General features: G+C 43.7%; 4 protein-coding genes and 1 long non-coding RNA gene across 5 annotated transcripts; 3 read left to right on the top strand and 2 right to left on the bottom strand.

Moving 5' to 3' along the window:
* The first annotated feature begins 9529 nt into the window (after window positions 1-9529).
* On the top strand, window positions 9530-178127 carry Tmtc2 (Transmembrane O-mannosyltransferase targeting cadherins 2). Its single transcript, XM_046616835.2, has 10 exons — window positions 9530-10394; window positions 92861-93101; window positions 94473-94766; window positions 99577-100363; window positions 103252-103366; window positions 133494-133579; window positions 147075-147319; window positions 169773-169913; window positions 170556-170640; window positions 177600-178127. Exons 1-10 carry the CDS (start codon window positions 10309-10311, stop codon window positions 177929-177931), a joined length of 2412 nt encoding a protein of 803 aa, XP_046472791.1. The 5' UTR covers window positions 9530-10308; the 3' UTR covers window positions 177932-178127.
* Window positions 149753-161534, top strand: LOC138190720 (uncharacterized). Its single transcript, XM_069134847.1, has 4 exons — window positions 149753-149888; window positions 160840-161018; window positions 161199-161228; window positions 161259-161534. Exons 1-4 carry the CDS (start codon window positions 149753-149755, stop codon window positions 161451-161453), a joined length of 540 nt encoding a protein of 179 aa, XP_068990948.1. The 3' UTR covers window positions 161454-161534.
* A 34873-nt stretch (window positions 178128-213000) lies between the features above and the next one.
* Window positions 213001-214705, bottom strand: LOC124213849 (uncharacterized). Its single transcript, XR_006881998.2, has 4 exons — window positions 214518-214705; window positions 214129-214289; window positions 213688-213863; window positions 213001-213557 (listed from the first exon to the last, which is right to left on the bottom strand). It is a non-coding gene; the product is annotated as an uncharacterized lncRNA (long non-coding RNA).
* Window positions 214706-220274: 5569 nt separating this feature from the next.
* LOC124214578 (gram-negative bacteria-binding protein 3-like) lies at window positions 220275-221322 on the top strand. The gene is made up of 2 exons (XM_046616971.2): window positions 220275-220635; window positions 220840-221322. The coding sequence occupies exons 1-2, from the start codon at window positions 220290-220292 to the stop codon at window positions 221091-221093; spliced, it is 600 nt and encodes a 199-aa protein (XP_046472927.1). The 5' UTR covers window positions 220275-220289; the 3' UTR covers window positions 221094-221322.
* An 11894-nt stretch (window positions 221323-233216) lies between these two features.
* Window positions 233217-255145, bottom strand: LOC124214133 (UDP-glycosyltransferase UGT5). Its single transcript, XM_046616191.2, has 3 exons — window positions 253649-255145; window positions 248954-249173; window positions 233217-234713 (listed from the first exon to the last, which is right to left on the bottom strand). Exons 1-3 carry the CDS (start codon window positions 254727-254729, stop codon window positions 234386-234388), a joined length of 1629 nt encoding a protein of 542 aa, XP_046472147.1. The 5' UTR covers window positions 254730-255145; the 3' UTR covers window positions 233217-234385.
* Window positions 255146-265800: the final 10655 nt, after the last annotated feature.

Raw genomic sequence — 265800 nt, forward strand, 5'->3', positions numbered from 1 at the left:
TGTTTGAAAAAATGTAGAGATAGTTACAACAAAACTAGTATCAGGTCGACATCAATTGTCCACAGCAAAGGTTTCACGAATTATATACTTTACATATTTTCCATGAAATTTTCTATTGAATTCAAATACTCAATAAACATCGAAACATTAAGAACCCATCGCAGTTGTGTAAGTAGTAAAATATCTGTCGATTATAAATACAAATTAGTACAATGTGGTCTTAAATTTATTATAATCCAGTGTGCTCACCTCACGTATATTTTTACACGCAGAACCAGTAAGCTCAAAAAAATTCGTGCTCATTTTCTATTCAATAATTAATTCAACCGAGATCTCGTTAAAAAATACTGCGAGAATTTTAGCACAGTTGGAAATTCATATTATAATATACATTTCAGAGCGTGACTCAATCTTTTCCTTTGTCCGTTTATGAATGTTAGAGTCGTAATAACAATGTTTAAAAAACATTAAACGAACTGTTTCCTGTAATCTTTGAAGTTCATCTCCGATACACCTGAACGTTCAGTTTTGTAGGAGGTTGTGCCTCTGCCCCGTTATGAAGCGAAAAATACTTCTTACAAAGTACGAATAACAGATCGTACTCTTGTGATAAGCTCGTGAAACACGAGATCTTAAGCTATTTGGTATTCGGTTTAGATTGTCAACAATTAGCAGAAAATTTTACAGCTTTGGTCGATCGGGTGTTCGATAAATGAACATACCGGGAAAGTACATCCATGTACAAACTCGTTGTCTATCCATCATCGATGACGTAATGGATTGTTAAAAAGAAGCAAACTCAAATCGAGAAGCCTGTTAGATAAACAAAATACTGATACTGGTACTTCCCGCAGACTTCATACTAATATCGCCAGTATTACATAAGCGAAAGTTATTTCACGTCCCTTGCCACAGTAACTCTTCGGGAACCATTACATGGACAATTTCTTGGATAAGCTGCATAGTAAAAGGTACCTAAAGCTCTAAAGCGTCGAGTTATCGGATGAAAATTAATATGGATTTATCCGAGATAAGCGTGAATTATAATCTTTTAACGAGGGATCAAAGTATCGTTGCGAATGTATGATATCGGTGTAAAGGACTGTCAGTCGATTGAAACGCGCATCTTTTACGCACGGCTTTGACGAGGGTATTGAAAACGAGAAGGCGTCGATGAGGGTTTCGATTGCATGAGATTCCAAAGTGGCGAGAAGCGGAAACGGAAAGAAGAAGAATAAAACAAATAGTAGAATGGAAGAAAGAATCGTGCTGGAATGAAGTAAGTCTTAAGAGTACGTTTAAGTTCTGCGGGTATAGGTATAGTACTCGCAGATAATGCAACGAATTATTCAGCGTAGCCAACTTGGAAAGTGGTCCCCGAAAACTCCCCCCCCCCCCCCCCCCCCCCCCTCCGTAGTGAAAGGCTGGCCGAGTAAGAGGAAGAGATGAAGATAGAAAGAAAGTGAGAGGGAATCAAAGCAGGAAGAACACCGAGGAGAAGATAAAGGGGGAAGGTACCTTCCGCCGCGTGCGTCGAGAGCTTAAAAGCCATCTCAGCGAGGTTTTTGACTCAGATATTGCGTCCGCGATCCTCGTAACCCTTACGCCGCGTGTCTTGGCTCTGAATTTATACAGGATACACCATTGTAGGCTCATGCATAATTATGGTGCACCCCTCGACTCGAAAGAGCTTCTGTCAATTATTTCAGCTTTACCGTCTAGGCCTGAATTTTCATTTCGAAACTTTCCGCGCAAAATTCTGCAACAATTAAGGGGAGTACGGCTTGGACGGTCTAAAATCATACCTCGGTCAATTTTTATTCGACTGAATTGAAATTTTAACACAACCTGTAAAACTTGTTTATCGATTCAAGTTTGTGGCTGGATTTTTGAACTTCAATCTCAAAATCCTTTCTATCCATTATAAGTTGAACAGTGACCTCAGGAGATGAGCCACCGCTAAAGGCTTCGAGTTCGGAGTCGTTCGCTACTCACATGCGCGATACCGTCATTTTCTAATTAATTTGTATGATAGAATTTATAAATGTTCTTGGAACTATAAATAATAAAGCACTCAAACTAAAATTGCTCCAAGTGTTTACATTTTCTTTAAAAAAAATTCTTAAAAATTGGTACGATTTTAGACCGTCCTAGCTGTGACACCCCTTTAAGGTACCGAAATAAATTCCGAAGTTCAAGTCTTCGTCGAACACGATTTGTTTGTTGGTTTGGAATTCGCGTCATTCGCTAATCTAAAAATAATATTCGAAGCTTCCATCGATCAAGCTCTAATGAAAGCTCAATTTTACCTCATTCTGACAATGAACCTTGGTAACTAAAGAATATCAATCGGTGCGATGCTTATCCTGAACTTCGTCATTTTGTAGTTTTAAATAGTTAACGAACCAAGGTACTGTGAAAGTTTTCGATAAAGCTTGATCGATCGAAATTTCAGGTTACATACAATAGACATCATTGTATCGAACTGAAAGTCTGATCATCTTTGGTACAGGTAACATAATTCTTCCATATTATCGATTGCAAAATTTGACGTGGAAATGCATCACCTCTGCAACAGAGTCTAAAAAATGAACATCCGCAATAATTAACAGCAAGCTATCGTCGTGCGGTTGACTTCATACAAACAAATTGCTAGTGACGCACGACGACGACGACGATGAGGTTCCGTTCAAGTCGACGTAAATTTCCCTATATCCACCAATAATTCGAAGGAGACGGAGTTGATACCATTGTACACCATGGCCGGGGTCGGGCTTCTAGGTATCCGAAACCCCAGCCGCGTGTCGCGATATCGAGTCTCCATATCCACGGGCAGCCAGATCAGCTCTCCACGGAGCTAACACACCTGTGTTATACACGCATGCCGAGCGGAACGGAGGCTAACCGGATAGGCGAGGATATAGGGGGAGAGAGACGGCAGAAGGACACATACCTAGCAGAGCGGTATGGAGCCATGGGGATTGTTAGCCGACGGGGTTTCGGGGGCTCGGTTTCCATCTGGGCGCGCATCGCATTGTTCGCAAGCCAGATAGCGAGCTGGAACAATGGGAGGGAGGTTTGAAAGGGGGTAAAGGTGGGTGATTAAACCGGCCAAAGAACCTGCACCCTCGTTCAACCCCATCGACGTTCGCGGCATCGTCCTGCCGCAGACTTCGGCTCGTTTCTACTACTGTGGGTCGTTATTGTTATGGTACTAGGGGGTGTTCGTTCGCCCCCGGTATTGCATGGTCAAGTCTGTCCCTTTATAATTCTTTCCACTTCCCGCGCTCTTATTTCTCCCGCGAAACCCATGCACTTCCAATAACAAAGGGATCGGGACCGCCGATTTACATTCGGTATGTCGAATCTCGCCTGTTTGTTCTGGTCTCGAGAGCCGGAATACCAATCAGCTGATCTCTCTGCCCGAACGAGTCGCCAAACAGATCAGAGATTTGCCGTGGTTTTAGCCAGAGCGACGTTTTCCAGCTGTGTTTAATTCGCGCTTTTCAAAATCCCATCCCAAGCACTGACGAGGCAGGTGGACCTCATCGATTTTGTTCACTCCGTGATCTGTTGTACATGGCACATATTTTTTTTTTTTTACCTACGTTCCAGTATTTCTGGGGCGAAGACCACCATAACGTTTAACCTACAAGAATAAGGGATGTAACCCCTGAAGTTAGAAACACCGCGCATGTTTTCGCACGTTGATAGTGAATAATCTCAATTGGTACTATCCAAAAACTGGGATCTGCGATAAATCCAAAAAAAAAAAAAAAGAAAAACGATTCCTGGGGAAAAATTTAAGAATTTATTAATGCTTACACGCGGATTCGAGCTATTCAGATATTCGGACATCCAAATTACTCGGATCCGTCAGTTGTGAAACTTCAAATACGGATAGTTCGAGTATCCGGGTAATTTGGATAACGGGATAGAGTGAGTATCCGTACAGTTAGTACATCTAGAACAATGTGTACAGGACGCGAAAATAAATTGCGTTCAGACCACAAGTTTGAGAAATTTGAAAAACAATGATGTATTTTTGCAACAAAATTTTATAAGATTGTTAGTCAGCAGTGAAATTCACACGGAATCCAAATAAATCAAGTGCTCTAACTATTCGAATAGTTTGGATATTTCGGATAGTACGGATACCCGGGTACTCGAGTACTCAAACTATCTTGATAGTCCGGATATCCGAATTGGAAACGTTGGATCCGGTGGATCCAGGTCGTTTGGATAATCCGGATACCCGAAAAAGTGGTTTGAAAAAATACTTGTTTCACGTTTTTTAATGCACCACAATACATCGCAGAATGAACGAAAATTGGAGAGGTAGTGTAACGGTTATTATCTATTAGAAGAAATATTCCGTTAACACAAGTAAAAAAAGAAAACTTATAGGGTTCTAACCAGAAAGAAAACCATACACGTAACCTTAGTTAAATTTTGTTTTATAGATAGTTGAAATTCCTTCTTTTTCAATCAACTGTGTGTATTTTCTTTTTTCGGTTCAAATAAATAAACGAATCAGAGGTGTATATTTGTGAAGATAAGATTGTGAATATTAATTATTTTTATGAGAATACGTTCACATGATTAAAGTACGCCTTATTACATATATAAGTGTTAATTTTCAATTTTAATACAATTTTTTTGTGATTAGTATTTCTCAAAATAATAACAGCTCTCCCCCCTCCCCCCTTTTTTTTTACTCAGCTTTATTTTTCTTTGCGATTGTCAAAAAGCTGATTTTTTTTGTTGGTGACTAGACTTTCTTTAATAAAAAATGTCGATTGTGAAACTAGATATATGAAAATAGATTGAAAATGTGGATTACGAGGTATGAATTATATGTTACATTTTTTATTTTTTCTATTTATTTTTATTGTACACTTTGTATATTTTTTTTTATGAGTGAACTATCGGTACAGCCAGGATCTTCTCAGCAAGTTTTCGGAGAGAGTGAAAGTGAGTTCTGAAAGTAAAAATACAGCTACAACACAATTATTTGGTTAAAATGCTAACTCCCTTTCTGTCTCCGCCATCTTTATTGTGTGACAATGAGCGCTTAAAGCAGGTGTCTGTGCTATTATCGAGGTGCTATCGGAGCGATCAATTGAGCCAGCTTATATTTCGTTTTATTATTTAAAAATGGGTTCGAAGGGACACTGTAGAAATGACGTACGGTACTTTGGCCCACGGTTAGATGGGACGTACGAATAAACAACCCAGGGAACAAAAATTTACACGCAGTGAAGTGAAAAGTCGCCAGAATTAAAGATGATTGATAACGAAATAAGAAGAGTAATCCTCCTTCCCACGCCGGCCACGAATGAAAAATTTTAACCCGTCGATCCACGAACTTGGCAAGTATAACTTTACCTTACATTTAACATTTACTGTGAATTCCGATTGTATCGATTTAGATTATGACCTGTTATTGATTCAGTTAAGCAAGAAAATAAGAAGGTGCTAAAAAAGTCACGTTCCGCTTGTTTAGAAGTTTGGGCCAAAGCACCTTGTGTAGTTGTTATTGTGGGCCGTATAAAATGCCATCTCTTTTCAGGAAACGCGGTCGAACCAGCAACGGTCCCAAAACACGTGACGAGTCTTTGCGTAGTCTTTGAATAATTAATAAGATGGAAATGAAAAAAGAAACGTAGCAAGAAAGACAAGTCGAAGAGCCTGGAGGAAAGTGATTGTTGAGCTTTCGAGAACGAGAATAATGAATCGCATCGATCTGGAGCCGACTCACTAACGTAGTCTAAAGTCAACCTAATTGGGTCGAAAAATAAAGTGCCTTCGAAACAATTTTATACACCCTATTTCACAACGAAACCATTACGAAAGACCGGATTTCATGAACGTTGATCCTGATAAGGTGGTCACTCAGCTTGCAGAGTGATTAGGTGTCGATTGAAAGCCTCACCAACGAAACCTCAAATCGATATCGTGGAACCGAATTCCATCATTGCGACTGGTCAAAACTCGCAACGGTCCGAATTCCTCAACGGTTATAATATCTGGTACGAATTTTGGAGCAACGCAACGCAACGATATCGAATTTCTACCCGTCGCAGGCAATTTGAACCTCCGCTCTTAATTCTGACCTTCGGAAATCGGGCCGAAGGAGCGAGCGTAGTTGGCAAGGTCGCGCAAAGGTCAACAGCGAAGGTATCCACGCTGCAGGATGGTTTCCCGAACGGGATACCTGTTGGCATCGTTCCTCCTTTTCGGTACGTCCGGGACTCGGTGGGACGTCCGGGTCGAAGGGGAGCGACGCCGGCGCCCTGCCGACCCGAAGCAGGGAAAGGAACGGAGAATAGCGCCTGAGACAGCCGGCGTCTCGGCCGGGAGAGCCTCCGATCACCTTCGCACTCACTCTGACTGCGGGACCGTGGACACAAATTGGAAACGTGAGGTGAAAATCCAGCGGGTTTCCACGCTCAGACCGCACGCGGCGACGACGTCAGCCTGCGGCCGTGATTTGCATTGTATTATGCCGCACCGCAGCGAGTTTCCGACGGATTAAATTACTTGGCAACGAACTCGAAAGTTCCTTTCCCTGCACCCGCGAGGACTCTCCTTCGCCTCCTCTTACCTCCGCAATTGTACGAAACGATTATAACGGTTACCGCGTTGATAGCATCTGCGAAATTCGGAATTAGCTGTGGCTGCTGCTGAAGCTGCGCTTGTGCCGGTAGCGTTTTCTGTCCAAAAGCCACCCTCACGTGCCGATACAAAGACGGTGCCGGCAATGGAGGGGTGAATTCGATCCGCGTTCTCGCGGACAACGTTTCAGGGTCGGAAAGCTCGAGTTTCGAAACGTCGGTAATGGACGAATCGCGCGCCGATGATTTTGATATAGCTTCAAGGTCAGGGGTTTGCAAGAAAAAAAAAAAAAAAAATAAATAAATAAATAAAAATTTTATCGCCTCACGCGATGAAACTGAAGTATTGAATAATTTCGAATTTCGTCTTTCCTGAGCTTTCTGAGCGGCGGAAGGATTTGAACGAATAATATATTCGAACGGGACTATATTTCGAAACAGAAAAGAAGAAGGTGGTAACTCTGATACTAAAAATAAAGGAATATATGGACGAGAAATTAAGAATAACATAAATTCTTCCGAAAAACATATTGTAGTTATAATTCTTTAGACAACAATTGCTTTAAATCCAAATTCAAGATACACGCGCTGAATTTAATTATCGTTAACAGAGGTTCCTTTGGGATGGAAAGCTTCAAATATTCAGGAAATTTTATTTTATTAGTAATTATTTGTCTTCATTAACACAGGTAAGTCAATGAATTACAGTTTCATACGCGTTGCTGGATGGAGATTAATTTTCAGTCCGCATGAATACACGCTTCGTAGAAAACAGTAATGAAAATCTCTCCACCGAGTGGAGAGCGTAAATGTTCTACTTTGTCGAAGTGATTTACGTAATTACAATTTACTCAAGCTCTGCTTTTGTAAACTTCCAATGAATTGAAGGTATTAGGAAAACAATGACAGCAGTAACAATGTGAATAATATTATGATATCATGCTACCCAAAATAATCTCACAAAGATTGATATTAAGCTAATGGGGCAGGTTTTTGAACATCTATTTGAACGGTATGTATTGAAGGTAAATATGCCGATCAGTAGCGAGTCTATCGATTACGTCATCGCAGACTGGCAAATCGTAATACCCAAGTATCCAATAATAATACCCATAATTAAATCCTCAGATGTTGTTGTACCTACGTCGTATTGGCAGATACAAAGTTGGTATTGTTTCGTTTTATCGTTACCCTCCTGAAACGTGACTAATTTCCGACTGGGCGAAACTTTCCTGCAAAAGCGGTGGAATTTTGGCCGCGGTGAAGAAATCACCTCGACGGAATTCAGGTTAATATTTAACAAGGTTGGCCGATTGGTTCGTGGCTGTGGTTTCTTCGAGGAAAATCCTCTCGCCTTTGGCTCTGCGCACCTGGTAGCAAAGCAGCTAGAACTTTTTATCCCCGAAGGGCAACTCCGCGCGGTTCGCGTGGCGGGAAGCGAGAGGCGAGAGGCGTACACCTACCCTTTTTATGCCTAGGGAGAGAATAAATATGGAAATTCGGGGGTAGGCACCCCTGAGAGGAGTATATTGGCGAGTTGTGCTCGCAAACCGGATATTGGAACCTTGCTTCGGGGTTGGAGGTCGAATTCACCTATGTAATATATACCCCCTTGCGGAATATCAGTTCCAGCGGTTCCAATTTTCCAATATTCTCATCGTGACAACACCTTCCCAACTTCCCGCTACGAATTATTCTCTTTCCGAATGTCCGTGCTTCGGGAACTCTCTCTCCGGGCATAACATCGGCCTTTTTATCTACCTTGCGATAAAGGTTGTACAAAACTCTTCAAACGGTTATTATTGAACAACATTTGCCCTTGAAAAGTCTCTTTCCGAGAACTTGGCAAAAAACCGTTGAAAAGGGTTTTGATCTTCTTAGTGTGTTGTAAACCATTGATTCACACAGTGAATAATACAACGTCACTTCCATTTTGTTGTTTGTCTAACTTCAGCGTATCGCAATCGCATCTGCGGTTTAAAACGCAAGCTAAGAAAAAGTAATATATAAAACTACTTTTTTTCTTAGCTTTTTCAAATTAACTACTCAAGTCTATCTAAAAATTGCAATTAGTTTTCGAAATTATTTTCTCAAAACGTCTGCTCATTTTAAAGTCTCGAATTAAAAAATCAACGGGAGTATTGATTCTGTCTTGTTCCGCATCATGTATGAAATTTGGATTCAGCATTATACATTTGCAATTCGAAAACGTGAATTTATTAGCCAATACATTAGCGACGTGTGTCCTGGTCGTTGTTGGGTTCGAGAACCGGGATCAAAGTGCCGCTTCCGATTGTTCCGAGTAACCGAATGTATAATGCAGAGTGAATCGTACGAGTCACGCACCGCATATCGGTGTCCACACATCAGGACATATCCACGATACGGAAAGCATCAGGCAACCGCGGGAAGCGGAAAGAACGATGTAAAAAGAAAGCGCGAAAGGGGTAAATTCACGAAATCGACCACCCTTCCCGGGGTGGGGGTCAAAACCTTGTTGGATCGATATTTAGAATGGCCGATATATAAAAATTTCCAACATGCGAAAATAAAATATCGAAAGACGAATTGTTGGGATTGTTGATTTGCGAAAGTGTCACGGATAAAAAATTCCATTTCTAATTTTACAAAATTCAATATTTCTAACTAGAATTTCTAACCCGGAAGTTTCGGTTCCTCTCTCACAAGGACTGCAAACGAGCCAGTCCCCTCCGCACGTGCATCGCGAAGTGGGCCCTTCTTCTTATTCGTCCTCCTTCGGCGTCGCTGCCCCCGCTGATCGCCGCAACAACGGGGCACGAGAACAGCGCCGGCATCGTGTTAAAACTCGCCAACCGGCGTCGAGCGTTCGCGTGTCGGGCGCACGCGCTTCGGGAATCGATGCCAGCTACGTATAAAGCTCTCCTCGGCACGAGCGCGCGACAGTCAGCCGCGTTCGGATATCGAGGATGCGTCGTCGCAGCTTCGAATCGCGCCTGACGCTGAGACCGAGCCTTGAGCTTAACGCGCAGTGGTGAGAGCCCTTAGAGACGGCCTTTGATCGAGCCGGAGTACGAGAGTAGTACGATAGTATAGAAGAACGTTGAACGTTGCAAGTCAGCCGTTCGACGGTGCGGTTCGTCGCGTCGGGAGGATTACCGTAGCTCGCTTATTTTATTCGCTATTCTTGCAGCTGTTCAGTTTTCTCGGTAATTGTGAAGTGAAGTGTCGCGGTTTCCGTGCTTTCGAAAGCCGAGAAACGAAAACGATACCGAAACCGCCCGATTCGGCTCCATCGGCGTCCGCTGACATATGCTTCGAGGGGTGAATGTGACGGTACTGCCTGCACTGCTCGTCGGTCATCGTAAAAGCCGTCATAACGGAGTCTCTACAAGGAATATCGTCCCTCCTCCACTTCTTCTTCATCCACCCCGGGTGGGACATCGTGAAGACGTCCCGCGGGCACCGGCCGCAGCCCACCGCCCCCCCGGCGTCGAGGAAGGCGACGTTGCTCCGGTTTTCCGCCCCCGCGGAGGCGGCCCCTTCCTCGCCCCCGTCGTCGGCGTCCCAAACGTCGTCGGCGAGGCGATCGCAGCAAAAACGGCGGTGCTCGGCCCCCGGAAATTCCGCTGCCGTTGCCGCCCGGCGTCACGGGGAAAATACACACCAGCAGGACCGGAAACCGGATGGGTGGCGGCCGCCGCGATGTGACATGGATGTCCTAGGCTTTGCCTGCGCCCTCGCCGCCGCAGCCCTTTACCGCAACACCCTCGATGCCGGATTCGTATACGACGATCGGTGAGTCGAACCTTCCTTGACTTTGATCTACGCACCGCGTCGCCTCAAAGTGCCCGAGCCACCTGTTCGCCCTCCTCCCCTCGCCTCTTCTCGAGAGAAGGTAAACACGCATCCGCGATCTAGCTTTATCTTCTTCTCCCACTCACGCGAAGCATTTGCTACATTTTTCCGAGCTTATTCCATCTGTGATGGGTTGGATTCTGCATATTGCGTTTTTTTTTTTTTTTTGTCATTTTGTACGGGAAAGGATTTCACGTTCGAATATCTGTAACGCGGGAATAATATCCCCTGTGTGCGTAGGGGTCGAAAGCTCTGCTTGCAACGAAAGAGGAGAGGAATAATAAAAAAAAAAAAGGGGGAGGAGCGTACAAGAAAGAGGGAAATCGGGGAAAAACGGGGAAACAAAACACCCTCGCCGGGGGCTTAACGCACGGGCGTCGCTGTTTTGATGGAAAAAACGATACCCTACGCTGAAAGCTTCATTCTCAGATTCATGCTGTTCCTTCGGCTGGAATATCGCCGGCTTTCGTTTCGGGACCTCTTCTCTTCCTCCCTTCTATTTCTTCACTCTATTTCCGGATTTTCGAAAAACAACTGACTGTTGCGCTTGTGTCTTGTTGTTCCCCGCAACCCCGTTTTTCGCTCAGCCCTGCCTGACTTCGTCACGCTCGATTTAACCCCCGCAGAATACTTTCAGCGCACACCGCCGCTTACCTTCTTTTTCTTTCGTACCATCGACCGAACCAACATCCATTCCTCCGAAATTCTTTTATCACACACGGACCGAGTTGGCTTCTGTTTCCGTCTCGCTATAAGCTGGTTTTCGAAACTGAGAATCACCATTTTGCCTCATTTACTGGGCTCTGAAAAAAAGCATTCGGCTCCGTTTGGCGTTAATCCATCGAAAACGAGACCGCGAAAACTTTAATTCTCTGTCAGGTGAGACAAGATCGAGGAAATTTATCTGGCTACAGAATTTGAGGAATATCGGATTGGATTAACGTCGCAATTTTCTCGCCAACGTATATAACTCGACACGGTCTAAAACGGGAGCTTCGTGCAGGAGAATAACCGAGCAACTTTTTAAGCTAGTTTTTTTTTTTATGCGAAGCATCGAGGGTTTTTCTCTTCCCTCCTTGCGTATTACGTCATTCTAACGGAATAGATTATATGCGCAGTTTATCCTCGTCGTCGTCGTCGGCCCCGGCTGCTCGCTCAACTTACTCTTGGTTAAATTTTATCCCGGAAACTTGTTCCCCAGAATGACCCTGCTAAATTGAGGCAAGGCCAAGCCTTCTTTTTTTCAACCCTGCACTCTCTCCTTCTCTTCGCCAGTTTATACCGCAACCCCTAAGAATAATTAACCTAAACGAGATATATTTTCGCACTTTGAACCACCCCGCAGTTTTTCTCAGATGAAAGGGCTTATCGCGAAACCTGCCAGCTGCGACATGTGCGTGCAAGCCCGAGGCGAGCTTTATTTTTATTTCCGAGGAAAAAGAAAAACGCGCGACGCACGTGGCTGGAAGAAACTGATCTAGCAAACTACAGACCTCCGGTCAACTTCTTTAACTGTGATTGATTCGAACGTCAAATTATCGTTTGTACGTACGGGGGTAGTGAAATTTGCTATAGACAAAGACGTTAAACAAGCCACAGACACAAGTCTCTAATATATGCACACGTAAACAAGCCACATACAAACGTCTCTAATGTGCCTCTTGCGACGAATTCAAATATATACAAAGTCACGGCACACGAAAACCAAAACAAACTTCGGATACAGGTGATTAGAGAAATTAATGACATTGTAGTCAGGACGGCTAGGTGGTCTAGTGGAGTAAGTCTCCGGTAAAGCATCTCTAGATACGAGGTTCGATTCCTGGCTCCGTCGTTAATTTTTCAATTCACCTAAAATATTGGAACTTTGCAGTTTATAGATAGAGAACGTCAACCGTATACAATAATTCGTTATCCATGGAGTGATTTGAACTTTTGTTTCAAACTCCTCTCTGGCACCTGTATTGTGTGTTCGATACAGAGGTCGAAAATTTTCCGCGTGACCTCTGAACTTACCTTCCACACTCATCCAACAGTTCGGTATTCCGACACTCAATAGCTGCACAGGATCGAATTCTCCTGACACGAAATTATTGGATAATGTGTACCCTGAAACTCGGCGTAGTTGTTTATGTATTCCATTCTATTACTATCATACGATATGACAAAAATAGCTGTCTACGAGTCACGACGATCGTTCGACGATAAAGATATTGAGAGAAAAATATACCCGTCAATTTGTCTCCGCACAATGGAACTCAGGGTAAAGTAAAAATTCTTGTTCTTCGCGTGGTGATAAGAAAAAAGGAACTGTTCATGGTCACGTGCGTAGTTTACGACTTTAGAATTAGTCGTCCCCAGGCAAAAGCATTCGTTGGTAATTGATACTAATTAATGGGGCAATTAGACGTATGACATGACAACACTGAGCGTGGAAATAGTAGGATTATTTTGAGAGCATAACGCGAACCTCCGGACCGAGATCAAGGAGACTGAATGGTTGTAACAATTGTAACGATAACTTCGTACAAACGGTATATTTGTCGGAGTTGATTAATCTGGGAAAGTGAGTGCGAAGAAAAAAGAATAAGAGCGAAAGAAAAATTGATATCAATTAAGGTCATGTCGAGGAGTAAGAAAAAGTTTGTTAATAATAGCGGAGGGGAACTGTGAGTAAAAGTGGGCATTGAAATATCTGTATTCGGAAATGTCTCATTAAAAGTGTAATAAAGAATGAATTATTACGCTTTGGAATATCTCTCATACCCCTTTTAAGAGCTAACAGAATTAGTTTGTACCTCGGTGTTGTATAACTGTGCAATAATAGATTAAATTAACTGTTGATTACCGGCATTGATATTGAGATTGGATCAGGATCCTACCAGCCCTCGCCTCCTGCTCCTGCAGATGCCGCGTCGGGGTGAAAAGAGTTGTTCCATACTGCTCGCGCGATATCGGGTTCAGGGGTTTTTGAATTGCGATAAATTCGGACCCCGTTCCCTCGCTTCGGCTTACGCCTCCCCTTCCGTTCCTCCGAAATGGCGAGTTCAGAACCCTTCTTATCACGGACTATCCTCATCCTTTGTCTGTAAGGTCGCGCCCGGACTATTCAGCAGATTCTTTATCCCGTTTCGCCCCTTACTACGGAAAAATTATCTCTGCACAAATTGAGACGACGCCACGAAGAGCATACAACATTTTTCGGTTTTACATAAATTTATTACGAACCTTCGTTACGCCACCCTCGATTTCAATTTGCATACTTAAATGTTCACAGAGAGAAACAAACATGATCGAAACATTTATCAAACACCTCATAAGTTTTTCCTTCAGGATGCAATCACTTCCCGAACTTTTACCCTCTATTACTTAAAGATCGTTTAATAATTTGTTCAATATACCGCTTAACGTCTACAGTATCCATTCTTAATCATCCGCACGCAGCCTGCACTTGAATAATAACGACAAATTGCCCACGATATCAGCAACTTTCTTGGAAATATGTAATCGACCGAGTCACTTCCTGTTCATGAACCATTCATGACTGGTCAACTATTTCCATTCTCGCCCAAGAGTCAAGTGACTTTTTTTTATAGAATCATTACTTAGAGCCTCATGCTGCTTGTCTTACCGATTTCTGTTTGTTTCTGTGACGAATGATGATCGCATCTTCATCTCCCATCACTTTGACCTCCGTCGTGTGAAGAGGAGAGAAGAGAGAGAGAGAGAGAGAAAAAAAACGCTGTGAAGCAAACTTTGAAAGAGCTGGAGAGAAAAGAAGACAATGAATTATTTTCATCCTTCGGAATTAGGTTCTCCCTTTTCCACCGAGTAACGGTAGCTCAAAGCTGGGCAATAAATTCGAGGGATTGAAGTAACAGACTGTTGGTACATCTCCACGTGTGCGCAACGGCACGTGTGGACATTTGTAATTATTACACACACTCGCGACCGAGAAAGCCTCTCTTTTCTCCTTTCACAGGAGTTGTGACTAGAAGAACGCAGGCATATTGACGTTGGTAAACGCGAACAGCAGGAAATGGTGAAACGCATTATGCATGGGCAATTTTTCATCTCTATATCGACCATCGCACTGTGGCTATGGCCATTTTGCTGCGCTCCAATTCCTCCGCCATCGCTCCGTACTCGGTCCTTTGCACGAGGCAGCGGTATATTATAGTGGCTAACACGCTGGTATAGTGGCCATAATTAAGTCTGGATTATTAACCGAATCCCAGGCATGGCGCCCCCGGTTTTGACCCCTTCTAGCGCCCCTGGTCCTTTATTACCCCGTTTTAACTGATATTGAATATGGCCGAGCGTGCAGGGCGTTTGCCTTTCCGTTTCGAGTAGCTTGTTATGTTTATGCAGGAGGCGAAGTCGGAGCACAGAAATACAGCATCGCTTCAAAAGGTAGATGAATTAAGCTTTTCACCGACACGGTGCATCTCGACTGTGTGACCTTACTTAGAAGCGCCTGAATTATTCAGTGTTGAAATAAGGCGGCGAGAAATATTCAAAGTGGAATCTATAATTAGAATGGGACGAAGTGATTGCACCTACCTCGTTGATGAGGAAACGTGTAGTGTAGCAAGGAGAGTTCTCCGTACAGATCCCGATACCGACATCTAATCGACTCTTTAACCGCATCACAGCTCAGATACAAACCCTTTTTTCAGGTGGAAGTTATCCCCACCCCGATGAAGAGGAAGAAAATTAGGAGGATTTTTTGCGACGGTTAAAAAAGTTGATGTGGGGGATAACACCTATCTGAAAAAAGGTTTGTGTCTGAGCTGTGAAGCTGTTAACGTGTCGGTAAGATGTCGGTATTGGGATCTGTAGGCAGAAATTTTCTTGCTTTACTACTACTAATTAAACGAGTCAGAAGTGGGTGAAATCTCGATACATGCATACATCATCGATCGGTGTAATTGATGTGCACGTGAATCAAGTCCAAATTGCAAATATTATGATCTCATGCAGATTCTGTAGAATCGGTAGAAAACAAAATTTGTCCACGGTTCTAACAATCCTTTTTTACAGTTAAATGTCGTCTGTCATTCAATACATCAGGTTATTCGAGTGTGAAACTACTGCTCAGCTTTCTCCGATTCTGAAGCGTGAAATATCACTTTAGCGGCTGTTGAAAAAACCTCTTCTACTTCAGAGTATTTTTTGCAACAGAACCTTTCGACCCCGGACCTTCAATTTACTCTTTGAATAAAATTTCGGTGAAAAAGGGATACTGCTTCGGAAAAGTTTTGACATTGATTGACCTTGACTGGACTGCGTGGTATTCGTTCGTTCGATCAGATTTTTTGTTTCGCATCACTCTTCTTTTACTAAATGTCCAATAAAGGATCATTTCTATTATGTGAATCCACTATATGAATAAAGATATGTCGAGTTTCTGAATTAATGGATAAGGTTTCATTTGATCTCAAGTTCCGTGTCTTGTTTACCAAATTCTCAACTTTTTCCACGGCGCAGTCCAAACACCTTGATCATGCCCTCCCATCGATTCGGAGATGCGATATTAGATTTTAACATTGTATACCCGATACCCGCCGGTTCTAATGGATTCACCGTGTACTCAGCTCGTGAATGGAGTGAATTTTCCTCTACCTTTTCTTCCTCCAAATTCGGATTTCAACCCCCTCGCGTATAAGGTACGCCCTTCTTTAAAAGGCAGGCAGGCAGGCTGAGGCGATCCGAGAGCAAAATGGAGTTGGAGGTAATCGTATGGAAATTGTGAAAGGTTTTGGCAAAGGTCTCTGTATTCGGTAATATTCCGGATGATGTAAATGAAATTTGGAAATACCTTGGCATGCGTTGCGAAGCGGACAGGTTTGAGGCGTCTGCCGCATAGCCAGCCGGAGAAAACGGCGGACCTAAGCAGAAGGAGGAGAAGAAGAAAATTCTTTCGGCTCTTTTATTGTCCGTACTTCGGCCTCTTCCAGTTTACCTAGGCTTGATTAAATACGGCAACCCTCATAGTTGGCATTTCCGACGTTTTCGATACCCCGACGTCAGTCAGTTTTATTAGTTTTCCTCTCCTGGGGACGCAAGTTTCCTTCGTCGTTGGTCCCTGCAGCTCTGTGTTGCGTCTCACATAAAAGTATACAGTAATGAAAACCCGGCCCAAGGGACGGGGATTTCTCTTTTTAATCGGCAGTCCCCGCGGGTTGTTTTCGAATCGGAACTCTATCACCTTTGTAACAAATAAAATACATGAAAAAGATTTCCCCGAGAAAGGGATCTTCATCCTTGGCTGAGCGCCGTGTCCTTCACCCTAGAACAAATACCGCGTTGTCCATAAGACACATCACGGGGAGGAATAGGAAAAAGCAAAGAAAGAGGGGAAAAACAACAACTACAAACAAAGAAAATTATACTGAAAGTAAAATGCCTTACGGACGGAGTATGCACCGTAAAAAAGGGTAACAGGGATGAGGGAGGAGAAAGGTTTTAAAAAGAAAAAGGCCATATAGGTATGGGGTTCGTCGGGGATTGCGGGTGGTGGTTGTCCGCGGGGGGAAAAGGGCGTGCTTGGAAACACAAAAGATGGCCGTCCCCGAGTTTATGCTCGGATTGTGGCATGGTATATGGTACATGAAAAACTCATATGATATTATATATATGATATATAAGGGACGGTATTTTACTGCGGTATGCTGACTACAATGGGCTAGGAAAAGAATACACGGACGTATTTATTTGCATAGTTTATGCACGGTCTCCCGAAGCGAAGGAGGAATGAAAAAAAGAAACGACAACAAGGAGCGCTAAAAAGATGGGGAATAAAAAAGATAACGGCCTCCGCGACTCAGTTACAACCCTCAAAGATCCACGGGTTCGTCAAAATTCACATAACGTCATTTCATTTCGTTGCTGTCACCTTTGACGAGGTTGCCTGGCCAAGAATCGATATTTTTTATTCATTTTGTTACGAGATAGTCGTACATTGAGTAAGTATCAATCTACATTTTTATTCCTAAGCTACAAAGATCTATTTGATAATACTAGAATGGAAGATACTGAAAATGCTAGATATCGATGTTTCATTTTGTATCGCTGCAAAGTGGTTAAAAATTTAAAAGATTCGTTCGACTTCGCTCTACGCTAGATCATTTTGTCGAAAATATTATTTTCTGAAAAGTCACTGAAAAGTTTCGCTTTCCAATAGTCGATTCAATGTTGCCATCGATTTGTTAAAATCAATATCAATTCAACGTTGTGAGACTTCCAACATAATGAAATAAGGTGTTTAAGTGACTTATAAAATATAACCCTCCGAATAAAACGACCCGTTGTGGAGTGCAATTGGAAGAATTCGTGAAATTTATACATCTTTATATTTTTAGCTTAACGAAAGCTCATGAATGCAATGATTCTTTTAAGAAATTAGCTCGTAATACAATTGACAAAAATTATCGAGGTTCGAAAAACCAGTCTCATTGGAGAAATTAAATTTTGAACATTACTTCACTTCGATTGTAATTCTTGGCTGTACCTGAGATCGGAGGGGCGATCGCTTATTGCCGTAATAAACCAGTCGATTTTTAAGGTGTCCTTTGTATAAAAGAGAGAGAAGCGCCAATTCACCCTCGGACAAGTCCCCTCGAGCGGTACGTAGAACACACACATGTACACACATAAAATGTGTATAGGTATAAAATACAATAAAATCAACAACAAAATTAAAACCAGAGTTGACAAGGATTGACAATAGAAGAGAGATAAAAGTAGATAAAAATAAATCGAACTGAAATGAGCGATAAATAAAGATAAAACAAATAAATAAATAAATGAAAGAGAGAGAAAGAGAGACATAGGCCGAGGGAGAGCGGCAGAGAGGGTGGTATAAGGATGTTCGAAATTCAGAGGAGATGTTGTATGGAAAGTGGAAGGTTCTATAGGGAGAATAAAGTGGTCCAGAGAGAGGCTGCGGACTGCGGTGCAGAGCGAGTTTATGCGGTGTCCGTTGTACCGTGGGTGTGAATCTTTGCCAAAAAATTTTCGTATTCATTTCGTATCGAAGCGAAAGGGAGCCGAATAGTAACAGTCTGTGACTCGTGACCGTCTGCAGCTTCTCAACCTTCTGAAATTACATCACGCAGTGTCCGATTACCGCGTATACTGCAAAAGTCACGTGATGTATCTTACAGGAAACAAGATACAAGCAAAATCACTCGCAACGTGTAATAATAATTCGTATTCGACGAGAAATGGTCGAGTATAGATAGCAAAGAAATTGAGAAATAAAACGGAGGAGGTGCGATTTCTGGAAGACTCGTTCGACTGTGCGTGATTTAATAAGTTTGCCTGAAAAATTTCACTTTGAATGGCAAACGTTGAACGTCTTCGATCCTTCTCACGTGCTTGAGACGTTATCACGTCTGCAGTCCGCATTAAACGGCACAGCGGGGAGCGGAAATTTCTTTAATTATCAATTAAGGGGTCGCCGTGCGCCGGGAACACGTCGTGCCCTACGATGTTCATCCTCCGGGAGGCCTGGAAACCCGTCCCTCATCACCGCCCGAAGGGAATGAAAATCCCGAAAAAGCGAAGCGTCGACGATCGAAAACGGAATTCGTTACGTCGCGAGGGGAGCAACGTTTAAAAAATTCATGCATTCCCACCCGTTGCGTCATTCCGAGTGAAGGGTCAGATATGTACTTGGACTACGATTGTGTCACGGTGAAATTGCGGCAATTGAATACAATATGCTCGTGGACGTCTAGGAGACGTTTATTCGGTATAATGTGCCGGACGAAACGTTTTAGTCGTTAGTCACGCTGCCAGCCCCGACGTCAAGTAAAACTCTGTCAATTGGCGGGTCAATTTTTCAACTCATCAAACGACCTACGTGAAACGGACGCCTTGCTGGTGGAATTGTTATTCGTATCTCCCTTCGTCGATATGTAAGAAAGAAAGAAGGAGAAATAATAACAGAGTCTACTGGTGATTGAATTTCCAAACTCTCGTGAAAATTACACAAGACTTTGTAAATGATGTTCAGTATGCGTTTTGCAAAATCTTTCGATGTCGCTGTGAAATGTTATTGTGTCTTGTATGTACCAATAATGTACCATATCCTGAAGAATTTTGATGAATTCCCTGGAATCTCGCAGGATTTTGGGCAATCGCGTGTGTATAAGCACAATGAAGTCTGAGATGTAGGTGGGTATATGAAATTTCTGAAATACCCTGGATCGTTCGAAGTTTCGAAATCTGGGTATGAAATTTTTCGAAGTGATGAACCTTTTTTATAAAATTATTCAGGCACGGGTTTCGACGTTAGTTTATTACGTATTGAACAAATTTCAGATTCCGCGGGTATTGGATTCGACGAGCTTTTCTTTGCTCTCTTCAAAACTATTCACGCGTCTGATCGATATAATTAAAGTTCGAACCGGTTAGGAGGCAAACTTGGATGAAAAAAATGTGCGCAAGTATTTGTTGATCCGTTTTGTACAGAAAAATTTGCGTATGAGCCACGCATCCGGCAGTCGCACTGTAAAAAATTAAATTTTGACACCGACAGAGGCCTAAGAACGAGGAAAAAGCAGCTCGACGTCTCGGTGCGTGACGGCGTGTCGTTCGTCCTTTCATTTCGTTGTTCTGGGATGATCACCAGCGGTTTTGGTCAATTAGTTTAATTTCCTACTCCGACGACCGCGACGATAAACGTAATGAAATAATCGTTTTTGCGGTATCTACTAGCGGTCGGCAGGATCACGTCACGCAAGGTTGGATTAAGTTGGTTCTGTGCCGGCTGCGCGGGACGCGATTCGATTACTATTTAATGGAAAACAAATCAACTTGATTGGATCTCTCCAGGCTGCTGCCATGATCGAGAGTGATTCGCAAATACACCATTACGAAATAACTCCTCCCGCCCCTCCCCCCTCCCGCAACTCTCTCTCTCTCTCTCTCTCCCGCTGCTCTCTTCCTTCGTGCTTCTGGCCATTTATCATTTCGATTCTCCCACCCGTGTGATCGTGTATACAAATTCACCAAATTACTCTTCATCACTCCGAGATCATCCAGCACCGTTCAACCCGAAATAAACGCTGGTTCTCATTTTTAATTCAGCGTCTTATCTCTCGCTCATTTTGCCCCGCAAGCTTCTAGCTGTAACTTCCGCACTTCGTTATACGATGAAATAAATGATAATTGTTCTCCTCATCTCTTCTTCAAAGTCATCATTAACTGATATGTAAAATTATTTTAGGCTGTAATTTTTCACCTCTAATCGTAACTGCCGATCCTCGCTCGTGAAAGTATGAAGTCAAATTTTGTGTACCGGCCGCGGTGAATTCACTCAGGTTTTCTCACTACAAGTAATACTTGGCGTGTCGTATAAGACTCGGAACGGTGAGTTGTAATGAATAATTAATTGAAATACGTCCGATAAGCCAGAAAATAATAAGGTCGGGATAAGTTAAACGACGGGCAGTCGAAGGGTGCGGACTCTCGGGTTAACTTTTATCGCCGAAAACTTTTCCCTCAGTCGTTAACGCGTATTATATCTATATATACGTTGTATAACTTTGGACACCAAACACAGGCTTGAGCCAAGTTTTGGTAGACGCACCATTTGCGGTCATGAAAAATAATTTAACCGCCATTTCATCTGGATTCGTATAATTTCGTGCCTTGATATTTACCGTCAAATCACGCCTACAGCCTAGTTGCAATTTTGGAATAAATTCTCCAATTAATTTTTCTCTGTTTTAATTACGCTGATTAGCAAAGTCGGGCATCGCCCTTGTATCCTTATTCAAGTCCCAGAACGTAAAAATGCACTTATTTGTGCCCCGATGATCATTTCTTGCACCGTCGCGGAAACAATTACTTTACGCACTGAACACGGATAAAAGAAAAGAACTGCCCGCGTAAAGCATACCCAGTATTACGTAAAATAATTCACTCGGAAGCTTCAAACCATGTCTCGCAAAGCCACTAAATATTTACATAATTCTCCCGGGGATTCGGGCAATGAATTCACTTCGCCTCCGCCTCCCCCTCAAATCCTCAATTCTCGATCAACCTCGAGTTTCCCACGTCCTCCCCTCGTGTCTTTGAGGCTCACTCGATCGTACCGCCGCCGTCCTATTTCCACACTTTGTGTCCGTTCGTCCATGGCGCTTCTCTTCTAGCCGCGGACGCAAAGCTCCGGCACTTAAATTCGCTCGCCACCTGGGAACCTAGTCGGTCGTTCTAAAAGGCAAATATTTAATGGTTTCCACCGAGCGGGTGTTCTCATGCCTCGGTACTGCGGTAGTTGAGCCGCACCTGAGACGGGAAATTTCTCTTTTTTACTAAAGTTATTTCGAACCGTGTTTCAGACGCCCCCGAAGAAATAAAAAGACAGATTTACCATCCGTGCAAAAAAACTCTTTGCACACATCTACGTATGGGGCATTCCACGTCAAATTAGCAGCCCGTGTACCTTACCACCTTTGATTCTGATTCTTTTTTGGTATGATGTTTTTACCAACCCGAAAGTGTCTCGGGAATTTTTTCAGATTTTTTTCCAGCCATTGGTGAAATTTATACAAAATTGCAAAACCGGTTACGAAAACGGCATATTTAAAAACCTTAGAAAATTTACACTGTTTCTATGATTCAAAATTTGATTTTTGAACGAAACATGATAATGGCATATCAATACTTACTATTTTTTTCTCATGTTTTTTTTCTTTTTCATCTTTTATATGCCCCGATCTAAATATATTGCAGAATCACATTATTTTCATGACTCTGTGATCTGTTTAGATTGCGGAATAGAAAAATAAAACTCCAAACGGAAAGACTAAAAACTTACGAAAAAATTGTAAATATGGAGATCTCATTATCGTGTGATACTTTTAAATCTGATTTAAAATCATAGACTCTGTGTGAATTTTTTCAGATTTGAAAGAACGGAGTTTTTCGCAATTGGTTTACGATTCGATTCAAATTTCATCGGTGGCTAAAGAAAAATCCAAAAAAAGTTACGAGACCTTTTTGGGTCGGTATGATCCTAATACTAGAAAATTATTAAGATCATACAGTTTTTCTTTGCACCTCAGAATCACTCCAGCGCCTAAGTTTCCAGGATCTTGTTATTTTTTTTACTTTTCGTCGAACTCTGTTGTTGTTGTTGTTCTTTCTTTTTTTTTTTTCCTTCTACTTACTTATCTCCGTTTTTAATCTGTCGAAGAGCTTCACACGTAACGAGAAATCGCGAAGTCCCGACTCTCTCTTCTCATCTCAGCCTTGTTTCGCTCTTCATTCCTCCGTATTCCTTCAAGCTCTTCTCGTTCGTTTCGCCTCGGCGTGTACCTCTTGAAGATTGCAGCAAAGTGCACTCCCGTACAAGTACGGATAAGTGCACTCTTTTCCTAGATTGGAACGATCTGGGTTAACGATATTTTCATATAACGTAGAGCCGTGTACCTTTGACCGTTGTATAATAAGTCTCCATTTTTTCCCCCTTTCTTTCTTCCTGATTAAACCACGCGAACGCCTTAAGCCGATCAAAGTTATCGTTACATCGCGATCCCGTGTCGGCGAGATAAAATTTCACCTTCTCGGTTGAATTTTCACAAAATTCCGGATAATTTGTTATGCCGGTAACGAGTGAGCGAACGATTGAATGGGTGAATGTGAATTAAGTTTGCGAAAATTATCGCGTGACTTGGTCTCTTAAATAGTTAAACGAATATTCAGAGGAGTTACCAGGTGCTCGTACTCAGGTGTGAATTCGGCAAGAATTACTCATAATCGCTGGCTATTCAAGAGTTTTTTCATAGTCACCCAAGGTTTATTTAAACTGTACAACGATGTCATTATTTCAAGTCTAGCAGCGTAGGTGAACCGAAGAATGTAAGAATTTTAGAATCACGAACAGCCGGATTATCGATAAAAAATATCGAGAATACCTTGGCACAAATCTTATCGCCTAAATCCAGGGTTGCACGGAAATTAATCCCGTGTTGTAAAAGACTCGACTCGAGTGAGTCTTTCCTGAAAGGGTGGATGTCTTCCTTAATTTCCCATCTCTTCTAGTGCCAGGAGTATATAATGTATAATATATATGTATATAGATCCGGAGCGTAAACACATTCACTGTCAACTTTGGTTAAACTTGGGCCCTAGCACAGCTCCGAGGGTTTCGTTGCCCGGTTCCTCAGGTTTGGCTAGATCGGTCGAGAGACGCTGCAAGCTCGGGAACGCGGCTGACGCTGTATAGAATCGCGTCGTCGCGACGCCCCGGCGTCCGTAGGCGTTGAAGCGAAACGGGAAATCCTTGAATAAACGGTTTTTCCCCGATGAACGAGGCTTAGCGAGGAGCTTATCTACCGACTACGCAGATGCAGGAAACAAAGGAGAGATATGCCGCCACCCGCTCTGCACCAAAAGTCCGGGGAAAGAAATCTTCTTCGCGAATATAATTCCCTTCAAACTCGAAAGTCCCTCCCGCGAAAACTTTGGACATTCGGGCCAAACTCTAATTATTATTTCAAAAGATATTCGGGAAAATGAATAACATTTCTCATGCCGTTGATATTATAATTATTATTTTTCCTTCTCATTCTTTCACTCCCTCTCTTCGGTACGTTTGATAATTGCTTTTCTTCACCCGCCCAAGTACCCTCGATTTAACAACTTTGGGGTGTTCAACTCGAATCGTCAAATTGTCACTGGAATCTCAATTGTCAGGACATTTAACGTCAAAAACGGAATTCTTTGCAAGTCGAATCGGATTCATTAGAAATTCGGTTCTCTACGGAATTGAAATTCATCCCGATCTCCACGTCTTGAGCTTGCGAAGTAATTTTCTTGCGATAATCACCGATCGACGTTGTTCCATTACCAATGTCTGCAGTGCATAATTTGCTCTCAACACACTGTTACGTGTCAGGTAAACATATGATACACCGCTGACCATAAACAATAAATCGTTGTACGTCGCTTAAAGTCCGCAGATATAATTGGCTCAATATGTGTCATTTGAAGTGAAACCGTATCCAATTACGTTGAACGAATTAACAGAGAATCGCTAATATACTCGTATGGATCAGCATAGGACTGTAGAGGGTTGAATGAGACACATAAGCTGCTCAACTCGTACGACACACCTACGCATGGTTGAATGCATAATCGTTGCGGTTACACGTACAGTTGATACGTAATTCGAGGAGCTTTCAGGGGATTATACATCTTCTCATCATTCGCGTAATAATTGTGTCGGCGGCACAGCTCTCAGGTTTCATCTTCCGCACTTCAAAGGAATTCATGTATAGTTCATACACGTATGCGCGTCAATTTCGCAAAGATTTGTGTCTCGGAGACACCTTAACCGCAAATCTGCGATCCCGGCCACTTTGTCAGATAAACTGTTCGCTCAGGCTAACGACGACCGGAGAACTGTTCGACGAGACCGAATGTTAATTTCCCATTTCCTGCGTTTATTTTTTCTACCCGGTGCGGTTCAATCAGTAAGCGAGCCGAGTTTAACGGTATGAAGTATGTATATATGTATAAAGAAGCTGCATATTTTCCTACGCTCGGACTGTGGAAGTTATGTTAACACTCAACCCTATCGCGTGGTCGTTTGTAAACGAGGGGCCGGTTTACGAGCTGAAATAAGGTGGCCTGCGCGCTACGTAAGACGGCATAACCGTAACACATAAGCCGACGTAACCAGACATAACGTTGCAACAATGCTATCTCCATCGCTTATCGTAAACTCGCGCGTTACAGCAAAGAAGCCCCCTTTCTCTTTCGCCCCTTCTCCCACCCCACCTATTTTCTACCCGCCCCCGACGGCCATATGAAATCGATAAGCTCGCCGGACGAAAGCTCCGTTTGCCAGCTGTGGGTGTTATCAAGGGCAAAAAAATAAGTCGAGGCTAGTCCTGAACGCGTGGGCTATTGTCCTCGCTAAGGACCTCGTATATATGTATATGTATACGTGTGTATGTGAGTAAGTATGTATGTATGAGGTCCTTTATATTGACACTTTCTTTCGGGGGCTTGCCTCTGACCTAAATGATTGTTGCCACTATTGTGCCGGGTTCCTTTTTTTACCAGGGTACAAAGCGAGGGCTCGACGACGAGGCGTATGGCGGAAATTCCCGTAGATGATGAAAGATGGCCAAGGCCTCCAGGTTGCACTTCTCTAATTTTATTCGGTGAAGGAGATCGTTCTTTTTCAATGTTATACATGTATGCTTACCGAAAGCGATTCGCGATTTTGTAGAAATTCGGGTAGCTTGAATATGCAGGGTAGTGAATATATACAAAGATTTTAGCGAGATTATTGTCTTCGCGATCGAGTTCTATATATGTGCAGGAGCAGCCCTTTTCGTTTCGACGAAAGTTCAATTATCGTTGATATGCCAATTCAATCGACCTCTCGCAGAAAGGTCGGTTTCCTTTTATTACGCCAGAGCCCCTCCAAGGGACGTTGCAATTTTCATCCAGCACCCCGGCTGATCGGGACCGATAACTATAAAATTATTTAATTGATCGTAACTCGGTTTTATCACGGGCGTTGCGTTCAAGGGCCGGGAGCACACTCCTGCTGCTGGGGTGTCACTGAATTGTTGGAAAGTTTGAATTTAGCTGATAGCGATAAACAGATGGCGGAGACCAAGGAGACGCTGCAGAGCATATAAACGCGGCTGAAGCGTGACTCAAAGTTACCGACGAAAAAACGTCGACGAAGGGAAGTGGAAGAATATCGGATTATAGAAACTGCAAACTCCTTCGGCGTCAGCTCATTATGCGAGTATCGTAATAATTCTAGAAAGCTCTTGCCGTTATCTGGTCAATTTTCGATTGACTTGGAGGGTGAAGTGAGGATTATGCCAATTAAAAAGACAATCGTAAAACGACGCCGAGTAATTAGAACCATTTGTATATTCGTTGAACCCCGTCTTTGCTGCATCGTTAATTCGATATTTGGATCTTGACGGCACCGTCGGATCCTCGTAAAAAAAAAACCCATCGACGGGATGTCTTTTCCGCTAACAAGCATCGCAAGGTGGAATTTCCGCGCAGCCAGAGCCGCAAGAGCGGTGAAAGGCGCCTTTTTTCACGCATATCTATCAGCTGCGCTCAATTACGTGCACGCATCTCGAACTTGAAAGGGATGCGAAATCCTGCAGGTTGCGTGCAGACGGGCAAAAGACTGTTACTCACTTCCGGACGGAAGTCGTCTTGACTCCACTTTATATACTCGAGGAGTGAACCCGGGTGTATATAAGTCGGTTTTCTACCGTGTTAAACGATCACGCGCAGCCAAAGTTTCGCCCTGACTTACGGCCGGCGTAACTGAAACGAAATGCTCCGTAGAAAACAACAAGAAGGAGAGAGTGTGAGAGAAAGAGTGTGTGTGTGTGTGAGAGAGAGAGAGAGAGAGAGAGAGAGAGAGAGAGCTGCTCTCCCCTTATTCCATTTTCGTAAGCCCGTGTGAAAGGAAAAATACAGGTAGAATCATATCTCTGTGTAAATGGGTTGGGAAACAGGAGCTGTGATACTGCTGGATTGGATAACTTTTCAGACGTGTTTGAGACCCCGGCGCCGCTCTTTTGTCACTTTAATTTACGCCATTAAGGAGGCAGGGGGACTTGGCTAAAGTGTCTTTGAAATTTTAAGCTCCCTCCTTTCCAACCTCTACTTTTCTCTCTCTCTCTCTCTCTCTCTCTCTCTCTTTTTCTCTCTCTCCAATTCTGTATGAATGACAGGAGTAAAACACTTGTAAATAAATGTCGCCGGCAGTGTTAGGCGAATTGGTTTTCGAAACTTCGGGGTGAAACTTCCGGAAAAAAATCAGGAAATCTGGCGTTATTGTATCACCAAAGATGACGTATACAACCCGCTTGTCTAATGCCCATCGCTGTAATCATCCCTGAAGGTAGCGGAGAGAGAGAAAATTACTTTTTTCCATCCTCTTTCCTCTCCGAAATCTGGTGAACGCCAGAAAGAGGGAGAGGATGCGAGGGTTGAAAAAGTTACGCGAATTGGTATAGAGAAAGTTGCCGAAGTATAACGCGAAGGAGACTTTGAGAGCTGCGACTAAACGACAAGACGGCAATTTCTGCAGAGAATCCTTCGAATATTCATACATATGTATTTATAGATATACGTATACACAGAATTCGGATGAAGCCGTAAAAGAAAATCCTTCAATTCTCCGGACCTTCTTTTCTTCTTCTCTCCCTATTCTTCGTCTCCCTTTTTCTCCTCCTTATTCCGCCCCAGAGTCACGGGGCGATCTTTTTCATATCGAATATTGCGTTATTTGCATACTTTCTTGGGGCGGCAAGCCGTGCGGGGAGGGACTAAAGATGGGAAAATATACGCAATTCTCTTCGCTTTCTTCTGAAAATATTCAAACAATGCAATATGAATCGCTCGTTTCGCTACGAGCCGCCAGCTCCGCTGTTCCGACTCTGAGAACGACTCGGGCGGGTGAACGGAGCTGTTGCGTTCTACTTCGCCTTATTTCTCGCGAAACAACTATCAAGAATTGTTGCAGCTCCCTTTGAGATCGCGCGAGCACTCGAGGATCCGTTATGAAAACAATTAATAACCGCCGAACTCCTCCAGCCGCTATCCCTCGCCGCCCTTTTTAAATGCCTGGGAAGGTGAAACTATCCCAGAAAATGAAAAACCGATGCGTTTCATATCCCGGTTGCATCGGCTCACCCGGGGATTATAATAAGTATAACGCAATTACCAGTGGAAACACCTGCGGAATGCATCTCAAACTCGATCCGCTAGATGCGAAAGTTGGATTACTTCGATTGTTCAATTCCTTTGACTTCAGTTTCATATCCTGAAACTTTTGAAATAACGAGCTCTCAAACCTCTTATACAAGACTTCTCTTTCTGGGCACGTGGAACTTTATACTTCTCTGTCAATTGACCCAATTCTCAGTTCATTGTTCACCCGGTTTCGTGACGTTATCGAGGTTCTTGATCTTTAAGAAACGGAACGATGGGTTCAAGTTTCACCCTTGCGATTTTTAAATCAGAGTAACGAAACTTAGTTAAAACACAAATCAAAGAGCGAAACTTGTCGTTGTCAATCGAGTAGATTTCGTCTCTTTTAACTGGTAAAATCTGAGAGTCCCTTAGCGGATGCACTTGAACTTTTATCCGCCTCGTTATACATACGAGACGCTTGAAACGACGGAGCGATACTTGCAGAACGGTTCTGCAAACGGCAGAGTTGACAGTCGGTAAATTGCTCGGAAGTAATGCGGAGGGAATTGTTTGTAATGAGGATGAACACAGCGGCTTTGTGAACGGTGTGTTGAAACCGGAGAGCTCTCGTGCATTCGGCGTTCCCGCATATGGTGCATCGAGGAGTTCCGTAACCAGCCGCTAACCGGATGTTGTTGGCGCAATCAACCGAACAAGTCGTTACGTACTTACCAATCCCTTGGTATTCGAGGGATGAAGAATTGGATTTTGGAGGGGGAAAACGGTCAACGAACCGTCCTCGGCGATAACTCAGTCTTTCAATTCAAGTTCCGAATGTTCTCCTGACCGCGTCGTGACAATACACGCAGAGTTTGCGATGGGGGAGCGGCAGGATGCGATTAGGAACCACAGCTTTGAACAGGATTCAGGGAATTTGGCTGGCCTGCTAGGACTTCGAGTCGATCGCTCGGAACAAACCGCCAAAGTAGTGGACAGAGTGACGGTGGAGATCTGAGCTTTGAAGAGGATGCAGACGAGGGTAGCGTTAATCTTGAATTCCCCGGGAATTACTGTCGTCGGAAGCTCTCTTCCAGATGGACAAACACGCGACTGTCCGATGCCGCTTGGCAACTGCGATACGAGCCAACCTCTGCAGCCCGGAATCGTTCCAACTCCAGGAATCGTCTCCGCCACAGCTCGGTGCTTAGCGTCATTTCAAAGCTCCCGTCATCCGCCCTTTCCAACAATCCATACTTCATCTCGACTTGAGAGGAGATCTCACTCAGAAGAATAGCCGCGCTTCAGAGATTCGGGAGAACCATCGCCACGTTTAAATTTACACCCCGAAGTTGCGTTACGCTCTGGTTATCGACTTGCCTCTTATCATTGCCACTCCCTCACCGATTCATTCTCTCTTCAGCTTTGTCCCCTATTCGTAAGATGTCGGGAATTTGTATCCTGCGCGCGTACAAAAGCGTAAAACGATTGCGGACGGTGGGTTGTGTATTGATATTCTGTCTTAAAATGTTGTCTCCCAAAGATCAGAAAATGAGTGGGGTTGACACTTTTCGCTCCGACAGTGTTTCACTCTGTGTTCGTTCCTCCAGAAAATTCTCTGCGAAGTAGTACTTAAATTGTCGTTTCAGACGATCCGAGAGTCAACTAGTTCCGTCCTTCTTGTTAGCTTGTCTTGCTCTTCGTCTTCGCATACCACTCGATAGATCTTTCCAGGATATTCTGAACGTTTTACAAACTGCAGCAAAGGTGTGTGAAATTGATTGTTGAAATCTTCACTCGCGAGTAGATGTGGTCGAAATTTGACTCGCGTTTTTCTCTCTACCGTGACTTCCGTCAGTCAATTAGGTACACTTTAAACGAGTAATGCGTAACGCTTTAACAAGACTCCGTCATTGAGTCGTTTCCTCGAGCAATTTCACCCCTTCAACATTCCCACTTTTACGCTGAAGAACTCTTCACAAGTTGCTGTACAAACCTTTACAGTGCTTTTGAGCTGTGCGAATGCTTGTAACGAAATCGATAGTATATCCAGCAGTTACTCGCAGTAAACATGATACGGTTTCCGTTTAACGAATTCACGCAGCCAGTAGGTTTTTCAACTTCAAAATAAGTGCAGTCTACGATTGCTGTGTACGAGTTGGTACAGCTCACATTTTCAAGCACACGAAGTACCGGGTGTTATAAATTCACAATCGTCACGAAAACGAAAAATGCGAATGATGGAAGAAAGAATAAAATAAAAATAAAAATAAAATACGTGACAAATGCTCGTCAGACTATACTTGACACTCGAGTCTCTCGAACATTACGGCTGCTGTACCCGGGCTGCATATTACATTCGAATTTGCATCGGAGACGTCGAGCTCCGGTTGGATATCTATAAGCGTTATGCAGCATCGAGATTTGAGCTTGCTGCATCGCGTCATGGATTAATAATATAATCAGCGAGGGATGGCAATTAGAGGCGACGTCACGTCGACAGGTCCCTCCTCTTTCCTCCGGCGCGCCTGGCCGCGTCGTTTCGCCGGGCCCCGCGGGGGCGAAGATAATTAAACCCCTCCCCCAAACGTGGCTTGGAGTAACGGAATTACCATCTCAGTTACCTGCATGTTACCGGAGGCGTCGCTGTAGACCGTTGCTGTTCCTACACGTAGGTACAAGGGTGTCGGTTGAATCGGGGCGACGAGGACACGCGAGAGACAACCTTAATAATGCAGGAGTAAGGCCAAGACGGCGACTGCGTCGGTGATGGAAAACGGGGTCGCCTTGCAGCTGCAGGTTTTTGGTGCCCCGCGATGTGTTTTAACCACCCACCCACTGTTCGACTTGCGACACACGTTCACCCCTCTCGCCTCTCTTACGTTGCTATTTTACTCCAGCTGCCGGATGAAATTTAAATGAGAGACGGGGAGCGACTTCGCTGTAAAACTTCTTGCACTCCTCCTCGCGCCGCTCTATCTTTGGGAAGATATTCCAAGTTGTATATAATCTTTGGATATTATCTAGGAGCTTAATTTTAATGATAAATCAGGAGATCGGCAGAGTCTGATTCCTCCTTTCGTTATCTTTACGAAGACGTTACGAGTAGGCTGCTGGTCATCAAAAAGGACAGAATGAGTCTGCTTCAGTTGGAACTCGTTTTCAGCTCATGGGAAGTATTTATTGATCCTGTACATTGGCAGTAATATTGGGCAGTTGCCGTATGGACGATCCGCACTATCTGCTTTTCCTTCAGCGCTGGTGCCACTGCTGGAAATTGTTACACTACGGTTACGAGGTAATAATGCAGATTAATTGGTATAGCGTTGCACAAGGATTACGATAGAGAGTGTACAGCTACACGACAATAGGGCAGTTTGCTCTTCGTTACCTGAATGCAAATACAGCCCTAATAGAAAATTAATATTGCGTATATTATCGCCGGGGTGATCAGAGCTTCGCGACCGATAATATAGATAATGGGAAACTACAGGCTCTGAAAAGGCAGGATATTGTACACCGTACAATATACATAGTAACATGCAAAGTCAAAACAATACCACAGCTGTCACTCCGTTGTCTGTATCCACAATCACAAAATGTATTGTAACGTGTCTTAGGAAGCATGCCACTGTGTGCAATAATGATAAAACGGCTCTAGGTTTGTAAAACGCGAACATTGATCTCGATCGGAGAGAATCGTGCAGATTAAGTTTAAACCTTTAACTACAAAAAACGGTAGAGAATTACGCGGTGTTTTCACATGACTACGGATTTGCTTAGAGAGGGTATGGACAGAACTGAGGAAGTGGCACCGGATCGAGGAAGATTTCGTTCGCAATACTTTTGGTTAAGATGACTAACCTCCGGGTATAAACCGTTAAAGACACGGAGAACTTTTTATCGTGTCAGTCTGGGAAGATGAGGAGAGATAGGAAGGCCGAAAGCGACCCTCACCCTTCTTCGAAATCCATTCATCTTCGGCGAGAAAAAAAGGTAGATCGTTCTCGTTTCAAGCAAGCCAACCAGCTGGATATTCCAAAATGCTTGGTTATTGTTTTCACGGTGAATACGGGCCCCGATTTCACTGTATTATTCCTCCTTAAGTCACGGGGAGATGAAATGGCTTGAGCCGCTCGACTTGTCAGCCTCACCAATCATCCCCCTTTCGCGATGCGATTCAGGGCGGGAAAAGCGATTCAATGGATTCACGTGCATCGGGAATCGCCGCGTTCCATGCCCCGATGCTTTCGAGTGCAGTATGCGTTATTTACAGTTTCCTCTTTACGAGCCATCTCTCGCTTTCTGGAAGCTCAACCTTTTTGCCTCTTTAGAAGAAAACTGAACGAGATCGTGACGGAGCTGAGAAGTAACGCCGCGTGGGACGCAAGGGGTTGGATGAAACTCAAGGGAGGGTGGCAGTGGGCGCCATCTTATTATTTTCATTCCCTAACACTCGGCAAATATTTGCATAATAGTACACACCCTCAGAGGATTCGTGAAAATCTTCCCTTGCGATCCTTGGCCGTTCTTTCTCCGCAGCTCCGTCACCTTCTCTTCTACTTTTTCTGCCTCGAATTATTTCGTTACAACCACCGACGCGACGTCCCGTTCCTTTAATCACGATTTCGCTGTACGTTTTATATCCAACAAACGGAATTCCGCTTCAGAGAATGACGCGTGGCTCTCAGAATGAGATGAATTCTGAGATGGTATAAGAAGTTCGCTGTTTATTCAAATTTAAACTTCATCGTACGGGTAAAAATGTCGGTAATTTCATTTTCGACCCGCCTTGTTTACGGCGTGTCAACGTTTTGAGAGTAAAATTGTATCAGAGCTAGATAAAGCAGGATATCCGAATCTTGAGGGATTAAAGTTTGAATCTAACGGAAAAAATATCAACGACACGAGTACAAGTGAATCGGATGACCGCCCATTATTGGTTGGTTAAAGCGTTGCCTGCCTTTCCAATCAGGCGTAAACACTGTGGTAGTTGAAATGAAATTATACCACAGATAGAAGATTTCAGTACCATAATTCTGGATCTTTTATAACTGAAAATAAGCCGTTATTCAAATTTCAGTTACGCCCGCCTCGTTTTATCGCAGTTGACAGAATACTCTAATCGAATTATCATATCTTCGGCAATTCGATCATTCAAATCCATTTTTTCAAAAAAATACTCACTCATCGATCGTTTTAACAGAACACCGGTTTCCCAGTTTGAAGCTGGTAGCTAATTATCACACCTCAACTTTAGGCAATCTCACGAAGTCATTATTGCGTCTGATGTTAGACGCGTAATACACCGGCTGAGATCGAATAGATGAACCAACGCATCACGCAGTAGACAAACAATTTACCCGTTTGTAAGGTGATATCAACCGACTGCCTACATCGCATGCGGTTCATCGATCGGTCGAAATTGACATTCCGAAGCACCTCAAGGTGTGCTGACTTAAAGCTTTTTTACCGTCACGAAGATCCGTCACGAAGATCCGTATCGAATTTCGCACCGCTATGCAGAGTCATATATTTTTGATCGCCAATCGAAAAATACCAACCTTCGAATATTCCTAAATTTTTCGCCTCGCGTCCTCTCTGTATATATCACTATACCTGCACATATTTCCTCCATCCAGTCAATCTCGGGGTTACTATCATCACCGGTCGTTTGTAGGTTTCGGTCACATGTCTGGAGATTTTGGGGCCCTTCGCAGGAAATATTGCTCGTTCGCCAAACGCACCGTGCTGCGCAGCCCGGAAGTTGATACTATTACGTGGTATCGTGATTTGAACCTTCACGGCGTGTTTTGCTACGACGTTTGGCACTCTTGAAGCTTCGTTTTGGGTGCGCCTTATTAACGTGTCACGTCGAAAGAAAAAGAGACGACACGAAGATGGGCACATATGGATGTTGGTGAATATAACCATTTGACTTGACACCGTCTGAAAGACAGACCCTATGGCTCAGGCTGGCTCTGCGCGGTACGTTGTAACAAATGACGCGACGTCAGGAGAGAAATGCCGGCAGAAAATGGCAGAAACTCTTCCGGTGAGAGAGATTTCCACTCGGAAAGACTACCCTCTTTTTTCATATTCGCGGGACCATAATCTCCGTAAATCATTTCTGTCCGTTGGTAATTCTGCAAGACTTATAGTAACCCTGCCCCCGCGCCTCGCTGGCTTCTCCACTCTGCAAAATGTGATATTTTCGGTAGATTTTTTTCAAATTTGCGTCGGCACTCTAAATGGGCCGCTCAAATGACGATGAAACACTTCTGGCACTAGATATACCGCCATTATTCACCCTGGAGAGAGAATATTGGGCGAATCTCGGACGAAGGAGAATGATCGCATTAGTTGGAGGGATTGAGAATGACGATATGTGCTTGTGTGCATAATTGTAATTACCCTTTTGTCCGATCGTCATTGTCAGAGTGGCGAATAGGCGCTTGGGTCTGAATATGATGTTCGTCCCTTTCAATAAACCTGCAAGGGGGCAACTTTTGTTGCTAATTTACCGTAACTAACCACGCCGGAAAGTGGTTCCTGGTTAAGCCCCTTTATTCTACTCCCGTTCATACATAGAAAGCAGCTTAAACTTCGGTGGTAAAGTCGACCCGAATTACGGCAAACCGGTCGAGTGAAGGACCATTTCGAGTGAAGAGGGTGGGTCCCGCATTGTTTGCTCCGCCTGGATTGGTCCTTTCGATGGGACAAAGATCGAATACTCTTTAAAGAGTCAACTTCACAGGGTCAAAAAGACTTCCCGGGCACCTTGTGACTGGAGAAAGACGTTGCGAAGGAGATAATTTCATACGAATTCACCTTCAAAGCTGCAGGCTCAACTATATTATTATCGCCTCTGCACGGTGCGAATTCCCAGACAGAGTCTACCGGAATATCTCCAGTCGCTGTCGTACGGACGTTTCCTTACTGCCGTTTACTTGATACTGAACTCGAATCAACTTGACTCGGAAGCAGAGACTCATTAAACAGTTGGGAAGGTATTCGCATGGCTTCTCACTATAATTCTCAACTTTACGGAATTTCGAGTACTCGAGTTCCGCAGTGCTCATGCTCCGCTTCACCCCCTCCCACTGATTGAGTTTCTCTAAGAGAAAACCCTTAGGGGAACGTAGTTAAAGCAACTGTGTACCCAGTATCGCATTATGAACAGGTAAACTAAATTGCATCGTATCATAAATTCTTGAACGAACTGGGACTGATCGTCGAATGGACGTCCTTAAATAGTGCATCCTCACATATCAATTCGTGATGGACCACTCATCGACTCGCTTCTTTTCGCCGAATCAAACACACGAATAACTTCATTCCAGTCTTTAATAGCCGTGCTCAGTGTCAAAGACTGGACAACAATTTGACCCGAGGATGAGAGTTAGCCGGGTTAGGGATGGATTAACAGGTCAGTAAGTGGGCTCGATCGATGCCGGGAAATCGAGTCGAAACCCATCGTGCCGAGTGAGGTATGGACTAGGCGCTCGGGTCTCGAAGGAGAAGTATCAAACTGATTGTGAGACTGAAATGTAAACGGGGTCTAAATTCTGGTATCTTGTTTGGTCATCCCCCATTTCCATTCCATTAACCGGTTGAATATTCACAGGTCCTTCGGTATATATTCACTCCTCGGGCATGGAGGGACTATACCACCCATTAGAGTTCAGTTGTACGACCTGGCGGGGGCAAGAACCAACCTCCGAATGTAGATCCGTCTTCCTATCGCTGTTTCCACCTAACGTAACTCACTGCCGAACCCTGGAGCCTGACAATGAGTTAACCTTAGACGACCTTAGCTAACCCAGTTCCGTACGGGAGGTCCGACCTCGCCTCCTGTTGGTGCTGCGGATACCTAACGCGACGTCGAAGGTTTCTCTGTGCAGCTCTATTGCTCGATCTGAATGCTGACGAAGATGTTTGGTCGCCGTCGCTCGGGATGCAGCGAATTGACAATGCTCCCTTTTACCCTTATCCAGCTGATGCAAATGCAAAGCGAATTCACTCGCTGCTGACCGCGGATCCTCAACCAAACCAACATGGCTGCCCTTAAAGATATGCAAATTTGTAAAATTTGATACGAACGGCGAGTTTGAGCCGGGTAAAAGGGCGTATCCGAGGCTTCGTTGTTTACCAGTTTCCTTCTGTTTGGTCCTTTCTTCTTGGTCGTGGTCGTACAGACATACCAGTACCGTTTCTCTGTACCTTTATACATGTACAACGAACGTCTCTTTTACTTTGCGTATACATCCACCCGCTACTTTATTATCCAGGACAAATTAAAACTTGGCCAAGACATTCACGCACGCACATGAAAATGTACGAACGTTATCCACAGGCCGTAAAGTACCCGGACCATAAAGTTTCCGCATTTAAGTAACCCTGGTGTCTTCCTCATTTGGGCTTAAAACTCGTTGCCAAACATTATTCAAGGCTTATCGTTCTCCTCTTTTATTCTCTCACCAAAGTATAATTGACATCACTGACCCAACTTATCCGCCGAGAAGAAACTTTGATCTCAAGAACAGAATTTACCACCGAATTAACGCCGAGTTGGCGAAATGACGGTAGGCAGACCGGCGATAATTTGATTGCTGGAAATCGTTGGGTCGCCAAAACGGTGCAAGGGTTTACTCAGGTCGGCAACATCTCCCCAAAGGCGACCATCCAAGCTGCTGTTGATAGTAACTCGATACTTCTTAGAGCCGGGCCCGGCTTTCAAGATGTCAGAGAAAGGTCTAAGCAAGCTTTATCAAGTTCACCGGTAGTTATACGGGTTTCACCACTGTATATTAGCGGCTTACAATGCGGCTGCGCGACAGCCCACGACTTGAGAGAAATTGCAATTAGGGAAAGGTAAAGGGTGCGGCAACCCTTAATGCTCAGTGTTCCCCGTCTATTCTGACCTTGAGACGTGGGCGTGCTTTTGTCCGTGAAAAATCGCGACTTTTGTTGTCTGCGGTATTAGGTGAGTGGTGATATATCGTAAACGAACTGTCGAGTTGCAGGTAGGATTTTGCGATTGAATGCGGGAGCTTGGAAACCCATTTTCCGGGTGACTCGATCTCTGTGCGTAGGTAATAAACAATAGGCAAGCACGGTCGGTACACATGTAGCCGCGCATGCATGGGGTGGAAATGTTTTAACGAAAATTGTTTGAACAGCGAGGGAATAATGCCCGGAACAAACGCGTGTACGATCATTAAGCCCGCATGAAACACGACGATGATGTTTAAATGATTAAAAACTGGAAATGCCGTTCGCGGTGATAATTTTTCCACGCTACGCAGGCGAAACGCCCGCGACATCGCCCGCACGATCGTTACAACGTCACGAGTTTCGCAATGTTTTCTCGTTATTAACTCATTTCCCGGTTCGCCGGCACAGAGAGCGGCAATAACGGCTATACAACCTCTGCCCGTGTATATCGCAATCACTGAATATGATTTAAGCTTCGCAATATAAAAATATTATACACACACGCAGATGGTGCCGTAGATTCATGCTATTGCGTTTTTATCGTCGGTGTAATTTGTTTTTTTTTTTTTGTTTTTTTTTTCATTTTTTTCCTTCACTGTTCCGAATTTTTTTCGCAGCTTTTCGCAGGGTTGAAACTGAAAATTTATTTCTTATTGCATTAGGAAATTATAGTCGTAAGGTCGATTTTGCATGCATGCGTATTGTATATTTATACGAGAAGAAAGTTTTCTCCGAGCGGGAGAAACGCCCGAAGCTCTAACGTTTCACCGTTTTTATATATAATGCTTCGGGAAAACGTAGCTCGATGAAAGAAAAAAAAAAAAAGACTGAAAGCTTCCAGCAAAAAGTTTTTCGCGTTCGTCTTATATTCCCCGCTGTGGTTAACTCAAACGCTGATTTCCTGGGGTAATTTTTTGTCCTATTCCCTTGCCGCAGCGCGGCTGGAAAACCGGATGTCCAAAGAATTCTTTCGCTTTCGTCGTTATTCAACTTGACTCACGCGTCTAAACAGTTCTGTCGTATTTTTGCATTATACATGCCTATAAGCGGCGAAGAAGTGATAATTCACCTTTTTACGGGGTGAATTGTCGACCTAGTTTTGCGGGAAAACATCTTTTCGGGAACTGCAGGCCTCGAGCAGTGCTGAGAATGATAACTCAGCACAGTTTTCAAGTGATCACACACTCGTGACTTCCTGAAAAGGTCCTCGCGACGTCACACATGCAATTTTATACGAGTTCCGCGAGATTTCTTATAAAAATACGCTCTCAAGTGGCTCGAAATCATGTCCTTTGCGAGTTTTGCGGGAATGACACACGGTTACGCATGCGTGAGACGATGATTGCCTTTTCAGGAAATCGGTATGAATTTGATTCTAAAATAACACGACTGTAGAAAGTAAATGACAGATCCAAATCACGCTAATCGAGAGCTGAAAGATCTGGCAAGTGATCACACGATCTGGCTGCATGCGTTTGTCGGTGGTGAATATCGAAATGTTTCTAGATATGCGTGAATGCGGTATCTAAATCGGCTGTCTGGGGTTTCGATGCGGAGAAACGGGGCGGCGCACGTCGAGCCCGCATTGATTATTATAGTTGAGGTGTCTACTTCGGATTTCGGTGAAATTCCCCGCAGGCTAGCGTCGCGACGCCCGTGACGCATTCGATTCGTCGTAATACCTACCCACCACCCCAACAGACTGCGAATATATCCACCGATGTCAGCTGTGTGTAACCTGCGAGGTGTTGGATGTCAATGTAGCTGAAATACGACCGACAAGCTTGCAGCAGTTTCGGAAAATCATTAGCGAAATCTCACCGAAGTCTGGTGAAAGCGTCTTCGTTACTTCAATTCTATTTCCTTTCTTTCTTTCCCCCGTTGGTGATAAATCTACTTCAGCATATTTTTTACTCTTTCTTATGTTTTCCATATTGGGTGACGGAAAATTTTTACTTTGAATTTGAAAACTGACCTCCATCTCCGACGCAGCGTTACGTTTCTGCGAAAGGTTTCACGTTTGGGAATTTATGGGAGCGCGGAAATCAGAAGCTGGAAATACGAAAATGGAGGTTTTGAATCCTTCCATTCTAAACGAACTTTTTGGCATAATTATTTCCACGCTTGGTTTGATTCCTGCGAAATGAACTGTCGAGTGGATGCGTGCACGCCTCATTTTTGTAGGTCATTATAGGTATGCCTTATATAACCTCAGAGTAATTCTGAACAAAGGAGTGAACAACGAAACTTCTCTGTGACTCCGCGAAGTTCATGTGACCAGCTCAGGAGAGTTAAGCTTTGCAGGGATCCCTTTATGAGCAACTTCTAGGTGTGTTCCAGCTGAGAGTTTCTAGTGGTTTCTTAGCCGCGAAATCTGGGCGTTGTTTACACCCGGACCACAAAATTCAACGACCCGAAATGTGTGGTAATCTTTGCTAATTGGCAGTAGCGAAAAATCATTGTTACCGTGTCAACGAAGATCGGAAATCCTAGTCGACCAATTAGCGTTCTTCGATCTCTGGGAATACGAGCGATAAAACGACAATGAATATGTGTTTGATTTGCGTAAATGTGGCTGCAAAACGTTCCTGCAGTCGTCAACTGCGATATGAAACGGTAAATAATAATGCAGAGGAAAACCAGTTACTTTGCAATTACGGGGAGAGGGGGAGTAGATTGGCCACGGTTGATCCTACCGACGATTGCACGGTAATTTTCAGTGCGGCGATATATGTGCGTACATTTGTAACAAGCGACAGAAGTGCGCCAATTATTATCGGCAAATTAAAATTGGAATCGAATTTTGGCGTGCGTGTGCGCGTGCAAACCTTTAAATAAATTACGTACACGAAGCATGTGAAGCTCGATAGACTCGACAGGGCTGCACGAGCGAATACTTTTCGCCCCTTGGACAGAGTTCGCAATATTGAAAGTTCGCGTTTACCTCGAAACAGGCAAATCATATTCCAATCGGAACCCCAGTTCCCTCTAATATTCAATTTTTAATCAAAAGTTCATTAGGGTCGGTGATCGGGTATTTCGAACGTATCGATGGCAAGTTCATCGCTACAAAAGCCCCGCGGATTCCATCATCCCCGGCGTTATTTCCGTCGACCGTTAACCTAATAACGATATTAAACATGAAATTGAATGCAGAAACGATCCGATCGCGCGCTTTCCTAATCCCTACAGGTTATTCAAATCCACTCTTTGAGTGCAGCGCCATCCTGCGCTTTCAATCTGTATCCCGGGTCACGCAAAGGATCCTTTCGGAATAACGAAGCTCGATTCAATTTCCGAAGGGCTCACATTACGCCCTTGATCTTCAGGTGTAGAGCCCCAATTTACTCGCGCAATAAAACCAGCCAGTCAGAGAAGACGTGCAGCAGCTGCTGCAGCGACTGGAAGAGTGGAATTCTCCACGATTCGGTGCAGTTTCTTAACTTCTTCTCCGTATTCTTCGCCTTCGTTTTCTTCTTTTTCTCTCCCCGTCAGCTAGGCACTTTTGTCGTAACAGCCCGCAACTCGGAAAGTACATAATTGGACTCCTTCTGTTCTGCATTCGCCTACTCGCGTATTGCGAAAATTTTCCATCTAGTTTCGCATCCGCGGCATGCGAAACACCCCCAAGAATATCGCTACGATTCTGTTTATTAAACCTGTGAAATATTCGGACAAGTCTCTCGCCCTGAGTGGCCATATTGGACCGGCTGTTTCTGAGTGGTTGCCACGTGCCGACCAGCTGCTGGAAAAATAAAGGCTTATATAGAACCTTTGCGACTGTCTAATATCCAACGAGTTACGGTGCATGCAGAGCTCCTTTGCGATTATACTAGTTTTTTTTTTTTTTTTACTTCTCTCTCTCTCAACGCATTTCTTAGCATATGCGAAAGTTTTCTCCCACGGATATAATATTTTTCTCTACCCTGTGTATAATATCGTCACAGGTGAGACCGTTGAGACTGTCGGGCGGGTGTAACTGTTACTTCGGAATTTTAACTTGAAGATTTCCTCACTTTTCCATTCGCTCAACTATCCCGTGATTATAGCTGACGTATAGAAACGAGATTATCTTCTGAATAATTGATTTAAAGCTCCACCCTGTGGCGCAAAGGGCTTCGCAACTCTCCTTTTTCGTATACACCAACAACTTCGGGGGCTCGTGAATGAAAATCATGATAACAATCTCGTCTTTATTGACCGTTCTAATCAATAATTCAAGCGCTGGGTGAAGCTCGATTCGAAGGAGGGCATGGGTGACGACACCCCGCTTTTTACGTATTCAAGTAATTGCCTATAACTTTAAGGATGAAACGACTACTGCAGTTCAAAAGTCGTGATGAAATGTACCTTCGATGAATCAATGATTCAACGTTTTTAAATTTTGGTTTATAGCGTCTGAAATTTGATTCACCGTTATATTCTGTATTCCACCACTCGATTGGTGTGCGAATTTAAATTTGTCAACATCGAATATTCATGACCATGTAATTTTACGTGCCTCGTACCAACGCTCGGAGAATCCGCGGTATATAAAATCCGAGGTAAAGAAAATTGGCGACAAATCATCGAAAATCGCAATCGCGTGTTCAATTTCACCGGGAGAATGTCTGGGACTTTTCCTTGAATCTAAAAAAGTTGTATACCTTTGGCAGAAAAAAGGCATGAGAGGAAAGAAAAATAAAATAGCCTTCTACATCAAGACGGTGGGTTGTTTCAGAAGAACTATAAGAGAAAGCTCATTAGGTTTTGAAAAGTCGAGTAAGGCTAAGTTGCGTTATGTTCTTCTAAACATACATTCAGCCCAAGTATGCAGAGCTTCGTCATTAGAGTGAATTTAAAGTTGTAAGTCGCTTCCGTAGCCTCTCACCCTACAAAATTCAAAAGCTTCAAGTGTGCCGTTTAAGAGTAAAACTTTCAGCTTTTTCAGGTCGCGATCCTTAAACCGGCAACTCGTCGTCATGGCATCCTGAGAGCTTTAGGCGGTGTACGCAATCATTTTGATCGCTATCATGGTCTGCGGCAAACCGTCGCTTAACCTCCCCGACTCTTTTCCGGGTCGACTCGACCAGCGTCATCATCCCTTACGTGCACACTTAGATACAGGCGAACCCGGGCTACAAACTCGGGAACATTTATCCGAGCTTTTGGAAGCCCGGGTGCCCATAAGTGCGGGACGAAGAATGCAAAATGTCGGTTATAGTCTGCAGAGCTTTGTCGAAGCTTTTGAGGCTGGGTTAACACGCCGTGTTTCGCAACGAATAGGAGAGTTTAGGAGAAAAAGGAAAAAAAAAAAAAGAAAAAATTGAACCAACGAAAGAATAGAGAAGGGTGAAAATCCACGGGGTCGCGGTCTAAAGGGTGGCTCGACGCGTACACCCGCGCTTCCGGTGAATGCATGAATATAGATGGCGTTGAATTTGTATCTGGAGACAGAATAAGGCGAGCCCCGCACTCTCCGGCATCCTTGTATTTGTGTTACACTCCTGTTTCCACTAGTATAGCACCGGAGCTACCATTTCGCCGTCTCTCTCGACGAGTTCCCGTCACACCGCGTAGCTCTATGAAGAGAAAGAGACTGTAGCGCAGGGTGTAACCGTCATGCTGCGCCGACGACGTCGCGTCGCGTCGTTGCCCAGAAGATATTTGTATACGCGTTGAACTCCGGTAACAGGTAGAGACGCGGATGCCTCGCCGCATCCCGGAGTGCTCGGGGAGCATGGGAATCCATTGTTGTGTCCCGAAGTTCGCGTCAAGAAAATGAAGATCCTCCTTTTCCCTTCTCCTCGCCTCCGTGCAGCTACGTCTTTCCATATTTCTCGTATTTCCGCAGGCTGCCGCAACGTTGCGGAGAAAACGCGAAGCCAAGCCGTGCCGGGTCTTCAACCCTTTACGCTGATAGCCGACGTCATCTACGTTTGAAAATTCAATCTCCAACGAATTTTCTCGAATCACTCCTGTATTGGATTGCGGCTAACGCGTTTCCCGCTCCACTTTTGCGTTTTTCGCAAAATAGATTCGTCCTATTCGGATTTATACGTCTCCATATTTCATCCCTCTGAGCTTTGACGTGTCTATCGGACGACACCATCTGGTGCTCGAAAATACGGCGTATAAAGGTCGTTGAACTTAATCACGAGACTATAGTTTTCATCTCGATTTTCTTACCGAAATTAAACTTGAAACACGGAACAAAATTGAAACTGCGTAATATCGAAACGTTACGAATTGTTAGGAAAAATATTTCCTTACTTATATCTACTTGATACACGGACTTGCAGGATTTGCCGAATGGCAGAGAATATCGAGAAGTCGACAGATCGGCTCATTTTACAGAATTCCGCGGCTTTGATCAAGCTCAAAGTGTCGCCGAGTTTTTTTATAACGAATTTTACTTCAGATCCGACATTTATACCGGTCAAAGTAAATATGATAAAGGAGACGGCAACTTATCGTTTCTCATTGGCTGTATAAGTGTGCGTTGAACTTTGACTCGGTCTTTGCACCTTCGATCAGGAGTAGGTCGTTAAAATTTTTCAACGAACCAAGGTTTCCCTTTTCACGGTATTATACTTCATTTTTCCTCACGTCAGCCTGGCATGGATAATTAGAGATAACTAGAACTCTTGTGACTTAATTGGAACAAAAATGCTCCGAGGGCGAGCTGGAAGTACTCTTTGGTGAAAGAACCTCGTTTATTTTTCTCCAATTTACTTTATCACGTACGAAACTTGAGCTGATCCCCAACGATTTTACACATTCCTGCACACGATTAGAACGATAAGAATTTGGAATGGATACGTTTTTTTTTTTTTATCGTTCGTGAATATTATCATCGTTGTCGTCATTATCGTCATTAAATGCAGATTTGTAAGTCGATGAATCGTCGATTCGTCAAAGATAATTTGTCAAACGGGTAGCAAAGGTAAAAGCCCTAGTCTCTGAAATGAGAGGAAGCAGAGAGAAGCATAAGTTATATGCAGCATTATACGTATGCATAACAGACGAATACAGACTCATATACCTGTGTATAAGGACATCATAAGGAGTTCATCTTTTCTCAGTTCAGTTTTAATAAGCAAAGTTTCTACGACGTAACCAGTTCCAAGATCAATATTAGAAGGCTCCACAATCCGGGGACGTTTGACCTCGGCTTTTGCAGCAAATTACAGCAAAGAACGAAGAGTCTGATAATTCTGAGAGAGCGTAAATCTTGAAAATCACGGAGGAAAATTCATGAGATAATCGAGATTCCACCGAATCGTCGAATTCGTTCTTGTTCCGGAAATAGAAGTTACATGTACCGGGGGAAAAATAAGGAAGGGCATGGATCCGGGGATGATATCTTGATATCGCGGGGCGAAAGAGCAAAAGGCCCTGGAGCAGGGCGCGATACCGTAGCCCTAAACTTCGTATCATGGGTCTTCCACGGGCTGACGCCTCCCTATGAAGTGCTAATGCCTACTAGCTTAAATCACTGTCGTCTCAGCGTCTCCAACCCCATCCAGGTGGTTGTGCGGTTGCTCGAGGGGCTTCCCTTCTTCTTTTGCGGTTGGAACTTTTCCCTGTGTGTGTCTGTGAGAGAGCGTGCACGTACGTTAGAATGGGAGATAGGAATCTTGCCGCGTGTGCCTCTCGATCTACGCAGATCCAACCTTTGTATCCTATTGTGCTGAACTCTGCTGAGGTTAGCAAATTGCGAAACGTGACACACGGCGAAGTGAAACTGCTTAACATCAGTCCCCAAACTTCACTGATCGCTTTGCTTCACTCATGCTCACACGTTGATTTGGCCAAAAACAAGGTTTCGGATTTTGTCACTGAGAATAGCAATTTTTATCTTCCACTTCGAATGATTCTACCTGGTAATTGATGAGATCCGAAATACGATAGTGAATACAAATTTTGATCTTTTTTAATCTGCCCCATTACCAGCCGGTTTTTTTCAGGCTTTTCCCGCCGAACTAAAGGAATTTGGATCCGAGATATGGTTACGGCAGAGAAATCTGTTTTATCTTCCGAGAAAAGGAAAGAAAAATCTCCTTTCCGCACTGCCGTACAAAATTTTCGGGGTCTTAGATGTATAGAATAGAAGTTTGAGATAGCATGGCAACAATTGGTCTATCGGTAACCAGGTTGCCTTAATGATGGGTGGCCTATATTTGTTCGTAACGGCGGAGGCGTCGCGACGTCGAGGACGAGGTATTGCGTTCGATATGTTCTGTAAATACCGCGGGGTGGTTTGTCGAACCTTAATTATCTCGAGAGGGTCATCTTCTTCCTCCCCGCCTCGATTTGATGCTATATCCTTTTTTCCTCGCTTCTTCCTCATGACCTGCACAACGCGGAGAGAGCTACAACCGCTTGCGTTGAGTTTTGCAATTACCGGAAGCGAGAGTATCTCGGACTTTTGTTATTATAAGAAGAAATCGAAGTTCACCAAAGGGAAAATGAATTTTCCATCGATACGCAGTGCGCCGCGACGCGCACGTTCATCTGAAATTGAGATCAACTTTACGATCGGCGAGCGTTATCTCAATACTCATACATTTCTCTGTCGGTAGATATATGCATGTGTATTATACAACGGAAGGGGCAGATTGCGGGTTCTTCGCCATGGGTGGAGAGCAGGGGAGGCCGCGTGGGTATCCGTTCGCCTCTATACGCCGTATTTGCATATGATAAACGAGGATCACCTCTTGCATCTCTAAAAGGTAGCGCGGCGTCCTTTTGCAGCGCCGAAGGGGGGGTAGGCATACAGCAAGAAGCGGAAGTTACCGATGAAAAATGACGCCGAATGGCTCGTACGACAATACCAACCAAGAGAGCCATATATATCCGTGTATACGTACCCTGCACCCCCGCCCATCCCCTCCTCCTCTTCGTCATGCTCTCTATTCCCCTCTCCATACGCGAGTCTCGAATCTCTTATACACGGGTAAATATCCACCCCGGTCGAAGGGTGGATGCCGCTTTGAAAAAGAGGGCGTATTACTTCGGGATAGGAGATCTAATTTATCTCCGGCTCCTCGCGACTTACTCTACGAAAATGGGTTAGCTTTTTAACTGCAGCTGCAAGGTATTCACAAATTTTTCGTATATGTATACTACATGCCGTCGCATCGGCAGATGTATAACACAATTCAACCTCGAGGGTAGAAAGCTTACTAGATGAAGCGTAAGAAAAGAAATCCATCCTTCAATAACGATTTGTGTATGATCATCGCTTTCGGCTTTTAATTTCACTCTGTCGGTTTCTCCGAGCTTGATGCGTGATTCGGATATCTGCCTTCGCTGTATCTAATTACCGAAGCTCTTCTGATTATCGATTCGCCAAATATTCATTTTATCTCTCATATGTTTTACCTATTTTGTCCTGACTTTATTCTTACGCATCTAAAATCTCAGCTGACGATCTTACAGAAAACTTCTCAGGAATGCAAATTAAATTAGTGAAAGGGAAATTCGGGAAAGTTAATGCTTATATAAGTTGATTTGTGAACTGCCTCATTTTCAAGATTTTTCGAGTACTTCGTGCTTTTATAAAGGGAAAGACATGTTTTGATTATTACCGGCGGATGGTGAGTCTGCAGACAAATTCAAAATCGTATTATTTTCCATTAAAAATTTATTATATAATTTTTTCTACGTTTTCGAGTTTGTCTTCAACCCCGCTATCGGCCGATCACAATCAAAATACTTGGTCCCAATCCTAAACCACGAAGTACTAAAAAAATCTCGAAAACGGCGCAATTCACAAACCAACCCATATCAGCATTATCTTTCCCCCTCGAAATCCTCCAGGTTTTGTACAAAACTTGTTCTGTCATTTCTTCTAGTTTAATTCGAAATATTGGCCTGTGGCGATTAAAAGAAAAAAACCACCCCGTACGAGCTTAAAAAAGTTCAGCTTCCTTTCTGTCCTTGTGACGGAAAATCGAAGCCTCGCAGCAAAGTAAATTAATACCGCAGTGATATTCGCAAATTGAATATCATCAACACTTTATCCGTCAATTGTTATTTATTAGATTCACTTATTTATTATCGACATTTTCGCAAAAAACCACGGGATTTTGGGTGACGTTGAGAACGAGGGGGAGGCTTCGCTAATTCAAAGCGTACCTTGGCTTTTTCCGACTCCGCTTTGTGTCTCGGAGGATCGGAGTTATAAGCTCCGAATGAATATTTAGGCCGTGCTTTTGTCGCGTAATCGACGTAGCGGGTATAAACGTGCTGCGAATTTGTAAGGGGATATCGCAATTCGCGGGTACGAGGTGGGCGAAGGCAGACTGCCGGCTGGTTTCGCGTGCAACGCGTCTCTAACGGCGTAGCCCGAATCAATCGGAGTGACTCGCGAATTAGATCGGATCGTCCCAACCCTGTAGAGGAGAAATCTCCACCCCCGAAGCCCGGGAACATCTCGGAAACACGTTTTCACTATTCGCACGGGATTCGAGCTCCGGCGCGGCTAATAAACAAATTGGTATTCTCCTTTCGCCCGGCCCTCTCGCCAGCTGAAATATATCGACAAAGTCGATTCGGGCACCCTGTGCGGATATTAATTTTCCCTGGATTTACTTATTTCGCTGCGGAGCGAAGTCGCAGGATTTGAAAAATGTCCACTACACTAGCTTTCACGACCTTATATACGTACATCTTAATAAGTCGATCAAGTCGCAAGTCTTTCACATTTTCAGAGTTTTTCAATATCACATATATATTATACATATATATATATATATATATATATATATATATACTACAGAGATTCAATTTCCGATAGAAAAGAATGAATTTAAAATGATGCGAGGTAATAATTTTTGTCATTTTTCGTTTTTTTTTTTCATTTTTTTCTTTCTTTTTCGAAACACGTACCCTGGGGGCATCTTTTCACAATACATTTCACCCGCACGAGCAGTTATGTACAGCTATACATACTATATTTCTGTTTAATGCTCGGGAGGAAAAATGTGTTCGATATTATATATTTAATATTCAATTCACATTTTATCTTTCGTTATAATTTATATATATTTTTTTTTTATTTTATATCGTCTCCTTTTCTCCTCTTTTTCTCTTTACTTTCATTACGTGTGCCTCGGCCCGGCCGTCTCCCCATCCCTCCTTTCTCATTCCTCTCTCTCTCTCTCTCTCTCTCTCTCTCTCTCTCTCTCTCTCTCTCTCTCTCTCTCTCTCTCTCTCTCTCTCTCTCTCTCTCTCTCGATTTTCCCGCACCCTTCTATCGCTGCGGCAGCTTTTCATAACGGCCGCCGGGTTTCAAGGGAGGCTGGGAGAATTTGTTGGAAAAAGCTCTTTATACATGCACGTGTTTTTTCAACGGCTCTCACACCGACAACGGCGCAGCCCGTATCCCTTCGAAGCTCCTGCCTGCAAGCTTCGTCCGATCGCCGGCGTACAAGTCCTGACTTATCCGTATAGAGATGAGAGCTATAGGCTCTTTCCCTGCAGGATATTCCTACACGTCGTTAAATCGTCCTCCTCACCTGGACACCTCGTCGACCCCCACAGCTATTGCCGTCAGATTTCCCCGTTGACGTCCTGCTGGGGTATATCGGATGCCCAGGCCATTACCGTCGCGACCATTAGTAACGGGAGATCATCTCCGCCTCGCGGAACATCGTGAAACTCGATATTATCGATGATCGCAATCGAGCAATGCAACGCAACGCAACGCAACGTAACGTAACGCAGCCGAAAGGTAATCATCCCAGTTGTATCTAGACGTAGGGAATTTTTCTCGACCAATATTTTCAGATGCTTTTTGCGGTTTCTTGTATCGTTTCCTTTTTTTTTCACTTCCCGCTTCTCTATTTTCAGAGAAGAAAGGAAATTATTCTAATCACCCCGAAAATTAAATTTTGAGTTTTCACTAGATGTCGACGTTTCAAGGTCTAGGAAATCACCCCCCCCCCCCCCCCCCCCCCCCCCCCATCATTTTCGGACGGACTTCTGTGGATTTCTATGTGTGTACGTACATATGTATGTGATCAATTTCTTTGTCCGAAGATATCTCGAGAACGAGTTACCGGACGTCAATAATTTTGGTCTCAATCGACACGGCTTTCGTAATTTCAGAACTGATCAGATTTTGGTGTTGAGCGGTTCGGTATTTTTTCAATTATCTAAATAATAAGATTCCAAAACATGAAATAAAAATTATGATATCTTGAGAATGGATGAATGGATTTGAAAATTGGTAACGTAATGTTTTTTGGGTCACTAGTCACAAATCTAAAGTCAGGTTTGCGAAATTTACATGTGGCGTGCCAATAAGTTGAAAAAAAAAAAAAAACATTTGGATGTTGATGAAAATTGGTACTTGTCGGTTTGTTGGGTGGTTGATCACGAATCTGAAGACAGTTTGCGCAATCTAATATGGTGGAAAAATATCGAAAAATATGCCAATTTTGGTAGAAATTGGTAAGCGAAGGTTTTTTGGGTCACCGATAACGAACCCAAGGTCAAACTTCCAAAATTTATAATCATGGATCCACTATACTGGTTCAAAATGGAAAATATCGTCATATTTTTATATAGTGTGGTATGCGAGAGTTTTAAAAGCGTCAATTACGAATCTGCATTTGCAGTTCGAAATTCGAATTGGATATTATTCTTCTTTTTCTCTATAAACTTGGAATCTGCAGAGTGAGAACGGAAAGTTCAAGGGCTGGCTCATGGCCGGTCCAAGCCAGTTTTTTTTTTTTTTTAACAATCTACCAGATATTAGTACGAATAAATAGTTGAGAGACTAATTACTCAAAGACAATAAATAAAAATTTGTTTGTAAAACCCTAGTCCGCTCGACTGTTATTTTGGTCACTTTTTTTCTAGTAATCTATTATCGTATTTTATGTAAATTGTGCTAAACGGTTGTGGTCTATGACACGGCTAAATTGTACGAAGAATGTAAAAATGAGGGAAAAAAGTTGAGGGGAATAGAGTCTAGTTGATGAAGCAGGCTCAATACCACCCCTTTAAATTCTATCACTCTCTCTCTCTCTCTCTCGCTCTCTCATCGTTTCCCTCGGGCTCGCCGCCCCCTGATTGGTCTAGTGGAGCTATTCGGTGAGTTGGCAGTGGGTGATGGACTCGGTCACATCCGATAATCAGCTGCCAATCACCCGTTATTCACCAATAATGGGAAGGCGTTTCTATATATCGAAACCGCCGTCGGATAGACGTATAACACATGTACTTGTTGTGAACGTGTATACGAGTGAGAATCGCGTGTACGGAATAATGACACAAAAGCCGGGAATGTGGGTGAAGGCAGCCGATTGTCTACGGCGAATGCCGCGCGTCTCACAGCGCCCATATCTTTGGGGGAATGCAGGATAAATGACGGGGCGTACACAGATAACGGTACTATCGATGTCACTCCCATTGTCCCGGTTACTTTGCCCGCCCGATGCGAGGGTGAGAGGCTGCTAGAGACGCGGACTCGTTCTCCCCGAGCTTTAACCCCGGTTCTTCCTTACCCTTTAACGGTTCACGGTGCGGGTAGAAATGACGCTGCATTTTTTCCTGCTTCCACGTCGTCGGATCGAAGGTGCAGCTCAATGATTAGAATGCTTTAAGCTCTCCGTTTTTACGGGACGAAGCATGCCATGGCGCGACATGGCGTAGTGCAGGTCGATTCTCTTTTTATCAGGTCACTGAGCTGGTCTCGAGAGAAGGTGAAGCCGTAACTCGTACACTATAATTTCTTCTGCATCATATCCTCCCTGCGCAGGTGTATCTATTCTCTGAATTAAACGAACGTATTTTTTTTTGTTTCAGGTAAGCAATAATCGACTTTTTACCGAGGTCATCGTCAGCCCGAGTGCTTCGTGTATCTCGACTCGCGTCCACGCTTCTACCTGTAAATAAGAATTTCAAAATCTCAGAAAATCATTCCCGTCACTCAGGTGAGTACAAAGCTAAAAGATGCCCGGATGTAAGGAGCGAAGGGATTTATCCTACACCCTGATCCGTTTTGGGAATGAAGAAATCGAACTTTCGTTGTATCGCAGGACGTTGAAAGCTCGTGTGTTCCGATCCGATAATTGATGAATCAGGAGTCGGAATCACCCGAGAAAAATGAAGCGAGACCCGCTGGGCTACCAATCGTTCGATTTTATTAAAACGTCCCGCATCCACCTGCAACGCGAACTCACAATCCCTTAACTCGATTAATCGGCTATAATCATTCGCTGGAAATACTCGATAAGAAGACACGCGATTGCGGTTCGTATCCAAGCCAGGCGTGCATATACGGCTCACGGATTGATCGACAAAGCTCGGGGGCTTTAATCACTAATTTCTGAGCCTACCGCAGGCGGACGGCATCCAGTGGCGAGGTAAAACAGACGAGAAGTCTCCGCTAGTTGACGTCTTAATCCACCCTGTCCGCCGGTGTCCGAATTGATCCGTTCCGTTGATTCCCGTCGGAATCGAAGCTCCGCTCGTCTCTTATATTTCGCTTCAACCGATCATCGTCTGTGCAGATCCCACCTCGGATCGGATTTCCCCTTTTTATTTCCCTGCACACTCGTGCAACGGCATATTATTATTCCTCGCTACTACCGCGATATGAGGATGTATGCCAACGGTTTGTTATGCGAATAACAGGGCGCAGCGGCGAGGCGCTTGTTTGCGACGTCGAGTGCCTCTGGACGAGTCGAGAGGCTACTTGGGCCGGTCCATTGTCCCAGCATCCCTTCTGGTCCAGTTCTCCACCGCCACTCTCTCCGTACGGACCATTGCATAGGGGATGTGATTGTGCGGGCTGCGCCACTATTCGCCTCGCAGCTTTCGACCGCGCTTATACGGTTTATTCGCGAAGCAGCAGACCCAGGGGTAGACGGGGTTATATGTCCGGACAATGAGAGAGATAGAGAAAAGGAATCGGATCTCCGGTTCAATCCGAGCTGTTGAAGCCCGGCTGAATATTGCCACTTGTACTGCACTCGCAGGATTATTATTATTATCATCATCATCATTATTACTATTATTGTTATTTTAATTATATTTCCGAGAAGTCGAACAAGGGCTTTTTCGGTCTAAGAATTGCTAGTAAGGGATATATTTAGGATGGGGGATGAAATGTCGAAGCGAATACAGAGGTACAAGGAAAAGGAAAAAAAATTACAGAAGAAGAAGAGAGCGGGGTGAATCGAAGCGCGAGTGTGGAATCGCGGATCGTTTCGTTGAAGGGGATTTCCGGGGTTCTGGTTAAGGCAACAAGCTGATGGTATTGAGCCCGCAGGGGGCTGCGAGCGTTGTTTTGTTTGTGTTCCCAGACACGTTGTCGCTTACCGGGGCGCCCCTGCACCACCACCGACTACGAGGAGAACCCCGGAGCGTCCCTCTTTTCCCGTTTATGTATTTTACCCTGCCACATTCTCTACAAAGTTTCCCGGCAAAAGGAGCAACGGGAACCAACATCCAACCTTAGAACTCGGATGTGAAACGGAGTAGCGCGCTAGCGCACGTTAAACCACCAAAGTCGAAATTCTCCATCTTGCGCATATGTGATCGCAGAAAAATTCAGTTTTTACTCTCGATCGAGCGAATCCCAATATTAGTATTTCATGATACCAGGTCTTCCGGAATGAGAAAACTCTTCGTCACGTCGTTCAACCGGTCGAATCCAGTCCAAAGTCATGATGACTCAAATTGGTTCACGATCTGTAGGCATGTTTATTTATTATTATTATTATTTTTTGTCGTAGTAAAATTAGCAAAATTTCCCTTCGCCCGAAACCGGTAGGTGCTTGTAATTTTTATTTCGCCCAAGTAACCAAAAGCGAACTGCGGTAACTTGAGGCTCGTTTTATGCAAAAATTGGAAGCGAGTTATACTCGAAGATTTGTTCTCCCTATCTCCGTGGGCGTTGCCTCGATATTCAGTCCTGGAGGACATAGGAAAGGACAATCCTGCTGTATCGTTGGGCAAGGGGCGTCGGGCTCACGTACCCGAGGGAACGTGCCAAAGGTATATTTTAATATTCAATTACGCTTTCGTGCAGGGCGGTTATCCGCAGGTGTACATCTAGATCGCTGTGTGAGATAGTCGGGCGTCGTGTTGGGTGCCCCGTGACTTGATAAATATATGTCTCTCTGCGTCCGTGTCTGTAATGCGCACTTTCTATTGTATTTCTGTATACAACACGTACACACGCAACAACGTACATATCGCAGAAAGCGGGAGGAACGACGAAGGCCTCTGTATTACCTCCGCTTGGCTAAATTCCCTCAAGATTGGCTCGAGTCCGTAAATCGAATGATTTCGTTACCCTAGTCAATACGCATCGCGGCTCACCGAGCGGCTAATGGAAAACTAACAAGCAGCCCTCTGCAGGATTATATGTACCTATAATAATCTTTCGATGATGAGGATGATAATTGCGTCCCGTTGAACCGCGGACCTCGACTCGGTAGAGCCTGCAGGATTTGTTGCAGCCGCTTATTCCTCGTCCTCCGATTCCTCATCGTTGTCCTCACCCTCCTTCAAGGGGATATCTCCCCGAGTTTCGGGTCCTCAGTTTGCCGCCCAAGCCGTCGCTGTACCGTATTGCCTATCAAATCGCGCGGAAGATATGCCTCCTGATCCCGGGGCCAAATCGACATCTTTGCAAGCGCTGAACGTCTGGCTCGGCTATATTGCTCCTGCATATTTTATTTCTCATCATTAATCCGGACGAAATAAACCCCCGAATATCTATCGTACCAGAAATAATTCCTTCCTCGTTCGTTTCTCGCTCGCTCGTCGGGTAAGACTCTCCGCGAGCCTATAACATTTTACCCCCCCCCCCCCCCCCCCACCCCCCCCCCCCCCCCCCCCCTTCCACCTTCCACGCTGTTTTATACGTTTCGTGAAGAACCGCGAAGCTTTTCCTTCAACTTTTTCTCATCGCGCTGCCACTGCGCGTTATTTCTTGGAGACATTTTTATCGAACAACCAGCTAGTAGAACACGCCCTCTGCGCACCGTGACAAACTCAACGAGACAGCTCGAAGCCCTTCGCGATGCGGGTAATTCCATGTTCTCGATAAAGAGTTCGGACCACGTCAGTCAATGCGCTCAACACTGACTATCGCCGGTTAGACAACTTGATGCGAAAGCACAGGACACTTCGTTCAACATGTATGAAAATATATGTGGGCGTCTTCGGTTCAACTTGAAGCGCAAAAAGCTCGAGAGTGTGTTGTAACAGTTGAATTTAGCCGCCAAGGCAGAGACTACGTAACTCAGTGATAGGTAGGTCCGTAGGGAGGGGGGCTCTCACCTAAGCGGTGATACGGCGAGAGAATCGATCGAGAAGTGTAAGAGAGACGACGGGTTAAAATCGATCGAGAAATAGAAGCGGGAGACGACGGATGAAAGTTGATCGTCATCAGAGTGCGCTCCAAATAAAGTAATCCTAACGAACGAATAAATACAACCGGGGAAATGAAGTAAAACGCATACGGATTCCCGATCAAGGAAAAGCCACTGAGATATGACGGACGAGGGAATTTGAATTGGCCGGGCACGGAATTAGCGAGCGCAACCGAAGAAATGGGACTGGGATCTGAAGAATATCCTCAATGACGCTTATGATAAGTTTTTATATATTCTGACCTGTACTATTTTATTTGTAATTTTATGAGTATGCCTTTTATGGAATTGTTGTCGTCCTAGATGTCCGCCGTCCCCATTTTATTTATACAATTTATTTATTATTTTCGTTGATATTTATACGCTTCTTTTATTCGGTTCTAATTTATTGATACATGTCATTAGGTCATACCAAACGTCCGAAATTTCGTTTTAAATAAAAACAATAAAAAACAATAAAAGTAAATTGATAACGGAAGATTTTCGTTAATTGCGAGGGGCTCCGCAATTGGAGTTAATCCTAGTCTAAACAAACCGCGAAAACGAAAAGACCGTTACAGTGTATACGGGGCAAATGAAAGAAGGAGATAACTGACTCGAGTCTTCGTTAAACAACGAGGTCTGCTCGGCGATCATAGCCGCCGACCCCTGATACATTCGTGAGGCGAAAAAAGCTCTGCAAATTGCCGTCGAGCTTCAAGACGAACCTAGAAATGTATGAGAGACCGGATTACAGCTGCGTAGTATAAGCCGAAGCTCAAAATGAAAGCGTACCGGGGTCGGTGGAGGTGTTCATCAAAGACGAAGAAGAAGAAGAAGAAGAAGAAGAGGAGGAGGGAGGAGGATGAGGGGAGAGAGGAGGAAGAGGCGGTGCGCAAATCAGGGCCACGCTTCAAGTTCCTTCTAATCCGCTTCCGTCGTTAGTCGTCGGTGATGGGTTGATCTTCAACTCCTGAGGCAGACAGAAACGAAATAATGAATGGCTTCTGCAGCAGCAGCGGTTGAGGGGCGGGGGGGGAAGAGGAGGACGTATATAGGCGAGCCACCCGGAGCTTTTGCCTTTACGTGCCTCGGCCCCGGGTTCCCGGCTCGTTTTCCACCTCCGACGGTGATGGCAAATGAGAAACACCATTGGCCCACCTCCAAAGGCACACCCACTAAATATTCTTCGCTACAGTTTTATCACGCTTCAACGATCAGCTTAAACTCCCCCCCTTGCAGTAATACTTACGCACTTATCGTTAGTCCCTCTGCCGCTGCTGCCAGTGAGTCCATTACCGCAGACCGCGAGGCGCGATCAAGATAGCGATTGATGGCTCGCTGCGATTTTTTTTCTTCCCTCCCTTCATAACCAACTATTACTTTCTTCAGAATTTTCGCTACTTTGACACCGTTTTATCCAGTCTTTGTGGTCCACCTCATTAGGCAACGTAAACGTCGCGATAAATGGTACGGAGAAAAACTACCAAACGCGACGACATTTCATATATTATTATTTGGATCGGTGAGTCGTGTTAGGTATTCATATACATGTATATGTATGTACAGGGATTCATTTTTTCCGCTTTTATCACGAATATACGCGAGTGATGTAGAAAAATCTCTTCCATGGGTAAGAACTGACGATTGCAGTTACTTTCAGGACGCAAAGTAGCACTTTCCTTATCTTCCGCTTCAGGCTTGTTACAAGCTGTGAATTAGAAAAGCTTTTCGGAGCATGATCTCAAGAGCTTGGCCCTTTGCAGATTTGATTAGCGAATCGTACAGACGTGCAGATTCAACTGTGAGCAGATGAGAAACAGCGACAGAATTAATCGTGATTCGTGTCGTTTCAAGGTTTAATTGAACGTTTTGTTAATTGAGTTTTACGTTTATTATGAATTCAGAGAGCAATTCTGACGAGTACCAAGAATCGCTTTGACTGTAATTTTCATTGGTAAATATCCGAATGCGAGCCTTGGACTTGACCAAATTACGAATGCTTCCTAACACTGTGAATTAAATTGGGAGCCGTATTAATCAATTCGTCGCACAAGCGTGGAAACTCAAGTGATGTATTATAATTTCAAAGGGGATTTGCGAAAATGAAAGGTAACCAGAGTTACGGAGAGAACGAACGCTTAGACGAAGACGAAACCGAGGAACTTTTGATCAGAGGAACGACGAGCTAAACGCGGGAAAGAAATTGGCACGATTTCGAATCAGCCATCCATGTATACGATCTTGTATACACAATGGTCTCGCTTTTCGCAAACAAGAAACTCCGGCGATGCGTGAAAACCTCCCGCAGATAGGCGTAGCTAACTGCTAACGCACTAATTGTAAGCCAGAGGGATAAATAACTTTGGGTATGTGGCATCTGACAGTAGTAGCTGCCGCTTCTGCCAAGGGTATAGCGCGGCGTATTAAATTATGCAAAGCCGAGATTTGGAGGGAAGCGTTATGGCCCACGGGCGCTCTCCCGAGTAGCTACCTAATAGGTATTTCTCATTCCGTGAAATTTAGATACCAGCTAATATATCCAGAGCGGCATTAAGAGCGTTATAATACAGCTCGGCAAGGACGAGCGCGCCGATTTGCACACACGTGGGATCAATCCGCGAGTCGTTCGCCGCGGTTCTTGGCGGTGCAATTCGAGGCGTCTGGGTGTGGATGTGTGTGTGTGTGTGTGTGTGTGTGTGCCACTCGACACGTGAAATCAGTCAGCGGCCTCCACATAGCGGGTGATGAAATGCCGACCCGGCACAGCTGTGCGGAAATCGTTCCAACCAATCTCGCGTGTGAAAAGCAATTCTGGCAACTATTACTTTGATTAGTTCGTCGCCGAGTCGCGGTGACAGAGCTTGCGAAGGACGAAGGGAGCCGCTCAACCTTAGGCGGGGGCGGAGGCGGGGGCGGAGGTGGAGGTATCTCATCTTCCGACGCTTCGGGGTACGAATCGCGGGGTGCGAACGCTTCTCTCTCGAACGCGACGTGCCGAGGCATCCTCCCAGGACCTTGTCGCGGAGCAGGAATAAGAATCAAGGAAGTGTTTCGTGTCCTCTGTACCGCGAAGTAGATTTCACCGAAATACGTCGATCGAGCCTGCATAGGTACCCAAGGCTCAGCAGAATTACTCAGGCCACCAGACCGTGCTTTCCCATCGACGCTAACCGGAGAGTGTCACGCAATATCGACTCATTGTCAGTCACAATTTCGTTGGTCGAATACTCGACTGTCAAAAAAGAGTCGATTATACATGTATGGATTTATATTTGAATCGGCGCGACTTCCCACCCTCGGGGCTGCGAGGTTCTAGAATTTTGACTTCACGTCTGAGTGAATGGACTGTAATTTGATATCCGGGATTAGTAAGAGAGCTAATTGTTTCAGGGCGTGGGTCGACTTTCAGAATAATTGATGTTCAGACAGACCGTCACATACTTTCGAAGTTGCATGTAACGTTCGGTGTTTCGACCGTTAGAAATTTTAGACCGTTTGGTGTTTTGATCATTCAACGTATCAACGGTCTGCCTGAACTTTGACCCGAATCCTTTTTTCGCCAGGACAACGACTTTGGAAGTACAGCTACGTAGCGTGCAATAATCGAAACGATCGAGGAGAGGAATACCGACGTATACCCGCACATATGTAATACATAACCTGGTTGGATAAGATCCCGATTCCCGGGTCATTCTCATCTCGTGAAAAATAGTTGCAGACGCTGCACCGACGTCGACGGGATTCAGACTCGACACTGTCTCTCCGAGTGCACGCGAGGCACGGATGACTCGAGGCATCGATAGAGTCTGCGAGGTTATCGTCCAGCTTTATAACCTACTCTGAAGAGAATCGAACAATAATCGGCTGTGAACCGCAATTGGATCGTGGAGAACTCCGTTTGATAGAGTCCTCGAATTTGCGGAAAAGTACGACGAAGAAAACACGGACTTTGCGGATATTCTCAGAGAAATACATACGTACCTGTACATGTGTGCATATATACGTTTAACGGGATGTTCGTCACATCCACAGTCAGTCAGCGATTCTCACATATAGTACGTACCTATGATATATGTTTCATGTATGCCAACTCGCTCACCCATACAAGTAAATAAGTATGTATCAGTAACCTTAGCCGGGATTTGACGCTTTACTAGTCGAGGAGAAGAGAACGATGGCGGTCTGCAGGATATGGAGGACACTGTCCGCAGATATACAGATATACCGGAAGCGTTCGAGTCACGCTGAAAGCACCTCAGGCAAAGCTCCGAGCTCCGAGCTTGTTTCGTCCGAATCTCGCCCGTTGGATCTGGAACCGATCTGTTGACACTGTAGTTTCATTAAACCTCGATAAACATCGGGGGTTATATTTGCGCGTGTCCTTTCCTGGTATCTATGTAGGTGAATCCGGACGAAGCGACGACGTCTCGGATATAATGGCCAACGATTGTTACTCGTCGCAGCGCGTCGCGTGGATCTGTTTTAAGCTTAAGCCGATCTCCGAAAATTAGGCTAAAATCAGGACGCTCCTCGATCCTCTTGATTGGTAATCTCCGCAGGGGTGGTTATGGTTGTGTTGACGCCGAGCCGTCGAACGATCGAGGCTCGACGAGGTACCCCGCAGGTGAAAATTGCTGCTCGTTGTTTTTCGAGGAGCCCCTCTTATAAGTCGAGAGCGTTTTCAGCCGAGTCTCTCGACCCACTGGGACCCTTGACGCCTCTGACGCAAGACTGCTCGAGCTCGGCGGGTGACGCACTCGGGGTGAAAATTACAGTTCCTCGGGGCTGCTGCGGCAGCTCGCGTCAAAATTCGGAAGAAGTAACGTCGGGGACGTAGATCGACGTGTACATTCGACGTCGAATCAGCCGCGGCCATCGTCGTTATCAAGTATGTTTCACGAGTCGCTTTGCCCCTGAGGGACACTTAACGTGGACGGGGCGAAAAATGTTTAAGTTTCAAGCGATGTCGCCCATAGAGTCTAGGCACCGGTTCCTCTCCGCATCCCCCGGGGGCCTCACTCACTCTCTCTCTCTCTCTCTCTCTCTCTTCACGGCAGAAGTTACACACCAGCTCCTGCGTGGAATCTAAAATCAACCAACGCTGATTGTTATTATTCAGGGCAACCACTCGAGGATTCATCCGGGTCACGCGGACTGAATGTGCAGTGCCAGGTCGGCGACAAGGTGGAAATAGGGAAACGGAAGAGTGCCGGAGCCACGCTTCGAGACAACAAAAAGTTTCGCTAATTAACGGGGAATCTTTGCAATACATACTCTTCGATCTACGACGTTATACATTCAGGAGAAAGAAGTCCCCCGATCACTCCCTTCGAGGCGATATTTAATTTATACCGATCTCGGTAAAGCCGTGGTCGTTTCGCTCAATTATTCTCATCCTCGACGGTGTCGAATTAGGACCCCTCTATAAGAATGATCTTTGCCTCTCGGCTTCGATCGTCCTACCTTTATTTGCTTTAAAATGTGATTCTAAAATTCACCCTCACGGCTCAGAAGCGAATAACGATATTGGAAGCCGATTTGATCTCGCAGCTTCATCCTTCACTAGGTATAAAGATTTCCAGCTTTGTATTATTCGCTGATCGCGCTCCGTGGCATTCATGCAACGCTGATTAATTAACGTGAAGAATCTCAGAGAAACCTCATTTTATCCGTGACTATCAACATGCAACAGTGTTCGATTCCTGCTGACCAGGATATCCGATCCTTGAGACAACACGTCACGTCGTTGATATAAAAATGCATCGACCGATCTCTTCGGCCGAATGTGTTTCTCAGATTCGAGGTCGACGTTTGCCTGCGGAAATCGCAATACGTACATCGCGTTTTACCGAGTTTTATCACGGCACGTGGAAATCCGCACACTGCACGCACAGGAACACATTAACAACGCCGGGGGCGGGGCCGCGGGGGCGGAAACACAGTCTGCGGCCTCCGGTCTGTCCCCGAGCTCGTTATCGCGGCCCTCGCTGCAAACAACGTGGCGGCACCGCGTTCGCCATGCCCTCAGGACGCCGGCTACCGGGAGGAGCGAGCGCTTTCCCACCCTTAAGAAGCGCAGACAACGAAGGGCTGGCTGCGTTTCCCGGTGTAATTATAGAATTTAATAATCCCTAAGACGACGGTACGAGATTTAGAATTAGTAATAATCGTGTAGCGGGTGCTGGGAAGAGCTTGATCATGCTACCGGTGCTTTTATTTCTTCCTTACCGCACGCAGGTTTGATTACACGCCGCCTCTAAGCTCCGCTCTGCTTCTCACTTCGTCCTTCTTCTTCCTTTTGGCGCGATCCTGCGGGTCCATCCTCCCCGAGATGTCGATGACGGGCTTTGCCGGCGGCTCGGTTTACGCCCGGCGAAGCTCGCTGAAAGCTGAGAGATCGATCGAGTCTCTTCTAGAGCTATCGAATACATCCTGCACCGACACTCTGAGCTCCTCGCGTATATTACACCCTCTATACTCTCGTCCCATAGAAGTCGCTATGCTCCGTTACTGCGGAGTGCAGGGGTAATTATCGGCACCCTGTATCCTACACAGGCTTCGATATCCGTGCGATATATCGCTATCGGTGTACGGATCCTCCGTGTCGAGGATTTACCGTGTTCCCTTTATCGAAAGGTGTTGAGCTCCAAGGAGGAGATGCGATGCGGGGAAGGAATTCTCACCTTTTAATCAAGATCAACCCTCATCCTTGAGGATCCCTCAATGGCCTCTGGCAGGTTGGGTATGTGCAATGGCTTTTGAGGGTGAAACATCTTACCTTATACGTCTAATCAGCACCTCTGAAAACCCGGATCTTTTCACAAGGCAAGAGTCGTATTATTCATCTGGATAATTTATTCCAGTAAATTGAATGTATGAACCCTTGAAACGACAAAAAATGTAGTGCCAATTTTTTCAATGAGTCAAATTTCACCCTCTTCAGCAATCAATTAGTCGCGTTGCTTTACTTTTCATACTCAGTGATACACGTTCTAATTGAATTCGATCACTTTGACGAAGAATCGAGCCTCGCGAAGTTGGGATGATCTTGAACGTCGTTGTCGAATGAAAATTGGCAAATCCAAGATTGCCCCTCGGCCAAAGGGCCCCGTGTTACATCCCAGGATACTAACTTTTATCGCGAAATGGTCAGAGATTTATATACCTTGACGTAGTCGTAAAATAAAGCCTTAAACGTGTCGTTAAAACGTTGTCTCGAAAGTGAGGTTGACTCTGCCGGTGGGATCGAAACGGTCCCGTGCAGGATCATGAAATATAAATTTCGTTTTCTGGGTGGATGTATCGGAATAAAGGACAGAAAATAAAAGAAAATAAATAAATAAATAAATATATTTGCCTTCTCCCGTGCAATCTCTTCCGATTCAATTCACTCGCCGCTGAGCTATGAACATAAATTTTCTCAATTCGCTTTTACCAATATCGTGTTTACATCATTTCCGCCGAAATGATTTCACGTTTTTTAAACCCGATTTGCTTGCCGAATATATTTATATTACGTTCCCGGTTCAAACATCCCGGATATCTATATTCTCTCTCTCGTATACATTTGTATATACCGTACTGCAGTTCGATATTCCACCCATGATTCGGTACGTTTGCGTGGGTTATTTAGTTTGCATTCTAGCGTTGAAATTTGAATTTGAAACAACCTCGTAAACAATCACCGTGTATAACGCTCCATAGAATTTCAAGCGAGCAACGTTTAAACTTTCCCAACTTCACATGCAGTTTGATAATCTATTTAATACGAGTGTTGCTCTAATCAAAAGCTATCAGCCCACATAACGCTGTCAAACGATTTACAAGATTTCCACGAAATAACTCCCGAGAGTTCCTAGAACTCGTCCGTTGAATGAAATACAACTTTTTGAACTCAAGAAGGCCAGAATTTTGAAAAAAAATTACCAGGTAGTGAAGCTCGTCAAAGTGTTCGCTGTATCAGTTTCACGGGAAACGATAAAAATCCGACAGGTTTAATACCGCTATATTTTAAGGCTTCGTCAACGAATGCTGGATTCAAACTTTGCCTTTGTTTGAAGTTTCCGGTTTCAAGTTTCCTCAAACAATCTCTGGCTGCAGAGAAAATACGAGAACCAAAGGCACGAAGGTAGATGATCGAAAAACGATCAGAGAGGTTGATGCAAAGCTCTGCGATAACGATCGATCCCGCGTGTCTTCCATGAATTTTGGCAATCCAATTCGATATAGATCGTTATCGTTTCAGAGCGATCGCGAAATGGGGTAAAAGCGCAGTTAATCAATCCGGAAAAAAGGGGGCGGGAATTCGGTATTTGCAGATCTTACCGAAGGAACTCAAGGATCGTTTTCCAAAGCTATTCTAGCAAGAATCCTAGCTGATCGTACAACGCCTATATAAGCTGGTACAGCAAAGTTTCAAATCACTTTGTAGGTACATATTTACGCGAAGGATCCGACGATGATCGCGACAATCGGACGTGGCTCGGTTGCAACGTCAGAGATTCGTCAGGATCAACCCTAGCCCTGCATACACGCAGGCAGCGCGCGATAAATATCGATAAATGAAATTTCGCGTGTGGAATAGGTAAACCGGCGAAATCAGCGCGGCGATGATCGAATTCTACACGCGTGCATCGTAACCTAACCCGTAATCACCGCGGAAGCATTTCGCGGCCGAGAAGAGAGGAGTCGAAAAATGACGGAGAGCCCTCGGGCTAATTCCGGGTGGTTACCTAGTTGCAAATAATTACAAGGACTCGAGTCCGCTGTGCCGAGCGGTAATGCAATACGCGAAATACACTCACGAGCTGCCCACCGAGTTCCCACTAACTGACTGCGGCACACAACCTATATTTCACACTCTAATGGCCGACTTAGCATAATGTATGCTCGAGGCGCAACCACCTCTCGATTTCGTGCCCCAACGGCACCCGGACCTCCACCTTCACCTCTTAGCCACAACCATTGCCACAATTACTGGCACTCGCCACCGCCGTTCCAGGAAACACGCCACCGGTTGGTCCGAAAAAGAGGCTTCACTGCAGCATGCGGAATAAGGTGAAAGCTCGGCAAGAATTTACGGATTTCGCGTTCGTCCGATCAACGATACGGGTTTTGATATTTGTAATGTTTTTTTTCTTTTTTCTTCCGCTAACGGATTATGTCCGAAAGTATTTTATCGTGTTCGTTGCTAGGTGAGAAGAAAAAAAAATAACTGAGAGCTTTTATTATACGATCGGGAACTGATTTCTCTGCCCGTTTTTACTTCACGCACCTGCAGCTCACAATAACCTTGCGATCGTGAGTTATTGCTAAACTGTTCTCGCAAAATTGACCACTTTTGATTTGACGTGAAATTCATGCTTGATATTTCACACGGCTCGATGGCCGCGACATAAAGCTGGATATAAAAAGCATCCTCGTAGTGAGCTTTTACCGGCATTGTACATGATCGTATGTATAGAATATATTCCCCTTCAGCTTTGTATGTTTTATATATATATATGTATATATATATATATAGATATATACACTTGATGCGAGGGTCTACATCCGCTTACGTAGTTACGTGTTTACGTCGTAGTCGTAACTTTAGACTTCGAGATTTCTCTCTCTCCCCCTCGAATTATTGAGGTTTTGGGGGAGCCCGCCCTAAATTTAGCCCTTGTACCGAATAACCTGCAGGTTGTGTGCCGATGATAATGACGAGTTATTATCGTCCTCGCTCATAATAGGCAAGATGATACAGGGAGAAACTAAATATATTACCTCTCGATACACGTATTCCCCACCAACCAACTGCTAGGCGTAATCACGTCGCGATACAATAATTCGAAATTCGGTCGTTGTATAAATATGATACAAAATACAGCTCGTCGACAGCGAGTTTAGCCAGCGTTTTTTATAACTGCATATAATTAGAAAATCGAGGCGAAGTTTCGTGGCGTCTCGTGTTATAGAGCTGGCTGAATAATCGTACCAACACACTTCAAAGGACACCCCAAATTTCTGCGTAATAAAAAGGAAGCGTGATTTGAAAATTGCCCCGAGACACGCCAGTCCGTTTAAAAATACCTTTGTATATCAAGAAGGAAATAAGGAAAAGGAAAATGAAATACGACTAAATACCGAGTCTAACAGGAATTCAGTTTTCCAGGGTATTATGTACACGCTTCGGAGCGAAGATTCTCGAGCTTTGGCGACGCTTGCGGGTACGAGCCTCTTAATCGACCGTAAGCTCTGACTTCGGGTCGCTCCTTCAACCCGGTCATTAGATAACCATTAGCTAGGACCGAACTACTGGATCAAATTGAAATTAACCCTGCGCGCTCGCATTGGGTCGATTTTATCCCAAGCGAAATTTCACTTGTGAATCTCTGGAAAACTGAAAAGGGGCAGGCCGTGGCTTCCGTCCTAAAAAAAAAAAAAAAAAAAAAAAAACTTGATACAGGTATGATTCTGGAGTTCAGTTAGTCCTTGAGCTACTGCGGTGTATACTTGTCGAGAGGATGAAAACCCAGTGCGACCGGCGTGTGGGTAAGAGTTTTTTTTTTATTCGTGAGGCTTCTAGTGGTGCATTAAAGTATGTAAATAAATATCTTGATAGTATTATTTTTTTTTTGTCAAAATAAAAAGCATAAGAATTATTTTTTTTATTTTTTATTTAGGGTTAGTTTTGAATTTTAATCTCTTGTTTGAGTAAAAATAATATTATTTTTGAATGAAAATCTCCGATTTTCCTGTCCTCGAAATTGTGCATTTCCAAGCGATCCAATAATTATACTTTTTTCGGCAGAAACGACCAAGGCCTGGTTTTTCTTGAATATTAGGGTGTCCATAACGACAATCTATGGTAAGTTGTTTTTTAGCATAGCGCATTCTTTAATTGTTGAATTTTAGGCCAAAATATGTTCTTCTAGTGTTTTCGGTGAAATACCAATGAAGAGTACAAAATGTAATAACTTTTGTACTGAAGTAATCGTAGATTCAAATCCCAGAAAGATTCAAGAGTATTCATGGATCTTTTTACATTTTTTTTGAATCCAATACCAAATTTAAATAAATGTTTATCCTTTACGAGCGGCAAACATGCTCCGGCCGGTTTTCCGGCCTCCGATATCACGACGTCTGAGCTGTCGGGAAATCACCGAGCGGAAAATGCAGAACGCTCAAGGTGTCTGAGTCGCTGCACGTAGCTGAACTGCAGTTGATGAAAACAGTCGCGCAGGATGCGACGAGCGAACCGAAAGGAATCGTAACTAATTTTCATCACCTTGGGTGCTGCGCTTATAAACCGTGTCCGAGAACTAATTCTTGGATTTTGAAGAAAAGGATGACGATCAAGGGGAGAAGCTCGAGCAGCGAAAAGAACGGAAAGCGTCTTATGAACGAAAGGGTGGGATGAAAAGAGACGAAAAATGAGACGGAGAGTTGAGGAGATGGGGAAAAACTTGGAAAAGTATATTATAGAGGGAAGAGATATTGATATAGTAATTATAACATTGCGGCTGCAGGGCAAGAAGAAAAAGGTGAGCGAAAAACTTGAGGCACAACTTTTTCGCCTCGTTCTACGATAATGTTGGAAACTCGTAATATCAATGATCTGCATTTAAACTATGTTAGTTTTCTTTTCGCACACGTTTTGACTCTCGATCACGATATTCGTACCAACTATCCAAGGATTTTTTCCCTTCTAGCGAACGAAAAACTATCCGTTGCATTCAAGTGCGATATTACAGAATGCAAAATTTTTTATCTAATTCCTAAGCGAGTGTAAATTTACACAAAGATATAATTTGCATTTCCTACTGATTTTTCACAGCGGTTCTCGATCATTTTTCAATGATTTCACGCGAACTCTAGATCCGTCGTGTTGTTCGCAAAAGTGAGACAAAGATGGAGTGAGAGAGATAGAGAGGGAGAGAAAGCGAGAAGAAAGAGGGAAAACGGGGGGTATAAAAATTTCAGGAGTTCCATTCGGAAAGTTGGAATTCGGCTCCGATCAGAGTGGCGCGAGTCGAGAAGGGCGAACACAATCACACGATCGGGTAACTTCGCAATCTGAAGTTAAGAACGAGCGCCTCTCGAGGTCCTTCTCCGCCCTTATTCGCTCTCCCTATTCGCCCCACGATATCAGGGAACTTATCGCGGATCTTAGTTTTAAAATAATCCGCCATGCTCGGGAAGTTTAGTTTGTAACTGCCGTAGAGAAGGCGACGTTCGCAATTAGATCCTCCCTCCGCCACCTCTCGCCGCCCCTCACTCTCTTCTCTCTCTCTCTCTCTCTCTCTTTCTCTCTCTCGCTTTCTCTCTTTCTCGTCTGCAACTTCGCGTTAGGCAGAGATCATCCCCGCAATTTGCGCCCCAGCGTTGCAGAACTGCATTGGGATTCTGCAGCGCGTTAAACGCCCCCGGATAAGCGTGCGCTAGACTCTCCTGAATCCCGTTAAGATCGCGGGAATAATAATACCGAAGATGGTACCTGAGATGAACGCAGACTCCCTAGATACGGAACGAGCTGCGGGCGTTGCACCAGCCTTAGCCAAAGACACTTCTATACCAGGTGCCGCATTTTTATACCGCGCAGTCATTTTGTAACGGTTTATAACCACCCTTAAACCAATCCTTGATCCTCGACGCGATCCGAGAGAGCTTTGTTCCCATTATTCTCGAACGATGGTTACATTTGTATGCTCACTGGTGTGGGAGGTAGAATAAACTCGGAAGTTGACTTGCTATAATTTGAAATTGTTCGATTGGTGTAGAGAGACTCTGTGAATCGTGATCATTTACACATTTCTTGTTGTTGGACAAAATAACTTGAACCGAGTAAAAGACGGCACGTCACGCATCGATATACGAATAAAGAAGAGAGAGATAATTCGGCGAAAATTTATGAGAGAGAAGAAAAAGAGTTTCGGAAACTTTTTTTCACTCGATAATACGTATTTCCTGTGTTTCATCCAAAGGGCGGAAAATCCCGGGATGTGAAAATTTGGGGAGGTAAAGCCGTGACCCGCAGCTGCGCGGGAAACGAGAAACGCTTTGGGCTTTATGGGTCGAAATTACCCTCCACAAGGGCTGCTGTATTCGGTGAGTTGTGCGGCGTATAATTTCGCTGGCGAATAAATATGAGGAATTCGTCTCGTGCTCCTCCTCGGCTGAGATGGGTTCTGACATCCCGGAAGGCCAAAATCCGATTTACCGAAACTCCGGTTGGTCGAGATCCAAAGCCAGGAAGAATTGGAAGACCAATTCTCAGAATACCAGGATTCCAAAAAAAAAAAATCTTCGAAACTGCAAAGTCAAGCCCTGGTGCTACATTCGATGAGTCGACGAGTTGCTGATCGAGCAAATGAACATGTGTGGCGCATGCGAGTGGGGAGGATTCGATACATGGATGTTTTGGAACCTTGCCACATCGGTATTCTGTTGTTCGCAGCCACGACGATTCCCAATTCTGCACATTCGGGACTTTGGACCTTTGCAATCTGGCTGTTGGGACTGTTGATCTTCTTTAGAATGTTGTGAAATGAAGAGATAAACCTTTGGAATTCTGCGTTTTGGTACTCTGCACGTTCGAATGTTATTGCGCTTCAAAGGTTTCTGAATTTTGAATCCCATCTGCCGACTGACCGCAACGGCCGATATTCTTTGAAGAAATACACACACCGTGCAGTTCAGCCTGCCGGCTCTACCAGCCAGCCTGCACGCTCGGCTCACTCTAAACTTTTCTTGTTAGCGTTCTGCATAATCCAATTTGGTCTTTATGCATAAGATATTACTTGCCCTCGGGAATGCACTGAGCTCTCAACATCGCCAGTTTGTGCTGCGGTGAACGCTTTACCGCGAGCACTTACGTACAAGCTATGGGTGAGCAAGGCTGATGGATATACTCTGATGAATTCCTGCGGCGATTCGCCCCGATCGATCATTCCCAAAAGGGCTCTCTGGTAACTCGGTTTTACCCATTTTTCACAATGTATATTCACTCAAATATCGCGCATCAAAGGAATCGCCTTCGCCAACTGCAGCCCAAATCGTTCAACAGCTTAGCGTTCCAAGATCAATTATGTGTCGGGGAAAAAGACAGTGCGGTGAAAGTAATGCCGACATAGTTTTTTTTTTTTTCTAGAACTTTTTACACTACGCCGCTAAATAGTTCAGCTCGTGTTCAGCAGGCCATTCGCTCTGAAACGTGAAAACGATGACTTCTGAAGAGGAAGGCGGAAGCCTTGAACAAATCGGATCGAGTAGAAACTGGAGCTCGAATGGTCGAAGGCAGGAGTAGGTGAGGTCAGAGTTTACGGCCAACGCAGCCTTCTGGCTCACCGACCAGACAGTGCATTCGTTAAGATTGTCAAACGTCACCGCTAATTGCCAGTCGTTCCGTGCAAATAGCGAATTACTCTTAAACGGGGAATCGCGGATAAATTCCGTGAATTGACGGTAGCCAGCCGGGTGTGTATTAAATTCCTGTTCGTCCTCCGAACTGAGCAGGGAGAGTCTCGAAGCACTCCGAATGGTCGATGTGATTGTATTAGCAGTTGAACTCAGCATTTCTACATAACTAATTACACCCTATACGGAAATTTAATCCATTGCTTACCTATATTCCTCTAAATTTTCTCCTTTCCTTTTACCTTACCTTTACCTTTCTCCTTTATTTTAAAATAATCTCGTCTGAAAGTTTTCCGAGTAGACCTTGCAGCCATTGTGTTTTGGGGTGTACAGGAACGAAATATAAGGCGGGCTACAGAAACAGGGGCAAAAGTTGACAAGGGCCACCCGAGACACAGGCGAAAGAATCCTGCAAGTCTCTCTTGATCTGGTCGAAACGGTTTTGCTGATTTCGTCAAAGTTTTTTACGCTCTTTCGAAAGTTTCGAGAAAACGTAGTATACGTGTAAGGAAGCTTTCTCGCTAGGTACGCAAAGATATACACATACAGATACATTCGAGCGTCGCGTCGACGAGGCGAGGGTGAGTTGCTTTCATATTCGTTTCTTCTCCCCCGTACAGACGCCGTCTTATACATATATATATATATATATGTGTATATATATATATATATATATATAGGTATATGTCACGCGCATTGTGTATCTGTTATCGTTCGATTCGGAAACTCCCTGTTGTCGCAGACTCGGTTCACCGCGAATCGAATCTTCCCGACGATTAGGTACACGCTCTGCACCGTCGAGGGATAACCGAACAACTCGCTTCCTCTTTCGAGACTTTTAACTTCGCAACTTCCTCAATTACTGGAAAAGGGTCGAATTTTCAAATGGCTTCTGCAGGGGCTCAGGTGATGTAAAAACCAATCTACACCCCTCCCGTTTCTGTCTGTCACCATTATATATTTTTCTCTTCTCCTGACCCTGATTGGTTAGTTTCTTATATCGTTTTTTTTCGCTTTAGCTAAGATTGAATGTATAAAATTCCGTGAGAACGCGCGATTCTTGCCTTTTTACACAGCATCGCGAGACGAGCTCTGCGGAGAAAAATGAACCGTCTCGCCTTTTGTTCGAATCCTTTGATACCAAAGCCGATGAACGTTGTTACCGTCTCAGCTTCTACGGCCATTAGACGTTGTCCGGAGGAGAAATTTTTTAGGTTTGGAGGCCGGGAGAGCTTCTGACTTTATTTTTCACCCACCTCCGCTCGTCTGATTTTTTACATCCATTTTTTTTCTCGTTTCACCTCTCCCCGGTATCTTATGCCTCATTTAAACGAAAATCACGAGTCTAGTTCACGTGATACGTGACGCATCTTTTTCCATTAGGCAAAAACAATCGGCATTAGTTAGAAAGCTTTTGAGTATACGATTTGAATATCTAGCTAATCGACCTCGTTCAGTCTATTCAGAGAATTGAATTTTTAAAACACGTCTATTTCGGATTTCGATGGCGGAAACTAATCTTGAGACCTCCGGGGAGCTTTTTCTATCCAGCATATCACGCTTATATGTCTATATATCCAAACGGAGTCGGGTTCGCCAATTGATCGGTAGAGAGTTCCGCATTGCTCCAGGCATTTTCCGACTTCCCATCTATCCATCTGTCTCTCCTCGTCCTATCTTTTGGCATTTGCAGCCACGTTCCGTAGCAGCTTTATCTGTACGCCGACCGTCGCTCCCCTGGACCAACATATGCAGGCTCCAGATACGGCTGATGACGCATAACGCAGACGCCGGGATGTCACTGAAATTTATCGAGCGAAAAAAAAATTGTTGAGTCTCGAGAAGCTGCATAAAGATTCCGTTATAAAAAAAAAAAAAATTATCGAATCTGGAAAGGCTGTATAAAGATTCCGTCAAAGTTAACTGACCCAAAGTAATTCCATCCGACGGAAATAAGTAAAAATTTTAAGTCAACGTTGATCTTTCAACCGGGCTTAGACTTTATATTTAACTTGTGGTTTTCTAACGCGGTTTTGTCTAAATCGATTATGAACTTTTGCTTAATACCAACACGAGAAAAAACTGATGAAAAGTTGAATTTCCAGGTGAATTACTGACGCGGACCGTTCAACCTTATAGCTTTGAACTCGCTTTTGATTAGGCGCGACGCGTTTCGTGCTCCCGAAAATCTCGAGCAGAATTACAGTCAATTAGGGTAGACAGGCAGTAATTATAAGTTAACTGCATTACCGGACCAAAATTATAATATTTACTGCTTGAAAATTTAGAAGAATCGCTCTGTTTTTACGAGCAAGCAATAACGAATAATTGGTGTGACATACAAATTCGAAGTGTTGTCAGTAATCCTTAATTATCTCTTAAGGTCCGCGTACAATTATGTTAAACCTGATATTTGGCTTTTCTAGCACGGGTCTGCTTACGATATTGTGCACGTATCGCGCTCGCCGACGCGAAAAATGCTGTTTCAGCATTCATATAAACATCTGCGCAGTTATACTGTCAAATTTAATCCTGGCACGGTTTTAGCGCGGCTTTGGCGTCGTTCATATTGCTGCAGTTTGAACGGAATAAAACGTGGAACGAATATCTGTAGATACGGGAAATCCTCTGGGAATCGAATTCGCAGTTGCCGTTGTGATTGGGAGTGTGAAATTTCGCTAAATCACGTATATGTATAAACAGCGTATTCGACGCAGTTTGTTCAAAGTACAGAACATTCCGCTAAAATTAAGGCTTTTCTCGTAAATGTATACAGTATACACGGAGTTCACTATATCGAGGTATAATATATGAAAGAAACAAATGAAAGGATGAGAACGACAATGGTTGAATTTGAAACAAGAAAAATGAGATGAAACAGCAGAGATAAAGGCAAGAAGAATAAATGAAAGAAAGAAAGCAAGAAAGAATGAAAGAAAGAAAGGAACGCGGTTGAAGACGGGAACAAAAGTGAGACAACGGGATTCCCCAATAATTCTGCAATGAGCGGGGATTACGTTTCTGAGCCCTCTCTCTCTCTCTCCCTCTCTCCCTCTCCCTTTTCCTCTCTTCTCTCCTTCTCTCCTTTCCTCCGTTGCCAACGGAGAGCCGGACCGACCAAACCCGACGACACGACGGCGCTTTTGTAATAAGTAGAGTAGAGCGACCTCCGGCTCCTTCGGGTTCGTCTCCTCCGCGCACTTGGCCTGCCTTCTTCATTTCTCCCCAGGGTGCAGAGCTTCATCGGGTATAGTGAACATCTCGCCCCGGGACGCGACGGAGTTGCAAGTATTCCCGAGCCTCGAGAACGAGTAGAAAAAGTCTCACGCAGTAAGCGAATTTGTTACATGCAGATTACACCTCGCTGCAGGAGAATGTGCAGTGCAGTTTCTGCTTTGCAGAAACCGAGTTCTTTCTTCTTATTCCACGTATTCAAACCGGGGCGAAGAATAGGAATTGCAAATTTTCCAGTCATTACTCATCTCGAATTTTCTTCATTCTCAAATCGCGCAAGTCTTCCGAATTTTTTGCATGGATCGCATCATCGCGATTTTAGATCAAATCTGTAATTTCTTAGGGCACAATTATTCACTTACTATCCAGAATATCATCGTCTCGTTACTGGAGATAAACGTTTTCTCCTGATTCTTGTTTCCTTGTCTCCTGCCGCCTCGATTCTCCATTTCGATATTCCGATCGCTCCGGAAGATGACGCAATTCGCTACAACGAACTCAGACTCAACGTTACAATTATGGTTGAAGGCCATCAAACACGATGAAGCTTCTGTCTAGTTGTCACCAGCACCTGAATTCCGCGTTGTCAAAGTTGGCGCATTTCGTACCGAGATACGAGATTGACCATGCGCCACGATTTCTGGTATATTACTAATTGCCGACTGCTTAGTTGCCCGCTTAACGAACATCATGTATCCCAATTTTTACCGTACTGGAGCAGAACAACAGTGCCATACGCATTGTGTTCGATCTCTAGAGAGTATTATTATTATTACTATTATTATTATTAAATTCGATACAGTCGAAGCTGGAATATCGAAGTGAAGGATTCGGAAGCTGCTGGATGCGTAGGGCGATCTTGTTTATTCCGTTCACAGAACGAGGTGGGAATTTTCTAGCAGACGAGGTTTACGCGCTCGTTGGCTTTTCTTCACGCGGTGAATCTCGAAACACGCAAACACGCGCGTCCACAACAGACAAACACATAGAACGAACCGCAATACGAGGCCGCTGATTGCTCTGCGGCTTTAACAATTGTAGTTCTACATGCGACGAGAATCGAGATGGTGTACCTCTGTGGTTTGAGATTTTTCTACGGCATAATTACAGCATCGCGTGCAGAGCGGCCTTGTTTCGCCGACGCTATTGCGGTGCACCAAGACTACTCGTTTGCGGTACATCAGGGTGCAACAATGGGCACTACTGCCGTGCCTCGGCAGTTCCTCGTTCACCGAGTCATTCGCGGATCGGAGCCACCGGCTCTGAAAGCCACCCCGAGGACTTCTTAACTCGGTTCTCAAGACGCGGTAACTCGTTTTCTCGAGGAGGGGTGTGCGAGGTATAACATCTTCCGGTGGTAGGAAAAAAGTTCCCTTACCACTCGCCTTTCGACGGACACACACCCGTACTCTGGGAGGAGCTAAGTTCTGGATAGCGCCAGAAATCACGCCGAACAATGTCGTTGTAATAAATACGATGTATGCCAGGCGTATGCTTTATATCTCTTACACACTCGCATCGAACATCACGTATATAAATATTTGTTATTGCCACGTTTTACCGCCGCCTGGGCATAATGACGTGACGAGGTTGTTTCTGCGGTGAAACGAGGTAAATCGCTTTCACGTCGTCCGGGGCGAACGATTTATTCCGCACGTGTTTTTCATGGGGGACCGTTAAGGATACATTCACCACGAGAGCGCGGAGAGTGTTTACTGTTCCGAAAATGCGATCACTGGCTTGTAACCTCGGAAAAATTTTCCGGAGAATCCATGAGGATTAGGCTTCTAATATCAGCAGTCGTTCGGCTTCGCAGACAAGGTTAATCCGCCATCAGGGTCTAGGTGTTAAACTGAGACTCCAAGCTAAGCCCGGACCGGCAGGTTGTTTCGCCGGGTCAACGAAGACCCTTTACTCTCCGATCCTCTTCCTTCCAATCTACATCAACTCGTCGACCATGGATACCCATCGCCGAGATACGCCATTCTCCGACGTTCAAGACTCATTATATCAAAGCCAGAGTAATCCCCGTACCTTCTGCTCAATTTGGCTCGTTTGTGGGTCGACTGTTAAGGAGCTCCTTCGATCCCGATACATACACCAACTTCTCGTCGTGGATTCCGACGTTTCGCATCAAGTTATCGCATCATTCCCTGTCCAACAATTATTTGACCTCGCTGTCGATCGTCAAATCGTACTCATAATTTGTCTGATTTATCGTAAAATTGGATTTGTTCCGACTATGTTCTTCGAAACGAAACGAAAAACGAAACTTTTCACCGAATGGAATTACGTTTCATAGACCAAAAGTCCGAGTCATAAGAAGCCGGTGGGTGAAAAGCTTGGTTGAAAAATGACCTAAAATGCAGTTTTTCGGTCGCCCAGGTGTTTCGGGGATTAAAACATATCCAGAGAGAGCTTTTAACCCAAATCAACCAGTTAGTTGCGAACCTGGTCTGAATGTTCGCAGCGGGAGGAGAGATTACGGGAACGTTATTCGTTAAAGTTAAGCACAGCTTGGCTCTTTGTTGCCTTTTTACGATAACCGTATCGTTTTATATATACATATACATGTAATACAAGGGCGGCGCAAGAGCTTTCGAGGGGTTGTGCACGTTCCGGGTATTCGTATTGTGCTCGACGCAATTTGGCGATATTACAGTGAAACATTTGGTACGACGTAACAAATTTCGTCCCTTGTTTTATATCGCGCTATTCCAGCTTCTCGAGAATTCGTTGTTGTAGGTACACAGTGCTGTGCGCGGACGTCCGATGATCGCCCATTCCTCCGCGCTTTCTCCCCTAATAAACCCGTGGAAAGTGAACTGAATTGGCCGGATTAGAACCGCTGGTCGTAGAAGCCCCCCGGCCAATAAGTCAAAACGTGGTGCCGACTTTCCGACGAAATATATGGAAAATCTCGCCTGTTTTCCTTCTTCGCATCGCGGATTTCAATCTATCCATCCCAATTCCTCATCTCGCTTCTCCTTGTCTCTGTCTTCGCCAAAGCCTCGGAACAACCCTAAGTATATTAAAATCATGATTCATACTTGGCGGTGAAATAAACGCTAAGCAAACTTTGCGGTAATAGCGACGTGCTCCGGGTTCGCAACAGCTTTCCTCCTCGGGTTAATTAGCTCGTCAACACACGCACGTCTCGTATCGCGGAACAACTTTTAGCTGTAAGGTAACGATATTTGCATACCTACTTTGCCCGGACTAATCTAATCCTCGTTCGTTGTCTCTCTCTCTCTCTCTTTCTCTCTTCCTCTCACTTTTTATTCCATACCCAAGATTGCTCGGCAAATATCACGCTGCACTTTGCGTTCGTTATTACATGAATTTTTCTCACACGGTAACGCTAGCGATTAGTTTCCTCATTTTCGGAACTCTGTAAGCTTTCGGGGTTAAGAGGGACACGCAAAAAACGCTGTGGATGCACCCACTAATTGCGTGACTCGCCGCTTACTTATTCTGGTGAAAATCGATGGCAAGGTTATACGTACTGAGGAAAAATTGCCGTTCTGGCGGGGAAAATTGAACTGCACCGATGGCGTGAGCTAATGCTTGCACGGCGAACGCTGCAGTCTATAGAAAAGTTGACGCGGTGAGGACGTTGCGGAAAATAGAAGAGCTGAATAAATGCAACGGAGAAGAAAGTATAGGCGAGATCGGAGAGTGATCAATCCTTCACAGATGATAGGGCATCGTGGTTTAGACATGTGAAACTTGACCTCGTGCCATCGGCCTAGATATTCTATCTAGCTGTACGGGAATATAGAGCTGGGCCATCGATGATCCGGAAGTTAGTCTTTTCAGGCCGAATTTCGAGGAAATATATTCACCGTCGAAGCTTTAGCTAGAACTGGTTTTTCCGAAATTCGAGCAGCGATTTATCTGCATATTTAAAAAAGATCAGCGTCGAGTAAGTGAAAAGAGATTGAAGGTGCGAGTGTTCTTCAGACACAAGCTCGAGTGAGGCGGCTGAAATTGTTTTTTTGGTTTTGGGCAAAGGAAGTTTCAGGGTGAGGAATTTTTTAAAATTGTTAAACTCGGTTAAAATTAACGGGCGTGGTTGGTGGTGTGTATAGTAATGATTTTAACGGTGTGGCAAGCGGCTAGTACGCACCTTGGGATCCTAAGTTTCTTTTCGGTTACTTTGTTAAAGTTAATTACGCCGCCAACTCGCCAGCTTACGACGTCGAAAATACTTTAAGCCACCCCAGAATATTTCACTATGCACGGAGCTTGCCCACGTTGTTAATTACAAGCAACGAATAACAATTAATGTTGAACCAAGTATACTCTTGCACAAATATTAGACTTTAATTTTGGAAGATCATTGCATGCACGGTTGTTTGCTTCATCAAGCCCTGATTATGCCAATCTCCTATCTCCTTCCTTCAGCTTCTGCTCACTCAAACTCCTCTCCTTCTTTCGTCCAATATATTTGAGATTCGGTGGATGATATACAGCCGTTCGTACACGCCTGAACCGCCTGACCGTATTCAATTATAAACTTGAAACCGGACTACGAATAAAATAACTTTGTTCTTCTCTTGTGACTATAAAATCGTTTCCTTAGGAGTATCTATCAGTGTGTATCACATTGTTTCAAATAGATTATATGTAGATCGGACGCATTTGTTCGTGCCCGGAAATTCTGACGAGGTGATACAAACGAGGTGAGCAGCTATCGGGTTCACAGTTGACTAGGTATGTAGTTTCGTATCCAATAGCTCTGTGTATTGCGATACCGTGCTTTCAACTAGACCGGGATGCGACATGACGAGGCTAATTATGGCCATCTTAGCAACAGTTCAAAGAGACCGCAACGCAATGCGAGACAACGCGAATTACATCGAAACACAGTAAAAGACAATGTTGACGGAAAGTACATGCTAACGCGTATTTGCGTACAAACCAGGTGCACTGTGTGTGTCAATGTTTATTCAAGTTTACAGAGAGCCTGAAATTTTAGTTCAAGGAAGGGACGGCTAAGATCGAAGAACGCGAGATCCGAGTGGTGACGCAGCCGTTTCCTACTCTGCATATTGAAATTTAATTTACGTATATGGCTGCAGCGCGGAGCCATTAGGGTGACAAGGGCAGCAGCCAACCCGGTCTGAAGTCTGCGCAAGAAGTAGCTGGACAAATCAAGATGGAAGAGTTACGTGAACCGTAAAAAGTTTGTTGCTGCGACTCGAGGATAGAGGTACGTGCAAGCCTATAGAAGTAGCGATCCATCTTGCGATATCGAACTAAGCGTGGCGGGTCGGCTTTGTGCGCTGAAAGGTCAAATGACGCTGGCTGGCTCGGAATATATTGTGAAAGATTGATGAATTATTTACGACGTTATTAGACTTGTATATACCTATTGTATAAATTGTCTGGCTCGGTGTAGATTAGCCACCTGATAAGAGCCCGCCGGCAGCGACACCGCAGCTTAGCGGGTGCGCTGCAGGATTTAAAAGGATCCCGGACCCTCCGATCGACCGGAATTTTGCTAGGAGTAAAATCATCCCTTCCATTTCTCCGGCGTTCGAGGGGACCTCTGCCTGCTGGATATAAGGCATTTGATGCTTAACATTTAACGTACCTCGAGTATATATCTATATGTATATATGTATGCATATATATATGTATATACACGGGCAAACGCGGAGCTTTAACTCGGGTAAAAAATTGAATCCTCTCGGGAAGCCCGTTGTAGTAGGTACTCCGGGATCGAGAGGGGGGACGGGAGTCGGGAATCGAGAACCCCATTCTCTCCTCCTGCTCGAAGAAATCGCCCTCAAGCCACGGAAGGATCTTCGGGAGAAACGATTGCATATGATTGCTCAAAGCTTTCTCCTCTTCTCTTTGGGAATCCCGGTTTCAAGAATCGAGGACATCGAGCTGGCTGGCTCGCTTTTATACCTCTGAAATTCCGCCGGCAGCGAAGAGCCTCGGGATCAACAAAACGTGGAAAACGGTACGCCTACTGATCCACGTATCCATTCCTCTATAATCCATCCAACTCGGCTGGAGGAAAAATGTATTGTTGATTGAGAGTTGATTCCAGTCTCAAGCCCAGCGCCATTGTCGAGCGAGGGGTTAGTTGATGGAATAGCGGGCAAAGACGCGGGATGAGGGCGAAAGAGAGATCGAAAAGTCCGGATCAAGTTGATGAAATGAAATGAGGAACTTGGCGGCTCTGGGGCGGCTTCTTCGACCGGCTTCGGGGGGGCGAGGGGCGAAAGACGCTTTCTCAGCTAGAACTCGGGAGAGAGAAACTGGCGGCAGTAGATAAAATTCATTCGTTTTGTCAGCCCCGCGTTACAGGGAAGCTCCGGGAGAAACCGAGGAGAGATTGAGGACATAGAAATTTTTGGCGGGAAGAGGCTCTCGAGCGCCGCGGGGGCTTTGCCAAAGTTATAAATATACATGCCTATAATCTTCAAATGGTAATTTCTAACGGAATTCCTATGCCTGCGCTCGTTCCACCGTATCTTAATAAACATTTATGGATATTTCGGGGGGCAATTTCGGCGAAGATGCCGGTACTCTAATACCCTGGACACCCGATTAGGGTTGGACAGGGAAACACTGGCCGGTCGGAAGAGAGAACCTGGCCGCTCATACCTATATGAATAATTGATTCCGCTTTTCGGAGTGGCCGATGAATACTCAAATCGACTGTCAACAGCTATGCAGCTCACTGGCTCACCGGCATGTAATCAAAACAAACAATTAATGCACCCGTTGTCCCGAATCCGTAATTCCTTGTTGTCCTTTAGTTGAATCGGAACGCTTGATGAGTCGGGTGAAGTTGCAAGCTCAAATGTTTTAGACCGATCGGAAATAAATACCGCTTCCGCACGAGTGGGAAAACGTTCAAGTGTCGGACTGCCAATGAATAAACGAGTAGGAGTTTACGTATTCGATAGGTAAGCTCACAGGACATCAATTTCTTCCAGAATATGACAATCTCAGCCACAAATCTGACTTTTATCTACAACTTGCCAAAGCGTAGGAGCTAAGTATACGGATTCCGATCGAGCCAAATCCGTGGTAGCGTAAATATAACGTCGCAACACGCAAAAATACACGACGACTACTTTTAGAGGCTAAGTTATATCTCGGCGGTTTGCGTAACGCGCCAGTCGGTAATCGTGGGGTGATTCGGGTGTTCTATAATCTGAACAGTGCACTCGATTCGTCGGCGTGTTTTGAACGTGACAGAATATTGCGTGGGTGCAACGACGGCGCCGATACGTCGAGGGGTTGAATTTTTCTCCAAACTATTCACATACTTCGTCGTTATGGATTGGCTGTTCGGCGTCAGGCTCAATTACGGAGAGGGTTGGAGTTTCCAGCCTTTGTCAGGCTGCTTATTGTCAATCGATCAATCGAACGGCGTAGCATTCGATCATACAAACTGACAAGTGCAGAGTGAGGCGGCTAATGAACACGTCCATTCCTGATTAAACTGCCTTCTGTGTACACTCTCTGCCGGATGAATTCCGCATCGTGATACGGAAACTCGGTCTCGACCCCCGCCGTCGAGTGTCAAGTCCACGGATAATACTTTATAGAACATGAACGAGGAGTCGTGAAGCTCATCGTGTCAGTCACGGATCATAAACAGGGTGCGAATCGTAGCTACTACTTATATAGAAATGTCAAATCAATATCTCCTCCTTCCAAATCGGTACCAACACCAGAGTGACTAATCTTGCCAAGTAGACGATTTCAGCCGTCACCACTTTATGATATCGTTTCCTGTTTCTTTTACTTTTTTTTTTCTTTCTTGACACATTTCTACATAATTTTGTCGACGTTGCACACGCTGGAACGGAATCTAATCAACTCAGTTCACTTCATTCGAAGTCGGAAAGAACTCGATCACCTTCCGCACATTATTTGCCATATGGATTGGGCACTTTAACGTTGGAAAAAGCGTCATTACAGACCAAATCATCGGAAAAACCGAAATGGGGTGTGGACGAAAATTGCGTTGAAAGCGGGCAGGGAAATACGTGTAATAAACCGAATATTCTCTGTTCAAGGAATAATATTTGATTATATTTTCGATCGGCTTCCCGACTTACCTGACACGTAAGCCGAATGGCTCTTGGTCGATTCCCGGGTGATAATTCATGCGTAAAGTAATTCAGGGAGAATTAATCGAAGCCCCAGGGAGAGTAGTATTTCACCTTACGGACAACGCGTACAATTTGTCTTCTCGGACGTAATGAAAGGAGTTTTGTAAGGCGGGTGTACGAAACGCCGCGGCCCGATCGAACGCAGCGCTGCGCGGTGCTGACAATCACCATTATATGAGGAAAACAATGGCGCCGGGAATATGTAACGATTTGTATCTGTCAGCCGTCTAAAAGCAGGCGATAATAAAAGCTAACACGGTGAATAGACGGCGGAAGGCCGCAGCGGCGAAACCGGGGACGGCGTGACGTCGCACCTGGCACCCCGACACCTAGCCACCAACGACATCCCGGTACCCGTCGACCCCCTTCGGCCCGACGTAAGCCGCTCGTGTCTGCGTTAGCCTGTGTGCGTCAACTTCCGTCGGGGCTTCCGTCGACGAGCGATTACCTGTCCTGCAGGAACGAGTATTATGGCTAATAGACCGGGAAGGCTGCGCAATCCGCGCGGCGAGGACGTCGGGATAGCTCCGAGTCTCGGTGCGCCCTGCATTCGTACTCTTTGTACTCGATTCCGAGGGGATGAAAAAGCCGGAGTGAGGCAAGGAAGAAGGAAAAATATCCACGAGACGAGAAAAAAATGCGATCGCTTCGCAGCGGGAGCTGCAGCGATGCGATCTCAAGGTCTCATTTTCCGTACCTCGGCTTATGCCGTAAAGCAATTTGGAAAATCCTTATACCTTAATCCCGATGACCGAGGTTCCGATCCTTTTGTACTTTACAAGAACGCTGGCCCGTTTCGGGCAGCGAGACCGGGATTGGTCGTTCAGTTTGACGAATCGAGGCTTCGGCCCGTGATTGTTCGACCCGGTTATCGGGCTGCGGGTTTTAACTTGATGCAAAGACCGGCTTGGCGGGGTCACAGAATGAGCGAGGCGAGATAAAGAGAGAGCCTCGAGGACATCAGAGACTGAAGGAGCACTCGGCGCTGGTACTTCGGCAGTTTGAACCGGCACAAAGGGAGAACGAAGCTTATTGAGAAGCCCCTTGCAGAAACAGCGGAATGTCCAAGTCAATAATCAAGACGGACCAATCGTGTCGAAACGGTTCGAATTGCGTCGAATCTGAGGAGAAACGGAAAGCCTGAATTGGGCAAGAAACCCTTCGCGAGGGGATGGAGTCGACTCTGAGTATAAAGTGAGAGGCGTACGGTGTAAAAGGGGGTGGTAAATTCGCTAGGAGATAGCGAGTATCCTGCAATGTCGAATACATTCGCTAACGGTCGACCATTGCGGAATACCGACGCGCAATTGCAGGCGACGCCTCGCCGGAGGCGAATAAAAAACTGTATTAATTTTATGACGTCGTAAACGTGGCACGTAACTTGCTCTCGAGGGTTGGCGGAAAGACAGGCCGTACACCGCACAATAATGCCGGGCCATTCTCCGCAGCTAGGGCGTATATCTCCAATAGCCTCTCAACATCCCGGCTGAATATTGAGCAAGGAATAGCCGTTGGTAGGTATACCGTCTTATTTTCCGACGTCTTGTCACTCCGTCGCAATCTTTCAATGATACAAACAAGCATCGGTCTCCAGCCTGTCAAAGTGTCGGACGGACGACGTGACCTCGTGTCGAGATAATCCGTTTGATTCATCTCATTCCGACCACGACTCGGCCCGGAACTAACGGACCTCGTGAACTCGATGTGTATGTATCGGGATTCGGGCTTTGTTTCGAGGATCGATGGCCGCATCGAACTTACAGCCCGATACTCGGTCGATTGGTCAATTGGTGCCCGGAAGCCGTTCTAGGCGTGGATTTAGGGAAATTTGTGAGGCAATTTCTGTCTCACCTTGCAGCCCTTGGTGGTGCAGTAAATGAGACCGCACTGCGAACGCGAACGCGTTTTTCAACCGTAGTTTTATTACGCGATCGTTGAACCCTTGAGAATAGCAAAGGGCAATAGGGAGTTTCTTAACTCACCGGTTATGATAAAACGATCGATAGACAAACAGCGTAACAGCAACTTTAACAGAGGCCACGATTTTCTTTCTAAAATGATTCATCGCCCCTTGGCTTTGGGCTGCGATGTTCGACCTATGGACTCTTGGCTGATTCATAAACAAGGAAGGTTCCATCGGTCGAACAGGGTGAGTCGTCCTTTGGTCGAATGTTTGAAACGAGTTGCCGCGTCAATGAGTAGCGTTACGTCATACTGCGGCAAATTAGTTCCTAATTACGCCTCATGCGGGCAGAGATCCCGGGATTCTCCACAATTTAGAGATCAGGAATGGGCAATGGAAGGAAGAACGCGTGACCTTTTCATACGTAGGGTGAGTGAGGCGGTAGAACGAAGGTGTGTTAAGTCGGGAGTAGATAGCTGCGGCGAAAATAGGGTTACCAGCTTTTCTTGTTCTCTGACCGCCCCGCCACTCGGTCAGCGAGGTGGAAAGGGGCGGCCGACGGCCTAGGGTAGTGATTGATGGGGGTAGGTTAGCTTTCCGGATCGCCCCGTTAGGAGATTGACCCCGTCAGGGGTTTCTATTACAGCCCTCCACGCGCTCTTGAATCTTTCGCGAATTGATCCCGACTCCACTCGCAGGAATATAGATCAATTTGTATATCGACACCCCGCCGAACTGTTGCGTTTGATAAAGGGCTCCCGGAGGAAGCGAGACCGCTCAGCTTGGATCTTTCGGAGTCAGAAAGAAGCACTCGGTCGAACGTCGAAATCAAAGTGGTGAATTTTTTGCAACGATCACAAACCGGTGCAGGATGCAAAAAACGAGAACCTCCTTGCTCTTATGAAAAGAAGAAGAAAGAGCTCACGAACAATATACTTCGAGTTGAGTTTAATTGCGCAACGGTCGCTTACGCAAGTGCTGAGACAGTATACATAAAAGACGGAGTTGAGTGTTGAGAACAGCGAGGTGGAGAGAAGCTTTCTGGTTGGGTGATATCTGAGGTCTGAGACCGAAGGGTGGAGAGGCGAGGGTTCGAGGGTTGAGGAATGGAATGAGTTTTCCGGACGATTTAGCCAGGTATTTATTTGGAGTTCCCTCCGCGTTCTGCGTCGTCTTCCAGGGTCCTCCTACGGAGTTTCTCGGGTCCTCTGTAAGCCACCAGGCGAGGTAAAATGTCTGACAAAATGTAGCGTCAGGCCATCGCCAGTACTCTTAGGAGAGACACCCTTCCAGGGTTCGGTTGGTCCGCGATTGAGGCACGTTCCTCGAGTCATTTACGAGCCGAGAGGAAGGTCGACGTCGAGCGATACAACAGCGAAGGATGCGAAGGATACGAGAAGGAGGACGAAGGAGGAGAGGAAGAGAGGCGGATTGAGGTGGAAGTCGGGAGAGAAAGACCAGCAGTAACGTCGGAGAACTGTGTGCAAATTGCTGCCAGCCAGCGACAGCTCCCACGGGCCTGACGTCAAAGTTTTCGTTCAAATTTTAGGTCCTTCCTTCTGCTTTTATCCTTCACTGAACGAGCAAAAGTAGGGGGAAAGTAAGTAAAAGACATTTGGGATGCAATGCGATGCATGTCTGTTGCAACGCTGTTTTATTCGGATTGCAAAGCCACGTTTATCCATTTGACGGGGTTATCAAACCATTTCTGAGACAATCGGTTGTGTTTCGTCGCTTTTCAACAATTTTCTTCATACGCTCCTCCAAAACGTCGACAACATGAGTGCTCTTTGCGCGTTCGCATAACGATGAAATCTTCCTTAACCCACGTCAGTCGTCACGTGTTTGCCTGAATTGGAAGAACTATAAACCCGGGAATCGGTTTGGGGAGAGGGAGGGGAGAGCAAAATTGATTCGGAGAATTATCTTTCAGCCTGAGTCTGTTTTCATTTTGATCGTCGGTACGCTTGCGCACCCGGTGCCGTATTGATTTATTCCAAGATCCGTATAATATACGGTCAGAGAATTTAGGGAAAGTCGAATAATACCGTGACTTAAACGATCCGGAAAAGCTTCAGGGTGAGGTAATGACGATTTCTGTGATAATATTCGCGGTGATTTTTCACCGATGTTCACATACACATGTATATGTTGTATAATATATTGTATTTGGAGAAGCTGCTAAAATTTATTGAATGAATTTATCAGCGGTTTAACGAAATATGAAGCGAATCCGTTGACGTGGGATTGTCGAGCATGTGTCTTCACAAATGGATAAAATGAAACGCGTTAGAAGGTAAATATCATACATACAACTATCCCGTTCGTTTCCGTAAGCTCAAATACACATCGACGATGCGGCGCTGCGACTCGGACGAGCTTTCGCCAAAGTTTTTAATCAAACATTCACCCCGCTCTTTTTAGTCGAATCAGCCTTTTCGAGGCCCATTGGTACGCCTGCTCGGCTTTCGGTGGTGGTAGCGAAAATTAAAGGATACCGTTGTACGCTAGCGTAGCTGATGGGCGATTAATTCCGCCGGTCTGTTAACGGCTTCGTGTCGATGAGCGAACTGTCTTAAGGAAGGCAAATTCGCAGGTAGACGGGATTCGGCGGCAGCTCTTATATTTACATTTTACGAGACGGGGGAGCGAGCTGAGCTCGTGTACAACTACTGAAACATCTTCCGGGCGACGCGACGCCATCAGGCCTGTTTCACATTGCTCAAGTTAATGCCTCGGCGGAAATTAAAGTCAAACGTCGACACCCCGCCTGTCGCGTCACCTTTGCTCGGAGACGCCAGCTCGAAGATATCGCGCCTCAGAAAAATACATCCATTAGCGAGTCGATCTACTTCCGACGTGTCTTCGCATAGCACGAAACGTGAGAGGCATCGGTTCCGCCGCATGTCGACACTTTAAGGCTGAGTGCTCGTCTAGAATTTCGCTGTAGCTCATACTTTCTTCTCATCCGGTGCTTCCTCGCTTTTACTCCTAGTACTGAAATCGATAGCTCAGAGCCACGAATTGGCAAAACAGTCATTCGCCGATCTCGAGTGGGATGATATTTCTCGCAAGCTCCGCTCGTTCCAGATGGTGACTGCCGTGTGAAAAAGTTAAAGTGGATTTATCTAGAAACAGAGCTGAGAGAGTGAAGATTTACTCGGACTGATGGCTTCACGAGTGATTTTCATCGAATAGTGGGAAGTGAAGTTGGCACATTTCAGTTACCAGTCTTTGTGTCACGTTACGCTAATATCAGCGTTGATTTTAATTTATTAGTCAGGTTGATTGTAATTTATTAAAAGAAAGAGAATCGAGAGAAAGAAAGCAGTAAATAAATCTGCCAGCACCACCAATAATTTTCTAACCAGCCGCTAAACGATTTCCGATTCCTTATCTTGAAATTGAATTTCTTTTCTCGTTTAATCACAGTCAGTTCGCTATAGATTTGTGAATTGCAAGTTTTACTCTTACTTTGAAATTTATACAGTGACTGTATAATTCTTCTGTTTTTTAAACATTGTAAGGCCAGGGTGTTTGAACCTAATTAGCTTCCGCAGCAAGGTTGTGACATTTTCAGAATTATGACGACATATTTGCCAATCAAATTTAGTTACATCGATTAATTAACTAATCTTATCAAGTCAACTAAAATTGCGGCAGGCACCTGAAATTTGGTTCTACGAATACCACAAGCTGACCGCAAAAATGTATCTAAATTTTATACTACTTTTTTTTCTCCCTTTGTATAGTGTGAAGCATTAATTAAATAAGTTGAAAATTGATGGATCCTTTGCAATTTCAGCTGCCGGTAAAAGTGGCGATACATACTGCCGACAATTTCTGAGTATGCAAGATCAATCTGATTTTCATAAGACACAAAAATCAGGGCAGCAGCGCACAGCAGAAGCTGCTCAATGAAGAATTCCCAGAATTTGATTCTGAAGGAAGATGCAATGTTTTATTCCCGAATTGAACGGGTTAAAACAGCGTGATATTGGGATACACAAGGCGCAGTACGTATACATATATACGTACATAGCTGTGAGGTTGATTGCTTTGCGGACTATTGAATGCCAACCTACCCACGCAAATATTGTGATTGAGTTCAAGTTTACATTTGCAATTTAATTGGGTTGTTATTATACTCTGGGTACCGCTATCGGCCTTGGCGCGTCCGCCGAAAACGCGTCGGCTTTCGATGTGATCTTGAGCGGAAATATCGCATTGAGGTGTTCGTATGTATATTTGCTCTTGCCTCTGCTAGAGGAAACCGGACACAATTCCGCCTTGGACATGGACAAAGTGCTTTCCGGAAATTCAGGGCCATCGGCTTATATTATACAAGCAATAACCATACATATAAGTATAATACTAGCGAATTGAAGCTGAAATGATTTTCCAACGCTTTGTCGTAAACTTTAGAATACAATTGCGAAAATGATTTTGAATGACGGAACTTTGAAAAATATTACTCGTAGCTGCGAGACCAGACGTATTAAATGTGTTTCTATCTCGTTCTGACAAATCGCCGATTGTATATGTATGCATACACGTGTATGTATGATGTCAGTCTTGCGTAACGCTTCGCGTGCAATGAGAATATTTGGTATTTTTCTCCAGGTTTTTATCCGTGCGTTTCAGCCATCCCAAGCAGCGAGGATCAACGATTTAAGTAACGAAGCGAGCCAGGAAAGCGGTAGGCACTCGCGAAATGAGCGAGCACGAATGAAAAACGAAGTGAGTTAAAAAAAAGGGCAAGAGGACAGCGACGAGTCGGAGACAAAATAAAACAGAGAGAAAAAGAATTAAGAAGAAAAAAGAGAGCGCGAACCAACGAAGAAGAGTATAATGAATAAAAAAACGTAGAAAAACTATTGGTGCGAAAAGCCGGCTAGAAATGAAAAAGGCAAAACGGTTCTTCGGGTATTTTACTCTAGAACTTTATTGTAGCCCGATATCCCGTTCCTCGTAATATGTATGCCTTCCTCCCCGTCCCATTTTCCCTTTTCCTTTTTTATCTACCGCCATTTTCATTAAGGCGTACGATGTCTTCCGCGCAGCTGGCCGCATTGATATTGATGGGTTCATCTCCTCGGTCCCACGCGTTCAACCGAGACGTTCGTGAAAGTCTCGTCCTCCTCCTTAACTTTGCCTCCGAGGGCTGAGGAGGAGGCTCTGCAGGCCGCTGTCAGGCGATTCCGGAACCGGAAGGAACCGGGGAATTGATATAAACGACGTTTTCACCCGCCGAACGCACTTTCGTGCAGCAGAAACTTATTCCCACGAAATTAAAACCATATATCGGCACGCACTGCTCTGCAGGTCATTTTTACTCCAAACTGCTGGCCGGCCGAACTGCCAGTAGTAACGGTGCGAGTTTGGTCAGACCTTCGTGCCGCTTCGAATGAAACTGCATTACTTTAGGGACTCGAATGAAGAAAAGAAGACCAGTGGATGTTAAATTCCGTTGAAGCACCGGTTAATGAAAGTATCAATGACGAATGGTGGGAACTCTTCAAATGAAAAGATCGACCAAGCAACATTCGATGAGATCAACTTTATTGGAAATTGAGAATTTGAATGATTTATTCGATACGGAATGAATAACGACAGGAATAATTCAGGATCCTTATCGCTCGCATTAGTATCACATTGAAAATTTATCGTCAGATACTTTGCAGTAGGTGCTTCATTTACTTATATCCTGTGATCAGATGTACATCGAGCACGATTCGATCATGCCTCAAGGACGCGCCCATTCGTGAGAGGAGGTATTAGAGCTTAGAACGGTCGATTCTTCATTAAACCGATGGTGGAAGTTGCGTTTTTAATTACTTTTGGCGTAATTAATAAGTGTAATAACGAAGCCGGCCTTACATAATGTTCTATTCGCAAAATCATTTCCTGAATGCTAACGCGCAGTGCTTCATCATCCGGCCTGTTCTTGATTACCTTTTCATTTGCTGAAAGCCAAGTCAAATTAAGTCGTTATATTTCTACTCGCAACATGTATACACGCACAAATACACAGTACATATATACATACCTATTTACAACCTCTGACTTTACCGCTACACTACAGAAAATCAATCATGCCCCCCGTAAGGTGTGTACCGTTTCCGGTCACCGGCTAACTGATAAATTCACGCATTAGCTGATACTAACTATATATCCCCGCGTATACTTTGCCTGATTAACGGTCACCCACATTCTCTTTCATTTCCCCGTTCCAGGACACGTGGATATTCAAACATTGGCGTGAATCCTGACGTTGTAATTGATTATCGCTTGGGCGTGTGCAACCCGGAATGTTTATCCTACATTTTCGTCGAATACGTTCCTAATTTTCTTCGCTTAAAACTTTAGAACGATATAAGAGAAAGAGGGTGCTAGGAAATTTCGATCGAGACTTTAATTTGTCGCACGGATCTGAGGGCGAAATCCGCCTCAATTTTTAGGCGCTCAGCATTCATTTCTGCGGGATGAGAATTAGCAAGAAATTTAAGGAGAATGATGAGAGACGAGGAGAGGGGAAGGGGCGGGAGGGGTGGGCAGATACAGCGAGAATAATTATCACTCTGTTCGTATTAGCGCAGCGGCCCCTCGACGAGGCGATAACGCAAACCCCTGTTAAAATAGGCTTGGCATAAATTAGACCTTGAGCGAATTCGCAGACACAGCATTCGCGTTTACTCAGGTCGTCGGTTCCCAATCATATTTCAGAATTATAGCTATCAAAATTTTCGCCCCCACGGGAGCAGCCGCGAGCCGCAGAATTGACGCTCTAATTGCTTATAACCCTTTCCAATGATTAATTTACAGTCTCCTCACTGTGCGGCCTGTGTAACACGGGGTCACTTTGAACAATAGAACCCTCCGCACGTATTTCATTGTCCTGATTCTGAGCCCATTTTTGGCAATAAACATTTCCGAGAGCGAAAATTGGGGAAACTTGGATATACACGCGGTTGTATAAATGAATGAAAATAATTTTACGTTTTTTTTTTATGTTTCGTGTTCCAATACAATGTGAAAAATTGAGGAAATACGAATGAGCAAAATCGAGTCTCATTATATACCTTACAAACGTGAAGAACTCTTTTCAAACACATGTACGGCCATTATTGTCCTTCAATATTTGAGAAAAATGTGAACTTTCGACATAGTACATTCAATTTGTGATCATTTAGTTCGTTCGTCGGAGTTTCGCTAGACAGGATATAACGCTTGGCTCACAATGAAAAGGTTACGACGCATAGTTATTAATTCTGAAGCTTAGCCGTTCATTTCTCGCTACGGAATTACGTAATATTACGTAATTTTAATCCCGGCTCGAGCGTTGCGAGCCAGGCAGGGTGAAAAAGAGCTATCGCAAAAAAATTTTCATCCGTATCAACAGTATCAAAGGTTCGCTCAGCTATGGAAAATGCAGATTGCATGAGGCTCCGTTTTTGTAGGCACTGGAATGCCTGGATGACCTGCATCAGCGCATTTCTCTCTTTGAATAGTGCGAACGACCACATTTCAGAGTCCGAAATGAAAATTTTCGACTTCTCTGCCATTGTTTTTTTCACAAAAACATCAAACACTTCTGAATTTTTTATATTATAAACATCTATTCATAATATTCTATTTCAATATTAATCAGAAAGGATTGAAAAATATCCTCGCCTGCATCCATTGACATAATTAAAACTTTGTTCGTTGATTGTCTGAACGGCTTCGAAAGATGTAAAAACATTTGAAGAAAGGTTAGTAAAAGATGAATTAAAAGTAATTCATAGTAAATTGATCAACTCGTTTCTCCGGAACCGTAAGAGTCAGGTAACAAAATTTTGTCGCAGCATCTTCTGTACTTGATGAACGGTGGTCGGTTCACACGATTCCAGGGATGTTTCAATGACCCGAATATTCCATGTAAACACTGCAGGATAAATAATCGACAGACTTTACAAAATTTGACGTTCCCAATATCGGGGGTCAGACATTTTGACCCTCGGTCCCTGAAACCCATTTTACGCACTTTCGAGCTACTCGGTTCGCCTTCCGAATATCGCGTGGTTCCCACGAGAGCTGTAGCACCCCGGGGCAAAGAAGCACTTTGTAAGCCGGACGATCGCTGTTCCAGCACAAGCGTGCTTCGGGACTGCGTGGAAAACTGGGCCGAATCACCGGTTGATTTTTTTTACCTCAAGTAAGTCGGTTCACCGACTCGAGTGATCGAAACAGAACCGAGGAATCCGGACTTGCAGAGAGAATCAGGGGCGTGAAGGTGATGAAAAATTTAGAGGCTGCGAGAATTTGTCGTTCGAAGGAAACGAGACGCTGGTGCAACATTCTAATCGCATTCTCTGATTGAAAACTGGAATAATTGAAAAAAAAGACAGGCTCGCCTTTTTCTGACCCACAATCCAGTGTTAACAACAATCCCAACAGCAGCTCTTCTCTCTCGTATTCAAATTTTTTGCTCCTGTTTTTACGGTCACCGCCTGAGGCCAAAGGCCAGAGCGACATCCCATAGTACCTACAGATCTTTCTCGGTGTCGGTTCAGCAGGTGTATAATTTAAAGTTTCTACTCCCTGCAGGGCGCTGCGGGCAGCTGCGAGTTGGCTGCGGGTCAATAAGAGGGGCCAATCGGTGGAAACTGTCGTACTGAATCAAAGGCCAATGTCTCAACTGCAGTCCGGCAAAATCCCCGCGCCTCGATTGCTCAGCTGGCCAAATTCTCGTCCTTGCGAACAATCCGTTCAGCAGTCGAATCCGGGAATCGGATGTTATTCGTCAGATCTGAAAATATCTTTGAGCCGGATTGACTCGGTGGTATATACAATAACTAATTTCGAAATCTTATCCTTTTTTTAGCCTGGGTCGCTCGGTTTCCGTGCCACGTGCTGCGGCTGAACAGCGTGCTTTCATTTTACTGAAACACGGTTGCGTCGGCATATCGCAAGCTCGGATGCTGGTCAATACCCCCCGATGATCAAAACTCGGTCTGGCCTTTGTATCGAAATGAAAATTCCAACTGATCAGAATTTACGAATGGAATTTCCAATTCGAATGCGAGAAAAATTCTGATCGGCGTAGTTTGCGAATGTTTAATTTTCTGCGGATCGTTGCAGGTACCGTCGGTGAATATATTTAAATTTATACCCACCCTCATTCAAAGATTTATCTACCATAAAGTGAATGTTGAAACTTTTCGATAATTAAATGTCAATGAAAATTCTGTAAAGCCAACCTTTATTTCGGCTAAAGCTGATACAAAAATTGACAAAAATTCGCCTAAAATATACTTACACAATTACTTCAACGTTTTTTACGAAATGTCGAAAGGAAAATGTCCACTGGATTTAGTATCGATGCTCGTATTGTTTCAAATTCTGATGTGACCGTTTCTACTTAATGAACCAGTTGGAATTTCGATCGTTGAAAATCTGAACCCTCACCAGTATCGATTCATCAGGGATAACGGAGTGTCGGTGGCTTGACAGACCGTTCCGTGACCTTCCAGTTCACCGGACCGCGAGTCTTCTCCCGAGGAATCGGTGGGGATAAACCAGCCGAGTAGTAAGAGACCCCGAGCGAGATATCCTCCTTTCCGCCGCTCGACCCCCATGAATATTAATCTTCAATTAAAATCCGAGGTCTTCTCTGCCCCCGTTCCTGCATCCCTTGATTCCCATCGCCGCGGCGATATCTAAGGGACTGTGTTCTAATCGAAGGGTTGATCTGCCAAGCCGACCATCATTCACCGTAATGACTTATCAAATTCCAATTTGTCCTAATGTCAGTATAACGAAGTTACGGGAGCCGCGCGTTGTTATCAGGGGATTATCACTAGCCGATCGGACGATTTCTCTGAAACGAATTACGCACCGCTCTTACAATATTCCGTGATACGTATATATGTATGTATGTCATATTTTCAGACATTTACAGATTTTAGAAACGTTGCGAATTTCAAGGATTGGCGCGTAAAAATCCACACCCGTCGAAATTTCAGAAGGTTTGGGCGAGGGGAGTGGAAGAAAGAAAAAAAAAAACAAAAACAACATAAAATAGAAGCGAAAAAGAAGGAAAATTATTCAGCCAAGCGTCAGTTTACGATCGGATTTTCCGGGACCACTTTTATAACTCGGGCTTTATTGAATTCATAAAGTGATATCGATTTCTCCTTTGGGCAAAATGGTTTCTCAACTTTGCCGGGTTATTCGGAATTCAGTTATAACTCGGGCTTTACGCCCGTCTTCCGTAGCCTCATCGTCGTCGTTGTCGTCGTCTTCGTCGTCGTCGTACCGAGAGGACCAAGGGAACAAGGAATCCTGAGCCGAAGGCGGCAGCCTTCGCCGTTATCCTCTTCCCCCGATCTCCTGCCTCGCAAAAGAGCACAGCAACGATGAAAAAAGCGGATCCCCTTACAAACGAGGAACTCCGCGTTGCCGCGGGAGCTAAAGGCGATTAATATCGTAAGCGGTTTAGAGTTGCGAGCGATCCTCGCGAGGACACTCGAAACTAGTTTCCTCGCGAAAATCTCTACCCGCGTTCTCATCGCTCTCACGGCTGCATCGTGATTGCATTTTAAACACACACACACACGCATACTTGCAAATATTTAGCGAGCTGACACCGGATATGTCATTTTCATTTTCCAGGAGGGCTATCCTGACGAATCCTGACCTCCTTCCGGGCACACCCTGGTCTCAACTCCTCGAGGATGACTTCTGGGGTACTCCGTTGAAGGAAAGAGGGTCTCACGGTAGCTACCGACCCTTTTGCGTCGCCACCTTTCGCCTAAATTACTTGGCCGGTGGTCTGGATCCCTGGGGTTATCACCTGGTCAACGTCGCACTTCACGCCGCATGCGCTGGTCTCGTTGTCAGGGCTGCCAGAAAGGTGAGCAAGGTTTCAACACGATTGCCATAACCGGAAACAGATTTTTGATTTTCGTTAAGCGCAAGGTTGTTCTTCACAAACTCGCGGAAAGCTGCGCGATCAAAATTGAACTCGATCAAAAAGTGGCCTATCATTAAAGATGCGAGTTTCTTTTGTTTGGAATTTACTTACCGTTTTTATTTGATAGAAGAAATTGACACGGATAAGAAAGTAACGCACGATTTTCGTTCGGTTTTCATGTTGACTGTAATCGAAACGCATGTGAAGTTGTCGGAGTAATGCCGTATACTGATATTTGCTTTTTTGATGACATGGGGATATTTTCGAACGGTTTTCAATATCGTTCCGCGATCACTGATGATATATAGATATGATGTATAGATTCCGAGAACGACGGTTTTATGGAAATGTCACTGAATGGGGACAGTTCAGGTATTTTATCGCTGATGCCATCTGAAACATAAGAAAGGAGAATGTAGAGAGGATAAATGCGGGTGCAGGAGATGCGGCGAGGATAATAGTAAGACCCTGAATTCGTCTCGAACCATCGATTGAACGTCGTATAAAACTTATCTTTGTATTAACATTTTCAAACCTTTATTAACGACTATTACGAAAATTTGGCCCGAGTGATTTTTCAACTTTTATTTACGATTTTCATTTTCTCTTAAATTAAAATCATGCATTTGAAGTGTCGGTCTGGCGAACGATTTAGCAAAATTTGTATCAATGTGAACCTGCTATATACGTCTAGAATAAAAAAGATCACTGAATATCAAATTGAGTTGGGAATGTCGAGTTGTTCATAAAATTGCGAAAATGAAAAAATGTAAATCTGTTCAGTTTGAAATAGAACGATTCCGATTTATAACAAGTGGTACGAATGAAGTCTACCGTGAAATGTGATTTACCATTTCCCCGAGAATACCAACCCATCAGCTCACTTGTAACGGTAATTGCACTAAAATCACGCATCATTGAAACGATAACAATGAACAGTTATGGATCAGTTCGTACATTCAGAGCTCTACGCTGTAACCAATGCACTGACCGCACTAATTGTAACCAGCTCACCATGTAACCATTCGATTAACGAGTGAACGCGATTACACGGTAGAGAGTTAATTACGTCACGACAATTACAGTAACGATTTCAGTTTTGACCCGATAATTTCAACGATCAATATTGAAATTTACGTAATTGAGCTCCTCCGACCGAGTTGTTGCCCACAGTTTGCACAGTAAGATCTTTTGTAGTAACGCATAACGTCAGGTACGTTGATCTCGAGCGATTCGTGACAAACACATGAAAATCAATATCTAATCGTGTAAAAAAAATAATATCGAAATTTTTTTATCCTCCTTCTCCAGGTTCTTCCTGGGCAAAGTTTAGCGCACGCGATGGCCGGCCTTCTTTTCGCGGTGCATCCGGTTCACAGCGAAGCCGTGGCTGGAATAGTTGGCCGCGCCGATCTCCTGGCTTGTCTTTTTACCCTGGTGGCCTTCCTCGCCTACGCGGCGCATCGCGACGACGCCCGGAAGCCGGCGCCCCTTTTCCTGACTCTGATCGCCTCCGCCTTGGCGACCCTTGCCAAAGAGACCGGTATCGCCTCCCTGGCTCTCTGTCTGCTCTGGGAATTTTGTCGAGGCGAGCCACGGCGAAAGGTGAGAAATTCGCCGAGTCCGCTCCTTTTTTTTTTTGTCGAACGAACCAGTAGTCGTGGAAGCTGACCGTTGTGGGATGCAAAAGTACATAGATTTTTTTGTTTTCGGGTACCGTAAGTCCTTAGGATTTCGTAAAACTGATCGTTTATGTTCGCTGTTTGAACGTTGAAAACCACAATAGTACGTGCATAAGCTCATTCGTTCGTTAAACCTCACAAACAGCACTCTTCTCTTTATGAAACATCGTATTTTCGCTCTGACGAATGTTCCTGTAGTCTTGAACAGTCAGCGAATTACAAGGAAAAAAGATTTGAAGCTACAAGCTTATCCATTTACACCCGCTCACGAGCTTCGCTCAGTTGGATAATGGTGCTCTGAATTCCACCCGGGAAGTTGAAACAAATCGGAGCTTTCCCGTGTAATTAAAATTGGCCTGATCCGCACCCTGCGTTTCAGCAATAGGTATAACGAAGTAAATACCTGCTGATTATTTTCCTACATTACGGCAATTTCTCTCATGCGGGAAGTAAATTGAGCGGATTGCCGCCTTCGAGCAAGAACGTATATATATGTAGGTGCATACCTACCTAGGCTATTTAGCAGTGGGTATAATAATACATGTGCCGCTGCAGCGCACCACTTCAACCTGATACGCCAATTACGATGGAAGTTTTGCGGTGCGAAGTATCATGCCGACAATACATTATACCGGTGTATTCGTAAGTTATAACGGAAGTTGGATACTAGCTGCCATGCCGGGAGTGTAATTATAGCTCTCCATTGTCTAAAGTCGCTAATTGTTAAGTCATTATTTGCCAAGGATATTCGCTCGATTTAAACTTAGAGATTTGTCCTATCTCTCCTCTCCACCTGAACCCGTTAGGAGGACTGTGTTCTCAGCGTTAATTATCCACCTCCTTCGAAGATATGATTGTCTTGTAATTAAGGCGAGGGGTGCGAGGATGATGCGTAGGTACAAGAGTCGGATTTCCCGGGAATTCGATCGCGAATTTCTCGCTAATTCCGTGGGAAACAAACGACTCGGTCGCTTTCGCCTCGCCAGCGGGAAAAGCTAGTCGATAGATAGTTTCAATTTCAATAATACGAACGAGGCGGGAATCGCTTCGGCTTCCCCAACGCAATGCGGCTCCGCGAGCTGTCCTGGACAGGAAACTGATGCACGGCCACCTCCCGGGTCGTCCCCGTTACACTAGGTGCACCAGACGCGTGGCGTGATGCATGTTGCACCCCCGGCGAGGGCTGGAGGCGTGCCAAGGGTAGTTCGCATCGCCTCGCACCTCGTCCTTCCCCTACCCTTTTCTCTCTTTTCATTCCCGAAGTTCGCATTTCCCTGATTTCGTTCAGCCAAACCAGGATGCACGTGCGGCTATCCTACGTATGCAAATCCTCTTCGAGGATAAGGAATTTTGACATCACGTAGCGCATCGTTCGTTCCGCCAATTGGATAGCGCTTCGCTTTAACGGCCTTCGACTCAATTATACTCTGCACTGGTTGTTGTTCGGGATAGAAAATTTTCGCATACAAGGTACGGTGTTAAAAACAGAACTTTATGAGGTGCGAATACGACGTTGAGGAGTGTAGACGGTAGAATTTCATTTTTCGAGACTCGAGAGCAGAGCCAACTCTCAAATGTGTTTTCAAAGCTTTGTGCTAGGATTTGTTTAGTCAAAATAACTTTTTGCATGATTCGTGAAAAAATTCAGAAAGGTATAATCTTGAAGGTGATAAAAATTAAAGTACAAAATTATGTAAATATTCGTTGAATATCACGAAGAATATCAATTTTATTTTTTTAATAAAAGATTCGTACAACGATCATACACATCTTCCAACAGAATATATTCAATATTCGGTTCTCCGACGTTTAAGCTCGAAAATCCTGTCGAAACAATCATAAGCGTCAAACTTGAAGAGGACAATTCTTATGCAAAACTTTGCCAGTGAAGGAAAATTTCCTAGCAGATTTTCCGAATGACTTCTCTCGCTGACTTTTCATCCTCATGAAATTTCAACTCTTTGCATCGCGGTGTTGTCGTTAGTAATCTTCATCCCGTTATTTACGGAAGACAAAAGTTTTCACTTTATATACCGCGGTGTGACAGACAAGAATGAGTTTGTAAAGTCAGTCAGGCAACGAGGGGCAGGTATTAGAGCGTCAAACTGATAAATAGCCCTGCCGCCAGTCGAGTTGAAACTCTTTAGCGAAACATCTGAATGGCAGTCGGCCATCTTGACTTTTATCCACGGGCGTCAAAAAAGCTTCGGTGGAGGAAAGCGTCGATCCGCGTCCGCCGGGCGGGTATACATATACAGGACTCTTCATGAACCGAGGCAGGACTTTGCATCACAATGCTCGACCATTGTACCATAACAAAGAACGAGGGCCTCCGGGGCGCTCTATAGAGAGTTACCGAATTCAAAACCCGGGCTTGTTATATTTTACACTAATATTCGAAACCCAGTCGATAGGCGGAAAGGGATTTTTCATTATTGTTATGCTTTTTCCTTCTCTTTTTCACGGATGCCCGGTTCAGACTACCAACAAGCTGCAGGGATGAACGCCGGAGGCGAACGTGCCTCGCGAATGTATGAAGAGCATGCTGACCCCGTACCAGCCGAGTGTCAATCAGTGTGAGGCCTGTCGTTCCTTATCACAATACGCACGCCGCGAATAATATAGGCGAGAATCCAATGAAGGCCGGTGTATTCACTCCCGGATCGTTACACCCGCGTTACACGAAAAATTTCCAGGGGATGAAAATGCGAGCGAGAGATAGATGGAGAGAGAGAGAGAGAGAGGCGAAAACGGGAAATAAAGCGGCGTACGTGTAATGCGGATTAAATCTTCTTGTAAGCTCCAATTCGTTAATGGACATCCGTTCATGATTTCAACATCAAATAAAGAGCTAATCCGGCTCGCGATGCTGCCGCGCATGAAAAAGAGTCGCGTACGGTTGTTATGTTGATATTCGGGTACCGCGACCATGTTAAATACGACAATAGTGCCAAATTCAATTTGGAACGGGATTAAAACCGAATCAATGCGAATCCGGGCACGTGCAACGCCACGTTTCATTTCCGTAACGCGACTATGTTCAGGGGAAGAAACCGGACCACCGAAGCTTAATCTGGAGCAGATGGAACAGGAGCTTTCGAATAAGGTGAGAGGGAAACGCGCCCGCCGGAGGTAAATGAAAAGAGTAATTAAGGCCGTATTCAAAGATGATCACTGCTGCGACAACAAAGGCGAGCAGCACCAGGTCGACATCCGGAGTAACGTACGTAGCGCGAGAACAAACCATTCCAACTCGTTGTTCACCGTCTGTGAACGTATGACGGTGAGATACGTGACGTTTCTGCGTGACTTTCATCGGAATCTACGTTACCACGCCAACTCTGATTCCGCTTGTGTTTCCCTGTACACGTGCCTATTTGCATCGGAGGGTAGGGCTGACGGGCACAAAGAGACAAGGAGATTCGAAATGGAGGGCGGCAAGGAGAAGGGCGTCTATTATCATCTTCCGAATGGGTGATGATGAACTCTGCGGCATAGTGACGTCACGTGCCCGCCGTGCCAGCGATGTTACATCTTTCGACCCCGTGGCCTCGTCAAAGGGCTGCAGGCACGTCGGTTTGTGACGGCCCTCGGTCAGCTCTGCCTGTCCAGTCCAGTTAGTCCGCTTAAGAGGGATGCCCGGCAGTCTGTCCGACCGTCCGACCATCCGGTGGGCGGACCGACAGGACTACCGACAGACCCTCTCAGCTTCAGGATTGATGGACCGAGTTCCATGCAGTCAGTGAGCCCCTGAGTGGGACAATTAGTGTAATAGCTCCGCACCTGCTCTGTTGCTCAGAGTCCCTCTCGCCGAGTGGAAACAGCCTCGGCTTTCAAACTGTTCTATCTAACTGATTCCTCATCTTCGGGTACCTATTCGACCTAATTGTTGTCGCTAAATAATTACTCGACTCGTTCGTCGTAGTGCGGAAAGGTTCCGTTCATCCCTCCTCTTCGTTCTCTCAACACGCTCGCTCGGTCGGATAACAACTCGACGTCAAAGACTCGGTTCTCTTTCCTCTTCCCGCAGTAGTCGGTCTCGCTGTTGTAGACGCGTGTTTAGAATCATGTTTTCAGCTGTCGAGTCGTTCTGTAGACAGTTTCGGTTTCGTATTGTACACGTGTAACGGAAGTTTGCACGGACTAGTTTGATAGGATGCGTTAATTCTACCTCTTAAAATGGTATATTTTTTCACCTCGACGGAAAACGACGCTTTTCACGGTTCCATCGTCGAATATCGAAGTAGAGAATATCGAACACGTAATTTGCATGGGACCCGATCAGTGACCCAGCAGCAAACGCGGAGCAATATCAATTTAAAACGAATTCCGTGGCTCGAAATGGAAGCAAAAAGATACGGTCGATACTTCTCGTGTATAAAAGTGTAAAAAATGGTGATCAAGGGTGAGCTTCTGAGCGGGGTGGCGGTTCAATCAATTGCAATAACAGGGGGCCGAGCTGCGCCCGATCATGTACGCATATACGTTTGTTAATCAATTTTCACTCGCGATATTCGCCGGGTGGTTGAGCACGCGAATCGCGCACGCCGCGGAACCGGAGAAATCCGGGATGCAACGCGTAACCGTGGGTCCCGCAGGATGAAATACGGGCGGCAATTGCGCGCTCTGGACGTACGCGCGGCACTGAATCACGTAATCTTCTCGCGAGTGACGCCGCGTTCCCTCCCTCCCCGCCATATCGCGTGATTTATCAAAGTGCAATTCCGTTCCAGGGAACCAGATGGACCCGCCGTCGGAGCGTCGGCCTCGTCACCGGGACCCTGGTCCTCCTCCTGATCGTTCGGCTTCGCGTCGGAGGTTCGCCGCCGGAATTCGCGACGGCTGACAACCCCGCGGCAAGGCACCCTTCGCGCTTCGCCAGAGGGCTGACCTTCCTCTATTTGCCGGCGGTGAACGCCAGGATGCTTCTCTGCCCCAGCACCCTCAGCTTCGACTGGTCGATGGACGCCGTTCCCAGGATAACGACGCTCAAGGACCCGAGGAACCTGGAGTCGGCGGCGCTTTACGCCGCGCTTGCGGGCGCCGGTTTCTGGGCGGCGAAGGGACTCCGGAAAGCGTCGTGTTCGAGCTGCGTGAAGCGGTTCCTCGGACACACGGATCGCTGCCGAGCGGCGAACAACAACAACGCGCCGATAAGCAACTGCTACTGCCCGAAGAAGTCTGGCCTTGCCTTGCAGATTCCCGCGGCCGTTGCTGTATCCCTAGGATTTCTTGGGCTTCCCTTTTTACCGGCTAGCAACCTCTTCTTCTACGTTGGTTTCGTTATCGCCGAGAGAGTTTTGTACCTACCCAGTGTCGGGTTATGCCTTTTGTTCGGCGCCGGTCTTTGTAAATTTTACCGTCACGCCCGACGGACATCCAGGTCCTACGGACGGATCGTTCTCGCCGTTGCCGCCCTGCTTCTCACCCTCATGGCGGCAAAAACCTTGAGGAGGAATCTGGACTGGTACGACGAGGAGAGCCTCTACAGGTCCGCGCTGCACGTCAATCCCCCGAAAGGTCAGTATGTAAAATCGTTATTTCGACACCTGTTATATCCGAGTCTCGCGATGAGGTCGATATCTGTTGTTCTTTTTTATTTTTCAATATTTCGACGCCCGAATTATTATTCCACAAAGGAAGAACGGGAGAAAGGAGAAGAGAAGAAATCAAACCAGTCGACAGATCTCGCTGCGAGACCGTGGGATGACTCGAAATATGCAGTCTGGAGATGGCAGCTGAGCCGGAGCACGGAAGGAATTTCGGAATTTAATAACCGAGACTCTTCCGCGCATCCTGCAGCTCTTCTCAGTCCTCCCTCGTCTCGGGCGGACCACCCTTTTCATTTCGTCACAATTTTGACAGATGGACCTGCCATTTCTATTACCCCGGGATACCCCGTTCCCGGTGTGACGCGAAACGTCGGCTCGAGCTGTTTTCTCGCTTCTTCGGTTCTATCTGTTAGCTTTAATTGCCCGATGATACCAGCTATTCGGTCGAATTAATATTACGGTTGAAGGAGAGAAGTCGATTTGAGAATGTTATAAAAACCTTACTTTCATTCGGATTATTTTTACGACCCTGCAGGCGTCGAGCGAAAAACTGTTTTCTCCTTGGAGCAGGGGTGATTCGTTCTTCGGCCTTTTCTTAACACTTATTTTTTAGTACGGTAAAAGGAGCTGGCTGAGGTGAACTGCCCTTCAAAATGGCGCTGAAATTGCACAACTTGTAATCCGATCACGCGTCAGAAATAAAATATCTTAAGTATTCCATTTTCATTTTTGTTGATTTTTTTTTTTTTTTTTGTTTTTCTCTTCTCTTCATTTTTCTTTTCACACGTAATCGCGATAACGAGGTGAAAATTCTCGGCCGTAAATTTTAAATTCGGAAATAATTCGAAAGGGTTTTTTAATTAAACAAATTCCAGAAACGAGTTATTTATAACCTGTGTATAGGAAAGGCTCGAAACTCCTTAGCAAGCGGATTTTTCCGCCACATTGCAAGAATAACGAAAGTTTCGAAAAGTATTTATCCAACTTGCCTTCCTCGACTGTTGAAAGTAAACAAGCGAGCGTTTATACTCGGGCGCATTATATCCGCGGCAAGTAACTTACGCGGTTTGTAAACGGCGTTGAATTCCCCCTTGGAAAAGTTGAAAGCGGCGTTGACGAGAGCGCCGTAGGCTGAAGAGCAGTTTTTCCGAAAGGGGAGCTGCCGGTTTAAATATCGCGGTCGCATACTTGCCGAAAACATAAACGGTTTTTAGGACGGTATAAACCTTCGGGTAGGTACCCGGAGCTAGCCTGAGCCGTTAACCGCAGCCAGTTTCGGTCAGCAATCCAGCCTCGGTTCGGCTCTCGGATCACCGACGACAACGTCTTTTTCATTTTTACGTCTTTGCGGGTCGAGGCGTTCCGATCGTGCGTGAGATCGGGGGAAATTGAAGAATGGCTCATTTCTCCACTCGAGTTGCATCGAGTTTACCGAAATCGCTTCATTCTGTGTTTCCCAAAAGAAACACATGCTGGTAGTTCCAATTTGTCGAGCCCCAATTCGCATGACTAACATAAAACTTCGCACCTTGCAATCAGGGAATAGAAATCGCTTGCCGGTAATTCCCTTCTTCACTCTTGTTGCGATCGAATTTTGTTTATAACTTGGTAAATGTCGTGAATTTTGTTTGTTGTAAATCTGGATTGGAGTCATGGTTTTTGAATAGTCGTTCCTTTTGTAAATTGCTTGCAGCCAAACTCTGCCATACTGGATCTAGTCGCGTCGGCTTGTTTTGAAAGTGTCACTTTTCAGCTAGGTCGCGTATCTCTGTGAGTGCTCGGTCAGCCAGTAAGACAGTTTGGTTTCACATACGTTGCGTTTGATACGTTAATTTCTGAAATAAGTTGGAGTTTATTTCGAGGTTTAGAGCGAGCTGACTCGTAACGAGATACTTCTTTTATTTGTTCGTTTTTTAATTATATTGCGATTAGCGCGTTGAAGAAGAAGTTGCAAATCGACACACGTTACACGTGTGAAATTACTTTCGAGGAAGCGAAGTTGTGCCAAGGATCGACATCGGACGAAGGGTTCAATGAACGCGGGACGCAAATAGAAGGCGAATAAGCCTCGCGTGACGGGTGGAAAATTCATCAGCATCCAGCTTATACACGCATGTAGTTTCCGAGTTGAAAATTTTACTCGATATCAGAACGGTTCAATACCGGTCCGCAGAGTCCAATATCTTCGTATTATTCCTCAGCGACCCTGATTTAGCTCACGCGCCGCGAGATTACTTCAGCCAGTCGTAGTCGTCAATTCTTATATATTTCCGGATTGAGAATAGCCGATCTGGCATCGAATCGATCTCGAATAGACTTCCTCCGACGGTTTATATTGCTCGTAAATAACACCCTTTGCCAGAACGAGGCACGCCTTTCTGTCAATATTTTATTACCATCTATGCGTAATGCGTATCGTTATTCAGATTATTATGCGATTCCGTACGCGAATGGATGCCGGTGTTGTACAAATGCCTTTTTTACCCTCTATCGCTATTCGCGTTGCTCATCTTTTACCGCAAAGCTCACTCTTTGCTCCTACGTTACACGCACTGCACCGAATGAATGATTATATTACTGTAAAGTAATCAACAGTAAACTGATCAACGAAAAAAGTGGAAATAAATATTTAAATAACGAAACCTCAGAAGGTCAAATAAATTATCCCACCGTTAATACCGCCAATTAACCTTAATATCAACGAAATTATATAAAATCGTAAAGAGATATCAGCGTATTCGTGGGAATTTTTCCGAGTTATGAAATGAAATGAAAAAAGATGGTGCAGGTTACCCGGCCCATCAACCTGCGGCATCGTAACGCGATACTAATTGCAGCTTTTCTTGTCTATTTCAGCCTATGGGAATTTGGGAAGCGTGCTGAGTGCTCAGGGGCGAACCACCGAGGCCGAGGAGGCCTTCACCCAGGCTCTTCGGTATCGACCAAACATGGCTGATGTCCACTACAACCTGTGAGTACCCTCTTACGTTAAGTTTACGATTAAGTGGGACGTTCGTCACGTGACTCGCGTCGAAGAAACTTAGCAAAGGGGGCAAAAAATGTGCAACGAATCGAGGACGAATGAGCTGGAAATTCGAGCGAACGAATGGAAATTAAAACGGTAAATAACACCGCGGGTGAAAAAGTTTTACAGCGAACTTTTGTTTTCCTTTTTATACCTCTGAGAATCAATCCGTGCCCGATTTCACGATAAATTCAGCTTCGGCGCTGCTCGGTCCGAGGCCCGTCATCCGATGCTTTATGGTTTATGGTCCTGTATCCGACCGGCGAACCTCCTGACGGATCATTTCTCCAGCGTTTTTTTCTCCGCACTACCCGCCGGTCAGTCCGTTGGTCTGTCCGATAGAAAATCGCCACCGCCATGCTTGTCTCCGTTGCGCGAGTGATTTATTTTCCACCCCTTTCGACCTCTGCTCTTTTCACCCCCGTGCTCTACACGCACTTCAGCGTTCTCTAGTGTTTTTCAGGTACCCTGGAAAATTACCCTACATTGCGGCTAAAGTGCTCTGAGCTCGTGAAGCCAATTACTCGATTAGCGACAAACGCCGTGCGTGGTCGTACGCCTGGCAGCTCGCTTAGAGATCTCGGTATAATACGAGCTGCGACTCTTTGACGAATGCTGGGGGAAATTATAAGACGGATCAATTCGTGGTACAGCTTTGAGAAACTCCACAACTTACGGAGGGACGAATTCGAGCTATCCGAAGGGCAAATAACCCCGAATCGCGAGTCAAACTGCGGGTTAAGAAGGGTGGGGATAAAAATATAGAAATATCAAAAAATTGAAAGTCCAAAATATAAAATTTTGAAAGTAGAAATAAGGAGAAGTAACAAATTAGAGAGGTCGGACACATAGAATGCTGAACTGTAGAATTGTCAGAACTTTTTCTTTCGATAATATAGAATCGTATGGAGATTCTCGATTTTGCCGTTCTATGTATTGACTTTTCTATATTTCGTCATTCTGTACTTCGACTTTCTATACTTACAATTTTCTACACTTTGACTCTTCACATTTTTATATTTTGTGAATCAGATTATCCTATCCATGAAAATTCGATATTCTGGTCCTTCTATCAATCGGCGATTCTAGTTTTTTATCTCTCCCCGTCAAGAAATGAAGAGAACGGCCGACAACCGTTTTTTCGAAATATATTACAGGTCGCATGCGGTAGTAACTCTCAGTCAATATGTCATTCCGTGAATCTGCGAGAAAATATGTCTAGGAACGGAATGTTGTACGTCGTCAAAACGAAATAGGCTGACAATAAAACGCTCCTTGGTCGTAACGGCGAGATGGATACATACATTTCGTAGTCAGATATCTCAGCACGTCAAACAACCACGGCTTTAACGTATAATGACGCATGACATTTCTCGGTCTATAATTTTTCTTCGAGCACAGGATTCGAACAAAGTTTAATAGAGCTGAGAAAGCTATGGATAAAAACTTTATTTGTGGTGAATCTTGATCAACAGGTATATTATAGGTTCACTTAGTAGTCAAAGCACCTTACGAGTTTTTGTGAAATCCGAATTATTATGGAAATGAAACACGATGGGCATGTTTGCTTGCTATTCTCAATCAATAATATTTCACAACGTGGGAATTAGCAGGAATGAGAATATAATATGTACGATGTATTGTCCCTAGGTCAATTTGTGAGAATTGAAGAACTGCTTACATTGAATAATTTCCTTTTTTAATTTAAGTGGCAAAATTTGCGTGAGCTTATTATTTCGTGCACAGCTATCAAGCATAATTATTGAGAATTCGAGAAGTGACTTTAACTGAAAAATTTAATGGACTTTAATTTTGACAGAGTCATTATTGACGTTTTTGAATCAAAAAGGCAAAATGACCGCTCAAATCAGCACAAGGAATTCAACACCCCAAAAAGACCATATTGTGTTAATGACCGGACCAGCAGTCTTAATCTCGGAAGTTTGACACATTTTCCAAATAAATATTTTAGGAGGTTGATTTCTCGAAAATCGATGCTTCTTATTATTTTATCACCAGATCGTCGTACATCGAGTATTTATCGAATTATTGTATGTCTAAGCTTTATACGAAGTGAACTTTAAAAGTAAAAAAATTGAAAAGACAGAAATTTATATCAATCAGAAAGTGATACTATTACTTCCTAATATCGACAAAAGTTTCATCTCAAACCGCTTCAGAATTAATAAAAATCTAGTAGATTTCTTTCATTTCACTCCACAATATCTCGTTTACTCACAAACTTATTCTCTACAATTCACCAAAATAATCTATTTTTTGTCACGTTGAACAATGTGATTAGGCGTACCTCGTTCTTCGTAATTCCAACAATATTCAAACAGTTTTTTCAACGATACCTGCTTTACTGAATTTTTCTAGTTATATACTATAACAAATGAAATTTTTCTCAGTGCAAGTTGTTAATTCGACGAATAGCAGATGTCCGATCATCTCCAAATAAGTTAACTAAAAATAAACGATTCCCGGCCAGCGAATCTCTCTCCAAGCGGCCTCTCGACGAGCAGCATTTACCCTACGACCGGCGTCACTCCCTCTGTACCGTCGATAATCTTGCACCGCGTCGAGCAGGCCGCTGCAAGCTCGTGATAAGCCGGGGCCCGTGGGCCCCTTTCTCTCTGGAAGGGTTCGAGCCCCCGCAGGTCTGTCACAACAGCGTAGCGCCGATAGCGCAGGGCTCGGCTGCCGCGGCTGCGAGAGCTTAGCAGGTAGACCAGGTCGACTGCGTTCGAGCAGATAAGCTTCTACGGTCCCTTCCGGACATCGATCACCCCATCCTCCCCGCTGCTCCTGCACACCCGCGAATCTACGCTCTAAAATGCGAACGGTAGATGTGTAGATCCTCCGGATGGGACTCCCGCGTCCTGCGAGCTAATGTACCAAAGAATACCGATCGTCCGAGTACGTGGTGTAACCGGGACTCGTAATTTCCGATGAAATTCCGCGCTGCGAGAAAAATTTTTTGTTGCGGTTGATAAAAAAATCTAGTCAAACGCGTGCTGATACGAACAAGACGTTCTTGAAATTAAAAGAAAATTTTCAACAAGTATTTAGAGTAATTACAGTTGCCAATACTTCATTTTTTCGTTATAGAAGCACGTGATATGGTTCTTTAAATTAGTGGGTTTTTTCAGCTGAGCAACGACTTATCACGTGAATTTTTAGTAAAATGAAAATACAAGTAGTACTCGAACGAAAGTAATCGATAAAAATAGTTGAGGTGAAAAATTTAGAACAGTATACAATTTTGTCCAGGAAACACAGTCTAGATATTAACTCCTATTTAATCGCGTCGATCTCGAACGGCGTGTTTCTAAAAAAAAAAGGTTCCAGCTAAAAACTGGAGGAGATGCGACAGCGAATCATCGATTTCCTGACAATTTCAGGTCGCATTTGGACCCTTGAATATGCAAAACTCGAGCATTGTTTTGCAAAAGACGGATCTAACCTTCGGCAGGCAAAGTTCTTGCATCAAGAACGTCGTTTAACCCGGAGTTGGCAAAAAACGGCGTTAGAAACCGAGGGACCGCGATCCCATCCTAACGGTGAATCCCATCGGCCTCAACTTTTTACAGCAGTTAGGCACATCATTGCTTCAACTTAGGCTTCCATACCAATCTGATTAACTCGAAGACTGCGATCTCTGATTTCCCGTGAACCTCCAATAGTAGAAAGTAGAAGTTTGAAAGTTCGATTCGAAAAAAAAATGTCACACTCTGTGCCAAAAAATTCCTCATCAACCTTTTTCTATTGAATATTTATAATCTTTGACGATTCAAGTTTCAAGTTTATTATGCATGGGATAAATTCTTGTAAACCGTTGTTGTCAATTAGATGCAAAGCGTCGCGAATGGCGCCTGATTACCGGTTGAAATTGACCTAAAGAACCGAATTCGACAAGGTTTGAACCCCGGCAAGGACAGCGCGCGTCTTCTTGGCAACATCTCGCATGCACGGTTCATTCCAAAGACGTTGCCGTGTAGCTTTGAATACCTGACGTCAATTATTCCCTCTGAAATACCGGCGTGCGTGTGTTCCGTATACTCGTGTACATACCACCTATTTAAATACAACTTGAATGCGGGAGCCGCAGCGTTTCTAGGTGCTCGCTTCACCCACCCCGCGGTATCATCTGGTATTACTACTAAGACCGGGGTCCCAGCGTTAAACCCCAGTCAAATTATTCCCCATCCTTTCCACACCGGAAGGAATTGCGCCAGCAGGAGGGCGGAAGCGCCTTAGCGAGTGGGATACATGAATCGAACATGTTTTCGAATCAGCCCTGGATTAGCTGTCTTAGAGAATATTGAATACCATCGCCAGAGTCTTCGTTTAAAGTCGCAGCGAGCGTTTTTTGCCTCTTCGACGACCATTGATCGAGACTCTGCGGAATTTTCACTCGTAAACGGCAACACTACATGCGTGTACAGGTAAAAAATCGAGTTTATAAGAGAATCTGATTCGATGAGTTAATATTCTTTGCGTAAAGAAAGTTCTTGATTTTCTTGGTCCTCTTATTTAGACTTTGGGAAAAGCGGTTTGGATTTGTCTCGTGTTTTTCTCACCCTGCGTTGAAATTTATAAGTCATCAGCCAACTTCCGACTCCCAGATAAGTAAAAAAAAGTTTCTAAATTCAGAACCGTTCGCTTCGTTGTCTCCATTATATTCTAAATATACCATTTATTCTGACAAACGAATTTTTCCGAGTATTAAAGCATTTCCGCGAATTCCATTTATTCATATTCATTTCATTCGTTTGATATTTTGGTCTATATCATTCCACCAGCAAGATGATATTCTTCCAAAATTGAAGCTCCGCAATTTTACAGATTACAAAAAATTACCCTCCGCGTATCATCACGATGAGGCCCCGTCATAGAGCAGGCATCGCGTTTGGTTTACAGGTGAATATTGCCGACTTTAAACTGAAAATCGAAACTAAAGTACCCGATTAATCGGCAAGATCGCGTGCAGTCACTTACAATTAGCAGCCACTCAAAACACAGTCGGTTGAATCCTGCAGCAAGCTGGAAACTAAATGCCGAGGTTTAAAACTTTGCCGCAAAAGGTTCGAATTATTTCCAACCCTCCTAGCTGGTCGCGCGGGGATCTCATCCAGGACCAATTTATTTACCAGCCCCTATTTGTCGTTTATATCGAGCCGTTAAAAGCGCGGAGTCGAATTACGGCTCGTTGCAGCGGCAGCTACGCTCGGATTTTAATCTCGATCGATGCAAACCGTGGGTCGATGCAGCCGCTCTTTTACACAAATGTACATAAACCCTAATTCTAGATTTTTTCGGCCCTTGTTTGCCACCCTGATGGCGGAAAGTCGGGCTCAATTTTACCGGGAAAAGTTTTACTGCAGATGATCTGCAAACTTCGGATTCGTTATATTTTATCGACGCTCACGAGTCCGAATTATTTAATGGTTGAAATTCCGAATGATTACAAGTTTTGAATACTCAATATGTGACTCAATAGTTTGCACGCTTGCGAAGTGAATTTTTCGTACCTGATTCAGATTCAGAACCATCCGAAATTCTGACCGCAAGTGTGTTAATTTAAGTCATAATTAGGATTGTTGACCATATTGGAATTCGATAACCATTCGGAATTTCGACCCTTCGGTAAATGAAACCACCTCGCGAATAACTCTGCCCTCTCGAAAATGCCAACCATTCGAAATAACGACCCTTTGATAATTCAAACAGTTGATCAGAATGTTTATCTTACCCGAGAATTTCGGCTACTAGTCAGCACCTTGACCCTGGCGTACTTTGATCCGAATTTTTTCAACGACTCGGGACTCTGTCCACTAGCCATGAGTTTCACCCCGCAACGAGCCGCAGTCTCAGGATCGACCCGAATCACGCCCCTTGTTCACTGGTTAACTGATCCAAATTGAATGGGAAATTGATGGGCAAGTTCCGCTACCCTCGGAGGTCGATGCATGCGTATCCGGTCGGACGTAGGTCTTGACCGCTGTAGTTTAGAGCCGTGTGTAAGGTCCAAACCTGCGATAGTATCCGCTGTCCCGTGTTTCCGGACACCTCAACCTTCGCACCCTTTAAGGACAGCACGCGCCGAGTTCCGTTTGCTTATAGGTCGTTCTCCTGAACGGTGTTTGCACGTTGACCACCTGAATATGTATCGCCGTTGATCTTTGATTGTATTGTATGGATACATGCGGCGTGTGTGTATAACATATACGTAGTATGCTATACGTACACGAATGTATGCATATGCCTCGGGGCATTTGCATGCCACAGCCTGGAACGCCTCGAAGCTTACATCTCGGGAGAGGCTCAACACCCTCGCATACCTATCACTTCCTCATTTATCCTGCACCCTCTACTTCCGCTCTTCGCCAATTTACCCACTCACCAATTTCGCGTTACACGTACCCTGCCGGGAATTACACCGAGGCTAATTATAATCAAACAACGTGGTCGGTTCACCTGCCGATTCCCAAGACTAATAATCTTCCCAAGACTGAGCTTGTGGCTCGTTTAAGCAGTAGCTGAGTTGCCCGGCATTCGTTGGAATACTCCGAGTATACTTGTAGGTCAAGTGCTCGTGAACCTTTTTTCGTCAGTTCTGATAGCAAACCAGAATCTTTTGACTCGGCGCTACGCATTCCGCTCGAATAATTCTTCCGCCATCGAGAAATATCTTCGAGTCAAGCGAATGACTGAACCCTTATAAAGCCAGGCGTCGCCAAATATGTAGCGATCGCATTCAAGGGACTGGAATAATACGACGTGGGCTAGAGATATAAGCTGAGAGAAGAAGGGAGCACCGTGATCAATGGAGCAAGTTTTATCCCTGTTCTTGCGAGCCGCGGGACGCGGATCCTGGCAAAGTTGAACGATTAGGAATAAATAGAGATAGTGAAACGGCATATAGCGAAGGTCCGCTGCAGCGTCGGGAGGCGAGGGGAATGACAAAGATGCAGGAAATCAAAGGTCGAAAGGGGTGGAGGGGTGGTTGAGGAGGAGACGGGATCGGCGATCCTAGTGCGGGGTTCGATTGTAATTTCTGAAAGGCAAAAGTTTGCGAGCGGACGGTGAAGCGGCATTGACAGTGTCTCTTGTTTGGATCGGAGAGGGCGAGAAGAAGGAAAGCTCGGGGTAAGCGGAGGAAACAGACTTATACCTACCCACCCTCGACTTCGAGGAACACCCATCACGATACGCGAACGACGAACACCGGCTCGAACTACGGGGATAAGTTCTAGCCTGGTGAAATGGCTCGAAGTCGAGGTAACTGTGGGGTGAAAATGAGGATCGTAAAAATATAAACTTTCTCTAACTGACACCAAGCCTTACATACTTTATAGGTACATACCTAACGATCGGATATGCAATTCGCCCTCTCATTTATCGTAATGCTGCAGGATTTCATACCGCGTTAAAATTTTATCCAGACTTCGATTGACGGATTTTATTATGTCTTCTGTGACAGTAATTCAAGGCGGTGTCTTGGAATTAGTGCGAGGATGAGTGACAGATAATTTATATCTGTGTCTTACTTCTGGTGCAACGTCTTCCGAGGTTGGAGGGAATTATGTATGAGGAAGACGAGTTGAGTACCTTATACACTGAAATGACACGATAAGCTGATTCGGTGTATACTTGTGACTGAATGACTGGTCAGACGGGACGGTATAATTATGAAAATGATTGCTTGAGCCAAGTTGTAGAAAATTAGACAGCGCGTATAATTTATCAACGTCAGTTTGGCTGAGGACGATGTGACATCGTGGAATTGAAGTTCGTGGCGTTAATTTAGCGTTTTTACGGAAAATCCTTCTTCCGAACTTCAAGGTAGTCCGAATTTTATTAAACTCTATAAATAAGCCGTGATAAATCAACACCGCATTAAAATCACATAAAAAATGATGTAATAGTGAATACAAAAATTCGAAAAGTTTACGGTAATCCTCCGGAGTTTGAGATGGACCCCTGGAGACGGGAACGTAAACGAAGAAAGGGGTGAAATTTGTGCGCGTAGAAATGCTAACGTTGTGAAAACGTGACTGGAGGTGAGGGAGAATCTCGGGTTAAAATGCGGTTAATGAGACCAACTTGGAGGGGAAAATATTCATCTGTACTTGGCCCGAGGGTACATTAATGCGACCCGATTCCGCGTCTCTTTTAAACTCTGTCTGTTGTCAAGGCTCTACAAGCCGTGAGTCAGAAATATGGAATCTGGAAGTAAAGGGAAGTATCTCATACGGGTTTTCAACTCAAGAAGCAAGAAGTACTGGTTCAACAAGTCACCGGAATGGCGCTTACAAGCAATAAAGGAACCAATCTGATTGGCGCTGAGTCGAACTTTTGCTACAGTAACGTCATCTTAATTTTCGACCACTATACGAACACTTTCTATAAACGGAGACAGTCCTCCTTACCTCTCTACCCTCCATGGCCGGGAACAAGCACAGACTTTAGAACCCAGCGCGAAGAGGCGTCGTAATTCTGAAAGAGTATCAGCCAGCTAAGCATTTCATCAATTCCTAGGAATTTCATTGTCCATATTGCAGCAGCGGCAGAAGCGGAAGAGCTGCGTCGATTAATGCGCGAAGAATCTCCTCTAACACGAGCTTCTAGTTTCCGATGAGATGTTTAACGAAGAAGAGGCCTTGCATAGCCTCGGCTTACAAGGCTATCTTCCCCTTCATCTTTTCGAGTGGTTCCAGCCACCGGCTTAGCTCTTCTCCGCGTGTCTGCAGCTCGTTTCTTACGCTCCTTGCAGTGAATTAATTAGTTTGCAAACATGAAAGCGGCCAACCGGAGACCGGAGGCTATCCATTGGCCACTGAGGAGATCCAGAGACGGCAAAGGGTTCGGCGAGTGTCTTCTAATTCTGTGTGCATTGCTGTGCTTCTACACCTTCGAACCCCCGACGTCCGTGGTCCTCTTCGCCCCTCCCGCTCTATTCATCGCTTCACTCATGCCAAATGGCCCAAGTTCATCTATTACAGAGCGCCGACTTTGAGCCCGTGTCACTTCTGGCCCCATCCGTCTCTCGGTTTTTCATTTCGACATTTTTTTCTTTCTCACCTTTTTTTTACACGTCTTCTGGATCGACTGAAATATGGATGTTCCCCTTTTGACTGGTGCTGTTGTTTGCCGCGCGAACTTTGTCTGCAGTGTACAATTTATGACCTGTCATGTTTGAATATCACGGCTCATTTTTCACCAACGGTATATATCGACGCGGGAAATCGGCTTCTCAAATTTAAGCCAGACAACTCGGTACATCGACATTTCTAAGTCGACTTGGCTAATGGGAACAAATTGCACTTGGTCAAAGTTTCTTCCTTAACAGTCAAGTCCGCACGCTAAGTCACAATGGACTTAGCGCGTAAGTAAGGCCTTCGAGAGTAGGTCTTCGGTAAGAATTTATAGAAGCTTACGGTCAGCCGTTTCAAGCTTCATCATTTTCAGTTCACCAAATTCGAAAAGGAATTTAAACCCGAGGAATGTTCCGATAAATATACACGTCGATTCGATAAAAAATTACTCCCATTACATGAGCATCTTTGAGGAGGAGGACTAAAATCGGACAGTGGTTTTTAGGTATAATGAAAGTGGTTACTAGTCGGCTTGCAAAGTTGTTCCTGGCTGAGAACGTAACCACTGAATTTAACCCTTTGCATATTTCATGGTACCCACGGTTTCTTGGCGGTATTAGTTTGCGAGGCTGGCAAATCCAACGTAGTGAAATTCCGTATGATTCGAGAGAGTGACAATACGCCGGAGACGAGACAGAGAGATAGAGAGCGAGAGAGAAAGTGAGAGAGCCGAAGAATTGGTCGTGGAATGCGTAAACCGAGGAGCGATGATCAGGAACGGAATTCCGGGAGCGATGGCGGGAGGTTTGATATTCAAGAAGGCGTTTTGCACTGGTTTCCGGATCGACGAGAGATGATTCGCGGTAGTTTGGCACGAAGAGGAGGATGCGGTCACCCGGCATCCCGACGTCGTCATCGGGACGTCGCCACGTGGATTACATTCTCGCCTTCGCCCTAATTAGCCGGGAGTTAGTCAAACTCCTGCGCCGAGTTCGCGCGATCAAAAACCCTCCCTCGCCTCGCAGGACCAAACCTACACCTAGGCACCTATTCGGGGGAACTGCCAGCCTGAAATACGATTATAATTCCCTTTTGTCTCCTAAATCGGGCGCGCCTTCCTCGAGCTTTCGTCCCTCGGATTCCCCGGAACTCCCCTGCCTTGCTCAATAATGCATGCGGCGCTTCCCCGCTATCCCGGTTCCTTTATCGCGCAGCTTCTGGGGGCCCTTGGTCCCAACTTCTGCCCCCCTCGGGTATCGAAGTCATGCGCGTCCTCGGCCGCCACCCCTGACCTCTGGTACGTCATATCCGTATATCTTTACCGCTTCGTTTCACGAAATCGGATATTGCGGGGGCATAATAACGGGGGCAATTAACCCCCCTTTCACCTCTCATGCTCGTGATCTCTTGGCGCGGGGTCGTTTGTTCTTTTTTATTCCCTGGTGAGCAGCCGGCTATGCGTAGGTCGATTCGTTATTGTGCTTCGGCTTAGCCTCCGGCTTTGTGATATTGAATCCATGATGAAGGTGCAGAAAGTGAAGATTAGCCAAGCGCCGCCTCCGACAAACGCGAGCGGATGGGATGTTTCATAATTAACTGCCCAAGTTCGCGCACTACAATCCCAATTTTCGCATCAAATTTTGACGGTTTGAATTAATCGTTATCAACACCGAACAGTCAACACTCTTAGGTACGCTGATTTATGGCGTTCAACGTCGGGAGGGTCTGTATTCGTAAACGAGATACATCAACATAGGGCTTTCAGCAGATTGTACATCAATATCGGTTGATAGATCAAAGCGTTTTCATTTTCTATTTTTCTTCTCTCAAAACGTCCTGCGGTGTGAAAATAATAGTTCTACTTTGCTTATCGTTTGACATTTAGTAAAGTGAAAGAATTACCCGAAAATGGAATCTGAGAGAAAACTGTTTCTTTGTACGCGAATGATTTCATAAAATCATTTATCCCGCGTAGAGAATCAAAAAAATTTCACAACTTTTGCACATGTATTTATAAAAGAGGACGGAATTTTGCGGGTATTTTATTTCGTGATATATTTGTCAGTTAGAAAAATCTACCAGACTTGTAAAAGCTCTCAGTCTTCATATTCTATCAATTTTTCCTATCGCTCTACTAAAGGGTGAAAAATTTCCAGCATCCGAAGTTGGGGCCGAAAGTATGTCATCGACTATGAAAGATTGGTCAGTCGAGCGAGTGTGAAATGTAAAAAATATTGAAGGAAATAGTAAATACAGTGACTCGGTAAAGAGAGAACGAAAAAGGCCTGAGTGGGTAACCTGGAGAACGATTGAACGGCGCTTTCAACTTTTTTACGCAACTTTTCATTCTTCTCTATTTTCCTCGAAATTTTATTCTCGTTCCAATTTTCTCCAACAAAAATCACCGTTTTTCCATCACTTGTATCCGATGACGTGACGATTTGTCGACGTGATATTTTGTCGATCATTTTATCTCCTCAAAGGGTCAAATTTTTCCAGATATCTTGTCTCTCCGTTCTAGGCAAAATTCGGAGAACAGTGGAAGACATCGTGTGAAGAGTCAAAGCGATTTTTTCGTTCTCATATCGCTGTTCTAAGAAGTTGTGTCACGCTCGAGTCGAGCTGAATCCCGTTACTGCAGGTCCTTAAAATATTTCTCTCGAATTTCCTTTTCAGATACGAACGAGGTCCTTGAAATGCGAAGACGTTTCTTTTCCGCAGCAGCGGGCTTCCTCGCTGTTTATTCTGTAATAAAAGAATAGTGCATAAAAGATTTCCGTTAGAATCTTATATCGCAAAGACACTGGCATGCTTTCAATTGCAATTACCGTATGCTAACAAGCTGTGGAAAAGTTTATCATCACTGTTCTGAAAGGATCTACATCACGATATTGTATACATAATATCTCAGCCTTAGAAAAATATTTTCCGCAAAAGGAAGAAAAAATATTGCAAAGCTCTTGTAAAAAGTAGACGCAGAGCTACCGACGAGAACAGGCGGTGTAAGTCCGAAGAGCACGTGGCGCTGTCGTGCAGGGAGGAAAAGTAAGTTAGTAACGAAAGTCGTGTTTTATTAGAAAAGTTATTCGGGAATTAGCCAAAAACAGCGAGCGAGGAGAGCGAGGGAGAGAAACGACAGAGCAGAGAGAGAGGGAGAGAGAGAGCGAAAAAGCTCTGGGCGAGGTCATTACAGAAGCTTCGGAGAGAACTTATACCGTGCGGCAGTGCGGCGGCTTTAATAAGCGTTTTAACATCCCGCCTATAAATTTTACGCGATGTAAAATTAGCGCAGACCCAATGGCAGTGCTAAAGCCTGTCTGCCTGCCCCCGTATCAGAATAATAGCTCTCGCCGTTAGCCTTTTCCACATTTAATACTCTTTACATCCAACCCCTAACATACTTACCTTTGTCCCTTCAACCGCCGTTCCGTTCCATTCTGATTTCATTTCACTTTTCTCCTCAATACCTAATTGAACTTCAAGTTTTCATTAAAGTTAAGCCCTTGCAATTGGGGGAACGGCGCTGAGAATGAAACCAGTGAATCTTTATACCAATACCGTGAAACACGAATTTCCGTCTAATCAGTGAATCATTATAATTAACACCCATTTCTCAAATTTCAATCATTTAGTAATGATTACACAACTGAACTGGATAAATACTTTTGCGAAGAAGTTCTATTGAAAATTTGAGAAAGCTCTAAAAGTTCGTGATTTCAAATCAGATTCACATATTTCATCGACCGGAATGTTTGGTAATATATTTCTTCAGAAGCTTCCACAAACTTTGCATTTATTTTCAGTTTTATTCTCCACATGTCTTTATACCCAAGTAAATATTACGGTGAAAATAATGTTGGCTATTATACAACTAGCAGGTACAGGGCGGGGTTGAAGTTCCGAAAACGCCTAATTTCGAATTACTTGGTGGCGAAACTTGAAGTAAAGAAATCAAACTTTGACGAAAACAACAAAGTTTCGAATGGTCGGAAACTCGATGGCTCAAAGTTCCAAAATGCAAGATTCAGAAAATTCAAGTTACGTTAGAGCAAAGTTCCGAAAAGTAAAGTTTCGCTGGAGTGAAATTCCGAAAATTAAAATATACTCCCACAGAGTAGTTGACTCAACGAGTGGGTGAAAAAAATTAGAAAAAACGAAAATTAGAATGACGAAAATTCCGAACGTAAAGTTATCGAAAATCCAAAACAAAGAAAGATCAACTTGGTGAAATTTCACCAAGCCAAAAATTCACGGAACTGAAAATCTTCGATCGTTCGGAATTCCGACGTTTCAAATTTTTAACTTTTCTCATTTTCGCACCTTGGGAACTTTGACTTATCGTAGTTACGCCCCTTCCACATTTCGTCCTTTGGGAATTTTACCCTTTCGTAACTTTGAGCATCGGCTCTCGAACCATTCGAAACATTGATGTTTCGTCAAAGTTTTGTTTCTTAACCTCACGTTTCACCACCAAAAAATGCCGAATCAGGCGGTTTTGGAACTTTTCAAATTCGAAATCTCAACCCCGCCCCGCAGGTAACACTGTAATTCACCCGTTGGTGCGCGGTTTATTGAACGACCGTGAGATCGAGTCTTGTATACATATGTATATATGTATATGCATATAACGTGTATACACGAGCTTCTCCTTAATTTATACGGTTGAAAATTTCCGGCTGGTCTACAAAGCCGGCGATGACGCGGGCGTGCTCACGAGAACTGGCTAACGACTGATACAGCACGCACGCATGTTACGCGCCCCGTTACGTTACGCCAATCTACGAGAATCAGCAAATACTTTTATCACGACTTCCGAGCACGCAACACCTTCCGGCTTCACCTTCAGCCAGCGGTAGCCGGTAGCTGCCCTCTCCCTTCCCTTCTCTCTCACTCTCTCCCTACCTCTTTTTCACTTCAACGTTTCCTGATTTGCTTCTCACTCCAGCTCTAATTCTCTCTGATTACATTCGTCACCCGGAGCTTTCAACGGATAGGAAATAATTAATTCAGGGGTGAGAGAACAAAAGAAAAACATTAAGGGTGGACGAAAGTAGTGCGCTAGATTCTTTGGACAAAACGTATATTCAAACAACGCGGGGGAAATAGAAGAAGCGATTAAGCGTTGGCGTATTTTACTCAAAATAACTGCCAATTATGGTGACGCACGATGCGTGATTACAATGACAGGCGTCTAATGACGACGCCATTGTTACAGATCGTATGTGTATACTTTTCCCATGAACGTAGACAATGGTGCGATTCAACGTCGGTACAATGTACGAAAAAACAAGATACCCAGAGGTAACCTAATATAAATGGGAAAGATAACGACAGTGCAGGTGTTGCGGAAGAGGCGAAAAACACCCTGGAGTAACGGTTACCGCCTAATGTATCCGCATAATGGCGAACAGCGAATCGAGGGTGCGCGAAAGGCACACGAGGTGCCGGCATTGGGGTGTGAAATATGCACAACGTCGGTACAGGATGGGCCAAATATTTTCACTGATCAGATATCAGCGATCCACCCTTTCGTTTAATTTCCGCAGGGCGCAGAGACTCGCCTCTGGCGGCGGGCCATCGGTTTGTATCCTTTATTCATTGAATGAGGGATCACCTTTTAATTGATTGCTAAACCATCCGGCCACACGCTATACAGGAATCTACGTACATGCGCAGATCGCCTGTAAGACACGCTATATTCCTCGCTAACGACCATCCATACCGTCGACTTAAGACGGATCGAACGAGTCTTTAATGGCAGGCTGCGATATTACACGGAAACACACTACGGCACTTAACTTACGCCGGGCTGTAGTGTTGACTTTACGGCACCACGCACCTTGTGTCTTGATTTCGACCCTCGCCATCCAGCCGCAAAATGAAGTCTCTGTATCTACGCGAGAGGGCCGCATAAAAATTTATTACACGTGATATCGCTCCTCAATTTCGAAACAAATTATACAAGGGGTACGAAACTCGTAACCTTTTTTTTCATGCTTTCACTGAACTTGAGCACGGGAATTTTCATCCTTTGTGCAGGGATTTTATCCATTATAGGGTTGAAATATTTTTTCTTTTTTTTTTCTACTATTTCTTTTTGTAAAGCCTGCTGGATTGTGGAAGATTTTCAGTGTAAAGAGCTGAGCGCATGGGCAGATTTCTACCGACGACATGAGGAAGAATGAGAGTAAGAGAAATGTAAGAGAGGAAAGAGAAAAAAGAAGGAAAGAAAGAGAAATAGATTGAAATCTAACGAAAAGACAGCTTAGGTAGAATTTCATCCGCAGACATTCAACAATCGTTGGATATAACCATGGCCTTTTCCAGTTGAATCGCCGGTGCCTCGTCTTGGCTTGGGTCCAGGGTAAAACGTAAGCTCTTCAGGATTCGACAGGACTCTTGGTTGAGGTCGAGACGCTGCTTTCACTGAATATGGTTTCCCTCTTCCTCTCTTTCCTTTTTTTTCTTTACTCTTGTTTTGTTTTATTTTATTTCTGGGGTTTTTCCGTATTCTCGCATTCTTGCATTCCCACGGGGCAACGGTGCTAGAAAGTCGGAGGTATGATTCCATAAAACACGCCTGAATAAGTTATCGCATCCTGAGCCTCTGACGGGTACTTATTCAAACATATAATATACAAACAGCTGCACCTTCATGCTGATGCATTGAAGATAATAAGCGAAAAATAGAAGGAAGACGAGACGATGGAAAAGAAATAGACCACGGATGGTTCTAAAATCAAATCTCATATGCAGTTATATATTAGCTAATACACACGAACAGAAAATCAAGATAAAAGTGGCTCATCGTGAAAAACCGTGTGCTCAAAATCCACAAAAACAATTTTTCTAATGGCTGTCTCCTTCTTTTCACCATCAAATTTGCAGTAATTTCACAAGAATCGCTGTACCAGGAAAACCACGACATTAGGTATGCTTCAGCTTCCAGCCCTCTATCGTTATGTAAAATATTAAAATAACCGAGAAATTTTCGTGGCACATGGAGAACCTTTGACGTCCTACGACCAGAGATAAAAAAAAAGATAACCAACTGATGGAATAATGCGAAGGATTCTTTTTTTTTATTTCTCCATTGAAAGGGCGAACAGACTTCAAAGTCTCTACTATTACGTGTCGAAGTTGACCTGCGAACACACCAGAGCTGATCATGTAACCGTCCTTCCTATTAGCGTCAGACGGTGCACTCTAGCGCTCCATTTATGGGGTTTCTGCACTAATTGGCCGCGTTATCCGCTGCGGCATGAAGAAAGGATTGCAACTTTTTATGGGCATTATATACACCGGCAACCAGCCAAGCGGCTTATCCCCATATAAGCAATATACCTATGTATACGACATTCAGAGCCGAGTATGAAAATTTCGAAGGAGCGAAGTTAGGCTCCGAAAAAATGCGAAGCGAAGGAATTTTCCCACTTTTGCCCCTGCAAAGCCTCGATTTCACGGTGTCGTAAGAAACGGAACGGCGAGACACCGCAAGCTTCGCTTATTTATGCCCATATATAGCGGGATCAAGGGGAAGTCAGGCATTCTAAATGCACATTTTCCGGGCTTCGCCGAAACGTCGCGGGGCTCGACCTTAACTTGGTTTATACCAAATTGAAGAATTAACCAACAGCCCAGGGTTCGACTTCACCCTCAGGCCGAGCCTCTTTTCCTCCTGAATAAAATACATCCCCGGTTATATTATAACCGCTGTGCCTAACAGACGCGGAGGGTGCCTAGCTTCGTGGCTTCCGTTGATGGGGCCCTGCGACAATGGAAGGAAACTCCTTTGCTCCCGCAATAATGTGAAACTTTATAACGTTTCTCCGCTGCAGGTTGTAATATCCACACCGAAATCGCGGGCATTTATATTCCGAACTCGACTATACTCCGCGAGTTATCGCAGCTCGCGTTTCACGGAAAATTAAGGGGGCTGGTTATCCAAAAACCGATACTTTTCGAAAAATTTTCAACGAGATGGTCACAGTCACGTACAGGCTACAAAAGTCTTGTGAAAAATATAAAAATTGTAGAAAATAATGAAATAATGAAAATAAAATTAATGGAATGTATCGATTTTTGGCCAACGAATCTCCTATCAGAGGAAATTGACGAATTACTATCTGGAAACAGCGTTGTAGCCAGAAAATATACGTCAATTCAAAATATTCCTCAAAATTAACCCACTTCGCGTTTTCCCGTCAGAATTTAATTCGCAGAACCGGCGAAAGGCTACTAATTCATTTAAAATTATTTTCATGCACCGATGAATCCCGAAATCGGGCAATATGACAAAGAATCGGGTTATGAAATCTGCTCGTTGCTGGAATAGAATCCGAGGCGCCGTTGTACAGATTCCGTCTGAAAAGTTTGTCGAATATATTACCGCAAGGATAACGGTATTGAGTAGAGTCGAGGTGTATGCGAAAGGGTTGTGTAAAAACATAAGCAAGAATGTCAAAAGATTTCCTGTAAACAGGCGTCAAATTATGCAGAAGAGATTGACGACGGTAATTTTATCAAGATATCAGACGCATATGTTACGAATTTGATAGATCGAATGCGAGCGCGGATCAACCTACAAATCACTTCACCGTACCAAACTCTTTCATTCAGTGCTTCTGAAGTCCAAACTGCCGTGGACTGCAGCTGTAAAAACGAAGGGTTAAAGGACTTGTTTCACTTATTTACTGTACACACTTAGCCGAATACATTCCAGTCGCCTTTTACTTAACCGAGTTGGGTCAGGTCAGGTCGATATCAGAGACTCGTCCCCGTGGCGTGCAACTATTTTAGCAATTACCACCCGCCTTGCACACACCCTTAACCGCGTTCTGCAGTGTGTGTTAACGGGGTTCGTGACGGGCAAAAACGTGGCAAGCACTTTGTTGCCAGTCCAACTTGCTGTTCAATTATTCAGATAGGGGACGAGGTTTGCAGCGATAGTTTTCCTTGAAATCTTGGTCCGCGACTTTCTTCCCCATCCGGTCCGCGGCTCGAAATTCACGATTTCCGCAGCTGGATTAATCCATTTGCCAGAGAAATAAATATTTTGCGGCCTGGATTTCACGTGCTGCATCACGCATTCACACCTGTATGTTATGTACGGATATTGCGAAACGGATATGTGTATACATAGAAGGGGAGAGAAAATGGTCGGATGGGAGACGCGGCGGCGTGGCGTCTGCGTGGAATTCCTTTTCACTTTGCATCCCTTAGGAAGTCGCCCGTGTTACGGGCAACGGGGAAATGTGAGTAGAGTGAAATAGGTAACGTCGGGCGAAATATCCATCCTCGAATGGGTTGCGAGGGGCCGCCGGGCAGCATTTCTGAACGTTCGGAAGCGACGTTTACAAATGATTTTCAACCGAAATGAAATTCTCCCTTGCGGGTTGTTATTATCGCCTTAACTCTTGCCGCGCACCTTGCATACATCCCTCCTTCACTTCGTTACAGCCCGTTACGGAAATCCAGTGGATACACCGGCTGATCCGTGGGTAATAAAAGTCGAGAAAAAAACAGGTAGGTGGATATCACTCCGCGTCGCGACAACCATTAATCAAAACCCTATAATCGGCCGAAAGCTGAGGCAATTCAATTATCTTAGTACCGTGTATTTCGCGGTCGGACAAAAATAAAGTCAAGCTCGTATTACGCGAGGGGCTTCAAGCTTTCACGACACCTCGTACCTGCAGACACTTCGACTTAAGTTACTCTAAGACCCGCTCGTTGAGCTCGGTTCTTTCATAAAATTATGATAATTCATCACGTCGACTTGCCAAAATCGACGAAAATTTTTCACGCTATCAATTCTATCAAAACTTTTATCAAAACCCATGGCCAAGCTTCTCGCGGTCATTTCCTCGTCGTTGAACTTACCAATCGACCGAAACCCGAGCCTAACTTGGTTCTCACCTTCTGATACTCCTCACCAACTTTTGCTGATGGTTGGATATTCCAACACCTGTAGACAACCCTTAGTTTAGTCGTCTTGTTAGGACGTCGCTGACGTTTTGCAACGCGATATCCCTAATGGACGTGGAACCGACTCTCAATGGCCAAAGTGAGGGCTGCTTGACACAGAAGTCTGAGGTTAGCTACGCTATTTTGGAGGAAACTCAAATTTCTCCGATCGTTCCGTGTCGTGACCTGATCACTCGTTATACGACGCACCTTGCCAGTGATTGACGCATTTTTACAAATGGATTACAAAGAGCTTGGTTATCTTTTTTGTAACACTGCAGGCACACGTAGACAAAAATCAATTTTTCATTCTTACGTCTCGGTTTACCTGCCGAGTTACTCGAGTCTGTAGGTACAATTGAGATTCGGGCACTGCAAACACGAAATGGTAGAGCTACTCCGTCTCACAATGCGGCTGATAACACAGAGGAAATTGAGCTTGAATGCTTGACGACTAGATCAACGTTAAACAATGCATGATTCAATCTTCCTGCAGACGTTTGCTCAGCTCAATCGAGGATCAGGAAATCAGGTTATCTTCGAGGAATCGCAGGCTGAGTAAGATTGGCTTGTAGAAAAAACCTGAAACCTTTCCCACTGCTTTGATTTCCCAAACGAACTCTTGGCAGTACCTACGTCCCTACGACAGTATGAAAAAGACTATGTTTCTGAATCGTTGAAATTTTTAGCTAAACATGGAACACTCTGCGTAGAGGATAAATTGAAATTGTTTGTAATATCCCCATCGAAGAAAGCTTCCGCAACTACGTTCGAACACTTATGCTTTAATAACCGCGTCCTGAAACGGAGGGGAAAAGACTTGATCTATCGCTTGCAATTAGAGGTCAACACGTGCTTGAGTCCAATTACGCGGTGTACAGGAAACGTAATTTCGATAGTTACCGCAATCTGAGCGGAGAATCGCGCACACGGCATGCCATGCGATTCGGCCTGGCTCGGCTCGAGTTCCCAAGTAGCTTCTGCGGTCGTCAGCACCAGGCGAACTCGCGTCACCGTCAGGCCTCGGCGTAAAGCCGTCGACGTAAGGCTGCTGCAATAGGCACACGCCTCGGGCTCCAGGGGTATCGATTACCGCCGACAAAAGCATCACGCTTTGAAAACAACATTTTCATACTTGGCGAAAGTCGTCGCAGAAATAGGAATCGCCGCGTCGAGTTGGACCGTTTCGAACTTCGAAACACACTCCGTGCTGTGATCTCAAGAACAAGGTTGTGTCGTCATCTTATTCTCGCCAAGTTCTTTTAGGCCTCTCGGCGCGTTACTGCTGGGCAATAGAGATTGAAAACCGAACGAGAAGTGATTGAGAATGTTGAATAACAACGATCGCGAACGGATTGCAAAATTCATTGGCACCGACATCTGATTGGAAGACGCTTATGCCGATGGTTCCGCAATCTCTGCGAAATTGGCATCTGCGTCGAGCACTGGGTACAAGTTTAATAGGAAACCTGCAGCTGCTTTCTCGCAGAGAAATTTCCGCCTCATTTGCACTGGACATACTCCAAGATTTTCATTCATTGCGGCAAACGATTAGGCACAGCGTAGCTTCTTGACTCGCCGGAAGTGGAGAGAAGAAAGTGAAAGAAATTCAGTAAAAAACACAGGAACACCTCTCAGCGATTTGGATCGCTTTCTATGTTCGTCACGCAACATTGTGGTCGCATTGGGTCGGGTCAGTTCAAGCTTAATTCCACACCACGTGAAGTTATAAATTATTTTACAACTTCTTTGCAGTGTGTCGCGAAGCGATCACGATAGCTTTAGAAAAGCATAAATGTCCTTCGAGCTTCTCGTAATCATTTTGCTCTTTTTGCTCATTAAGCAGAGGACTGAAAAGCACGCCGTACTGTCCAACTTGTAATAATCCCTTATAATAAGTAGATTTAACGACAGTAACAACATTCGTAAAAAGCCCGCGAGAGCTTATGAACTGCCTTTCTGCCATCACGAGCCGGCTCGACCCCAACTTGCTAAAACTCCACGACAAAGCTGCTCGTGCTGAATGCGTATCGTGATAAAAGGCTCGACGCAGTCGTAATATCAAGAATTTCTGATGCACGGTACATTGCCGAATCATAGACGAGTGCGTGCGGCACTTTGCACCCCCAAATAGAAAATGGAAGGCATGATCAGGCCCGAGGCTCCGTCTTACGCTCAGTACTTAAAGTGGTGCGAAATGGGCTTAGCGTTGAGCGTCTGAAACGGCGGTGAAAGAGCCAAAGCGAGCGGTATCGTGACCGGGACGTTTTTTGCCACGCGCGTGTGTGTGTAGATTTTCTGATCCGCCCTTTGGAGTGAGACGTGCGATGCTGCGTTGATCTACGTTGGGTAAGAGGATTTCACATCGAAATGCGCTTCGCCGGATAGAACGCGGAACCATTTTATCAGCACCGTGACTAAAACCAGGGAGGCCTCCTCAGTGGTCCCTTTGGAACGGTCCCAGCCGACAATATTCGAATATAAGCCGCGATCAGGAGGCTCTTCACCCTCCGTGCTCCCTTCATCCTCTGGCTTCACGGCCATGCCACGAAAGCGCTCCGGTATACCCTTTATTACTTCGAGGCTAAGCGGTTTGGCGTAAACTCTGAACTCCTAAAGTACGACTGAAGCTTCTGTCGAGTTCAGGCCAGTCTCGAGTCTCCGGTATCATCGAGGTCTCTGCTTAGTCAATATTCGAAATTCTCGGTACAATTACACGGCCGTATTAATGTGGCAACTTCGTAGAGAGAAGAAGAAACTGCCACTGTTTTGGGAAACTTGGCAGTATCAAAGTTTGATGCTCTGTCTTCCAGTTCACGATCCATCCTTTCGCCACGTCCAGTTATCGAGATATGGAACTAATCCTTTCCCAGATGCAATTGAAAAACCATAAAGTAGACCAAGATATCACGATCCTGTGAAACGCGTATTTCTGAGTACCGCCAACACGTTTCGCAACGTTTCACTCGTTAGGTGGTCTAACCATCACGAGGCTCTTGAATCGATTCCAGCGTATGGATTAATAAAGTTTTAATCATCATCGTCGGGAATTAAAAAGAAAGACGGGACTTCAGCGAGTGCACATAAATCATTTGACCGAAGAGAGGCGGCCTTCCGTGATAACTTTGGTCGTTACGAATTTTGCAATTTGAGAAATGCCGATGATCGTTAAAAGTTGCGTAGTGCCTTGTTAATAATTCACACGCCTCGTTGGTTCCCAAGTTCACTGCATCGGGACGCATACACATAGGTACCCTTATAGCTACGGCCTGGGTTCGATCACGCGAGCCGAGGCGTACTTCCGAAGTGCAATTAGCCGATGGAGACGTGCGGGCGGGAGCCTTACAATCGCTCGAATTCTGTACCCCTAAGTCACACAGTGTACCTGTGAGATTATCATATTTACGTCCAGCGGAACGTCAGCACCTGCGACCCGAGACGCGTTTGTTACAACCACAAGCCCCGGTTCTCGTTTATACGCTACCGGCGTTGATCAAGTTCGATATTATGCAAATTACCGCTTTGTTTATGTCCCTGTAACAGGGCAAGTGTTTACTGACTCACGCTTCAACCCCAAAGCACCCTTATTACTGCGGCCTACGACACGGTCCGTTCAAACCTTGACTTCCAGATTGCGATCGCGGCTATACGGTTAACAAGTTAGAATTTTGTCTCTCAGCTTCTGGCACTCGGGGAAATTTGATTCATGAATAATTTACTAGAGTGATGTACGATCAAACAATCACGTACCATTCGTGATCTACAAACATTCTATTTGATATTATTACACGGCAGAGACTGTATTAACCTGCGATCAATAATGCAATACTGATCGGTGTGATTCTTGAGGGTCTTCGAATTGGTTATCGTAATGGGATGTTACAGGTAGTTTCAACTGCTTGGGCGAGTGATATATTATTCGTTTCGTTATATGTACTTAAAATACAGCGGTAGATTAAAAAATCAAAAATTTTCTCTCATACATATATCATTACATGCGAATTTTATCACAGTATACTTTAAATTCAAAGCCGTAGTACATGGTTTGTCTATTTAGTTGAGACTATGCTGAATTTTTATCGCCTACATTGTACGTTTATAAAGCTTTTTCTTTCCAGAATCGTTATTTTGCGGTTTTCGAGAAGCAATCAGATTATAATTGATACAAGAGGTCGATTACGGTTCGCATTTAATCCTCGATTACAGCTTTTCATACGGGATTTGGATCATTTTAAACAACCGATGCATATGCACATTATCCTGTTATACCTCTGGCAGGATTTATAAACTGTCACAGTAGCCATGGATGAGAGCTTGTCATTTCCATTGATAAAAGCCTCGGGCAAAACTACAGAATTCAAATGCCTACGAAGCGGTAACATGTTCCACGTGAAATGCATTCAGGGTCACATATCATTCCCCGCCGATTAAATACGTATGTGCAAATTACATACCCACAGCTGTGTATGGATTTACATAAAACGCGAGGTCCGCGCTCCACGTACTCGTATATCCAATATCGTCGATACGTAGATATCGACACGTACCGCAGGTATACTCGGTCGCTAGGATTCACTTCCCCGTCGCTGTAATAGGAAGGGTAGGCACTCGGTAGGGCGAATACGCGGTAGGAATTCAAGACGCCGTGTAACCGAGCCGATTCGATTGCGGTAATGGATTTTGGCAACTGTGGCGCGGGTAAATCGAGCTGCAGGGTGCAGCTGCAGGGTGACTTAAAATCGAGGAGAGAGCGTTAACCCGGGTGAAATTTAACCCCGCACCCCTGAAGCTCGAGTCGCAATTTTCGCACCTCCGAGCCGTCTGCATGATGTATATGCTTTCCAATATCTGAATTCTACACCCCCGCGGCGCATCCGACGCGGATTCTGAATTCCGAATTTCGCATTCCGAACGGATGGGCTTCGTTCTCTGAACGTAAACATTTACTGCCGCCCGGATACCCGCTATTTTATCGTTCACACCTTTCTACACTGTACCTACCTACAATTTTTATCGGCGCGTCCCAAACGAACGAGCGCTCACCTCGTCCGCATTTTCTAACCACGTGGCCAGAACCGCGACGCAATTTTTTCGCTCCTTTTTGTGGTTTTATAAAATTCTTTCATCCCTGGCGTGTTGTTATTTTGTCAATGCAGTTACGTCACAACTCTGCAGTCCTCTTTCTCTGTAACTTTTAAACGGGATTAAAATCGTCGACGAAGGGCTGCTCGCTATTTAAAATTTCTATTTTAATATAGGCGGAGAACCCCGCCAACAATAATTGAGGTATTAAAAAGTTGGTTCTCTTTGAACTGTTATTCGTATTCCCAGATTTAGTTTCCGTTCAACGTGTCATCGTACCTAAGAAATAGTTAGCCGTGTCGATATTAATATTCAAGGTGACTAATATTCGGGAGAACAATAAATTGAACTTCAATCGTATGTGCTATTGTATCGGTAATTTTTGTCAATTTATTTTTAAGTTTGAAAAAATGATGCAATAAAAAAAGTACCAGAGTTAAATGTCAGCTGATATATTTGGCACGAAGTGAATTTTCATTAATATCTCATGCTTCTGCAATAATCCGACAAATCAGTGGAATTCCGTCGTAAAGTATCAAGAAACACCCAAGTTTTCATGTTTAAAAAAAACTTGTCGGGCGTACCCGATCGGCAATTCGCCTCCGTGTAGAATTATGTTGTAAGAGGTATAATACCTGCGATCTCGTGTCGTTCCGAAGTTTTTTGATTCGAATAAAACTTTTGCAATATTACGCCCAGTTCGGTCGCTGAAAGTCGATACGGACTTTTCACAATTCGTGTAACACAGGTATAATAATCCTACCGCGTCGATATATCTTTTTTTTTCTTTTTTTTTCTTTTGTTTTCTACAGGCGATACGCAAATTGCGTGCCGCGGTGCAGTTGTAGTAAATCGTTCGATTTCTTGTTCTCGTTTTTGCATCGGCAAGAATCTCATGCCTTGTGATGCGACCACTTGCGCCATCCCGCCACTGACAATGAGACGTGCAGCTGCAGTCGAGCTTCAATTTATTTATCTATTCAATTTTATACCAGCGTGCATTTGATAATTGGTTTTGCTTTCACTCAGGCTCGTTCACCTGCGCTAACGAACCTCCGATAAATACCTATAATTGGCATTGAGCCGAACAATTCACGCTGCAGTTTCACCAGACCAGAGAAATATTTTTTTTATTTTTAGAGTGTACGTGTTTTTATCCCGCGTGCAGACACACGACGTGATTCCTGTGCTATATCGTAATTACTCGTCCTCTTTAAAAATAAAAGAGTCTACAAAAAATAATACGCCGATTCTTTCTCTCCGTTCAATGCATCTTTTTTTCTCTCCCACTCCAGCTCTTCGCTCGTTTATTCCGTATCCCTGATAGCATTCGTGCTATCATCTCGATGATTTCCAGCAAACTTTTCTTTCATGGATCAACCTCGACCCTTCTGTCTACATGTCTATGCATTTTACACGTCAGCCATCATGTTTTTATGTTAGCTTTGTTAGGTTCGAATGCATCCCAGCCATGCCACGGGCTTTGTCATGGCTGAACGGCCAGTATTGAAACTATTATGCGAAAAGCGATCTCTTTCTGTCAGTTTCATTCGTTCAGTTTTACCTCCGGAATTTTTACTTCTGTAACCTTTATCGTGTTTCAATCCTTTTTTCAAGCTCTTGTTCAAAAAACGCGGACGGAATGCGCGAGAATATTTGGTTCTCTTCCGTTTCACGAAATTACAACGTAATTTTGAATTTACTACTACACAAACGCCATTTCGTTCGTAATTTCCGAAAAAATGTGCGTCAAGTTCAATTGACACGTTGGTGATTTACTGTTCAGAAATTTTTTACTTCAAATGCGAATTTCGTTAAACTTGAAGAACAATTTTCCAGCTCACTAAAAATGCGATTTTCCATCAAATTCACCGAAATTTTCCAACAACATTTAGCGAACATTTATATTTCACAGTTAATTTACCTCTTTCAATAGATTCTAAACGAATGTTCTAATTAAAGTTTTGCCAGTCTATGATTCGACGTTATTTATTGACGGTATAAAACATATATAGCCGGCTGTCACCGCGTTATAAGCAAGATGAATGACGCGTTTTTGGATCTCAATGGAAACGTCTATTAGATATATTTTCTATTCATTCGATATAACATTATAAAGGTTCGTTGGAATAAAGGAGAAAATCCTCCATGTTTCGGAAACAAATCCCTCAGTTGATTTATGCATTCGGTAACACGTGTTGTCATTCGATCGATCTTCTCCTACAAATTCAATCCCGGGCAATAATTTTTCACGTCTCATTAAGCTCGCCACAATTTTAATGCCGGGTACAGTTGCGAAGCTTGAAAATGAACACGTTACACGTAGATAACTCGATGTGGATTACGATGATTCGATGATTAATGAACGATTTTTCAGAGCGTTGAAACCGTGTCAATTTTCAAAATGAAACACAATTTTCTCACCCGATTCCTCCCTTTCTCCCACTCCCAATTCCACGACATAATATTACACGCATATCCAGGGTTCATAGATGAAGCTCAGAATCGACTCTCTCACGGCCGAATCGACCTTTACCGCATGTTCCCTGACAGGCCTGGCACCCTGACCGTAATTATAAAACGTTAAACCACCCTTGGGAGACGATCGTTTAGCGAGTGGACGAGGCCGCACATCCCTTGCGGAGGCCTCGAAACTTCTCTAACAGATATATGATGCGGGGTAATCCGCTTTTAACACTGCCGGCTGCTAACTTGTTTTGTTTTACGCGGTAAAAGGCGTGTTATATAGGCGAGTAGAATGTACATAGTTGAAGGTAATTTCGTAACTACGATATTTCAGAACTTCCTTAGTTCTACATTCATTTCTAACTCGAGTTAGAAAAGCATTTATGTATATATTAGGGTGGTATTTTTAAAACTTTTATTTTCTACTTACGTAACCTTCGAATAGTTAGTTTTTAACCTCAAACAAAGTCTTGTGAAACCGGAACCCGGTATCGAAATTCTAAAAGGTGCTTCATCCATTTCGAATTTTTCAAACACTAATCGGAATATTTCGAAAACTGTACAAGTTGAGAAGCTGTTCATGGTTTCATTGAATAGACAATAAAATTTTATATAAAAAAGTCGACACTACTATACACCTATAAAATGTTGATCTTGTATTCGATACAAACGTTAAAAACTAACTTGTCGAAGGGTACGTAAGAAGGGGAAAAAAAGTATTACTAAAAACCACCTTAATACATATGTATGGCAGCAAATTCATGGAAGCATAAAAATTTGGACGCGTTTCAATTGTACCAAAAAGATACGCCCCCGCAACCCTCTGGACTCAATCGAATTATCATTTAACGGTCAATGGTGGGTTTTCCAGAAACTCTTCTCAAGTCATTTGCCCAGGTTATTCAGAGCGTCGCTCCCAGGAAGGTCGGTCAATTCTTTATCGGCACTGCTTTGTTCGGAATTTTATTTAAATGAGTCGTGAAACGTGTCTCTTGCGGCGCTTCGTTACCAGATAGTAAAAAAGAAGAATGGAAAACCGCCACCCTCTCGTCAACTCTTGTTTTTCCTTCTCGGATCGTCGTAAACACAAATAACATTGCCGACTCTGTCAGGGATGAAGGGAGAGGGTGAAATTCAGGGGAAAAAAACAACGTACCCAAGCGGGAAGAAGAGGCGAAGGGGGTGAAAAGAAAGGGGGTTCTTCTCTAAGTTAGCCACGCTGAGTAATCTTACGGCAGAAATAACTTGGCAGGTAATTCGTCGTTCAGTGTCTACCCATTGTTTTGTCATCCGGCCGGTCAAGAACGTTTCGTCTGAAAAAACGGGAGTTTCACGATCTCTTCAAAATTTCATCGGCAGTAATCTTTGCCGTATACATATACACGTACAATAAAATGGTTCTTTAATTTTTCGATTCTCGTCAGATTAACCGCGTCGTTACCAATTTTTCGTTTTGCATGTTCACAAATGATCAAATTTCAACTATAAACGTTTTACAATTTTCATCACGATTATTGCGACATTTCGCGTGAACGCATCGCGAAGATAGAACGTATTGCCCGGTTTTCAAACTCATCACCCAAGTATAAGTAGGCGATTTGGGGTGAGAATTAGATAATCCTCGTTATTGTTATTGTTGTATATCTCGCTCAATACATCGGCCAATGAGATTACGCTCAACAGCTCCGAAATCCTTAATCCTGTACCGGGAGGACCCGCGGCGAACGGATGCACTTAGTCTATACACCCGCCTACTTGAGCCAAATGCTAATTAAGTAGGTAGAAGGTGGTCGGAAGGTAAGCATCGGAGGTCTGTAATCCGTTTACTTAGACTATATCGATCCTAATAACGAGGGTGTGAAACCCCGAGGAACACTCACCGGCTTATCGTTCCCCCACCTTTTCACTTTCGGGGGGTTGGAATTCACTGCGATATCCGTCGAATGCGGAACGGCGTCAGATGACGAACGTCGCAAATTAATTTTAATTACAATTCAGAGAGGGCTCTGATCAGTGGAAAGAAAGCGGATCCGGAAACGAGTCTCTCTAGCCAACGCGAATCGCTGGCAACCGGAAACCCGGACTCGATGGGCGGCTTCCGGCTTCGCATTGCCAAACCGCGCGAATCCCTCCGTCATCAAGCCTCGCGACTTGTATAATTGCTGCGATTACGCGTCGTTTTCGACGCTAATCAAGTTTTCTCTAATTACGACGACGTCCGAGTGCGTCGACGACCCCCGACGGAGGAGCGGCGGTCGCCTAGCGATTTCGGTTATACAATGGACGCTTGATGTAGGTAAATTACCCTCGCAGCGTAGCTACAAGCTACGGCCTAACAACCCTGTCGAGAGAAAAGCGAGCGATGCGAAACGGTTTCAAATTTCAAACGATCCCTCATACAGCCTGCTTTTCTGCCTAATTGAGCAGCCTTCCGAAACGCGCTGCAAGCTCTTCTGACGTCGTCTTTTTCATCACGGAATTTCTCCAGACTGTGCTACCGTATGACTCTGAATGTACAGGGTGATTCAGTACCAACTCCGAAAGTGGGAGGAGCTTAATTAATTCGTGTATCAATAGGTGTTGCGATGTGGTCAATCAGACGAATAATCCGGCGGCCATCTCAAAGCAAAGTCGAAGTTACGAGCTTCACTTATTTCATATGGATTGATTGGTTTCTTGAGAAACTTTTTACGTCACTTTTGCATCAAACGGAGACGCCTCTCAATTTGAACAGAGCTTTCGCAAATCACCAAGACTAGTATCTAAACACTTCCGGTAGTCGTTTGTGGTCTTATACTTTGGTATTCATGAGTTGCCACTACTGGAATTACCAGAAATTTACTCCGATATCGATATCATCGTCGATTCAATGTAATCAATACCGGGTGGGGTCCATTGATAAAATGAGATCCTCCTATAATTCTTGGAGTCTGTATCCCTTCACCCTTAATAGTACAACGCCCACCTCTCATCATGTTTCGTTAGAGACGAGAAATTAATATCACGCTCTGCGTCTCGTTTTACCCGCTGAGCTGATCGGCCTCTTTGGTTTATTTTCGAGGACTTAAAATTCGCAGAAGGTGGATCGTACATTCACATGTATAGGTAGATCTACGTGTACGAACTTACGTCGAAGCGAAATTCGTGTGTATCAATTAGGCTTCTGCTAACTGCAGGTGTATTGTTAATTAGCGTGTAGCACCGTGCTGGAATAATTGACAGTCTGATGAAGAGTGAAGTAGGTATAATCGTTAAAACACGATGTGTAATACCGTACAGACCAAAAATAATTATCTCGTGGCTACCAACTTTTAATTCCTCAGCTTTCCGCTTCATCGTGAGTGGATCACTTTGAATCCGGTAGTAATAGGCACAACGTACCGGATTTCACAATGCCTCGTAACCTTGTAACTTTGTATAAATCGTTACTGAAGTGTTCGTTGTCTGGTTTGTTTCAGGGGAATCCTTCAGCAGGGAAGGAAAAACTACGAAGAAGCCATTCTCAGCTATCAGCGGGCAATCCACTTCAGGCCGTCGTTGGCACGTGAGTAAATTTCATCATAACCCCTAACTTTACCCTTATGAATATCTGCGATCAACCTTATAAGGGAATACCTTAAAATATCGTTACAGTCTCTGTGTCGAGTGCAAACCTAACACAGAGTTCATATTTTTCACGGTATTTTTAGATCAGAAAGAATTATTCGCCATTCACCAAATTCATCCTTCGCCACGTCCCGTACCGAGTTTCTTGCAACATCTTTGTCCGAACAATGTATTTACATTTCGCCAACAAGTGATAGCTTCGCAACTTCAAGATATAAGCTATGTATAGGCACGAGTAGTCAGCATCGCGTGATGGGGAATATCCGTATTTCCGGACACGACGCCGTGCTGACAGTTATCGACTTACAGATGTAATTTAGCCGGGGAATTCGGAGGGCGAGACGCGTCTGTCCGAATGTCCATTCAAGTCTGCCTTTCCTCACCCAGCTCTAAGACCCGATTTCTCGTCTCTGAAAATATTTGGTTGAGAGACATTCGGTCGGATGACTGGAAAATTCTGGATGCACGTACCGAGTGTTGCCGGAAAAAAGTACCACAAGTCGAGATATTTCGTTCGCTACTCCGGTCACTAGGTTTTCCATCAAAATTTCGAACGCCGTGATCAGTTTGTGGATCTCACCCCAAAAGTCAGTATGGAAAATATAACGATTCGTAAAAATTTCCGTCAAGTCTCCCCAGAGATTTAAGGACAACTACCAAAGACCACGAATCGAAAACAGATTGGGAATATCGTTGTTTCTCATTTTTGTAGGTGGGTCGAATGTCTTGTACAATCTGTACATCATAACCAAGCGATAAACGAGTTCACTCTTCTGAATATATACGAGGATAAAGTGGAAATGTCAACTTGGTACGCCCTGTACGTGTACGAAAAGACTCGCACCCATGCGGAGAGGGAGTTAAGGTTGGTTGAGTAACCCGATGGCGTGGACGGCTTGGCTCTTGAGGTGGTCTTCGCCGCATAATGCGGCGACTGACCCTTGACCCCGTTCCTCGCGTTAGGTACCCACTTCGCTCAGGAAATAGCGCTAAAGTCCTGGAGCGTAAATTCTTTCCTTACACGAGTGTTGGCCATCCACCTTATAGGTACCGAGACTAAAAACGATTCGCTATTTTTACCTGCTACTAGCTTCACTAACTTCGTCCCAACTCTTCGAATTCACGAGTACTTCAGGCACTTTTGCTGGGTTCCACCTACGGTCATTGAATTGATTTAAGCACGAAGCCCATGAATTTTTATGCACACGAAGAACTCGGTGAAAATATATATAATTTTTCCCCCTAGTTCTCTGATCAAAGAGGATCTAGTCACTCCGGACTTTTGACTATGTACGTGATTTTTTCCGGGCTTTCGAAGCTCGTCGCCGTCAGTTTCGATCGGAGCTTTCGGTCCCTGCAGGGCGATGACGGAAGGCTACATGTAGAGTTCAGCAACGTTTCGAATTTGATAGATTCTCCGAATGCAGCGACGGATGGTTGCGGTGATTTTAACTTCCCGTAAATTCACTGGACTCCTACGGCCAGTGCGAAATTATATTGCTAAACTGTTGGGAATGATGAGCTGACATATTTGGAGCGGAAACTGTCACCCGATTTCGTAAATCACGTCTGTCGTTCCCTCGTCAGCTTTTGCGAATTTACTTGTCTCGAATCGACGATCAATTCTCGGAAAAAATAACGTAAATGAACATCGCAGTTAATTCATCGGCCAAATTTTTATCCCCTCGAGCACGCAGTTCAGGGATAAGTAAGCCCTGTACGAGTTATAAGGGTCGTCAAAGTGCGACACGGTTACTATTCAGACTCCACGGGAGTAGACTCAATTAAAGCAAACCCTCCGAAACAAACAGACAGGCTCAAGTTTGAAGTCTGCATAAGGCTGCTTTTCGCCTGGAAAAGGCTCGCGACGAGACGAGAATACAACCTTGATACAGCATGAAAATTTCCAAGGCGGTCGACGGACTTCGCCATTCGAACGCGGCTATGGCTATGCTAAGTTTGTTACACCGCCAAAGTTTAACTTGGTAAATACGTGGAGGCGTGAATTTGGCCGAGTTCGAGGCAGGGATTCGTTAGAGTTTATACCGGTTTTGGTTTCCGCCGAACCCGTATCCCGTTCACGAAGAAATTGAGGAGAAAATAGTCAAATGGAACATTGACAGTTTCGTTTTTGTTATAAAAATATTTAGAAAGATCACGTTCTTGAAACATTTATTTTTTCTTGTTTTGAAGCGTAGACTTTACTGTGACTAAAATTTACAAGCTAGACTTGCAATTTCTACTACCGTCAGGCCACAAATCAACCTAATAGCAACAAATGGTAATCTTACGCAAAAATCTAGTTAAATATTGTGCATCTTTTCTCTCGCTCCATACCGGAAGGTACAGTTTCTTTACCCTAGTTTTTTATTCTTACATCGAAATAGACGAGGAGCACTGGCGTTTACGTCGAATATATTCAAGCACGCGTAACCATGACAATAATTGTCAAGTTAAACTATCAACCGGGATTCGTAGCGCGGCTTAGGGATGCCATAATGGCAACGATCTGCCGGCTCTGCATATTCAATTATCAATGACCACTATTCACGCGTATTCGGTTATATATACTTCCACCGATCGATCGGCAAACAGGTATTTGTGGTCCTGGTGGTCGTATGGATGTTTGGGCACGTGGGGATTTCCATCAGGGATGAATCTCCCCTAATATCGCTCCGACTTTTGCGAGATATTTAAAACAATCGAGAACAAAAGACGGCCGTTGAATTGATTCCGATTACCCGGCAATCCCTATATCTGTAACCCTCGCGGGCTGCTGCGGCGACCGATAAACAAATTGGCCATCTCTCGTGATGTGCTATTCAATCCCCCCTCTCGTTTCGCATACCGCTCACAATTTCCAGGACGAGTTATTCCCGCGTCCTGATGTATATCACTCACCCGATATATCAACAGGAATCTGCGAAATCGCCGAATGGATTTGTCGAGAACTCTTAGTTGGAAATACCGATGCTCGAATTCAATTTTCTTACGCTGCATCGCAGTTTCACCGTTGGAAATTTTTTAAATGACCGTTTAATACGGTAATCTTCTCGGTATTTTTGAATACCGACAATTTTTGTTCCACGTACTGAATATTGGCGCAATTTTTGCATTCAAGGCAGATGAAATACATTAATCAAAGAGCAATCACCGAAATTCTGTATAGGAGTTGATTTTTTATACCACTCGAGAGCTCGGGAATTGAGTCGAATTAGACGAAACGTATATGATGCACGTGTGTGCCGGGTGAAATTGATTAGTAATTGTAATTGGAATACACTTGTGTATAACAAGTGCTCAATCAGCCAGACCAATTTCGGAAGTTTGAGATGTTGATTACAGGTTGAATGCTACGTAGCGTGGCTAACATCGATTCCGATTCTTATCACGGCCCACTAACGAGCGAATATTCTTATGAAACTTTCGTCGTTTCGAAACATTCCCGGCACGTGAAATCATCCCAGGTACCAGAATTATTTTTCAATAATTTTTACCAGAAGTCAAACTTGCCGGAATATCGATGTGGAAAATTGGCTTTGTACCGATGATATATTTACATACTTATATCGGCCGAGAATGTTTCTTTAAAATCGTTTCCAAGTAATCGCCACAACTCGCAAAATTTTCATACCGGAATAACAAATACGTAGGATCAAAATTAGTTTAGTGATATTATGTAGCGGAATTGAGGTAATAAATAAAAAAAAAAAAATTCTCCCTGCGCATCAAGCTGCTTACGATGCTCGCATCATATTCACATCACACTATGATGTGGAAGTTTTCGGAAAGGCTAAAGAACCGAAGCAGGTATCGCATTTCATTCGAGGACACTCGCATTTTATCGACACGAAGCGGAAAATTGAACCTTCCATCGATTTCGGTTGAAATTTCGCGAGAATCCTGTCGGCTTGAGCCGAAAATTAAACAGGATACTGCCGACCGAATGGTCCGCTCTCCATACGCGTCAAAATACGTGCCAACATCGCCGTGTGAAAGATAATCTTTCCAGTCCCTCACCCAGGCCGCTTTGTTCTTGTAGGTACGTGTATATATATATAAATACACACACACACACACACATATATATATATATATATATATGTATATATGTATACTATTTATGGGCGTGGGTACAGCGATATGCGGGTGAATACCGAAGCGCGTTCCGCAGGTTCGGCGGTGCGTCGGATTTTCGGAGCTGAATCGTTGAAAAATGTCATGAGAAAATAAACCCCCGACGGTTGAAAGAGATTGCAGGCAGCAGCGACGGGCAAAATGCCATTTCCACGCTCCATCGACCACGAAAGGCTCTCCTCTGGTTGACTGGCTGACTGCTGGCTGGTTCGTTGGTTGCAGGGTGGATGCTGCACGCACAGGGAAATCCTCGAGCCAAAACCAACCCCAACCTCCCGACTTGCAATTCGATTCTTCGACAATTAGGCTTTACTATACAGGTATAAAGTCAGCGTACGGATGAACCGCGAATTACGAATTGAGAGAAATTTATAGTCGTGTAGATTGTTGTACGATGTTGAGCTGTTTTTAATTTTTTCACCATAACCGAGAAATACGATTTAGCCGGATGCGAAATGAGAATTAGTTTTGTTACTCTAACCAGGAAAGCTAACATTATCATAGTATTTATATTCTGTGTTTTCGTGACGATAAATTGGTACTTGACTTGTGTAACTGGAAAATTTGGATAATTAAACAAAAAAAAAAAACAGATTCCACGGTGCAATAACCACCAAATTTAGTATTTTCAATTATAATCACACTAAGCAGGTACTTGTGGTATAATTTTCAGTAACACTAACGATATTTGTTTAATTTAGTTAATTTCGTTACTTACACGTTACTCACTTTACTGGAATGTTTTAATTATAACTGTAGGAAATTAAATATATCCTGGTGTAATAAAACTTACGTCCTATTTTTAGTCAGTTCACCGGATGGTCTACTTTCAAAAATCATTTATCTGCATCAAAATTGTAGCCTCAAATTTTTGACAGCTCTACTGCAGACTTAAAGAAGTGAAACAATTATCTGTACATTTCGTGCTCGTGACAAGAATAAATATTTTCACCCACTAACACATAAAATATTGAAATATTCAGCCATTGTATAACGCCATGATTACGAATAAAACATTAATCAGTACTTCAATGTATTTCGGTCCCGCCGTTGAATATAGTTGCTCTGAAAATTTTATGGGATACCCAATTATGCAATATTCGAAACGGCTATCTGCGTCCACGTATACGCGCACATATGTACGTACATACAGCTGCCTGGGTTCAGGTTTCATACAGGTCAATATATTAACTGAAATTGAACTCGACCAGCCCTCGCGTATAACAAATTCTCCCTAGCAGCCCTAAAATTTTTATTTACGAGCGCAGTATCGGGGCTGGCTTCCCATCACGTAACCCAGGTATATATAATCTACCCTCGAAGATATTGTTCGTTCCCGACTCGTTTATTGGTAAGTTAGAAACCGCAGAATAACGAAGTACCGTATTTTCATCCGGTACGTTGGATATTTTGGTCAGGATAGTGTCAAGATACAACGATTATGCACAATCACGCTGATTACCGCGTTGATGAACAGAATATAGAGTTTTAGAACCAAACTTAAACGATAACAGGATTCAGTGAAATTACCGTGAAATAGACTGTCAAAAAAGTTGGAACGGTTGCCGAAGGAACAACCGTTTTTTTTTTTTTTTTAAATCTCTTTTCTGGTTTTGAGTCGAGTGTTTTGCCGGAATTTTTATGTTCGGATATTAAGTGGCTACAGACGTTGAGGTATATTGAATTCTGAATTCTAACTGCACAACAAGCCGTCTTTGAAATCTTTTCACCTAACAATAAGACTTAATATAAGTATACATCATATACAGCATAATTCTATCGCCGCCCTAATAAACTGTTCCGAATAATTCGGCCATTGTGCTATGTAACGAATACATCGACGAAATGATTCATCAACAGTCCCGCTTGACGTAAACTAAATTTTGAATGTTTTCTTCCCTATATATTTGCGGTCACCATAAACACGATTATCCGATCCGCGTTCGGCACATAAATATATGTCAGGAACGAATCTCCTGAATATACCTACACGAAAAACGGACGATGATCGGTATTTCCGGTGGTGGCGCAGCTTCGAGGCATTTATTTGTTTATTTTTTCAATTTTTTTTCTCCCCAACCCGCAGCGGTACCAGCTTCAAATTTTCCCGGCAGCTCAATTTTCGACCAACCCCAAACCGGGCAGTACATCGGCACTCGGGATGCCGAAGGCCTACCGGATCGATAAGGGCAGTCGGGGGATCGTCGATTGTGCAGGGTCATGCCCACCCACGTACTTCCACCCCTTTTTATCCCCTGGAATGAACGAACGCGCGTTCGCCCGTCGGAGTTTGGCCTGCGGCAGCCATCCGCAAATTGGCGGCCGATCCCGCCGCTAATTGGTGGAATGAAGCGGTGGTATTTTAAAAGCTAGATGTGCTAAATCACGGCCTTCCTGACCGGCGGAGAAGGAAGGCAAGGGGTGTCCTCAAAAACGTCGACGGGCTTATTGAGGCAATTTCGAAGGGGGATGACGGGGGTGAGAAATCGGTGTAAGGGGGTAGGAGGAGGGTTGACGGCACTCGAGTGGTCTCCGTAAGAGTCTGGAAACTTTCCACGTATAACCATATAGTATATACTTCAGTTTCGATATTGAAAAATGGGACACAGACTGCGCAGCTTGCCCGGAACTCGATGGTCGAGAGTCGAGCCGCAATTTAGGACTTGCGATTTAAGTTATTATAGACACATAGGTAATACAGGTATATACATACATACGAGGGAAAATTGAACGCGGTCTTCCCCTGATTAATTTCCGCGTTTTGTTTGTTTCCCCCTCACTTCACCCACACAGGGTGAAAAGTCGTCCTGTTCCAAACGCGCCGCCGCATCAAGGCCAGCCCCCCCGCCCCCCCCCCCCCCCCCCACTCCCATCCAAGCGGTATTGCGCGGGTTTGTGTGGATAGAATGTGACGTGTAACTGTTTATATATGTACATGTATTTCACTTTCAACTTTAATTTCCGAATCCCTTTCTATCTCTCTTTCTCTCGCTTTCGAAGGTTTTCGACAGGGGTTTTGATGCTCGATTTAAAAATGATTTACTATTTAATTTAAACGGATTGCACATTCATTATTATTCTTGGAATTTTCTGATGGGCCGCGAAATCACCCCCGGTCATCACTCCTTTATCCTTCAAAAGTTTCGGCCTCTTTTTACTTGCAGCATTCTTTCCTCCCATTCACTTTCTGAAGCTGTTTTCATTCTTTTTTTCTTTTTTTTTTCATTCACTTTTCTTTTCTTTCTTAAATTTGAAAGTTAACGGATCTGAATATTTATGACTTTCACCCGGCTCCATGCCTCAACTTTTTAATATAAATTAACCCTCTTTGGTTAAACTGATTTTTTTTTTTTTTTGCTTTGGAACCAGCTCTCGAGGATTGTATACACCGAATCGAGCACGAAAATTTCCAACGTTAAACAGCAGACCGTTAATACCGGTCACGGAAAGTGAGACGCTCCAACCCTCTTATTATACGAGCAAAAAGTCAACACCTTTCATAACCTTCTTTTTGTCAACCTTCTCAATGCGCGTTCATCCCTACCCCCCTAATTCGCTTTCTTCCCTTGGCGGGACCTCGAAGGATAGCGAAGGGTTGGGACAGCTAGAAGCTCCGAGAGCATTTTGCTAAAAGTAGAACAGAGGGACGCGAGGAGCGGAAACTGCTGTTTGATCTCAGAGCCAGCCAAGTTGGCAAGACGTGGCTCTGTTTGCTTCCTAATTACCGGGAAAGCCAACTCGCGTGACTCGCCTGCCATCCGCTGGAAGATGCGGGGGAAACCCGGCGAACCTCATCCGCGCTAACTCACCTCACCGACTTAAGATTCCGCCCCGTCTACCGGGGGTGAATTGTCAGCCTTGCAATTCCCTCGGATATGGGTTATAGGCACAGCCAGCTGGACTTCGCTTGGTTAGCTACTTCCTAAGCTCGCAATATCCACTCGAGATACCTCAGCTCTTCCGGCTGATTAAGGAGCCGAGTGAAAGAGGGCGAAAGTAGAAAAGAAACTTGATAAGCCGCTTGTGCCAAATTCCCAGAATCCATCGAACCTCGACGGTCAGAGATCACCTCGTGCGTTCGAGCTTATCGATCTACAAAGGTACGATTTCGCATTCAATATGTTAAATATGTGGTGCAAGGATTTCGACGAGGAGACTGCAGGTACAAACGACATCGGGAAGGGGTTGCGAATCCGGAATTATTCTTCCCGACGAAGTCGCGTTAAAAGGCAACTGATCGCGGTGATAATGGGTGCGAAGAGTCGATTTCCGCCTCGAGTTGAGGAAGAGGTGGAAGGTGGAACAGAGAAAAACGGTCGAATGGACAGAGTGAGGAAAGGAGGGAAGGGTTGAAGCGATTTATCATCGCTGGGCTCGCGGCGATAACTCGAATCGACTCGCTATTACGGGTTCGTGTTTTCTCTACGTCGAAAGGTATACCGTAGGTACTGTATACCCGTTTACAATTTATCTGTGAGAGTAATAAATAAAAATAGATACATAAATTGCTGCCGCAGAATCGCGCGGCTCTTTATTTCCATCAAAACCGATCCCGAAGTAATACGCGACGTAATATCCGTAGACTTCTGACGATCCTTTGATCCGATAAAGAGGGTCCTTTGTACAGACGGAAACAGCACGCGGTGTATACCTTCCATGTTTATTTTATGTATGCGACTTTTATACAGAATGGTAAAAGAAATTGATCGCCCTACCCGTCGTAACTGTATACGAGGTATAGATCAGCCGCGTGGATCAGCTCGATGATGTAAAGATCCGCGCCGTATCGGTTCCAGCTTCACTGTCAGTCTGAGATTTCTTTTCATTTCGCGAGCTTCTTTTTCCTATCGGAATCAAGGCGAACGATGGAATTTCTTGCGGGAACCGAATCTTCGCAATAAATACCGCAAACCCGAACGATTTGTATGCCGTATCTTGTATGTTTGTCTCAGTCGCTTTTAGTCCAATATTTTACTCCGGCCCCGCAATGCGCCGCGCGTTTCATTTCGCGTGAGTTTGACTCGCGCCAAGCAGTCAGACGTTGAAAAATCCTCATTGCCGTGATTCTCGTCCTTTTATTTTTTTTTTTTTTTTGTACGAGGAAATAATTTCAAACATATTTGCACAGTCGTCTCTTCGATTTGTTTGACGATTCGTTGAATCGTTTTATTTTTCTACACGGTCCATTTTCCTTTTTCCAGTTGACTTGAAAAATTGTTTATAGACATCTTGCACCGCTGCCTATACTCGGGATAAACATGCGGAATATATGTATTATATCACCGGATCGAAGTGGATATGCACTCTAGAATTAATCTTTCGGAATATTGGATTGCTCGGCCGAATTCGTTCGGTAAGAATATAAGCGGCGTTATCAGTCATGTGATAAAGCTAAATCATCCGTTGCGAAAACTCGTGGAAGTCTCGACCCTCTGCAATGTTATAGCCGTCTGTATGAATTTTGCAATTCTGCACAAATTGAAAACAAAAAACGCGAGTTTCTCACTCGCGATCAGCTTATACGCACGAATTTAATAAACTTCATTCGTATCTGATAATCCAGTTGACCTGCATAAGAAGAAACGAAATAATTTGGTTTTCTTTCGATCCGAATGAAATTTTCAATCAGTTGTATAACCAAACTAACATAATCCTCAATTATTTGCAAGCGTGTTACAGGATCGATTTATCATGAAACGACGGTTACAAACAGATTTCTTTCACCGCCAGTAATTGCAATGGTCTATGTACCCGTAATTCAAAGTCATTCGTTTAAAATACTCATACCGTTATCACGCACCTTTTGCTATCTCCAGGTCACTCTGACAAGGCCGGTAACAATTAGCCAAATTTTGAATTCAAGGATCCAGGAAGCGCGTACGCGTAATTCCGATGCGGAGAGTCACGAAAGTTGGTTATGCGAAGAGCGTGTCTACTTTCGGCATGCCTAATTTATTATAGAGGCTGTTATCTGCCTTTCCACTCCAGCACTCCCTGCTTTTTAATAACACACGAGAATTCCTCTCTTCTGCTCCCTCGTTCGCTTGCCGTTTCTCCTCTCGGATTTCCCCCGGCTGTCTCGTTCATTCTCTCGCTTCTGCTCGTCATTACTAAACTCTCCCCCCCCCCCTCTCTCTCTCTATCTCTCTCTTACTCTCCTATTATTTGGGATAATCATTTTTGGTAAATTTTTTCCTATATTTATTTTGTGAATTTTTGAATTTCGTGAATTATGGACTTACTTGATTCCACCTAAGGGACACTGTCTCATGGTAACAAAATTCTATTCTATTCTCTCTCTCTCTCTATCTCTCTTTTCCCCCATGTATGTTTTTGTTACCTTTATTATATTCACACATATGCACGTCAGTGAAATTCCATGCAGATTGTTTTCGCACCGCGTTGCAGCAGCGTATTAAACTTAAGATTCCTAGAGTCGTTGCTCTTTGTTCGTTACGGATCAATCAGCTTTATCAAATTAATATATTTGTGGAATAATTTTTCTAAACAAAAGAAAGATAATACTAAAATCGTGAAAATCAACTTGTTATAGATATCGATTATTGACTTGAAATCAGAACTAACAGCACAATCAGAAACTAGAACTCGTTCAGAAAACTTCAATTCAATGAATCATTGATTTATTACATGGTATTATTATATGGTTTAACAGAGAAAATCACCAGCCACACACTAAACAGAATTATTTTCCTGCGAACGTTACCTGCGATACTCGGATTCCCTTTCTGCAGCGGGGCAAGAGTCAGAAAGTGGATTTTCAGTGGGGAGGGGGGAGACTGGGGTGAAAACACGAATCTGGGAAATCGTGAATTGAACTGAAAACGCATCTTTCGAATTGATGAGAAAACGTGAGGATTGCGTTGCGAAGTGCGATATGAAACGGGAAAAGATTTTTTCGACGACACTCACAATCAGAAGAATTGAGTGATAAAAAAAAGAAAAAAGAAAAGTTATCCGATAATTCAGTGTAATGACCTGCCATTAAGCTGCACCCCGGGTGGTTACATTCGACAATTCATCAGCTGAGCGAGAGGAGAGGAACGTTTATCACGATTTGCACACTTTTGCCGTTTTTACACACCACGTTACACGCGGAGAGTTTTGTGGCGAAGCGGTGCCTCTCGGAAATAACCATAATCCAAAGATTTTTGCCCTTCTCTTTCGACGCGATATAACGGATGGGGAAAAAACCCCCCCTTGTATAACTGATTGCACGAAATGAATTCGATGCAGGGATTGATAAGAAGTTGTGATAAAAAATGTTGGGGAAAGGCTTGACGATTAATCAGAGCGAGAAGGAAGTTTATTTTAAACATAGAATAACGACGGCAATCAACAACAGTGAAATTGAAGCGAGACGCAGCCGGGGTCGAAACACAACCCTTAATCAACCACTCCTAGGGACATTTTCCTCGTGTCTGCTGCTCGGGGCGAGTGAAATTCTTTCGTGCAGATCTAGTTTCCGATCGTGGGTGAGCCGGGCTGCGAAGGCAGAAGGTAGGAGAAATAAAAAATGGTCACCCTCGAGCCTGCGGGCCTGTCTAGAGCCCCTCGTTCGAAATTTAACTCTCTTCGCGGGGTGAGTTCGCCACCTGGAGCGCTCGTAAAAGCGAAGAAATACGCCCGCCTCGTTCTCTCGATATTTCCGTCTTTCCGGTGTCTGGCAAATCAACTCGAGTTTGACGTGTACGTTGCAGGGATTGTTTTGAAGAACCTTTACAAGCCGCGGTGTATTTCCGATACAAGCCGATCGCGCCGCGTTCTATAAAACGCAGTTTGGAGGTCGGGACAGTCTCAGCGAGAATTTCACTCGCGGCTTCGCCCATTATTTCCGGCTTAGAGCTTTTTAAATCGGGAAACAGTCGAGTGTTACGTCCTGGGTTATCTTTACGCCTGGCGTGTTTCCGCTTTACGCCTCTGGTTGACGGTTATAACGGCGGCCGTATCATTCCGCGTATGAATTTATTATCGTTGTCATTCGTTCCGTCTAGCTGCACCCCGCAATCCCTCTAAACAGCAGTTCTCCGGCTCAACCCGAGTGGTCGAACCGCCGTCTATAATCCACTCGGTAAGCCGTCGACGAAATCTACTCAAGTTCCTCAGGCCAATTATCTGCCTTGCTGAAAGGGTTCATGTGCCGATGAATTATTGAGAGGAGGCGCTAATTTCCGTCTTTACTGCCGGATGAATATGAGTATTATTATACCTGTCAGATATCGGCAATTGTATAAACAAAGCCACAGCTAGGGCCAAAATTCACGGTTTCTTATTCAAGGCAAAATTTCGTCAAAACAATTCACTTTTGGATTGAACAGTTTCCTTGAAGATTGATTAATTTTTCTTCTGCTATTCTCACGAAGAGCCTTCTTCCCGACAAACCAGACAAATTTCTCAATGCAGCAGAATCACTGGAATTGCAGACCATTCTTGCAGGCGAATTTATGTTTTTCACCGGGTGAAAACCGCGAGTATATATCGGTTTGGATTGGAGAACAGGATGTCCTTGCAGGCTGGTACATTCCGCACGGCAACCGTTAATTTGCAAGTGTTCCTCGCCTCGGGCAAAATAATAAAAAATGTGAAAGAAATAAAGAAAGAAAGGAGGAAAAAAAGAAACACTACCCTGCTTTCGCTGGCTGCAATTATTGGTATTCGTGGGCGCCTGCTATATAACGCCATGGAACGAATTCCGTGCATCCGGTGCGGCAAGACGCGGCGACTTATATTTTCCACGTCACGAATACAGCATTTTTCCAATATTATACATCGTAATAATGTACGATGTTTTACTTGTAAGTTTCGAGTGTAATTTAGACAGGCGTCGTCAAAAAATTCATTCCATCGATCAACGTTGAAACGATTGTTTTGAACTAAAAAGCACGAGAGTGAAAAGTTTTAGTGTGGTCTAGCTCCGAATATGGACTCGAGCGAAACCTTGCCCATCTTTTTTTGACCACATCCAAAATATAATAATACCGGCCAATGAAATAATTCGCGATTTTAAAATCGATCGTAGCCAGTACAGAAAAATTCTCTTCTTTTCACTTTTTTCCGACAATCAATTGTCTCTGGGACGTAAAAATTTATCTGGGACTTTTGAAAGCTCAAATCGTATCTTTGAAAACTTCGTGCGATCGTATTTTACCAGAGGTAAAATCCAACGATCATTCGTTCATAGACCGTGAGTAAAAATGATACGGCCAAATCACTCTGACCCACCCCTAATTGACAAACGGCCCACTCACCCGACACTCCGGTGATTTTGTCAATTACAGAAGCGTACGTGAACCTCGGAGCAGCCTTGATCTCCGCTGGCAGAGGTACGGAGGCTGCGGCGATCCTGAGGACGGGAGCTTCTCTGGATGGTTCAGGGCTGAAGGACCGAAGAGCGCACGAGGCGGCGCGGGTTCAAGCCCTGCTTCAGCTGGGGGCCCTCTACGGGGACCAGGGCCGTCTTCAAAGGGCGCTGGCCGCCTACCGAGAGGCGCTGCACGCTCTGCCGGAACACTATCCGCCCCAGGTGAGTATCAATTGAGCGAAACTAAGCCGAGGGCCGGTGAAAAGCCGGCGGATCAGCGAGCGGAAAACGGCGGAAATGAATTTCGGTTCATTGACCGTGAAAAAAGCCCGTTAATTTCGCGTTAAAAAGGCGTAGCCAGCCGCTTCTGACGGTGACATGATCAGCGTCTTCGATTCCTTTGAGATCCTCTCGTAACAAGGGCTCGATAAATCGTTTTTCTCCTGTCCGTGAAAACCGGCCCACGCAGCGCTTCGCCGCAGGGGGAATGAGTCGTAAAGGCTATTTGAAGAAGGTCCTGACCCTACGTACCGCAAAAAATAACCTTTTTTTTTTACAAACTCCACGGCGTCGTATTAGGAAAAAAAGAATAGGACTCACCGATCGACTCTGCGTGCCTCGTCTCTTGGGACAGGGATACAATTCTATACTCTTTAGATCGGTTTTGCTGAACGGTCAGATTTTTCGTGAAAATTCCATTATGCGACGCCTTGTAACGATGATTTTTTGTGGAAACATTGATTTATGATTGATTACGTATCGAAAATGACGACTCGATTGATCGTCGAATCCCCGATTGTCGATAACTCTTCTCATTCGTAACTGCTGTATACATTTTGATCAGTTACTCGAGTTAAAATTCAGCGAGCCTCGACTCTGTACGCGTGTAATGTAGGTAAAAAGAGACTTTTTCGGTAGATTCGTAAAATATTTGTCGTGAAATAAATTCTTGACTAAGAGCTGAGCTCTGTGTATAAAGGGAAGGTTCATCTCCCTTATTCAAACGGGAGAAAGCGAGACAAAAAGCAGGAGTTGGTAGATAATTCACTGGCTCGAGAATTGGAGCGAAAAGTTGAACTTTTTAGTTCCCCCTGTTCTCCGGATTTGTCGTCGTCGAGCGGAGAACCGTCCCCCACTCTTTCAATCGTCCTCTCTCTCTCTCTCTCTCTCTCTTTCTCTCTCTCTCTCTCAGTCTCAAATTCCTCTCTTACAGCTCAGCCCCGCAGCAGTCGCAGCGGTGGAAAAGAGTGCGGGTATATTGAGTTTATACACTTTTACCTCGGGGCGCAAGAACCTCCGTCCTACGCAAGAGTACAAGCAATCAGTCGCATTCATGAATAATTTCTTACCTTCCCGGAGATTTTACGATTCGAAGCCAACGACCGTGAAACCGAGGATCTGAGTGTCCGACGGAATCCCTCGCAAGAGATTTTCCAACGCTCGTCATATATCGTCTGGTGGCTGCGTCGTTTTTAATCCTCCGAAAGTTAGTTCTAAAATTCTCACAACACATTTCTCACCACCGCCATCGATTTCATCGACTACTTTTACTACGTCACCGTAATCGCAGTCTTTTAAATGATTTTAAGCGCGTAGTTCCGAACAGACGATTTCTGGGGCGTTTTAAACTGATCGTAATCCTGTTTTACCGATTACGGGAACGGTCGATAATGCGGAACGCGGAACTATCGATATCGCATCTCCTAGATCATCTAAGGTTCCAAAAATTATTGAAGATATAAATGTGAATTGGTGTTACTGTTGAAATTACAGATGTAATTGAACAAAATCCTTTTTCAGCAAACATTTGAATTACAAATTACCATTTTGCCGAGCTTGTCGCGTGTACCTGAAACTACAGCTGTGGTGAATGAAAATCTGCATGCTTGTTAGTCCGGAATTAACCTCGTACTCCGAAGGAAGGGTGTGAACGAACCGGCAGTTCACCTTTAATTCTCAGCGTGGATGTGTGTGTAAGGTGTTACGCATATATATGAGGTGATTTTCGAGCAGGCGAATTTATTTAAACCATTATTGTGCGGTCGGTCGCCGAGCACGAGCCGTGCGCATCGGTGTCAGAGACAATTTTTTTCGTCTCTCAGTTCTGTTCGTTCTCTTGTTCGTTTTGCGTTTTCATTATACCGACGTGTTTGTTTTCTTTACTTTTTTTTTTTTTTTTTTTTTTCCGTTCTTGTTTTCATCTCGTTGTTTTATAAATCCTGAAAACGAGAATAAAACCTTCCGAGGAATATCACGCGAAGCAATCGGGGGTTTCCCACGTGAAATACCGACGCAAAATCGATAGAGGAGCGCCCGACGATAAGGGGTGACACTATTAAAGCGTCCCTGCCAACCCTCCAAAAGCGTCTCGTGGTAAAACGTGGGTATAATATTGATACATATATATATGTAATACATATCCGATCGCGATTTTATTGGCTATTAATTGCATCGGCTGCAGCCTAAGGTTACTGTGGTCCTCGTGGGATTCGAGCTTGGCACTTTGCGTTTGACGTTCAGCGCTTGCACGGATCAAGCTTTTGACATCAGTCAAAGCCACCTGACTAGAGCCATCAAAGTCATCGAGTTACGTCCGGATGTATTTGCAGACTCCATTTATAGGCTCGACGTTGATGCTCTCTGTACACACCTATAATGACGATGAACCAAAGCAAATTCACCCTAGAGCATCAAGCCGTTACCTTTGGTGTCAATTATTCCTCTGATCTTGCTGATCACGCAGCTGCTTGGGCCTTGATGAGCGTATCAGAATCCCAATTAGACCCAATACGTAACGTCGCTGGATGACGGTGGGTATAATATAAACGGATATACCGTGCTGTCGGTCTTAAATATCAACGTAGTGGTTCATGCCTAATTATGAGTCCGAGACGAGTATCGGTTTATATGAAATATATTTAGAAAACTGCATGGACAATCCAGAAGTAATTCTGTGCAGTGAAATAACGCAACTCGATGTGTAATCTCGTCTCAAGTTGTAACAAAAAACCATTGTTTCCTACCTATTGGTAAAACGTATTTAAACAACGCTTGCACGAAATCAAAATGGCCGCCATTCTCACGCTTGCCGTTTTATTCCGGTTACGCAATCGTTTTCAGGTCGTGACAATTATCGAGCGCTATCTTACACCCAACAAAGCGATAGCAAGAACAGTTTTAACGAAATTTCACAACCGAGAATATCTTTACGATCCGAGAATTCAGCTTGATAGATTCCTCGCCATCAGGGTACATATATCATATAGTTTTGAGGACGTCAATATACGAAAACATTTTCTTCTCTCTATACGTATACTATATCGAAAGTAAAGTTTACTCTCAGATAAAATTCAATGAAGCGAATGTCGGTGGCTGATTGATTCGATATTGCGGGATGCGCTCCGCGAGCGTATAACCAAACAAATATGTCCTCAAAGCCGTGAGTACAGAGACAGAAAGATACACACATAGGCGAAAGGTAAAAATATGGGGTGACGTGATAAATTTACTCGCTCGTCTCGCGACGAGTTTGACCGGGCTGGAAGATAGAATTTCATCCGGCATGCACTTCGATTACATGCATTTCGATATATCGATGTCTATGCGCAAGCTTCTACACAGGGCTGTAGCTACTCCAGGCGATATTTTCTTCCAGTTTTTTATTCGTTTTCTTTTCATTTTCATGTATATATATTGTTTTGTTTTTTTTGTTTGAATTTTATTTCGAACTCTGTTCTACTTACATCCTTTATAGCGGTACTGTCGAAGTTCTCGACAAGTGAACAACAACGGAAACAACACGCTAGGTGAGCTGAGCCAACCGACTGTTCAGATTTGATGGAGAAGTTTGCATTTTTACGAGATATTCGCTTGCTCGCTCGCTTGTTTTGCTTCTGTCCTTTGGGATATCGCATTTGCGGATGCCACCAGTGCGCGACAATTTATACGAAAAGTATTTTCTCGTTACAACCGAACGAGTGAGGCGCGCGTGCCAAGAAAATTATTGTGCTTTCGAGAGTATGATTGCGAATTTTCTACACAGAATTTATGAAACGTAAGAACAACGATCACAACCCTGCACCGGACTTATAATAGTACCTATATTCTCCCTTCGTTTATTCGTCTAAATTTTACGTACTTCGTTCTCGCACGCGTTCAGCTCAGACGTAAAAATGTTTTCTTTGAACACGAATTGAAAAAAAAAATCACCTTTGAGACAGGTAAATTAACATTCATCGTGAATGAAAGATACTCGAAGCTTTCATTTCGTATAATACGGCTGAACCACTGGGTTATTAGTTAAATTTTGTGTTCGCGACGAACAAAAATTTATTATATACAAAATAAATCAAAATTTCTACCTACCGCGATTATTCAATGCAAACGAGACAGAACCTTGATATGCTTGACGTATGTCTAGGGAGAAAAACCAGTTAAGCGGTCTGAAATTATTCAAATATCCAGTTTCAAAGAGTGAAAAACGAAGAGAAAATTCGTACCCCAATTTTCCACTCTACAGACTGTACAACTCGGAGAAATAAACCGAAACGAGATCGTTCGACGTCAGTTTTTGATACCACCGTTAAAATCACGCTCAAAAATCACGTGTTCTGGGAATTTTTATCAAAGAATCCGTACAAAATAGTAAGTAAATCAATTCCACCGAACGACGTGTGTTTCTTCTCTAAAAATTGTCAGCACGATCACAGGACAGAGAATATATGTATATCAAAGAAATTCACACGGCGAAGACCGTTGATTAATTCTTGGACACGAAATCCCGGAGATCCGCTGTCTCGAATGGGAAAGCAAAAAAACAGCAGGTCAATGGAAAAAAACGTATCATCGGCAATGTACTCAGGCTCTCGAAGATACCTACCACGTATGTATGTACGTACGAAAGCGATTGGATGACTTTGGCCATTATATTCCGGCGGTCTGTGGCCCTCTGTTCTTGGCCAATTGACTTGGAATAGAACACGCAAGGTAATAGGGTTCGAGAATGGCCAGGATGTAACCATTCGATACGGCCTGAAAGGAACTCGGCCCGGCGCTACAAGCCTTCATTGTGCGGAGGCACGCGTCGGGTATTTCCGAAGATGGTACCCGAGGTGCCGCTTCGGAGGTACGAATTGCATCCAGGCATCTTGAATTATCAATTTTCCAGAGCTGAGACTGGGAATCGGCCGACGCGTGCGTTTACTGTCCACCCAGGAAATTGACGCGATCTATAACACGTCCGCTGTTCTCTTTTCCCTGAGTAAAATTTTCCCGCGTGCCGTTCTGTGACGATGTATATATTTTGATAGACGAAAGTAAGAACCGAAGTTCGGACGGATCAGCGGATCAGCGGATCAGCAGATCGGCAAATTGGTAGGCCTACGACTTTAGAAGGAGAGAGTTGTGTATGGAGGTGTCAGGAAATCATAAAGTGTGTGAAATTAACTCAAATCCTGATCAGGTAACAAATTCAATAAATAACGACGAACTGGAACAATAAGGAAAGTCACACCATTCTAAAATTATAAATACGACACATCAAACACTCTCCCTTCAAACTCTTCGAATAATTGTTCCGCTCGATTTTATCTATATACACTTTTACCGTCCGCTTTTATGTTATTGTTACTATTTTGTTTTATTCTTACTCGACTATTGTCTCTTATATCTTTTAACTTATGCACCTGTGCCATCCACTTATATTTTTTAAACTATCAAACCAAGTTTGTTGGGTTGCGACGTGCAGGGACTATAAATTTGGTATTCCGTACTATTAAATTATAATTGACTTTTTAAACCAAAATGACCCAAATAAATGCATAATTTTCTCTTTGATCGTCAACAACTATTTCTCGTAATTGTCTATTTATTTCCCTTTCTTTTATATTTGACTTATAACCAATAAACTAAAATTCATTACAGTCCACTTTTCATAGATGGAGGTAAAAATATAGATAGGTGAAAAAATAGAAGAGCCACAATGTCGAATTTTCAAGGAAACGAAAATTTGATTGATAGAATTAATGAATATAGATAGTCGATGTATAGAGTAGTATAAATAAAAAGGAAGTTCAGGATACGGAATGCCAAAATATAGAATCATCAGAATTCGTCTCAACGATATAGAATCGTATACATATTCTAGATTTCTCCGATCTATGCTTTGACCGTTCTCTATTTTTTTTTTTTTACATACTTGGACTTCCTGAATCTTCACACGTAATCCTGAAATTTAGATTTTCGAGTCTTTGAAAATTCGATATTTTGGGCCTTCAGTCAATCGGCCATTCCAGTTTCTTACTCCCACTCCTTTTCATTTTCATTTCCTATTACCTGAACACTGGAATCTGGAGTGTGAGTTTCTGCACGTGAAGAGTTTTCGTCGGTAGAAGTCTACTTTTTTTTTCACGATACTTTGATAATTTTAATCAGACTTGATCAACTTTTTTAATCTAACTAACTTGAAAAACTATCACACAACCTCATCGACTTTTGCCCAGCTTCCACTTACGTAATATTAGCTACAAGTATGTATGTAGAATATCAGCGAATCCTAATAATACGGATGTCATGTTATATATTGGATTATAAAACCCGCGTAGCGCTTATTACACTTCATGCGTGACTTATTTCCCGCACTCTGCACGTCCCATGGACGCATCAATCATATTTCAGCTGGTAAAGAGGCCATGCAACGATCCCCGCGGTTAATTGACTTTACTTTTGTTCCCCTCGGTATAAAACTTGTCTGTATATATGCGAACGAGGGTTGGTACCAACATGATAACACCGCAATGAAAAGTGATTTTTTTTTTCGAAAACCTTTTTTCCACTCTGTCATTCTTGCCATATGAATAAAAAAAAAAAAAAGTAAAAAATAACAAAACGCATTAATGATTGTCACATAAATGGAACAGTGATCGAGTACGTGCAATATACGGTTAATAGGCGGCCATGGAGAGATGATCAGCGGAAATTTGAAGAGGGCGTAATTCGTTAACGAGTTAATAAATATCGTGGCTAGTTTGAAATTCGGTGAAATTGAGCAGCTGCCTGCCGTAGCGTCGAGTGGAAGAATTTTACAAAACTTTTCACCGGCTTAGTGATATACTTGAAACCACGGGCAAGCTGCCGTCATCATCTCATCGCTGCTGCAGTCTCGACTGAGAGCTCGGTTATAACGTTCGGCATGGCTATAAGACAGCCGCAAGCTCCCGCGGTCTTTCCGCGTGGAAGTTTGAAGAAATTTTCCAAACTTTCGGAATTTCTGATGTGCCACGATTACGCGGTGGGGAAAAAATTAATTATGCATTCCGATGGATTATCATAAAGTCTTTAGGTTAACTAGTTCGCCGCAATAAAAGACGCTAACAGACCAACTGGAATAACACCCGCAGCCTTACGCCGCGACGAGACCGCGTCGATGAATATTGCATTTAGGTAAAGTCCTCGTCGCTTCTGCCAATTTCGATCCACCTTTTTTCTCCGTTGCCTCGACATTATCCAAGTTTTGAAATATTTCCCACTCTTCTTCCCGTCTCACATGCACTTCGTCATCGTCCTCCGGTCTCGTTATGCAAAACGAAATCCTCAAGTGGGTAGAAATTTGACTCGGAACACTGCACCTGACCGTCTCGGGGGCAATCTTTTATCCGAAAGATTATTCCGCAACGTCGTCCGCCTTTTTGGTGCCAATTTTTCTTCTCCGATGTTTTTTCGCCGCTCCTGTGGTCGGGCACACGTGCCTAGACACACGAACCCCTCGCAGGGGTGAAATAGATCGTATCGCTCGGTGGAGTGACGTAAGAGAGCGGCCTCACAGCGTACGGCTCTCTCATGTATGCCGAATGAATTTACCGTCAGAAAGAATGGAGCCCGTTTAAATAATTGAGGAGGGTATTCTTTATTCAGGAAGTTCGTTTTGCCGCGTCACTTCTTTACGCGGAAAAAGCTCCTCTCGCGGTTTCTAGGAATAGACTTTTTCCTCTTCTCGTCCTCGTCCAGATACATAGGCGCGAGGATACGGAAAACTTCTGCGAGACATAAAAATCACGGGATTTCGTTTTCTTCTTTCTTTTTCTTGCTTTTGTTACAGTCACTTCGAGCAAGGATGAACCTCGCCTTGGATAGCGAAAGTATTGGATTTCGGAGTACGAAACCTTGCCGTAGTTTGCGACGACGTTGAGTCGTAATTGAGTGGGTGTACCTCAGACACAATATTATACCTACCTCGGGCGGAAATTGAGCCGGTAATATCATCGCGTTATTTCTAATAAAACTTCACGATCCGAAACCCCTGAGCGTGATTCTTGGCTGTAAAAGAAGAAACGTGGAAATACAAAGTGGAATTACTTACAAGTTCGTCGGGAGTTCGTATACGACCGAAATTATTACGATATCGTGGATAAAACCAATCAGCTCTGATCGCGCGCCAATTCATGGGAAACAATTGAAAACTAAAATTGATAAAATCGTTTGACATTCGACGAGGCAGAATTTTGCGTTCAAATCATTCTCCGCGTGTGGGTGAATCGACGAGACGGAGTTTCAAGCACGACGAAACTTCGGTATAAACTCCGGCCTCTGAATTTATACGCGCGAAGCCGTCACTCCCCCGCAAATTTCTGGCACAATATATTATCTCGTCCGAATTAATTGAAATTATCAAGGTACCCAAATCGTAGAACGCCAGCAAATACCGAGAGAGCTGGAGGTAAATAATAAAACGTGAACGGAATATCGCTGATAGCGGAGACACTTGACGGATTGCACTGGGTCTTATTTGCAAAATTGAAACGGCGTCGCGACGCCGTGCAAAGTGCAAGCGCAGCCCAGCTCTCGAGGCTCGCGTCTCCGAGGGCATTAATTAGCCAAGTTTATAGTCTGCGGTCCGGTTGACAGATGGGTGATGGGAAATGGGCGGTGAAAAGGAGCCGGTCCCTCGTTATCAACGCGATGAATGGCTCGTCTTCGCATTACAGTTAAATAATACCACCCTTGTTATTAATTCCAGGATGAATGACTCCTCGGCATATAGTTCCAGGGCTGTTGGACGCTGCGCGGTTTCGTATTAATTATTGGGATCTCAGCTTGAGAGCAATTTATTGCCGGAGAATATTACCTCCGCCTAGCTATTATTATTATTATATATTATTAAAAAAACTCCGTCGCTTTCACGTGTAATTGTAATTACGGTGAAAACCTCGCGTACGAGACGGTTTCGTGTATACGTGCGAGGTTCGCAATTAGGCTAATTTGACTCCCCGAAATTGACAGCGCATTTGGAAACCCGACGACTCTCGCTTCGGCGACCTTTTTCGCAGCGTTGTCACCCTCGGATCTGATGGCAATTGACTCATTTGATATACGTTTAATTTATTTCACTTGTTAGCGTATTGACACACAGGGTGAAGTTGGATGAGGTTCTGATCGTATCTCTTTTTGCTCTGCAACGAGCTTGGAAAAAAAGTAAATAATTATTTCGTACAGAAAGAATTCTCGTGCGCAAGTCGGACTGTACAAATTTTGTTTACATTTATCCTAAAAGTAATAAATTCAACAAGAAATCCCAACCGTTTGACTAAAAACGTGGATTTTGTTATACAAATTTGGAATCCGGGTGGAAAATTCTATCGTGACGACACGGAAAAGTATGTTGACGAATGCGATGTTCCCGTGCAAAAAATGCATTTTAAAAATCCAAGTGGAAACTTCTTTGTTTTCTATCTTTTTCTTTTTTTGCGCAGACTTTTTTTTCAATTTTACTCGGAGAATGCGCAATTTCCACGAATATGACGTTTCAATAACACGGGACGTTTTGTTCGGCAGTATTTGAGTGACTAATTAGAGGCCTCAAGCCCTAGACACTGCGCATACAATACGTATTTCTACACGAGGTGATTCTACCCTTCTGCATGTTCGAATTTTACTCCTCTCCGTACTCGGGCCTCCACCTCATCCTCTTCTCCCCTCACTTCACGGCACATATCTATATCGACCTCTGAAATCCTCAGCTGACGTTTCATTTCCCAACATCAAGTGTTCACAGATCCCATATGAATCCGGGGAATAATTCAACGCTGCAGTTTGCAGAATCGCACGATGAAGTTTTCCCACCAGAATATGAAACCTTTGCACAAAATCTTTGACGGTGAAAAAACGTTCTTATCGTTCATTTTTCTGAAATTTTAACACTTCCCGGCATCGTTTCGAGATCATTTTCAACTAGTAGTGCCGATTAAGGAAGAAAAGAAACCCGCCGAGGAGCGCCCGCATGAGTATATAAGAGGGCCAATTAAGCGAGAACAGTTCGAGCGAGTTCAGAAACTCCGTCATGTCCGTCTTTTTAACTCATTTTTGTTGGCCGTTTCAGCACGACTAAAACACGAGAAGCTAACCGCGAGTCCGGCAGCTTTTGCGAGTCTCTTTGGCGGGGTTCTTGCCTAGCAAAAGTGCAAAGCCGGGGAGTTTGCTCTCGTGTGAAATTGCTAGATGAAAAATAGACTGGGAAAAGAGCCGGTGACAATAGAATGCTCGTGAGTCTGGGTCGAGATATGGCGACGCGAAACGTAGAAACGTAATGAATTTACTTTGCTTCTTACAGGACCGGCTATAATTAAGCGACAGCGTGGATTATTTCAAAATTTGTTAAGCTCCGAATTTTTCAGACATTGCCATTTTATAATATAAGTTCAATTCACTCATTCTGAAGCGGTTACAGAGAATTCTTTGCAGCAGGTAAAATATTTCGCTAATTTTTTCCTCGATTCAATCGCCGCGGGTTTTGTATTGAGGGAAATGCGTAGAGGCCTTTACTCCAACAGATTTTTGTACTAACGGTGACCAACAATTGGAATGTTTCGTCAATCAGTTGGCTAGTCAGTCGCCAGCTGACGCGGAGATATTCCAATGAATATAAAAATCGACATGAAACCTATTCGGTGAAAAGAAATCACTCGATACTGCTCGATTAGTAGTATGTGATTTCACGGTAATTATCAGCATTTTTTTCACGCCGTATGTTCAGAGAATGTTCGTTTCTAGTTCGTTAAAAAAATATTAGCCGCGAACCTATGACTACAATAATAAATGTATGAGATTGTATATTTTTGCAGAGCTTATTACGACTTGCAAAAATCGTTAACTGAATAGAGTTTCGCGAATAATGAATACATTAATCTTGAATTACAATATTCCTCCTTTGAAGAAAAATCAAAGGTACGTAGTAACCAATCTACCTGCAGCATCAAAGGGAATATAAACTCGTCTCGGGTATAATAATTTGTAATATATACACAGAGTATGAGGCAGGAACGTTTTAGCGAAACATTCAACAGTAAAATTAGCACAATTATTCTTTTTTACCTTTTCGTTCGCGCAGAAAACGGGCTTCTGAATATTCAGCGGAGAGCAGCTTAATTTAACAAGATTATAAAAAGATTATGCGTTTGATATTCGTCCTAAACAAACGGAAAACCATGCGATTCAACTAACGAACCCGGATCGCCAGAGAACGAATTTTCTTAATATACTTGTAATAACCGACGCCGTTTGATGTCGGCTTCAATCTCGTATAAATTCATGACGACGCTGACTTATTACGAAATTCATATTACACGGCTGCAATATTTTACATATATATGCACGAAAGAAGTGTCTCTATGATGAAACCAACCTGCGGCATTCATCCTCGGAGCATAGATGACGCGTTGCACTTTAGTAATTAACATACACGCGCGATTCCAAAGAACACAGGCTCTTTCGCATACAACATTCAAGTTATTTTCGATGTTGTAAATTTTGACTACTGAAAACGTGCAAACGGAAAAGGTATGCGGATACATTCCCGGTGTTTTTCTACGTTCGCAAACGAACCGCGATATCCTGAGAATGAGCTCGACGAACACGGTTCTCAGGATTTTATTATCCTTGTATAATAACCCACTGCAAGAGGGCGATCCTTCGCTCTGGAAAAGCACCTACGACAACGAAAATCGGGGATGAGAGAGGGTGGAGTGAATGCGATCTGGAAAATCCCTTCGGATACGACGGTTCGCTGATTGGTATAATCCCGGAACTTTTCATTAAGTATTTATCAGCGCTTCGCCATTCCTCGCGGCGGTCTTGACGTCGAAGAGTGGATGATTCGGACGGATTTGAGACCCTCCTTTCCTCTCCCCCTCCTCCTCTCCTCACCGGCTCTCTTCACCCTCGGATAATATGCATTGTGAAACGGGTCTGGCTGGCAAGTTGCCGGAAGCTCGACGTCTGTTGTTCGCGAAAGCTGATATGAAAGCAACCATTGACTTACCTTCAACTATGATCCGGCTTACTTCCGGTGTGTTAGACCGCGATATGTCGACTCTCTCGCCCATGGAAATTGACTTCTGTCAATCTATGGTGCCACGCGATTCGTCGTAATTCACGCGAAGCTTTGCAAGCTGGGCGGCACCCCTTCATTGATTATTATCGTCGGCTCTTCCAACGAATTATAACCGATTTACTCGGCACGTGATTCGGATCTCTGATCCTCTGCTTTGTCAGTGCCGTAAATTTCTCGTGTCGCGAAATTGACAGGATTAGCGAGAAGTGTGCGATCTCCATCTTTCGACGATGAATAATCAATTAATCATCCGTCATGCCGTTTAAATGATAACCGGACTCGCAAAGCATCCAGCGACGTGAGAAAAAACGTCGCGTGGAATCATCTGGCCGTATAAAGAAGGCTGAGACAGGCCGAAGAACTGTCGCGCCCAGGCATTTAAGACACGTGGCGTTTTTCCTACGGGTTTTGTTGAAACGCTGAAATGCAGGACTCCGGGAATCGTTCCATCTCCGTTGTGGCCCGGGTTTAATGGCTTGGAACACTCGGAGCAGCGAGATCCTGACCCGAATAAAAAACGTGGATATTTTCACCAAATTATTATTGGAAATTGAAAGTCTTTTCCGTGCGGCGCTAATGTGATTATTTTACAATTGCTCATTTACTCAACGGGAGATTTTGCGATGCTGGTAATTATGACGTTTAAATATTTTTCTAAGAATAAAACGAGCGAACAATGTAAAATATTATATAATATAAAAATAAAATAACGGACTGAAATTTTATACTGACACGGATCGTAAATCGAGTTACCAGAGAATATGTATAGACAGACATATCGGGTGTAGTTTTATGACGCGCGCAATGGGGATTGATTAAGTATTACAGCCTCAGTCTCTGATTATGTACAGACCACTATGAAATATACAGATTATTATTTTTACACCTGCGTATAGTCTGAAAAAAATATAATTTTCAAGGATTAAGCAATAATAATTTCTACAAGCATTTCTTACGACATTTTACATGGTATGCCTACATATAACTGAAAACGTTTCCTGGAATCGAAAAATCAGTCATAATTAGTCGGAAGTTGTGGAATGAAATTGGACAGGAATTTTCTTTGGTTTAGAAAACTGAGCATAACAGTGTTAAGAAATATCCTTAAATGTAATCAGTTTGCGGGTGTTATTCGAAATCATCATACATCATATCATACATCGTACATCATACATCATACGTAGTATTAAAGTTCGAAACCAAAGCTTGGATGTTCGGATGTTCGGATGTTTAGAAAGTGACGTTACCCAAAATTTTTTTTCTCTTGACGTCATCGATCTATAGTAACTGTCGAGAACCAAAATCAGCTAACCGAATTCCTCAGTCTGGAAACAACCGCGCAGTCGAGCGGACGGGTGAGAATCGCGCTCCGCAGATTTCGAGTACCGGCTTCTCTACCTCCTGGATCCTGCGCTACGGGTCCGCTTCCTGGTGAAACTCGACTTCCAGGACAAGCGCTCCGTAATTTCCGCGCTCCAGGTCCACCACCTGCTAAAACTCGACTTCCAGGACAAACGCTCCGTGGTTCCTGCGCTCCAGGTACGCTACCTGGTGACTTTTGACCTGCAGGACTAATTTTCCGTAGTTCTGGCTGTCCAGGTCCTCCACCTGACGGATCTCGACCTCCAGGACAAATACTCCGTAGCTTTGGCTGTTCAGGTCCTTGACCTGCTGACTTTTGACCTTTATAAGTAATTTTCTGTAGTTCCTGCGTTCCAGGTACGATACCTGGTGAAACACGACTTCCAGGTACGCTACCCGCTGAAACTCGACTTCCAGGTCAAGCGCTCCGTGGTTTCTGCGCTCCAGGTCCTTCATCTGGTGAATTTCGACCTCCAGGACCAGCGCTCCGTAGTTCCTCATAGTTCCTACGCTCCAGGTGATTTACCTGATGAATTGCGACTTCCAGGTCCTCTACCTGGTGAATTTCGACCTCCAGGACGAGGGCTCGGTAGTTCCTGCTCAGTGCAGTGAGCAGTGAGGACCTGAGGTATCTCATTAATCTCGTAAGCGAGCACAAAAACCAGCTACACTAGGCATCCTCCGTTTTAAAGATAGTAGGTATGTATTAAGTATGTAACTGCTTGTAGGGCAGATGCGAACATGCTCTGTATTCTCTGTGTGGATTTTACATTTGAATAGACCTTCGCGGGTATAATCTACCGCTCGACACGAACGCTGGGTCGTTAAAATGTAGTAACAACCGTTTTGCTATGTTTCTAAATACCTATTTCACGGCGTGTTGCCAAAAATAATCGCTATGTAACGAAGAAGAAACGGAGTCGTGAAAATTAGTTCATCAAGCAAACGTGTAGGGATCAACGTAATAGCTTAAGGTCAAAATTCAACAAGTTTGAAGGTGGTAAATAACATCAACCCTTTTTCACCTATATTGTACACGTATTGATATTCTCGTATTGATGATTTTTGGCAAATAATTAATTGCAATGTAGGAGTATCAAGTGGCTTGGTATCAGATTATAGAAAAAAAATTGTTGAGCCTGGTTGCAGAAAAAACCGACGAATCGCGGAAACTCGGAGCCGGTTTGTAGCCTTTTTTTCTAATTCATTTCCATCCCCGCAAGTCGAAACGGCGCGGTAAACGAAGCGAAATATGTGCTGCGTCAGCATTGCAGAGAGGCTCGCTTCTGCATCATCTTTATGAGAAGCTAAAAATGAACGGGAAATTTTCGTTAATTGAGGGCGTAAATGGGTCGAGATTACAAAGACAATATTGAAAAGAGACTTTTCTCCAAGTTGTCTGTGCGCGCAAGCCGGAAAGCTACGATCGTTAGATCGCTGCCACGTTCGCCGGTTCTTCGGGCAATTCAGAAAATTGCTACGAGAAGAAAAAAAACAATAATAAAACAAAAAAAAAAGAAAAAGAAAACCGAAGGAAAGTAAGAGGTGGATAAGGAAAAAGATATACAGAAAGGAGGAGAGACCGGGGAATTAGGATTCTGCGAGCGTGGCTTTTTTTTAACTGTCATCTGACGATTACAAGAAACAATTTCCCGGAAGTGGGGAGTTGTCTGATCCTCGGGAAAACTTCAGCAGGGTTATACCTTTAAGATCACGGTGATGGGAAGAGGAGGAGTTGGTAAGAACGGAACGCGCAATAAAAGTTTGACGTTAATGGACGGTATCAACCGCAGAATACCAATCTATGCGTTTGTACGGCGCCGTTTCTGAAACACAACCCCGCGACATATTGCTATAACGCATTTTGCGAAGCGAGGAATATATCCTATTTGAAGATTTTCTGGCTGACGCAATCCGAATTATATTTGGTCGGATTGGGAAACTCAAATTGGTTGCCTGAAATCGAATTTAATACTAAAACGAAAAGTAAAAAGGAAAATAAGTATAGAATTCGCATGAAATTTGGCCTGTACTGAAATATTGACTAATTTCTGTTCATTGTCTCTTTGAATGAAAATAAAACTTTGATATATAAATAGGCTTTTATGTATGTTGGGAAGAACATAATACCGAATTCAGAGTATAATTTCAAATCAGCTTCGAGTTTTCGAACTTTGATATTCATTCCGCATATTGAACTATTCTACTTATTTCGAAAGACCATATTGATACGCAAATTTTAGATTCACAAGTTTAAATTTTAATCTGGGGTCGATAAGCGAGAAGTTTCACGAGTATAATTAAACTTTCGATCATATCCCCAAATGTCAAATATCCAATGCAATTCCTCAAAATAATTCTTAATCCATTTTCATATTTATCACTTTTACGATACGTAGACTAAATTTTTACTCTCACCTCTGTTGCAAGGTAATCTCGAGACGCAATTATTTCTAAAACCTTCCTTGGCGTATAATCTGATTATGTATTAGGTTTAATTGGGCTAGCCTGTTGCTTGTATTAATTTGTGCAGCTGCAGCTCGCTAGTTTCGCATTTCACATCACACACTGGTTGATATTACGTATACGTTACAACTTTCCATAAACTATAATTGGATATACACGTAGGTATAACATGATTACACGCAGCAATAGAGAGAAATATTAACCGCTGTCGGGTGATGTTGATTAATGTGGTAATTTTTCTTTTATTTCTGTTTTTTTTCAACTCCACTTTTGTTTTTTTTCCATTTCCCAGTCCATTGACATCGCTAATTGGACCTACCTTGCAAATTATACGGGTAAATAACGTGGGAAATTCGTTACAATTACACGATGCGCACATCAATCGACGTGGCTTTGAATAGATTAACGATTCTGTGTAATATTATACCGTTCCAACCCCGATTTTCAACTACGGATGTATCCACCACTTGAACAAAATTAATATACCAGATTAAATATCGCTTACACCTATTATGCAAAATAGTCGCATAGATTGCGAATTAAATTATTATATGACGATGAATAATTTCAATACGAAGCGTATCAGATACAATTTTATGCAATTTTTCGACTCATGCTCAATTGTGCAATAATTATGTGCTAAAGTAATCTTCGTCGGAGATCCGCTGAATTAAATCGCGCAAAGATATTACTGCAGTTGTAATGCAAAATAAGAGGATAACGATTTATTCTGGAATTGCCCAGAAATATTTGATTATCGCAATAACGGTTCATGTTTGGAGTTTCGTGCGTCGCATGATTTCTGAGATATCGATCGAATCGAAGGAGGGAAAGAAGGCAGCGCAATAAGTTTATAAGGTGAAATATAAGGGCGAATTTAAGGGCGTGGAAGATATTTCTAAACGACTTTAATCCTGAACCGTTCATTAAATTAAACGAGGAGATTTCTGATGCTAATTAATTTAAATAACACCATCAATTTCCATTTTCACAACGAGCAAGCTTCTGTGCAGGCTTTTACGAGCTGCCGCCCGTGCCCCGAGATCTATAAAATAAAAACAGATCGAGCCTCGCTCCGGGAGTTTGATAATTGGTCGATTATTCTTCCTCTCGCCGCGGACTCGCCGGTATGTGAATTCTTTCCTTCCTCCTCTTCATGTTTTTTCCGAAACTTGGTAAAAAAACTCCCCAAATTCCAGCCCACTAAGCGCTCTCGTAGTACAAACATCAAATGGGATTTTAATCAACTCCGATCTCTCGCAAAACGGTTCCCCAAGTGACCACCGAGGCATACAGGAAGACGAGGAATAAAACATCGCGGCGAAGATTAGACCGAAGTTTTGCCAGTTTCGCCGCGGTTTCACCGAGTTCCGTTCTTTCATCGCGATAGCCAGGCCGTCGCCACCGTTTCTGAGCTCGTCTTTTACACGGCTACGGATTTTTCGCGGGGTGGGAAAAATCTTTCGAGTTAAAAGAGAGGGTCGTAGTCGAGGCGAGGTGAGATAAGAAGAACCGGAGGAGCGATAAGGATGCGACGAGAAAATCATTGTTCCTGACCGCGGGGATATTACCCGGCGACGTCTTTCCTCGCGGTCACATATGGACCGACTTTTCGACGTTTCGAAAACTTTTCCGGATTAGAAATATAGGTACCGCAGCGCCAAGGCTCAGAGCTATGCGACGCGATTGTCCGCGAGAGGCGAAACTTCGCCGAGTATTATTCCACCTTCTGCAGCAAGTAGGTGCATATACACCCTGTTGTATAACCTACCGGCTACGCTACGCTACTGCTGCTACTTTTATTGCCGTACTAGCAAAAAGACCTGCCTGCGCAATGGAAGAACACCGAGTGAAACGAAACCGGGGAAAGAGAAATGCCGGGGAGAAGTTTAAAGAAATGAAATTGCTCGAGTCTCCCTCGCCGCCTACGCGGCTATATCGCTTCAGCTTCAGAAATCAAATTTCTCGTCTCCGGTACACGCCCAAATAAACAGTGAGATTCATCTCCCTCCACCTTTCTCATATTCACGCAATACTTTTTTCCGCGCTTTGACGGCTCTGCATTCCTTGATTTTCTTTATTTGCAAAATGAACCGTATCGCCAGTCGAGGAAAAACCGATTTGAATGGAAAACGGCGGAGAAATCTAGCTACAATTAATTTTACCATTGGAGATTTTTTTTTCGTTGTCATACAACGTTTGAAGAGAAATTTTTAGAGAATTTTAAATAATACAGTAAAACTTTTTCGGTAATTATAAGGGAACAACATTAAATTAAGTATAATTATTCAGTGAAAATATGGGAAAGAAAAATGAAGTACGGAACAACTCATCTTTCACTAATGATCACGTAATCAAGACTCCGTCAAGTTTCGACTAATGATTTGAGTTTAAATTGAGAACGTGAGGTGTTCCAAGATTAACCTCTGAAATTGAAAACGAAACTCAAGCGCCTGAGAGAACAGTACACAGTATCTGTAGTACCTACCAGAATTTCCCGCATGACAAGTGGGTAAATTAGCGAGAAATGTAAGACCCACATCAAAAGTGAACAATGAGAGGAGTTTTTAAACCAAACGGCGGGGGGCGGTATATCACCAACGATATATCTAAAGTGGTATACACGTGTCCGTAAACATATCCGAAAACAAAGCCCGACCTCATTAGCCCGCTGTTATGATTGGGATACTCCTCCCGGTTTGCGTAGGCGGTCCTCAGGATCGGGGAACACCGAGAGGCCACGTAGCTTTCAGGGACTCGAAACGGCGATGGAAGAAGAAGCGTACGAGAAGAGGGTGTCCGGAAGGGTGGAAGTCGACCCACACGTTCAACAAAAACAATTAAGTCGGAAGCAATTAGAGCGCCCCAGTGTTGGTGGCGGAGCCGGAAGAGGGAACCCCCGGGAAACCGGGAAACCGGGAGACCGGGAACCGTGGAGTTCAACTGGGGAACCGGAGCTCAGCTGCGGCGAGAGTGCGCACGAACTAATCGGTGGGAATAATTTGATTAACGCAGACGTGTTTTCAGCCCGGGCGTCGTTGGACTTGATTTAAACCGGTGGTAAGGTTCTCGCGGTTCCATTCAAGATCCTCATCTTACCGCTTCCCACTGTGCTCTGCTGCCGACTTTCGTTCTTTTTGCACCTGCGGGGCGGCGCACTTTTCCGTGAAATTAACACCGGCTCAAACAAAGTTGAGCAGCCGAGAGCCGGCGCGAAGGTCTGGATAAAAATCGCTGCTAAAATTGAACACGATTCGGAATTTTCTCTCCTTCGCGTATATCCGGAACAACGGATGAGTGGGAAGATGGAATCCCGGGGAACAAGCAATCTCTAATGCCGTCTCATATTTCAAGACATCTCGGGTTCAATCTGCAGTACCCGTGGAACGGGACGCAGTTGAAGAGGGTTGGAAGAAAATGAGGAGCTGAGAAATATGGAAGGACGTGTAAAAGTAATTTAGGCAAAAAACTAAAAAGCGAACGGGGCGCTGGACTGTGTGAGGGATTAATACACGTTCTTTGCTTGTTACATCTTCTTTTTGGAGCTTCGCATCAACCAGTCTGAGAACCGGCTCTGGGTCCTCACCGCTCGCATTGTTCACTCGCCCATTATTCACTTGGGCTACTTTTTGAGGATGCTAGACTCGACTCGCTACGTACTTTGCAGGGCATATACCGAGTGTCGCGCGACACGGAGGACACATTTCTGGACACAATGGCCTCAAGTTTTCGCCACCGCATTATTGCACCATCCTCTAGGGTGTAGTTACATGAGGTAACGAAAGATGCTTAATTTGAGAAAACGAATCGCTGCTGACCATTCGTTTGTAGAAATATAGCTTGTCAAAATACCGATGACGATAAGTTTGGAGTTTCAAGGTTAGGTACTAAAGGTTGTTGGTGAATTGCCAAGTATGCGAATTACCGCAGAAGAAAAGCTTTCTGAAACTTACTTCATGCTTACCTTTGCTTAGTAACACACGGGAGTGGGAAGCGGGATTATTAAAGTTTATCTCGCCAACCGAGCAGCAAACATCGTGCTGATCAAGAAATTCTCGACAGTGTTTCGCTAATCTCTTGTTTATGACGCCAGCTTATGAGCGGGCGAAACTGGCGACGGGTGTAATTATACTACGATAAAATTAACTCGCGAAAAGTAATTTCAAACTGAATGGGCTCGGAACTTGAACCGCAAAAACCAAATTACGATGACAAGCTAGGAGTTCAGGGTAAGAAATTTCGTGCCAAAAGTCATTCGCAGTCGCGACTCTTGGGTGAAAAAACCTGGGTCAACTTCGAAAACCCAACATATCGACACCAAGTTTTTCCACGCAATAAGATTGACCAGGCTCAGCGATAACGAGGGGGAGCTCAGAGATCTACAGGTGATACCCTTCATCTTATAACTTATCTTTTCAGCCAACATCCGAACACTCGAAAGCTGCGGGGATCCAGCGGAGACTATAAGGGCAGCTTTCTTCGCCCGACACATTTCCCATTCTCGTACTTGAAACAAAATCATAAAAGTTTTATCCGAACTCCGCATGGATGCGCCTAGCCGCTAGTCAGCTTTCACCGATTTCTGGAAAAGCTTGTTCAGGAGCGCGTGGTTTGTTCTCCCCGTCGTCTCACCGGCTCGATGTTAAAGCCACGCACGGTGCGTACGCCTTTTGCGTGTGTGAGTTTTCACCAGCCATTAGCAGCAGCCGGCCTGCGAAATCAGAAAACTTCCTAACCTAATCCTCGAAGCGAGAAATTCCCGGTTAAACCGGGAGTATCTTTCGGGCTTCGCGCAACCCAATTACCTTTTTCGAAAAGGATTTCCCGGCCGTGCGGTGTGTCGCATTGTGGTCGGTGGTATTTGCTGACCAGCGGAGAGCTTAAGCCGTATGCAGACTCGTTCGAATCCCTCGGGACTCACATGTCCATCCCTCTGTCGCTGCGTATGTCCCTCAGGTATCTGCGGAGAACTTCTTGTCGTGCCTAGTAGTTTCCCTAATTTTGTTCCATCCAGGCTTCTAGTCGAGTCGTTTGGTCCGCTGACATCTGTTCCGAATTACGTTGTACCGAGATTGCCCTAATATCGTGACGTTGAAAACTTTCCACGGATCGAGGGAAGTTCTGATATTGCTGAGAATATCCGGGATTTCATTATGGGTACGTACATATCTACACGTTCGCGGTATAGAAACTCTCTGCAAGTTCAAGCCAACTGCTCTGAAGCGAGATGAAATTCCCATAAACCGCTATCCGTACCACTTGCGAGGTGAGAAAAGCTGGAGACAAAAACGAGGTGTCGGATACTTAACGAGCGGCTACTCAAATAACAGGCAGTTAAAAAGATTTCGCCGCGAATATAGCAGTGTGAGGAAAATTGGGGCAAGGCTTACGAGGTAACCCGAAACGAAATTTGCAAAGGAGTTTTGCGTCTGCGGGTTTTGATACCAGCTTGTCAAATTTGCATGCAAAAAGCCTTTGCACACCCGTCGCGTCCCGCGTGTATAAGGTATAGCTGGTACCACGGAGCTAAGAGTGGTGCAATTTAGATTCTCTCGGTCTTTGCTTTGTCCGCTCTTTGGTGGTCCGTGTGCACCAGTTTCGCATCGGGTATGCATGTGCGTCTTATTGGTATGCCAGAGGGTTTCGTCCTTTATCCTTTGTCCTCGGCTAGGAATCCTCTTCAACCTATCCTGACCCCCACACTGAAACCTCTCGCACATGCACGGTAACTCATACTCGTAGATGTAACCACCCTTTTGGAATACAGGATGGAAATCCGCCGAGCTGCGCAGGCGACGAGACTGTTGCTTCGGCTGTTTCCATTTGACGCGCCACATATGCTGCACCAGACGGTGCGTCTTCTTCTTCTTTCTTTATTCACGTTTCATTAGACGGCCTCAACCTGTTCACAAATATTCAAACGACTCTCCAAACGACTCCGAATATGTTGGCTCGAAACTACGGCGTACACGTGACTGTGCATATTTACGTATCGTCAGTAACCACGGGCGCCAATACCGTTTATCTCCGACCGAGAGCAAAGACGGGGAAATCGAGGCTTTCATCTCTCCACGTCTCAATCGCTTTGGATAAATATTGCACTTACTTATGCACATCCATGAACACGTGCAATCGTTGATGTTGCAACTTTTTTCTCCGAGTAAATCGTAGCACAGTTCTGCCGGGTAAAGAATCGTTCTGAGTAAATTGGATATTTCAAATTTCTGCTAAATTTTTCTCGTGAAGGTCACAGCTGTTAAAAACGCAGACATTGCAATTTTGCTGAAATTGCTTGAGAGAATTCCTTAGACCGCGTATCGCACAGTCCAATCTTGGACGATCGGCGAGATACAATTCTGGACCGAAGCGAGAACGAATTCCGGTCTCTCTTGTGCTCTGAAATAATCTCGGTTCCGTGTATTCGGACAAGCACTAGGGTGAAAAGTCTCTGTTTTCTGCTTGCAGAGTGTTTACAACCTGTTAGGAGAGACGCTGTCCAGGCTGCAGCAGTACGCCGAAGCTGAGAGATGGTTCCAGGCGAGTCTGGCCAGCCAGCCGGACCACGTGCCTGCTCATATCACTTACGGGAAACTTCTAGCTCGCAATGTGAGTCCTTTTTTATTCCGTACATCTCGCGAGATTGCTTTCAGGCTTACGGCGCCGCCGATCTCCGCCCCTTAAATCGGTTTTGAACGCGGTTCAATCACGTACCGAGTCTTCGGAACCGGAATCGAACAGAGCGTGTTGAATACCCGTTCGCTGCATAAGTTAGTTGAACTCTGTCGATAGTCGGTGTTCTTGATTTCGTCGATTTTCCTCGATTCCATGGAAACCTAGAAGGCAGACCTTGCGCCAATGGAGCACGAACCAGACGGCGACAAGGGCCGTTAGTTTGTTAACCGATATAACTTGGGCCGTGACCAAGCGAAAGATACGCTCTGAGGGATTTAGGTATTGCTCGAGATAGTCGGAGGTGCAAGTGAAAATAGTCGAACCCCCAATTCCCCATCCATTCGTTCGATCTTCCTTTCTTTCTTTGTTTCCTTCGATAGCTCCCGCCCTCCGGCTCCTCTACCCGCCATTATTTAGTCCGTATCTAAAGTCCTCGATCGATGGACCCGCTATTTTCGATCTTGCACATCCCCACATATCCGGGATTAGAAATCGGTGCATCGGTGAACGGATGCGGTCGCATCAACCGTACCACGACGACAACGATTCAAGGATGTCTCATATTTTCTGTTTCAGTCTAGTCGCGTCTTGGAAGCTGAAAGATGGTTTCTGAGAGCACAACGTCTGGCTCCTCAAGACTCCAGTGTACACCATCACTACGGTGAGTACGATGGCGTGTTTCGTTAGCATTATCATCATCATCATCGTTACCATTATCATCATCGTTACGCTTACTTACTCTTTTCACAACAATGGATCTGCTTACGCAAAACAGAGTATAGTGTCCGCTGTATTTCTGACCGTACAGATACGCTAAGAGCCGGTCAGTGACACGGACTAATCTTTTCCGCTTCAGGTCAAGCCTTGTCTAAATAAAACTCTTGTCACGTCTTTTCGCGAAAGACGTTACGAGGTGTCAAATATTTCGCTGACGTTCTACCAGACTTGACGAGTATATCACTCGAAGTTACCCAGCAATCCTTCAGTTCGTCAACTCTAGCACGTTCGCATAGGACGCGTTAACTAAGGGAACAGTTACATGCACAATTTCTTCAACTTCGGAAGAAATCGATTAGTTGTAATGACCTCCCGTAATTTTCCAAGTTGTCGTCGTTAACGTCACGACACCCAAAGCATTTTTTCATTTCTACCACCTCACCACTCCTGCGGCGCTGAAACAAATGTTTCCAAGTTCGTCCAGCAATCAATTATCAAAATGTCAAGTGTTGGCAGTTGTTATTAATTTGACTGAAAAATACACGGAATGACTGACACGTTCAAATTCTACATAGTTCAAAATTTCTAATCCAAATATGAACTAAGGGAAAAGCACTGACAAATGGTTGTAAAAGCGTTACTCAATATTCTCGAATCATCTGAGGTTATCATATTTCATAGATAGTTAGCATAACGCGTGAATTTGGAAATGGGTAATTAAATAACAATATAATTATTGAAAAGGAAAATCTTAACGTATCGTTAATCCTACGTCTGTACGTACTCCAAACGTTCGTGAATTCATTCTGCCCGATTGCCTATATTTCGTACACGGTAACATTTGGTGCCAGAGGTGGGATTCGAATCGATGCTGAGTTCCGGTGATGTCAACTGGTTTCATCATCTGTGGAACATGAAACGTGAGGACAGAATGACTTTCATACCTTAATCGTAACAAAAAAGACGATGATGCAGGGTTTATCTCTGAACATATCCATGCAGACAAACATTTTCTTATCTGGCTGAATATCGTCTTGCATTTGGTCTTCTCTTTTCCTTCATTTCCAAATGGATCATGGGCGGGATGTAACAGCGGGGCTTCGAATTTCCCAGACGTGTGGATCACTCAATGATGCGCACGACTCACCGGCGTCAGCAATTAAGTCGTAAACATTATGTAGCGCATCTAGACGTTCCGGAGTCTCCTGATACTAGGAAGCAAAGACGAGCTTTTCCACCAGGAAGCTGTCGCGGTGGTTTGGCAAGGGCGAGAGTAGAATTTCAACGAGATAGGTACATCGGTATAACCTGCCTCCACGTATTAAATTGGCTAAGTTTCTCACGCTCGTGTCTCCACGCTCAATATTTGACCGTGTTGCTGAAAGTTGCCGAGACACGGATGCTGCAGCAGCCAAGAACCGAATAGCGGATCCAACGGCGAGATGCGGTCCATCGAAAATCACCTCCGACGCCGACGAAGAGCACCCCGGTGCTTCGGGGAAGTCCCACGCCTCGTAAACACCCCGGCAGCGTATTACATTGCCCCGGAGCTGGGGAACTTTGCTCTAAATCCGCGTGTCGACGTCGCACAGAAAGTCCGTGTCCAGAGTGAAGACGAGTAAAGTATGTATAATATAATTATGATTCGCTTTATTTCAAGGTTGTGGAAAAATTTGTTAAAAATAATTAACGTTTCGCGTTAAGCGAAGCCAAGCGAAGCCAAGCGAGGACCGAGAACTTGTCATGATTTTCGAGTATCAAGAATTTACAACTTCTGATTACACTCTCGTGCTCAAAGATTTTTCGATTGATTACTTAATCTTACAGCATTGACTAGGTACGTAATTTCTACAACAATTTAGCATAGGTAGGTTTAAGCAATCTCCTAATTCTTATCAGTGACGGATGAGTAATGAAAAGTATTTCATTCATGTCATCGATTAAATATAAATATTGTGTAAAATTTGGAACAGATTTTAAGTAAAGCTTGTTGGGTATATCCGAAGTATTTAGTGGTGGAATCCGCCAGAGGCAGTGATTTTACAAGTTTGATTCGCGCACATAAGCGAGATGGCGTCAATGACATCAAATTGATACATGCCAGCCGGTTTATCCAGTTAATTAAGTTCGCGTATGATTCCCATGCCCCAGGAGCAACAGCGGTTATTCATGTCAGCATTTCAATAATTTCTAGGCCGTTCAATATCCTGCAAGAATTTCCATTACATAATTTCTGAAAACATTATACAAATGTGGCTGCAATTATAACCGCATGAATAAAATATTGTATCACCTCGATTCACGCTCGATATTCATTATTCTCCCTTTAAACGCGTTTCTTGTATAATATAATGCGTCCGGTTCGTACATTGGCTAAATTGAAAAATATAACAAGTAGTAAGGAAGTTAAAAACTCGACTAATCGATGCTTTAAAGACTGAAAAATGATCAAAAATGATTTGATATTCGTTAATGGAACCTCACAATTCTAAACACAGGGTATTGTCTGCTTGAAGTACGACGCAATTCTTTCGAAAAAAATCTCTTGAGTCATTTTATGAAAAACGAAAATTAAGCTAACTATCAAAGATATCGGTTTGCATTGTAATCAAAATCACGTTCATAAATCTTTCACTTTCCGATCGAAAGTGTTTCAGGCGCAGCGTTAGTAGGAATTTTTCATCGCTCCTGCAGGAACATTCTCAGGCAAAATAAGTAGAGGGTGACCGCGGGTGCCAAATCGCTACACGGATCACGATGTTATATTATCGACCCAAGTTCGTGCACTGGAAATGTTATGCCTTACCCTTCGTCCTCGGTTTCATGGATTTATAGTCATAAGAATATAACTCCGAAGGAATCACCTGCTGCTGCTACCGCTGCTGCTGCTGCTATCCGTGCCCGTGTGCGTGGGTATATTGTATATATATATATATATATATATATCTGTGTAACATCCGCATCCCCTGAGATATGATTGGGGGAGAGGTCACTCTCGTCCCAGATGAGAACTGGTAAATAAGTTAGGCGAAACCTGGGAAAGTTTAGGGGTTGGAAGGGAACGCGAGAGACGTTCCTAAATTTTTTATTACGGTTTAAGGCCGGGTCTCCGTCCCTTTTATTCTTGGCCACGAAATGACGAGAGATACCCGCTGCACAGCTCCTCTACCATACCAAGGACCGGAAAGACTCCGAGTTGATCTGGTTTACCAAGAAGCAGAGAAGAACACAAAAATATTGACCGAAATTGAAATTCCTGGCGTGTACCCGGGTGTGTGGTGGCTCTAGGCATTCCGACCGAGTTTTCGCTACCCGACTACCGCTGAGGTTGTCACCCATCTTCTTGTTTATTCACGTCCGCGAACCCCCCAAGCTCTATGGGTCTTATGGCAATACACTAGACCACGCGAAAGAGTCTGCATTTTGTTCGCTTCGAGCCGGCCCTTCCGATGCCTCGGGAATTTTAAACGCGAAAAAACTTATGCTGGGCAGCAGTTTCTCATATATCGTATTTTTCCTCACGCGAAGAATCGATTTGATCGCTTAGTTTTAGAATAATTCAATGGAGAACACTGGATTACTGAGAAATGTCGAAGCAGCGTCGCCAAAGGATCGTCGACTAATTTTTATAAACATGAAATTTGCTGTACAAAAAATAATTGATTATTCCAATTCTACCAAGCTCTTTGCAATCGGAATATTTCTCGAAATTTTAACTGTGGTGAAGTCTGTTTTTTTTTTTTTTTATCATATCCAGCAAATGGCAAAAGCGAACCAGCTCCAGTATTCTTTGAACCATGTAGTTTCGGTTCTGAGAAAAAAAAGTTTCATCCGACTCAGGTAGACCAAATGATCAATAGAGAGGAAGAAAAAAGTGAGAAAATTGCGATAAATAAATCTGAAAGGTATTAATTTGAAACTTCCCTCCGTTGAGTGCTTGAGAGTTCCGAGGAAAGTAGGGTGACTGAACACAAGTGGTTGAGTCTGAGTGACTTCGGCCCCCTGATTTTAGAGAATCGAGGTTAAATCCAGCGCGGTAACTGGCTCGACCTTATTTTTGCGCTCCTATTCGATTTCTTTATTATTCGAAAGATTATTACCTGTGAATACGAGGGAACGAATAACGGGTGAAACGGGCCATTGTGAGAGCGAACATCAGATTTCGAAAATATTACGTTTATGTGATTTATGATTCAATCTTGAGTCGAGGGTTGAAAGACCCTTCCAATAGAATACACCTGCCTCTTTTATCGGGTTCCCTCTTTATTTTCTCTACAAAATTTCACCCTCCTCCAAGTGTATTATATAAAATCAATGAGACAATTTCCATGTTCTCTAAAATTCGAGAATACGACGACGACGGTATCTCAGCTCACGCCGCAGTTCCGACGCCAGTGAATCCGGTGATATTATTTTCTAACCGCGAGGGATTTCATTCCCAATGTAAACACCCGCAGCCCCGCTTCTCTCTATATTTTCCATTGAAATCCGGCGGAATTCACACCGCTACGTTACAGGTGCAACTACGTACACATCCATGTATTGTACATAAGGCACCCACCTATCTTCGTACCCGCGGTAAACCAGCCAACAACCTCTCTATCTGAGGAACGTGGAGAAATATTTGCTGAAAAATTTCAGCGCGTCACGCGTTAGCTACGGAATTTTTTATTCAGTTTCTGTATGTTGTATACTCGCATATGTATATCAAGGGTCTCACGTTGCGGAGCGATTTTACACCACGCTAGAACGGGGGGTACAGTATGAAACGCCCCGAACGGTACACCCTTTCGATTGCAAAAGCAAAGAGTACGGATACTTAAAGCGATACGAAAAGCTTGTCGCCTAACGAACTGCGGCATCGCAAACCGATTTCATTTATCCGGCAAACGTCATCGTAGATTACGAAGAAAAAAACATTTTTTTAAAGAAAAAAGACACAAGGGAATTGGAATGCGAGAGGAAATTTTTCTGTTTTATCGTCTAGACGGTTTCTGGCACTTCGTTTCCATGCCGGAATTTTCCAACTGGGTAAGCTCATCAACGTCGCAGCTACCCTGCCGTTCGGTGCAGGTCTTCTCCAACGACGTGTAACTATCCCACGAGAGATTCCTGAGATAGCCGTGACGTTGGAAGCGAATGTTTCAACTGTACGAATTCCAATTTTACATAGCAGAAATGCTTCGTGAAATACCTGCCGCACGGAGATACGTTCGCGAAGTTGATTCTCTGACAGCTTTGTTTCCCGCTGTGGGTATAACAACTTACACGAATCCTGAGGTGAAAATTTACTACCGCGTAGGCTTATGGTTACAAATTCCTTCAAAGCGATTTCGCGTTTCAGGATTCGTCTACCGAAGCTCTTCAATTTGTAAATTTCGTGAAAATGTCTGTTTTAGTCATGTTTGTAATACGTAATTATGAAATCGTGATCATGCATTTTGACCGATCCCCGATAATCGTATGAAGATCTCATTGAAGAGAACGAAACGATGGTCAAATTTTCGGATGGACTCTGTCTAGTTCATGATAAATCACCCTTATTCTTCGTAATTTGAAAATCCCAACATATGTGTAACGAGACGCGCCTTGTTTTGCGGGGCACAAATCTCATTCAATTTACAAAACGGACTATCCGACACGGACCCGGGGAGCAATCTGTGGGCGAGTTTAAAGAAGTGCATCCTTCACCTGACTAAATCCTGCATCTCTATCACCGAGAATCTTTCCCTAAGCTTGAGCCATACGTTCCTGTCGAAACATGCCCGTCTTTCAACTCAGTCAATACTGCGACACCGTGAATCACGCCCTCCCAGACACACGATTCCTTCTGTTCCATTAGTTGGAAGACGTATATACGTACTGCAGCAGCCTTTGTAAAGGGGGATGTTTTTTAAGGGGTGTACGGTTGGTACGACTTGTCTATAAGACAAATATCTTGGAGATGACGGTTTAACCACCAACTGTTGTTTCAAGAAGCGTATGTCAGGATCTGCCTGAAGAAATACCAGTCCTAAAAAGGCTTGGGCGTGTACGTTCCAATGTTGGTTACAACAGATCGATTTTACGCGTCACGAGTAACGATTTACTTTGTAATATATGCGTCATTTTCGCTCATACTGTCTGTATAATAGAAAATGTGCGATAATGGAATGAAAAATCACTTTAAGCGAAAATGGTGAAAGCCATTCATAGTAGACACTGGTGTTCCGGCAAGAGCAACAATTCGTATTGTCCTACAACTAATTTCGTCCATTTTCACAGCTGTTGATTCACAGCCAATGTTTTGGTTGTTTTTTGCATTCCCGAAGGTTCAATAAGTGACAAAAGAAGTAAATCCTGATGAAAATCGGGAAAAAGGCAAGGCTGTTACCCTTTGGCATCTTTCAGCTCATTTTTAACGGAACTTTAAAAACCGCATAATCAAATTATTGAGACACTATATTGACGTAATTTTGCGAGAGAAATCGATTGTGCCTAGCCTCTTCGTTGTGAAAAGCGAATTAAAAGTAACGGTAAAAAAATGAAAAATTCTGTAGTATTTCCTTTGTACTTACTCGCCGCTTATCCTACGGTGTCGTAAATACCTGTATTAAATTCTTCTAAATCAAATTAATCTAGAAATGATCGTTCAAATTGATTCTAAGACGAAAGCTTCCCGGCTCGAAAAACCTTTTATCAGTTTCAGTTGACCAATTAGCACAAACGTTTGGACGCCATTTCGATGTAATTTAGCGAAAGCCAACTAGATTTGGAAAATGCCAGTGAAGGTTTCGATTTTATGAACAATACAAACAGCTAGTCATTCTTGTCGACGTGTTTCATGATCGCCCCAAAATAATCTCGCTGTAACCATACGTACATCTAGAAACGAAAACCTAAAATCCCGCGTCGTTGTTTCAGGCGTGTTTCTAACTTCCCAAGGCCGCCTGGCAGAGGCAGCCGAGCAGCACGTGAAAGCGGCGGAGCTTTCGACGAAGGATTACGAGCTTGCGGTGGCCGCGGCCTCGGCGCTGCGTCAATCGGACCGTCGTGCGGAGGCTGAGACTTGGTACAGACACGCGGCGATCCTGCGTCCCCAGGAAGCAAGGAGCCACACCAATCTCGGGGCGATATTGCATCTCAACGGAAAATACAAACAGGCTGCCGCGGCCTACGGAGAGGCACTAAGGCTGCAACCAGGCGACGCAACGACATTGACCAATCTACATAAACTGGCCGCTCTGTTGGCGTGACCAGTAATCATTGAATACAAATGCAAATACAAATCCCTAACTATGTACTATATCCCCTCACGTCATTTAATCCCTATTTCTCCCAGTAATTATTTATCTATAAGTATCAATGATCGTTGTACTAATAAATGTACACTAAACTGTACGCCTGCTATGATGATATATAAAGAATAAAGCTTCATTTATTTTTGTCTAAGATATCGTTTTTCTGCTTCACCTACACACGTCAGATACATCGTTACCCCGCATCGCATCCTCCTTCAGGAGCCGTGCAGGGATCAAGAGGAAGAATCAACGATGGAGGATCTTTTGACGAGCGAGTGGATATTGGATACGAAGGTCAGTGATAAAGACACATGTTGACTTTTCGACCCGTGTCAGAACCCTCTTGATAACGTAATTATTCCGTCGTATTAATCTGTCACAATCAAAAACAAAGAAAATACGTAATACATACAAGGCTTACAATTAATATCTTCAATGGAGAATCTTTTCTTGAAGAACTTTTGTAACTACTGAAATTTCAATCGGGCTGGATGAGAATTCTTGACCGGTAGCAGGGAAGTTTTCAAATTCATCTTTTCAGGCAAAGTATAAGTACACAAAATTTGATTCAAAATAGATCTGTGCAAGACAGATGCATAGTGACTTCATTAAGATGCTGGGGTAGTATTTTTTAGAGTGCCGGTAGACAAGCTACGAGTGGAAGTTGGACTAGATGAGGTCTTTTGGTGAAGGTGCAAGTAAGAGCCGAGTAATTTTCATTACTTTCTGTTTTTTTTTTTCTTTTCTCTCTCTCTCTCTCTCTCTCTCGCTCATGAAATTGTTATACGAAGTAAAATCCAATTATAAAACGTCAAATATTTCCCTCGCCGTACATAACTGCATTCACTTGTTTGCATATTATTAATGTAGGGTGTATTTGAGCTGTCGGAGGCAGCGGCGGAAATATTCAAGTTTACATTTTACGTTACGTCCCCGAGTACATAAGTACTCGCCGCGGGCGCAATGCCACCTGTCGCGTCCCGGACCCGCTGTTCAAACACTTGACGTTGGACGGGTCTGCCTTTATTCTCTTAAATCTAGCTTCGTTATCCAGGAAACCTAAATACTCCGTCAGCCGGCACTGCGCGAAAGGTAACACGGAAATTATTTAGTCGTGTAATATCCAATGGCCGACGGTTAATCCACTCGTTTCATTAACGGTGTATAAAGAAGTGGGGGAATTTCGGGAATTTACATTTCGACAGTCAGTTACCGAATGGGATTGGACTTTTTAAGAGTGTTATTGACAATAACGTCAACCGTTTTACTCGGTAACATGTTTCGCGATGCCGACGATATCTAAAAAACGATTAAAATGATTTTACCTAAAATTCGAAGGCAGTGTTCTTGCGTTATTTACCCTCTTTGCCTCGATACCTGTTTATTCCAAAATGTTAAATTGTTTTCTATCAATTAAATCAAACAGTCGTAAATTTTAAACGAAAAATCGAATATCAACTTCAAACTGTCTTCAGTTCTCCAAAGAATTTCGGAACATGGCAAAATAGATAAGCTATCCAAAAATGTCGTCTCCGAATTCCAAGTTAATCGGTTGAGCCGAAAAAATATGTAAACGAAACGCGATCCACGTACTTTTAAATAAAACAACCCTCGATGGAATCGAATAATTATTTGTCGAAACATTAATTCTCAAAATTGGCGCAGTCTTTTTAACCGTCTGTGTCGCTAACGTTGAAATTTGAACGAAGATGAGCGAGTTTTTTGGAGATGAATTTCACCGGGAAGTTGGTTGCGAGGACGGCCACGCTCGCGAGTAAGCTTCCCAACAGAGTCAAGTAGTTTACAATTAGTACTGCAGTTGACTCGTTGGATGAGATGAGTAACGCTTCTGAGAGCTTCGAGCAAGTCACGCGAATCGCGGACGGAATGGAGGTGAAACTGGTAAATGACGGAAAGTTTCGAAGTTGGCTGAGTTAATCTTAGAGTTTGTTTCGCTACCCCCGGGGGCGAAGCATCGGGCGAGGGGTAAGTTGTACCCGTTGGTGTGTGCGGCTGTACACGTATACGTATACGTACGAGAGATTCAAAACAATCCGGGAAATTCGCCCTAATCTTATTGTTTGACTTTGGCCGAACATCGGACGCGGACGGATCGACGAATTCAATCCTGTAGCTCCGCGATGCTCCGCAGCCCTGCAGCCAGCTTAAACAACGGGTGAAACCCTGCGGAAGACGGAATCTAGAACCGAGTTGAAAACGTGCAATTTGAACGCCTATATCCTCCGGCAGTTTGTTGCATTATCTATGAGAGGGGTTGGCCGAGTGAGCTCTCGCCGGCACCGCAAATGCAATAATGCAAACGCAATCGCCGTAGGACATATTCTCTCTCTCTCTCTCTCTCTCTCTCTCTCTCTCTCTCTCTCTCTCTCTCTCTCTCTCTCGCTCCTACCCTCCCCAGCCCATCTGCCTTAACAGTTTTGCTTGCAAGTTGCGGTCTCGACGAGGAAATCTCAGAGTGAATTGCCAAAGTTACTTCACCATTTGCAGCTGCATGTAGGTATAGGTGCTGATACACCGCGAGTCCTACAGTTTCACCTTTTTATTCTTCTCTCTCCCTCTCTCTCTCTCTCTCTATCTCTTTCTTACTGCACGGAAAAGCTTTTCCAGAGCTTTCTCGCTTTTAATCCTTTTTACGTAAGTTTTTTTTTTTTTTCTTCCACATGTCGCAAACTGAGATAAATATTTGGTCGGAATAACTAAATTTTAACTATAATGATTTTGGAGAGATTTTGTGACATCTGATTACCCCTGTGCGCATGTAAAACATAAAATATGTACTATGATAGATGGATTACTTGACCATGTTGAATAGGCGTACACGCCAGGTACACGAATAGTTGCTATTCTATTACAACAATTGAATTCCCCTAATATGGAAGGAAGGTAATCATTCACATTTTAGATATATTTTTTTTATGTATATTCCCAATAGTTTAAATTCTGTGTAACTTCTTTGAATCGATTGAGTCAGGTAATTCATAATCATACATTGCAATGGCTTCTTGATTCGCAATTTGTACATGAAGCTGGAATATCGATTAGACCTTGGATTTTACAGTTCCGGAATATGTTTTTCACGAAATAAGTGAATTAAAAATCATTTTATCAATACTAATGAAACACATTTAATTGTACTTATCTTGTAATTTCAGAGTATTTACGAATTTCTGCCAAGGGACCTTTTTCGCTGCTGAATTCAAATGAGATCTGTTGTTGAAGTGTTGTGCAAATATAAAGAAGCGTAGAATTGGATATATTTTCCGTAGCAGAGCTGAGAATCTTCCGAGTAGACTAATGAATTTTTCTTCAAGTCTCTGATGAAGATAATATAATTGTAAACAGAGTACCTACGTAATGAGGTAATTTTATCTTGCGAATATTTGACGTAGCTTTGCAACGTCGCGTCGTGAATTCTTTCCAGATTTTTCCGCGAGGGATCTCATTATAACGAAGAAACCCCAGCCTTTTGGAAAGAACGAGAAAAAGATGAAGTTACATTTAACCGCGAGCTGTTTTCGGACTCGCAGTGCAATCTTTGATCCCAAGTTAAATAAGAGATTGAAAGCGAAGCGGAACGATCCGCGGTGGTATTAGCGGGTGTGTGCGCCAGTGTGACGTCACAGTTCACAATTAATTGAGTCTTATGCTGCCTAATAAAAGTCAAAGCCAAAGACGGAACTTCGAGTGCGGCTTTACTTGTAAGTCAAGTTTAAGACTTCGCGAGAAGAAACTTGGAGATTGCTCCAATTTACGAAGGTAACATCGTAATCCCACCGAGTGTACGCATCGAGGAGGCCATACGCTCATAATTTTTCTTTGAAAGTCTCTTTTAATTTTTATAAATATCATTTGCTTTCACTTCATAACAAGTAACGAAACTTATAATCAGCTTAGCTATTATACATGTGTTCCGCACACTTTATACGCATACGCGTTACGTTACTTGCATCTTTTCATGGATTCGAACATGACGATCGTATATTCTTTTTTCTTCCATCATTAAATTTGTCGTATGCTTATTTTTTAAATACTAGCCTCTGTCAACTTTACGTTAAATTAGATATTTTTCATATTTAATTTAACATAACCGGAAGCGCTAATTATCATAACGAGCTTAATTATTGAATAATAATTATTATCGGACATACTGTCATGAGGTTTTTCCATTCCAAATTACGAGCAAAAATTTGTACCCATCGTTCGCCCTTGTCGCCTGCAGCTGCAGCGAGCGGACAATAACAGCTGTTGAATAATTTGGAAAGCACAATAATCACAGTGTTTGATTCATCGCCATGAAACTGCAAAACATTAAATCAAGTTATTATAATTTCGTCAAAAATGATATTATCGAGTGGCGACACGAGAGACGTAGAGCCACATCACGCGGACGATGAAATCGGCATGATCGTATTTTTTTATACCGTCCATTCTCACCTGCACGTTTCAAATTTCTGCGAAAAGCACAAGTAAGAAAATTCCGCAATTTCAACCCGACGACAAAAGTGCAGAGATCATGTATCGAGACACGGTATCCATAACACGAAAATACCCTGAAAATGGAGGGCGCGCAAAGGCCAGCCGACGAGAAGAAAATGGTCAGCCTGGCGAAAAGGTCGCGCAGATTGGCTCGGGTCAAGCGAGACTTCATTATATCCCATCCTATACTGGCGAACTAGATCCAACCAAACCCAACCCGGTCAGCCCTGTACTGTAATGCATTATTTACATGCAGCCTTGGTACTCGAGCGTCGGTTTATCGTGTAGTATTCGCACCTGCCTCAAGCCTTTGGCAAACAGTAATAGGTGTAGTCACTATGACAACGAGCTTTGCGGCTGCAAGCTTCTCGTGGCAGAGTGTAGGTACACGGACTTTATTTCTCGACTCAATGATGATTCCCTGTTACTTCTCTCCTTCAGGCTTTCGAATCACGGGAATTATTTGACGGATCTGATTGCTGATGTTTATTATATTTGAAATTTTTTTTTTTTTTTTACTTGTCGTGGTAATCGCACCTGCTTTTTTTTATTATTGATCGAACTTTCAAAAGAGGTATCAAAACGTAAGAGTTACGAGATCGTTGTTTCTTGGCATATCACATACAAATTTACTGTAAGCCACGGTCAGTTTTTCAATAATAATTCATTCGTCAGATCAATCAGAGGAAATATTTCGCACGGTGTTTCGTATATAAAATTCATGGCACAACTATTTTCAATACATTGAACACACGCAAAGTAGAAAAATGAGCTTCGTTCTGCGAAATCATGATTAAATTTATCGTTGAATCTCACGAATAAATTGCAATGGTCAAAAAGCAGGCAAAAATCACATCGGTGTAAATGGCCGTTATAAATGTTGATGGAACGAATTCGAGTTTTTATTAATCGTTGGAAATCAAAGTTTAATAAAATTTCACTGATATTTGACGTCGGTGCATAGCTCATAAAATCTAAACTAAAATAAATATTCTCAATACTCGTGTCAGAATTTCGCTGATGAAGCAATCGGCTAAATTCACCAATGAATTCTCTGTGTCGAAGACAGTTTCACCGAGTCAACGAAAGTTCGTGCAATTTTATATTCGTCTGAACTTTGACCTCACGTTTGTGTTCGGTTAATTGCTTTATTTATCTCGCCGTTGAGTTGAGGTCAGCACGACACGTATCCGCTAATTGAAGAATCTCGTTTGTAGTTTAACGCACAAGGTCGGTAGGTATATGTATAAGTGTGTGTATAAAATGAGACGGCAAACTCAGTATTGAACGTAAATAATCGCGTTAGAAGTTTATCAGAGGAGTAGGATTCACTCGCCACAAATTAATGGGGGAGATACAAACTTTTTTTCACGTCATTCCTTTAACTACTCCGCGCTTTTTCCCTCTGTTCATTTCACACGCGAAACCAACAGCGCAAACAAGATTAATCTAGTTACTGAAATACTTACGTTCCATCAAAAGTAAGGAATTAGAAGTAAAAATCTTCCGATTCAATAGATCGTCAACAAAATAAACGTACCTGTATTGAAAATTGATTTCGTGAAAGAAAAAAAAAAAAATACAAAATTATTACTTTCCTTCAAACGCTTTATTTTCTCCACATCCCAAGTATAAATATGCAAGTCGAAATTCGATACGAATAGCTTATCAAACAAGAATAAATGTGGTCGAACATTTTCGACCTCCGGATATATTATTCGAATGGAATATTTTCGCAAACGCGTCGAAAAGCCGTAGCGCGTGTAACGTGAAATGGTACAGCAATGCGGAGAGCGGTGTTGAAACACGGGGAGAATGCGAGCCCAGAATCCCGGAATCGAGGCGCAGATCCCGGTGTCTCTTCTAGTACCTACCCGAATCCCCCAGCAAACCGCTTCGCTTAGAGTTCCGGTCGACGGAAGTAGCGCGGGACCGGAAATGCCGCGAACAGTATGGCAAAACTCCCGGTTGACGCATTCCGCACATAGCGAGGCGACGCGGCGTTGTTCGTGCCTCTAATCTCCTCGTTAGTGATTACTAGCCGCGGGATTTTTTCGCCGAAACGTAGAGAAATAAAACCTCGAGCTTTTCGCGTCGCGCAGCTGCTGCTGAATGCAAAATTCTTATATACCGACTCTGAACGGGGTCTCCCAACAAACCGCAATGCTGGGAAACTTTTAATTAAGATTTGTCGCCGTCCTCCGAGCCGCGTCCCGGCACAACGAAATTCCGAATTACTCCTCCGGAGGTTTCGGGGAAAGGCACGGGCGCCACCCTGCAACCCTGTCCTGGGGAAATTCTTGCGGATGGGGGTCGAATCGGCGGGTTTTCAAGGGTATGCGGCGTCGGGATCGGGGGCTGTTCGGCTGGCCTCTAGGCAGAGTTGGGCGTAATTAAACACGGCTGCTAATTAAAACAGTGGGAAACGCGCCCCTTCGCGATCTTCTCCTCACCGCCGTAAATCATTACGATATAAATCCACGTGTGAAGCGAAATATACGGGATTTACCGCGTATCCCAAGAGTACCTGCACGGATAGCGTTGCGTAGGCTATAAAACACAAGCAAGATACGTTCGCAGATAGAATCATCGCGCTTCTCGCCCCGTTGCACACAACGCATGCACGTATCTTTGCTTTGCGATATATATATATATATATACCTATGTATGATGACGATGAAGAATCGTGTGCGGAAATATCCGACGATGCAGGTTTTTAGTGATTGAATATTATTTACTCACATGCTGTTGAAAATTTAACAGTATCAAGTGCCGTGTCAATTACTACGTGCGAGGTCGCATTCGGTGCGCCAGTTATTGAAAATTTCATAAAAACTCTCAAAACGACAGAGAGAGTATTTTACAGGATAGAAATTGCACCAGGTAGTGTGGAATTTTACACGAAACTTCGTGCGATTTGCTTTTACTTTTAATTTACGTACTTCATCGCGCACCAGCATCGATGACCGTGAAAGTGATAAAAGTCACGATATACGGTACTACTAATTCGCGCAGATTAATTGACGGCCTGTTTATTGGTTGTGTAACTTGTGTAGATATACGCGTTGAACTTTCGCGTAAAAAGTTTTACGAAGGCAAAGGGCTACGGAATTTTTCTTTATTAACTTCCATATTTCTTCGGGCAATTTACGACTGTCGGATTTTTCCTACGAGTTCCTGCACGTGAACGCGGGTACGGCGAGTCATATAGCCGGCCTTTCCTATTCCGGATGATTTAGAATAGCAGGGTAAAAATTGGCTAATAACGCGTAAAATGACTTTTGGCTATGTCGCTTGGTCGTTTAGCTAGCTAGCCAACGTTTTTATGATTTTATATTTTTTTCACAGTGCTGTAAATTTATAATCCTGTTGTGACGGTTTGAAAATTAACGACTGTCTGTTATGCACGTAATTTTTGCACGTACTATGATTTGGAGAAGATCGAGAGAAAGTGAAAAAAAAATCATACCGCAGTGATGCTCACGTAGAAACATTAATTTGCAATCAAGGGGCAGCTAATCTGTTTCGACGAAAAATAAATTTATCCTGACTATGATATCTACCGTTGTCTCGCTACAAAAATATGGAAGATGTTTTGCCGCACCAAGATGTAATAAATAATGATAAAATAAGGGGCTGGGTGAAATTTTTTGCGAATAACGAAATAAACCTCTCGTCAATTACCGCAGAATTTAAAAATATGGACGCTCACCGACGGATATATAATACATCTGGCGGCGAGTTTTTCCATCACCACGTCGGAGCCGCAGCGGAGAATGTCGTACTCGAGGTAGAATTTATCAAAAACAATACTTCGCAACGCGAATTAGCGGGTATGAATTCTTATCCGCGTCGGCTCGGCCATTCCGCACCGTGCCGAGCTAATTTAATCCCATAATAGTTTCGAAAAGCATGAGTATAAATTCCGCGTAGGTATAACGCGGGGTAATATTCGAAGAGGCCCGATGTGATGGGCATTCATTTTCGCACGGTGCGCCCGCCGCGTCGGCCGCCCAACAACGGGCATCAAACACAAATTCATATTCACCCCATTTACATGTTATACAGATGCACACACACACGCACGCCCGCGAATCCCTGTCTATTTAGATTTACGCGTGTGCGAAAGAGCCGCAGGTACGATAGGAACGAATACGCGAATTTATGCGCACGAAACCGAGGAGGCTGTGAGACGTCGCGCGGTGGAAAATGTTTAGCGGCAATCATGAAAGAAAATTTTCATTAGCCTAATGAAATAAATGACTCCTTCGTAACTGTAGGCGGTAAAGTGAATCGCGGAGATAGGAATGGGCGGCCTGGAAAGGTCGGAGGGACCCGTCCCGGGGTGAGGAGCCAAGGGTGTATTGCCCGCGCTTTAATCACACAAATTAAATTACTAAACGAAACACAGCCGTTTATGCCTCGGAACTCGAGCTCCCACCTCTTCCCTCCCTCCATGCCGCCATTTTTGCCCGCACTCGCTCTTCCAGCGTTTCGCCAATCCCCGTTCATCTGCCTTCATCCCCCGTCTACCGTTACTTGGCAATTATTTCCATTCTCTCTTTTCTCATCCATCTCTGCGATTACGTGTATAACGGTGGAAAGAACGTTGTTTCAGTCGGTCGACGAGTCCCCGCAGATCGGTCGAAAGGACTGCTATGCGTATACAAAGTGAATTGGTAAAGAACGAACGGTTTGATGCGCTTGCGCGAATATTCGAGAGCCCGATCAGATGTCTTGTCAGGGTGACCAACGTTTTTGAGGCTTTATACATCGCGGCGTCGTGTCATCTGAATATAAAAATGTTGGTCGCCCTGACGGAGAAGCTGCTCCTGCTCTCGAATTTTCACGCATGCGCATCAAGCTGTGCGGTCGTTAGTGATTCACTCTGTATTATATATGTACATTGTATATAATACGGGCACAGCATGGAAGACGTTTGATAATCTTCAGGACTTCTTCCGATTCGGAAATCGAGGAAAACTAGGCCTAGCAAACTAGCATAAGTTGCGAGGGTTCAAAGTTCTTTCTCTTCTTCTTTGTCTTTTCCTTTTTTTCCTTTCTCTCTCCCTCTCTTTAGACCTTGATATAGAACCCCGGAAACTACCAACCTCCTGCACCCTCTTCCTACTTTCGGGAAGCATATCCTAGAAGGGCTGGCGATAACTTTTATTCCAGAAGCTAGGCTGGGCGACTTCCAAATTGTAAGTGATGCTCTAATCTCCGGAGTACATTGGAAGAGCAAACGTTCTACGGTCAGCCCGCGAAGATAGTCTGGACATTTTTAATTGCTTCTTTACAGCGTGTCGCCGCAGAAAAACGCCTTGTTTTATCTCCTGCGATAAATTCCCGTGTACATTATATACGCTGTCCTAGCTAAAAAAACATTGCTTTTCTCAAACGAAGCTGCGGAGTATATTTTTATAATCCTTTTAGAGAGTCTGTGTTCCGTCGAGTCTTGCAGCTAGAATCAAGACGCACAGCTGGAGAGGAGAAAGAAATTGGAAAAGAGATAAAGAAAACAAAAACAAAAACAAAAAACGACTTGCAGCGGACAGTCGAGCTTTTTGACAAATAAGAAAACACGGAGAGGACAGACCGCGGAAGGATGCACTGATCTCATTACGATAATGGTGCATCCGTCGTACGTTCCCCCATGGATTCTCCATTGAAGTTCCATCAAGCGCTTCCAGCAGGTTCGCTCTACAACCACAATTATTTGTCTATAGCTATATACACACGACGTAGAAGGCAGAGTGCTTGTTTGTTCCTCGAAGCTTTGATGTACGTACCAGCCTTCATACCGCGTATATACTCGTGCCTACGCTTCTCTACCAGTTATCTCACTCGTACTTTTGATACCAGAGATGAGCTTGGAAGATAAGGTAACAACGTTACACCGTAACTTCAAGTGGATCATTGAATCCATCCATGAGGAGAGAGGCCAGGCGTGCAGGTCGTTGTGAGATTCACTTGAAACTTATTCGTGTTTCCTCGGATGAATTCGGGGAGCCGTTTTGAACTTTCCATCCTTCCCTGCCTTCCCCATTTCCTCGTTTCACCTATTCAGCACTTACCTTATCGAACATTTAGTAGTTTGTTTTAACTAATTACTTAAATGTCAGGGAGCACACGCTTCCTTCTCGTACTAATCTACTAGTGAGAGCTCGTTCTTGGAAGCTGCGCAGTTAATTTCTTTGAATTTCGTACACGGAAGTGAAGGGTCAGTCGTTCACATGCCTGTCTCGGAATCCTGCCATTTTCCTCTCTGAGCATGTACTGAATTCATCGACATCACATAGCAGGGGCAAGTATATACTAGCTCCATTTTTACTGTTGTAAGCTAGAAAAGCTAAGTTTCTCAATCTCTGATCAATCTTTTAAATACTCTCTTTTTTACCGTGATTAAAACTGAACCTTGGATATAAAAACAATCAGTAAGTGTGTACTCACAGTGAAAAAGCTCACTCTGAACACCATAAATCAATTAGAAGCCTAGAACAAAAACAAAGTGATTCAGAACGTTTGCGGGATCCGTTTTTCGATGAATCACTGATGTTACTTGTGAGTTATTGGTAGGCGGTACTTGACCCAACCTTGAAGTTGAATAGTAGATTAGGGTCGATTGATCCTGACCACGTGTGAAACTCCTATGCTTAAAGAGTTTCTTTTTCAGAAAACACCGTCGTCTACGGTGTGTTGTCAATTTCATCGGTTGCTTACCGTATAAGTGGTGATTGGGAGTGGTTCATTATTCCGGGTTCATGGATAGAAACGATGGCTGTAAAAAATTGATCGTACGTAATACGAGCTAGTGGCTATGAACGATCCGTTTCTGGCTGATTTTCAAGACTCGGAGTTAACGAGATACTCGGGGATTTGTAAACGCGGTCCGAGGCAATTGGCAATAAACGCAAAACCTGCTGAATAGTGTCAGCTAATTTTTCGAAGGTGCACCATTTTCCGAAGACGTGACCCAGCGGCGGTAGTGCCGAAGAAGACCGGCTAGCTCGTCGGCTAACGACGCAGCAACTTGTTTTACTCGCGATCTCGGACCAAACACGGTTAGCGTCCTCCACTCACCCTTCTTACCCACCCACTTACGGACGCCTACCCAGGTTCGTGTCTCTGGAAAAAGGGTGGACGAGGGCGAGGCGAGCCAGGGGGCAGCAGGGCTGACTGGCCTCGCTGGCCCGGCTCTTTGGTCTTGGGCTCTTGGGTCTCTGGGCGGTAACTCGATTTGTCGCCCGTCTTGAGCCAGATGGATCGGAAGTAGACGCGGACGCCGGCCGCATCTTAAACAGCCATTCCTAGTTTTCCACGAACCAGTCAATACCGTGGCATGGATTACCGCTCCTCCAGGAAGCGAGACTCTTAGGAGTACAATGCTGTCCCATCGTCCAGGACGAATGCAGGAGCCACCGCCGCGGATCCCGCACTAAAATCTATTCGATTCGCGATCCACCGACGGTCCCCCGAACTCCGATTTACCGGGACCACCAGGAGGGTGGGTTTGCCTTCCCCGAGGTGGGATCGCATCGATGGCTTCTCCAGAATTTAAAAAAGCTCCTTTACATAACGGCCGAGTAATTTTCCTCACTCTCGTGCCTGTGGATGATCGGGATCGGGTATCACCACCGAATTGACAATGCGAAGGATACATTCCTTTTGTCCTTTTTGTAATTGTTCGTCTCTTACGTGAAACATTGGATGAAATTGGTACCTACGACTGTTCTTCACCGTCCCCCTAGCTCTTATCCACATTCTATATCCTCTTACCGGCTCTGTTTCTGTCCGAATAATAACAATGATCTAGTGCCCGTGAAAAGATACATGTTCCGCGACAATGAGAGTGTGCTTCCAGCCTCTTTGCTTCCCGTAGATACATATGTGGTGGCTCCACGCGCAACGATGGCGAACGGAAGATTTCAGCGGCGAAATGAAATATCGATTTCCAACTTGGCAACCGGTTTAATATTACAGAGTGGTAGTTTAAAGTCATTTCTCATTTTCTCCATCTCTCTCTCTCGCTCCCTTGCGCTCCCTAGGGTGGCGCAAATCGACACGTACCCTTGAGATGTAATCAAATCAGGCGGGAACTGAGAAGGCCATCGAACATCAAGGACTGCCCTTCAGATTCCGAGCTTGTCGGCTGCTCTCACCCTTATTTGATATCGTCCTTCAACCCGTTGTACGCGTTTTCCGCTTTCCAGACCAAAGTCTACTTGCAATTAACATGTAGGAATATACGAACACGAAGCCTCGCACCGGGAATTTGGTGGTTGTAAATAAATTTATATAAAAAATTAGACCTAATACCACCATCGATATATAGAATAAAGAGATTCTCGATACTAGCTAGTCTGCGAACTTATAATATATTTTTCGACCTTTGCTCAGGACGGTCGACGGTGTTTGAGGATAAAATGAACCTTTAATGAACCGCGAATTTCTCAGCTAATTGCTCATACTGTTAACGGGTACAAGTTATGAACTCGACGAAGTATCTTATTTTAATTAAGTTTAACTTTCTGGATCCTACCGCGACGAGCATTGAGTTTCTGTAAGTCAAACGTTTTATCGTCAAATCATCGATGTAGGCAAGAGTTGAGCGAGAAGTCTGCAGGTAATAAATCTCACAGACCAATGTTTCTAATATCTTCCTTTAAAAAAAAAAATTCAAGAAAAACATGCGCACCGCTTTTTGAACGGATCGTCACATGCCTCGGGTCGACATAAGAAAATGATTACAAATTGTTAAGTAAAAAATGAGGTATGATCCACCGGCGAAGTAACACTGCAATTTTTTTGCCACTTGGAAGGGTCGGAGTGTAAGGCTTTTTGTCATTTACGGGGGAAATATAACGACGACATGAGAACAAGGCGACCTTATCCCTTTTACGCGGTACATATTCCACCGTGAATTCATTCCCTGGGTAGATGTAACGCATATGCTTCAGTTATTCCGGTCGAGTTGTAAACTTTTGCCGTCGGAAATCACCGGCGAAAAACCAGAAAACGCTGCAGGGGATCCTCCCTGTCTGCCTTTGTGGCTTTATACATAGGCAGGGTTCGTTGGTTGGTTTCCTCAACGACAAAGCTTTGCTAGTTACCGTTTTATTCATCGCAACTTTGCACAACGCGAAACACTGTCAGCTAAGATGATACGTGTGGCAGTATTCGCCTGAGTGAAAACCGCGGGACCTTTACCAACTGCTGTAACTTTTCCACATAAATGACGCCAAATTCCAGCCTGACTCGCATTCGGTGTTACAACTTACACGTCTGGCGTCTGAAAAATAAAGCAGGCTATCAATCGGAGCATAACGATTTTCATTGAAACAGATCGTATTATAATAAAAATAGGAACCCCGGCAGACCCGCGGTATCGACGTTCTGAAATTTGGAAAGTGAAAAAATCGTCAGATTAATACCGCCTGAACAATTTCGCATCGTCGTATATCAAAGCGATGCATTAATAGGTCTTCGGCGTCAGAGTTCCAGGAGTGCGAGGCTCTTTTTGGCTGTGAGAAAAAGAGGGGCGAGTGCGGAGGGGGAGCTTTCCGCATGAAGAAGACCCGGGTGGTACGGTACAGCCGCACAGAGAGTCTGGAGGTGGGTAATCCGGTACTGAGTCAACGGCCTACAGGATGCCGCGATGCGGCGACTGAAAATGGAAAGCTTATGCGCGGATAAGCTCGTTCGTTGGTTTCAGCGTGTATCGTGGCGGTCGGAGAGATAGAATGCGAGGCGAGGCGTACTCGGGAGGGCCGCGTTGGGACAGCGGAGGGTATCACGCCGACCAGGTGCCTCGGGTGCCATTAGCAGGGTGTGTTTTGCGCGCGGGTCGCAAAACTGGAAGGGAATGAGAGACGTGGGGCTAGGTCGCCTCTATTGTTGTCACCCTGCATGCCACCCCTCGGCCCAATGCGACCCGCCATGCATATTTAACGCCGCCCCCGCCCGCCCTTCCGCGTGCTTTAATTTCCAGAGTTCAATGTATTCGAAACGGATGCTGGCCTGGTTTTAAATTGTTCCGATGATTTTCGCCCCGTTGTCTAGCCGTCGAATCGCTGGAGCTTTCTTCAAATATTCAAATCTCCCGCTATTTAATTTATCCAGCTACGCGTTGACAGAAGAATATAAAGACGGATACCCTTGGATGAATTTTTGTGACCAATTTTTGGCGGGCAATTGGCCTCAGGTGGGCCTAGAAGCGTAGGAGGGTTCTGCTCTATCGACTTTACCTAACGGGCTCGCACCGACATACGTAGCAGCGAAAGTAGCATCGGTATGGAAGCTTGACATTAAGTCGGTACAAAGTGAGTACGTGAGACTGTTAGTCGACTGCGACTTAGAAATGTCGATCAGCTCGATCATGCCCGTGAGAAGACGCGTAACCGCGTCCACCGCCAACCGCTTCCGACGACCACCGCGTGCACCGCCAACGACCTCATCTACCTCCGAGCACCTCCAACCACCTTCGTCCTCCTCATCCACCTCGTCCTGGTCCTCCTCCTCGTTCTCCACCCCCTCGTCCTCCTCGTCGTCATCGTCCTCCTCGACCACCGCCGATTACCTCCAACCACCACCAAACACTTCCTACCCCCTCCAACCACCACCTAACACCTCCTGCTACGTCCTACCACCTCCAATCAGCTTCTACCACCTCCTACCATCACTGACCACCTTCGTCCTCCTCGCCCCCCCCCCCCCCCCTGCTCCGATCAGGACCAACCTCCTCCATATACCTACTATGTTGACTGAAGAATATGAAGACAGTTGCCCTAATGTGCTTAGGTGTGACAACCGAAAATCGTCGTGCGCTTGCGCTCCCTGAAATGTTCCAACGGTAGAGTTAGGAACTTATTGCAGAATTTTCGAAACGTCTTCGTATGGAAAAAAGTTCAGAGTAACTGTAATACATTACGAATGTATTGATTTTGATCCAGATGAAATGGATGCTCCGTATATGAGACAGTATTTAACGCAGTGTCCTAATTTGAAGATCTGAAAATGTGATTGTAAGCGGTTTTTATTTATTTATTTTTTTGATACGAAGAGAAAGAACGAAGCTCCTTATAACTTCTAATGTATTTTACGACATTTGAAAGCTACGAGCAAAAATTTTTATCATCCAACTGTCGCAGAACGGCAGCGTTATTAGCTGGCCCGTTAACTGAAGAATATATCATATAAAACTAGAATCATTATGTATCATATCATATCATCGTACATCATACATCATACATAGTATGAAAGTTCAAAATCAAAGTTTTCATGTCGGATGTTCGGATGTTCATAAAGTGACGTCACCCCAAATTTTTTTTCTCTTGAAGTCATCGATCTAAAGTAATCAGCTAGCCGAATTTCTCAGTCTGGAAACAATCGCGCAGTAGAGCGGACGGATGAGAATCGCGCTCCGCAGATTGCGAGTACCGGCTTCTCTACATTCTGGATCCTGCACTCCGGGATCGCTTCCTAGTGCAACTGGAGTTCCAGGACAAGCGCTCCGTAGTTTCTGCTCTCAAAGTCCGCTACCTGGTAAAACTGGACATCCAGGACAAGAGCTTCGTAGTTCCTGCCCTCCAGGTACGCTACCTGGGGAAATTCAACTTCAGGAACAAGAGATGAACGAGAAGGACGAGGATTTCTGCACGGTAAGTATAACATTTTTATAATATTTAATGGCAATTGTAATTATATTTCATCAAAAATCCTTTAAACTTGTCATGTTTACAATAAATTCTTACAATTCATTTTTCGCGCAAGCACAAATTCAGTAGCTATAAGTGCGCTAATGAAATTTATTATGTTATTATGTAATTAATTAATTATAATAATCCTTACACAATATTTTTGATGAGTTCTTATACTGAAAATATTTATTACTATTCCTGGTATGACCGAGGTGGTTATCGGTGGTTGTTGGAGGTGGTTGGCGGTGGTTGGAGGTAGTCGGAGGTGGACGAGGAGGAGTATGAGGAAGACGAGAACAAGGTGAACAAGGAGGACGAGGATTTGTGCTCGGTGAGTTTAACATTTTTATAATATTTAAGGGCAATTGTAATTATATTTCACCAAAAATCCTTTAAACTTGTCATGTTTACAATAAATTCTTACAATTCATTTTTCGCGCAAGCACAAATTCAGTAGCTATAAATGCGCTAATGAAATTTATTATGTTATTATTTAATTAATTAATTATAATAATCCTTACACAATATTTTTGATGAGTTCTTATACTGAAAATATTTATTACTATTCCTGGTATGACCGAGGTGGTTATCAGTGATTGTTGGAGGTGGTTGGCGGTGGTTGGAGGTAGTCGGAGGTGGACGAGGAGGAGTATGAGGAAGACGAGAACAAGGTGAACAAGGAGGACGAGGATTTGTGCTCGGTGAGTTTAACATTTTTATAATATTTAAGGGCAATTGTAATTACATTTTGGCTACAATTTTTCAAACTTGTCAGTTTACAATACATTATTCCAATTATTTCTTTGCGCAAGCACGAATTCAGTAGCTATAAATGCGCTCAATAAATTTGTTTTATTATTAATTATTTAATTGATTATATCAATACTTAAAGAAAATTTTTGATGTGTTCTTACACTGAGAATATTTATTACTCTTCAAGGTAATCCGAGATGCTTCGCGGTGGTCGTTGGAGGTGGTTGGCGATGGTTGGAGGTGGTCGTACGTGGTTGGCGGTTATAGTAGGTGGCTGCAGTAGTAAGAGACGGCGGAGGAGGAGGACGAAGAGGATGAGGACGAAGACGAGGAACACGGAATTGGTAGGAGGTAGGAGGGGGGATGGTAGGTAGAAGTATGAGTAGGAGTTGGAGAAGGAGTGGAAGTGTAAGGAGTTGGGTAGAAGGTGAGAGGTGAGGTAAGGTGGGGTAGGGTGGGGTGAGGTGGGGTGAAGCAGGGTTGGGGTCGGGTAGGGTAGGGTAGGGTAGGGTTGGGTAGAGGGTAGGGTAGGGGGTAGGGTAGGGTAGGGTAGGGTAGGGTAGCGAAAAAGCACCTGCTGAAGAATGTCGAAAAAACAGGTTCTCGTTTTTTGGCTGTAACTTTTGATGCGTTGATCGCAGCGTATTGGGACTGCACCCAATCGATTTCTCTCGCAAAATTACGTCGGAATCGTGCCACAATTAATTTATTCCAGCACTTTTGGAAATCGCGAAAATTTTCGCCAAAAATGCAAAGGGGTTAGCCTTACTTTTTCTCCATTTTTGGAGCCGAAAATTTGTGGTCTCAGATTCGATTTGAACGACCCTGACCTGACTGATTGGACCCTCAGGTACTCATAAAACGCAGCGGAAAGAGCGTAGGACCAACAGGAGAGAAACGGCGAGCAAAAAAGCACCTGCTGAAAAATGTCGGAAACACAGGATCTCGTTTTTTGGCTGTCACTTTTGATGCGTTGATCGCAGCGTATTGGAATTGCGCCCAATCGATTTCTCTCGCAAAATTACGTCGATATAGTGCGCCAAAGAATTGATTCCAGCGCTTTTGAAAATCGCGGAAATTTTCGCCAAAAATACAAAGGGGTTAGCCTTACTTTTTTTTTGGGCAAAAAACTTTAGGTCTCAGATTCGATTTAAATGACCCTTATCTGACCAATTGGACCCTCAGAAACTCAGAAATCGCAGCGAAAAGAGCGTTGGACCAACAGGAGAGAAACGGCGAGCAAAAAAGCACCTGCTGAAAAATGTCGAAAACACAGGATCTCGTTTTTTGGCTGTAACTTTTGATGCGTTGATCGCAGCGTATTGGAATTGCGCCCAATCGATTTCTCTCGCAAAATTACGTCGATATAGTGCGCCAAAGAATTGATTCCAGCGCTTTTGAAAATCGCGAAAATTTTCGCCAAAAATACAAAGGGGTGTTACGCTCCGACGTACCGCCTTGGCGTACCTTTTTCAAAATTCCATTTCATTTCTTTAATTTCTTCAATGCACAGATATCATTTCATCAAAATCTCATATTCTAATAACGGCGAGTTCCACCCCTCGTGGCAAAAGTCACGTAGAGACCAACGATGATCCCTAGTATAAGGTTCAACTTTATTCTATTTAACTGGTACCAAGAACTGAGATAGGAGACTGCTGAATTAGCATCAGTAGCGCTCAGCCTGAAAATATCCCTCTTTTTAAGTTAAAACTATAATCAATAACTAGGATAAGCCACTACCTTTAGAACCACCAAATTAAAATAGATTACTTATTGGAATGTATGAATGAATGTGTGAACATTGCATGTAAATATCTTTTGTTCATATCTTCAATGTGTCACCGACGAGATTGAGAATCGTCGGAACACCGTCGAATAGCGAGAAGTAACGCTGACCATGTGGATTTGGGCACCAGGAGGTCGCCCTCGCACCTCATTGGCTAATTACCGTTGTAACTAATTACAACTGCAGCTCCTTGGACCCTCGGGCCCAAGAAGCCGCGTCTTCCGTCTGTCAAGTCGCGAAGTGCGTGGACGTAAACCCGGATTAGCCCTCTCGAGCAAGAGTAGCGTTTGGAAAATCTTAGTTGTGATCGACCTAAAGTCTCGCGCTAATTCGTCAAATTCGAGCATTCAGTTATTCTGTTAATTGCAAGAGACTCACTTTCTTCTACGTTTCCATCTTTTCTGTTCTTTACTAAATCTGATCATTTCGCGAATAGACATTTTTATGCAATTCCATTTTCCATAATCAAATTGAGTTCGGCCCTGATTCAACCGAATCAGGTAATCTTAAGTAATAATAATAATAATTACACTATCATTTTCAATAAATAAATCGTTCCAATCAATTTCATCATACATTAGAATCAGAAAATTGACACTTTCAACTATAACTTTCGATAACAAGATATAATTCCAAATCTAAAAGACTAAGTGGCCGACGTTCAACATCATTCGATTGATCAACTCTTCCAAATTTGAGGTAAGGCCCCTAGTCCAGCATTCTACCAACGCAGACCGACACGATCCAACGGCTCTCAATCTCGTCGACCGATTCACCTAAAGCTAAGTCAATCCGAGTGTTAATCTTCGAAATTAAACGAATTTTTATTTCACCTTTATAATCAAAATCTACTTCAGTAATTTTCATTCAAAATCAAGTCTGGAATTGGTGACTAGCTTCACTACCCCCAATTAAATCGTAGTTATTGTTTCCAAGAATCAACGAATAAGACTTAACAATAGTATATATAATCGATTTAAGATAATCTAAAAAGAGAGATATAATACAATTATCACGACCAGCTAGTTAACCATCGTTCAGAGTAGATGTTCCTGGTACCAAATAATAATATCCATTAGAATAGTATAACACACGATTTGTATAAACTTGAACACTCTATAAATTGTTATTTTCGGCTCATATATCATTATCACCATTGATTGTTACCAGACATTTCAATAAACAAATCGAAACAGAATATACTTCATCTTTTACCAGTTGAATCGTATTAAACATTTATTTTGAACGACCTTCTTCCCATTTTTATTATTGTAAAATTGCCTCAACAATTGAAACAAACCTCACAGACCTGTACAGGACTATAGCAACACGATCCTACAAATTACCGGCTTATCAAAAGGTAGGTCTTCTCTTAGTTTTAATAATTATTCATTGTCGTTACGTGGGAGCTTGATTATTCAATCAATCAATAACTACCTCCGCTCAGTACACCCTCACCCCCACGTAACAGGGGTTAGCCTTACTTTTTTTTTGGGCAAAAAACTTTTGGTTTCAGATTCGATTCAAATGACCCTTATCTGACCAATTGGACCCTCAGAAACTCAGAAATCGCAGCGAAAAGAGCGTTGGACCAACAGGAGAGAAACGGCGAGCAAAAAAGCACCTGCTGAAAAATGTCGGAAACACAGGATCTCGTTTTTTGGCTGTAACTTTTGATGCGTTGATCGCAGCGTATTGGAATTGCGCCCAATCGATTTCTCTCGCAAAATTACAATGATACAGTGCGCCAAAAAATTGATTCCAGCGCTTTTGAAAATCGCGAAAATTTTCGCCAAAAACACAAAGGGTTTAGCCTTACTTTTTTTTTTGGGCAAAAAACTTTTGGTCTCAGATTCGATTCAAATGACCCTTATCTGACCAATTGAACCCTCAGAAACTCAGAAATCGCAGCGAAAAGATCGTCGGACCAACAGGAGAGAAACGGCGAGCAAAAAAGCACCTGCTGAAAAATGTCGGAAACACGGGATCTCGTTTTTTGGCTGTAACTTTTGATGCGTTGATCGCAGCGTATTGGAATTGGGCCCAATCGATTTCTCTAGCAAAATTACGTCGATATAGTGCGCCAAAGAATTGATTCCAGCGCTTTTGAAAATCGCGGAAATTTTCGCCAAAAATACAAAGGGGTTAGCCTTACTTTTTTTTTGGGCAAAAAACTTTTGGTCTCAGATTCGATTTAAATGACCCTCATCCGACCAATTGGACCCTCAGAAACTCAGAAATCGCAGCGAAAAGAGCGTTGGACTAACAGGAGAGAAACGGCGATCAAAAAAGCACCTGCTGAAAAATGTCGGAAACACAGGATCTCGTTTTTTGGCTGTAACTTTTGATGCGTTGATCGCAGCGTATTGGAATTGCGCCCAACCGATTTCTCTCGCAAAATTACGTCGATATAGTGCGCCAAAGAATTGATTCCAGCGCTTTCGAAAATCGCGGAAATTTTCGCCAAAAATACAAAGGGGTTAGCCTTACTTTTTTTTTGGGCAAAAAACTTTTGGTCTCAGATTCGATATAAATGACCCTTATCTGACCAATTGGACCCTCAGAAACTCAGAAACCGCAGCGAAAAGAGCGTTGGACCAACAGGAGAGAAACGGCGAGCAAAAAAGCACCTGCTGAAAAATGTCGGAAACACAGGATCTCGTTTTTCGGCTGTAACTTTTGATGCGTTGATCGCAGCGTATTGGAATTGCGCCCAATCGATTTCTCTCGCAAAATTACGTCGATATAGTGCGCCAAAGAATTGATTCCAGCGCTTTTGAAAATCGCGAAAATTTTCGCCAAAAATACAAAGGGGTTAGCCTTACTTTTTTTTTGGGCAAAAAACTTTTGGTCTCAGATTCGATTTAAATGACCCTCATCCGACCAATTGGACCCTCAGAAACTCAGAAATCGCAGCGAAAAGAGCGTTGGACTAACAGGAGAGAAACGGCGAGCGAAAAAACACCTGCTGAAAAATGTCGAAAACACAGGATCTCGTTTTTTGGCTGTACCTTTTGATGCGTTGATCGCAGCGTATTGGAATTGCGCCCAATCGATTTCTCTCGCAAAATTACGTTGATACAGTGCGCCAAAAAATTGATTCCAGCGCTTTTGAAAATCGCGAAAATTTTCGCCAAAAACACAAAGGGTTTAGCCTTACTTTTTTTTTGGGCAAAAAACTTTTGGTTTCAGATTCGATTTAAATGACCCTCATCCGACCAATTGGACCCTCAGAAACTCATAAAACGCAGAGAAAAGAGCGTTGGACTAACAGGAGAGAAACGGCGATCAAAAAAGCACCTGCTGAAAAATGTCGGAAACACAGGATCTCGTTTTTTGGCTGTAACTTTTGATGCGTTGATCGCAGCGTATTGGAATTGCGCCCAATCGATTTCTCTCGCAAAATTACGTCGATATAGTGCGCCAAAGAAATGATTCCAGCGCTTTTGAAAATCGCGGAAATTTTCGCCAAAAATACAAAGGGGTTAGCCATACTTTTTTTTTGGGCAAAAAACTTTTGGTCTCAGATCCGATTTAAATGACCCTTACCTGACCAATTGGACCCTCAGAAACTCAGAAATCGCAGCGAAAAGAGCGTTGGACTAACAGGAGAGAAACGGCGATCAAAAAAGCACCTGCTGAAAAATGTCGGAAACACAGGATCTCGGTTTTTGGCTGTAACTTTTGATGCGTTGATCGCAGCGTATTGCAATTGCGCCCAATCGATTTCTCTCGCAAAATTACGTCGATATAGTGCGCCAAAGAATTGATTCCAGCGCTTTTGAAAATCGCGGAAATTTTCGCCAAAAATACAAAGGGGTTAGCCTTACTTTTTTTCTGGGCAAAAAACTTTTGGTCTCAGATTCGATTTAAATGACCCTCATCCGACCAATTGGACCCTCAGAAACTCAGAAATCGCAGCGAAAAGAGCGTTGGACTAACAGGAGAGAAACGGCGAGCGAAAAAACACCTGCTGAAAAATGTCGAAAACACAGGATCTCGTTTTTTGGCTGTAACTTTTGATGCGTTGATCGCAGCGTATTGGAATTGCGCCCAACCGATTTCTCTCGCAAAATTACGTCGATATAGTGCGCCAAAGAATTGATTCCAGCGCTTTTGAAAATCGCGGAAATTTTCGCCAAAAATACAAAGGGGTTAGCCTTACTTTTTTTTTGGGCAAAAAACTTTTGGTCTCAGATTCGATTTGAATGACCCTCATCCGACCAATTGGACCCTCAGAAACTCAGAAATCGCAGCGAAAAGAGCGTTGGACTAACAGGAAAGAAACGGCGAGCGAAAAAACACCTGCTGAAAAAAGTCGGAAACACAGGATCTCGTTTTTTGGCTGTAACTTTTGATGCGTTGATCGCAGCGTATTGGAATTGCGCCCAATCGATTTCTCTCGCAAAATTACGTTGATACAGTGCGCCAAAAAATTGATTCCAGCGCTTTTGTAAATCGCGAAAATTTTCGCCAAAAACACAAAGGGTTTAGCCTTACTTTTTTTTTGGGCAAAAAACTTTTGGTTTCAGATTCGATTTAAATGACCCTCATCCGACCAATTGGACCCTCAGAAACTCATAAAACGCAGAGAAAAGAGCGTAGGACCAACAGGAGAGAAATGGCGAGCGAAAAGGCACCTGCTGAAAAACGTCGAAAACACAGGTCCTCGTTTTTTGGCTGTAACTTTTGATGCGTTGATCGCAGCGTATCTGAATTGCGCCCAATCGATTTCTCTCGCAAAATTACGTCGATATAGTGCGCCAAAGAAATGATTCCAGCGCTTTTGAAAATCGCGGAAATTTTCGCCAAAAATACAAAGGGGTTAGCCATACTTTTTTTTTGGGCAAAAAACTTTTGGTCTCAGATCCGATTTAAATGACCCTTACCTGACCAATTGGACCCTCAGAAACTCAGAAATCGCAGCGAAAAGAGCGTTGGACTAACAGGAGAGAAACGGCGATCAAAAAAGCACCTGCTGAAAAATGTCGGAAACACAGGATCTCGGTTTTTGGCTGTAACTTTTGATGCGTTGATCGCAGCGTATTGGAATTGCGCCCAATCGATTTCTCTCGCAAAATTACGTCGATATAGTGCGCCAAAGAATTGATTCCAGCGCTTTTGAAAATCGCGGAAATTTTCGCCAAAAATACAAAGGGGTTAGCCTTACTTTTTTTTTGGGCAAAAAACTTTTAGTCTCAGATTCGATTTAAATGACCCTCATCCGACCAATTGGACCCTCAGAAACTCAGAAATCGCAGCGAAAAGAGCGTTGGACCAACAGGAGAGAAACGGCGAGCAAAAAAGCACCTGCTGAAAAATGTCGAAAACACAGGATCTCGTTTTTTGGCTGTGACTTTTGATGCGTTGATCGCAGAGTATTGGAATTGCGCCCAATCGATTTCTCTCGCAAAATTACGTCGATATAGTGCGCCAAAGAATTGATTCCAGCGCTTTTGAAAATCGCGGAAATTTTCGCCAAAAATACAAAGGGGTTAGCCTTACTTTTTTTTTGGGCAAAAAACTTTAGGTCTCAGATTCGATTTAAATGACCCTTATCTGACCGATTGGACCCTCAGAAACTCAGAAATCGCAGCGAAAAGAGCGTTGGACCAACAGGAGAGAAACGGCGAGCAAAAAAGCACCTGCTGAAAAATGTCGGAAACACAGGATCTCGTTTTTTGGCTGTAACTTTTGATGCGTTGATCGCAGCGTATTGGAATTGCGCCCAATCGATTTCTCTCGCAAAATTACGTCGATATAGTGCGCCAAAGAATTGATTCCAGCGCTTTTGAAAATCGCGAAAATTTTCGCCAAAAACACAAAGGGTTTAGCCTTACTTTTTTTTTTGGGCAAAAAACTTTTGGTCTCAGATTCGATTCAAATGACCCTTATCTGACCAATTGAACCCTCAGAAACTCAGAAATCGCAGCGAAAAGATCGTCGGACCAACAGGAGAGAAACGGCGAGCAAAAAAGCACCTGCTGAAAAATGTCGGAAACACGGGATCTCGTTTTTTGGCTGTAACTTTTGATGCGTTGATCGCAGCGTATTGGAATTGGGCCCAATCGATTTCTCTAGCAAAATTACGTCGATATAGTGCGCCAAAGAATTGATTCCAGCGCTTTTGAAAATCGCGGAAATTTTCGCCAAAAATACAAAGGGGTTAGCCTTACTTTTTTTTGGGCAAAAAACTTTTGGTCTCAGATTCGATTTAAATGACCCTCATCCGACCAATTGGACCCTCAGAAACTCAGAAATCGCAGCGAAAAGAGCGTTGGACTAACAGGAGAGAAACGGCGATCAAAAAAGCACCTGCTGAAAAATGTCGGAAACACAGGATCTCGTTTTTTGGCTGTAACTTTTGATGCGTTGATCGCAGCGTATTGGAATTGCGCCCAATCGATTTCTCTCGCAAAATTACGTCGATATAGTGCGCCAAAGAATTGATTCCAGCGCTTTTGAAAATCGCGGAAATTTTCGCCAAAAATACAAAGGGGTTAGCCTTACTTTTTTTTTGGGCAAAAAACTTTTGGTCTCAGATTCGATTTAAATGACCCTCATCCGACCAATTGGACCCTCAGAAACTCAGAAATCGCAGCGAAAAGAGCGTTGGACTAACAGGAGAGAAACGGCGAGCGAAAAAACACCTGCTGAAAAATGTCGAGAACACAGGATCTCGTTTTTCGGCTGTAACTTTTGATGCGTTGATCGCAGCGTATTGGAATTGCGCCCAATCGATTTCTCTCGCAAAATTACGTCGATATGGTGCGCCAAAGAATTGATTCCAGCGCTTTTGAAAATCGCGGAAATTTTCGCCAAAAATACAAAGGGGTTAGCCTTACTTTTTTTTTGGGCAAAAAACTTTTGGTCTCAGATTCGATATAAATGACCCTTATCTGACCAATTGGACCCTCAGAAACTCAGAAACCGCAGCGAAAAGAGCGTTGGACCAACAGGAGAGAAACGGCGAGCAAAAAAGCACCTGCTGAAAAATGTCGGAAACACAGGATCTCGTTTTTCGGCTGTAACTTTTGATGCGTTGATCGCAGCGTATTGGAATTGCGCCCAATCGATTTCTCTCGCAAAATTACGTCGATATAGTGCGCCAAAGAATTGATTCCAGCGCTTTTGAAAATCGCGAAAATTTTCGCCAAAAATACAAAGGGGTTAGCCTTACTTTTTTTTTGGGCAAAAAACTTTTGGTCTCAGATTCGATTTAAATGACCCTCATCCGACCAATTGGACCCTCAGAAACTCAGAAATCGCAGCGAAAAGAGCGTTGGACTAACAGGAGAGAAACGGCGAGCGAAAAAACACCTGCTGAAAAATGTCGAAAACACAGGATCTCGTTTTTTGGCTGTAACTTTTGATGCGTTGATCGCAGCGTATTGGAATTGCGCCCAATCGATTTCTCTCGCAAAATTACGTTGATACAGTGCGCCAAAAAATTGATTCCAGCGCTTTTGAAAATCGCGAAAATTTTCGCCAAAAACACAAAGGGTTTAGCCTTACTTTTTTTTTGGGCAAAAAACTTTTGGTTTCAGATTCGATTTAAATGACCCTCATCCGACCAATTGGACCCTCAGAAACTCATAAAACGCAGAGAAAAGAGCGTAGGACCAACAGGAGAGAAATGGCGAGCGAAAAGGCACCTGCTGAAAAACGTCGAAAACACAGGTCCTCGTTTTTTGGCTGTAACTTTTGATGCGTTGATCGCAGCGTATTGGAATTGCGCCCAATCGATTTCTCTCGCAAAATTACGTCGATATAGTGCGCCAAAGAAATGATTCCAGCGCTTTTGAAAATCGCGGAAATTTTCGCCAAAAATACAAAGGGGTTAGCCATACTTTTTTTTTGGGCAAAAAACTTTTGGTCTCAGATCCGATTTAAATGACCCTTACCTGACCAATTGGACCCTCAGAAACTCAGAAATCGCAGCGAAAAGAGCGTTGGACTAACAGGAGAGAAACGGCGATCAAAAAAGCACCTGCTGAAAAATGTCGGAAACACAGGATCTCGGTTTTTGGCTGTAACTTTTGATGCGTTGATCGCAGCGTATTGCAATTGCGCCCAATCGATTTCTCTCGCAAAATTACGTCGATATAGTGCGCCAAAGAATTGATTCCAGCGCTTTTGAAAATCGCGGAAATTTTCGCCAAAAATACAAAGGGGTTAGCCTTACTTTTTTTTTGGGCAAAAAACTTTTGGTCTCAGATTCGATTTAAATGACCCTCATCCGACCAATTGGACCCTCAGAAACTCAGAAATCGCAGCGAAAAGAGCGTTGGACCAACAGGAGAGAAACGGCGAGCAAAAAAGCACCTGCTGAAAAATGTCGGAAACACAGGATCTCGTTTTTTGGCTGTAACTTTTGATGCGTTGATCGCAGCGTATTGGAATTGCGCCCAATCGATTTCTCTCGCAAAATTACGTCGATATAGTGCGCCAAAGAATTGATTCCAGCGCTTTTGAAAATCGCGAAAATTTTCGCCAAAAACACAAAGGGTTTAGCCTTACTTTTTTTTTTGGGCAAAAAACTTTTGGTCTCAGATTCGATTCAAATGACCCTTATCTGACCAATTGAACCCTCAGAAACTCAGAAATCGCAGCGAAAAGATCGTCGGACCAACAGGAGAGAAACGGCGAGCAAAAAAGCACCTGCTGAAAAATGTCGGAAACACGGGATCTCGTTTTTTGGCTGTAACTTTTGATGCGTTGATCGCAGCGTATTGGAATTGGGCCCAATCGATTTCTCTAGCAAAATTACGTCGATATAGTGCGCCAAAGAATTGATTCCAGCGCTTTTCAAAATCGCGGAAATTTTCGCCAAAAATACAAAGGGGTTAGCCTTACTTTTTTTTTGGGCAAAAAACTTTTGGTCTCAGATTCGATTTAAATGACCCTCATCCGACCAATTGGACCCTCAGAAACTCAGAAATCGCAGCGAAAAGAGCGTTGGACTAACAGGAGAGAAACGGCGATCAAAAAAGCACCTGCTGAAAAATGTCGGAAACACAGGATCTCGTTTTTTGGCTGTAACTTTTGATGCGTTGATCGCAGCGTATTGGAATTGCGCCCAATCGATTTCTCTCGCAAAATTACGTCGATATAGTGCGCCAAAGAATTGATTCCAGCGCTTTTGAAAATCGCGGAAATTTTCGCCAAAAATACAAAGGGGTTAGCCTTACTTTTTTTTTGGGCAAAAAACTTTTGGTCTCAGATTCGATTTAAATGACCCTCATCCGACCAATTGGACCCTCAGAAACTCAGAAATCGCAGCGAAAAGAGCGTTGGACTAACAGGAGAGAAACGGCGAGCGAAAAAACACCTGCTGAAAAATGTCGAGAACACAGGATCTCGTTTTTCGGCTGTAACTTTTGATGCGTTGATCGCAGCGTATTGGAATTGCGCCCAATCGATTTCTCTCGCAAAATTACGTCGATATAGTGCGCCAAAGAATTGATTCCAGCGCTTTCGAAAATCGCGGAAATTTTCGCCAAAAATACAAAGGGGTTAGCCTTACTTTTTTTTTGGGCAAAAAACTTTTGGTCTCAGATTCGATATAAATGACCCTTATCTGACCAATTGGACCCTCAGAAACTCAGAAACCGCAGCGAAAAGAGCGTTGGACCAACAGGAGAGAAACGGCGAGCAAAAAAGCACCTGCTGAAAAATGTCGGAAACACAGGATCTCGTTTTTCGGCTGTAACTTTTGATGCGTTGATCGCAGCGTATTGGAATTGCGCCCAATCGATTTCTCTCGCAAAATTACGTCGATATAGTGCGCCAAAGAATTGATTCCAGCGCTTTTGAAAATCGCGAAAATTTTCGCCAAAAATACAAAGGGGTTAGCCTTACTTTTTTTTTGGGCAAAAAACTTTTGGTCTCAGATTCGATTTAAATGACCCTCATCCGACCAATTGGACCCTCAGAAACTCAGAAATCGCAGCGAAAAGAGCGTTGGACTAACAGGAGAGAAACGGCGAGCGAAAAAACACCTGCTGAAAAATGTCGAAAACACAGGATCTCGTTTTTTGGCTGTAACTTTTGATGCGTTGATCGCAGCGTATTGGAATTGCGCCCAATCGATTTCTCTCGCAAAATTACGTTGATACAGTGCGCCAAAAAATTGATTCCAGCGCTTTTGAAAATCGCGAAAATTTTCGCCAAAAACACAAAGGGTTTAGCCTTACTTTTTTTTTGGGCAAAAAACTTTTGGTTTCAGATTCGATTTAAATGACCCTCATCCGACCAATTGGACCCTCAGAAACTCATAAAACGCAGAGAAAAGAGCGTAGGACCAACAGGAGAGAAATGGCGAGCGAAAAGGCACCTGCTGAAAAACGTCGAAAACACAGGTCCTCGTTTTTTGGCTGTAACTTTTGATGCGTTGATCGCAGCGTATTGGAATTGCGCCCAATCGATTTCTCTCGCAAAATTACGTCGATATAGTGCGCCAAAGAAATGATTCCAGCGCTTTTGAAAATCGCGGAAATTTTCGCCAAAAATACAAAGGGGTTAGCCATACTTTTTTTTTGGGCAAAAAACTTTTGGTCTCAGATCCGATTTAAATGACCCTTACCTGACCAATTGGACCCTCAGAAACTCAGAAATCGCAGCGAAAAGAGCGTTGGACTAACAGGAGAGAAACGGCGATCAAAAAAGCACCTGCTGAAAAATGTCGGAAACACAGGATCTCGGTTTTTGGCTGTAACTTTTGATGCGTTGATCGCAGCGTATTGCAATTGCGCCCAATCGATTTCTCTCGCAAAATTACGTCGATATAGTGCGCCAAAGAATTGATTCCAGCGCTTTTGAAAATCGCGGAAATTTTCGCCAAAAATACAAAGGGGTTAGCCTTACTTTTTTTTTGGGCAAAAAACTTTTGGTCTCAGATTCGATTTAAATGACCCTCATCCGACCAATTGGACCCTCAGAAACTCAGAAATCGCAGCGAAAAGAGCGTTGGACTAACAGGAGAGAAACGGCGATCAAAAAAGCACCTGCTGAAAAATGTCGGAAACACAGGATCTCGTTTTTTGGCTGTAACTTTTGATGCGTTGATCGCAGCGTATTGGAATTGCGCCCAATCGATTTCTCTCGCAAAATTACGTCGATATGGTGCGCCAAAGAATTGATTCCAGCGCTTTTGAAAATCGCGGAAATTTTCGCCAAAAATACAAAGGGGTTAGCCTTACTTTTTTTTTGGGCAAGAAACTTTTGGTCTCAGATTCGATTTAAATGACCCTCATCCGACCAATTGGACCCTCAGAAACTCAGAAATCGCAGCGAAAAGAGCGTTGGACTAACAGGAGAGAAACGGCGAGCGAAAAAACACCTGCTGAAAAATGTCGAAAACACAGGATCTCGTTTTTTGGCTGTAACTTTTGATGCGTTGATCGCAGCGTATTGGAATTGCGCCCAACCGATTTCTCTCGCAAAATTACGTCGATATAGTGCGCCAAAGAATTGATTCCAGCGCTTTCGAAAATCGCGGAAATTTTCGCCAAAAATACAAAGGGGTTAGCCTTACTTTTTTTTTGGGCAAAAAACTTTTGGTCTCAGATTCGATTTGAATGACCCTCATCCGACCAATTGGACCCTCAGAAACTCAGAAATCGCAGCGAAAAGAGCGTTGGACTAACAGGAGAGAAACGGCGAGCGAAAAAACACCTGCTGAAAAATGTCGAAAACACAGGATCTCGTTTTTTGGCTGTAACTTTTGATGCGTTGATCGCAGCGTATTGGAATTGCGCCCAATCGATTTCTCTCGCAAAATTACGTTGATACAGTGCGCCAAAAAATTGATTCCAGCGCTTTTGAAAATCGCGAAAATTTTCGCCAAAAACACAAAGGGTTTAGCCTTACTTTTTTTTTGGGCAAAAAACTTTTGGTTTCAGATTCGATTTAAATGACCCTCATCCGACCAATTGGACCCTCAGAAACTCATAAAACGCAGAGAAAAGAGCGTAGGACCAACAGGAGAGAAATGGCGAGCGAAAAGGCACCTGCTGAAAAACGTCGAAAACACAGGTCCTCGTTTTTTGGCTGTAACTTTTGATGCGTTGATCGCAGCGTATTGGAATTGCGCCCAATCGATTTCTCTCGCAAAATTACGTCGATATGGTGCGCCAAAGAAATGATTCCAGCGCTTTTGAAAATCGCGGAAATTTTCGCCAAAAATACAAAGGGGTTAGCCATACTTTTTTTTTGGGCAAAAAACTTTTGGTCTCAGATCCGATTTAAATGACCCTTACCTGACCAATTGGACCCTCAGAAACTCAGAAATCGCAGCGAAAAGAGCGTTGGACTAACAGGAGAGAAACGGCGATCAAAAAAGCACCTGCTGAAAAATGTCGGAAACACAGGATCTCGGTTTTTGGCTGTAACTTTTGATGCGTTGATCGCAGCGTATTGGAATTGCGCCCAATCGATTTCTCTCGCAAAATTACGTCGATATAGTGCGCCAAAGAATTGATTCCAGCGCTTTTGAAAATCGCGGAAATTTTCGCCAAAAATACAAAGGGGTTAGCCTTACTTTTTTTTTGGGCAAAAAACTTTTAGTCTCAGATTCGATTTAAATGACCCTCATCCGACCAATTGGACCCTCAGAAACTCAGAAATCGCAGCGAAAAGAGCGTTGGACCAACAGGAGAGAAACGGCGAGCAAAAAAGCACCTGCTGAAAAATGTCGAAAACACAGGATCTCGTTTTTTGGCTGTGACTTTTGATGCGTTGATCGCAGCGTATTGGAATTGCGCCCAATCGATTTCTCTCGCAAAATTACGTCGATATAGTGCGCCAAAGAATTGATTCCAGCGCTTTTGAAAATCGCGGAAATTTTCGCCAAAAATACAAAGGGGTTAGCCTTACTTTTTTTTTGGGCAAAAAACTTTAGGTCTCAGATTCGATTTAAATGACCCTTATCTGACCGATTGGACCCTCAGAAACTCAGAAATCGCAGCGAAAAGAGCGTTGGACCAACAGGAGAGAAACGGCGAGCAAAAAAGCACCTGCTGAAAAATGTCGGAAACACAGGATCTCGTTTTTTGGCTGTAACTTTTGATGCGTTGATCGCAGCGTATTGGAATTGCGCCCAATCGATTTCTCTCGCAAAATTACGTCGATATAGTGCGCCAAAGAATTGATTCCAGCGCTTTTGAAAATCGCGGAAATTTTCGCCAAAAATACAAAGGGGTTAGCCTTACTTTTTTTTTGGGCAAAAAACTTTTAGTCTCAGATTCGATTTAAATGACCCTCATCCGACCAATTGGACCCTCAGAAACTCATAAAACGCAGAGAAAAGAGCGTAGGACCAACAGGAGAGAAACGGCGAGCGAAAAAACACCTGCTGAAAAATGTCGAAAACACAGGATCTCGTTTTTTGGCTGTAACTTTTGATGCGTTGATCGCAGCGTATTGGAATTGCACCCAATCGATTTCTCTCGCAAAATTACGTCGATATAGTGCGCCAAAGAATTGATTCCAGCGCTTTTGAAAATCGCGAAAATTTTCGCCAAAAACACAAAGGGTTTAGCCTTACTTTTTTTTTGGGCAAAAAACTTTTGGTCTCAGATTCGATTTAAATGACCCTCATCCGACCAATTGGACCCTCAGAAACTCAGAAATCGCAGCGAAAAGACCGTTGGACCAACAGGAGAGAAACGGCGATCAAAAAAGCACCTGCTGAAAAATGTCGGAAACACAGGATCTCGTTTTTTGGCTGTAACTTTTGATGCGTCGATCGCAGCGTATTGGAATTGCGCCCAATCGATTTCTCTCGCAAAATTACGTCGATATAGTGCGCCAAAGAATTGATTCCAGCGCTTTTGAAAATCGCGGAAATTTTCGCCAAAAATACAAAGGGGTTAGCCTTACTTTTTTTTTGGGCAAAAAACTTTTAGTCTCAGATTCGATTTAAATGACCCTCATCCGACCAATTGGACCCTCAGAAACTCAGAAATCGCAGCGAAAAGACCGTTGGACCAACAGGAGAGAAACGGCGATCAAAAAAGCACCTGCTGAAAAATGTCGGAAACACAGGATCTCGTTTTTTGGCTGTAACTTTTGATGCGTTGATCGCAGCGTATTGGAATTGCGCCCAATCGATTTCTCTCGCAAAATTACGTCGATATAGTGCGCCAAAGAATTGATTCCAGCGCTTTTGAAAATCGCGGAAATTTTCGCCAAAAATACAAAGGGGTTAGCCTTACTTTTTTTTTGGGCAAAAAACTTTTAGTCTCAGATTCGATTTAAATGACCCTCATCCGACCAATTGGACCCTCAGAAACTCAGAAATCGCAGCGAAAAGAGCGTTGGACCAACAGGAGAGAAACGGCGAGCAAAAAAGCACCTGCTGAAAAATGTCGGAAACACAGGATCTCGTTTTTTGGCTGTAACTTTTGATGCGTTGATCGCAGCGTATTGGAATTGCGCCCAATCGATTTCTCTCGCAAAATTACGTCGATATAGTGCGCCAAAGAATTGATTCCAGCGCTTTTGAAAATCGCGGAAATTTTCGCCAAAAATACAAAGGGGTTAGCCTTACTTTTTTTTTGGGCAAAAAACTTTTAGTCTCAGATTCGATTTAAATGACCCTCATCCGACCAATTGGACCCTCAGAAACTCAGAAATCGCAGCGAAAAGAGCGTTGGACCAACAGGAGAGAAATGGCGAGCGAAAAAGCACCTGCTGAAAAACGTGGAAAACACAGGTTCTCGTTTTTTGGCTGTAACTTTTGATGCGTTGATCGCAGCGTATTGGAATTGCGCCCAATCGATTTCTCTCGCAAAATTACGTCGATATAGTGCGCCAAAGAATTGATTCCAGCGCTTTTGAAAATCGCGGAAATTTTCGCCAAAAATACAAAGGGGTTAGCCTTACTTTTTTTTTGGGCAAAAAACTTTTAGTCTCAGATTCGATTTAAATGACCCTCATCCGACCAATTGGACCCTCAGAAACTCAGAAATCGCAGCGAAAAGAGCGTTGGACCAACAGGAGAGAAATGGCGAGCGAAAAAGCACCTGCTGAAAAACGTGGAAAACACAGGTTCTCGTTTTTTGGCTGTAACTTTTGATGCGTTGATCGCAGCGTATTGGAATTGCGCCCAATCGATTTCTCTCGCAAAATTACGTCGATATAGTGCGCCAAAGAATTGATTCCAGCGCTTTTGAAAATCGCGGAAATTTTCGCCAAAAATACAAAGGGGTTGGCCTTACTTTTTTTTTGGGCAAAAAACTTTTAGTCTCAGATTCGATTTAAATGACCCTCATCCGACCAATTGGACCCTCAGAAACTCAGAAATCGCAGCGAAAAGAGCGTTGGACCAACAGGAGAGAAACGGCGATCAAAAAAGCACCTGCTGAAAAATGTCGGAAACACAGGATCTCGTTTTTTGGCTGTAACTTTTGATGCGTTGATCGCAGCGTATTGGAATTGCGCCCAATCGATTTCTCTCGCAAAATTACGTCGATATAGTGCGCCAAAGAAATGATTCCAGCGCTTTTGAAAATCGCGGAAATTTTCGCCAAAAATACAAAGGGGTTAGCCATACTTTTTTTTTGGGCAAAAAACTTTTAGTCTCAGATTCGATTTAAATGACCCTCATCCGACCAATTGGACCCTCAGAAACTCAGAAATCGCAGCGAAAAGAGCGTTGGACCAACAGGAGAGAAATGGCGAGCGAAAAAGCACCCGCTGAAAAACGTGGAAAACACAGGTTCTCGTTTTTTGGCTGTAACTTTTGATGCGTTGATCGCAGCGTATTGGAATTGCGCCCAATCGATTTCTCTCGCACAATTACGTCGGAATTGTGCCACAAATAATTTATTTCAGCACTTTTGGAAATCGCGAAAATTTTCGTCAAAAATGCAACGGGGTGTTACCCTTACCATCGGATGAAGAATATAAAGACAGTCGCCCTTATGGGCTTAGACGTGACATCCGACTATTTCTCCGTGAGATATTCCAACGGTAGAGTTGAGAACTTATTGCAGAACATCAGAGAGTTAGAGATTTCGTCATGATGCTGGCTGCATTCACCTTCCGAGTAACACAGTCATCGCAATGGTAAGCCCAAGCTAGTACTTAGCCTGAGTGTTGTAATTACTAATATTTTTTGAGAAAATAAAAGGAAAAAAAAAAGACGTGAAGTCGATGGACAGGCTTACAAGACAATATTAAGAGAACGATAATAAATACCAGTTCGACTCTCTGTTGAATAAATTAAATATAAATAACATGTAAATGAAATATAAATAAAATATATGTAAAATAGTCGACAAAATTGTAAAGATACAATAGTATAGATAAAATAGTTCGAATAAACAGATTGATAAATGGTAAAAACAGAAGTGTACACATAAAAAAAAAGATCAAAAGTTGTTCATTCACGCATCCAAATATTCACACAATTTAAAAATACGCCTTCAATACACAAGACGTTAAAATTAACTGGTCCCTTGTCTTTGTCGTCAAATACCGTTGCACCAGATGAATCACTTGCCAATCCAGGTATTATACTCTTCTCCACTCTCGTTTGATGGATGCTTAGAAATCTTGTGTTCACCTTCAGGTTGCGTCGTTTATTCACGTTGAGATGGGAGATGAGAACAGCAGGGATCGTAACGACATCGAAAATTCAGTGAACTGGTACTGTGTATTTGGAACTTTGGAAAATCTCAAAATTGACTTGGTTTTTGACTTCTGCGGAGTATTATGATTGTCGGGCCGTACGGGTTGGCGTCTTTTCGCAGAGTCTTCAAAACGTTCAACCGTTTCTCCCGCCTGACGCCTGGATCGGGATGGCTGTGTCCAGCAAAACTTCGCGGGCATTCCGAATCTAGAATATCGTTACAGTGTACTTACCTACTTTTTGGCGATACAAGAAATTAATAATAAAAATAAATATCTTTCAAATTTCGTAGCAAAACAGTGATTTAATTAAAGTATAGGTACCTACTCCTACTTACACTACTTCCGACCACCTCTGTTCTCCTCGTCCACCTCGTCCTACTCCTCCATCTTCTCATCCCAGTACTCCTCTTCGTCTTAGTCCTCTTCGTCTTCTTCGTCATCCAATTCGCCTTCTCCTTCTCCTCCGACCACCTTCTATCGCCGCCTACCCCCTCGGGCTTTACCTCGAATACTAAAAAAATAGTTTTAGTAAAAATTAGAACACATGAAGAATATTGTGTAAGGATTAATGTCATTATTTCACTCACAGATTTGACCAAAATTATGACAAAATTACAAAAAATTATTGAAAATTGATTAGCGCATTGATAGCTACTGAATTTGGGCTTTTGCAAAATATGAATTGAAATAATTTATTGTAAGCACAACAAGTTGAAAAATTTGAGGTAAAATATAATTACGATTGCTATTAAACATTATAAAAACGTTGTATTCACCGTGCACAAATCCTCGTTCTCCTCGTCCACCTTGTTCTCCTCGTCATCCTCGTCCTCCTCCTCGTCCACTTCGATCACCCGCAACCGCCCCTAACCACCTCCAACCACCGCCAACCACCTCCCACGACAACCGCTAACCACCTCGGGTTATACCTCGAATACTAATGAATATTTTTAGTATTAGAACACATCAAAAATATTGTGTAAGGTTTAATATAACTTTTATTTTGACACATTTCACCAAGAAGATTGTGAGCAAATTATAAGAAAGTATAGAAATTTTATTAGCGCATTGGTACCTACTCAATTTGGGCTTGCGCGGTAAATGAATTGAAATAATATATTGTAAGCATGACAAGTTTAATAAATTTCAGATAAAATATAATTACAATTGCTATCAAATGCGCTGGTCCTGAAAGTCGAGTTTCATCAGGTAGCGGACATGGAGCGCAGGAACCACGGACCGCTTGTCGCTGAAGGTAGAGAACCCGGTATTCCAAATCTGCGGAGCGCGATTCTCATCCGTCCGCTCTACTGCGCGGTTGTTTCCAGACTGAGGAATTTGGCTAGCCGATTACTATAGATTGATGACGTCAAGAGAAAAAAAATTTGGGGTGACGTCACTTTCTGAACATACGAACATCCGAACATCCAAACTCTAGTTTCGAAATTTAATACTATGTACGATGTGTGATGTATGAGGTATGATATGACAAAATTTATAATGATTCTAGTTTTCACATGACAAACAAGAAATAAGCACGTTATCTGCCGATTTAAGCGGCTAGGCCCTTCGATGGTCAGCCTATGACTAAAGATATATTCTTCAGTGAATGGGTCAGCTAATAACGTTGCCGTTGTGCGACAGTTATATGAAAACAATTTTTGATCGTACCTTTCAAATGTGTGTTAAAATATACTCGAAGATTTAAGAAGCTTCGTTCTATCTCTTCCCTATCAAGAAAAAAAATCGCCGACAATCACCGTTTTAGATCTTTAAATCAGGACACTGCGTTAAATACTGACTTATATACGGAGCATCCAGTTCATCTGGATCAAAATTAGCGCAACCGTGATGTATTACAGTTACTTTGAGTTTTTTTCCATACGAACACTTTTCGAAAAACAATTCTACTTCTCTACTCAACGTAGATTCTTCATTTGCGACTAGCTAAAACAGCGTTTCGATTCCATGCCTACGAAAATTCAAGATCGAGAGAGCAAATGAAACGTTATTGGAATAATTATCAATACTAATGTTATGGAATACATCGAACGCGTGTCGAATAGAATCCCTTTTCGAAATGCATAATTCTTCTATTTTCGTATCGTAGCCGTATTATTGTAGATAATCTAGTTTTCCTAGAAAATTATAAAATTTATAGTATGCATCACGTATTAATCCTAAATGGATCATATATAATAATATCGTACTAGGACTACATAAACATATATACTTTTTGATCTCTGCATCATTATGACATCCGATCTATTATTATTTATGATCTATGTATGAATTCTTCTCTCGGGTACCTATACTTTAGTTAAATCACTGTTTTGTTACGAATTTTGGAAGAAATTTGTTCTCATTATTAATTTCTTGCATCGCCGACAAGTCGGTAAGTACACACAGGCTAAGTACTAGCTTGGGCTTACCATTGCGAAGACTGTGTTACTCGGAAGGTGAATGCAGCCAGCATCATGTCGAAATCGGCAACACTCTGATGTTCTGCAATAATTTCTGAACTTTACCGTTGGAACATCTCAGGGAGCGAAAGCGCACGACGATATTTGGTTGTCACACCAAAGACCATCAAGGCAACTGTCTTTATATTCTGCAGTCAACGAGCTACGTTAATAGCGGAACAGCACGGTACCCAACTTCTAGAAAGTTTTCATGACTGCAGTTTGTACCAGGAGGAAACGGTGAAAATTAGCAGTGCCTAACCGTGCAAGCGGAAAATAATTGAACCCTATTGATCAATAGGATCCTAACGCAGTAATATTTTCGACTGCAAGACAGGAGTGCCAATTTACTGGAAACGGGTCATGATATTTCAAAATCTCCCGTGTTGCTTGGAGAGTTGAAATTACGTTGTCAAGATGAGTCGTATCAGTCGTCAGTCACTTAAAAATTAAGCAAGTTTGCCAAGCCTTTCTGAACCTGTAAAAAAACTATTTGAGACCTGCTTAGCCCAAACAAGATTGATATCGGCTAAATGACCTCAGTGAGACGCGTTTGACAGCTGAAGCTTGAGGTGGTAGCCTGCGTAAAAGAAACGAAAAAGCTCATTTGCCGAGTTTCACCGATTCCTCTTACATTTTTTCGTAATTTCTCATTAAGTCTCATGCGGAGATTTTTTGTTCATGCAGCTAATTTATTCTATACGTGTAGATACATTCCTGAACAGCAGTTCGTGCATGACTTGATCCGGGGCTAGTTATCTACGCGTTAGTTGTAAATTAGGCTCAGCGTAGCCACTTTACGATGCAAACGTCAGCTGTTGGCGATTTGTATCAGGTCCCTGCAGTGACATTAAGGAGTCATAAGAACCGGGCAGGGGCAGCGGTAGCTAGAGAAGAAGCGAATGGAAAGCGTGGGAGAAAACAAGTTGCGCATCGGAATTGACAGCTATTATCGTTACACCCTATTCTATTACCCCTTTTCGCGCGATCTTAATAACAGGGACGTAATAAGACCGCGGCGCCTGTCCCAGCAATTATTATTTCTCGACTGAGCTCGATTTTATTTTTGCAGAAACACGCGCCGTTTGTACCGTCCATCAACTCCCCGAGACTGGATCTGCCCGGGGAGCTGAGAAAGTGGCAAAAAAGTGCATTCGCAGGTTTAAGAAAACGGAGGTGTAAAGCCCCTGAGAATCTCTTTCTCGTTTCCAATATCTTCGACCATTCGTTACTTTTCTCCGATTGTTATTTATCACAGTTTCGCCCCCGCCCTGTTTTTGTTTGCCGCCTTTTTAATCCTCTCGCTTCTTTCTCGCGTCTCCAACCCTCCACGGCTCTCGCACGACCCGGCGAGATATCGTTCTACGTATCGCCGGAGTGGGAATCAGCCCAGAGGGCAAATCAATCAAGCGGTGATCAATCGCCGCGGGACTGAATTATTTGAGCCTTGTCGAGTCTCAGTCGGAAGTTCCTCGCTCGTCATTCACCCGGATTCCCCCGTTCGCATCCCTCGAGGATTGATAAACAGGCTCGCAGATTTAGCGCCAGTGTCACGCGCCGCCCCCGACTTAGCTAGGATAAAAGTAAAATTCGTGTATTCGAAAAGCCGTCTCCGGATCACCTGGATCCCCTCGCGCAAAGGGTGAACGGGAACCTCGCGAGATACAAACTAGGGGGGAGGGCAAGCTCTGCGAAGCTTCGTTGTACTCACTTGAAAGTTTATCTCAGAGTGATCTACATCCCGTCGGGGATTCCGTCGTTCGCTCTCCCGCTCAACCCCTCCGTTGGCTTCCTTAAAACGGGACGTCGCTTTTCTCGCCCTGGAACTTGAAACCGTTCGAAATAGGCGCGCACGGGAAATTCAAATCCGGGTCAATGTTCCCGGCCCTCTGAGCTCGGTGGACCGACGGTTTCGCGTTAAATATACATGAATTGTAAACATTTTATTACGGAACGAGGAAAAAGGTAGAAAAGCAGTTGGGAGGTATAGTTCCAGTGTTTGCAGCCGCGGAGACCGGAGATTGTACATCCAAGTCCGTTCTCGTCTGCGGCCGAGGAACGAGCTGTTCATTTTATAATGAAAATCAACATTGCATGGGGTCCAACGGGTTCCCTTCGCGCTGGTGCAGAACAGAGCAAATACCCAGAGCACGGTGCACGGTGCTTTATTCTCATATTAAAACAACCCAGTCTGGTGATCGCTGAACAAACACGCGGCGCAACCTTGGTTTATTTTTATAAACGACGTGGAGAAGAAAATACGTGACTGGAAACCGGACGGAAACGTAACCGAGAAAACGATCCTCACCTGGAGCCGGAGGAATAATAATTAGTGAAAAGAAAATTTGCCAACGTACGGAGACTTGAGTTCTTTTCATAAGGCTACAATATCACGTAGTACCGCCTCAGAGGGCTCTTTTGCATTTCAAATTGCGGTGGGTACGACGATCTGTGGTTACATCGTAAAAATTCTGATCACATGCTTATCCATTCTGTATTTTTTTCCCTCGTCTCTGCGGCGTGAATCGGAACCCTCGTTCTCACGTGTGATTTCAGAGGCGGCCACCCCTCGTTCACCGGAAGTAATTACTCTCATTCCAACGAGTTGCAACGAACCACGTCACGTATGCAAATATCCCGAAGCTACTGCGAATATCGCAATGGCCCTGCAGGCCGGATTCGGCTCGAGGATCTGCACTCTTCGTCGTTGCAGGGGAAGCGACGAGAGGGGCGACGGTTGTCACAGTGGAAGTAACGGCCTTGCTCGAAGGAATTTTATTCTAAATACCTCGCTATAAATTCCTCCAAGTAATATCGGTTTCGTGGTCCTACTCTTCCCGCTGTCCTCGTCTCGACGACGCCAGACTCGCCATCATTCTGAGTTTTCTCCAACCAGATTCGCCGACTGCCTTTACTCCTGGACTCTAAAACAGATTGCATTCTCTTCTCGCTACAGCCTCTCCTCTTTGTATTCAATTTATCAAGATATATGGCTCTCTCTCTCTCTCTTTTTCTCCCTCGATTGCTCTTTCTTCCTCCGTAATCCTGCACGCCCGACGTTCCGACCTTACGACGTCTGCGGATGGCACCGCGCGTCAGTTTACTTCGTTCCTGCATCTGTAATTGTGTACGATTCGTTCTTACTTTTACTACTTAACATGTTACGAAACGTGAGGTAGATATCGATGTGGCAGAATTCATCATCCCCGGATTTAATTCTGTCCCCTCATAGTTCTACTCTTTCGACAACAGTATTTGGATTCGTGGTATTTGGGTTTGAAAATTCCAAGTTTCGTCCAGGCTTATCTCACCGCAAACCCTTGCCCTATTTCTTTGTAAATTTACTGTATAATTGACTGGAGAAATAGCGGTTAAGAAATTAAATTCCAAGCTAGTTTGTTGTCGGCATAAATTCATAAATATTCTTGCATAATAAAAGTTATAGCTCGTCACAAGATACTCATATAATTCCAGCGGACAACGTAATCGATACATGTCATGTTACATCCCCCCGAATCTTTCAGGAATATCCGTTACTCAAGACGCCCAAAATCCTCCGCTGGCATCAGTATAAACTATCTGATTGTGAGCTGTGGCAAACGATGGTCACGAAATTAGCTAAATGATCCGCGACGGGACCAAACTCCCGGTACTTATTCGACGAGACTGGATTATATAGCTGTTGCAGAATAGCAAAGCCAGCTGCGCAACCCTTGGCCTAACCGTATTTCCGGAAGAGTGCCAAGTAAGGATTACATCAGATAGTGCCTGCTTTTTACCGGCCGGAAAAGACAGCCATTTAATCCGACGCTCAGCTATTAACCTGCTTATAATAAATATGAAATAAATGCTGTTTCTTCATAGTCTGTTGTTCATCTGACCTGTTGAACTCGATGAATTCGCTTGATTTCTGCTTACCGTTTTCACTGCATTTCCACGAATCGCGATATCGTTCCTTACAGCCGAGTTATCAAAACGCGACGAAGATATTACATCAAGTCTTCCACGTCGACTGCGCCATTTCACTGCCTCATTGTTATCCAGCATTTTAAGTCCATTGTACCAATGTGTTTCTTGGTATGATCTCATTCAAAAGTCACAAACATTTCCAACTCTTATGCTAGTTTATAACCTTGACCACTTTCGAGGCAGTGCGAGCTGAAAAATAAAATTAATTCATATTCATAGACAATTTGCATTCCTAATGAACTTGATTGGACCTCTATTGAAAAATCGCCACAAAACCTGATTGCTGAGTAGAGATTGATTCCCGCGTCGAGATATATTTAATCGCGAGTATAGAAGGAGCGTATTTTCTGCTAGCTCGCTTAACGACTTAACGAGCCTCGTCACAAATTCATATCGGGCGACTTGACCTTTGATTTTAGAAGTAACGTCGATAAACAGTTGGTTAGTAAATAGAGAAGATTAGTAATCCGGTTTTACGAATTGATTGCGTCTCTGTGGCGTGATAGATGCCAGAAGTGATCATTACCAGAGACCAACCGAGTCGCAGTGATCTGTGTGCCAGGGATAAGTTATCCACGCTCTGTTCGACGAACTACGAATCAGCCAGAGCTCGGCTTTCGATTCCTGCTGCTTATCATCTCAGTTCGACGATCCAGCCGATCACCATGGGGACCAAAGGGTTTGCCCTGATGGTGGTATTGGTTACGGGCATTATCGTAAACGTTGACAGTTACGATACGCCCACGCCTCTTGTTGAAGTATTGAACCCTTACGGATTTCGCGTATCAATTCCGGACTCGCCTGGCGTTCAGCTGTTTGCTTTCCATGGTAACATCAACCAGGAAATGGAGGGTAAGTACGCACGGCGTCTAGTCTAGAACAGAGTTACGTATAGTTCAGAATTATAAAAGCTGAGTCAGTGTGTTCGACTGTTCCGCAGAACATCTTGCCACTCACTGTCTGATTGAGGGTGGTTTTTAACGAACGTGCATTGAAGCGTGGACATTATTCACCGTCGAATAGTTTTTGTTAATGAAATGTGTACATTTTTCTTAGGCAACGAAGCCGGAACGTTTTCCGTCGACATCGTTTCAAAGAAAAACGGACGATGGAGCTACACTAATCCAACGGCCTCGTTGAATCCAGGAGATACTCTATACTTCTGGACCCACGTACGTGTCAATGGAATTGGATACGAGAAATTTCATCAAGAATTTCACGTACCCGCGAAACCTTCTCAGAATACCGGTGACTCAAACAATGGACAACCTCAATCGGGAGATGAAGACGTGTACATCTTTTCTATGTAAGAATCACCGATTGTGATCTGAAGTCACGAAAAATTGAAATGTCGCGATACTGATGCCAAAAGGACGTATAAAAGTGTAAGCCCTTTTGGAACGAGCACCGTGATATGTTTTATAGGGCTCACCAACATATTGTTGCATATTATTCATTTCCTTAATTACTCCTCGAATGTGTAATTTTTTCCAACTATTTTACTGCCCAAAAGAATAAAATGAATTGAACATTTACAAATGTCATTTTTAATACCGAATGATGTGAAATTTCGTACATCTTGACTTCCGCCGTAGGTGCGTTTTCTTTTTTAACTATTTACGTCGATTTGAGAACCAGAGAACACGTACGTGAATATATCGTAATACTACAGGTCGTCATGGGGATGAAAAGCCCGTAACTCAATTAGGCATATTGGTAGGAAATACTTGACTGTGTATTCGGAGTTGCGATACGCCAACTCCTCTCTCGTTGAGCTGATGAGGGGTTTCGAGTGACGACTGGGTACTAACTCTGTCTTGGCTTTGAGCTTTTTGAGTTCGGCTGAGAAATATTGAAGCGGAGATGAAAGGTAAGAACTTTGACGTACGCGCTCCAAGGAACCCTCTCACGCTCTCTCTCATTTCTCTTTCTCTGGGAGTCAGCATGAAACAGAATACCGTATCGAATTAATACTGTCTCAAGACTTTCTCATAACATTAAGTGGAATTAAACTGCAAGTCGCATGCGGCTCGCTTCCTCCGAACGTTCAGCCAGCAGGCAACAACGGGGCCTGAGGGCCAATCAACGTCGGGCGAGTGATGGACCGTCCAATTTCCCGATTCACAGGTAAGCTATGTATCATCCGGTATTCGGTACAACAGAGCAGCTCGTTCTGAGAGAATTTTAATCAATGATTGACGAGGTGCGACAACAAGAAGGAGACTGAAGCGGAATTCAATTTGCGCACCACCATAAACAGCCCCTCTCCCACCCCGCCGTCCGATCCGTGCAGACTTCGACTCCGTCTCTGCATTGCGCAGCAATTTCGCATAAACAAGAATCGTGCCGAAGAGTGCGCGGTCCCGATGCAACAGCGACAGCGGCGGCAGCAGCTCGTTTCGTTAAATTCGACAAGGCGAGACGCCGTGAACAACAAATGCATGGAGGAGCGCGAGGAACAGAAGGAGCAAAAAACCGACGTCACTGATCGACATCCGCCATCCGTTTCCGCTTCAATTTGTCCACGTCTACCTGCACGGCGCAAGAGGCTCGCGTTCTGTCGGAAAATAACTCAGCTCTCCCGGTACCATGCACATAATATTTTCGCTCCCGTCATCTTCCGCTCCGTGCTAGTCGACCATCTCACTCACGTAGCTCGGGGGCGGCACGAATACCTTTCGATTACATGTAACCGCAGTGCGGCGCCGCCGCCCCCGGAAACCCGTACGTATTTAACCGTTGTATAACTGACTCGAATAAGAGCCAATATTTGCCCACGTCTCTGGGTAATCTTCCTTGCTCACCGCATACCGAAAGAGATCCGTGTACAGGCTTCTTCTCGCGTATACCATCCCTTCTATCCCGATTCCACCCTCGCCGAGCTCTCGCCTTCCGGCGAAGATTCCCCCCGAGGTAAGCGCGCCTCTCTCTTCAAGAATTCGGACCACGAAGATTCGTCATCTTCTACACTCTGGGGATTCCGGGTTTTGGAACACCTTGACGTAAGTGTACAGGTTTAATCCGTGCATAGCGGGTTATGTTCAATTTTCGGAATTCCGTGGCAGGAAACTGCCGTTTTTATCGCTATCTCAATTGCAGCAAAAGCTCGCCGAGTAACCGAGCTAGCTTTTTACGTCCCGGCTTCCACTAGGGTACAAGACTGATCGTTTCTACTGTTTTTTCAAATGCAATATTAAGAAATTGGTGGAGGGGGACAATGAGGTGTCAGGGAGAATCCCCGCCGGATGAAACCGCGAGACAACGACGGTCATTTATTTAGCTTTCGTGGCTTAGGGCGAAGACGATATTGCAAAGCTTCGCGGGACGCGTGCACGACACGGACCGGAGTGCACTGGCCCTGTCCTCGTCGTCGTTGAGTGACAGAAGCGTCTTGCGTGGCTCGGTTGAACGACTCAGCCCCATTTCTCATCGGGACAAATGACCCCCGTTCCGCTTGTTAACCCCGTCCGGCATGCCGCTTGTGCGTTTCAGGTACACGCGTAACTTGCCTTCGTAGCGCAGTTTGTCATCGAAGGATTTGCGCAGCCCCGTGCGAACAAGGGCGAATTCGTTGAAACTCTTCGAGCCTGCACGCACCGTGAAATCAAAAATAACGCCGCGTCGTACGACCCAGTGCAGCCTTTTTGTTATATCGGCAATTCATTAGCCCGACATTGTGCTCTCGTCCTTGTCATTCGACCGACTCGCGGACTGGCTAAAGCGCCGCGTCAAAGCGCCACTAACGAGCTAATTATCCCTGAGCAACCCTTCGTCCCGCCGTCCTTCCGACACCCTTCCGCTGCCACGCGTCGAGAACCCCTTGAATTCCAACCTAGCTCAGCCCACGCGAGCCACAAGCCAAACTCAAGCCCAAAGCATTCATCCCCACCCCGTTGGGCCTCTCTCTTTGACCCTCTGTACTACCCATCTCTGCAACAACACGTCACTCGTCCGACGTTGGAGTAATGTGCAGCTGCGGGGGGAGGGCCGTACCCACTGACATTCACAGATCTTTGAAAGTTCGCGTTGTAGTCCAAAGTATAAGAACAATTACTCGCGGAGGTTGGAAAAGAGGAAATCGAAAGTTGACGGGGTATTTTTCCTGGCTAATTCGTGCCCGGAGTGGTGTTTCGTCCTCTGATCTTGATAGCGTGAGTCCTAAGAGTTCAGGGATTGGATTCCAAGGTCGCCCTCCTTTCGGAGAGGCAGCATGGAAAGTGAGTTAAAAAGGATGAAGAGGTGGAGAAAAGTGCAAGGACTGCGGGGTGAACCGGAGAGTGTAGAAACGCAACGAAGGCCGGGGAACAAGGCGCGGAAAGTGGGTGGCGGGTACATGTGATATTACATCGAGCAAGTGTAGAGAAGAAGTAGCGAGTGAACAATATGTTCCGAAATTGTTTTACTCCGGCAAAGAGAAGATAAAAATGTTCAACTTGCCTCCCGGCAAGGAGGAGTAACTTTTGCGGGATGTGATGTGGAAAATTGGATTCAAGTTTGGGGCGGAGCCACGCGCGGGTGTATACCTATAGTATGGAGAGACACGGGGAATAAGGCGGAAGAGGACAGACCTAGCGGAAGACGATATGTAGTCATGGTTCGTGCGACGGTTTACCGGTTCGTCTCTCGTTCCACTTTTGCGGTTCGGCTCTTGCACCGATGATAGGCTGCTCCGTGAGGAGACGTATTTCACGGCCCACGACTCAACCCGCGCGCATCATTCGCCACCAAAGCTGAAAAGATTTCATCTCGAATCCCAGCCATCAACTTTCGTATCAAAAAAATTATAATAAAAAAACCTCATTTTCTCAGGTTAACATTTACCCTTGCGTTGCGTTGGCTTCGGATATCAGATGAACTCTCTGCAATACCGATTAAAAATCTGCAGGTATTTGGGTTTGATTGAAATTTGATCATGATTAAAAGAACAATAAATATATTCAACGAGTTCATGTGGAAGCAAATCGATGTGATCGATTGTCAACTAGAAGTTCTCGTTAATAAAATGTTAGACCAATGTAGATTAAAATTATATGTAGGATGCGGATGTGGGGGGAAAAAATGCAGCCAAGTACTGACAAGGTTAGCCGTAGAAAATACGGATAGAAAACTGAGTGAAACCCAGTGAAAGTTGGCAGAAGATATTTGGGAGCCAGATGTGTGGTTGTAAATTACCTCTTAAAGCCTAGCGAGGGTTTTGCGACGCAACATCTCATCTCATAAGTTCGGGACCAGGCTGAGTTAGTAGTACATCATTCGGGGATATGAGAAGAACCCCACCCATCCGCTCTCGTCCTTTCCCTGTCATATTAAGCTCTTGACTCATCCCGGTGTGTCTATATACACAAGGGAATTGGTCCTCCTTCGTCCAGGTCTCCTTTTCAGATGGACCACTTCCGCTTTCATGTCCCCATAAAATGAGCCTTCGATGATCCAGGAAACCCCTTCGCCTAGGGTGAAGGTCATTCACGAGACGTCCATTGATCACTCTCCCTCATCTCCAGACGAAGGTGTGCATAATCTCATGCATTACGAATGCAGGTGAACGGTATCTGAAAACTTTGAAAAAGAACCAACTCCTCTGAAATTATCTCGGGGATACTCATAGTTCGATACTTGAATGCTTGGATGAGGACTTGGCGAACCGAAGTTACGAAGAAAATCGCGCACACAGTCAAAGGAAGTAGAAAACATAGTCGTGGAGACTCTTTCTTGACAATCTGTAACTTTGACATTCGACGTAACAGCTCTCGCCGGCATCAAGTGTATTTCTCGCCCTCCGTTACGGTTGTCGTTGGTCCATCCCAGCATTCCTATTTCCAACTTGGACCCAACGCACGTTACCGTTTACTTCTACGAAGCCTGCGGAAGAGCAACTTCCGAATAAACGGTCACTTTCAGGAAGTTAATCACGACTCGCGACCTTTAACGACCTCCAAGTCGTCAGTTCAGGAAGCCAATCGTTAATTCCGTACTTCGTTCAGGTGAGCTGGAAATTTGGACGCCATGACTCGACGTTCCGTCCAGTTTAGAATCACTGGATGAATAGACTTCGACGAACAGGGATAACATCGACAACTCTGATGCGGAAAGCCGAATGTGTACCGAAATTCAGAACGAACCTCGTTCGCGATGCAGTTCCACTGCGGCAAAGTTTGATTACAACAATTTCCCTCTTTCGAGTATAGTGGACTATTCGCTGGCTGACCCAATTGTGCATTCTCCACGTGCGTTCTGCCAACAAATGCCGTTAGTGTCAGCGGTGAGTCGTGATTTAATCCAATCAATCGAACATGACAGGCTCTCTCCGCCTCCTGAACTTGGAACCCTCGATAACGAACGTCGTGGAAGCTAACCGAATTAACTGGAATTGCGGGTGAATTATCAACCTCTGCAGCTGCAAATTTCTTACCTGACTATTTGAAACATCATTATACACGCCCCATGAAAGCAAGTCGCACATCTTGCAAAGCGAGATTGTGTGCTCCTCCACGAGTCGGAAAATAATATGAATGACATCTTCACACGAAATTGATTCGCCTGTTCTCTGCCGTTGTAGCTGACACCTTATTCTGACGTCAAGTTCGTATTTCCCGGTAAGAGATCGAGCCCTTTCTTCCTCGCGCCACCCCCTTGTTCTCCGCATCTGTTTTTGTTTTCTACTGACAAGACGCCGGTGCCTGTCAGAAGCAGAAAACGTCGATCGTCGTAGTCGAGCATTGGAGCACAAACTGGTACATCGTTATTTATTCAGTATATTCACCAACTTGGAAGTCTTCGAGTTGACGAGTTCCAACTGCACGTGACGGAATTTAGGAACGTTACACGTCAGCGACGCAACTCTTCCACTGACGGCAAACGTACCCGAAAACTTTTCGGCACAACTCACCGTCAATTATTCACCACGCTTAAGTCATTATACACAAGGTTCGAGACGGGGCTCGGATATCCAAAACTTTGCGCTGTTTATCAACATCGCGAATCACCCGAAGCAATTCATCTCCAACATCGAGCCAAGTCTATCCAATCCAAATTCGTTGATCAATTTCACTTCTATGGGAGAAGAATACCTTCGAAATAAAACTTGCTAATCACGTGATTACTCAGTGACAGAAGTCACCGTTTCAATAATATCGGTGATTTGTAACAGCTGATTGAGGTCAATGTTTTACCCGGCTCTCAATTTATACACAGTAAACTGAAAAATTCCGGTTGGTCGATAATAATTATGAACATCAGCTCGTCACTCAGCCAACACTGGGCACCTGTTGCCACCGGATTTACATTTTAATTGAGACTCAAGCTTGCCCCAAGTTTAATCGTTACACGCTTTCATCTTGAAATAAGTATGTTGACGTCTTTGCAACTTTACGCGAAGTGACGCAGATAAGAAAAAGCACCACCTTGAAGCTCGGATATCACTCACTCTTTCATTCGGTGAATATAATGCCCATAAATGTGCTTTCTCATAACGTACCAAGGATTACACGAAGCCGATCAATCGGCTTAACGCGATACGAATGGAAATTGAAATCGAGACGAAGACGCTCAGTTTCGTGTTCTAAGAAGTAAATGACGACGCGCAAGTACAGCCGCAGGCGGACTGAGGGGTGGTAGACAATCGATTGGTAACTGAAAAGCCAACAAATAGGTACCGAGTACTTACCCACGAGTTGGCTCGATATGCAGCCCGGCATACTAATGGCGAATATTTTCCCCGAGTTTCCTTTCATGGAGTATTTGAAAAGAGCCCGAGAAATATACGTTTACTGTACCATACCATACCATACATCTCTCCGCTAAGATATTTCTCGAGGAATTGAAAAATATGAAGGAGCCACCAAAGCGGCGTACCTACCTGATGCTAAGAAAATCGGGCCTGGAATATAAATCAAGTCTGCGAATATGAAGCATGAAACAAAGAGGAGATACCTACTCCCTAGGATAATTACGATGTCGCAGAATTCCACCGATTTCCGGCATAATTAACGGCGTCGAAAGCGCGCGACCGCAAGCCGGTGCCCCTTTTCTATACCACGCGGTGATGGCCACCATGCAAAATTAGTATTGAAAAGCAAGTGAGTCGGGTGAACAGGATGCGTGGTTCCCTCTCGGACTCGCGGTACATGCCGGTTGCATGGCACGTAGTGAATAGCGCGCGGCGAGCACTCGATGGTAGTTATATAACGAATGGTTTTCCTGCGGGTAACCATAGCCGAGGTTCACGCTGAGAGGGCAAACCACATTCATGATTCAATCAGCGAAGTTAAAGCGAGCGCGAAATGATGCGGCTCCCCGACGCGCGATCGAACCTCCAGGGGTGCGAGGATATCTGCGAACCCCGGAACGGAAATTTCCTGGGGGCAGAAGACCGGGGGTGGAAAAAGTCAGCGATTTGCCGAACGACAGAGGAAACGTATTAATCCACGCCAGAAATTATCGGTGACAGTAATCCTTTTACGATTTAAACGAATCTCCTCGGGGGACGTTTTTGTATAGATCTACACGACGAACAATATCGTCCATTGTGCGCGCGGTTTTACCATTTTTGTTTTATACATGTTTTCCTCTTATTTTCCAACATCGCTGACGCGACGCTGACGGCCGAGTTCCTGATCAAATATCGAGGTAATCAAAGTTGATCGTTTCTGTTTGAATTCAAAGGGAAAATAATACATACCGAGATGCATGTCGATGACGGGCGTGTTTTGTTTGTTGTATTCGTATTCCTCTCTTTCTTTCGAAAAAATTGAAACAGGGACGAAAGGAATGCGGTAAAGAAGCAAGGGAATTTTACCCCTGTGTAAAATTCTCATGAACGATAAGATTCCCGGGATGGTTCATCGGCCAATTAGAACGCCAATTACTCCTGAAGTATCTTCCGGTAGGTCGGGCGAACTTTTCACCCTTGCGGCGCGCGTCATTAAAGAGTGTTTGATTAAAGTCGAAGAGCGCGATTCAGCCTGAGTACCAAACTGGGGCTTGATACCCGACGGCATTGTCCAGGCTCGAATCGAAAAACGAGGAGGGCCTCCTTTGACTTATTTAACTTTGTCATTTTCCCTTTTGTCCTCCAATTATCGAACGACGATCACTTTCTAGCCGTATAATTTTTCCCCTTCTAATTTTGCAGCTAGATCGAGGGCGCGAATTCCGCACCGTTTGCACCACCCCGGCTCGTCTCGAATATTCCAGACAAACTGGAAAGTGTGCTTCGCCTGTGTATGGTGAAGACGACAAAGAGGTAAGAGAACGGAGGCGGGCACGTGACTGCGTTTAATCTCGCCATGCCTGACGCGATCCGTCTCTGTCGTCGGAGAGACGGCCGCCGTCGGCGTCACCGTCGACTCGACGGGGTTCGGGCCACCTGGGAAATACGTCTAATGCCCGCAAAGCTAGCTTTCTTTCCTTCTCTCTCCACCTTCGAAAGTCACTAAACCGAGGAATAATACGGGGAGCGCGAAGGATTTTCACGTTATTTTCATTCCCTCGGCGACGCTTTGCTCCTCTTTTGCCCCTTCGACTATTCATTCGACGATGACTATATTTTTGCCGAAATATTACGAGTGGTATGTGCACGGAGAAAATAAAGGAACAGATTCTACTCGAAATTGCAGAAAGAGAGACACGGCAGGTTTTTTAGTAAAGTATACTTCGCGAAATGCAGAACTTACTCTACAAAAGTAGTGAAAATTATTGTGTGCTGATTAAATTTGCTGTATTTTATAGCAAAAAATACAGCCGACAAAAGCATTGTTCAAAAAAAGTTTTAATGCGTCCCTCTTCTCCTGCAATTTTTTGTAAAATCTGCACTTCTTCTTCTTCTTTTTCTTCTTCTTCGTGTGCATGTTGCAGCACTGCAGTAAGCTCGATTTATATAATATTGTAAACTTCAAATCTGTTTCAATGGATTCTGGATCGAGTATGCCGCGTAATTTTCTGTAGTACAGTATTCATCCGCTCAACCCGGAGTTACACTTTCGCTTTGGATGTTGCTCGCGGTAATATTATTAGCAGAGTTTACAGGCGAATTTACCGTTAACAATGTTATAAAGCCTGAATACACGCAACAACTTTTCCTCTGCTTGATGGTATAACTCTGCGATGAATAGTCTGGTTGAACGTTAATTAGTATATTTTCAGTAATATTCAGTATATTTGAGTAACTCACTCCGACTGCTCAATGTCTTTCGTGTTCTCTTGTTATTTTAAAAAGTCATATATAGGGCTGAAAACGACCAAACTATCGATAATCTCAATCTGAAGAATATTCCATCTTAATCTCTAAAACTAAGAGTTGAACGAAAATTGTTGATCCGGAAACTTACTCAACTTTCTGAACGTCGCCACCTGCAGAGGCGAGCTGCAGCTGATATAACTAGCAGAATCTGCAATCCATCACGATCGTAGATCAGTTTAATAACTCGTAGTTTGAACTTTGCAACGAGGAACTCCATATTTGTCCGTGAGTAAGATTGATGCGTAAATAACGCAATGAAAATTGCACTATGGCTGGGAACAAGGAACCGAAACTATGTTTAAAAATCACCTTTTTTACCACTGCACATCATAGATCCCAGCCTTCGAATTATTCACGTCCATCGGCACGGGTCGATCGCATCGAAACGGCAAATGCACAGATACGAGTAATGAATTCGAATGTGCTAAAGATCTGCAGGCACAAGTTGGAGATTCCCTATAGATGCACATTGTTGGATATTCATTTGGCTGAGTGCGCTTCTCGATTCTACACAGCGGCGCTATATACCCGCTCGAATGAGGCTATGTTTGCACGAACTTGAGGGTTGTAAATTGACGTTCAGTAGGTAGTTTAAAGTTCGAATCGATGCTTGGCTTTGCTACAATAGAACCGATGGGTTAAAAAACGAACACGGAAACTCGGAACGTGCTGAGAGGTCCGGATTTTACGAAGAAACGTTGCTGTTCCGTGGTTTCGCGATGTTCAGTTCTAAAATCGCGCTTCGTTGTTTAAGTACGTAAACAATCACCCCGTTGGTTATTTACACTTCGAAGATTACTTCTATTCCTCGATCGTAATAAATTAAAGTTGTCTCTGCGGCAGGTCGTGGGACTTTTATTTATTTGCCTCGGTATTGCGAAAGGACGTATAAAATTAATATCGCAAGTTGTTTCGGAATCTAGGAAGTCGGAGGCACCACCCTGAAGACGATATAATTAGTAAACATAGATTTATGATAGCGAGCACATGTGTTCCCGTTATCCCCCTTTATTGATTGGGGAGGATGTTCGACCCTGGAAGACATTGCGAACCCAAGTTTATTGCTAAATATATTTTACGAGAGGGCATTAAAGCACGTAGGTTCCTATACCTGTTAAAGCTCTATACCCGTGTCGCTGCGGCGATGCGCGAAGCTCCGAAACGGCCCAACACACAGGCGGTCCCCTCTTATTCTTTCCGAAGTCGTTTCGCGAGACGTTTTAATCGCAGTCTAAGAAAACAACTTGTACACCTCCTAGACCCGAAGAAGTTGGTAGGTATAAGCCGAGCGCCTCGTATTCGACTTTCGATAAGATAACGCGCCGCGGCCCAATTCTACGGGATTTTATCTCCGCGCGGCATCGTGCAAACAATGATCGCAAAACTTTGCCGCTCGATTATTCCTGCAGTCGTAAAAAGGCTCACGATGTACAGTAGGAATTAATTATACAATCGAACGTTGAGCCGAGACTGAGCTGAATTATACTTCGCGAAGTAGAATCCCTCACCGCAACTACCAATCGAACGTTATATCCAATCGCTTGATCCAAATTGTCTGGCATTTGCGGTAACGGTTACAAATCTAATTTTCGACTCGGGACAGCCGCGCGGTAGAGAAAAATGAGAAATAGAGAAATTCCAACGCTATTTTTTGCGCTGATATAAACCGAGCGGAATTCACCATTTACCAGCGACTCCGGCGGATGTCCACGAAATTGCGCCTCGATGACAGCCGCTCTTTTTTATTGGATAGAGTTCTAACGTTGTAAGTACCGAGCGTTCGAAGATAAGAGACCGATTCAAGTCCGATACGTAATTTATTCAACGCTCTCACGGGACCCTTGCGAAGGCATAAAAATACCCCTGGTAGCATCCAACGTGCAATCGGCGGATTGAAATTACATTTAAACAGGACGCTGCTGACTGACAGCTGCATTTGAGAGAATTTATTACTGAGCTGGTTTTTTCCTAGGGTTCGTAACGCCCGAGCATTGTCTTGACGAGGTAAGAAGATATACGGAAATCAAACGTACCGTCTGAATTGCGTCGAGGTAATCAGGTTTCGGGCCTTCGATCGTCCGTCCAAATTTGCCGATTGTCGCGAGAATCGGGGGTGAAAACTGAATCGAATTTCGTCGCTCGTCGTCAGTGTAGATAAATTTCTTTCACCCCAGTCGCATATCGCGTGCGGTTAGAAGAGAACTATAATCCGCATCGGGCATTCTCGCTATTGAATTTCAATCCGTTCCTTATCCACTCACGATCCTAGGTCACGAAACTCTCCTGAAAGTCAATCGCGAAGTACGTGTTGCGCAAAAAGCACCGAGAGCATAACCAACACCTCTCTCGACTTATTCCTGCGGAGTATGCAGCGAACGACTTCGTGTCACGAGACGTGAGCCATTTGGATATTAAAAAATTCACACTGCAACGTTGCGCAGTTCGGAATAGATGAATGAAGCTGTCCTGTTCGCTGTGCAATCTTCACTTTAATCGCAGCTGTGCGTACAACACTGTCGTCCAACACCCAGTTACATTTACGTACAGCTCCTTAAAGTTTCCAGATGAATATCGGTGACCCGCTATTTCCAGATTATTTGTCGTCATCTTAACTCGACTGTAACAGCAGCCATGCTGGGAAAAGTTACCTGCAAGGTTCATGAGCGCTATTACTTTTCGTCAAAAGGTATTCACTATATTTTTCCGAGAGTCGGCTATGATAGACGTCGAGTTGTTCGCGTCGTTGAGTGATTTTTCACATTCGGCAGCTAAATGCATGATATACTTCATCGCTAATAATTTGAGGTTACTTTACACTTCAGTCTTGAAGGATTTTCGAAAAAATCAGTTGGCGATATTCCGATAGATAGCGCAAAAATTGATTCAAAGATAAAGTAGAAGAGGAAAAAGATAAATTTGCGGCAAGGACCAGTAAAATGATACCTCAACAAATTTAGCATTTCATCGACAAAAAATATGTTGAGTTTGTTCAATGGTATAACGTTAGTTGGTATTAAATATGATTTCTTGGACGCAAGTTTAAAAATGTGATAGAAATCGCTTGCGTAAATAAACTTGTCAGCCAAACATACAATTTTGTACACATACTAATATAAATATATAATAATTTAAGTTCATTTTACGCCTTCATCCAGTATCGAATAAAGATAACTATCGTATGAAATATGTAACCGTGTGCAAATAAATAATCACTATTTATTATATCCATATCTTTGCTTACATGCACATGTAGATAATAATTAACACAGTACCACCTCTACAGCATATCTATATCACGTGTTTCTGAGCAGATGTAGATGTGATTCATATCCAGATTCTGCGTATTGGTGACCGACATTAGTATTTCGTCTAAAAATAACCCAAACAAGAATAACTCAAGATAAAAATAACCCATGAGAAAAAATTAACGAAACATGTAATTACAATAAATTAAATTAAATTTCAAGTTTTATATTTTTGTTATGAGTTCTTTTTGTTTGAATTGTTATTTCTGAGCCGTCTGGTCCTGTAGCGTCGATATCTTTTCTTCACCATACATCGGAGTTAGCATACGCTAAGTTGAATTGTTTCCAGGACTGAAAAAGTACGGTTCTAGAATTTGAAACTTGCTATTCAAGTGATTTCTACAGTTTTTCTTATCCAATTTCTAACTTTCAGTAATATGTACATAGATATATTTTTACCCAGACCTTGTACATATATACGTATATACACAAACAAAAACAAATTTTATTTGGGTTCGTATTGTTTTTAAACGATGGGCGATAATTGAATGCTATCTCGAATACACATTTAATGAGTTTTTTTTTTTTGTACAATTTGAATTTCGTAAATTCATAGTTTTACGAATTTATGAACAGTAACATGAAAACCGCTATTTTATATATATATATATTACTGAAAGTGAAAAATGGGCTAAGAAAAACTGTACAAATCACTTGAATAGCAAGTTTGAAACTCCAGAACCGTACTCTTTCAATCCTGGGTGAAATTCAACGTGGCATATCGGAACTCCGACGTAGGAGGAAGAAAAAAATGAGGGTCGACAGTCAAGCAACACATTTTAATACCTCACCCTGACACTTGCGCGGAATATATTTCCTTATACGCGCAGGATATATACATACATCATACACACGCTTATAACTATAAAAGGCGTTATCGAAACTTCGATGACAAATGTACTCTCCGATAGTTCCCTTTTTTTTTTTTTTTTCATTTTTTCATAAACAGCGGGAAGTTTAATTTATTTAAAGAATCCACCGCGTGGACAATTGTGTTCCCGATTTTAACAAACATTTTTAACGAGCTGTTCAAACTCCGTTGACAATGGATCGTCGATTCTCAATTCCTTTTCTTGTTGGTTTCATTTTTAGTCAAGTCGTTCGCCTCGGACGTTATTCCGACTTTCTTCACGGGCAAATTGAGCGCTTTCAAGAGGCGTTTAACGGCAAAAACTGCAACGAATAGAACGGCCAGCCCAGCCAGAGAAAGGAAACCGATTACATCCAGGAGATGGTACTGGTACCAGGACAAATTGGCGGACGCGCTTCGCAGGAAAGGCCGACCTTTGCCCCTCGCCACGTACTCGGCCCACCAAACGGCCGTTTCCAAAGCGGAAGCTGGCCGGTCTCTGTAGGCCTCGGAAACTGCCCGAGCGTTCCTGCGGTAGCTGGAAATGAAATAAAACAAAAATTTTACCATACTGCAGGCTGAAGAGGGCGGGATTTCAGAGGTGAGAGTTCAAAACGGAAAGAGGGCAATTCAACATTTTCAACTAATTAAAAATTCTCCCAATCTTCTCGTTCCTCGGAGCGCAATTAGTGGGAGTACATAACGTGTTATGTACACCATGCATATAATATATACCTGTATATTAATGTGTATATATATATATAATGCAGCGAGTGTCGAGTTCGGAAGTATACACAGTCACAGCAATATCTCTCAACTTGCAAATTGCTTCCCAATTTCCAAGCTCCGTCCCCTCAAGTAATTCAAAAATACTTTCTTTATTTACAATTCCGCGAGTTGAGGTAAAAATACAGGAAAGAAAAAGAAGTACAGAAGGTAAGGAATCATGCTTTCTTTTCTAATAAATATTAAATTTCTTCCAACTCTTTTTGCGATGTAATTTACCCAACGAAAACACCAGAGGTCAAATATTGCGATTGCTTACGGATCGTAGCAGCTGCGTATAATTGCGCTAATACGTCGCATGTAATATTTTCGCGAACATCGTTCAGCGACTGTTACACAGTTGGCCACTTGTTTAAGCGACGTGGAATCGAAATTCGCATGCATTGCTGGATTTTGGCAGTATAATATATACGGTACATTTAATTTCGTTTGTTACATACGCTTCACGCATTCGCGTCACCGAGCCATTGTACTATAAGTAGGACATTCGGCATCGGGGCATTATTCCGAAAGCACGGCAGTCGAGTTGCACAATTTGGAGAGCTTTATGGATAAGGGAGGTAGAGAGAGAGCGCTAAATTATCGAGAGAAAATACACGGTGTATGATCGATATTTATTTTCCCACCTTACGCTACAAAACACCGTATTTCCGCTTCTCCTTCTTACTCTGTTATTCATCGATTCCTTATGTATTAAGTATACGTCATACGAATCGATTTTCAACAGGTTATGATTTATACAAGAGACAATTTATAGGCGGGACATTTTTCGAAGCTTAAAAAAAAAAAAAAAAACGGACAACCTTTACGGCCCTGCATAATAAAATCATATAAGTTATCGGAATTGGTGAAACAGCCAACGCCTTCCTTGGTAAGTTGTCGTTCCTTTTGCGTCAGACGGTCGTATGATCAAATTTTTCAAATATTTTATTTCAGAGTAGCTGGACGGTCGACGCGCGCTTTTTGGTTCGTTGAAAAGAGGGCAACACGTGGCGGTAAAAGTGTATCGCGTTTCAGGAGCCTCGGGATATGTAACCGACACCGCTACGAAGAGCCCAGCATCGATATTCCATTATATCCATTACGGCATGTGACACTAAATATTTCTTTACAATTGCGCAGGCAGAAGAATTTCGCGAGTCTGGCTTTCAGCTTGAGATCTTAGAGATGGGAGATTATCCCAAATGAAACATACGGGATGAAATATTCAAATTTTTTATACCTCGAGTCGTGGCGCGAAGAAAGTTAAGAAAACCGTCAACTTTAGACTCGAAGACGAAGGACTGCGAAATGCGGAACGGCGCATACAACGCAACGGAAAATACCTTCTTGCCACACTTTGAGTATTGTATGGTTTGAAATCAGCATAAGGCACAATGCATAAAACATTCCGTTTCACGGAACGTACAAAGGCAAAGTAGCAAGGTGTGTACAAAACCGCGGATAAGCTTAGCATCCCACTTTTTCGTTCACGGGCCTAAAACCGCTCCGATGAAAGAAAAAATGCTGAAGGCTGAAGCGCTGATCCTCTCGCTCTGAAAACACAGTGCAAAAATGATAACTCGAGAGCCGAATGAACGTCGAGTTTGCGTATATATATTTTGCGGGTACTTTTTACTCACGGGATTTATTCGATACACTCTCTCTCTCTCTCTCTCTCTCTTTTTCTCTTTCTCTGTCTTCTGTTTTTCCAGCTTCACGTAATCATTTCCATAAGGAAACACGCATCGTCACGGGAAAACGAGGCTATTGGATAAGGAAGAAAAAGAAGACTCGAGCATTCCTGATATTTATCCAGACATATATTAGGGGATAAAATGTCGAACGCTGGGGGCGAGTCGAATACGCTGTAACGGAGACACGAAACTGAAACGTATTTCCTCATCTTGACGTACTTAATTTATTTGCTCCAAATCACTGAAGCGGCAGACGAACGATACAGTACATTTTTCATATTTACGCTTTATCAAACCAGCTGTACTTGAATCGAAATCTGCGAACGGGAACGAAAGAGACATTTTTTGCGAAAAACGCTTTTACCCCGTCTTGGATTTTCGTCGTTTCAACGCAGAGTTTGCAAAAGCTCGACTAGAGAACGCGATCAAAAAAATTTTCGAAGTACTGCCCTACCTTTCCGGAATTTCTTAATAACGTAGTTTTATTACGGCTGTTCGTCACAATCTCTTCAAACGTAATCAGGTAAAGGCCAGACGAAATATAATCTCAGAGACCCTGCTTCTCATTGTTGTTGAATGCAGTCGAAGTGAAGTCGCCTGTTGTCGCAAGATGCAGTCCGCAGTCCTTTCAAATCTTCTCGAGCATTTTGCAATCGCGTTATTCCCGGTGAAATTCTTCGTTTGCGATATTACGCCGCGGCTACCTGGACGTTTTTTTCTTGAGCTTGATTTTTTGGACGAAAATTGTGTAAGTACGATAAAAATCGGGATACGTCAGAGATGTGTTTAAATCGTAGTCTAAAAAATCACACTTTTTTGCAAAACACGACTCTTATTCTACTCAAACAGTGAAATCAGACCAAGTACAAAACCTGAAAGCTAAGGAAAACCTAATCAAAGTTTTTCTGAAAAACTATCCACTTCACTTGCTCACTTTCTAATTATGAGATTGTTGTTTCCGATCTTAGAAATTTCGTAACACATCCCATAGAAAATAACTGTCACATAACTAAGCCTGTACTTTCCCCATTTGTCAAACGTAACTGGGACTGGAATAATAGCTTCAACACGAAATAGGATTGAGCTAACCGTATGATATTAGCGATCCTCTGAAAGCGGTTGTTCATAACAAAGATTTGCTCGGTGGAAGGCCTAACAATACGAGCTAAGGAATGCCAGGCATTCCTATTGTTTAATAAGAACGCGGAATCCGAGGGAGATTCAGCTGCATCCAAAAGAGAAAGAGAGTGACTGACAAAGAAAATTTATTAAGCCAAAGCTGAATGAACCAAACGTCTAGAACCATGTACAGCAAAACCGACAGATGAAACACAAGAAATGCAAAGTAAACGTAAAGTAAAATAAAATGAGAATGCTGTAAACCAACACAATAAGACACTGACATAAACATAATAGTGAGAGTAACTAAAAAACAGTTCAAAATAATTATGAAAATAATGATATCAAACAAACATAATCGGCTCACTCTCATTTCTACGCACACATATCGAGAAGCATACCAAATATAAAATAATACTGCAAACATAAATGTCTCACATGCAATCTCCAAACAATGCGATGGACGAGTGTCCTAAAAATAAAAATAAGCATAGGATAAGATAAATATGTGAAGAACAAAATCAAGCGGCTCACTGTCATTTCACAATGATGTATACAGAGAAGCGTACCAAAAGAAAAAGAGAGAGAGAGAGAGAGAGAGAGTTTCACCGTAAGTCTTTAGTTCCGTCGAAAATTAGGGGTACCGAAAGTTTTGAGCTTTCTACGATTAACCGCGACCCTCGTTTCGCACGCGGGTTTCGGACCCCGATTCGCCTCGACCACCAGACCTATATCGGTCCAGAGCACACAATTTACCAATCACTAGCCTCGATTATCCGTGTTTACCTCTGCACGTCGCGAATCAACTGAATCCAGGTGTTTGCGCCCGGGTTCAATTCGGCGGTCGGCAGAGCCTACATAATTATTTCGAATTAACCCCTGCAGGCACTCGTCTCTCTGAAAGAGTTTTCGCGCACACTCAATTTCCACTGACTTTTAACACGTTTTTTATCGTACACCTTGTTTCGAAATCTCTGAGCGCTGCGCGGTGCAAAAGCTAAGACTCGTTCAGCAGGAAAACTTCTTTTAATCAAATGTTTAACAAACATTAATCATTCACTTGTACTATGGACAGTTTTCTCCGCGAACGAACGAGTTTTCATCATCGTCTCATTTTTGCTTTCTGCTAGTTATTACCGATATTTTCTCTCTCTCTCTCTCTTTGTTACACTTTTTCCTGCAGGATGCAATTTTCATTTCTTTAATTTGACCTCAACCTACCGACAACCACAGCGATACAAGCTCGTCTGGAACTGGTCCAAATCCGTCGGTGGTAATCATGCTAGATCTGACATATCCCGCGAAGGATGTGAGAGTAATCGATACCCTCAGAGATCTCAAATCCGTGGAGAAATATCGCGTTTCGTATACATTTGGGGTGCTTCTCGCCCAGTCACAGACGTTTGCAGAATTTGATGGAGCAATGGCGAGATCGGAGATCAGTGAAGCCGGAGGAAGGAATGATGTTCTTGTATTTCCATTAATCAACGACAGGGGAGGAGAGATTCGATCGAGCGAAACAATATAACGATATAGAATGTTGTCTTCTCGGTAAAAGTTTCGCGATATTTTCCCTCGAATCGCTCACGCCCCGCGGCATAGGCGGTCAGAGCATGATGAAATTTATGTGTTTTGATAATGCGGATCGAGGGATGGGCCAAGGTACAATATAATACGTAATCTATTGATTATATTGTATTATCATCGACGCTCTTCGACCGGACGTACCATAAATTTTTATTTTCCCTTTTTGTCCTTTTTCAACAGTATTTCTTTCTTTCTTTCTTTCTTTCTTTCTCTTTTTCTTCCTTCCTTTCTTTCTTTATTCGTCGATTAATCCAAGGAACTGGAACCTTACACCTAAAACTCTAACTCACTGTGTCATCGACAGACTGCAAGCTGCTGCTTTTTCTTTCTCTCCCCTGAGAAAGCCCGCCATTGTTTCCGCGTATTATAACGCAGAGCTGCGAGGGTCCCGAAAAACTGTTGAAAGCCGCCGAAAGCGTGTGTATTTCGGTATTGAAACGGAGAATTTTGCAAATTTGAAACACTGCTTGTAACAAAAAAGCTCGTACGTTGCGATTTACCTGAGAATTTAATACGAGTAACAATTATAGATGGCATATTTGTGATTTACATTATTATGATTCATAACTCGCTTGATTCAACTTGAAAGTGAGTTATAAGTCTTTAGATCGTAGAACACACCTACAGGAAAAATTTATGACCCATAAAGTGTGCAGGAATCTAGACGAGGTTCAAGATAAGCCGTGAATTTGAATAAGAAAATTAGCTCAAATTGAATTAGAGTGAATTAATATTTACATTATTTTTACATGTGTCCAGTAAATAACACGGCTGAATTTCACATCGAGTAAAGAATGAAAGTAAACAGGAAAATATCGCGTGCAGGATTATAACCGCGACGGAGTTAGAAAATCGCGAGTCATTTCTCGCTCTCGTTTCGCCGGCGCAAATTATGGACGAATAAAATCGTTCAAGGATCAACTAGCCGCTGCTGACTCCGAGGTTCTTATTCCTGGCTTCCTACTCGACTCTCTTGGCTCTCGGTTCGAGTATTCCTCTAACGACGGCCATGACTAGTGGCTTTTTCCCATTGTACCAGCTCGATACAACAAAGCCGTACGTTACAGGAGGCAACTAGACATTCGTTTTGCGATACAGCGAATATAGAAGAATAAACAACAATAGCCAGGGTTGCGGTTGTATATTGTTCGAAAATGCACCGCGCTTTCCTCTCTGGAGAATATTCTGGAAGACTTTCCTAGGATTAGAATAATTTATTCTACGATTTCTGACTCGCCAGTTTATCCCGTGTCCGCGAACCGACGATGAAAATTTTTGCGAACGTAAGCCGTGCTCTTTGGATTACACGCATCGACCGTCACGTGCGCGGCTGGTGAGGAAAATTGGCACGTGAAATGGGAATAAAAAAAAAGTTGCCTCATCGAACGTTTCAATTTTTAATAACGGATAACGGATTGTGATCAACGCTAACCGCGCAAATCACTGTATGCGAAATGGTAAAAAATTAGCCTTGGAAATGATATTTCGCTCGTCCTCGCTGCCTCCTGTGCAAAAATTGTGCCAAATTTAATACGTGATTTGAAAACGGTCTATACGCGTAATCAATGTTTGTTATTCAAAAATATCTGGATGTTAATCATAACGAAAGGGTTTAATGAGGATTTCCAACGAGACTATTTTCTGCTCGCTGCGGAACTGTCGACGCGTTTCATTCGACTGCGCATTTAAATCTACTTCTTTATTCGGGAATAAAGAATTGCAAGAGTTTCCATGCTTATCATAGCGGTTAATATGAAAATAATACTTGTTTATTGTGAATAGAAGACCTACGTATATTCAAACAGGTGTGTTGTAGCAAGAAAATTGTAGGCAATCTTACAAATTAGTTCATCGAAGCGACACGCTGGCCCGGAAGTACATTTCGGGCGGAATGGCAGGCGAAATATTGAAATTTGTCACGATTACACATGTTCGATAAATATTAGAGCTGAATACTCGCATTGATTGATAGACTCTTGTTACTCCTATTATTATTGTAATTTTCACATACAGAAATGGAACTTGGATTCGATACAACGCTTTCGTATAATATTGATGATATTTTGGTAGGCTTTCGATTTACGAAATTCGGGTCAAACACAATATTGCAACCCTTGTACAGGCTCGAGGCTCCAATCCAATTAGATTTTTAATAAAAGTTTACCCATCATGCTTCGCGAGTCACGTTCCAGTTGTGTCCCAACGGGTTAAGAAAAACTCAACTTCCGAACGTGAGGTGAACTCCTTCTCTTTTCGGTTTTTCTCCGCTTCCAATACTTGACGTCTATTTGATCTCTACCTTTCATTCGTAAGGTATAAAAGTATATAACAGGTATGTACGAAAGGTCACATATCACATTCTTGATATGATATCAAAAACGCAATATTAAAAATCTTTGTACGGCAAAATGAAAACGTGCGTAAATTATATGCGTGATTGATGATCGGTGAGTTTTTCGATTCCATCTGCCAGGCTGCAATATTGTGATTCATGCAATTTTTTCATATTCGTATCGCGAATTTGCTAACGAAAATAAATCGCCGTTTTAATTTGATATACGTTTCTCCATATACACCTGCACAAACTTTTTATCTGCCGAAAAATATCTCCAGCCTGTGCCATTTGAATATCTGATAAATTCATTCATCACGACTGATATCATCCGAGCGATATATGCGTGATTTTAATTTCCGACGTTTTGGGGTTGTAAACAATGAAGTAACATTCTATAGTTCTCAGGCTATAAAATAAAAAATATCCATATAAAACATATACATCCACCGGGGTAGGTAACAAAGTTTTATTTCATGTATTTAAACGTGATATTACGTCGTTGGAAGCAAACAATAATAACAATAATAACAATAATGCTAATAACCTCTGTGACGGATGCAGAAAACTCAGTCAACAAGAGAGCGGATGAAGAAAATTAATACAAAGTGTGGAACTTTGTCCATCAGACGATTTTTTGCGTATAATATACATACCTATGTATGTGTAATATGTATATACATTTTATCGGCTGCTGGAGTTCTTTCGTCCTTATCGTTAGTATTCTTTTTGTTCGTTGGGTAATCGAGAAGTTATTTCAATGACAAACAAGTCAATCTATACGAACGACTCTTTTCCAATTTCCGAAGACTTTTCTGCCTCCCCTAATATTTTATTCTTATACATATGTGTGTGTGTCATGGGAAGAGTAAGACACAAGCCGCGAAAACCCACGGCAAGAGTGTACTTTGTTACACTCAATAACGTTGCAGTCACGACAGCCGATGGAAAAATACCCGCGTTTATTAAAAGTTTATTACGAATGATTCAATCGCTCCCTGATTTTATTGTTAAATTCCTGCGGTGTATATTTCGTTACGGACATTTCGCTCGTTAATACACTGCGCACTGCGTCAAATTGACGAGGCGGAATATAATGAGGATAAATTGGTTACAGGCTCAAGACGAAAGGAGCTTGTAGCCGTGGGATGAACAAGTGGCAGAATGAAAGACGAAGCTGTTGTATAAGTCGAATTAGTTAGGTATAATTGAATGAAAAATCGTTGAAGTTAACCTGTTTTACATCACGTTCAATTTCTTACTTTGATCTTATTTTTAATTTCCATTCCGCAAATTATATACGAATCAGAAATATTTTTCGCACAAAAACATTTCTCCCGGAGACAGGTATAATATAACATACTGGCACAGTGATAAAAGTTTGATCGATTTTTCAAGCATATCGCACAATTATTTCGAACAAATTTCTACAATTTATCTGTGTCAATTTCCATCGAATATAATAATTGAACCGCAACATATTGGCTTGACAAATTTTGATACCTGAGACGAATAGAAAATTATTTCGTATAAATTGTGTGTTAAAGTTATTGTAATAATTAGTTTAGTCGCGAGTAATAATACTTCGGTCCGTTTGATAATTGTAGGACAGCATGCGGTAGATATAGAAAAACAAACACAAGTAATTCGCGAATTAAATCGCGCGGACAAGTTTCCGCAGACTTTTATACACCGTTTGCTATAAAGCAAAGGGATGATTTCTGCCCGGCGTGGAATCGCTCAGTTCTTCGGCCGTTTTCAGTGGAATTGAACGGCTTTCCGTTGCCAAGCCGCGGAGAGCAAAAGTCAAGCCCGGGAAAATATTATTATTGAGAAATTTTCTTTTTCCATCTGACAACCGGGATAAAGGGCCGGCAAACTAAATTCTGCAAAGCGTATTGTGTCCGCCCGCACGAGAAGATCAATGATCGCGTAGTGTTTTCGCTCTAGCACCAATCTAACCAGAGGCCACAAATATCCAGACCGAATAAGTATTCCGGTTCCAAGGGGGTGGAAATCTTGGCGACGCAACACGATACATAAAAATGTCCCTTCCATCGATTCTAAATTATCGCTTGCCGTGACGTAACCCATTCCTGATCCTCTCTTTTTCGGAATTTTTCGAGCTTTTGCCTCTGCGTCGTGGACATCGACCGTCGAGGGAAATTTCTTTATATGTATAAAGAAAACATTGCGTGATGATTTTCCTCATGCTTGGTCAATTCTGCATAAGCCGTCGGGTGAATTACCTCAGCTGTAGATTCGGAACTGAGGCAGAACACTCTGGGAATTGCTAGGCTTACTTATTGTTAGTACTTCGGTTATTATTAGTCCTGGTCTCACTCAGAAGTCTGTATATAGCCTCACTCCGTTAGCGGGAAACGAGGTCCTCAGCGTAAATATCCGTATACACCTTGAGTCCAGCCTGTCATCGTAAGAAGGAGAGTGAGAGCGAAACGGCGAGGGAGGTAGAAGATGGCGTAGGAGAGAAAGAGAGAGGGAGAGAGAGACGGGCAGGGAAGCAAGGCACGTGTAACAACCGTCTGGAGTCGATACAACGAAGGTTCGTGCCACGGCATTTCTGGTAACTCGCGGAGAGTGGTATACCCCCGGCCCGAAGGAGTGGAAGAAAGGGGATGAAAGTAACGATAATGGCGGGAGAAAACGCAGTAAGAATTACTCTGTGCGGTCGGGACGAGGATGGGGGATAAATGGAATGCGATGGGATGGAGATGGCTCGGATGGAAGAATAAATAAATATAGGGTGTGAAGAAGATGAATTCTTCAAAAGCGGCACGGCCTTCTCCTCATCTTCCTCCTTCAGTTTTACGTGTTACGAGCTCGCCGCAAAGCCAGCCGATTTAAACTACTTCGGTCCCGCAACTTGGTCTGCCAAGATTTTTACCCCCGACGTATTTCCGGTGCCAAAGTCATTGCGGGGGCGGAAATATTTATCGTTGCACAAATTGCTGCCCGATCAAACTGTCTTGAGGTCATGCATTGCCGTTGTATCGTTAAATTTTATCGAGGAATGATCGATTCGATGAATCGATGAATCGTTACCGTATTATTGAGGAGGATGAAACGCAACTGCGGTGTTGAAGAGGTGATTTGGCTACTCTTATCAGTATCCTTCAATTCTGATAATGGTTCATAATAGTCGGTTTTATCAGTTTATCAACGAAACTCGTTGTATTGAAGTAGACGCTTCGTCATCTCCTCCGTATCAATAATACCGACAACGTATACAATATACGTGCAGTATTTCAAGAGATTCGTACGACTCCAATGCGCTGATAGGGCTTGGTTTAATTCCTCGGCAGCGGATTTTACCAGCTTAATAACGATTACTCATTAGCTAATTAGGAACATTAGCCGATGTGATTAAATTCAAGTTTTTTCCTAACCCGACTAAATGACAAGAAATTTTTCTTCCAGTTTTCAGCGTCGTAGAAGTTCTGTCATTTGGGTACCTGAAGTCTAAGATCCGACAAGTAGTTACGACATCGGTGTAAGCGGCGTGCCTCGAAGTCGCCTGCAGAGGGAATCTGCGCACCGAAAACAACTGTCAAAAAGTAAATCGGGACGATAGTAGTAGTTGCAGATTTACAACCGAGGATTGGAATTGAAGCTAATTTACTCGAAGGTTGTCGGAGAGGGGATCGCCCGTCTCTATGCCGAGCTGGTATATATACTTGGGCCAAACTCCGGTGGCTGTTACTCCTGGCAGACAGTGCGCAGAAATGTCGAGTCCGCGTTATATACCTATATACATAGATCCGCACGTCTTCTCCCGCAAATAAATTTCCAAAGACGTCACGGTGCGAGAGGCGGAGAGAAGAAGAGAAGAGAAGGTGTGCGGCGGTGGCCAGGCGCGTAGTTACGTATAATACAGGCGTTTATACCGGCGGGTAACGAAACGGGACGAAGGAGAATTGTGACGGAGAGAGGGTGAGGAGGGAGGAGAGACGATAAAGGAGAGAGGAGAGGGGCGGAAGCGAACAACAGGGCAATAAAGAAGGGTGTCAGGTAGCGCAGCTGGGGGCTGGGGAGGAAAGTAGGGAAGGAACGAAGGTTGAAAGTCCCCCGAAACCTCCGTGCGCAGTACGTTATCCTTCACCCGTAACCGAAGGAGAGCGAACGGGGCCCCTCTTTACAAACTACCCAAACTTTGACTATCAATAGCAGTCTTACGGAGAAGCGTACTCTTGTAATGTAATGTAGCCGGAGTTGGCCAACGTCCCTGGCATATTTAGGACCGTCAATGGATCGGAAGCTGCATAGCTGCATTAAACCGAATCATCTAATTCCGTTTCCGCTAACGAATACCATCCGTTCGCCGCATATTTTGTACAGCAATTTTAGCCAGAGTCCAGAAAATCGATATTATTCAGCAACGACGCCGATCAAAGAATATATTTTTTTCTAATTACCATCACCGCAAAGATTCGCCGAAACAATTATCCTAATGAAATTGAGTGATCCTTAAAAAGCTTTACAAAATTTCTACAACCATCTACAATCACGGAGACCGTTTTTTCCTCCCCCCCCCCCCCCCCCCCCCCCTCCCCCCACGATTCCACTTCCCTTTTTATTAGCGTTACATTGCGTGGTCGCAATACATGCATGGCCATTTTCCGAAGGTTCTTAATTTGTTTACCACCGCGGTTCAGCCGTTGTATTATATCTGATCGTCGGCGATACCGGTACGAATATCCCAAGAGAGATGAAAACCGTGACTGAAAGTAACGCCGTGAGCTAAACGGAAATTTATTTTCCCGCGAGGGAATTCCGCCAGCCACCGATCGCGTGCTGAACTATTTTCAATAACCTGCAAGTCTGCGGTTTTTGCATCACGTTCGGTCCCCCTGGGAGACCTGGTGGTTGCGCTGCGAACGAAACGAATTATCGTGATTCTTGTTTCAAACCCGATAAACCGTTCGTCGGATGCCAGTAATTAACTATTGAATAGCACTCAAATGGCCGACCCACTCGACGTTTTTTACACTCGCGAATAAAACCCCCGTGAATTGTCTGCCTTTTTCCCGATGAGAACTGGAATAATTTTCAGCAGCGTAAATTCGCATGACCCCAAAACTTGATGAAAGATAAATTCGAATTTTTAACTTCATCTTCGCATTGTGCAAGGAAATGATGGGAGGATATGAAAACGGCACCCGAGTCATAAAATATTGACGCATCGCCCGAATTCACGTGAAACTATACGGTTGACCCTAAGTAAATAAATTTTCTGTCTGATAAAGTTGCCCATGGTCCCGTTCGTTGAACAACGCGGTCATATTAAAATGGTTCAGGGAAACGTAAACATTTGAAGTACGAAATTAGTCGCCATTCCTTGCAGAGGAGTAGCCGGTGAAGTTTCAACGAGGATCAAAATCGCGCTAGTCGGTCCCCGTCTTTTTCCACGACGCTTTTCAAATCAGCCCGCGAGCTTCTCGATGCTTACGAAACTTGGAGTTAAGGATGAGGCAATTCCGTCCTAAACGTAACTCGTAGACATCGGAAACCCTCATCGAGATCCCGTCGGAGCGAGAAACTGTTAAATTCAATCTGGCAGCGGTGCAGCACTTCGACATTGACTTTTGCTCGCAATTTCCGACGTTCCGCTGCGGGACTGCAGCGTCCGTGAAATATGTCAGCAAATTGAACCTGCAAGTGTCAGGATCGTCACAGACAACCGTGTGATATAAAACCGTCTTTAAAGTTACGTCTCCATCCGTTGTCTTCATCTTTTAATCATAATTTGTTTCTCTGACGAGCACGGAAACTGAGTGGCAGAAATATGTTTTATTTTTCTGTTGTTTTATTTCATCCCCGCTGGATTATATGTATCATTGCATCGGGAGTTTGTGAATAATGCAGCTTTTAATTCAACCTAGCGGTAGCACGACTTTACGATGTATGTATGGGTAGAGCTGCGTGGGCGATCGTTTCTTGCGCGATTAAATTTTTACATGGGTTGGCGAAATTTCCCATGTGGGCGTGCACCCTGGACCAAAGCCAGAACTCCGAAATAACCCTGGAACTGTCCCGAAACTTATACTCGAACCACGAAACCTTCGCCCTCGACGAACCAACTCGACCGAGTTCTGCTGTACGGGGAATTTTATCCCCATATGCCGTGCGTTTCACTCTTTTTGGGGCGGAAAAAAAATGTCTGCGGAATCTGCGGTAAATATTACCCTTCACACTACCACGTACTTACCTGCCACATTGAAAATAGAAAATATTCACCCCGATACCGAGTGAGATTTCATCGCGAGCGAACAAAAGAAATCAAGCACCCAGTTTTTTACCGTCCAAGTAATGAAAAACTAGCCCTACTCGAGGCAATTCAGCGTCCTTTCTCACGGCAATGATCCTTCCGTCTCCGTATGTGTGAGCTCGATACAGAAGCATGGCTGACTCGCGCCTCTCTGCCCACGCTGATTTTCGACGATCTCTTTTCTGCGCACGTGCTTCCACGTGAATCCTCCAAGCATTTCGTCTCTCTCATTTTTTAACCCCCGTCGATTTGTACCGTCAGTACGGTGCTCAACTCTCGACAAAAACATCGGCAAAGACTCTCGAGCTTGCGAGCATTCGTTTCTAGAATTGCAATTTCGCCGCAAACGTTGCATTCAACGTCGTTCGATGTTAATTGATCGACAGCACAGGATCAGGGATTCGTCCTAACGAAGAGTGCTTGTCTCAGTCAATTGCCATCAAACATAAAAAGTGGCCAAATTCATCTCCCCAAAAAAAGTGTAACCTCGTTTCAACCTTAAGAATATTCAATGTTATACCTATTCCATCATCTACGGTAATACGATGTGAAATTGTTCACCCACGCACTGAGACAGCGAGAAAAAACAGCCAAGTTAAACCCAAGGATCACGTGACTGCGTACTGTAGTATATGATATATACCTTCAACCTTTAATATAATATAATACCTTCGTTCCGAAGTTAGCACAATTTCTTCCCAAATTCCCTTCGCAGTACAGCTTGCACGCAAATTACGGTTGTACTCTCATGTATTATCGAACGTTACAATATCACGTGTATGGTGAAATGATTCGACGACACGTGTCAGATTATAAAGTCCTGCGTCCAGAGTCCGGGCAAGTATAAATCATCGCTGTTTATTCACGATGTGCGAAATAGTTCATTAGCCTGTGATAATGTGAATTTGATAGGCGAATGTTCTGTCATTCCGAAAATACGAGGTTCGTTTAATTTCGGAACGGACCGTAGATGTATAACAATCGGAACTCACCTCGGATTGTTCAGTATCTCGTTAAGGGCGCCGGTGAGGGTGTCCACCGTGATATCTTCGTACTGGAGTATTATCGCAGCGCCTCTCGCTTCGGCTGCTTTAGCGTTCCCGTGCTGGTCGCCGAACATCGGAACCGCGACTATCGGAACCCCGACGTAAATCGCTTCCGAAAGCCCCAAGAGTCCCGCGTGAGCCAGGAAACCTTTGACGTTTGGATGAGCTGCAGTGAGAAGAGAAAAAAAGAAAATAGACTTTCGAGTCGTTTCGCATTCGGTAATATAATCAGCCGTTAATCTCTTCGTCATGCATAGGACACGGATTCGTCTTGGTTATAACGGCAATTGATCAGGAGTCTGCGGAGGTGGAGTAAACATTAGAGATGCTGACATAATTCCTTTGATGTCTCGAGGGCCTGATCAACGCCCCATCGACGTGTCGCGGATGCCGAGTAGACAAGAGAGACATGCATAAGTTGATCAAAGCTCGATCATCTCGTTCCCTACATTTTTATTACACTCTATTACTTATGCATTCGCGTCGTCGTGAGGAAGTAGTAATACAAGTCTGCAGTAGAGCTGATCAATGAAATTGAAGACAATTTAATACACCGAGATCTGGACGTTTGAACAAAGCACCCTCGCTATCAATTTCGAGAGGAATGTAGAACGGGATATGAAATATATCGTTATCCTGTCGCTGACTTACTGGAAAAAGCTCATTTTACAATCGTGTAAGCCGTGCTCTGCGCCGTTATTCCATGTTTCGTATTCGATGTAAACGGAGACGGATTCTTTTCACAAGATGTAATCGGTTCGGTATTATTAACGGCGTTCCGTGTCGGTCGAATGCTTGTGCCGCAGTTGTTTTCAATAGTCTGGGAATAACTTTGTCGTTATTAATTGGAGGGTATGATATGAAATTTCTGCATCGTGGTATAAGGCCACCGTTAGGGTTTAAGCTGGTCGTTTGTTCGACATTAATAGGGGCACGAAGTGTGCTTTAAAAGAGGTTAAACACCGAGACGCGAGGAAATGTCTGCAGGTGGATGAAAACAGGTGATTTCAAGAAACACGAGGAACCAGGAGCGAAGGGGATAGCGAAATGAGATAATAAAATGAGAGAGACGCGATTCGACTCGCGCGGTGAACACCGTACATTTTCTACCCTGCAGCTGCCTTTAGTCGTATAACTTTGGCGGGATTACCTGCCTGCCCTGAATGTAAAACTACAATATCGATTAAACCTGAACGAGCTGTAGTGTTACTCCAGCCAAGTTCGGCGGAGGTGTGGACACACACCGGCTGTTTGCTCGTTTCGGTTTATGGTATAATACTCCGGATATGGCTCCGGGGCCAGAGAAGAAACCCGACGCGGGTCAGCCGCCAGCTATGTCACCGAGTCACGAGCTGCAATATTGATTTTTGCACAACCGGTCGCCCATAAATATATATTAACTTTACCGGAATATTATCCCGTCATCGTACGTCTCGTGTAAATTTGTAATAAATATCAATTTCCTCCTCATTTCTGTCGTCCAAAAGTTCATTGAAAAACCTAAGCCTCCGATTGTTTAGTTTTCTTTGTTTTTTTTTTTTTCCCCCAACATTTGTTTTCCAATCATCGAACAAATTACAGTTAGGATATCGAAACACTTGACTCGATGTAAATATCCCACCCGAATTACATATGGATTATCTGTTATTATACTGTATACTTTACATCCAGGATACTTGTAGTAACGATAGAAGTTGTCTCTTATCGGTATGGAGTTGTGATGTGTAGGTATGTACAAGATAACTGTATAGCGTTATCTCGTGGCATTTGCAAAAACAAGCGCAACCTATCGTCAGTAGACAACTTAGTATCGAGCCAATAACGTAGCTTACGATTAATCGCGTACACACGTTGAGAAACAAATTTTCTGGTTGTTAAAATGAATGCAATTAGTGCAACTTATGTTTCAAAATGAATGATAAATTCTAAATCTTCTCGCAACTTGGATTAGAATAACCGATTGTTTGGAAAAAAAATAAATCCTTGGCCTGTCACAATTTAGATACAATTACTGGAGATCAGGTGAAACATGATTAGGTATATGTATACGGCTTTAATCCGAATTACAAATTTGTCGTAATCGATGACAAATTCGTCATTAAGTCTACTTGATTGGCAAAATTTTATTAATCTTCTGTTTGCAGATCGTCGAATAATGGTTATACGCGGATAAGCCGTGAAGAAATAATTGTTTGCTCGTGACTATTTATTCAACCTGTATAAAGTAAATAAAATTCTATGTTCGCACCGAAATGGAACATTGACAGAAGCTGAGCATGAAATTTAACGCCATACCGAAGGTAAAACGTAATTTTCTCGAAGGACATAAATCTCGCTAGGATACCGTTCCATGTATGCGAGCTAAAGTTGTTAATAGGATTGAAAATTTGCGTAGGTATAGAAATGTCGATTCGCAGAGTGAAAATTAATAATTTTCATCCCTGAGGTATATACGGCGTCGAGTTTGACGTTAGATAAATGATTTATGATTTCATTAGGCCGTCGGTTGTAAGTCGCGGGCGCAATTAAAGTTACTTTTCAGCTGAACCGCAAAACTGGTTGCCCAGCCGAGCTTACATAAACTCACAAAGTATCGTCAAGCGCGATTTTCACTCAAACAGTCTACCAAGTATATTATGTATGTAACATTTTGGCAAGCGGGCTTAAACCGCTCAAACGAATTCCAATTTCTAGTCTCACAACTCTACAACTTCTGACGCACGAAATTTAATGAACAGAGCCTCGTCTTTCCGCCGCTCACTTATTATATTACCGTTTGTCTTTAACGGTCGGTTAAATCGACAGCTGAATATTAATTGCCGAGCCTTTCACCGCCCGCGATGCTTTCAATTGGTGGTGACAACCCTTTTATTCGAACTTACAAACGAAGCTCGTCAATCATCCGATCACCCACCGACCGTTACAAAGTTATCAAATCATCGCTTCTGTATCGTTACGCCGGAAATCCGTAACTTCGCGTCAGCCGATCTCATGCTCTCCGCACTAATTGATTTTCACGCTGCTCGATCACGTGCGGGGAACTGGAAGATGGAAAATCTGATCCAAATGCCGAAGATTACAATGATGAAACGGAAGAAACGATGATCGAAAGTTAATTAAAATCACTGCCGTTATCGCTGTACTCATTGTCAGTGATTGCTGAAATTCCCGTTGCAATTAACTGGAACCTGGTTGAAACAATCGCCTCGGTTTTCACCATGGTAAAAAGGCGGCAGACCACATACAATAAATACGTCTCGAGTCCATCTGATCTGAAAGTATCTCACGTAAAAAGTTGGGTCACAAGGGGTCATCCACCTGACATATCGAAGTTCCGGTTTAGCAGACGTCGCGACCTTTGTCGATCGGAATCGAACACATCAAAGCCGGAAAGTCGTCTCCGCAGCAGTGGTAAGCCTCGAACACGTGATAATTTGCTCGAATCAATACCGACTTGGAAGACCTTCGGTTTCAAAGCCTCGCGCTAATATCGTAAGTTAGGCATGTTTGGTTAGGGTAGCTTAGCTCGAGGTCGGCGCGAACGCGCGACGGTTTCTGGCGTCGGGATTGCAACTAAACTAACACAGTTTGCAACACGGTTTAAGGGTAAAGTTTGACGCCACGTCACGTCCGGGCGCTAGGAAAGCGTCAAGCGGTAAACCGCGGTGTCATCCCGTAGTGTCATTACTGTAATTACCGCCCGGCCACCCCCTTCCCCTCACCGCTTTCCACCTAGACGACATTTTCCACCACGTTGGAATTTCAATCGCAATGCAAGGGGGCACAATCGATACCCTGCGCGTGTGTGCCACACACACGCAAACACACATACACACGTCACTATGGGTGCATCAAGTGCGTCTCTTTCTCCACGTTTGCGGTTCGTTTAGTTTAATTTCATGTTCACTAAACACCATTACTCGAAACCAATGGATTACAATCGGTGCACTCATCGTAAAGTAATTGCTTCCGAATGATTTACAACTCTCTTCCAACAACTGTATCGTTCGTTGAATTCTCGAGAAAAAAAAAAATATCGTTTAAAGTCTGATTAATCCATAATCTGTTATGACTGATTGGAAGGATTCCTAAAAAGATGTATAGTACTTTTATCGCTGCAATTTCCATTGCGATGTAGATTCTGACTAATTGCGAACTCCGGCTGCCGGAATGCGAAGCCAACACATAGGTATGGATCTACAGATTCTGTTGATTTGAATAACCGCAGTTTTAGATTGTTTTTCATACCAAAAACTGTTGTGATGACAGTATGATAACTGTACATTTGTTCACGCGACCCAGTGAAGTTAAGTATCAAAAAGTCTATCCAAATATTCACTTGCTAGTAAGTGTTCTACCGCCGAATTTCACAAAAAAAAAAAAACACCACGTGCAAAGATGAATTGCGTTCACAAACGTGCTGGCCACGCAGTGTAGAGTTCAATGCCATTACGACCCGGTGACAAGCGCTAGTCCTGCCACATAGATATATTATCCTATTTATATAACGGTACGCATTTAGAATTGGCCCAGTTGACCCGAGTGAATGTAACATTTTAAAGGTCATTGTGTCTTTGAACCGAGTCTCAAGCAACTTCATGCAAGAAGCGTTATAAAAAAAAAACATGTCTGATAACTTACACAAAACGTCGAACTGCGGTAACCATTGCCGGGTCATCAGGTTTTTCGGCTTGTTGGGCAGGTCGTCGTTCTCCCATTTCCAAAGAACCTTCTGTTTCAGCCTCCCAAGCGCCTCGACGATTGTCGCCAGTGTTTCATTTGACATCGACGACGCTCTCACCATCGAACCCCAGCTGAAGTATAGCACGCCATGCTCCGCGGAGTCCAGAAAATCTTGTAAATCTTTGGGCAATGGCTTGGCGCCGCGAATATGCACTCCACCGATCTCGACCACACTTGGACTGAGCGGCCTTGCACCGTGTAGGCTAAAGTGCGTGTTCACCATCAAGGCTGTCATGTTGTTCGCAATATCTTGAAGCGGAGGAACTCCGGGGCCAAAAGTCTCCTCCACCAGCGATTGCATTGGTCTTGTGAATATCAGATCGTAGGCGATCTGTTCAGCCACGATCCAAAAAGTGTTCATGACTCGTTCGAAGAAGGTCATACTCGGCGAAACAGAGTAAAACAGACCAGGAATATAGCTTGGATTATCGGGGTTGTTCAAACGATTGTTTACCCAGGGTATGATCGCGTGGGACGAGAGTCCTATGAACGGAGCTTTGAACTTGTGCACGAAACCGAGGAAGCAGTCGGTGTTGAACGACTCCGTCAAAATGAGATCGAATTTTTCATCCGACTTGAGAAACTCCTTGACAGCGGTGGTTCTTAGCGCACTATAGCAGGCTATCTCAGCCATATTGTGGAGCATTTTCAGCTCGGAGACAATGTAAAATATCGAATGATCGAGTTTCGTCAGGTCAATGACGTTCAGGAATATCGCCGTCGAGTCACCCAAGCTTATGTCCCTGTAGTTCGGGATCCTGTCTTTCCGCGGAAAGAAAGAAACGACCGTAACGTTGTGCCCTCGGTGGGCCAGCTCCTCGAGGATCGGTAAAAATACGTCGAAGTGACTCTTTCCCAGGTGCCCGAACACCCCGAGGATGTTGAACCTTTCCCTTATTTCCTCACATTCGCACGAACTCACCACGCACCCGGTGACTATCACGAATAGGCACAACAGTTTAGCGCTGCAGCTCTTCATCTTAACATGCACTTTGAGACGTGTCGTTGACTGAGCATCGGTGCGGCAGAACCGCTCTGGTCCAGTACAAGCTCAATGCTCGACTGAGGTCAATTATCGTCTGGCAAACCGTCGCAGACTCTGCTGTCGAGTACTTTTCAGGAGGGCGTGTAGCCTCCCCCCCACCCGCACTATTCGGTAATCGGTTGTTATTCGTTATCCGACGACGACTTCTATCGGCGAAACTTCGTCATAACGTGTAAATAACTTCGATCTTCATTATCAGCCGCGTCGCGCTCAGTAACGATAATAATTACACACCTACAACCATACCGAGCAGATTTTGAATTGTAAATTTTTGCCTCACTTGTCGCTTCTTGTACGGAACACAATCGACGACCGTTATTATTTCTTTTTTATCGCGAAACAACGAGTTCCGTGGAATATTTAACCTATCAGAAATCCTTGTATCTAGTCGATGAACGTGTATAATTACTTGTAACCGGAGTTTTGCTGTATCATCTTTCTTCCCCTCGTCAGATTCGCGTTACGTGCTACTCGGCCATAGGTATATCTTATTGCGAACTGAATAGTTTCGGTCTCTCTCTTCAAGCTACGGCACTGGCATTGTTCAGCTGTTACGCAACTGACCCCGCACATGGAGGTTCTTATATTAGCATCAGTGAAGTCAGTGTAGAGTGTCGATTGCCAAGTCTTAGGAAGTCGTCGAACCGAAAGTACTCCGAAGTTTCAATCGCGAAAAAAAATTTTCTGACATAGTAGGTTTTAAGTACACTCAACTAAGGGACGCCATGAATTTTGCAAACCAAATTATGACCACGCCCAAGTTTCGACAATCAAATCGCCTTTTTCAGGTGAAACTTGGACTCAATTATGACGTTTTTTCTTCACAGCAGCATCAAATTCAAGGATGAGTCAACGCTGCGAGTAACACGTGACACGAAAAATGATACAATTTATATCGAAGAACGCGGTTCACGTACTGGAAACCGGATCGTGCCATGTACAGCTAAATTGATTCTTTGATGATCTCGACTTTGAAGATTGAGATTGAAGGTGCGTGACGCGACATATCAGGGGATGTAGAGGGATGAAGTGGTTATCGGAAAAGTTCACTGTCTTTAGCTCATTGAACCAATAAGTTTTAAAAAGGACCAGCATTGTTAGGTCCGGAACCTTCCAGCGCGATAGGTGCTGCATGGTTAGTGAGATTATTGAGGCTAGACGATCGAATCGTGATGCACCTCTTAAAACACATTTCTGAAACAAGGTTGTCGCTCGTGATGATCATACGCTTCAACCGAGTATACAAAGTTTAATTGCAATTACAGGTGCAGGGGGAGGGACGGCGAAGGGTGAGAACGAGAGGCAGTAAAGGGGGCTGTAATTAGTAATTATCAGAAGCACCGTATCGTTGAGGAGTTTCTTCCTGCCTCCAGCTGTGTAGATTATACACGGTGTAGTCTGGAAAATTTACTTCCAAATTGAAACTCGCTTGTACGCCCGTATGTTCGGTACGAATACAATTATCGGGTTCCTCGGCATACGCCAAAAGTTGATTGTGTAAAGTGTTCCTTTTTTTACACTGGAAACAATTACACGATATCACCTCTGTACGAGGTAAACGTTTTCACTGTAACCTAGTTAATAGTCTTTTATCGACTAAAGCAGTGTTTTCCATCTTTTTCAATTCCATCTTAGCTCGAGAATGCGAGATGTTGTTTTTCTCGTTCTGCACACTTGACAATCATATGAATATACAGTTTTTAGCTTATACATTCTTTGTGATCCACTCGCCGTCGTCTTTTCTTCCCTGTTTTTAAGCACTTTATGCCGCCGAATCCTTCTTCTTTTTTTTTTTAATGTTATGTTTCGCACTTGGAGTTGTCACAAGTTTGCACGCAGATTGTGTGACGATTAGAATCTTAAGTTCACGGCCTTCGGGTTATCAACTGTGCAGATTTAAACATTGAATAGCTCGGTACGTATCTATAAAAGTGAAATCAAGCACAGTCATTGCCGCTTTGATATAAAACGTTATCTCGTTTCCAAAGCATACGATAAACTACTGATAGTGATTCCTATCCAGAGTCATATGATCTTTGTCGAGCTGATCATAAATTGAGTTTGTCGCGAAATCAATCGCAATACGCGCTATATTAGCACGGTTTATCAATTTCAAGTGGATTAGCGCGTTTTTCCAAGTCACCGCAGTTGATAAGTATGCGACAACACAACGTAAAAAATATGAAAGCGTGTTTCCTTCTCGATGTACGATATTTGCTCTTTTTCGCTGCACAGTAAAAACCCAGCTATACCGCTTTACGATTATACCTAGTGACTTTCATTCAACCTGCCAGTTTTTGCTCGTGCCATGTAGTACGGTAACTAATCCAAGCCAACTGCCGCGAGTGATTGTGTCTTAAAGAAAAACACACTTACCCACGTATGTATAACGATATTCAGAGCGACGGTCAACAACGGTAACAAGATTCTTTGTATCGAATTCCCTGAGAGAGCACTGACCTTATCGATCAGACTATAGAATCTAAACCAACGATAAATTGACATAGGATCGCTGGCTGAAAGTGATTAGAGCAGTTTATATTCCCACCAACGCAAACCTGCAGTCTCGTATTAGTTGCATCTGTCAGTTGGATCATTCTCGATCGTTAGATCTTTCGATTCACCTGCAACGTTGACACAGCTTTCTTCAACCTTGCTTTGTCACGATTTTAACAATTATCGTCGTATAAGAAAACAGCAAAGTCAGGTTGGTGCAGTGGCAGCTAACGTGGCTCCAATTATCGACCGCTTAACAGAGACTGCCAGTGAAACGTGTACACTGCTCACTAATGTATTCTCATAACAACACAGGCACAGAGATTCAAGTTGCGTCATTACTGTATTCTCACTTTTCAAACACATTTCACATATTTATATCGGGCAGTAAACAGAGCGCAAGCCTGCACGACTCGTTCTCTTGACAATATCTACAAAATTAGAGAGTGGGTACCTAAAACTTAACAATTGTACCATTGAGTCAACATCCGTTGGAGGCATAAGCTGTGACTCTATTAAATGATGTTTCAAAGTCTTTAGTTGAATTATATATGTTTGCAAACCTCGCATATTGACACGTACCTACACTAATAAACAAATTTTTCTCTCCACAATAGTTATTATCGTCTCGGATGTGTCTTCCCGAAAATATTTATCACCAGCTTAGGTATTTTAAAAATATATCATACTTAATCGTAAGTGAAGGTACTTAAAACATATACATATATGTCTCTACTTTACAGTCACTAACTTACCTATTTTAAATTCAGCATTTGTGAAAATAAGATCATAAAAATAAAATCCTACGAGGAACATTTCGTGAAGACATTTTTCGTCGCTGAAGAATCATTTATGAAGTCTTATTAGACTTGGAACGTTTTCCTCATTTTCATCAATGCTGAGTTTAAAATAGATAAATCAGTGACTGTACTTTGATTCCTTGAAGTTTTGGGATGTTCAAAATCTGATATGACGACTCTTCGCAATCCAATGTGAATCCGATCTGTCAGTATAGATCATGCTTCGACAGAGTAGCGAAGTCGTGACAGACGGTTCAACTTGAAGTATTGTCTCGTACTCGTACCATTCTCATTTTACTCGCTAATGCGAAACGTGCTCATATATGTACGTACATTCGCGTGCGGTGTTTACCAGCTCGTCTCTACGTCGAATCTAACCGCTTGCACGTATCACAATTTCTACTCTCGCAAAATCATATCTGAAATGCGAATAATCCACGTATTCTCTCAGTTTTGTAAGGCCTAGATTATCAATCATTGTGTCAATAATCATCAGCTACCTTTGATTGCCGTTCCGCTCACTCACTTTACAATATACCAATTATATACATAATACCAATTTGACAGGACGAAGTGATTAACAACAATCGGGCTTCGTCGGTTATTCGAATGATTTCATCAGAATTTAGAAATCAGTTGATCCGATTATATACCGCTTTGACGTTTCTTCCCTCCGATCTATTTCTTCGACCGAAAATCACGGTATTTCCGTCAATATTCATACGCACGTAACGATCAGCCATTTTCTCGCATCGCATGACATATGCTTGATCACACATCCCTTACAAACACGAATTTCGGATATATCTGTGAGCTCGCGAGGTCCACGGCCCGCGGGTATCGGTGTACATTAGACGGAGGGAAACCCCGGTGAAGGAGACTTCCGGATAACTTGGGGGAAAGGACAGCGGGAAGACAGGAATACGGGGGGCGGATAGAGGGATAGAAATGGGACGTAAAACGTCTCGAGGCAGGCGCCCGCAATTTCGCGAGGATCAACAAACCCCGGCTTATTAACTTTTATGACTGAACTGTCGAGTAAAAAAGTTGCGGAATGGAGGCGAAGCGGTTCGAGATGGGAGCCTTACAATCTCGCGCAAAAATATACCAATAAGCCCGGTTCTGCCGCACGATCTAATCTGTCAAGCAACCCGACGGTAAACGTGGTCAGCTCCTCTCTTTTTTTTTTCCTCGATCAATTCGTCACCATTTCTAGGCCTCCGAGTTATGGTCCAGATTATCACATCGCTTGGTCACCACAGACAGACGGACTCGAGAGATTGCTGCTGGTACGCAAAGTGTAACTTACGTCAGGTTTATCTACCTGCAGGTGAAATAATTGTTCCTCGAAATATCTCTGCTTGTGAATTGAAACTCAGCGCAACAGAAAAAGGAAAGGAAAGGAAAAGGAAGAGGCGAATCGCAGAATATTGACGCAAGGAAATTTTTGCTGAAATTTTCTTTGATGCTCTGCGTTGTGTATTTGGGAAAAAATTTTACGACTTTCCCTGCTCCGCGATTCTCAACAACGCGGACGTTTTTCAATTCCGGAAAAAAGAACGAAGCGATGAAATATGAAGAAAACAGTTTTGTTGGACAGATTTTTCGAATGACCGGCGTTGTCTGATCATACTGTAATTATATGGATAGAAAAACACAACCTCGAATCCACAATTAGCTGCTTTGAATTCAATTTGTCGTTCAATTCGCACTGCGTAGTACAGAAAGCTTGAAATGAAAGCAATTTATATGCAAAATGTCCGTAACGATATTAGATCATTAAAATGGTACGAATAAACCACAATAATTATTTTCCACCGCGCTGATAGCTACTGCGAATATTTTAACAATGGATTTATTTAATTCGCACCAGTTCAGATATACGCAAACGAATGGATTAGCATTTTGTAAGTTTCAGCCGTAAAGGGATTGAAGAGAGAACGGAACCCCTCGTAACGACTCTTCGCGTTAACAAGTATGAGGGAGAATTCATGTCGTGCAATTTCCACAGTGTGCAGAAATCTGCCCATTAAGATGGGATAATAAGAGCATTGCCGGTACGCTAGCCGGGCTGTTGAAAGTCAAGCTAAGAGGAGCGAAGTTTTTTGTCTTTGTAGAAGTGCGGTGATATCTCGCCATTATATAAGGGATCGGGTGGCCGGAGGAGAATAATGTAATTAGCGAGAATACGGCACGGAACTCTGGTGCCCGCAAAATAGAGAAAATTGCAGACCTTGGAACGTCAGGAAGACCACCGTCCGTGGAAAAGGAACCGAGGGGTGGTAATTGGCCAGACTCTTTCCTCCCGCAGTGCCTCGCCTTTCGTCTGCATGCCTCCCTTCGAACCTTCCTTCCTTCCTTCCTTCCTTCCTTCCTTCCTTCCTTCCTTCCTTCCTTTCTTCCTTCCTTCCTTCCTTCCTTCCTTCCTTCCTTCCTTCCTTTCCGAGCCACATTGGTAGCCTACAGTCAGCAAAGCAGCCGTCTTCCGTCGACGTCCCCCATAGCCGACGAAACCCTCGGCGTCCCTCCGCCTGCACGTCCCTCACACAAACAAGCAGAGAGCTGCCGGCCAGATCTCCATTGTTCTTTAATTCATGAACGCAGGAGCAGATCGTCTACAAATGGCCGGGAAGAAATGTGGAGGAACCGTGAAAAGCACGCGTGGATAAAGTCGAAGTCTGCTCTCTGTTACCCCAAGAGGATTCCACTGTCTTTTACTTCTTATTTTCCCGAGTCCCAGATGTACCTTCGCTTCTGCTCTGTTCTTAATTAATTGGAAATCCGGATGTGTATCCATCGACTCTCGAGTCTTGATTGCCTCTTTTCGCTAACGACGAGGGCAGAATATCGTTCCGTTGCTAAGTACGAAGCCAGACCGATCCAAGTCACCTCGGTACCTCTGAAATGATGTCTCGATCCCAACTGGTTTACCCGGTCGTTGCGTACCGTGGAATTGAAAATTATTTCACGTGGTCCGATATCTTCCCCCGAACATCCAACACGCGCGTCATATCCATCTGCTTTTCTGCGAAAGTATCTGTGCCCAGAGGTATAAGGATAGAGGCAAGGCCTGTCATGTCGTCGTCTGCAATAGACTCCTCCGACTGAGGGAGGAGCCGGCGACAAGCCGATTTACGTAACGGTGGTAGGAAAATTTCCCTCGCCTACACGTCGTCGAGGGGTGAAGTCCTCGCGCGTCTACGTAAAGCTGTAGGTACTATCACTGAGATTTTATAGGTGTGCGGCTGACGGGTGTCCCCCGTTTCTTAAAGCTTCTCGCACGGTTAACGACACAAACTCGCCGGGACATCGCCTCGCACAGATATCGCGTGTCGCGGGCTGCGAGACGCGGTGCGGGGTGAATTGAGAAAACGAGGAAAAAGCATCCCTGTATTTCAATCGGCGAATATACGCTGCGCGAGCTGTTCTCCGCCTCTCTCTCCCTCTTTGCCTCAAATATCTGGCTCGTGAAACGTCGCGTCGATCTCCGGCTCCTCAATTATATTTACATAATCCTCGATTTTTCCAACGTAAAGTATACCGGCATCCTAGAGAATATAATTTACGTTCAACTACTAATGGAGTCTGAAATGTAAAAAGATGCTATCCAGTGACAGAAAATTGACGTACTGATTTGACTGGGTCGTATTTAATCATAAAAGTGGTTTCTCGTCAGATATTTTACTCCATGTTGATCAAGTTCACAGGTTGAAAGCTCGACGACTTATAACAGGCTTATTGCGCTTCAGCGTTCGAGTTATTCATCCTAAACGATCGGCTAATAACCCATTCACGACGTCGCGTTGCGCTAGTCGCATCCATATATTATCCACTCCGGAATAGATTGTAATAAATCTTTGAGACATCGCGAGATAACGTAAGGTACAAATAGTTGCTTATCGGTAACGGTAAAGAATTCAAGTACGTATCGTGTCAATGAAACTTAGAGCTGATATTCTTTTGCAATACGGCGAACACTGGTTCGGGTACAATTTTTCGTTCCATTTAATTAAGATGAATGGGACGTTCGGGTAGAATTTATCAACCCTGTGCAGTCATTTTTACGTAGATACATGGATACTACCATTGTCTCTTGGGGCCAAACTTTTACTGCAGAATTTTGACGCAGCGAGATGAATTCAATTTTAATTGGACGAAAGCGAGCTTTTCCGAAAGCTTTGCAACGGATGTATTAATTTCGGACAGTAGACACTGTACACGATTCATTTACCGAATTGCACGAACGTATGAAAATACTCGGTTCTTGTTCGTCGGAAGTTATTAGGAATATTGAACACTGCAGCGGTACGTTCGATTGTTAGTTGTTTTACTTCTCGTTGGCCTATTTATTCGTTCGCTTGTATCATAACTACGACCATTGTTACTCGCTCCGTTGCATTGATTCGCGGAAAATCTCGTCCCTCGGCACTGCTGGATAACAGATATCTCGGGTATACTATGGCTGGTGGATCGCTGCAGTTGGATAATTAATATTATTAAAAAATTGGTAGTAATTACCGAGTATCGAAGAACCGTAATATTTTATCCGATATACTGGCTGAAACTGATCGGTTAATCTATTTATCTTCTGTGTCTGTTTGCATGATTCGTTTCGGGAGCTCTTTCGAAAACGTTTTTAGCACAATTTTCTACGAGCTTATTACAGTTGACCAAATTAATTGAGGATTAATTTATAATATCAATCGATATTTTCCAGAATGATTGCAATTATGTAATGCGAAAACAAGTTTTTATGTTAGCTGTCGTCGAATAAATTATTCAGCCAGACTGCTCCCCAACGGCAATTTATATAAAACGTTCGGGTAATTTCCCGCATGGAAAGATACATATGCGAAAAATATACGAGCACATGTATTTTTTTGTTCTTTATATATGTGATGTATACAACATAAATTCTTTCATAAATGTGACAGTCAAATGTATTAATAACAATGTTTTGCATATAAATTAGATATATGTATATGTGAATATATGCCACATTTATGAAATCATATATGCGGCATATAATTTGAGAATCATACACGGGACATTTCCACACGGGATTCCGCGTCTTGTTGTTCACGATAATTTTCTAGATCGCATTCAAGTACTGGATTCGTATCGACAAACATACTTTTCAATCCCAGTTAAACCTGACTTTCTCGATTTTCGCTAGTCATTTTTGATCAGCGTTTTCCATCGCCCAGAAATCACTTTGGTTATTCGATCTGACTGCGAGCGACATTGCGGGGATGATAAATAATTCGCGGTCACGTGAAGAAAGAAGAAAATAAACGACAGGGAATGTAAAAGTTGCGGTAGGTACGAAGAAGGCCGATTGCCCGCGGCTGGAAAAAGGTTGAATATAACCGGAGGGGCTGAGTTGATACGGGTGTGAATACTCGAAACGGCTAGGCGAAATTGAGGTATAAGGATTTAAAAAATCTAGCATCCTGTAGAACACGTACCAGGTTGCCCTTAGAAAAATGAGGGTACTCGAGGTGTTACTTTTTAAATGGTGTGCGGAAAGGTTACGCGATGAAGCCGAGCAGCGGTAAAGAGGGAAGGGAAGAGACGGAGCGAAGGAAATAGGAGAAGGGCGAGGGTGGAGCGAGAAAGACGAGGAGGACGGGAAAACCGTGAGCGGAGGGGAGCGGAGGAGAGAACCAGCAGAGATGTACGAGCCCCGAGGGAAATTCAGGTGCGATCTCCATGTATCACCACGCCCATGTATGAGCGAGAAGACCAGCTGGTGGTTCATGGGAACCTCGCGAGACTTCACCCGGAGTCTGCCTCGGCTTCCAGTCTAAAGGATTTCAGTTTAATTGTAGTTCCGAAGCTTCCCTGCTCCTCAAACAACTACATCGTCATAGCTACTGGCCTGCGCCAGTTCATTTTCCATTCCCTCTGAGTCGACGCTTTGCTGATTCTACAGCATATTTTTCAACGCGTGAACAGGTTACTTTTTGAAGTAAAAGTTCATGTAATGTTTGTGGAAATAACGGCGCGTCCGAAAATGGTGCCGCACACATCGCGTTTGAATAATCGGATCTCTGAAGTGTAGAAAGAGAAAATTCAGTTTTTGTATTTGCGTGTCAGGCAGAGAAAGCCGAAATATCCAATCACAAGATTATAGAAGCTGTTGAATCTCACTGCATATTTGTGACGTCACGTACATCGTTGAAGTTTTCAATCTGCCGTGCTTGCGTCAATTTTCTTTCGGTCGAACGAAAAAAATTTTTTTACTCAAATTCAGACGAGCCTCCACTTATAAACGCTTTTCAAATAATGCGGGAGAGTAGATTTCATATTGTGAAATGTATAATCCTGATCAAAGTCATGGGACGGTATAGAAGGTTCAGTTGCACGTTGGTATGATACTGTAATGTGAGAAGATTCAAGGCGATATTTGTTTCGTATGTGAAACTTTGCGCTACGGCGACGCGATCTCCGATATCGCAAAACCGTGAGACTCGACGATGATATAGTATAAGGCGTATGAATTCCCGTAATTAAAAATTGATTTTGGGTAGAATTTTGATTTCGGACGGTTAGAATTAATCTTCGTCTTCCATCCGATACAGGAAAGTATCAATTCCTGTTCAACGCTCTAACAAACGATGCATCAGAAGATTTTCGATTTGTTTTTCATCTCCTTCCCCTACATTTTCTTTTTTTTATCGTTGTTTTCGTTATATATCGAGGATCAATGACTAGCCAGAATCAGAAGTAGGGCATCATTAGTTCGTATTTCGTTGTGGGTTCAGCCTGGAAACGGGACTATACATCGTCTTTGATATTTCGCGTCAAGGTGCTGGACCAGATGATTTATTGATAAAAAAAGCGCGGAAGTGTAACTTTTTTTTTTTTTTGCCTGAAATTCGACGCCCGCACATTCGCGCTCCTGATAAAATCGATGACCCAGATCTTCAGTTTGTAATTGAATCAAATTAATCACCCTGCTGCATCTCGCCCTTCCCTTTACCCCCTGTGCTGATACCCGCCGTCGTCTGTCTCTAATTAATAGCTAGAGCTCGACCATACCTCGTTTCATCGGAACTTTATGTGAAACGAATCCAATTAGACACTGCACTTCGTCAAAGGCTCGAAAGCTGCAGAAGATTTCCAGCGATCCTTCATTCGTATGTAACGTATGTATTATGTTATACTCGCCTTCGATATCATCATTTATTATCTGATTTGATGACTTGGACGGGATATTCGTGCAACTCGTGATCAATTTTCAATGTTACAGATGAAATATCTGAGGACGGATGTAGCGTTTTTTGACCTGCGTGTAGAATATTTCTTTAGATAGAATTGCCCCTGAAAGATATATACCTAGGTTACATTTTCTCCGAGCTGTTAATGCTGGTATATAAAAATCTTTGCGATCTGAAACGCGGTGGGAGGAACTAAATCCACGCATAAAACGTCTACTACTCCTCGGTAATATAAAAGTATTTAATTAATTATACGTTTTTTTTTTTTCTATTCCACGGAGTTTCATTAAGACCGTGAACTGAAAGGTGCGGGATTAAACGACTAATGGTTTTTTAATTATGCGAGCCATCACCTCGGATTTTCTGAAATTGCGTTTTTAAGTGCCCATCCACCGACCAAATTCACGACCAACGGGGTCTTCTAATTGTATCGTGAAATTGCATCGGAGTTCTTGCTGAAGAAAGCTGTTAGTGCAGCGAATCGCT

Source organism: Neodiprion pinetum, chromosome 3 (assembly GCF_021155775.2).
Source record: "Neodiprion pinetum isolate iyNeoPine1 chromosome 3, iyNeoPine1.2, whole genome shotgun sequence".
Classification (NCBI taxonomy): Eukaryota; Metazoa; Arthropoda; class Insecta; order Hymenoptera; family Diprionidae; genus Neodiprion; species Neodiprion pinetum.

Excerpts from the sequence above, each read along its gene's own strand:
- LOC138190720 (XM_069134847.1), top strand. The coding sequence starts at position 149,753 with ATGACGATGAACCAAAGCAAATTCACCCTAGAGCATCAAGCCGTTACC. Across the intron at positions 149,889-160,839 it reads ATCCCAATTAGACCCAATAC|AATCGCGCTCCGCAGATTTC; the intron begins GTAACGTCGCTG and ends CGGACGGGTGAG. Across the intron at positions 161,229-161,258 it reads TGGTGAAACACGACTTCCAG|GTCAAGCGCTCCGTGGTTTC; the intron begins GTACGCTACCCG and ends CTCGACTTCCAG.
- LOC124214133 (XM_046616191.2), bottom strand. The coding sequence starts at position 254,729 with ATGAAGAGCTGCAGCGCTAAACTGTTGTGCCTATTCGTGATAGTCACC. Across the intron at positions 249,174-253,648 it reads ACCGCAGTTCGACGTTTTGT|CTCATCCAAACGTCAAAGGT; the intron begins GTAAGTTATCAG and ends TTCTCACTGCAG. Across the intron at positions 234,714-248,953 it reads GAGATACTGAACAATCCGAG|CTACCGCAGGAACGCTCGGG; the intron begins GTGAGTTCCGAT and ends TTTCATTTCCAG.
- Tmtc2 (XM_046616835.2), top strand. The coding sequence starts at position 10,309 with ATGGATGTCCTAGGCTTTGCCTGCGCCCTCGCCGCCGCAGCCCTTTAC. Across the intron at positions 103,367-133,493 it reads GCTGATGTCCACTACAACCT|GGGAATCCTTCAGCAGGGAA; the intron begins GTGAGTACCCTC and ends GGTTTGTTTCAG. Across the intron at positions 170,641-177,599 it reads CAGTGTACACCATCACTACG|GCGTGTTTCTAACTTCCCAA; the intron begins GTGAGTACGATG and ends TCGTTGTTTCAG.
- LOC124214578 (XM_046616971.2), top strand. The coding sequence starts at position 220,290 with ATGCCAGAAGTGATCATTACCAGAGACCAACCGAGTCGCAGTGATCTG. Across the intron at positions 220,636-220,839 it reads CATCAACCAGGAAATGGAGG|GCAACGAAGCCGGAACGTTT; the intron begins GTAAGTACGCAC and ends CATTTTTCTTAG.